The following is a 261,872-nucleotide window of genomic DNA, read 5'->3' as shown; positions in this document are numbered from 1 at the left end:
CATGTTGATAATCCATCTGTTTCTGAAATTTTTCCTGTGGATTCCTTAGACTTGGACACAGGAATATAATGAATGTTTTTGAAAAGCTTTTTGAACTGAAGTGGCTCAGATGATCTCCACAGAAACTGCAAACAATTCTGATGGTTTATTGAATTCCTTATATTTTCCAAATCATTAGCAAACATCTCTTAAACATGTAGCCTGTTAGCTTACTTAGCATTTCTGCTTCCTAGCATTTTCTAAAGCAAATCTGATGGCTACTAAAATGAAAGGAATTATAAATGTCTTAAGAAAAAAAAAATATATATATATATGTACCACATGGGAAAAACTAGTTAAGTTTAAAAACATACCCTTTGTGGGAAAGAATATACAGTGAACTTATTTTTATACACCTGTGAAAATTTTCAGCAATAAAAAATAAAAACAGTTGCCTCAGTTTGTATGAAGGATCTGGAAAGAAGCAGAATTTAAACCCAGAGATTTTTTAATTCATATGTGAGTTTCCAGTACTTGCTAAAAAACACTGAAGATTTTTAGGTGTTATGTTAAATATGTACAGAATTAATGAGATTTCATAGAATCCTAAATTCTTAAACAGAAGTCAAGCATCCAAAGTGTACAGGGCTTAGGTTCTTTTTGCTGGATGAACAAAACTATTTTCAAGGACTACCTCAAAGGAATGAAGAAACTGTTTACTTACAAGTTTCGAATTCGGTTGAACTGGGATAAAGATGGAAGAAACCAAGCACCGTCTTACTTGCAAGTTAGAAATGAGAACGTAACAGGGGCAAATTTGATACAGGTTTCAGAGGAGTTTTCCGTAGCAGTGCTAATGAGTTTCTGTCACCATCTGTGTGGAAACCTGGGTTCACTTAAGAAGGAATGGGGACAGCACAAGGGCACTTCAAAGCAGCACAAGCCTGTTTGTTTCTTTTATAATAGGACCCAGATGAAATGTTTGCCAAACGTTATTTGCTTCTCTGCTGAAAACCAGTTAATGGCAATAACTGGCTCTGGAGAGATTTCCAGTTCTCTTTCAGTTTGCTTAGTTTGGCTCTTCTCAGCAGGGTGGCAAGGAAAGGATCAGCCACAGGGGCTGTGTGCCACCTGTGGCAAACAAAAGCAAGATATTTCTGGCTGAGTTTTGAGTCCAGCAGGACCTTTCAGAGAAGGTGAGAGGCAGTTCTGAGAGACCATGAAATCAGCACCTAAAACTGCAGTGTCACTGCATAGCCTCACTCTTCTCTCATGCTCTAATTTTATGCTACTTTAGCCAGAGTCATAACTTGGAGATTTGCACATATGTCTCTCAATTCAAAGGCAAAGTGTTATTTATGCACCTTTTTCTGACACTTTTTCAGCTATTCCTTTTACACATAACAAACAATAGTTCAATTTTTTTCCTCGCCACCTCTACTCCTAGGAAGCCCTGGAAGCATTTATGGGAGCAAATAAAAATATGTGAGTGCTTTGTAAGATTGTGGCCTAGGTGTCTCATATCTGAAGTCTGGATTGTAAGGTGACCTTCTAGTCAAATGAATCCCAAAAAGCAAAAAGTAGCAGTGAGTGGAAAAAAGATTTATCTGCCAGGGTTGTGCTAGACCTGATAGCAACTTCCTGCAAGTTCTTTGAACTGTTGCTTTTATACACTGAGACCAGTAGCTCCAGCTGCTCCATGTGGAGAACAAATGAAGATGACAACTGGAGATAACCCCTTCACCTCCTAGCAGTGGCTGCATCTGCCACTGCTAAGGCATTCTGCCTTCCATGTACGTGTTTGTGCACTGCTCGTTTTGTGCTCTCTTCCAGTCCTCTCTGGGCTGCAAACCTTTGCAGAGCCCATTGCAAAAGAGACTCTTGGCTCATAAACAAATAAAAACTCTCTGAGAAGAATGTTTCCAAGCCCTAGCAGGTTTGTTTGTCTCAAGTTATCACACTACAGTCAAAAGGATACACTTTTGGCATTAAGTAGTACATCAGCTTTTGCTAATTAGTACCATGAAGCTGAAGTTTTTAGTTATATTTGAAGCTATAACCTTCTACAAATTCAGTGCTACCAACACTATGCATTTGCATAACATTATTATTATTTGCATTATGTAAGGCCGACTGTGTATGACCAATATGGTAATTAAAGCAAATTTTGAAAATCTGAAAATTGAGGAAACGTCAATTGTCCAAAACCTTTTGTAATTTTAATGGGCTTTATACACACACTGCTAAATGGAAAGGAGTGTGCACATTTCATCTCAATATAAGAAAGACATTTTTTACAGTGAGAACAATCAGTCACTGGAACGACATCCCCAGGGATGCACTGGGGTGTGCACAACAGAGGTTTTCAAGATGTGACCAGGCATGGTGCTAAATGAAGCACCAAAAGGTTGGACCAGATGATCTTTCTGAGGTGCCTTCCAACCAATGCTGTTCTATGGTTCTATGATTAAACCAATGCTTTTAGTTGCAATATATGGAAATTTTTGGCTTATGAAATAATTTCCCAATCTTATGAACACTGATAGAATTAATTTGTTGTTGTTTTCAAAATGACATATAAAATAACCTATATTTCCCACTTTAAACAGCCTTTTTTACAATAGGTCAGAGCCTTTAGAGTATATTTAAATAATTTACACTGATGTAAGTTTTACTTACATGATGAACAACAAAATAAACTTCTGCAAGCATAACATAGCAACAGCTCTGACGATCAATAAGGTCTTTATCTTCTGGGCAGTCAACTGCACCTGGGATGAGGCAACTCCAGGTGTTTGTACAGACTGGAGAATGAGAAAGCAGTGCCATGGAAAGGGACCTGGGGGTCTGGTCAATGGCAAGCTGAATATGAGTCAGCAGTGCCCTGGCAGCCAGGAGGGCCAACCACATCCTGGGGGGCATCAGGCAAAGCATCGCCAGCCAGTCAAGGGAGGGGATTGTCCTGCTCTGCTCTGCACTGGTGTGGCCTCACCTTGAATATTGTGTGCAGTTTTGGGCATCACAAGGTATTAGAGAGTGTCCAGAGGAGGCAGCAAAGATGGTGAAGGGCCTTGAGGGGAAGCCCTACGAGGAGCAGCTGAGGTCACTTGATTTGTTCAGCCTGGAAAAGAGGGGACTGAGAGGAGACATCACAGTCCACAACTTCCTTGTGAAGGGGAGGGGCAGGCACTGATCTCTTTTCTGTGGTAACTGCTGACAGAACCCGAGGGAAGGGCCTGAAGTTGTGTCAGGGAGCTTTAGTTTGGATAATAGAAAAAGGTTCTTCAACCCGAGGGCGGTTGGGTACTAGAGCAGGCTCCCCAGGAAGTGGTCACAGCACCAAGCCTGACAGAGTTCAAAAGGCATTTGGACAATACTCTCAGGCATGTGGTGTGACTCTTGGGGATAGTCCTGTGCAGGGCTAAGGGTTGGACTCAATGATCCTTGTGGGTCCCTTCCAACTTGGCATATTCTGTGATACTTGGACGCCCCAGTGATTTTATGGGGGAGAAAAAAATTCAAACCTTTATATTAGTCCATTAGTCTCAAACTACTGGCTACGGTTATTTAGAAATTGGTCCATGTATTTTAAGTATATTGAATTTTAACACATCACTACTACAAAATCCTATGCACTGATTGACACACCCTTCCCCTTCTGTATTCCTCAACATGACAAATTACAGTCAAAAACATCCTCATGCTGGTTATTTTGAAGGAGATTTACCCAAAGGGCAACAGTGAAATGTCTAAGTAAAAGCTCTGGTAAAAGGATGCTTTTTTTGCCTTGCATTTCCTAGGACATAAAGAAGAATGTAAAATAAAGGACAGCCTTCCCTGAGGATGCAAGAACTCACGAAATAAAGTAGTAACCTTATCAACACTTACATAAAGAAAGGTTAAGGAAAGGTTGTTAACCTTGGATTTTTCATTAAATTATCATATATATAAGAGCACAATTCTGAGTATTTTACATAGGGGAGTGTGTATATATATAAGCATCTATGAACTTATAAATTACTTTCAAATGTTGTATTAATAGATACCTGTTAATTAGATCTTTGTCCTTTCATAAAACAGAATAAATCCCTTCTTCCCTGTAAATTATTCTCTGATTTGCCTTCCTCATTGCATCAGCTGCAATGTATGCAAAGGTTTTCAATCTGTTTTATCCAGTTCTGGTTCTGCTTCTAAGCCAGTGTTCTTCTACAGCACTTCTGGAATATCCTAGGGGGTTAAATGATTTAATCATATCAGGTTATGATATACAGCAGAACAGGAGTTTTTTTGCAAAGCCACCTCACCAGTGCTAGTGTGGCAGGTTTCAAATTAAAGCCTGCTCTTCACCTTGGCGTTCTACAATTCTGCACTGTTTGCTGACAGTGGAACAAGTGGATACTCTATTATTATATTATGTTTTTATAAATTTATTTTTAACCAAATTTTTAAGTGTAACAGAAGGAGTAACATGCAGTAAGTATAAATAAAGATATATTCACATGCACATATATACACACAGATGTATGTACATACACATGTGTAGAAATATATTTATCTCACGGTGCCCTGTATCAGGTTCCACACCACCTTCTTCAGGAAGAGCATGTCTGGCCATTGTAGAGAATTTAGCAATTTATTTTAGCAAAGAATCCATATTTTTAAGTTTGAATTTCAAGTACAAATGTCAATCGAAGATGCAGGATCAAGCTGACATTGTGTAATTTATGCATGGTGTTGTCTGGCTATAAGTATGCAAAAAGGTTAAAAAGATAACTCTGGATGGTTTCATTCTCAAATGCACCCACCAGCAGCAGTTCATTTTCCTCTTTGTTTGCAACACTGGTCCCTCCTCCTCAGGGCAATAAGAGCAGCTTCCGAGTACCCTGCAATTGATGGCATGAGTCAGGAGCAGCCATCAGCCTCACCTGCCGACCACTACATGAAATTCAGTTCCTCTGGCATAAGAAAGGAAGTTTAAATATTTGCAGCCATTAATTCTGTGCAGAAACTGAGCTGTTGCCAGCAAGGCTGTAGCTGTAGTGTCTTGAGCACTGGCTGTGGGCACTACCAGCTCTTTCCAGTGCTGGCTCCATCCAGATCAGAAGCAGGGACATGTCCCGGCCAGAAAACAAGGCACAGACAGAGCAGCCTGTCTGGTTTTTATGCTGGAAAACAAATGCTGTCACACACACATTCTCTGTGCATGTGTTAAATCTGTCAGGTTGTGCATTTTGCTACTTTAACAGGTTTGCAGTGGCAATGTAAACTCTGGATCAGCATCTCATGGCTGCGGTGCTTTCTTTAGTGCTGCTCATACCCATAGTGCTGTGGCATTGTACCACAGCTTTAAAGCCTCACTCAACACCCAGATGAGTCACAGATGATGTGAGAAATGCAAATACACATTTCCAAAATAGAAAAAATTAAAGCTGTCATATTTTTATCTCAGCTTAGCTACATCAGGTTAGAACAGTCACGAAGATAAAGTCACTGAAGTTTTAACTTTTCCAAACAATGTGCATGCAGAAAATGCATGTCTGATCTCCAAATGCCTCTAGTACAGTCTAAGGCAATGTGGGCCCCTAATTTCAGTGCTGTGCTAGACAGCTGTTATAAATAGCAACACACTCTTTAGTTCTCAGCATGAAAATTGTCAGTGTCTGGTCCAGTAACTTCGGTGTTGAATGGAATATTGAACTAAAAAAATACATCAGTTGCAGCCTTCACTGTGCAATGGAAAACCAGTAAATTTAGATTCCCTGTTTTCATAAATCTCACTTGATTAAAATTTGATTTTCCTAAAGGCATGGGATACCACCCCAAAACCATGAGTTGGCATTTACAAAGCTTTTATACTTGAATTTTCTAGGGTAGTTTGTTGGGGTTTTTTACTCCTCAAAAGTAGAATGTTATTTGGAATTGCTGATTATTTCTTCAACTTTTGGCCTTGTTGCTGTGTGCTCTGTTGCAGCATAGTAAAAACTATGGGCACAGCTGGAAAAGTTTAGGGAGCTGCTCACAGGGTTAATTACAGTCACTTTAAGAATATGAAAATAGATTATATCTCTTTTTCAATAGTCTTGGAAGCTTTTGACAACTCATATCATCAGATAGCTTCCCACCATCATTTCCAGTTTATTTTTGGTTTTTCCATTAGTTGCAGTAGCTGTGACTTGAACATTTACTTGCCAGTAGAAACAAAACTTTCCTACACAACACTTTAATTTACAAAGTCTTTGGCTTTGTGGTTTTCACAGCAATTTAGAGAAACCTGTTCTTTAATAACAGAAATAAGTTTGTGATCTCCTCTTCAGTGGAGCACACTTCTCTAATGAAAATACAGCTGTGTGTGCTCCATGACTTTGTCTTACACAAGTTTGCTAACCTGATGTTACAGTATAAATAATGCATGTCCCCAGGTATCTGGCATGTATGAGTGCTCCCTGTTTAACTGGGTCCACACTAGTGTGCACAGAAATGTTTTACTACCAGAGTAGCTCTTCTTTCTGTGTCCCATTCAATGAATTTAAAAATTGCAGAATATCTAACTAGAAGCAAAATACCCACCTTACCTCACAACAGCAATGCAAGCTCATGTATTAACACTCTGTAACTGTAGTTGTGTGGCACAGCATATTCCACAGTTGAATCACAAGTCATATGAATTAAATTCTCCAAGTTTGGAGGTGTTTTTTTGGTTTTTTTTTTTATTTTCTTTTTTTTCAGTCCCAGTGAAACAACTGCTGTGGTTTCACAACTTTCTATTTGAATTCTTATGCCAGATGCAGACTTCCCTTGCTTCTGATACACTGTAAAATAAAGGAATTGACTTACTTCCCAAAGTCTCTTCCAGTGTTTACCTCGACCCAGCTAGAAACTCAAAATGTATCTTTAACATGGTATCCCCATAACAGATACTATGTCTCTGCATAGTAGGAGGTTTGCTCTCACTATTTTACAGCTAATGACCAGCATGGTATTATCAGGGTATATGGACTTGTGAGTCTGCCTAAGCACCCCAATCATAATCTTGCCCATGTGTAGCTCTTCAGTTAAAGCCAGATGGTCTCTAATCACATCATGAAATGCATCCATTTTGGAATATTGCCTTCCTGGTTTTAGAAGGCTGCAACAGGAGACAGGAGAAACTGTACAGGCAAAAAGAGGCAGAGGAACTACTATTTTTATCATCATTATCATCATCATCATCTGCTAGAAAAGGCAAGCAGAAAAGAGAGATGGATACTATTTCCATCTGTAAGTGATGTAACAGGGATGCACCATCATCAACAACCTCTAGCCCTGCTCTGGGACATGGCAGTGAAGCAGTGCTGGTGACAACAGCAGAAGTTTGTAGCTTTAGTTGTGTCATGCGATGAGGAGCTGAGCTACGTGTCTCCTGTGTTGTCAAAGCATCTAACACAGTCCAGATTGCAACAACACCGAAATTACGTTACTCCATTATTTTGCCTTTTCTTTGCTAACAGTTGCCATTTTGCAAACCTGAGGTAAACTTCTATGTTTAATCACCGAATGCTTTCTAGCAGCACAGCTGAGCCTGAATTTACTGCCTCCTGTTTAGCTATTCAGATCATAGTGCTCTATGGCTGAACCAGCCACCTCTGGTTGCTATACTGCCCATGGAGAGAAATAAACATTTTCAGGATGAGTCATATGTGTGTTTTAAATACATGTTGTAGGGTAAGAAAAACTGCACCCTAGGAAAGCCTGTCCGATCAGAGGAGAGCTGCTCTTGCTGTCCTTAAGAACGGTGCACAGGGTATCTCCTCAACAGCAGTACAGGGAACCAGGATGCTTTTTATTTTTCTGAGAAGGATTTTGTGCCAGGTTTAAGCATACTCAAAAATATGCAAGGGCCCGATTACAATCCAGCAGTACACATCCATCATGTGCATGTGCAGAAGTTTCGTTGGCAAGTGTTTAAAAAACTTCAGAGGCAAACATGGGTGTGGGCAAGGAGCAGAGCCTCAGAAATTCTCTTTGAACTTTTCACATCATTGTTGCTTCATCAAGGATATGTGTAGTACAGAAACACAAAATGTTAACCATTACTGTGGCCCTTCTTGCTCTGATGGTGTCACTCGCTGTCCATTATACCTTGTGTTCATTTTCTGTAACACAGCTAGAAAAAGCACAGTCACACTTGCAATCAAGAAGTAAATAAAATAGCAAATATCCACATTAATAAGAACACTGAGTTAACATCATTGGACCAAATTCTGGAAATGAACCAGTTGTTCAGTACTTGTTCTGAATGCCAAATTTCCCAAATAGCTCATCTGAGCTTTCTTTGTACAGCAGCACATCAGCCATGAACTCATCCAGTGGAAGATAAAGGCACTGGATGAGCGTGGATGTAGCAACTGTGTCATCCTGTGATACTCTGATTTTTAATAGTAGAGGAGATGTTTCATACCAGACCACAGCAGGAACATTTATTCTTAATGACCAGAAGGGAGATCTGTAACAGTTACAGGTACTCCTCCTTCATGGAGGCCCTGGCCAGGGCACATTTAAACACAGCAGCCACTTGGAAGACCATGAGCCAGGAAGGGATGAATGAATGAGCATGGAGGAATCTGTCAGGTGTCAGTGGGATGATGGGCTGGAGCTCCTCTCCTCTGAGGAAAGGCTAAGACAGCTGGGACTGTTCAGCCTGGAGAAAAGAAGGCTCAGGGGGATCACATCAATGTGCATGGATGCCTGAAGGGAGGGAAAGGAGAAGCAGGAGCCAGGCTTGTCTCAGCAGAGCTTGCTGATAGGAGAGGAGGCAATGAGCACAAATGAGAAACCCCAAACACCATCTGAACATCACTTCTACCGTGAGATTGGTCAAACCGCTGTTTGACACAGGCTACTTAGAGAGGCCAAACATACTTTCCATTCTTGAAGATACTCAACACATGAAGGGACACAGTCCTGGGTTCTAGGTGGCTTTGCTTCAGCAAGGGGTTGGATTCACAGTCTCTTCCTACCTCAATAACGTTGTAATTCTGTAATAAAGCTTTGAATAGATGAATTAAAGTACCACTATACATGCTGACCATTTTGCTGGTCTCCTTGCTTATTTTGCATTTTTAAAATGTGGTCATTTGCAGTATTTGAAGCTCTACTCCATGAGATACTTTCTCTCTGCAAGTTAACTCCAGATCAACAATTCCATTGCAGCAACACGTATCACAGAATCACAGAATACCACACTGGAAGGGACCTTGAGCATCATCTGGTCCAACCTTACGTGGCAAAAACATGGTCTAAACAAGATGGCCCAGTACCCAGTCCACCTCAATCTCAATGTTGGGGCATCCACCACTTCCCTGGGGAGCCTATTCCCTTGGCTGCTTGTTCTCATGGTAAAAAAATTTCCTCTTGTGTCTAATCATAATAAATATCAAGTATCTTTGAAACGTTATACTCTGTGCTCCCAACCCACCTGCAGCCATTCCACAGCACTGTGCTGCATCACCAGGCAGGTATTTGAGGCCCTTGAAAAAAAAAGGCAACTGAGTCAGTAAGAAGATTGAATTTGTCCAGTCCTTACCTATTAGAAGTGGCTAAACATCCAGCAGCCCTTCTGGCTTGAACAACCCTCTTGGTTTGTGTTATTTGGGGAATTCAACACACGGTCTAGTGACAATAGTTCTGTGTTTGAAAAGCATCAGGTGAGTTGAAAATGCATTCTATACATATTATTTATTTCTCAAATGTACATACCTTTCCTGTGTTATGAAATGAAAGGTCTTGCCCAAAATACACAGGTTAGTGACAGACTCACAGCCATAACCCAGATGTCTCTACTTTGTATGTTTAACACTAAGATCATTTGTCTAGAGTTTAGGCCTACTTGTGTTAAAGCTTCAGATCTATTTTTTTTAACTTTGTATTTATTCATGGCTTCAAAATGCTCATCTTTTAATATGGAAATCCCCTTTTCTCCAAAACACATATCAATTTCATGGGTTCAAAATCACTGCTGCGATGTCCTCGGTAACTCACAGATTGTATTACTTTGATGATTTTTTTACAAGGCAGATCCAGTATGCACTAAGCATTTTAGAAATACTTCTGTGGACAGGAACTGAAAGAAGTTCATAAGTTATATGAGGTGGTGGGTTCAGATCTGTATTTGCTGACAGCAGTGTACCAAACTTTCTGAGAAGGAATTTAACTTTCCAGAAATTCAATACAGAAATAGCTAGGTACAGTGTGGGAAGCATTTATTTTGATAGACTCAGGGGGACATCATGTTCCTGTGGTTTTAAAACAACCCTTCAAACCTAAGATTAAAAATCTAAATGCTGTGGCCAGGGTTGTGTTCCCCACAGAAATCCCGCAGGTGGCACCACAGCACAAGGGGAATTACATTTCAGCTGCTTATGATTTAGAAGGAATGCAGCCCATCTTGGGATTTTTATTTTTCGGTTCTTTCTGTTTAAAGATAGCATTTTCTACAGCTTCAACTCTACTTTTTGTGTCACTTCATTCTCAGTATTAAATCCGCACAGGTCTGATAAGTCTCTCTGGCTTTATGTAAATTTATTTCTTCCTGCAGATACCCATCAAAAAGTACTCAGGGCTGCCCCAAGAATGTAATTCTCCAGCACCTAAACTGGCATGTTGCTTTTGAATGCTTTTTGAGAAGGATATCTGACATCAAGGACAGGTATGGATGTATTAAAACTGTTGGGATGGAAACAAGTCAAATCCATAACGGTAATTTTTGTCACCAGTAATCTAAAAAGTTCATTTAACTGGGTACTTCAAGAGGCAAATCAGACATAGGCACATAACACACACATACTCTCAAGGTTTCAGCCTTTGAGAGCAAAGAAGTGAGTATTTTCTAAGATTTTTTAAGACAACCCTGGTTGTTCAAAGAACTTGTGTACAGACATGAAATCATCCTGATCAGCAGTAAATTCAGCATTACTGCCTCAGTTCAGAAGAGGGGAAAAAAGCAAATGAAGAAACCAAGTTGTAGCTGGAGATGCCACTGGAGAAGACCAGACAGGACAAGAGCACCTTAAACCTTCCACAGTGTTTGGCAGTGCCATGAGCCGCTGGACAGTGTGACTGTTCCTCAGAAAGGGCAGGATTACTGCCACTAACATCTCAACAATAACCAGCAGATGTCAGCACCATTTTTTCTCCTCTATCAGGGGCCTCCACAAGGGGAGGACTGGGAAGACGTTGGCTGAGGAGCCAAGGTGCAGGGACCGCATCCAGCCCCAGTTCACCACAGGACCATCCTGCCCCTTGCTGATCGCCATCAGGGCACGGTGCCCCTCGCCCCAGTTACAGCAATGTTATTTGTTTGAAGTGCAACCACCTTGGCACAACGTGTATAATCTCCAGTTGAAAACAAAAAGGATGTAAATTGAGGCAGGGATGTCTCAAGGCTGCACCTTGACTGGATGCCTAACCCCAACACCCTGCTTCTCCCTTGCAGCCCTCTGTGTGGATTCTGGGACTCCCAGCACTGGCTGCAGCACGAGCAGACTGTGCTTGCTCCAAACCCCCCCAGCTACGTGCACAGAGTCTCAGATTAAAACTGACTTTGTATTGCTCCCACCATTCTCCAGGCACGTTCCTCCAGGGAAGGTATCTCCTCAGAGATACCCTAACTTCTGGAGGCCTCAGACTGCACACCTCCAGCATTACAGAATGCAGCTCAGGCTGCCCAAGGACATGGGGTAGGTGAGGGAAAGCTGATTTATCATACAAGCAGAATAAAAAAAATAGTACATTTTTATTTAGTGGTATGGAAGGAAGGAAAAAATAGAAAAGGAAGAAAACACCCTTGCAAGGTTTACCACCTTGCTCAGGACTTGTCACCAACACAGTATTTGCATGACAATTTACCCCTCCTATTTCGGCTGGGTCTGCTTATAGGATTGTGTGAGTTCTTCTGTCTAAAACTGTCTGTGTAAATTTTTGCCCTCTTAATTCCTTTAAAAATCCACCTCCTTTCATCCACGGAGAAGGAACATGGCTGACCCCATCAGCTAAACATCTTCTAACAGTAAAGTCACTGTAATCAGAAGTTTTTGCGGCTGCAGATTTCCTGAAGAGAAGTCTGTATTTCTCAGCGTGATGCAAATACTCCAGCAAAACCACAACTAGATCTAACAATGTTCAAACACAAAGTAGTACAAAGCAGAAGTTATGCAAGTAACACAGATCTGGCAGAGAGTTACCACTTCTCTTCCACCTAATCCAAAAACCAGACAGAAAGGGGTAATTAAGTGCAGAACCCATGCAAAGACTTTCAGGTATTTCTATGAGCAGCTGATCTCATTGCCTTAAAGGGACAGGTGGTTTAGGGCAACAGAACCAGTAGGAAGCATCTGCTCTGAGAAAACGTCTTTTTTTTGGTTTGATTTTTTTTAATACATCTTTTTGCTAAACTCTGTTCCCCCAGGAACCTTGAACTATTAAGAGGATTTTATTGCTGCTGCTGCTGCTGCTGTTGTTCTGGGTCACCCCCTCCCCCCCAGATTAAAGCATTCAGAACTGTATGTGCAATTTTTAAAATACTTTTATTATATTATCTTAAAAATATTATATTTTATAAATATTTCACATTTTATTTCTTAGAAGAATATTTTTAATTAGAAGCCTCTGCTCCAAGCTTTCTAATATAGCCAGTAAAGAACACAAATGATGTAAGAAGAATCCAGTGGCAAAAGTCTCACTTGTGGAAGGACCTTTGCTCTGCCCAAGACTACACGGGCCCCTGGCAGCCCCAATCCCTTTGGTGCAGCAGCACCAGCCAGCCTGGTGTCGTGCTCAGAGGGGCTCTGGAGAGGCTCCCCCATGGCACTGCCCGTTCCCACAGCCCCCCAGCATCCAGAGACCCCAGATCCTATTCATATTCCTCACTTCTGCAGGGACCTGCTCAGACCTGCTACCAGTCAAGGTTTGGCTTAAGTAATGCCCTTGAGGAGACAGAGCTCTGAAAACCTTGTAATTCACTCCTTGGTCTCTAGAATAGTGTATGATGTCAGTCCTGTGGCAGATGGATGACACTGTGTCTATCTGATATGCAAATTATCTCATAAATTGTTAGGGACACTTGTCCTTCATGACCTGGAAATGATTTCACAACACAGGAAACAATGTCCTTACATGCCAAAGACAGTATCTCACAGAGGCTCCAACAGCATCCTTTCTGCATCACCTTTTCTAAGAGGTGATCTGCTGGCAAACCACGTGTGTGACAGCACAGCCAATAAACCCAGACCACAGGAGACTGTCCTCCACATCTCAGTGAAGGCTGGAAACCGCCAGGGTAACTTCTCACCCCTTTGACTGTTTTTCTGCAAAAACAACTAAAAATCTACAGTGCTTCTTTGTAATCTCTCTTCTGCTACATTCATTAATAGCACTTCACTGTGCTTGAGTTGGTGTCTTGGCATTTTTCCACCTATCCACAAGTGTGCATTCTTCTTCAGCTACTCGTACAGCAGCAGCCAGTTAGATGTCAGCCAGGTGAGAACCAGTGAGCAGCAGAGACAACAGCAGTGCCACCAGGAAGACTGCCCCCACCACCCCAAAAAACCCTGCCCTTTCATTCTCATGGATCTCTGCATGACACCATCATGCTGAATGCAGCTGCCTTACCTAATGTCACAGAGAGGTTCCTCAGCCTCACCCATGCAGCACGTGGTCAGCAACACTGCTTTACACACTTCTGGCTTTGTCCATAACTTAGCAACAGATTATAAACCAAACTGACACTGACTCTGACAATATAATTAAGCAGATCTTTCTCCAGACGTGTCCATGCCTGGTGGTTTTCCATCACACATGCGCACTGCCAGCTGTCCCATACCTGGCTTGCTTTATGCAGCTTGATGCATAAAACAACTACTGGCCTCAGTCTCCAAGGATGGCAAGAACTGCCAGCACTCCTGTTTAACGGACAAGCAGCCAAAATAAAATAAGAACAATACCCACAAAGATACTTGAGGTCTCTTCCCCTTATTACAAGCTACTTTTCAACACACTGCTAGGTAAAACACTGTGTTAATAAACCGTAGTTTATGTGGAATTTGAGGATGGGCACGTAGCCCACTTGAGTGTTCCTGATCCTTCTCACAAACACAGGGCAGCACTGAAGGCGCACACACACCAATAGACGCCTCCTCTTCCTCAGTATGCTAAACTGGACAAACGCAAAGCAAGAACTACATAATACATGTTTTGGTATCTGCTACCTAAGCAAAGAAGAGAAATGGACATCTGCGGTCTGTTTGTCACATCTGAAAGGACAAAATGAGATACGCAGGGACTAAAGCAAGGTGTTAAGACTTTAAATGCAGCACCACAAAGTTCTGCTTAATTCATGAATACCCTCAATTTATCGTTTTCACAGACATTTTGCAGAAGAGTAAGTGAAAATTCTCCTGAACTTTACAAAGTCCCAGGAATAATTTTCATTAACTCAGCTTTTTTTTTTGTCTCTCTTTTTTTTTCTCTTGCTATTAGACTGCAACTTTTTTCTCCATGTATCTGTACTTAGCAAGTATCAAGTGCTTTGCTACTTATCAAGTATCTTTAGTACAAAAGCCTGTCCACCATCAAGTCTGACAAATCAAGCTGCAGTAGACTTAATAGATTTACTGGATACTTTTGTTGAGAATTGCACACCCAAAATTATACCCAACACCTACCTAAATTAGACCCTGAGCTTTCTTGAACTTTAAGCACTGAAGGGGAAAAATACTGCATGCAGTGGTGAAGGTAGGCGCACTCTACACAAGAATACAGTACCAAAAGCCAATCACAAAGGTGTTTTGGTTATTGGTCCCTTACAAAATGGCAGTTTACCAAACAACATTAACTTAATTCCCAGCACACAGGCGTATACAGAAGAAACATGAAAAAGTCACATTATAATAATAAACTTTCCTACTACATATTGAAATAATAGGTCATCACACTATTTCACAGGCACAAAACTCATGCCACCACAACAAAATACTTCTCAGACATGGACACTTTTCCAGACCAATACGTTTCACAAGCAGAACACACGTAGGTTTGGTTTCCTTTCAGTCCCACAAGAACAACTACTTGCTACAATCATCCTGCAAACCAACCAGTATTCTTCCCAACTGGGCTTCTTTTACAGTGTACCAGAGAGCTTCATCCATATGCTTCAAGGGCTTGTATTCGCAAAGTCTGCTGCAGAGGGCAGATCCTTTGTTTTCCATTCCCAACAGCACATGCCATAAATATGAGGCCCTGTCCTTAGAGAACTGTCAGAGAGGTATCTACCACACTGCCCACATGGAGCCCCAGACAGGGACAACATATCTTCCCAGAGTTAACACTTTCTGACCAAATTACTTCACACATGAGAAGCCTACGGCAAAAAGCCTAATTTAGTTAAAGACACTGATTTTTATCTTGGCTGATTTCAAGTTCCTTGGTTTTCCTGAAAAACATGACCACACAGTGTTCTCAGTCACCATTTTTAAAATTCATCTGTTTTTTTTCTTTATTTCTACAGTACTCAATGAGAGCCAGAGCATTTAGTGATAGCAAATTACTACCAATATTTAAGAGAATCAGTCTCTAGGAAAATACGCAGCTATCAGTATCTGACATAATAAATTAAGATACTACTATAAAGCAATAAGGTCTACCTAAAGCACCTGGATTCAAGCTCTAGGTCTTACTTTCCTTTTGTCTCTTTCAATAGCCTTTTGCATCAAAAGAAACCTTCACATTAAGTTCTCCAAATGTATTAAAAGGAGGAAGGGAGAGGATAGGTAATCATTTGCACACATACCTAAGAGAAAGTTAGAAATCCGGTTTATTTAAAACTGTGAAATCAAAGTACAGTAAATAAAATGCTTAACATCAATATTGGATACCATGTAGGAAAACTCTGGTAAGACTGGACTGTTCCCTTGGTGCCTTGAGCATGGATGAACCCTGAAATGACTTCTCAGCTCCCTAGAGCCACACTGTTACAGCTAGAATCTTTCGCCATTCATGGTAAGCCTTTCCCAGATGCACACTGCCAAATTTCTCCATGCTGGAGTTTCACCAATACCAGTAGAACTACCCCAAGGATGTCAGAGCTCACAGGACCAAGGCTGTTAAGAGTGAGAATGAGTGCCTACATTTCAGAACTTCTATGGAGCATCCCTCTTCCTCACTCAAAGGCCTCTGGACAGTTTAATAAACTGTGCTGTGGTCAAATATTTTTAATGAGCTATTACTAGACTGTAAGAACACACTGTTTCTTAATCACTGGTCAGTTTTTGGGGTGGGGCATGTGGATGATCCCATTAATGGTGTTTATGTTTGTTTAACCCTGCTATTAAATTACTACATTTTTCCAAACAGCAGATCCTCTCTAAGTAACCATATGTTACACACACATTAAAACTCTCTGAAGGAATTGATATGAAAATATTAGGATTATATCCAAAATATAATTCCAAACAGCTTATAGAACCTCAGGTGGAAACTCACCAAGTTCTGCTAAAAATGTCACACCTGCTCAGAAACAGCGCTAAAACCATTCTTCATCTGCTTTTAAAACTATTGCATTGGCCAAAGTATGCTGACTACTTTAAAAAATAGAAATAAGCTTGTGCGTATCACCCCTTCCTTGTAACAAACACTGGCACAAGTGAACTCTTTTATCTTCTTCTGAGAAAGAAGGGTGGGAAGAGGGGGATGCAAAGGAGGAAGAAAAAATAAGTCACCTTACAGGTTATTTATTATGTAATTGGCTGTTAATTAAGAATGGAGGAACTCTTTGACAAGCCAGATGAAAACAAGTATATCCAGAAAGAAAGGACAGTACTCAACAAGGCCACCAGTTCGTGCTTCAACTCAAGTGAACCTTCCCAACAGCTTATCTGTGCTCTGTAACAGGGATGTTCCTTCACATTGAAGATAACTCTGTTTCTGTTTTATACTGTTCTGATGCTCTCTATAGGCCAATAAAAAACAATCACTACATGAATATCACTGGTTCAGGTACTCAACAGCTTAAAGTCTTGATGCTACCAATTAATCCAGTTTCAGCCTGTACAATTTCTCATCCAAGGGACTTCAACCCAGGGATCTAATTTGCTGGGGAAGAGGCTCTGCTCAGTTCCTACCTCATAAAACAGCACTTTAAAATAAAAGTCAGATTTTTCACCAAATTTTGGTGATATTTGGATAGGGTCTCTACAGGTAAGTGATGTGCACAGAAGTCATATGCTCCATGTATCAAAGCAACCTGACACTCTCCAAAGCAGCTTTGCTTTTTGAAAACAAAAATAAAACAAATGCTGCTACCAAGCCTAGAACAATAGCTACTTAAACAACCAGGCTTCAACACCAACAAAAAGAGTAAACACTTCTGGTTAGCAAGATCTGTTTAACAGATAATAACCATTTTAAGTCAGTTCATTATAACACGTCAGTAGGCACCCGCAAGCCCCTCAATCCTCACGTTAATACTCAGTAGAAACTACAAGTCACTAGACTTAAATGGCACAGGTATTTTGACTGAGGCGGCAAAAAAAAAAAAAAAAAGCCATTGCTACCAGTGCATTGGGAATTTGAAGGGGCAATGAATGTAAAGGCCGCAATCACTTCTTCAGAATCAGGAGGACTTAAAAATACGAATAATCACATACATGTTTTTCACATAGTTTACCTCGGTATTTTAACCAACATTACACATTTTATTATTGAGAGAAGATGACAACATCGCAGAAGAATAAAATAAAATTTGTTTTTAACAGGACAAGTGTTTTACTTGGTGGTAGAAAAAGTGTAAGGGGAGCCTGAAGGGGAAGAAAGGGAAATGAAGTGGAACAAAATAAAAAAAAAATTCACAAAAAAAAAACTCAAAAAACAAACCCCACAATACTACTCCAGAAAAAGTAAAATGCTAAAACAAATTCCAGATGTGTACGTCTGAAGGTTTTAGCTTTTTCAAATACACAGCTACGTGTGCCTTTCACAATAACAGTCACAACTGAACGATACTTTTTGTACTACTGCACCCTTCAACAGGCCAGTCTGCAAGTTAAAACAAATAATATAATAAACTGCTAAACTGGTAAGTATGCAATTATGGATTGCTTTTAGCTGTTAAAAAAAGCTTGTTTATGTATCTAATGGTTCATCATTTAATGGTTCATCATTTAAAATCAAACTGTGATTAACAGTTTTTAGTTCAGACATACTGAAACCCAGCAGCACAGATGGCTGGAGATTTTTTATCGCCTTCAAGCATTTATTCCTCATTTTTCCAAAGAATGATGCAACATCAATTTTCCACGCATATAGCAGCAAGGAAAGTAATTCCACCTCTTTTTTAGAAGGATATGGCCTCTCGTGAAAGTAGTCTGACAAGAACTGTTTTTGCGCCTCATACGAATTGTGATCATACTGATTAGGATCTACCGCCAGAAAGCGAAGATCCTCACTAGAAGGAAGTTTCCTCATCTCAGTCCTAATCTTTTGTCGTTTGAAAGGCACTACCCCTGAAATCATGTCTTTCTCTGAAGACAGAGCTATGCCAGTGCTTAAGCTCAGAGGCTGCTGTTCCTTATTCTTTTGGTCTTCTGCAACAAAGCAGGAATCCGATTGCCTTCTTTTCAGTATCAGAGAAACATGCTTTTCACCATTCAGAAACAGCAGCTCTTCCCTCTCGGTACGCTCAAGCTGCATCTTCAGGCTTGAGTTGGTGTCTTTGTCTTTGGGAGCACTTCTACAACGGAGCAAATGTACAGCAATAGCTGTTAGAGTCATATTTCCAGTGTACACACCACAACAGTGGATGCACTTGAAAGCAGGAGACTTTAAAATTGTATGTACAGTTGGCATTATATGATGCCTCTCTTTCAAATGCTTTTCATAGGTTTCTTTACCAGCAAACGTACCTAAGCAAAAGGGACAGGTAAACATTTTTCTGGTGCATCTCCTATTCACTTCTGCTGTCTGAGGTTTCACTTTGATGTAAACAGGGACAAGAATCGTTGAATTTATTCCAACAAGAACTGCCAATTGTACTTCTCTTTCACCCATGTCTTCATTTGGTAACACTGTATTGAAATCAAAGTGTGGAAACACTAGGTCACCCTGAGCATCATTAACCAGTTGAAATCCTCTGTTGCTGTAATTTGCATGCAACTGTTTTCTCCCATTGTGTCTGCTTTTGTTGTGCTCCACGAGGCTTTTTAAGTCATAGAAAGTACCTGTGCAAAATAAGCAAGATAAGCCATGCATGAAGAGATGTTTCATGAGCTCTTCCTCACAGAGAAAACATTTACAGGCGTAGCACCGGATCGCCTTTTCTGTCATCCTTAGAAAGGGCGCGCAAGCTGCCAGTTTGTCAGGTTCCGGGATATCTATTCTCACTTCGCGTGGTTTGTGGGCCACCTCCATGTGCACCTCGTAGACATTTGATGGGAAAAGCTCATTGCAAACAGGGCAAGTCTTCCACTGCTTGGCCTGCCTGACAGCCTGGCTTGTTTCAGGACCAGGTGGGGAGGCCTGTAAGGACACGTTCTCAGAGGTCAGAACCACGGGAGGGGAGGGTGCGCTGGCCGGAGACTGGGACAGCTGAGCCACCGACCCAGACTGCATGAGCTGGATGGGCACCTGCGGGGGCGCAACAGTTGCTACTCCACCGCCGGCAGGAACAGGCAAAGTAACTGAAACTGGGGCCAGCGTGTACGTAGGTATACCATTAACCTGCTTTCCAGTGGGAATCAACTGCCTCAGTATAGAGCCTGCAGTCAGAAAAGTTGCGTTTTGAGAAACCGGAGGTTGAACTGGCTGATTTACTGGGATAACTGCTGGGGCAACAGGTTGGTTAAGCTGAAGAAAGCCAGGTCCAACGGGCTGTCTGACAGGAACCACACCAGAGGCAACAGGCTGGTTAAGCTGGAGAACACCGGACCCAACTGTCTGCGTCACAGGAAAGACCCTAGGATCAATGGGTCTATTCATGTTCCCAAGCGACTGGTTGACAGAGAGAACTCCTGGAGGAACTGGTTGATTCACTGGGAGGACTCCTGGTACAACCGGCTGATTCACAGGGCCGACAGGCTGAGTAATAGGTAGCGTTCCAGCTGGAACTGGACCATTTATAGTACCAATGCGCTGATTAACAGGAAAGAGTCCGGGCCTGACAGGCTGATTAAGAGGAAGAACTGCAGGGGCCACAGTTCTATTTATGGTCCCAACAGAATGATTAAGAGGGAGCCCGTGAGAAACAATGATAGGCTGGGAAGGAGACGGTTGAATACTAATGTTGTTCTGACCTACAGGAGGATTGCTGGGTACAAGAGCGACGTGCGACGGCGTAACGACGGGAGCGGACGTTGTATGTGGAAGGCTACCAGAGGCACTTGGAACAGTCAGTGGTCCAACTGGGTTTTGAACTGCGTTTGGCTGCACCACACTCTGGTTTTGATTATTCTGTGGAAATGAAAGCTGGATGCAAGCTGGAGCTGTGATGGAACCTGCTGGGACGACAGCAGGTTCCATTACAGCTGCAGATGGAGCAGCCACTGTCACACCTTGGAGAGGCTTTGGAGCAATAGACATTTTTTTCACTGTTCCAGGTTTCTTAATATGTTCTGAAATCAGAGACCGAAGTTTGTTCTCTAGGTCTCGGTGTGTATCAGCTGTCAAGACATGATACATTAAAGAATCTGGGCTGTTTGCAGAAGCATTACACTTTTTACAGTAGTACTCAAGTGAATTTGCTGTGCTGTCATCAGATTTCTCACCAAAATATATACTTATTAAATTTTTAAAATGGTTCATCAGCACGTGCTTCTTCATATTGTAATATAAGGTGTCTGTGAACTGACATTTTAGACACGTGAAATTTATGATGTCAGTCCTAAATTGTTTCATGCCATCCAAAATGCTAACTGTGTAGTTCTGTATTCTTTTATTAGATGAATGAAACATCCGGATGTGTTTTCCCACTACTTTGGGATGAGAAGCAAATGCACATTTTGGGCAAGAAACCACCATCTCTTGGTCCATTTCATCCTCATGGTAACGATGCAAGTGATTCCTGAATGAAGTAAGCAATTTTGATGAGAACTTGCATAAGCTACAGCAGTACGGCTTTGTTCTGTATCTCTGCAAAGAAAAGAAAAACAACCACTTAGAAACTGCCGGTTCCTACATTGCTGTTATCTGTTTAAAAATATGTCTGCACCATCACCTGTCAAAAATGCCTTCACTGGACATATAGCATGTATCTTCTCAGTTTCTTCTGGTTTTGAAAAGCAGATTTAAAGACGACATACTTAAAGGGAGAAATATCTGTGCCCTTTTTGCTTCATTATAATGTATTGAGAAGCCTTAAGTGAGTTCATTTCTACTCCAGTTCAAAAGAAGTAATTCTGAAGCCCGTTTCCAAAGACGGGAATCACAGAACAAGCTAAGAAGAATTTGTGTGCCACCACAGACAGGAGGAATTAGGAGTTAGCAATTAGGAACAGCAGGTCTTCTAATATAACACTTTTAAAGTTTTATTTAGCTAAGGGCCTGCTCCCATCTACGAGAGAAGAGAGAACAGGCAGGGTCCTTTTTCTGTATTTCAATAGCCTACTCTTCCCTGAAAACTCTCCAGAAGTACCTTCCCAGCAAAGCCACAAAAGAGTAATTTTTTAAGAACATTCTTTTGGAGCTAAAATAACAATAGAAAGGAATAAAACCCCCTTTTATGAAAAAACAGCAATGACCTCTTTGTATTGTCTCATACTGACTGGACATCCCATCAGAGTAATTTTTTTCAGAGATTTCCTCTAAAACACTCAGTACAGAGCACACAGATTCTTCTCAGGAAAGTATTTTAACTGTACAAGAATATAACTATCTTCCACCAAGCAGTGGTTTGGTCCCTCAGTTCTGTATCACGTGATAGCATGACTTTTTGTATCTGTGTGAACATTATTTCTGAAAAGCTAGTATCCCTGTCAACCATTTTTTCTGATCAATTTCCTAGGAAGTTAACTCTGGCTGCTGCCAAAAACTACAGAATCACAGCAACATCCATGTGACAAATGTGCCCCCTCAGACATCTAGTGGAATCTCTCTGTTCCCTCTACGTGTGTTTTTCACCTCATTGATTTCTGCCCCTTATGAATCCAAAGGGAACAATCTGTGCTGCTAGTACAGCATCCAGCCTAGTTAGATCCCCCACATCCATCTCACTGACACCTTATGAAAAACAGTAACAAAATATGTGCAGGGTTTGCTTTTTTTTGTCATTTCATATAGCCATGGAGGTTATAGTCAGTCATCTACAGATAACAGATAGCCATCTTCTAGCAGTACTAGCAGAATGATCTTATAATAACCAAAATCTAAGCTCCAAATGCAAGGGACTGGGTCAGATAATGCCACTGGCTGGCTAAGGTTGCTAAAGAAGTACACTGCTAAGGTATCACTGAATTATCTTCTATTTATACTCTTTAGGTGTCTAATCCCAGTTGCTAGTAAACAGCATCAGAGCAAATTAGAAGATGCATCAATCTTACTTTTAAGGTATATTGCCTGGAGAAAGGCCACTGACACTAGTGAACTAATGAAGCATACACAACATCATTAAAAGATGCACCTTACTTCTGAAGAAGTTAGGTGACAGAGCTGACTGCTTACGTTAATTGGCTCTCCAAGGCTTAGAAAACCTTATATGTTTTAAAATATTGGGCCCTTTGACTCTTCAACTCCATCCCCCACCCCATTTTTGGTTTGGGTCTTTTTGTCCTCATAAACTTGTACCATAGTGTCAGTGTTTCCTTCCTGCAAAGTCTGAACAGTTGCTGTTAGATGCAATGAGAACACTCTAGAGGTAAGTGGTCCAACTGCTGAATTAATTTGCTGTTCTGCAGTAATGACGTTCCAACAAGTATCAAACAGCCCAGTGCTTGCATGCTGATAAATCTAGGGAAATACCTTCCATGTCTTCTTAGATAATTTGGGTTTTTTTCATGGAGGTAAAAATTATGAGACTTCAGCAAAAGAACAAAAAGAGACACCTTAGAAATAATTTTGCCAGCATGTTCTCCTTGCATACTCATCTGATCTGCCTTTTATGTTCATAGGTGCTACTACAGTCCACCAGTCTATCCCAGTTTTATAGAAAATTTGACAAAATAAGAATTTTAAGCCCCCTTAGGAAAAACAAAGCATATTAGAGATTAACCAATACAATCCTCAACTGTACAAAATGGAATCCAAAAAAAGGCTTATTAGAGATATCGAGGAAAATTTGATTAGTCCTACTCCAAAGAACATACTCCAGCACACATAACACCTTCCGCTGTGTAGTCTCACATTCCCCACTACCTAGAGATATGCTGAAAGACAGGACAGCCTCCAAGACCTCAAGTTCTTCCAGAATTGTTAATGTCTCCCTAAAAACAGTACTAATGCTGGAAACCACCAACTTCGTTTAAATAAGTATCTTCTCCAGCCTACTGAATTTCCAGTGTAGCTCATACAACTTATTTTCCCCTTAGGAACAGAACATCCTGAAGGACCACTTCTGCTCTCTGAAATCTAGGCAGCACGGTATGTGAATGATATATATCAAAGAACCATGACTGTCTAAAGAAAAGGGATAGGAGCAATTTAGTAACCAAAAGACACTGCTTGGCAAATCTGCTCCACAGCAACATATTACCAGCTCTGCACCGAATTTCATCAGCTCAGATTCCAATCTTGTTTTGGACAGATACAGACACAGCTGGTCATGCTGACTAGTCTGAGTCAGGACACATATTGCTCCCTTCTGGTAAGGGATCAGGTCTCTCTGCCTTGTCTCCCTCCAGACAATAGGGATGAAAGAAAATTCCCTCTCTGGTGCACTTTCATTTTCACTGAAATCATTTTGCCTAAAGCACTGGTGAAGGAAGACAAGCTTCACTCGGTCCATCTTCATCCTATTCTTCCCTATTTCATGTCTGAGAAGGAAGGGGAACCTCCCTTGCTCATCTAACACAGATCTCCCAACACTGAACTTCTTTTTTTAGTCAGAAGGTAGAGGAAAAGGCAAAAGAGACAAAATCAGTGAGACCAGAGCTCAGATAACATGCTGGCTGGGGCCAGCAGACCTGATAACAGAAGATGTTTTTTCATGTGCATAAAGAAGAAACAAAAAATGAGGGGGAAAAAGAGAAACCATCATAGCAATTAACAAGATTTATTCCACTTACTTAAACTAAAGGTAGTCTTTACTGGAGGTAACTGTAAGCCTTATCTGAAGTGGCATTAAGAGGCTAGACACAATGTGTCCCTAGTCACACAAAACATCACATTTGACTCTTTTATCCACAAAGTCATGTGAACAGATCAACCTCCAGTCTTAAATGTGTGAACACAACTTCAGGAAGGGAGAAATAGGAGACAAAGCAGACAAGAGTCCTGGCAGGTGGAGGGGGTCACTTTCTACTTAATGACAGCTTGGCCAAGACTGAGTGGCTTTGTTTGCTCAGCCTGTGTGCCAGGGGCTGCAACTTCGAAGCCTTAGTTTGTTTTAAAGATGGTAAAGGCATATGTTTTAAAAGCTGTTTCACATACACAAATCTGACTGGAAATAGTTTTCCACTGCCACCAATGATAATTTCAGCTTAATCCACTTGCATCTATGTAATCTCATTTTCACCCTTGCAACGAAACAAGAGCCATATTGTACATAAGATCATGTTAATACTACACATCAAATTAGGCTAAAAAAGCAAAACATTAGTGTGACATCTTAAATACTGATGCTCAAGGTTGTCTCCTTAACAACAAATGACGCAGTCCTTATAACCAGAAGCATAACAGGGAAAAACACAGGGAAAAATAAGATTATTCCCTGACTAACAGCACTTAGAGAACAAACTTTAAAGCTAATTTTTTTACCATAAAAAAACCTGTATTCCAATTTCTGAAAAATTACAAAATTCAGCAACTCCACATACATGCCTGCCCAGAATTTCTAACACAAATTTTATACATACCTTCCTTTTGCCCCCAGGTTCCCAAGGAGAGACATCACTCCATGAAGTGTTATAAAAGTAGCTTTCACCTGCATCAAAACTTTGAAGATTCTAAAAGAAAAATGAAAACAAGAAACAATCTGCTTTTGCAGTCTGTTTTGAATATAAAGAAATCCTCAACAGAAAATAAGGAAAAGTAAAAAAAAGAAAACCCACATAAAGAAAGTATGACTCAGAAATCCCCACAGTGTTCAGATATAGGTCCCAAAACTCAGTTAAAAGAAATTACTTCTTTGACCACTCTTTGATTTATTTTACCTCAAATATTTGTTCATATGACTGGCTGGTAATATAGCAGGAATTCTGAACATTTCATAGTTACTGAAATAATATAGGGAGTGAAAATATTTACACTTTAATTCCACTGCTTCCAGCCAAGTTCACAGCGAATACTGAAAGATATTTTCCCCCCTCTACTTTCCTCCACCTACATCTGTAATATTTCACCGCTTACTTCCATTTTTTAACTTACCACTATGCCTTACTTCGCAACATTTTAAATCTTCACAGCATTGCTACGCTTTTTTGGAAAAACAAAAGAAGCTTGTTTCCAACAGCTGCAGTACTTTTCCTCAAGCTGTAAAAGCAACAATATTACCATGTCTGGAACACTTGTGTCAAGGTAAGCAACTTTCCTTACAGCTTTCCTCTAATCAATCCCACCAGAGCAGTTCAAGTTCCTCAAGCCAAAGCCAGCTACTACGCTAAAAATCCTGAAATTCATCTTCCGTTTTCTGCAGCCTGCACATATCCAAACACAAACCTGACTTTAAAAAACCAACCAAACAAACAAAAAAACCAAACCACACACACCAAACTATATTCGTGTTTCCTAGGCATTTCTGAAGACCCCAGGCTAGCTCCAACAACAGATAAGAGGGCCTTAGATGAACCACAGGCTACAAATCCAGGCTTTACCCATAGAAAACAAGCATCGTTTCACCCCTCACATTCTCCTTCCCTTTCACAGACCCCTCTTCACTCCAAACTCTGCAGATACCTAGAGAGAACCAGATGTTTTCATCTCTACACCACACATCACTGGAACAGCAGAAGCAGATAATAAATACCATTTAAGATCAGATCACCTTACAAGAGGAGTGGAATCCATAAACCTAATAGTTTGAGGTAAAAAAAACCACCACGCAGTATTTAAACGAAATTTAGCAACAACAGAGGATATACTGAACAACAAAGAGAAACAAAGCCTTTAGCAATCAATGAAATATAGAATCCTACTTCATGCAGGCTCTGTTTGCGCTAGGCTCCTGTTCTTGCAAATATGAGCATTCCTTTGTGTTTAACAAATTACAGCAAGCCAGAACATCATGCCAGTGATAATTTGATTTAAATTACATTATCCAAGAATTTAAATAAATGTAGCTGAGTTTGCAATAAGCTTTCTAGCTTCTTCAACAGTCAAGTCTGCCTGATGAGAACACAGAAAAGCTCGAGGCAACAATAAACAAATCCGTTTCCATCTAATCAACACCTAGACACTGAATGAGTAATCTATTTGCCCTTCAGCCAAAAATTCTTATAAAAAAACCAGAAACACCTCAGGAAGAACTCTTGCATGGAACAAGAGTAATCCTAGAACCTCAGAGAACTATGTTTGATAGAGAAAATGAAGAGACTTGAGATTTATTAAGAATTCTTCAGCCAAATATGCTGGAGCAAATTACGCACTGTTTTCTTAAAGTTTATGGCTTATCTAAAACATGTTCTACTTCTGGTTTGAGGCTCCTAGACTTAAACACCAGATTCCCACAAGCCAAATGCATGTAATAATACACATCCAGATACTTTTGCTGAAACAGCTATTTCTTACAGAAAAATATTTACTGATAAATGTAACCATTCTTATCAATACAATTAGTCAAAGGTGCAAATGTCTATTGTGAACACTTGGTTTAAACAGAGGTCTGCTAACTTGTTATGCCCTTCCCACATTTCTCAAGTCTCCCACAGGAGGGGAGGAAAACAGATGGGAAAGGTAACAAGAAGGGAATAAAAAACCCCAGAGAAACCTAACTAATCCTGATGTATAGTGGGTATTTTTACGTTAAAGAGAAAAACATTTTTAAACTAAGAACTGTTCTCCCTTCTGTATTAAAACCATCACTGTTTTCCAGAATAAAAAGATAAAGAGCTTATAGTTTAAATGAAGACATAGAATAGAATCACAGAATGGTTTGAGTTGGAAGGGACCTTACAGATCATCTAGTTCCAGTCCCCCTGCTACGGGCAGGATGTCACTCACTGCACCGGGTTGCTCAGGGCCCCATCCAACCTGGCCTTGAACATTGCCAGGGATGGGGATCCACAGCTTTTCTGGGCAACTTGTGCCAGTGCCTCACCACCCTCTAAGTAAAGAATTTCTTTCTAACACCTAATCTAAACCCGCCCTCTTTCAAATTAAACCATTGTTTCCCCTTTTCCTGTTCCATCCTTCTGATCATCATCTTGGTCCTAAAAATCACAATATGCTAGAGAAGCTAAAACAGTTTATTAAAGGAAAACCTCTGACTTTACAATGTACTTAAACATTCTACTTGGAGTATCAAACTAGTAATCTAGCACAAAAGGCCCATGTTTCCTTCTGAGCAGCTAAAAATTAATTTGGTCCTTAAGCTACAGAGAGATACTAGTCATATGTGAAACTCTGTCACCTTCCTCACAAACTACTGTCTATTATCATGCCTAATTAGAACAGTGTAAGACCAATTTTAAGACCAGATGGAAAGTCACATTTTATCATATCATTTCATACCATTTCCTAAATTGTCACAAGGAGCCCAAAACTCAATCTCAACATTTGAGAAAACAAACAAGCTTTAGATACTTCTCAATAAACGGTCTTTAAAGTCCCTTCAAACCCAGGCCATTCTATGATTCTATTCTAATAAGACCTCACACACTCTATATTACCAAAAAAAAATACCATCATCATATGAGCCAAGTACAAATCAAACCCTAGAAACCGTTCTTCCTACTGCTAAACTTGTACCAAAACCAGCCCCAGATAACCTGAGGAAAAAAAAATCCCTGAAATTATGAACTTGGTTGAGGGAGAATTATTTGCAAAAAACCCTAAGATGGAATTTTTTTGGCCCAAATCTCATTGCTTTTTCCAAAACGGAAATGTTTGCTGGGTTTCCCACCACCACCATTGATTAAAAATTAAGCAAACCCAACAAAACACACACTAATGCACGCTACACCACCCACCCCCCAAAACCAATCAAATACAAAACACCTTATTCCTCATTCACCAATAAAGTCCATACTGCAATCAAAGAGACTGCAAGCATTTTCATAGTAAAAACCTGGCATCATCAACACATTTCTACTTCAAACAGTCAAGACAGACTCAGGTTCTGAGTTAGAGGTTTGATGACAAAATAATACATAATACAATAAAAACTGTAAGTAAATGGAAATTACTAGACATTACAATTTTCCCTGAGTTATTATGACATTTAGATACATCCAACACTGTCCAACTGCAGTAACCAAGAATGTTCCAAAATAAGTTATGCATGTGCAATTTTTTTTCCAATCATTTGCTTATACAGTTTCAAAAAAAAGAAACACCACAAAGTCACAACAGCACGCTTACAGAGTAATTAAACCTACTTTAGTTCCATCATACAGAAGCAAACTCTTGACTGTGGTCAAGGTGGAGTCATGAATAAAGAGACAGAACAGACTGTGCACCAGCTCACTGAAATACACTACTGTTTAGTTGCATTACTGCATTTGCCCTTTTCCTGGTATTAGGCTTGCCAATCTCCTGGTGAGCATCCCTCCTGATTGTCGCACAGAGTTTTCTCCAGGAAGGGGCAGCAATGGTACTAGGTTCATCTTAATCGTCCCAGTACACTTGCATATACTTCTAAAGATGCAAAACCAAACTACAGCTCAGTAAAACAATTTTGGTATTTTTCCCTGGTCACAAAGTTTAAAGGTCTGCAACAAGATTACTGGGTTTAATTGCCAGGCCCTTTTCAGAAACGAGGACAATTTGTATCTCTTCAGAGGCTTGCCCTTGATACTTGATGTCTTTGAGTAGACTCAAGCCCTCATCTGCATGTGATTTTTAAAAAATTGAAAAAAAGCTGCTGCATAGAACATAAATAACAGTTCCTTAGTCTGTGGTGTTTTTCTTGAAGCTGTACTGTTCCTTCTGTTTAAACATTCCTACCAGAGAATATGCAGCACTATCTATAACACATCCTGTTGAGAAATACATTTTCTTTCAATGCTGCATACTAACACACGAAATTCCTCCCCTGGCATATGATCAGTCACTAATGAGTAATTCTTGAAGTAAAGACCCCTCCATAAAGATCTGTGGCAGAGGAACATCCTATATACACTAGAAAGTGAAATATTTTTCAACGGTTTACATTTCAGATTGGTTTACATTCTTTCAAATGCTTTACCTTCAGCAATTCCCTGCAGTTGTCAAGCCCAAGATCCACAAGAATGTCCTTCACCTTTCTTCGAGCCTTCCTGACATTATCAAGATTTTGAACAGGAATTTGAAACATTTTGCACTTTTCCTGGGGAAAAAAACCAACAACGCAAACACGAAAAAAAAGTGACAGAATAATTGAACACAGGCACTTGAATTTAACAGTCTTAAAACACAAACTAAAATCCAAACCAACATGGAATAGAATCATTTATGTCGGAAAAGACGTCTAAGATCATTGAGTCCCACCGTTAACCCAGCACTGCCAAGTCTACCATTAAACTATGTCCCTCATCACCACACCTACATGTCTTTTAAATACCTCAGGGATGGGGACTGAACCACTTCCCTGGGCAGCCCATTCCAGTGCTTGGAAACCCTTTCTGTGAAGAAGTTCTTCTGATTATCCAACCTAAACCTCCCCTGGTGCGAGCTGAAGCTATTTCCTCTTGTCTTATCTCTTGCTCCTTGGAAGAAGAGATTGATCCTCTCCTGTCTACAATCTCCTTTCAGGTAGCTGTAGAGAGCAATAAGGTCTCCCCTGAGCCTCCTTTTCTCCAGGCTGAACAACCCCAGCTCTATCAGCCACTCCTCACAGGACTTCTGCTCCAGAGCCTTCACCAACTTCATCGTCCTTCTCTGGGCATGCTACTGCACCTCAGTGTCTTTCTTATAGTGAGGGGCCCAAAACTGAACACAGAATTCGAGGTGTGGCCTTACCAGTGCCAAGTACAGAGGGACAGTCTGGTCCTCCTGGCCACACTATTTCTGATACAGAAATGGGATTCATTAATATTTCCCAGTAGATCACTTAAAGGAAAGAGAATCTGAATTTTTTAAAAACTCCAAGTTTTTCTTTCAGATCTCCTTTTATCTACATGGCAGAAATACTTGCTTTGTGAGAGTGTTGTAAAAGAACATGAACACCACAATTTTATTAAGTTCTGTTCAGAAAATTACTGTCATCTCACCAGGCAGGAGAAATTCAACACCTTTCACCTTGAATGTGAGCATCAAGATGAGAAGTCTTTGATAAGTTGTTTTGCTGTCGTGTATGTACATGCTTAAAATATGATTGCTAGCAAAACCTAGATTTCCTGCACAAGGTTGTAAAGTAATCAGGTATCCCCATGGGCTTAGATTTAGAAGTATGTGCCTTTGTCAATTGCGTCAACTGCTTCCTGGATGCCAGCAAAATGCAATTTAGACTGAGATTTAAGAAACTAAAACGGGCACAGAATACAAAAGAACTACCCTGCACTGAAAAAGGTCACTGGGAGTTTCTCAGGTATTTGGTTCTTAAATAGCTGGCAGATGATCCAGGAGCATTTACAACATCTTAGTCCTTATTTCTAAATAATTCATCCATCCAGGACAAGTCTGAACAAGAAAAAAAAAAAAAAAAAAAAAAGAAAATCCCCAAACAGCACTTCATCCCTGTCAAGTCTCAAATATCCTGAAAAGCTATACTTCACTACAAAAAGCAAGATCGTTGTTAACAGAAAATCTTTACCTCACATGACAAGATTTTCCTGTAAACGGCTGCAAAATCCCCTTGCACATAAGACACTAGTTACAAGCTAAGCCTCAATAACCCCCACACATGCAAACCCCACAAAAATTATGAAAAAGGTTTTTACTCTGTAAACTCCCCAAACCTTAATTTATGTATAAAACATAAAATTGAGGGGGTTTGTAATCAAAATTCAAACAACTCACATACTATTCTTCTCTTCTTCTCCCTCAAAAGGAAAGGCATGTAGAGAGAAGCGGAGAGGGAACCCCATTTGATGGACGCTTGTCTTGTTTTCTAATGTTTTCCATCAGCAAGAAGTCCAGAAGACATTCTGATACCATTGGGGTGGGTGTAGAACGGGACCCTATAAATAATGGAATAAATCAGAGTAACTGATCTGGCATTCTAATTAAGTCCAAGGAGTAAAAATAGGACACAAAATCATCTTTAAAGTGAAGTCCACTGAGAATTTGCATAGTCTCTGGTCAAAGCTTTATGATCAGTCCCTCTGTGATAGAAGGTTAAGGCACATCAACCCCGTGGTCCGCTGCAGGTAACAAAAGAGCTGGCTGGACTTCACCATGCTCAGATCAGCCAGAAGATGTGGTTCAGTAAATTGGGCACCACAGGAAACCATTCCTCCATCTCAGTCCTTCAACTGATGCTACTGAAGAAGGTGAAGCAAACTTTTCTTGAGGCATGTCTAGCTCATAGAACAAAACCACTAGTCTACAAAGACCATGTAGTACACAACATCCATGTAACTCAAGTTTTCTTAACCAGTAATCTTTCTGAGATGGAAACTATTAATCCAGAAGAAAGAAAGAAAAACACACACACACCAAAAAAGAAACCTGATACAAATTAGTTATTTTCCAGTTTTCAAGTAGTTGGTCTTCAATCCAAAGGCCACCATGTGCAATCACGTGCAAGGTTATTCAGTTGGTATTTAAACAACCTGCTTGGGAGTAGGGCCCTTAAGTTACTCATCTAACACCGGAATCACAGAATGGTTTGGGTTGGAAGTGACCTTAAAAATCATCCAGTTCCAATCCTCTGCCATGGTCAGGGATACCTTCCACTAGACCAGGCTGCTCAAAGCCCCATCCAGCCTGGCCTTGAACGCTGCCAGGGATGGGGCATCCACAGCTTCTCCGGACAGCCTGCTCCAGTAGCTCACCACCTTCGCAGTTAAGAATTTCTTCCTAATATCTAATCTAAAATCTACCCTCTTAGGATTCCTTCTATCCATTAGACCATCAATGCCCCATCACAAAGGTCACAAAATCTCAACCTTCTAAGCTTATTCCCTCAAGCCCTCATTTTAATTCCCTGATTACTATGCAGTTTATTATCCATAATCTTTTACTACTAATTTGCTTTTCTTATATTTTGGATATTTTTCATGCCTTAAGTTGCATTTTGGTTCCATGAATAACTACCATTTGTTGGTACACATCCCATTCTTAGCCAGCAAATTCAACATGAAAGAACTACAGTAAAACTAAACCAGAGTTACTCTAGCCCGAGTCTTAATCCTTCTACTGTACTGCCTACTGAGAAGATAAATTTATCCTTAACTACTTTTAACTGTTGTTCCCAAATAAACTGATAACCCATTTAGTTTTCACAGTCAGTACCATTTCATAAACAGAACCAAGACAAGTTAGTAGCATAATAAAAGAATTAATTTTAGCAGTTGGTGTCTCAAATCCAGTTGTAAAAAATCTGTTCAACTCTTGCTCAGGCCTTTTACACATCAATCTATTCTGTATTTGCTGCTTCTTAGGAGAAGACCTCCATAATGATGCAACAAACGGAAGTTTTATGCAACTCTACAGGTTCCATTCATTTCTACAACATTTGTTACCACAAACTGTAACATCTAAATACATTCAGCTTTTCAGCAAAGATCGCAAATACAACTCTTTCCTTCCAGTAGTACTGCAGTATTTTAAGGCTAGCCTAAACAACAAGGTAACAGAATCTCTGTAGTCAGTCACTAGTCTGCCAAGTGCCATCTTCTGTTATTTCTCCTCATTAACAAAAAAAAGCAAAAATACTAGCATTTCACCTCTTCAAAGTGAGAAGTCGCCACAAAGTGGAAAGTTCCTATTTCTCCTACTCCTTAGAACAATACTCACTCACCTTGGAAAGGACCTCAAAAGGATATCCAGTCCAGCCTCCTGTAAGCAGGCTCAGCCATCAGCTGTAATCAGAGCACTCCATTTTGGCCAGTCAGGTCCTGAAAAACCTCCAGACAGAGGTTTGACAGCCTCTCTGGCAACCTCTCCCAGTGACAGCCTGTGCTCAGGCTGTGAGAGCTTTTTTCCTTACATCAAATCAGCACCACTTTTGTTTGTGTTCCTACGGAAAGCAGGCATTTGCAAGCAAATTAAATACAGACTTGGTATGGGTTGGAGTAAGGAAAATGCACAAATATGCCCTCAGTGTGCAAGCAAAAACTTCCAGCAACAACCAGTAAACTAGATAATCGGGCATTTCTAGAGTATTCAGGAAAAGAGGTAGCTACAAAGAAACCCTGTAAAGAAGACCCACAAGAAGGTGGCTGCAACAGAACCTTTTTTAGACACCAGATAATCCACACTGAAGCCAGATCTCCAGATGTGTTCCTAGGAAGCTGGGTTTCACTAGTCCGTTGCTCACAGAGTTGCTTATAGTAGGGAAATTATGAAAGGCTTATGGTATTTTGTCCTTTCATATTATCTGCCTTGGACATTGAATCATTCTTAGTTTTTATACGTTTTATCTAGTAACTGTCACTAGTAACTGCGAAAGAGATTTTTAAAAAGACTTTGGTCTTTATAAAGGCTTACAGGTTTTGGGACATTTGGGTGGGAATATTTATAAAGGTTTGTTTATCACCTTGTATTTCAGCAGTAATCAGAATTGACAAGCACCAATAAAGAATTATTTTCATTTCAGTAAAGTCATTAGAAGTTGATAGTATTAGTTGAGAAAACAGTAAAAACTACTTTACTCCTGAAAATTAAATGAGAGCACGTGATCTACTATTTCTAAGGATCTAAAGCATAGGAGCACTTGGTAGCAAAGAGAGCAGACAGGAGGACATTGAGAAACTGCCTAGAATAATGTGAGTTCAGCTTGGCCATGTGGAGTTTTACTTTCATCAATTTTGTTTTGTTTCTGATAAGCTTACAAGTCCTACAAGAGGTCACACCTGGGTATCTGCTTGACCACATATTACATGGTGGGTTCCACTTCCTGGACTCTTATCTGTGCCTTCTGAGAGAGACCAAACCGGATTTACGAGTATGGCGGCACCATCAAAGCTTATCCAGCCTATGGAGGGAGAGGGAAGAAATGCTTATAGCTTCCTAGCAACTTCTCTAGGTGTTTTAATAGCTTTGGGAGACATGATGCCTGGAAAGAAAAACAGTCAATTTATTAGGACAGATACTGTCCTTGTTTATTATTGTAAATTAAAATATATCTTTTTAAAAAATAACATGAGCAGTTCTGGTCAATAACATAATTCCTCTTTATCATCTTAAATTCCAATTTCTATCCAAGTGCAATGCGATAGAACTCTCAGGCTAAAAATATTGAACTTTTCTTTGTGCAACTAAAGAAGAAACCTTTGGGGGTCTGGAATCATAGAACTCTTTTTAAAGTCACAATAATTTTGCTGTTCTCATGGTTATAAATCACATACCCGCTGAAAAGGTCACCTAGCCCAACACAAAGACAGCCATCATTCAACAGTTGCTTACACAAGGAAGAGCAATAAGCCATGTGATTACAAAGATAAAGATACGGCACACCAACCTGCATCTTGCCTAACAAGTCAAATCAAAATGAGTTTAGATCCCTAATGTTACCTGCCGCGGTTTAAATAACTATTGTGATGGTTCATTAACACACGATCAAATCCCTGTTATCCAAGACAAGTCAGAAGAAGGGACAATACCATTCAAACACATGGAGCCTTCCTAAAGCATTAACTCACACAACACTTTGACTTACTTGCAAGTCCCTTCTGCGCACTAGCCAGAACTTTAACCCAGCAGGATCCAAGTGCATCCAAGGTGACCTGAGCATGTGCATGGAGCCTACTCAAATCCTGCAAGACTCATCAGACCCATGTGCATGAGAGCAGAAGAGTCACACACCAAGCCCAGCTACTCTAGGAGGAAGTACAACTGCGTTTGTACTGCAATAGTCAGTTTGGTATGACCCAAAGACTTCGCACTTCACAAATGCCCAGGACAGTCCATAGCACAGATAATACAAAACCTTAATGATTCAGCAGCGGGACAAGAAGTGAAAAAAAACCAAGGCTGTGCAACAGGTTTCAGCAGAGGAACTGAAGTGTTCAAACACAAGCCAGTTCTGCCAGTGTTCAGTAGGATTTAACCCAAATCAAGGAGCTCCCAATGGAAAAACATAAGGTATTACAAAACTCTGTGGGCTCTTCCTTGTTTCTGAAGATATATTTGAATTTGCTATAATTTGGGGGGGTGGGTGGGGGGGGGTTGTTGTTTTCTCACAAAACTTTCATGAAACGAATCATAGAAATTAAAGGTCTTCTTACAGTTTATAATATACCTTATTTTTTACCCACAGATATTGTGCTAAAGAAATGCCCTTTTCCTGATCTAAATTTAACAGAAAGTTTATTAAAAGCAGCACTAGGATTTCTAGATTATAGAGTACATATCCCAAGAGTGAGTCTTTACAAGCACTTCATTTTAAGTCTTTACAGTTTTTAGGGGATCAAACACTTATTTTTGACAACAGAAAACTGTTAAGAACAACCACCAATTCCTCCCCAACAATGTACATGTCAGAACTTTATCAGCTGTGAGTTGTTCGTAATTCTGACCCTACAGAACAATGAACCGCTGCAGCAGGAGTCAAGTGCGTGCCTTTGACTTTGTTTACAAACCAGGACAATTGAAACTCCCCATTACCTGCCCTCGAGCACAAGGCAAGCACATCTAAATGGTTTTCATGGTTTGCATTATGCGGGCTATGTTTGTATACATTATTCATGAACTTTTTCTTTGTTTTTAAATGCACGAATTGCTGAGGTACCACAAGGATGGTCAACGTAATTTCGCATCCCGCTGCCTTCTGCCATTAAACGATCCCATTAACTGATGGTGAAGTGCTGATTCCGCACGCATGCCCTTCCCACCATCCAAGCTAACACTTCTGCTACAAACTGCTTCAAATTACAACAATCCACTAGAAGTAATTAAAACTACTCGTCCACAGCCTTCGAGACAACCTATTCAGCCCGTTCCTCACACACACCCTATCGCTGAAGTGCGGGCTGGAATTAGCAAACAAAAAGCGAAGCAGCCGCTCACGGCGAGGCACCGGGGAGGCCACATCGCCTCCCTCGATGGCCGATGGGGCCACTCCACACCACGGCGGGGGCTGCGGGGCAGGGAAAGTGACCGTCCGGTCTCGTCGCTGCGGGCGAAGCCGCTCCGCGTTCGCAGCTCCCGCCGCGCCGAGAGGGCGCAGCCCCCGGGCGCTCCCCGCCTTCCGCCCCGCCCCGCCGCGCCCGCCGCACGTACCCGGCCGGGCTGCAGGGGGAGCCCCCGCCGCTCCTCCTCCCGAGCTGTGCTCCTGCTCCTCCTCCTCCTGCTGCTGCTCGCCTCCCGCCGCGCCGCCGTCCCGCACGGCCGCCGCCCGCTGCTCAGGGCTGCGGCTCTGCCCCCGGCCCTGCCCCCGGCTCTGCCCGTGCCGCCGCGCCCCCGCCCGCCGCGCCGCGCCCGCCGCCCCGCCCCGCGGCCCCGCCTCCTCCGCCGCCGCCGCCCGCCGCGCTCACCGCACGCCCCGCCAGGGCGGCGGCACCGCCGGAGCCCCGCTCGGCGCTCCGCTCAGCGCCCGCCCCCCGCGCCTCCGCCCGCGCCGCATCGGCCGCCAGAAAGAGAAAATGGCGCTCGATTTGTCCCAGGAAGTGACGTCGGGGCTCATTTGCATGCCAGGGGGACAGCCAATGGGAAGAGACTGGGGCAGCGCTCCCATTGGCTGCCCGGAGGAGCTGGGCGCGGCCGTGGGCGGGGCCTCTTGAGGGGGCGGGCCCCGCGTGCAGCGCTCACCTGCGTCCGCAAGGGGCAGCACTGAGCGCTCTCGCGAGATCCGTGACGTCAGCATGGAGTGGGAGGGGCCTGCTGACCCCGTGCCCAGCACACGAGGCCGCCACGTGCGGGTCCATTCCCGCTGCCCCGCTTCCAGGGAGTGATGGGCGAAGCCTGGATCGCATCTGCTGGAGGCCCCTCCCAGCCATCCCAGCCCACGGGGCGAGGCGATGCCTGGCTGCCAGGCTCCCCATTGGCGGAGGCTCCTGCAGGGCGTGGCTCATTGATCAGCTAATGTAGTTCTTACTCCTTCCTTGATGGCAGATGGTTTTTTGGTCAACACGAGATGGAAACTGGGCCTCTCAATTTAGGAAGGATGTTGAGGTACTGGAACGTGTCCAAAGGACGACAAGGCTGGTTGCTGGAACACAAGTCCTATGAGGAGAGGCTGAGGGAGCTGGGGTTGTTCAGCCTGGAGAAGTGAAGGCTCAGGGGAGACTTCACTTTCTACAACTCCTTGAAAGGAGGTTTTAGCCACCTGTGGGTCGGTCTCTTCTCCCAGGCAACCAGCAGTAGGACAAGAGGACACAGTCTTAAGCTATGCCAGGGGAGGTTTAGGTTGGACATTAGGAGGAAGTTCTTTACAGAGAGAGTGATTGAACATTGGAATGGGCTGCCCAGGCAGGTGGCACAGTCACCGTTCCTGGAGGTATTTAAGAAGAGACTGGGTGTGGCACTGAGTGCCGTGGTCTGGTTGACAAGGTGGTGTTAGGTCAGAGGTTGGACTTGATGATCTCAGAGGTCTTTTCCAACCTGGTTGATTCTGTGATTCTGTGAAACAGAACCAATCCCCTGTGCTGGTGGGTAACAGCTGTACCACAGGGACCAAGACAACCAGCCAAGACAAAGTCAGCAGCGTGGCTCTCCAACCCCGATGCACCTGGTGTGGCTCTTTGGTTGGAACAGGCAGGTCATGGCAGGACGCGCACTGCCATGGAGGCGCATATGGCCATGCTGGATCCCATTCTTGGCACACCGGGACCTTCTCCCTGCCTCTCTACCATCTTTCTGGGACACCTTTCAATCTTCCACCTCCCCACAAGGTTGTCCTGGCTTTGCTCAGGCCGCTTCCAAAGGGCTCACAAACTAATTACTTCAGCTAGAGTTTCCCTGAGTGTTGCCATGGGCCTTGGCAACCATAAAATTTTGCTGTTTGTCTACACACAGCTCATGTGCAGGTCAATGTGTTGGGCAACTCATTTCCAGCCTGTGAAGGCTTCAGCAGCAGACTGGTACCTTCTCAAAAAGCATTACAAATAAAATATTGACATTGACAGAAAAGTGTTTTGGGTTTTTTTTTACAGTAGTGGCCACAAGATTTGTTAACCTTTGTAGTCAACAGTCCAATAAGTACATTGAAACATGATTAGTTCTAAGGGTTTTTTCTGTTATTAAACTTTTATATGATATAAATTCATTAGCTATGTACTTGCAGCACCAGTGTGTATGCAGTAAGGTTGTAGGTAAAAACATTTATGGAGGAAAGGGGCAGCCATCTATGAAAGATAAATTATCCATGGTAAATACAGGACCACAATATAAAAAATTGTTCTTACACAGTGCAAGAAGGGATACGTCCAGTTAGTTAAAATGCAGCATTTAAAATAAAGATATTAACTGCTGTCTAATAATTCATAAAGTAACAAAATGGAAATGCCCAATGGCTCCCACACAGTCAACAACATTAGACTTCTGTTGCAACAAACCCAGTAATTGCAGAGTGTTTCTAATAACGGATAAGTTAAAGAGATTAAGCAAAAGGTTAAGAGAAAACATTCATGAAAGAGTCTTTCATGGCTGAACATTCCAGCAAAACTGTGGAATATGTCCTCATTTTCACAGAACCCCAGAATGGCTGAGGTGGGAACAGACCTCAGGAGGCCATCTGGTCCAACACGGCATTCTCAAGCAGGATCACCTAGAGCCGATTGCCCAGAGTATGCCCAGACATTTTCTGTCGGGTAGTAAGAATGGGAGCTACTTTATAAAGGGGGTGAATTAGATGTACACACATAGTAACTTTAGTTGTAATTCTGTTACAGCTGCCAAATCCTGCAGTATGCTCAGCAAACTCAGGGCCTATTTAAACAGGGTGGAGTTGGTGCTCATTCACTTGGGAAAGCAGGTTACATTTTCACATTGCAGGACTGGCATCAAAGTGTACACCTTGGAAGCAGGTCCACTAGCCTCCAAAGCCTAAGATTTTCCAAAGTGAAACCTGAGACTAGACTTCAAATTCCTCCTCTTGTTTAAAAAAAAAAAAAAAAAAAAAAAAAACCAAAAAAAAAAAACAACAAAAAAACACCACACAACAAAAAAAAACCACACAAAAAAACCAACAACAACAACAACAAAAACCAAACAAACAAAAAAAAAACCACCCAAACAAACAACAACAAAAACTCCAACAGGATTTTTCCTATAAGTCAAAAGCAATTTCATAATAGAAAAATAAGTGGACTTGAGGACAACAGAGTGAGGAGAAAAGCAGTCGGATACACACAACGTTAAGAAGAGTAAAAAGTAAATATATCAGTTTTTCTTAGATAAAAGTAATAGCTTTGTTCAACCAAATCCAATGGGATGAGTCATTTGCTTTGGAAATGTATTTGAAGATGAGTATTACTCCAGCTAGGAGACATTAAGAAATTTGGTGATTATGTTTCAAGTACATGTAACTTTGCTGCCACCTGGGAGCTAGATGTCTGTTTTGATACTTCAACAAGTAGCATTTAACAAAAACAAGTAATATTTTTCCTTATACTATGGGGTAGTTCAGATCTGGAGAGAGCAACAACTGCAAGAGGGCGCTTTGGCAGCTCACAGTGACTGGTGAGGACCTTAGCCCTCTGTTCTCCTTCCTGTGGGTGAAACTCACAACTTCAGCGCTTTCCATTAGCTCTCTCCAAGCAGAACAGCAGGAGCAAAGAGCATCTGTCTGCAAGTGTACAGCCAACACCTGGGTGGGCAGAAGGGACTTCTCAGAGTTTGCAGAAAAGTCAGGAGAACTAACTTCTATAGCTGGCTTCCAGGTCCTGGAGTAAGGTCCCAAACCAGTACTGACCCAGACAACTCTTCTGATAAAATGCAAGAGGATGGAGGGAAGCTCTGTTTTTCTAAAGGATATGCAGCCACTACCTTTTTTCTACAACTCTTCAGTACATTTTCTACATCAGCTTATATTAATGTAATATCATCAAGCTTTCCCTTGCTTTTGAAGAACAGGCTGCAGCACATACCAGTCTCAGTGATCCTCTTTAAAACTGCCTGACGAATACGTTCATTGGCCTATACTAGATGTTTGAAGATTAATGTAATCGCTTTACAAAATCTTTTCCCAAATCACAGATGTTACAAGGTCTCCCTTTGCACAGTCTGTATGCCTAATTTGCCAAAAAGAGGTGTTTCATTGCTTGTGGTAGTGTTGCCATGATTCTGGAGAAGAAGAAGACCTGGGAAGAGTTTCCAAAGGTCATGTGCCAAGCTTCCCATTGCAATATCACTCTTTTGCTCCCAACAGGAGCTTTTGTCTAATTCCACTGAAATCCTCTTACTAAATGCGATAGCTTTTCAAGGAAGTTTTTATCATGAAAGGAGAGGTTCTCTTCTGGAAGAAGAAAAGGAAGCCAAGAAACAAAGCACGAAGAAAAGGCAAAGCACAATGCCAGGCAAGCAGAAGTAATGCAAAAAGTAACCATATTCAAAAAGTCAGGTTGTTTCTACAGCTTAAAGCACATTGCCAAGTCAGTGCTGGAGAAATTAAAAGGATGACTGAGTTCAAAAACTGTGTACCGTTGTACAAATAAAAATGGAAAGAGAATATCATTCCAAGGAGACTGTTCTCCTATCTAGCATAATAAAACTTTTAATCACAGCTTGCTGATTTCACTCTTTGCTGTGAGACAGCATCATGAATAGGTGGCAGAGACTTTCTTTTGAGAACTCCTTGAAACTCAGACTCTCATTTGGAAGTATACAACGGTTCTTCATTTTTGTGATTAAATTAGACACATTAATAACAGTGATGTAGATATGTGTCAGTCTCTGGACTCAGTCTTCATTAGGTAATATTAACAAAACCAATAGATCATGTCATGTGCTGGAATAAAATATCTAGGCCAAACTAACCTGTCTTCTATATTTTCCCCAAAATCAGTTGTAATAATTCAATATGAATATTTTTACGTGAGTAAAATGTAAAGATTTCCTGAAGAGAAATTCATCACAAATGCTTGTGATTCTGGCTGAAGCAATATCACTTTCTTTACTAAACAAAACAATATTTATCAAGATGTTTTTGCCTACAGAAATTGATTTAAAATTGCTGCTAAACTATGTGATTATTTGGCTGTAAGAAAGATGGATCTTAAAAATCCAGGTTATGTTGTAGAAAGAAATTAATAATTCAGACAACCTAAGAAGTAAAAGTAATTAGAAAAGAATGAGAAATCCTTCCAAGTCCATTCACTAATTAGGATCTCTGAACGTAATTCACACTCAAAATTATTCAAATCAATTTCAGGTATTTCTGAATTTCAAATATCATCAGCAAATTTTCAGTTTCATCAAAAATGCTTTAGCCAAATTTGAAAAGAGTATGTCTGGAAAGAGTAAATATCTCTGGTAAAGAAGCAAAGTATCAAAAAATTGTACAGTATTGCAGAAAATCAATTCCACAGTGGGTACAAATATTCTACTTTAAGAATTCCATTGGGAAATACAGTTCAGTCAACTTTTCATAATTTCTGAAGACTGGAAATACAAACAAGAAAATGTTATAAAAAACCAATCATCACTGCTTTTGCCAATAATTTGCACATACAGTTCCGGTGTTTTCTTTTTCAGATGTTCCCTATTTTTAGAAGAGGAATTAAAAACAAGTTACAACAAAATATTAGGTGATGTCAATCACTGCCTTTTTAATGCAAATCATCTGTTCAAGTTTGATCCAATTTTCCCTAGGTTAATCTGGGAGTACAGGTGTGTATGACTACCAACACCAAAGGTACATAACTAGAGTTAGGAGTACACAGTTGGTTCACACAGTAGGTCTAAAAAGGCTAATCAAATCTACTAGAACTTCAGCATTTCTACATTATTTTGAACTTTATTAAACTGGAGAAGATAATAAAGGAATAAGCTACATTTTTTCTCATCTGTATTTTCCCCTTGTGTAATCAGCAAGTAACTTTGCTATAGTTCTTGATGTCATATGCAATTTGCATGATAAATAAGTATTTATACATGCAGATTCCTATTCACCTACTCAGCCTTTCTCCTATGTCCCCCCAAAGGCGGTGTTTCCATTAAGAAGATATTCTGAGAAAGCTACAAACATCCACCATATTGCTTCTCTCTGAATTATGTGCATTTTGCGTATCAAGCATTTTTCTTTATTCAGAAATGTTGCTTACCAAATTCTTAGAATAAATGTAATTTGTGTTTATACACAGTATAAATATAGTAAAATACAGTATATACAGTAGTTTAGGGTGTAGTCTTTAAGGACAAGCAATATTGCAGGAAGGGTACCTAATCTCAGAGCAGTGTTGTGTGCTAGACATTAGATGGGAGATAAGATAACACCTAAAATAATTATGTTAAATAGAGCTGGGGACTAGTCTATAAGAGAATGATTAAGGGGTTGTTGTCATGAGATTTAACATTAAATGGAGGGGTTTTTTTTAATTACCTAATCAAACAGATAATATTGTCTAGTCATTGGCCAGGTGTAAAATCAACATATTTCAGCTAATCCCAAGAAGGGCTAATTTTGGACAGTCCCTGACCAATGTCTGTGGAGTTCTTTTTTTTTTTTTCAGTTAGTATGCTGTACACATACTTGACATAATCAAGTGAATATTTAAATGTTTGATCTCATGCTATCCACATAAAAAGGAATTTTCCCATTCATTTGAAAAATAATAGCTTTTAGTCCAAAAAATTAACAATTTCATTAAATATATTGTTCATAGTCAGTCTCAAAATGTTTTAAGTTCCTTTTTAAAAACATTAATAACCCCATTTGAATATTTCTAGAATTGAAAATCCTTTGCTCTCTGCATAAGATAACAGATATTCAAATTTAAAATTACAGTGCTTTAGCTATGTAACACCGTGAACAATCCCTTATCTTGTGTGGATTCAGAGATTTCCTGAAATATTGCTTGGAAAAAAACAAAAGTAGATTAAAATGAACCCCCAGAAATAAATTACTGTGGAATCATTGCAATCCCTCTTGATATCTTAGTCAGTGTCCAGCACTGATGACTGGCAGACTTGCTCTTGGAAATTAGATGCTTCAGCTGGGTAAGTGGGAAAAAAGTTGTGGTGCTTCTTCTTCCAAAGTTGACATATGAATCCAAGTCACAATATCTAAAAAGGTTTAAGAGTTTATTCCATTATCCAGCCTTTCAGATGCCTTATCTTGACATATTCCTAAAGAAGACAGAAAGGTTTACCTTATATTTTGTGAGAGATTAAGTTTATATTGAGTGTGAGAGGTACACATGTCAGCTGACAGTACAGCAAGGAGATAACTTTTTGGTGCCTGTCTTGACTAAAAATATGAGCACTGGAAAAAGAATTGATTGATTCTGTCAATGTATCAAAGCAAATTCTGAATCACTTAGGTGCATACAATTCCTTTTCTTCAAATTCTAAGTATTGCTTGAAAAGAACATCTATGAATAGGCCAATTAGATGATATTCTAAGACTGCCTTATCAAGATTAGGGTCTTCATGTTATCTTATCCTGATAGTTTGCCACAGACTGTGGTTTGGCTAGAGACATCCAGATGAAGACTGCTGGAACCTCAGGAAACTAGTAAAGGTCACAGACAGTAGCACATTCACAGCCAACAAAAAACTGTTCAAGAAAAGTGGAAAAAACGTGAGATTATTGTGAAATTTGTCTTAATACAGCTGAACAGATTGAATTGGATTCAGTTGCAGCAAAGGAGGAGCAGCATGGTGATGATTAGGAAGTGTGTGTTACTTCAAAGCACAGCACCTAGGGGTGATTGTCAGGAGCCTAGTTCTTAATACCAGGAATGTGTTTGAAGCTGCTAATGTGAATGTCTTGCAGACAGGTCATTTGTTCAGCTTCCTCACAGTGCTCTGAAGTTCTCATCCCATGTGGCTGCCTAGGGAATTCTCCTTGAAGGAACTATGTTTCACATATAATTAGAAGACTCTGGATCTTTTTCTAAGCTTAGTCCAACTATCCTCCTTTCAAGCAGGTACCGAAACTGCCAGTCCCAAAGTGTCTGGTACAGTTACTTGAACAACCATCACTGAGATAATTAGTGTCAATGGAAGTTCATGTTGAGGATATCTGGGCTAAAGGACTGTTCTTGCTGGTTCCAAATCAGAAGAAGGGGTATCAATATCCTAGGTGAAAACAATCCTAGCTGAGCATGAGGCATATTTAAAACAGGAGGGTTTGCTTTTGAGAATAGATGGACTAAAGATATATGGCTTTCTTTATCAACAGTGTTTTGTCATTGGGTTTCAGTGTCTTTAATAAGGTTTAAGCATCCTTCATGGCTTTCTCCACATCTGGGTTTGGCAGAACACCTTACTCTTTGTCCTGGTTTCAGCTGTGATAGAGTTTTCTTCCTAGTAACTGGTACAGTGCTGTGTTTTGGATTCAGTGTGAGACTAGCACTGAAAATACACTCATGGTTTAGCTGTTGCTCAGCAGTGCTTACCAAAGGCTTTTCAGTCTCCCGTGTTCCACCAGTGAGGAGCTGCACAAGAAACTGTGAGGGAGCATGTCCATGACAGCTGACCCAAACTGGCCAAAGGGATATCCCATACCACAGAGCTTCATGCCCAGTATATAAACTGGGTGGGGGGGGAGCTGATGGGGAGAGACCAATCACATGCTGATGTCTGGGCATCTGTTAGCATGGTAGTGTGCATCTTTTGTCTTGGTTTAAACCCAGCTGGCAACCAAGCACCGCACATCTGCTGGCTCACTCCCCCACAGTGGAGCAGGGAGGACAATCAGAAGAGTAAAATAGAGAAAACTTGTGGGTTGAGATCAGGACAGTTCGATAGGCAAAGCTAAAGCAAAGTAAAACAAGAAATTCATTCCCCACTTCCCATAGGCAGGCAAGCGTTCAGCCATCCTCAGGACAGCAGGGCTCCATCACATGGAACAGTGACTTGGGAAGACAAATGCCATCACTCCAAATATTCCCCCTTCCTCCCCCAGCTTTATATGCTGAGGATGATACCATACGGCCTGGAATATCCCTGTAGTCAGTTGGGGTCAGCTGTCCTGGTCGTGTCCTCTCCCAATCTCTTGTGCACCCCCAGCTTCCTCACTGACAGGGCAGTTGGTAAAGCAGAAAACGCCTTGGCTCTGTGTAAACACTGCTCAGCAATAATGAAAACATCTCTATATTATCAACATTGTGTTCAGCAGAAATCCAAAATGCAACCCCACACCAGCTAGCTTGAAGAAAATTAACTCTACCCCAGCCAAAACCAGAATACTTGGGCTATAATTCTTCCTCTTTTTCTGTTTTCTCTCTTTTCATCATCATCGTCTTCATCATCAACACTACCATCATAGTTACTATATTTTACTTCATTTCAGTTATTAAACTGCTTTTACCTCTAGTCACAGGTTTTACCTTTTTTTCCTTTTTTTTGCCACCATGCCAGGGTAGGGGCAGGGGGGGAAGTGAGCAGGAGGCTGTGTAGTATTTAGTTGCCACTTGGGGTTAAACCTCAACACTCTTCTTTGGATTTTCTAGTGCCAAGTAAGCTCCAAGTTCATGCTGCGGTATTTTCTATAGTAAGAATCCTACTGACATTCTCAAGAGTCAGAAATAGTTAACAATTTGCCAAGAGAGTTACAAAGAAAGGGTCTTGCCTTATCAGTGAAACAGGACTCATAGTTTCAAAGCGGGGAACCTGAACAAACGATCACCTGGGCTTTTATCACATAGTTTCGAGTCTTCCTCTTGAGTCATTGTCTCCTGCTGTGTCTCCCTGCTCGCTCTGCTGCCTTGCATACCAAGCCAATTGGGTAAAAGGTAATTCAGAGGAGACAGCGATAACCAACTCCTGGACCACTGACTCAAGAAAGCCACCGACTCAAAAGAACACAAAGACTGAGCATACGGACTAATCAGCATGAGAAGCGAGAGAATCATATAACCAACAGAACACTAATTAATAAGAGGACTAGTAACTTGTAGCCAATGAACCATGATTTCTTTGTTTGCTTCAACATATACATAGCGTAAAGTTTTGATAATCTCTGTGCTAGCTGCATTTACCACCTAGCACCCATCTTTGTGCAAATATGTAATAAACAAATACCTGGGTTCTGTGTCCTTGATTGGCTTACTGCACACGGGGTGATTAAACCCACTTTCAGGAACAATACTACCAGCCCTCTTGCCTCTGATGAGCTTCCAAAATGTTTACTGTTAAATAACAAAGGGGGATGTTGGTTACAGCTAAAAGGGATTGGAAAACAAATATCTCTTTGTGTCAGGGCCCTGAATACTCCAAGAGACTCTGAACCTCTTGCCCCACCTTCACCTGAGGGTTTTGTCTGCCTGCACCCAAGGCCAGCTCTCACACAGCCCAGGTGAGTTCCTAGGGTTCAACTGCTGGGAGATCTGGAACAAGCCTCCAAACGCGGGTCTTCATCTCCACTAGTCTGTAGGAATACCTCTGCCTTGCTCTTCTGTCTTGACTCAGGCATGCCTCATCCCTATGGACCTGTCTGGAACACAACTACCTGTGGTTGCTGTCACGAGCCCTGCTCTGGTCATCTTGCTCAAGTGCTGTGAGATCATATCTTGCTGGGGAGCCCTGCTTGCCTGCCTTGCTGTCTCCCTTGGTTTCTGGGTCCCCTTGCTCTGTGGAGCTGCTGTGCTCTGACACTCAGTTCAGGCAGCTTGATTGTGACAGGTTTATCCTTGTCAGGATCTGTAGTGGGGGAAATATGTGAACCAAGCTCAAGACAGAAAAAAAATTAGGATCTGAGGACAGGAGTCTTGTTTTCCACTGCTGCCATCATTTATAGCAGAGCTCCTGAACAAGGAGGGACATCTACCAGAGGTTAGGTGCCTACTCTAAATCTGAGTATCTCCAACAATGGAGGAAAACAGATATGTTCTGCAGATACCTCTTGGGCCTGGAAAGCGTGGTGTCAGGTAGTGCTCCTCTATCCCTTAACATGACAGTTTGCTTTTCTGACTCCTGGTCACCCAGGTGGTCAGTTTTAGACCTCTTTTTGTCACTTGGATCTCTGAAGCATCTGCTCCCAGACTGACTCATCCGGCTCAGGCAGAGACCCACATGTCAGTCGTTCAGGTACGGTGCTTTGTGTCATGGTCCGGGTTCCCAGTGAAAAGGCTTGTGATCTCCTGAAGGGACAGGGCTCTCAAGGTTCCAATTTCAAATTACCTCTAAGAAAAGCAACACAGTCACAAGCCTGAAAATTGCTGTAACTAAAAAACCCCATGTTTTATCTCCCTCCACTCAGAAGAAATGTGAAAGGTCTCTCTTTTTTTACTTCTAGCCAGCTGATAACAGCAGGGACACTGTCTTACCTGATCCATATGGTCTGTGGCTGAATCGTCTTGTATTTCCCTTTCATCTATTGACACAACAGGCTATTTTTAGACCCACAGGGTTCAGGCACATTCTTTTCCTCCTCCCAGAGATTACTAAAATACAATAATGCTTGGGAGATAATGGTAATGCTTGTAATACTTCTCCCTGTCATAACTGACAGCTTTCACCTCTTTGGAAATGCTCACTTCCCTTTGGCATGGTTAAAAGTGGTTACTGGTGATCTGGACAGCATATGTGGTCAGTCAGCAGTTTTCCTAGAGCTCAGTTAAGCTACAGGCAGTTACAAACCCATTGAGAAAATAATGTCTTTCTGTTTGGCATGTGATCCAGTGAAGTTCACGGGAGGAAGCTTGTTTATCCTCAGAAAAACATACATAACATAAAATGTATAATTCGATAAACACACTTCACATAACCACAAGCAAGGGAGGACAGCCCTATAGCTCTCTTCTGTGAGTGAAACTGTGGCAAGCCAATACAGGTAGGCCAGTGCCTCTAAGTCTTTCCTACTCACCTTGGTTTTCTTGCTTCCTACATCTTGTGTTGGACCACTGCTGCTATTCTGTTAAACACACAAGCACTCCCACACTTTTAATGCTCTCTGAGCCAATAGTCTGCCCTGCATCACTTTCCCCCATACCTGACTCTAGCAGCACTGGCTCTGTCCTATGCCTTACTTCAGGTGCTGCTCTGCCTGTGTGTTGAGTAAGAAGGGACCAGAGCACTTGTGAAGGTTAATTTCTCATTCTGCCTTTTGCATTCATTCACCAGATAGTATTTCAATCATCAGTTTCTGCCCATGTCCTCCTGAATATAAGACACTTTCTTCCAGGGTGGATTTTCAAACACTGGGCTGACTAGGGTCCCAAAAACTACGAAGAAAAAAAAAATCCATAGAAAGAACCAGACTCCTGAAAACCAGATCCAGATGTGATCAGTGTTCATGAGCAGGGGACAGAAGGCTGCTTGGTTGGTAGACAGAATCACTGCACTTAGTGTGGATTCGCTGGCACACTTCCAAATGTCACAGTATTTCTCAGCCACCTGCACTCTTATCACCACCTTTGTGTCTGATCTTCAACACAAGCCCAGAAATGTGATGTGTGCATTAAACCTAGATACGGTTGCTAAAGACGTGGTTATATATAATACAGGGGTCATATAAAACAGCTTTGACCAGGAGTTGAATAATACTCGAGAAATTCTGTCCCATGATGGGCTAACAAACTCCTTGGGAGATAGCCAGGTGTTATCTAGTCAGTTATTAGCAAACTCAGGTTTGTGGTGTGTTAGGTGCTTCTACAGTGGGACCAGACAATCCTTCAACATTTAGGACAAAGCTCAAAAATCCTTTTCATTCAACGGAAGGATTAAAGAATTCTTCAGAGGATTGCAGAAGATAGGAATCTAAAAAGCCATAACCATTCCTAGAAGAAAAAATGGAGTGGCAATCCCAAATTCCAGATCATTTCCCATGAAGGGTAATGTAAGAGCCTGACTGGCTTGTCTCTCAGGGGACTGTGAGCAGCAAGCAGCCCATCACCTTCAAAATGAGAGGAAAGTTGGGTGCTGAAGGAAGAAAGAGGAATAGCAAAGCTCTCCTTTCATTTGTTTCAATTGTTTGCATAGATTCTGCATCTCCTGTGTCTGTATGAACATTTTTAAAGGATTCTGCTCTCTTCACATAACCTTAAACGCGAAAGATGATTTCTGGGAACGGGTGGGAGTTACAGAGCTCAGTTCTCCTTTGATGTCAATCCTTGTAGCTGTGATACATGACCACTGATATGCTTCCCCCAGGCATTCAGCCAGTGAAAGGGTGTTCTTCCACTTAGTTTCGTGGGGAACTGGAAGGGAAGTGTGCTCTGTGGCAGAACTACCATGGGTACCAGGTGTTTCCTGGCTGAAGAAGATCACTGGGGAAAATAAGCAAATTTTGAGGGGCCACTTGTTATTTGTGACAGTTATATCGTTTGACTAAGTATCAGAAGTTCTTCAAAATGAAGAATGCCAAATCTATGAACAGAAACCCATGTTTTTGGGTGACTTGGGCTTTTACCACAATTAGTTCAGTATGCAAAATGTCATTATTGATCTAAAATCTTTCTTACACTGTCAGCTGGGTCATGAAGACATCAGGCTGTCTATAGCTGGAAACTGTGCTGGTGTTTCATATTTGTCCCTGCTATCATGAACCAGTTCAGAGAACAGTCCAGTGCAAACACGTGTGCAATCAAGCACTCATTTGGATGGTCTAATCACCTTTAAGCCTGTACAGAAATAATTACCTCTGCAAGCACCTTTCAGCAATAATAACCAGTTAGGTAACCAGGCTGTTTCTTCACTGAGGTCTACTTTGGCCCATAAAAAACCAAAAGCATATAAGTACTGTGTACCGAGATTGAGAAACTAATTTTTAGATACTTTAATTACTTAGAAGCTGTACTAAAAAATGTCAAGACCTTTGACAGAGAAACTTTACTTTTCAGCTTTTTAAGCACACTTGTAACTTGCCTGTCTCCCTTTCCAACATCTTTTTCTAAACAAAAATCCCAATGAATCCTGACAAATAATGTTTGCCCACAATTTTCCATGCTGGAATAACTATTCAGTGTCTTGTGGAATAGGATCAGTGTAACAGCCAGATAGCTACACAGGAAAGGGTGCAGAAAAATAAATTGTTTTCTAGGTAATACAAATGTGTCTAATTAATAATGACTTGTGAGTACTGCTAATCATCTGCTGAGACAGGAGAAGCTTTTTTATTTGCCCTGGTAGTCAGATATTTTGTGACTTAGTGTAAATAAGTGGTTCAACATTTTTTATCTTGTCTTGAAGTAGATTTTTAGAGTGGTACTAATAATCACTTCGAAAGTGCATACACTCAACATTTACATACACACAACCTTAAAGATCATCTAGTTCCACCCCCCCTACCATGGGCAGGAATACCTTCCACTAGACCAGGTTGCTCAAAGCCCCATCCAGCCTGGCCTTGAACACTGCCAGGGATGGGGCATCCACAACTTTCCTGGACAACTCGTTCCAGTGCCTCACACCTTCACCATTAAAAATTTCTTCCTAATGTCTAATCTAAATTTACCTTCTTGGATTCTCTCTAGCCATTAGACCATCAATGCTTCATCATAAAGGCCACAAAATCTCAACCTTCTAAGCTTACTCCCTCAAGCCCTCAGTTTAATTCCTTGATTATTCTGCAGTTTATTATCCATGTTCTTTTACTACTAATTTGTTTTTCTTATATTTTGGACATTCTTCATCCTTAAGTAGCACTTTGTTTCCACACAAAACCACCATTTGCAGGAATGGGGCGCCCACAACTTCCCTGGGAAATCTGTTCTAGCTCCTCAACACCCTCACAGTAAAGAATTTCCTCCTAATATCTAATCTAGACTTACTCTCTTTCAGTTTGAAGTCATTCCCCATTGTCCTGTCACTAAGTGACCTTGTAAAAAGTCCCTCTCCAGCTCTCTTGTAGGCCTCCTTTAGGTACTGGAAGGTGCTGCAATGTCTCCCCAGAGCATTCTTTTCTCCATGCTAAACAGCCCCAGTCCTCTCAGCCTTTCCTCACAGGAGAGATGCTCCATCCCTCTGATCATCTTTGGGCCCTCCTCTGGGCTCTCTCCAACAGGTCCATGACTTTCTTATGCTGAGGATCCCAGAGCTGGATGCAGTACTCCAGGTGGAGTCTTACAAGGGCAGAGCAGAGGGGACACACTGTTTTTGATTCAGCCCAGAATACAGTTGGTTTTCACGTGTCCACTCCTTTTATTTTATTCCCTTTCAAACAGCAAGGAGTCAGGTTTCTTTTGTTGATGTTGTTTTTGTGATTAGTTCCTACTTCAACCACTTTAGAAACAGTTAGGCTAAAAGGGGTAGGGTGCTAGCAGCAGTAGAATACAAGAAAGAAAAGCAAGAGATGGATCAGTTTTCTAAACCTGTTGCTATGATATTCCAGATACATCTACAAAGCAAAATACTACAGGATTTTCTCACAATTAGCAACCACTCATAGGTGTACTGAAAAGCTGCAGAGCACTTTTCTAAGGTTTTTGTGTTGTCAGCCACTGACCTACAGCCACAATGGTAGATCTCAGGGATATACTAGGGGCAAGGGGAGCAAATTTATGTAGATAATGTGTTCATCTTCTGTGAAGTACTGTCACTCTTTCCACCCCATACCTTGCATAGATGGAAAACCAGCATAAATGACATAATCACAAAACAGTGCAAGGCCCTGTGGCATTTAAAGCTATTTGTATTTCTATCTGTGTATGAGAGATTTAAGGAGGGCTGTAGAGATGGCCATTTGAGAACAGAAGTAATTCATGCAAAGTTGTGCAGAACCTTTCTAAACACAACTGCCACAAACCTAGCTGTCACTGGTGTTCCTGGGAAGAAACAATTGGTGGAATATCTTTACTGGATTATCATCTATCTAAAAAAACCAAACAAAATAAAACAAAACTAGTTAGGAGAGGACAATCCATAGGTTCTCCTGAACCTATGTTACTTCTATTCACAATCTTCCAAGTCATCCAAGAATGTTAGCTAAGCATGCCTCAGTTACGTATTTATTGCTCTGCTTTAAAACTACTGAACTGAGGTCAGTGGAGAGCACTAGCAGTGTTATATGTAGCTCATCAGACAGAACTGACACTTGCAGTAAAAAACTATATTGAGAGAGAGATGTAGCAATAAAAGTAATTCCTTTTAAGGGTAGGACACTAAACATTAATTCTGCAGATTACTGCAATTCTCACTTTCAGCTGGCCAGCCACCATACTCAGAGTATAACTATCAGGAGCAGGCTGATGGTCACCGTGTTGAATTTTTTCTTAATGGAAGCTTATCCCCACAGGCAGCAGTGACACAAACTGCATCACTTTGACCCACCAGTGTTTCATCTCCTGGAGCTTTCTCAGTGACTGACACTTTCTTCAAGGAAACTTCTAAAATTTAAATTCAGTTATTTCCAGCTGTATTTATTTCCTTTTCTAGGAGGAGACATCCAATTCTAAAGTGACTGGACTGACACCTCAGCTTTGTTTTGGAAGCCCACCCACACTGTTGCTCACTCAGCTGGCAGAGGGCTGGATCTGCTGGTTGTGACAGCATGGAACTGGACTCCAGTGGGCTACCAATGGGTGGAAGCCTCATTAGCACATCTCTCAGACTCCACCTTTCAGGCTCTGATGTCATCAAATATATGAATGAATGAAGTTCACGGTCAGGTCATTTGAATTTAGATTGCAGAAAACCATTGTTCAAGAAAATCAGGTTTCCTTGTCCACGTCATATTCTGGATTTCATGGCACCCAAGAAACAAAAAACCTGTATCTCATGATCTATTTCTACAGCCCAAATATTCCATACCAGCTGAAGCTCTGACAGAAGAATTAGAGCCTATGGTAAGAACTCTGTCTGAAGAACTGCACTGTAGAAATAGTTAAAATAACATCAGGTGGCGTGCCACAGGTTTCTGCTTCAGCCTGGAAACATGGGAGTAGGCAAATGTCCCTAGAGGCATGAACAGGTTACAGGGTGTGGAGTTATTACTAGAATTACTGGGGAAAAATTATTGAAACTAAAGTTATATCCACATCCTAGGAGAAGTTGTAATGCTACGGAAACTTCCAGGGTGGAATGTGGTTGGTATGTAAGGAATCTGTTACCCAAGCAACATAGCCTGCAACCTTAGTTATTGGCAGCACTAGGGGAGCTTGATGTGCTGACCTTAGGAGAAATAGAACAGAGGGTGGAGCAGAGTGGAGACACCACAGCCAGGCTCCTCTGTTGTAAATCACTGCAAGTATGGGAACTTAATGGTACCCTGTAGCTGATAAACCACATGGCATCTGACAAATAGGAGATACATTGTTTGCTGAACTAGCAATTGCTTAATCTTACGGTAAAATCACATCCTGGGGATGAACTTTGCTCATTATAATACCAAAAATCACCTCCACCCCAAAAGCTACCCACATCCAAGATACAACCACCCCTCACTCAGCACACGCTCTATATTTTTCTACTCACCTGTACCACTGTGGACATTTCTCATTCCTCAGGTCCAAGAAGGAGAAATTCCATCTGGGGTGAAGGCAAACAAAGACTAAGCAACTGAGTAAGGGCATGGAGGGCCTATAGAATAAGAAGATGACTAGCAGGAGCAAGACAAAGGCTGAGAGGGCTACCATCAGTTTAAAGAAAGGTAGCAAGGATGAAGTCCAAAAAGGAAAAGGCTACTGAAGAACAAGGAAGACAATGTTTAAGAACACAAACCAGTTCAGTGCTTCTTTCCTAAAGGAAGACCTCACCATCAACAGTATAGTAGCAAATGTCCCTCGGTGCATTGGGAAGGAATGGTGAGGAAATCATGCATACTCTCTACATCTCTGTAGAGTTCATGCAGCAGGAAGCAAAACCCTGCCTTTCACCTCTGGCATCACCGCAATCACATCTGTAGTAGAAATGCTCTTATTTACATAGTCTGAATGTACATACTAATTTTGTACCCAATGTAGAAAATTGCAAGAATAGTACATTCCTTCTTCTTTCAAGACTCAAAATACTAAATTCTAAAGGAATAAGAGGTTTACCAGACTTTTGGATAAATTCTGAACATTTCCACATCAATGGAGGTAGACAGCTCTCAGAAAGATTGAAGTCACCAATGATCTCTGAAAGTTTTACCCTGTGGCTGGAGCACATTTTGTATGCCATTTAAACACAGCCAACTGGGCAGCTTAGTTTCAGTAGGAAAAGGGAATGTGAGGGTGACAGCAACAATGGGCTGTTTTACAGTTTGGAAATTTGCCTGGCTTTTGCTTTGGGTATGGATCTAAATGGTCTAGGTCTGAAAATAACCAGCCTTTCCATCACATCTGTGTCACCTTCTCCCCCTTGTTTTACAAAGCCTGTCTTATTTCCATAGTGGTCTCTTGGCACCATCCGTCTGAGCCTATGGCTCTGGTTACATTTTGCCTTTTGAGCCAAAAGTGTAATGATGCTTCCAGGCTGAGGGAGAACAGGGCTTGGACATCTCCTGGGAGGTGTGACCAGCCCATACAATGAAGAGGCAGGTCTTGCTCGCATGCTCAGGGAGTTGCCAGTTGCCAGCCAGCACTGGGGTCAAGAAGGAATTTTTCTCCAGGGCAGATTGGCACTGGCTCCTGGGGATTTTTTGCTTCATCTGCAGCATCAGTCATGACCACTGGTCAGAGCTCTCCGGTCCCTTTTGGCCAGGTTGCTCATGCACCATGAAGATGGCCTCTCGTGCCCTACAGCTGGGGAGAAGGCGGCTTTCCCTGCCCCCTCCTCCCCCCATGGTGGGCTAGCAAGTGTCTCTGATTTTGTTTTTGCCTTCCTCTGCAGCACTGAGCTCCTCCGGGCCCTTGTGGCTCAGTTCTTGCCTGCTGCCCTTGCGGTTCCAGGCACCACTTGTGCCCTGCCTCTCTCTGACTCTCCTGCCCACTGCAAGCCTGGAGTAGGAGCAAGCTCTGCTCTTCACTTGGCTCTATTTCCTGAGGGGTTCTTGCTTGTGGTGAACAGCCTTGGAAGGCTTTATTCCTTGCTTGGAAGGGTTCCAGGCTTGCTGCCCCATCCGGAGCTGCCATTTTTCAGCTCTTCCTGAGTGCTATACAAGTGTGGGGCAGGCACAAGAGCACTTTTCATGCATCCTTGGCCAAGAAGCACATCTTGTAAGGCAGTAAGTGTGGTTGTCATAGATATGTGTCCTATTTTGGATAATATCCCATGCTACTACACACCTCTTTGCTTTCTTTTTTTGTGTGTGGTCAGTACAAATCCTCACTCTTCACACTCTCACTATTCAGGAAACAGGAACTGTTTGGCCTGTATTCCTGCTGCTACTCTCTGTGGCTCTGTGGTTTTTCTTTGCCAGACTGCAAGGGGTGTTTTTTCAAGCTAAACCAAAGAAATCACAAGCCTGCTCCTGGCTACATATGTGCATTGTGCTAATGCTTGTGAGCATCAGCTCTGAAAGAGATTCAGAAAAATAACTAACATAAAATGAGATACAATAAATTCCAGTATAAAAATAAAATACCATTTTCACGTGTAGTCTTTCTGATTTGTGCACTTGAACATGTTTTTAAAGATGAAAAAGCCTTGGTATTTCAGGCAAATAACAGGATATGATAGGATGGGGCAGGGCAGGACAGGACAGGACAGTTCTGGTATGTTATGCCCAGAGTTCTGCATGACAAGCTACGACCCAGGTCTGAGGGTTCCATTCAGGAGAGAAGCTCTCTGCAGTGCAGGTCCCAGACCCATCCAGGAGACAGGGCAGAAACACCTACAGCACCACTCAGGCAGGGACAACCTGGAAAAACCCCCTGGAGCCCCAGTGGAAAGCAACCTATGAGCACATCCAGGACCCTGGCAGAAGTAGACTTGCACTGTTCTTGTGCTCTCCTTTAGACACTGGTGATTGGCCACTTTGGAGACAGAGTTTTGGGCCAGATGGGCCTCCACTCTAGAGTTCTGTTGTTCTCCGGATCTTGTGTTTTAACGTGTTTCCAAGGGAAACAGCTCAGGCGTTTATGCAGTTGAGTACAAGGAGAAAAAAAAAATCCACAGGGAAATGAACATGTATTGCTCACATCAAATTGTTTGTAACCATTTAGTTCTGGAGCACCTCCTGCTCCAGACTGAGGGCTTGATCTTAAAGCCCAGATCTTTGGTCTCCTAGTGTCAGAGACGTGGGGTTTGCCATCCTGCGGAGACCCAGATAAACTGGATAAACACAGAAGACTTTCAAAAAACAAAAGTGCTTTTTGCAAATGTGTTTAAGTGGACAATCATAGCTCTTATCCTCATCAGAAGGTACAAGCCTCCTTGCCACAAAGTGATAGAGCCAATGCCCAGGCTGGGACATGACTACCCATTCTATCCCTTCTCCAGTGCAGGGCTGGGAAGAAATGTCATCAAACTAAAAAGCATGGTTGCTATAAAGTAAGGGCATTGTCCAAATGCCTCTTTAACATTGAAAGGCTTGGGGCATCGACCACCTCTCTTGGAAGCCTGTTGCAGCAGGGTTTGATCACCCTCTGGGTAAAGAAATATTTCCTCATGTCAAGTCTGAACTTCCTCTGAGGGACATTCCCACATGACCTGCCACTGGGTCCCAGGGAAAAGACCTTCTCTTCCTCAGAAAGCTGTAGAGAGCGGTGAGGTTGCCTCTCATCCTCCTCTCCTAACATGAAAAACTCAGTGTCCTGAGCCTCTCCTCACAGGACATGCCTGCCAGTCCTTTCACCAGCTTTGGTGTCTTCCTCTGGATGCATTCAAGGACCTTCACAACCTTTTGAAATTGTGGGGCCCAGAACCACACACAGTATTCAAGGTGACGCCACACCAACACCAAATACAGCAGGATAAGCACTGCTTTTGAGTGGTTGGTGACGCGGTGTTGGATGTATCCCAGGACATGAACCACGACACATGGGTTGCCCTCTGGACTGCCCAAGCACACACTGCTGACTGATATTGAGCCTGTGGCCAACCAGCAACCCCATACCCCTTTCTGCCGGACTGCTCTCCAGCCAATCCTCTCCCAGTTTAGACTTATGCCTGCTATTACTCCTTCCTAGGTGCTCCAATCTATCCAGATCAGTTTGGTATCATCAGCAAACTTAGTAATGGTGCATTCAACTGTTGCATCCAAATCACTGATAAATATACTGAACTGAATTTGACCTAGAACTGATCCTTGAGGAACATCACAAGGGACTGGCCACCAGCCATTCACTGTAACCCTTGAGCTCTGCCCTTCAGCCAGTTCTTCACCCAGTACACCATGAACCTGCTCATCCCATAGCTGGACAACTTGTCCCGAAGTATTCTGTGTGGCACAATACCCAAAGCCTTGCAAAAACCCAGAAAAATTACATCCATCACCTTCCCTTCATGCATTAAGTAGGTGACCTTATTATAAAAGGATACTAATTTACTTAAACAGGACTTTTTTTATATGAAACCCACACTGACTGTGACTGATGATTACAGCGTTCTTTAAAGGTAGTGAGTGATAGGACAAGGCAAAAATGGAAAGAGTAGATTTAGGTTAGATATGAGGAAGAAATTGTTCACTGTCAGAGTGGTGAGACACTGGAAGAGATTGCCCAGAGAAGCTGTGAATGTCTAATGCCTGGAAGTGTTCAAGGCCAGGTTGGATGGGACTCTGAAAAGCCTAGTCTAGTAGAAAAGTGTCCCTGCCTATGACATGGGGGCTTGGGAATAGATGATCTTTAAGATCCCTTCCAACGCAAACCATTCTGTGATTCTTCTGGAGTGTAACCTCCCCTGCATTGTCTTTCTTTACTTCCCCATTAACTAAAGGAATTAAATTTTCTGTATTTCTCATAGAATTCCACTTTACTCCCTTGTTCATTATAATTTCTTTGAAGCTCATGCCCTTCTGACTTTACACAGTCATGCTGTTATTTTTACGTGCTTTGAGACAGAAAGCTTTATTCTCACGTTTTATATAATCTCCTATTCATTTTCAGATCTGAAACAGTTACTGGGGCATTCTTCCCTGCTGCTTTTTCTCTACTTTTCAATTTGTTAATATATTTTTTAAGTCACAGTCAATGCTTTGCCTGATTTTGCCCAATGGATGAGCAGTTCTCTGTTCTCTTCTGGTTGCAGTTTTCCTTGCACAACTGTAATTTTCTAAATTTATTTTCTTTCAGAATTGTAACTTTTACTGGCCATAATTCCAATGAGTTTCACCTTGTAGAAAGAGTTCCCTCCATTAGATTGGGAATTCTAGAGAATTCTAGAATTTCTAGAGAATACCCTGTCCTGGTCTTTGTGTGCTCAAGCCTGAACAGCACTCATTATTTTGCTTCCTTCTTCCTTCCTGACCTCAGAATGACACCATCACTTCGTGACAATTTTAATCCAAGTCACTTAAAAGAAAAAGGCATTTTCTTGCAGTATAGAAGCCATAACTTTACTGGAAATAATTAGCACATCTGTGAGAAGTTTTACCTCAGTGCTGCAGTAGGTGTATTTTATTATAAAACTGATCTCTTGTTCAAAGTTCCACAACTGTAGCATCTTGAAAGGTGCTTAACATAATGTCACAAATAGCATTTTTGTTTTGCTTACATATGGAGGTGGTAAACAGGTAAACAGTCTTTCAGTATCTATGGCAGTCTTTTTCTTTTGCTATTGGCATCCTCCATTTTCACTTCATTTCAGTTCATCAGCAGGATGACTTAAAGGTTTGCCATCTTCCATCTCCAATTTGTTTACCTCTTCCTCTAATTCATCCTCCAACTGATAGTCTGAGACTGATTCAGTGTTATCATCCCAGTAATCAGCCTCATATTTGTCCATTAAGTATTTCTGTGGTGTAATGTCATCATCATCAGGATTCTTTGGTTTTCTCTTTTTCACTTTCTTCCGAATCTTTGAAAGCTGCTGCTCCTGCTCTTCTGTCCAGGGAATACTTTCTACATGTCTTGACACTTTCAGTCTTTTGTAGTCCATTATCTGTTTATTCAGCAGTTCATGATCAATGCCAAACAGATTAGACTGCATGGGTGACTCTGAAGATTGAGTTGCTGAAGAGAACAGTTTACTGTGAAAAAGAAAACAAATATTGGGGTTTTTCTCTCTGTGCATATTTCAAGGGGTACTGCTAATTTTGACAACTTGAGTAAAATGGAAATAAACTGGAGTTTTCAGTTTGACTTTATAAATTCCCTGTGTTCAGCACTGTGCTCCCCATGTTAAGAAGGAAGAGATACCACTGTATTGTGTGTCCAAGGACAGTCTGTATATAAGTCTGTAGGCCTGTTAACAGATTTAATGGGAGAAAGCCAATAAAACAATGGCATTCCAGATAAAAATGCTTGTCTCTTGAAAAAGGTGTAACACAGAGTGCATATTGGACCTTGGAGCCCCAGGGAACTTGAGACTTCTCTCCAGCTCTTCCAAGAAGTGAAAAGCAGCAGCCTGTGCCTGAAAGACATCAGACTGATGTATAAATGACACCTTATGCTGGACTTCAGTATTTCCACAAGACACAGGGAAGATGTTAGGTGCCAGCAATGCTCCCAAGGGGAGCTATTTCTGACTTGCCCCTGATGAACCATTCTGTGAGACACAGGAGCACAGAAGGTGTTTCTACCAACAGACCGCAACACCCAAGTGCAAAGGGTGCTGGCTTTGAGAGCATCCAGTCCACAAAACCACTATTCCAATAGATTGTTTAGCCCTGTCTCTCAATAGCCAAAAATCCCTCACAGAAGAATGCTAAATTAACTTACGGAGATTTGTCAGTAAACTTGTAACTCATGTATAACACACCAAACTTATACCAGAAAAAAATGGTCAAGTAGAGGAGCACTGGTATTTTTATGAGAAAATTACCAGCGAGCAACAAATATTACTGCTGCAAAGCATTTTTTAAAAACTTGATTATCATAAACAACATTAAGTCTTGGAATCTTAGAAATTATACATTTATTTCTCTCATAAAAATCACGATACCAGAACAAGTATTGGGTCTGTGAGTAACAAGTCTGATGACTATGTCACTCAAGGAATAGACATGAAACACAGCTGATTTCTAAGACTGTGTTCTGATGTCACCTTATGGGTGCCTCTGAAAGAATACACACTGTGCTGTTACAAGTGATGATTCAATCATTCTCCACAGTTTAACAGAGGTTTACTTCTACCAAACAAAATAGACCTTCCCTTCCCATATTTTGCAAAGCTATGGTCAGACCTGTGCACAAGAACCAGTGACAAAAATAGCCCATGAAAATGTGTCTACACTAAAATATGGAAGTAAATCAGAGCACACATAATAAGAAATATTTTCCCTTAATTTTAATAAATGGGTATAACTTCGGTAAAGAAAGCTTAAGTCACAAAATAAAATGCCATCCTCTACATTTAATTTCTGGGATGATTACACACTAGTTTTGTCCTTGGTTATTCTGTAGCCTCCTACATTAAAAAAAAATATCTCTTCAAAAGATGAGATACTTTTTTAGTAAGGTCTTCCAAACAGACTCTTTCTTCTACTTTTTTCCTTCATAACATCATTTGCTGAACTCTGAGATAATAAAAACATACATGTCTAATTAAAATACACTTTCTGTCACATCAAATGATGCCCAATTTAAGTTCCCCTACAGAGATGAAAACAGGCACTTGTACAATTCTGATTCAAAGAGACCCACCTTGAATCATTTTGAAATATTTCTTCTTCTTCATCTTCAGGTCCAAAATCAGCAATTGCCAACAAGTCCTCGACCTGTAAACACATGAAGGCAACACATATTAGAGGTCCTGTATTAAATCTACTTTGTTCACACCTACAAAAGAAACAGACAGGCACTTAGCAGCATATATTTGATTTTCTAAATGTTTGAAATATTTAGCAAAACCATTTCAAAATAGTCTCTTCCATCATTCCAATAAGCATGGAACTGCTTGCACTTTTTAGCTGGGAAGTTTCTGTCAAATGGTGTAATGTATCCAGGGATTCCTACAGAGTTTTTTGCCTTGTGCATTATAAACAATTGGCTAGGGACTGTGTGACATGCAATTTTTGGTTTATTTGTTCTCTTACTTCAGTCTTGCGAATCCTTTTTCATAACATCCTCACACCGAGACCTTTTTTCATCTCTTCCCACTTTCTGCAAGTTTGCATTTCTATTACACGTAATTATGGAGTTCCCAACTCCCTTTTAACATGGCACCTATCCAGTAAATGCTACAAGTCTAGTATATTCAGCGCTTACAGACTGTACATAATTGTGAAAATTTGGTCTCATCTGAAATTTTGATTGCAACTTTTCTTTATATTCATTTACTTCTAATTCAGTATATTATTCTAGGAGTTTAATTGTATGGTCTTTCCTTGACTTTCAATCCTTAAAAATCAGGTTTAGTTACATTGTTTCAAGCCCCGTTATTTGAATGCGCGGTTGACCTAAATCTGATGAAGTGCCAAGTGGGAGAAGATGATCCATCTAAGTGCCTTCAAGCATCATTCCCTGACAGAAGCAATATAAGGAGGGTTTTTACTTGTCTTGTGCGAAACTCAGAATTTTACTGACTGCAGAAAGTTCAAGCAGTTCACTGCATTTCTAGAGAGTCTAAAGTTCTTGCTATTCTTTCCAGCCCTGCTCACACACACTGTAGGAGTCCGTAAGTCAGTAACAGTAATTAACTGGCTGCAATAGTAACACATCTAAGAATAGGGCACTTCAGGGCACAGAAATGTGAACATGTTCTTTTCAACTTCTATTCACATCAATAGCTTGAGGAAACTCTTTCATTAAATTCTACTCATTAATGTCATTCTTCTCTTCTAGAAATCTCACTATTTAAGAGATCTTGCTTTACAGTCCTAATGACAGAAAATTTCTAGGAAACATCATTGTTCTAGGAATATTTCAACTAGTTAACACTATCAACACCTTGACAGAAAATGTGAAATAGTGAAGACGATTTTAAAAGTGAAGATAAAAATGTAGTATGAATAAGCTTACATCCCCTATGTAAAGATCTGCACTTCCCTAAAAACATTTTAACAATTCAAAGATGGGAAAAGATTGGGGGAAAAAAATAAAAATGAACAAGTCACTGGTTAGATTTGATGGTATTTTAAATCATATAACATTTAAAATGTGGAAGAAAGCTCTTCCAACCTCATTTCTATTATCAAGCAATCCTATACTATTCCTTAAAATGGTAATTAAATTTTTTAGAATTTCTTTATTGGCCTAATGATACAACCTGCAATTCTTTTACATTAAATAGAAGTATCAATGTTATTCAAGACTGTTTGTTAAAGTGCTTTGGAACTCGAAGAAGAAAGGGTACAGGTGAAGACTGATTTTGAATGTAGGCTGGCAGAGCAACTGAATGATCAGTTCTCTCCTAAGTCACCATATTTGTACACTGAGTCAAAGAACAGAATTACCTCTTTTACAGCTGCAGCTTCTTTGTCTTTTACAAATACTATTGGGGGTACATTTCCTAGAATCTGCTGACTCTTCAGAAGATACCTGGCAAAAATACAGCATTCACCAGTATGAGTATCAGCACAGCATCTCCAGGACAATTAAAATGTGTTAAATTAATTCCAGCAGTATTGCACATTAAAGATACGGTTTGCAAAACTTACAGTCTGATGGGTAGCTATTTAAGTTAGTGCCGAGCAATACATCACTGCAGAATCCCAACTCTGAATGCATAACATACAAAAACTACCAGCTGCAGATCCCACTGAGTATTGATGACATTAGTATTGATGATATTAGATTTGTCTCTATCTATATGCACAGGTCTTTCCTCACTTCATTTGGCATCCTTATCCCCACTGTATGGGTAAGAGCAGTGAGGGGAAGAGTCCTTAGAGCAGGGCAAGACAACTAGTCCTACACACTAGCTGCAGGAAGGACTGACAGGGCTTGTCTTCTTCCCAGCCAGCAACTTTCCTTCTCAAAGAGTGGAAGCCCTTGGGAGTAGAAGAGAGCATTGTGCAGGAGCAGGAATTACATAGCCTAGGGAAACAGGTGGAAAGGAAAAGGCTTTACAATTATGCTTCTATGCCACTTTCCACATGGAGTTAAGTCCTGAACTTCGAACACACTGGCTTGATAGCAGAGGGGAAGCAAGGAAGAGGGAGAGACAAAAATATCAATAACACCCTGAAAACTTCCTGGACCCTGGGTTGAAAAAACGGGTAAAAGCATCACAATACACAGTAGCATCCTGAATTTTTTTTTAATTGGTACTGTGAAGAATTTCTGCAATATCAGTCACCCCTTCTGGAGGTTGAAATTGTCCCTAGCAATCAGAATTGCTCAATGAATCTGTAAGGAGATACTTGGAATTGCCAGTCCTTTGTGCAGCGTGCCATTCTGGCCTACTGTCACTCGGAGCATGTCCAGTCCACCACAACGGAATGAACCCTCATCCACACTCCTCTTGCTTTCTGCTCAGCCCACTCCAGTCCTGGGAAAGCACAGAAGCCAAATAAGCCAGCTGTGTTCCAGCAAGAGAATACACAGCTGGTCTGTCGCAGCCACCCTTCCCTGTGAGGCTCATCACAGGAGATGCTCTGACTCCAAGTATCTAGAAACCTAAAGCATCTGAACAGATTGTTGGACATCCTTAACAAGTGGCACTAGTCCATGGCTATGAATTTATGCATATTTATCCCACAGCAGTACCGTATGCGTGGAGCGCTCTTCCGCAACACACTTTCCACATAACTTTCTTTCTCCATAGTAGCAGCAGGGTTCCAGTACACACGACACGCTGAGAAGTTTGATGACAGGGACACCTATAAAAAGGCAAATATGTCTTAAAAATTATATATATACACACACACACTTCACGTACAATGAAGTCTCTGATGGACTGCAGAAAGCCTACTAGAAAATTTCTTCTGATAACAAAAGGAATGATATGGGACCAGAATCAGCTTAGGAGTAAATTAGGACTCACCTACACCCTGCCATGTCCCAGTGAAGCATAAACACTAAGCAGTTATAAAATCTGTATTATATTTGGAAGAAGGCTGTTTCTTTCTCTCTCTCATGTTATAAATTGTTTTAGTTACAGCAATGCTTCCTGAGAATGCTATGGCTTACCCACACCATCCAGTATTTTTAGGTGTAGACATGCAATTCAAGTTAGACAAGCAACCCTCAAAGCCCTGAAGAGACAGAAATATTATATGAAGGATACTGCACAAATAGAGCCAAAAGACTCATCTTGTCCATGTAATTTTAATCATTTGCCTGAAGACAGAACAAATTCAGTTGGCAAAAACATCTATTTCAGTCATAAATGACAAACCCTTTCTCACAGATGCAGCTATGATGTGCATATTTTTTCCCATGCTTCTAGTAAGTCCATCATGCTTTTAAGCCAAAGACTGGTATAATTTAATCTTTACAGAACAGTAAATATGGAAGATAAAAACTACAGACAACAAACAAGAATGCAGAAACTGACTTAGTTCCTGAATCAGAGCTTTAACATCCCTTCCAAAGCCACAAATGACACCATTAGCTACAATTAGGTTCAAATCTCAAATCTTTCTCAAATCTTGCTTGACAATGACATTTTCTTATGCTTGCCTTTTTCCTGAACTAAGCTCATCCCTCACTTAGGTCTTCTCCTGTTAATACTGCTGGTGAGTGACACAAGGAGGTAACAACTCTCACACAGCTGTATCTTGGAAAGATACACTGATGTTGGTAAAACCAGACTTCTTATGAAAAGTCAAGGCAAAGAGTTTATATATGAGTAACAGGGAAAAAAAAAGTCATACCAGGAGAATAACCATTAGGTTTGCCTAAGCTGCACGTGCACTAGAGTGGCAAAGGTCTACTGAGCCAGGTACAACAATGACAAAGCTCTCCCAGTGTACTCCAGAGCCTGATCTGGCTGCACTCTGCCACATGAGAAGCAATGCAGTAAAGCTCCCCCTGCACACACCACAGCACTCGGGGAGCTCCTCTGGCACACCATGCTGACCTCATGGTGTAGCCAGAGTGGCTCAACACAAGATGCAGCTTTGGCACTTGCCTTGCAGATTTCCAGCTTGAGGTCATAAAATTCTTGACTGACTTCACAGGTAGTCACCATCTGAGACATAGCTTTATGAATAAGACCATTCAAGACTCTGCAGCGTATGTTATCTTCTTTCTTAGTTTTTGTCTGCTCATTTTTCATTAGGGTGTCCAACTTGGTTGGTTTATATATCTTAAAAAAACAAACAACACATTAATCAGTAGTTACACACTTGTGCTAGGTAATTATATATAGTTTTATGCATTCTACTAAGTATGCTCTTAGAATGTCATTATTGCAGCTGTGATGGTTTTATATAGATCCTATGTATCAAGTGTTTCAAAAATGAATATTTCTCTGCATAAAATCACTGACCTTTGTGTCTTACAGCCAAAGTTTCTTAAGTTTCTTTACTATTTTGTAGCAAGTTATACAGGTTAATAAATCTGTTTACTAAAATACAGCAGGTACTTACTGAAAAGCATTGCTCGTTTGAAAAACAAACATTAAAAACTTTTTCACAAAACTAAGCTTGTAGAAGTTTTAATGTGGATCAGTTCTCTGCTACGTATTCAAGAATGTGCAAGAGCACATTGATGCTGGCACAGATGAAAAATCAATACATAGGAAGAAACAGCCATGAGGAGCCAAACTGCTTCTCTGGATGGCAATCCTGGCATGTTGCAGTGAAACTGAAGCCCCAGCGTTCATTCACAAAATTCTGCTATTTCCCCATCAGAAAATGCTTTTCCCAAGGTTGGAATCAATGGCAGAAGCACAAGTTTTTTCCTACCGGAACAGAGCACCTTAAGAGCTTGCACTTACCATTTTAGATCCCAGGGTAGGGCTATCATACCAAAACTTCTTTCTTTTGGAAAAAGGAAAGGAAATCAAATTTATCTTTCAGCACCACAGAGAAACGACATCTTCTCTTTGTAATTAAAATGCCACCTACCTGAAGGCACACACCACCACCTAGGTTTTCATGCCCACAAGTAGTTTTCCCCACAGCTGGAAGCACATGCAGGAGCAACGCTTCCCATTCACAGCTGAAGTTACACATAGACAGCAGGGGTAGGAGGGGAAAGAATAACTCTAAAGTTTCTTCAGAGTTGTAGAACCAATAAGGTTGGAAAATATCATTAAGATCACCGAGTCCCCCCATTAACCCAGCACTGACAAGTCCACCACCAAACTATGCCTCCAAGTACCACACCTACGTGTTCTCTGAACTCTTCCATAGATAGGTGATTCCACCACTTTCTTGGGGAGCCTATTCCATTGCTTGAACTTTCTTCCCTTTTGGTGAAGAAATTTTTCCTAATATCTAATCTAAACCTCCCTCAGTGCAACTTGAGGCCCTTTCCTCTTGGCCTGTTGCTTGTAACCTGGGAAACCAATCCCACCTGACAATAATCTCCTTTCAGATAGTTGTAGAGAGCAAGAATGTGCCCCCAGCCTCCTTTTCTCCAGGCTAAACGCCCCCAGATCCCTCAGCTGCTCCTCATCAGACTTGCGCTCCAGATCCCTCAACAACTTCCTCGCCCTTCTCCGGACACGCTCCAGCACCGCAGTGTCTTTCATGTACTGAGGGGCCGAAAAAGGAGCACAGGATTCGAGGTGCGGCCTCACCACTGTCGCCGTGTACAGGGGGCAGTCACTGCCCGGGTCCCGCTGACCACGTACTGCTGACACAGGCCAGGATGCCACCGGCCTTCTCGGGAACACCGCTGGTTCCTGTTCAGCCGCTGCCGACCCACTGAGATCGGGGGTAACTTGGCGCAACACCGAAGCACCGATATCAGAAGGGCCCCGCGGCACTGGAGGCGGTGCCCGTAGCGCGGCTCGGGGAGGGCGGTTCTCCTTCGTGCTACCGGGGACCCCACAGCGCCTCTTACAGCCCTTGCCCCAGCGCCCACAAACCACCCCGCCGGGACACGGCCAGGCCCAGCAGGAGGACCCCGCACCTACTTGTTCTTGCGGAGCATTTTCCGCAGCAGGTTCCTGGAGCCGCCCAGGGCGGCGGAGCCGTGCAGGGCCCGGCCCCACCGCGGCACCGCCGCCGCCGCAGCCCGGGCGCCCCACATGCTGCCGCAGCCCGGCACTTTCCCGGCCCTGCACTTATTATTATTACTTTCCCGGCCCTGCACGGCACTGCCGAGCTCCCGGCTCCGGCGGCGGCTCCCCCTGTCGGCGCGGCGGCCCGGGCCGGCCCTGCAGGGAGCGAGGGCAGGAGGGGCAGAAGCCGAGCCCCCCTCGGCCACGGGCCAGCCTGAGGCCCGGGCAGGGGAGCGCTGGCACTCAGGGAGAGCCGAGCCCCGCGCCGGCACAGCTGTGCACAGGCTCGGTGTCTGCAGAGGGAACGTGCGCCCAAAGGTCAGGATTGCTGCTGGAGGGGCTGGAGCAGCCGCTCGGACACGCCTGGCTTTGCCGGGCGATTCCTCTAAGACGCGATTTACACGTTCCTTTAGTTCGGTGTTGCACCCGTGGGGAATTGTAGGGGGATGCGAGCAAAATAAATGGCACTGATGCAAGACTCTGGGCTCTCGTTTTTTTCACTGAAGGTCACGACAAAACACTGCAGGTTTTCCACACGGAATCGCTGTTATTTAAACAAACATTATATGTTTTATCTATATAACACCCATGGGATAATGACATGAAAAGTGATCAAATTACTGTTTTGTTATGCCAGGATAACCACCGATGGCGTTAATGCTTAAGTGCAAGCCACTTTATGGCAACACTTCGTGAGGGATAGGGAGACCGGCAAGGCCCGCCTGTATGCTTTCTGTCATTTCCTCCATCATAATGCGGCGTGTCTTCTTGGTGGCACTTCCGATGTGAGGAGTTATTATGACATTCTTCAGCTTTAACAAAGGGTGATCCCTGGGAAAGGAAAAGAAATGCTGAGCTAGTCACTCACAGCATATTCATTATCTATTTCATCCCCTGCAGGTAAGCCAGGGAAATATTTTAAATAATTATTAAAAAAATAACCCAAACAAACAATTTCGTGACCCAAGCATACTCAGAGCAATTCAAAGTGTTGTCTAGATTGGTGGGGTTTTATCCAACACATCCTCCAAATGAGTCAATGTGAATTTTGTTTGTCTGGAACAGAAGGACTGGGGACCTGGTTTCAGCAGTACTAGTGCACATACATCATATACGGCTACTAACAAAATTATGCAACTTCTTACGTGCTGGCAAAATTTTACTCAGTTTGAAACTCACACATACACTCATTTATATTTAATTTAAATACATGTCCTACCTTGGCAAAGGTTCAGGATATGTCACATCCAGAGCAGCTGCCTTAATAACTTTGTTTTGAAGTGCTTCCACCAAAGCATCCTGATCCACTACCAGACCTGAGTAAGAAGGTTATATTTATTTTCATATTCTGTACTGCTCTCTTGCCATCCTTTTGGGCAGAGTGGTCAGGCAAACAGCAGGGCTAGCCACAGTCACAATGCAGAAGTAGCAGCAGCAGAGTGTGGTGGAGTGGGAGGAGGAAGCTTGGGTATGTGTATCAGTGTTGAACAGTCAGGAATTAGCAGCAGGAAACAAAGTATAGTGCCAGGCTTCATGGCAGGCTGTGCCACCATAGTATTGTTGTTGTTGTTGTTATTGTTATTATTATTATTATTATTCACGTTCAACAACACTGCATTAAATAAATAAAAAGCTTAAGCAGGAGGTTATGTAAGTATACATGGGCTTCTAACACTCCAAGCTCACTAACATTTCGGAGACCTGCTTGCTCGTTATTATAGGAACACCCAAATGTTCTACTGCGATACAACCACAAGCATCTAAATAATCTAGTAATCAGAGAATTTGTGGAAAATTTTAGTGACGGACTCCATATTAGAGTTGGGTTTTCCCAGGACTTGTCATGCCAGCAAACCTCAATGTAGTTTTGTTTATGCTGCAGCTCACCTCTACTAATATTAATGAGAGTAGCAGTGGGTTTCATCAGCTCCAGCTCCCTCTTCCCAATCAGTTTGTGTGTCTGTGGAGTTAGGTTCACAGTCAGCAACACAAAATCTGACTGCTGGAGCAAATCATCTATCTTCTTACAGTAAACAGCTCCAACGGCACTTTCTTCTTCTTTTTTTCTGAGGGGAAAAAGCCAAAATTAAACTTCAGTAAGCAAGAAACAAGAAAAAGATCAAATCACCCTTAGAGAAAAGGCTTCTTTATTGTTTTCTTTACTCTGTAGTGCAAAGCAGTTAGCTGGTTATCTGACTGAAATTCAGTAAAGACAAATGTTAAGCTGTTTCCCACAATACCAAGTGAACTGTACACAAATGTGCAGTTCTATATCTGTGGGGATGGAAAGTAAGAAATGAGTATCATGTAAATGCACTGAATAAATGATAAAATAAATTAATTTGTATCAGAGCTTCTGGTTGTAACAGGGATTTTTTTTTTCCAGCCTAAAAGCAAGACTAATGTATTACAAAAATTGCCTTCTCTGGGAAAAAGTAACTCATGTGAAAATTGCTGAGGAAACCCACAAGACAGAGCAGGGGTTAAATCTGCAGAAATTTGTGTCAGCAGCCACCTAATTGCTCTGTGCATCAGTGCTGATTCACTGAAACCACAGGCACAGCAGGACCTGCTGGTGCATTTGCTCTCTATCACAACAAGGCTGGGGCACGTACTGCTTGGCTCTCATCAGATTCCAACAAAAGAATAGGATGGGATGGGCCTGATGGGAGCACAAGGGCAGAGGGTACATAGACCTCAGATAGGAGAAAGCAATCAGATGGGTAAGTCTGGCTTTTTATTATCAGCTGGCTCTGGAAGGGTGAGATGTCTCTGCCTCACCTAAGTTGCAGAAGTTATGTCCTCCCAGATAGTTTTCTCCTTTCCTTTAATCTATTGTAATGTCACCACCGTGACACGAAGGATCAGGGAGCCCTAACTCACAGGGAGACCAGTGAGATGTCTCTCTCTCATTCCTTGGTGACTTTCTTTCTGTATAAATTGGGAAATTAATGACCATCCTGAAACAAGTGTATGTACTTTGTAACTTAAAAAAAGAGCTCAGTGAAAAGCGAAAGCACAGCGAAAGGTACAAACAATGTTTAAAAGAAGTGACAAAATAGAATTGCCATGGAGCTTCAAACAGCTTTACCTCTGACTTCTGTTGTGATACAAAATCTTCATTTCAAAGCCTTTGGCTCTTTCAGCCACTTTGTAACCAATGGTGCCCATTCCCACAATCCCCAGGGTCGCTCCAGAAACCTCAGCCCCCAGCCAGTCAGCAGGGAAATACTCTGTGTCAGGAGAGACTGCCATCTCATGGCCTTGGAGGAGGAAAAGAAGGAATTATCATTTAAAGGATGTTCCTGCATATTGTTACTTTTTTTTGCACTTTTTGTTGTAGGACAAGCAGAAGCACAGAAACAGCAACAAAATGTCATCTTGTTTTTGGACAAAAAGTGAATAATGCTGTACTGCACACATGTCTGCTGACACTGATTTCTTGCTTAGGATAGAAACAAATCCAGCCTCTCTTTGGCAGGCAAGGAAGGTAAGGTCAAAGCAGCAACCTCCCTTGGATGTACATCACACACCCTGGCCACCATCTCTCTCTGCCTGTAGTACAGGTTACTGCACAACTGAAATACACCTCAGCTTCTTATTCATCAGCATGGGTCATGAAAGTGGCAGTGCCATAGATGTCACTGACATTGTAAATACTGAACGGTGCAACTGCTAGATCAGTTGTGGGATCATCAAGACTTTTAGGAAGGTCATATGAGTCCCAGCAACCTTAAAGATACACCAGGGTTGAAAGGAAAAGAAACACAGAGCATGGTGGACAGATTTCTGGACAGCTTATTTGTGGTAACTCACATACACAGCAACTTGGCAAAGACAGGTTTCAAGCCTCCTTGAAAATATCTCCTTTTAATGCCCTTTTATTATAACTTGAAAAGCAAAGCTGAAGTGAGCAAATACAGTGAATAAGTGGTTGTAGGCTGAGGGAGAAGTGACTTGAATTTGGGGCTGAATTTAGGTTGAAGAAGGAACACACCTACCTTGCTGATATACCTTACTGGAAATGGTATGCAAGTTACTGTCAACAAGACAGATAACTTTTTCCTTGTCCTGCATTTTCCATATTTCTACTTTTAAGCTTACCTTTGCATCAGCACACACTTTCTGCATGTTTTGAAGTCACTCTTTCTATAAAAACACTAAAACCATTTCAGTTATTACCTTCCACAAGTCTCCTGGAAGATGCCAGCATCAGAGCCATTCCCAGGTCTGCAGTGTCAGTGGAAACAATAAATGGAGTGTTGGATACTTTCACACCAAAGCTAGAGAGGAGGTTCAGGTCCAAGTGATCTATTCCCACTCCAGAACTTGCAACTATCCTCAAGTTTGGCAGGCTCTGGAGCAGCTCTTTGTTAACAACTGGTTTGTGATACCACATATAAATAGCTCTGATCTTTTTGCTGAGAAATGTCTTATTTTCAAGATATTCTTTCATGGTGACGAGATGAAAATGTTTCTGCAGAAATCCAACATGGTCTTCATATACTCCATGCACTCCTCCTATACAGTTAATTAGCACATAAGGCAGTTCCTGACCCTCCATGCCCTACAAAAGCAAGGAGAACCAAAAGGACATAGTCTTAAGCAATCCATCGCAGCTTTTTTTTTTTTCTAAAAACCAGTAATTGATCGGCTCCATTACATGCTGTTTTCCCACTATGGAAGAGTTGGCTAAAGGTAATCACTCCCACATGTAGGACTTTTTTCAGTACTCACTCTGTTTTTCAGAGGGATGTTCAATTTCTATATAATCTTGTTAAAAATACAAGAAAACATTGTTTCTGGCACACCAACTATGCTGACACCTAGACAAATGAGTTATCAGATGTTACCTGTGTTCAATATTTAAAGGCCAGAGTCTTGATAATTTGAGAATATGGCCATGTGAGTGGAAGGGTATCTTTTAGCCCCCAAGTTCTGCCTTTGATTTCCACTTCTGTAACTATATTCAATAATAAGCACTGACGAGAATATCTCAGGAAAGAGTCTCATTTAATGTTAACAGAGCTATAATTTGTCAACTACGAACTTTGGAATTATCGATTTACTTCCAGAGCATAAGTTTACCCTTTCTTTTTTCGATCTCCTTCAGTGTCCTGACAACTCTTCACCCTGCCGACTCCAGAAAGAGCCAAGTCTATGATCACAGGTTAAATTCGAGAGACCCGCAGCTGCCCATCAGCCCGACGCAAGGCGGTCCCGCACCACTCCCGCACCGCAGGGCCAGCGCCTCCCGCTTCTCCCCCGACCTCACGGAGAGTATTCCCGGTCCAGGGCCGGTCAAGCCCTGGCTCGAGGCCTTTGCAGCGCTCCCGGCCGGCCTGCCGGTGAGACTGAAGTTACGAATGAGCTGGAGCGGGAAGGAAAGGGCTCAGCCCGGCCCTGAAGGACGGGGGGTCACGGAGGACCGCGGGAGCCCCTCGTGCCCCACACGCCCGGTGCTACCGACGGTGCCACCGACCGCCCCGTAGGTCCGCGGCCACCAGAGCCGGGAGACCTCGGCGGCCGCCTGGCAGAGGCGCTGCCGGTGCCCGGCCCGGGGTCCCGCAGCGCCGCCGCAGCACTCACTCACCCCGCCGGCCCCGCTCGCCGCCGCCGCGTCCGAGCCGCACCCCCGGAGAGCGGGGGCGGAGCGGGACCCGCCGCCCCAGCCCGGACTGCCCGGACACCCGCACCCCCGCCCGGGGTGAGCGGGGAGGAGAGGCGGTGCTAGGGCGCGGGAGGTGCACCCCAATCCCTCGGGGAAGCCGAGAGACGGAAAAGGGAGCTCACAAATGGTTGTGCGGTTTTTTTTAAAAGCGTGTCGTGTTTCTGCGCTTTTTGTGATTTCAGAATAAAAGGGATTTTGCATGAATGCCCTGCACCCTTCCCCATCCTCCCCCCCCCCCCCGCATCGTTTTCGAAGGCCAGCTGTGGTCTGATCCCTCTGTTGTTCATTACACATAGTCATTGTGCAGGAGTTCACGTGGGACAGAGTTGTCTCTGATCAGCAAACACGAGTGACAACTCTCATTGTACACATGAATATTTTTTTCCAACCTAAATGATTCTCGGAATACCCTCAGAACCTCTCTTTGAGAGTAAAACAACTGTGCCAGGCTCACGTCCTTAGGCACTGCAGCTGTTACCCCAGCTACAGGCAGTCCTGTGTATCCCAGCTAACAAATGCATGAAAATTTTCCAGACAAGGTTACTTGTGCTGTAGATCATAGAATGGTTTGGGTTGGAAAAGACCTTAAAGATCATCTAGTTCCAACCCTCCAGCTGTGAACAGGGATGCCTTTCACTAGATCAGGTTGCTTGAAGTCTCATCCAGCCTGGCCTTGAACAGTGTGAGGGATGTTCCTCAGCCTCTCTGGGCAACCTTTTCCAGTGCTTCACCACTTCAGCTTAAACCCATACCCCCTTGTTTGTCAGTATACACCCTTGTAAAAAGTTCCTGTCCAGCTCTCTTGTGGACACCTTTAAGATACTGGAATGCTGCTATCAGGTTATCCCAGAGCCTTCTCTTCTCCAGGCTGAACAACCTCAACTCTCTCAGCCTTTCCTCATGGGAGAGGTCCTTAATCCTCTCTGATCATTTTCATGGCCCTCCTCTGGACTCGCTCCAATAGGTCCATGTCACTCCTGTGCTAGGGACCCCAGATCTGGACACAGCACTCCAGGTGGGTCTCACAAGAGCAGAGCAGAGAGGCAGAATCACCTCCCTCAACCTCCATTCCTGGAGATGGAGGCTGGGAAGTACAGCTTCAGTACTCGGTTCACTAAGGTTGCATTGAAGTGATCCCCCTTGCTGGTCAGCAGCCACTGGAGAGGACGCCTAGCTTCTGTGGTGAGAGTAGCTCAGGAGCCGGGACACACCACTGCTGTGGGCACCAGGAATTCCTCTCCTTCCGCACTAAGAAACAATCAGCCATGGGATGCTGCTGTGCCTTTCCTGACTACTGTAGCGCTTTTAAAAAATGGATTACAAAATCCTGTTATCTTGAATTCTACCAAATACATTTTAATATGCTGAACATTAAGGCAGTCAAGTTTAACACCAAATCCTCTGAAAAATTACTAATAAAAAGATAAAATATAATAACATTTCATAGTAATTATATAAAGCCATATATTATTCTTGTTATCCTGCTGATGATTTTTTAGTATCATTTGCTTATATGAGTTTCAAGTTCAGACAGTTAAAGCAAAAATTCATTAACTAGCAAGATGGAGCTAAGGCATATTAACTGGACTCTTACGTAAGTCTACTTCAATTTTCTTCCTTAAAAAAACCCTAACAAACTATAAAATGCTTACACGTTACCTGTTTCACATCCAAAACTTCCAAACTGCTTTGCTGATAAGATGTAATGGGTGATCTTTTAACTTACTGCTTACTGTTACCGGAGATCAAAGGACCATTGTAAAGTCCCTCTTAAAAGTTATTCTCCCTATGAATTGAGACATTTTAGTCCTGAAGGACAAAAAACCATTGAAAACACCAGGAAGTTTTTAACTTTGTATATCAAATCAACAATTTTGAATGAACAAAATGAAGGAACAAGTTGTTAGAGGAGCCAAAAAATAATAGTTAAAGGAATGTCACTCTTTTTCAAGCAAAAATCCAGGACATACCTATCAAATGTGAAGAAAATAGGTGTGTTATGTGGTTAGATGTGGAGAGAATCAGACGGCTTCAAAGTTTTTTTGTGCAACTTGAACATCTGATTTTAAAGCTATGGTTCAGGAGCTGATACATCTCTATTGGAGATGTATCTGTATAGCAACATATGTGACAGAAAAAGTCAATTGCACCAGTGCACTACCATGTTCTATGTAGATTTAATTTGTAGAGTACCTTATAGACCTTCATGGGGTCTGTTGAGCTAAATCACATTGTGTTGCTGTGTGCTATTAGTTTTCTATTACAGAAAGGGATTTGTTATACCAGCATTGTACAGAGCACTCTGAAATGGGTCTGTGGCCATGCGGAGAGAAGTATTGTGTACTCTGTGAACTTTATCCCATCATTAAATATTACCATTCGTGTCCATGTAATCCTGCAGGGTGAGCTGATGCCTGCAGTGTTAATAAGGTGCTTGCACAATAACTGTTTCTTAGGTTTATGCTTCTGAAGTATTGCGTTCCCCTAGAAGACTTTCATGTAACATAATGCATACATTTCCCAGCTGGGTTGTATAGACTAGCTTAAGCATGACCCTGGACAAGGACACACATTATCTATGTCTACATTATGTGTTATAAGGCAGCATTATATGGGATCAGGCAAAAAAAAAAAGCTAAGGCAGGAAATCTATATTCATGAGCTTGAAATAGGTTCATCTTAAGGGAAAAAACATAAGAATGAAAACCTTTAGAGCTGATGGAGGGAAAGAAACTAATAAAAAGAGATGTGTTATCCTTTTGCACATCAACTAGGGAGCACTTCACTGGGCATGGGGAGACCATTTAGAGCTGCTAGTATATTTTCAACTGCTTCCTCTGTTATCATGTAAGCGGTCTTGTCTGTTTTAATGCCGAGGTGAGGCGTTATAATGACATTCTTTAATTTTAACAATGGATGATCTCTGGAAGAAAAGAAAAAAGAGCTGTTATTTACTGTTGTTCGTTCAAATAAAGAGGGCTCCTACTTTAGCTTTTGCACTTTATTTGAAGTTAATTTGATATAACAAGTCCCGCTTAGAACCACAGAACCCAATCACCTGTGTTGAAGTAATTTTGGACTGTAAGAGAACATGTTAAGAGTTTATACTGTGCTCTTTTCTCCATAAACAGAGTTTTCCCATTGGGCAGCAATTCAAACTATGTCAGAAGAAAGGATTAAGTCCTCCTGACACATTCACACTATACAATGGTCTGAGCTGTAGTTATTCATTCCCACACAGGCATAACAAGACCAAACTCCTCCCACACCCAAAATGCAGCCAGCACAGTTTAACTCCGAGATGCACCACCATGGTACAGGTGTCTTTTTACAGAAGCCAAGCAGCCTCTGGGCCCAAGAGGTCTGCATTACTTCAGCCTCATATTGTGGAAGGAAGCCTGTGGGGAAGGACACCTCAGGGCAATGCAGTAGGTCTTAGAAGAGAAGAGGGCTCAAGGAGCTTTCACCCATTCATGGCAAGTTGCACCTTCTAATAAAGCAATTTGCGAGTGAAGCACTGCTGCAGCTTCACAGGGTGATTCTACAGAGCTGGTCTAATGCTCTCCCTGCCTCCTGCTGTTTCCTGGCACCTAGGCTTCCCCTTGGCCTGTTATCAGTCCCAACATCTGGTCTGCATCCATTCATATTCATGGCACTTTTACCCAAACCCCCATTCCAAGTAGCGGGGTGGCTGCCTCAACCAGGTCCCTGCCTGCTGCAGGGATACCTTCAGCCTCGGCAGGGCTCACCCATCCTTTCCAAGAAATAAGCAGAGATGACAACCTGGGCAGTGGTTCTGGGCAGGTGACATCCAAAGCCGCGGCCCCAATAACACCAGTCTGCAGAGCCATCACCAGCGCCTCTTGGTCAACTACTGCACCTGGTTTGGAATAAGAGTGTCTCTGAGTGCAACTTGCGTTGCAGGTAACGAGCTCAGAGTGAAAGGAGAACGGAAGAGGAGAGGGAGGAATTTTTGCCATGCCCAATCTGTCCTCGCCATGTGCACCACCTGTGCGCTGGCTGCAGCACGGTGCTGTGTGCGACACAACAGGAGCTGGCCCGTGCTTTCTGGCCAGTCAACTGTTCTGGATGGTACCTCGGCTGATGTTAATCAGAGTAGCTGTGGGTTTCATCAGCTCCAGCTCTCTCTTCCCAATCAGGCTGCGTGTCTGAGGCGTCAGGCTCACCACCACCATCACAAAATCTGACTGCTGGAGTAAGCTGTCTATCTTTTCGCAGTAAGTGGCACCAACAGCTTGCTCCTCCTGCGCTTTCCTAGTGGGAGAAAAAGTATTCCAGGGCATCAGTCATGAAAATATTTTCTTCACTGATGTCACCAGTATACAGAATAAAGGATCTGATTATTACATCCATGTAGCAAACAAGTGGCAAATAAAGGTTAATTTAGGCTCAGCTGGGTGTTTAGACCATTCTGTAAGGCTTCAAGCCACTGCAGGGTCTAGGGGCTTCTTATAAAGTCTGCAAATGGACTAAGGATAAGCACTGGAGCAGATGGCAGCACATGGTTCATTCTCCAGGATCCCCAGTGGAGAAGATGCTCAAACCAGAGTAGTGTTATTCACCAGAACTCATCCATGTAAGCGCTGAGCATGCTGGTGGTCCTCATCCTGTTGGCACCCTCAGTAAGCTTGTAATTTTTTCATGAGTGAAATCAGCAAGGCAGCTCTTTGCCAGCCTTCTAGCTGAACAGAATTAAGTGTTCAGCAAAAAAAATTACCAAAGTAGAGAGAGATTTTTAGTTTTCATTTTTTACAATAAAAAGGAATACTCGTTATTTCTCCCGTTCTTTGTAAATTTTGATTCCTGAACTTTGGCACCCAAAGAAGCAATGACAGGAGATCCTGTGTACAATTTTCTGCTCCTGACTGCAAGAGAAGGGTTTTAAGTTATCTCCTCCCTAATTTAGAAATAAGGAAGTCACACTAACAAAATAACTTCAGTGTAACTTTGGACCATGTGTCTCCTAACACATGCACTTCATTGTTTTCTTTCATGTTCAGGTCAATAAGCAGAGAATAAGTAGGAACACAACAGACTGGAACTACAGCCAATTTTGCATCATGCAGAATGCATCTTGATTCAACACAAAAGCTTATACTTTAAAATAAAAAGGTTTTTAATTTCTGTTGCACTGTGCATTGATCATTCATCACAGCACTCTTACATAAATATTACTTTAAAGAGTAGGAAATATTAAACAGAGGTAGTTTGTGACGATCCACAGGGAAAAAATAATAAAAGGATTTGTGCCTTTTTTTATCTTTGTTTCAAGTGGTTTATGAAGAAATTCTGAAAGATCTTAAGGAGGTTGTTCACTAGTACTTTTTTTTTAATGTGAGTTTGCTCAGCTGTTTTCCTGAGTAACAGAAATGCCAAGCATTTCTGGCCTCATGCACCCTTCTGATTTGACTAGGGCTAGCCAGAGCAGTGACCCTCCTTCTGCAGTCTGCATACGGAGAGAATCACTGACAGCCACATGTTCTAGCACTGCAGCTTCTCCCTTCAGTCAGAGAGGATTAAAGTTCTCTCAGGGCAGGTCATGGTTTATAGCAACGAATATTTGTTCTGCTCGTTGTCTGCACCTTGCCTGATTGCAAGGGCCTCGAGTCATATGTGGGGATCTTGTTTGCTTTTACAGTGAAGAGCCCTTGTGCTGAATGTCGAACAAGGATCAGATTCCCAGACTCACGAGTTAGGAGGGGCTAGAAATAAAAGGTGAAATAAGGTTAAATACTTGCTAAAATGGCTTGAGGAGAAAGAGGTTTTTAGCAAAAACAGCTCTCAAGTGAATCATATTGGGCCAAGTATAAGTTTCTTAGTTTTCCAGACACTGAGTTTCAACAAGATCCCTCAATATATGCACTAAAAATAAACAAAAAGTAGAGTTATGTGTCACTATAGTATGATATAATAAGAACAAAAAAAAAAGTATAAGCTTGATTTCCATTTTTCTGCTCACATCTGCAAGAAACCTTGAAATTTCTAATATAAAACCTAAATTAAGTTTCCAAGTGTTTAATCACCAAGTAACTCTTTACAGGACTGATTTAAGGCAACCATTCTTTTTTTTTTCTCTTTTGTTTCAATCTTGGCCTTAGTCCCTCATTTTTTGCTATATTTCTGACATAATTCCTTGAAAAGAAAATACTGAGAAAAGAAGAGAGTTTCTGCTGCACTTAAAGTAAATCTTTACCTCCGTGTCCTGTTGTGGTACAAAATCTTCATTTCAAATGCTTTGGCTCTCAGAGCAATCTTATATCCAATGCGGCCCATGCCAACAATCCCCAGAGTAGATCCAGAAATTTTAACTCCCAGAATATCAGCTTCACAGTAATCCACATTTGAAGAAATTGCAATGTGATGGACTGCAGGAAAAATACTCAAATATGAGAAGTGAATGGAGTCCAACACAGAGGAACAAGGCAAAAGAGTCTGAATTTGTTATGCTACTACAGCACACTTCTAATGATTATGAACACATGATCTTGTGATTGTCCTAGGTAACTCCCTGATATATCATCTTTCCCTCCTACATGTATATATGACATTATCATTAATTCTTACTCTACTACGAAAAGCTTTCTGATGTAATTTCTCCCAAAATTCCTTCTCCTGTTTTAGACTCATGAAAATATTGCCCTGTTCTTCATCAACAATCAAAATAATTATCACCAATAACAATGCAGAGTTTGGAAATGTCATGTGGACAACACCACCAGATATTAGGTTTGCTTATTTAGAATAAAAGCAGGTTTCCTGTTCACATCTGTCACTCTCCTTTGAAAGAAAAGTGCAACTGGTTTAAGAATCACTGTGGTAATTTCCATAATTATCTGTTAAGCCTGCACAATTTTGGATAGTTCTAAGCACATACAATACAGTTATATACACAGAGTCAGCACTTAGTTTTCTAGGAAGATGACAAGCTTCTGATATTTCAGTCTTCCGACATTGCCAGCTTTTCTAGAACATAAGCAGAATGTTGTTAAAGTATTAAAAAAAAGACTCAGGGAAAAAATCTCAGTAATCTGAGGGCAGAGCTGTCAGAAATGCCACCAGGGATAGTTTATGTAGATGGGAACAAGAAATTAATCTCCTTTTTAATCTGTCTCCTCCTTGTGATGTAGAAACAGATTTAGAGTGGGACAAAACTCCTCTGAGTTTCTGTGAATGCTGTGGTGCAGGATTTGGCAAGTCAAAGTCAGGTAAATTTAACAGGATAAATCTGGGTGATCTTTTCCTGAAGCAGGAGGCATTCTAATCAAGCCAAGGGTAGGTCTATTTGGGGAAATAGCAAGAAAAAAATTGCTGAAGAAACTAGAAAAGATGTTATAAGCCGAAATGGTAGTAGGCTCCTTTATTACTCTCTACTGCCCCTTAAATGCCCCAATTCTGCACCAATGCATTTCAGTCCCCAAGAATATGCCCATGCCTCTATCAGCATTATGGGCCACTATTATTATTATATGATTCTATATACCCTTGTTTTGCTTCACTGTTGCCTCTCATACTCTAATTTATTCTGCCAGCCTGTGGCTGCAGCGATTGTCTGATCTTTGGCATCCCCCACTTCTGCTTATAGCATTGTAACACTGTCACATTGAAAAGCACATCTTATGTCAGCCAAATATCATAGTCACTGAAAATGCACTGCTGCAGAAGGTAATGAAATTTAAAGTTTTTGTATGTAGAAAGCACACATCAGTGTGTTGTTCACCTGAAACTGTTAAATAAAGTCTACAGCCATATTTATTTTAAAAGCTAAACTCCAGTTTCTAGGAACACTTGGTCCATAAAGCAGAAAGTTGTGTTTAAATGAAATGTGATTAGATTCTGGTCAAGTATTTTCAACCCTATGAAAACTAAATTCATATGATTTCATTTATATGTGGTTGAAATACTGGTTATGTATGCCTGTGTATGATGTAACAATTTAAGTATATTTATCCTACTTAATTCACATTTTATGGGAAACTATAAGCACTACACATAACTCTATAAGAAAATTCAAGTTAATGGTAGGTAAATCTTGTACGACTTTTAGAAGTCACAAAAGAATTGCAATGTTACCTTCCACTACTCTTCTAGCAGATGCTAGCAGCAAAGCCATCCCAGCATCTGCTGTGCTGTTGGAAACAGCACGTGGAGCATTAGCCATCTTCACACCAAAGCTAGCTATAAGTTTCAGATCCAGATGATCCATCCCCACTCCTGAATTCGCAATCACTTTCAAGTTTGGCAGGCTTTGGAGGAGCTCTCGGTCAATGACTGGTTTGTGCCACCACATATAGATTGCTTGGACCTTTTTACTTAAATGCTTCCTGTTTTCAAGCAATTCCTTCATGGTGATGAGGTAGAAATGTTTCCTCAGGAATGCCACATGGCTGTGCAGTATCCCAAGTATGCCACCGATTTCATTTACCAAAAGACCAGGTAGTTCTTCTCCTTCCATGATCTGCACAAAAAAGAAAGACACAAAGCATCATAAGAAAGACGTGCAATTATTTCCAGACATTTTAAAGAATAATCATTGTCATGTCCTGTTTCATGACATCTATGACAAGAGATCCTATAAATCACATACTTAGATAGGAAAGTAGGCAAACCAAGACAAGAAAGCAGCTCTTTTAAATATACGACCTATTATATTCATACACAGAGGTGTACACACACACACACACACAAATATTCACACAATCAGGCCTGAACAAGTTCTGCCCTCTGTGGTCTCCAAGATTTCATAATATTGCCACCATGCTCAAAACACAACAATTACTTCTCATCAATTACTTAGTTTCAGACCATCAACAGTCTGGTACAATAAATCTCCTTTGCTACCCTGAAATGAAAAATTACCTTGTCTAAGTAGTTTAGAAAAATGTCAGACCAAATCTAGTTCATGAAAATAAATTGCACAGTTTCATCATGAACTTTGAGTTGCCAGGTTAATTTTTGAATGCGTCATTGCAGAGATTTTTGCAGTCTGCTGTCCTGGAGAGACCCCAGTGACTGAAGGGCCTTCTCCTGGGCCTATCATAAGTTAACAAAATAACAGATGCTTAGGCAAGTATTTTTCAAGAAGGATTTATGCACTCAAACTTAGATGGCATTTTGGTTTTTTTTTCAGGAATCACTGACCATCGGGTTTTGGTTCCCAGAGGGTCTATGAATTGACAGTTGCTTTGTGGTTTGGGGAGGGGGGGGGGCGTTTGCCCTTTTTTTTTTTTTTTTTTAATAGACTATTTATAGCTGCCTTTGATTTTCTACAGCAATTTTGGGAAGAGTGGTGGGTAGAGTGTTCAAGGGCTGAAGATCTTGGAAACCCCTATGGCTATACTTTCTGTTGCCTTGTTAGTAGTATTTCACTATTTGCATCTGAATGTCTAACTCTTGGCCTGTCTACAGTTCCTGTGCTAAAACTTCATTTTACCATTCCTTCAAGCAGCCTGATCATATTGCAAAATAATGGAAAGGCTTCCTGACTTTAGGGGGTTGACAAACACTTTACTGAATTTTCTGACTTTGTTGCTTGCTCATAGGAAAGAGAATGTAAGAAAAAGCTTGGCCCTGGGCTGCAAATTGGGACTGACCACTTATTTCGCTTTAGGTTGTGCTCTCACCCATGTGATTTCAGTGGTAGTTCTATCACTATTTCATGGCCAGTCAAGATAAAAGCATCATTTTTTGTCTGCAGGGAGGAACTAAATCTCTTGGGATTTACTTTGTTTTTCAAAGGATCACCTCAGGAAAACACTTTTTCAACGATTGGCAATTGGTATTGCTTTAACATGTAGATGAAGCAGAATTCTTAAATTAGAAAAAACTTAGGCCTACAATTACTTCAAAAGAACATTTATTCAGTGTTTTAGTATAAAAATAGAATATTGCAATATTGGCTGAAAAATGTGTCAGGATACAGTCAAATTTCTGCAGGGAATTAAAGCTCATTCATCTTTAATAGATTTGAGAGTGTTACACAAACTACTTGGTGTACTTGCTCATCATTCTGTAGTAGCAAGTACTGGGAACAAAACAAGGGTATGCAACACCCCAGTTTTGAAGTCCCAGGCTCAACTGGGAATATTACTCCTATTTAAGGCTTCAAAAGAACCAAACTTTTAAAAAGCCTTTAGTTCGTTATTACCTCAAATTCATGTGCAGAGGAAACGGTGCCACACTTTCTCTAAGGGAATTTCTTTCAACTTAGTGAGAAAATAAACATTTGGGCAAAAGGTTTTACAGAGATAGCGTATAACCAAGGCAGAGATATTTCACCAGAACACCCAGCACAAAGATCCAGTCCACTAAAGCACCTCTACAAAGTAATCTGTACACCAGCTTAGTAAACACGAGTCATTGGTTTTAAGTCACTCAAGGAAAATTAGAGTAAAGGAAAGAGTTAAAGAAGAGTAAGGGAAAGAGTAAAGGAAGCACAGAGATTAACAAAAATAGAGAAAGAGAAGAGAAGAAAGAGAATAAGACAAAAATAGTTACAGCCGAGGATCCGATGGCTCACACAGTGTCAGCCAGAAGAGAAACACCCCCACACAGGCTGAGCCCCTGTGCTCCCGCATTTATAAGGTTCGGCCAGCATGGTCAGGCCTCGCAGGCGGGACATGCAGGTCATCGACCACTCAGTAGCGCCCTGGCCAGAGTGAGGTGTGCTGTAGGCAATCACAGGCTCCAGGGGGCGTGGCGTGGGCTACCCGTGTGTCCTTTTTGGTGGACAGCTGCCCAACGCAGGCGTCTGGCGCTGTCAAGGGCTTTCTGAGGGCAGGCCTGACCTTGTCCCCCAGTGCCCAGCCCTTCCCCACCCCCACCACGCAGCAAGTTTGTCGGGGCCTTAGCAATTCTGCATGATTATCCTGAGTTCTGAAAAGGTCAGGAGGTAACGGTAAGATAAACAAGAAACGGCTTGCTGCTGCAGGAATGCAGGAGTCAGCAGAAGCAGGATGGGAAAAACAGTGATAACAGAAACGGTGTGCAAATGTGGGCTTCAAAACCACAAATCGGTGGGTTACCTGGGGCGCGTGGACAGCGCGTGCTGACCAATCGTGACGGCGTGCTGTGCTCGTGCTCGCGTGGACAGGACTCAGAATAATATAAATTGTACAGCTTAACAATAATAAAACTGGATTCGAACTTGCATCTTGTGGATGTGTGTATGGTTCTTTCCCGCTCGCTTGCCTGCCTGCAGCATCTGGTGAACCCCGACGTACGTGCTTGGGGACGATCGAACATCGGACTGCAGAGCCTGCGAGGATCCTGCTTGCCAGCGAAGTTATAGCTGGGCGCCAGAATAAAGGCGGATCGTGCACGGACTGACCGGTGAGTCAGGAAGATAAGCAGGATGAGATTAACTGCGTTAGCAGTGGAAAAGGCGGTTGTCGATAGCCTAATGAAATTGGCTGATAAGACTGACACTCAGTTGCCGCGTTCGGCGCTGATAGATTTACTATGTTGGTGTCACCGCCGTGGATTTTTCTCCTCCACGGAAGATATATATAAGACTGAGACGTGGCAAAAGGTGGGGGAGGACTTGTGGGAATCGGTACAACTTGGAACGAAAGGGGCAAAGACATTAGCAAAAACTTACCGTACTCTGCGAATACTGATTGAACGGCTACATGGCGAGGCGTAAGTCGTTGCAGTGCGGCCTCCCGATAGCTCTCAAACAAAGGCAGAACGCGCGGCTGAAATGCAGGGTGTCTGGCCCCCTCTTGGAGACCCCCCTAATTATCCTCCGTTGACATGTCCTGTCATGACTAAGGCAGAACAAATAGCGTGGGGTTTAGATGACGAATTACCACCGTGGAACACCCAGTAACGAAAAGCAATTGCCTGAAGTACAAATCGAAAGTAAAATACCGGGCCCGCCTCAGATCGCGATCGAAACCTTCCCGTTCCCCCCCCTTTACCCCCCCGCAGTGTGTGCTGAAGACGAGCCGAGACGGGGGGGGGGTGGGGGCGAGGCAATATGGAGGGCTGCTGGAAGACACGGGAAGGCAGAGGCGCCCGGAGCCTCCCCACCCCCTTCCCTCCCGCGCCGCTCCACTCTACGAAGGACGGCAACTATTCACTGTAGAATTCCGTAAAGCTCGCCCAAGACATTCTTTGAACTTTTAAAAATGTTTTAACTTGAACAAAAGGCAAGACTGAAAAACAAAAGCTTGTGTGAAAGTGATGTCTGAAACCTTTCAAACGCAGAAACTCCCTAGGGCTGTTGCTGCTGTGTTAGTTGAAGAGAGCCTGGGTAGGTCGAAGGGAGCGCAGCTAGTCCCAAAGGAGCTCGGATAGTGAATCACTGGGTTCATAGGTTCGAGACCCACCGTGGAACAAGGGATTGGCTGCGACCCTGAAGCCTCTTTTTTTTTCTCCACGCAGACCCTCGGTAAAATTGTCTGACTGCTCTCATTTTTTTCTGCACGGTAACTACTTAGAACTGACGGAACTTTTAAAAGCAACGGTTTTTTAAGCTTTTTGTTAACAGTGCAAACGGCTGAAAGAGGCAGATGGACAGAAACTGAAACCTGACTACATTTCAAACATCGGAAATACCAACATCCAGAGAGCACAGAGACAACATCGGCGGAGGAGAGCCAGCACAGAGCAGGACGCCTAGGCAGAACCGTGCTGGGAGCAGAGCGGGGACGGGGCTCCTGTTGATGTGACCACGCCGGGCTGCGGAGCCGGGACACTGCGAGCTCCGAGCCAGAGCGGGGCACGCTGCTGCCTGCGCTGAGGGGAGTCCCGGAGGACACACACCTGCAGGGCTTAGCACTTGTGGTGTTAAAACAAAGCTGCTGAAACTACAGCTGATTCAAAAAACAAAACAAAAAACAAAAAACAAACAAACAAAAAAAGGAAAAAATAGAAAAAAAAGAAAAAAGAAAAAAAAGAGGAAAATAAAAAAAAAAAAAGAAAAAAAAAGGGGAAAAAGGGAGTTTTGAAGAGACCTTTCATGTGCATGGTGGTGTTTTTCACTGAGTTTGTCACAGTTGACAGAGAAGTGGAACTTACTGGGGAATAGTTAAAGGTTTAAGAGGTCTATAATTGATCCTGGTTACTTGGTTAAAGTAATTTTATAATTGCAGATTATACCTTCTTTTCTTTTCCCCCTTTCTGGCATCAGGTTAAGATACATTTCAGGTGGGAATTTAAAATGTACACAGATGATTCTTTGTCTTCTTTTTTTTTCAGTTCACCTGACGTTATTTCTGTTATACTGCATAGCTTTTGGTATTCTAAAGCAAGACTAACTCACTCAGAAATCAAATTATTGTCAAAAAGCATTTTACACACCAAGCATATTTTCAAAACAAAAGAGGGGAGGAGAATATGCATGTACATAAACAGGTCCTGGATCAGAAATGGATCTCATTTAGGTTTGTTAGGCCTTTTGTTTCCTTGTATTGATTCCTTTTCAGGACAGGTGGAATTGCTGAACATGACCACCGGAGATGGCAGACTGAAAAGCACTGAGAAGCCAACAATACTTAGGAATCTGAGATTTGTGGTTGAAATGAAAAATATAATAAAAATCCCAGCTATGTGTGAATGAAGGATGATTGAGGTGCCCACCTTCTGAATGACTGGGAAAAAAGCTGTATGAGTGAAAAAAGCTGCGCAGATATCTGTGTGTGTGAACTTAAATACTTAATGAATATTAAGATTTTAAGAGAATGTGTTATATAGATTTAATTATGGTAAGTTGATGCTGCTAGCCTTCGGAGATTGGAAGCAGATATTGAAGATATTGCAAGTTAATGCTGGTTAAAATTGACTAAATGGTCTGTTGGTAAATATCAGGATGGCTTTTACCTATAATCAAGACAAGTTTGCTTGTGTTGTTTTTACCTCTCTGATCATAGTAGGCCAAGCCAGGAACAAAGGTGGATAGCGGAACAGAGGTGGAGTACACAACATGAATATGACCGAATCATGACTCAAAATGACACCAAGATCCTTGATTGGTTCTGTGATGAAAACTTGTGTATCCCTAGGGTGCGGATGGTCCCTCCCCAAAAACATGGATCGGGTTTGTTTTACATTTCATAAATTACGGATTAGCAAACGCAAGGAAAAATGGCAACGTAAACAACAAAACTAAGACTATCTGGTATTACCACCTAATTCTATCCAGCATCATCCCTGTCACAGCCATCCACAACATTGACCCAAGACAAAATATGTGGGTTACTTGGGCCAATGTGTCTGGGGTTACAGAATTTTGTCTATCCCTCCAAAAAGCCAGTGATCCTTTTCGAACTTGTCTAATTGGTTATCCATACATAAATTGGCCAGACTTTAGCCATTTGGGAGTGAACTACACTGCTATTAATAACTCTTATTGGCAGTGGAGAGACGACAACTCACGGGGCGAATGTACAAAATCGTGGAATTGGCCTATTGTAAAAGAAGCACGTTTTTTACAACAGTTGATATTCAACTCAACGAGTCGGCACCTTTACCCTTACAAGAATTGGATTTGTGGGGATCGTTTCCTCCTGTCATAAGTGTGAGCGATGTTTCTAACCAAACAAATTGTACCAATATATACCCAAAGATTTTGCCGATCAATGGATCCGGAGTCGTCCATTTTGGAGACTCATGGAAACGTCTCATGCATGCCGACGGCGTAATGCAATATTATCTGGGCTACCAAAATGTGACCGGGCAATCTAGTCATTGGAATACCTCCAAACATGCCGGGGAGTTAAATGTAGAAAACGTGTCTGCTAAAATACTACCTGAGGGTTATTTTCTAATATGTGGTGATAGAGCTTGGCCTGGTATTCCTTTTCGTCCCGTGGGAGGACCATGTTACATTGGGAAGTTAACCATGTTTGCACCCGCCATGCGTGACCTGGTAAGACAGACAAATCACATTCGGACCAAGAGAGATCTCAAAGACTTAACACCTGATTGTGATGACCCCAGGGGGCATGGCGGCAGCAAACTGGAAGAAAATTAAAACTTTGGCGTGCTGGGCTGTAAAACAATTTAACTCTACTTCTGAAATCTTAACAGGTTTAGCTAGCGATGTAAATAGCTTGAGACATGCGGTTTTGCAAAATAGAGCAGCGACTGACCTTTTGCTTTTAGCACATGGGCATGGGTGTCAGGATTTTGAGGGAATGTGTTGTATGAATTTATCTGATCATTCACAAAGCATACACAAACAGCTACAAGAAATTAAGGAACGCATGCATCATGTAAAAGAAGGATCTGCGGGATTGGATGCCTGGCTGGCATCATGGGGAATAGGAGGTTGGCTAAAAGATGTACTGAAACAAGGGTTGTCTATACTCATTTTTATTCTGGTTTTATTGCTTGTTGTTCCATGTATCTTTAGGTGTCTTCAAGATTGTATCATTCACAGTTTTGATTCTGTGCTTAAGCGAAAGGGGGGAAATGTCGGGGCCTTAGCAATTCTGCATGATTATCCTGAGTTCTGAAAAGGTCAGGAGGTAACGGTAAGATAAACAAGAAACGGCTTGCTGCTGCAGGAATGCAGGAGTCAGCAGAAACAGGATGGGAAAAACAGTGATAACGGAAACGGTGTGCAAATGTGGGCTTCAAAACCACAAATCGGTGGGTTACCTGGGGCGCGTGGACAGCGCGTGCTGACCAATCGTGATGGCGTGCTGTGCTCGTGCTCGCGTGGACAGGACTCAGAAAAATATAAATTGTACAGCTTAACAATAATAAAACTGGATTCGAACTTGCATCTTGTGGATGTGTGTATGGTTCTTTCCCGCTCGCTTGCCTGCCTGCAGCACAAGTTGCCTCCGACCCACATAAAAATGTTATATAATCCAGTGAGATTTCAATCCAGCACGTCACAAGGTGTTCACCAACAGACTGAAGATATCAAGGTGCATAGCCGCTTGGTTAAAATCTTCAAACAATTCTCTTTTATTGGTTCTACTTTATTTTTCAGAATTGGAAATAACAGTACAGATCAAGTCTAGTGAGATAGTTTTGCAGTATCATGACAAGCAGTGCAGGAACAGGTTGCTTTTTTTTTTTTTTTAGTTTAAAAGTGGTACTGTAAGAAATAGTGCCTGCCCATACACATGAGATTTAGTGGTATCATCTGGCACACATCATTTGGGAAACACTTCACTTGGAATAGGTTGACCATTGAGAACAGCCAGTATATTTGCTATTGCTTCTTCTGCCATCATATGGATAGCTTGGACTGTTGCAGTTCCAATGTGAGGGGTTATGATGACATTATTTAATTTTAATAGAGGATGATCTCTGTAAGAAATAGAAAGAATAGAATGTGTTACACAGAGAACTTACTCTGCTGCTATCCTATCCTAGCTGTGAGAAAGGGAACCTCAGGAAACAGCAGTGGCATGTTGAAATAAAAGGGCCACAAGCACAGAACCAGCAGAAAGCTGTGAGAAGCTTGCTTACCCATTTCTTTTTTCGCTCTATTGGTCTTGTTGCCTTGCCTGTCAGTTAGGCTGGCAAAGAACTGACAGATGTGGGAAAGGCAAATACTTTGTCATTTATTTATGATTGTGTGAGATAGGCTGAGGTTTTGCCCTTACACAGTGAGAGAAGCTCCCCGTGGAAATCAAGATTATGAGTGCACTTTGCACACAGTTTGAAACATTTCAGATTAAAAGAACAGCAAACAGGTTTCTTTACCTTGGCAGAGGCTCAGGGTACGTCACATCCAGAGCTGCAGCCCTAATAACCTTATTCTGGAGAGCTTCTACCAGTGCATCTTGATCAATAACTGCACCTGCATTGAAATGAAATCTTGATAACATGACGAGTTAATGAATACACTTTTTATGTGGGAGTGAGGAAAGGTCTCAAGGGCCTAATGAGAAAAATTAGAGGATCTTCATCTTGTTCAAAAGCAGAATGCCTTTCTAACAACTATTAACCAAACAAACCAGCGATTTTATTTATTAGTCTTTAATAATAGAATGATTATGGTCCACTGCCTGAGGTGTTTCCTGGGATGAGACCGTTTTCAGTCTTTTCCTCATTTTGACACTTCCTGTATTATTACAGACAAATCATTTAATCTCTTCAGGCTTCCCACTCTTTTATCTCTGCTTTGTTTACTGAAACTATAATCTTTCTCATATGCTTGTTCAGTGCCAATAGATCTGTCATCCCACTTGAGGCTTCCTTTCTACAAGCTGTTCCAAATGTTACTTAATGTTTTGCCTTGTACCCCGTTCATCCTCGCTGATGATAAACCTTTCAGTTATTTCCACTGAAAACCCTGTCTTCAGCATAAGGCTAAAGAGAATCAAACATCTGCTGAGCATCCCCAATTTCCACAGGACCTTTGAACACATAGCATATGGCCCATGAAAAGTCACTCATTTGTAGACTGCCAGCTACTTCATGACCCAGATAGAGGGATATCACAGAATGAGGTTGGAGAGGGGAATGTCAATATAATCTAACAAAACACAACCTAAAGTGTGGAGCCACAAACAGTTACTTCAGATCATCCTACCTCGGCTGATGTTTATAAGAGTAGCTGTGGGTTTCATCAGACCCAGCTCCTTTTTCCCAATCAGTTTGCGAGTCTCAGGAGTCAGGTTCACAACCAACATAACAAAGTCAGATTGTTGCAGCAAGTCTTCCATCTTCTCACAGTAGTGGGCACCAACAGCCTCTTCCTCTTCCTTTCTTCTGAAGGAAAAATGCACACACCTCCAAACTGACACAACCATTTCTAACTGGCTTCAACAATCAATAACCCCAGGAAAGATCCAGAACAGCACAGAGACTGAGAGATTTAAGGACAAGTTTTAAGGAAAAGGCATTGATAGGTGCAGATGGTGGAAGGGAGGCAAGAAGGATGTGGACTAGAGGAAGCAAGAGGCTAGACAAGTGGTGGGACACTGAAGGAGTGATGCATGCAAAGCACACAGGTGATATTAGGTACAGGAGGTTGGGGATGTAGTCAGATCCCACTCTTCTCTTCTGTGTCCATGTCAATCCCTGTGGAGTCTTTCCTTGCCTGACATGAGTTAGGACTTGTGGTTGAAAAGAAATGAAGAGGAAGTGAAGTGTGAAAGAAAGGAAACTACAAATCTATGAGAAATTAAGACCTTTGTCATTGGTGCCAGTGTGATGAGTGATCAGGCTGGGCTGAGGAGACTGGTTGGCTGGGTGGAACAGGGATGCTGCCAGAGCCTAAAGAAGAGTCTGAAAGGACAGGGGACACCGCAAGGGCACAAGGCCTGGTTTGCCTGGACAACATCTTCAGAAAGGGTACACGGCCCATGTTCCAAACTGCTAGTGTCTTAACCAGGGCAGAGTGAGTGTAGGAGGCATGGCAGAAACCACCCCCTCAGGGGAGCAGCAGGGAACCAAAGTGAGGAAGTGACAGCATCCTGGTGCTCCTCATGCTGCTTACAGCTGTCACAAGTGCATAGGAAGACCAGGGACACAAGGAGAGCTGTGGCTTCCATCATTGCCCCCTGAATAATTACATGCAGAAACCAGATGTTTTTACCTCCTGTTTCTGTTATGGTACAGGATCCTCATGTTGAAAGCTCTGGCTCTCTGAGCCACTTTGTATCCAATGCTGCCCATCCCGATGATCCCAAGCGTTGCTCTGGTTACTTCCACTCCCAGCCAGTCAACAGCAAAATGCTTCGTGTCTGGAGAAACCGCAATCTGGCAGCCTGAATGTAAGTACATGCTGAATGGGTACAAATCAGCAATAAAAGCAGGTCTGGGGGACAGAAAAATTTTATCACTGTCACAGCAGCAAGGCTCTGGAGCAGCCCTACAAAATATCCTTGCTAATTTTGACCAATTCATAGAAAGGCCTGGATGGGGCCAATCCCTGCAGCCAGGGCTGGAGTCAGTAACACAACAGGGTCCTGACTGGGTATTGTGCTGGGAGGAATGACTCCTCAGGGAAGTACCTCTTCCACGGCTGGTGCATTTTCTTTGAAGTCCAAAAATAGCTTCTTTACCACTTACCACCCTGTAAGCATTGATTTCACTTTTTTTTTTATTTGGGGTAAAACTCAGCATTTCTCTCCTGGATCACAACCCAGAGTAGACTCACTGCTTGAGTGAGGGTGAAGGCTGGAAATTCCAGCTCAGCCAGGGATCTCTGTGAGCTTTTGTACAAAGAACCTGAAGTTCAACAAGATACAATAGGGAGGAAATATCACCAGGAAAGATGTTATTTCATTCTGAGGAATGGAGCAGCAGTGACAATAAGACTGAGACCCTGAAGACAGAAGCAGCTCCTTGTGATAGTCTCTACTGACACCTTCCTTCCTCAAAAAGGCATTGTGTAGCAAGGGCATGTGCAGAAAGAACCCTTGTGAGGGAGGGAGAGTAATGTTGGTGGTTCAGTGTGAAATAACTTTGTCAAAAGGTTTATCAGTTATTTCAATCATAACGCTGATGCTCTTCAGGAAGTACAACCCATTGGTTTAGATAAACTCATCGCAGAAGCAGGAAAAAAAAGGAGTTACACTAATTACTGGTCTAGAGATGAGGATATGGCCATTTATGCTTTGTACCTTACTATAGCTCCTAACACTTCTTTCAAGGGGAAATGGAAAGTGGTGACATTCCATTTGGATGCACTCTGTATTCATTTTTTACAGCTATAAACAACCCACCCAGTGAACAGCCAGAGAATTAAGCCCCAGGCATTATTCCAAACAGGATATCACAAGTGACTTTAAAGTGCATAATTTAGACAAAGGCCTTACTCTAGTCACAGTTGCCTTAAAAAGAAGATGGACACATGAAAAGCAGATGCCTCTGAAAACTGAGGCCTCCAAAAATTTATCCCCATAAAAGATTGATTTAGACAGATCATCTGAATCACAGTAGAAGTGAGATATGCCAAAGAAGTAGTTATATCCAGGAAAATTTAAAACATTACCTTCCACTAGTCTTCTGGCAGAGGCCAGCATCAAGGCCATTCCTATGTCTGCTGTTGGGTCCGCCACGGCGTGTGGGGTGTTGGTCACTTTTACGCCAAAGCTAGAGATCATTTTCAAGTCTAAGTGATCGACTCCAACCCCAGAATTTCCAATTACCTTTAAATTAGGCAGGCTTTCTAGAAGCTCCCGGTCAATAGTTGGCCTGCACTCAAACACAAAAACAGACTGGATTTTTTTGCTCATTTCTTCTTTGTTTTCAAGAAATTCCTTCATAGTGATAAGGTGAAAGTGTTTCCTCAAAAGCGTTGCAAGATTTTCTAGCACACCTTGAGTTCCTCCTATATCCAGAATCAAAACGCCTGGCAACTCTTCTTTTGCCATGACCTGCAACAGGAAAATAGAAGAGATACTCCTTTGTTCAGGAAAACACCCTTAAAGGAACAATGAGGTAGCAATCATTTAAATTCACATCTGTAAAATGGGAACTGATGGAACTCAATACTGTTTTTAATCCACAGTCACTTGGTACTAATGTGGTGCATTAGACAATTTCCCAGTACTTTTCCCAAATGCTGATTTAGACTATAACACCAAGGAATACTCACACTCTTAGATCAAAATCCAGTCCTACAAAATGTTATTTGCAAATAGTTTCATTTTAGTCCTGAATCAATAATGATTTCATATAGATCTGGTAGCTTTTCAACCTTATTTACCAAGGCACTTCTATAAGCAGTGGTATGAAACAGAGGCTGCTCACAGTTTCTTGCCTGTTGGTTATGGTTGGTGAAGCTGTAGGTAGCGTAGGGTGGTACTGAGCCCCAGATGGGTCTGACAAACATCTGTCAGGAATGGTTCAGGTCTAACAAATCTGCATGATGAAGGGCCATACTTAGACAGCTGCTAAACTGCTTGCCTTCGGTGTTTTAAACATCCAGATCTGCACCTGAACTTCTGCAAAATTTAGCACACCCATGCCTATATGCTGAACCGGTGGGGGAGAGCACTAGAGGTGATAATGTAATTCCCACCAACAATACAGTCCTTCATACTAGAACTTTCTCCTGCCCAGACATTTCTGACCCCAGTCTTCTCTACCACACTCCTGCAAATGTACTGTATTCTGAAATAAGATGATAGCAGCTCCACAGACAACCAAACGTCTAATTAGAGGCAACCCTTACTGATAAAAATGGTAGTTGAAGATTTGCTGCATACCTTAACAATAGCTGTGCCTAATTTCCTACAGTTCTGCTTGATATGCTCCACTGATGTTCAGTCTCCATCCCATACTATGTCCTATGCTTGGATGCAGGAAACCTGATGTTGTGCTAACTGAATCAGAACAATTTTCCCCAGCAGTATGCTGATTTATTCCGGGCACACAGTGCTGGACAGAGATGTCCTGCTGCTTCAGTCCTCTCACAAAAACCTTCTGCAACCAACTAGAATTCAAACCTGTGACAAAAAGTTGTCAATGTAGATTGGAAGTTTCTATCAACCATATTTACCCTTGTCCTGAGCAAACTCAGACTTATCCCAACCACATCTATTAAATGCTTACCATCTCAACACCAGTAATTCTGCTTTATCCTAGCCTTGACCTGCATTTCTTCCTCAGTTCCAGTCTGCTGCTGTACATCGGCTTTAACATGTCTCCATGTTAGGACAGGTCTGCAATTCACCATAAAAAGTGTCTCTGATAATACTACCTGGTTCTGAACAGCAGCAAACAAGGCAATGAGAGGAACAGTGCAACCAAATTGCAAAGGAAAACCACGCTCTTAAATATATCTCATCTATTTTTTGCAAACTTAGGTTGTTAGCCCCATGCGGTTGTGAAAATTCATATTTTCCCAGATGTAGTCTATATTTCTGAGAGTATCACACAACACGACCTTAGAAGGATAAACTAGATTCATCCTACAGAATGAATGACACATAGAATAAAAGACAAGAGTTGATGTCATATTGTGACAGCATTGTCCGGCTTTTTGATCAAAACATGATGCTCCCGCAGTAATTTACTCAGACCAGATGGCAATTAAGCTCTGTGCTGTTAAGTGGTGGAAAACTGGGCACCAGATATCATCAACTGACTGGCAGATGCCAGTAAGACAGCACTGGATTACACCATTTGCTTTCATCACCACTTCCTCCTCCATTCAGGGCAGAGTCAGAACTGCATTCATTTTAGAAGCGCTTCCTCCACTTCACAAGCAGAAAGTTGATCCACAAGGAAGCCACTAGCTTTAAACAAACAGCTGGTGCACTAGAAACAGGCTGGCTGCATGTAATGAATCTTTTCATTACTGTGGGCATGCTGAGTTCGCCACCATTTCATCTGTGTTTGATGTGCACGTGAACCATTAATAGGCTGCAGCAATGCTTCAAGAACTGATGTTCTGCTAGTACTGGGTACAATCTTAAAAAATGATACTGATAGCAGTAAACTAAAAACACTCAAAGGAACCTTGCAGAAGAAAGGCGGCTCTCCAGATACCAACCTTGGTCTCAGCACTTATTGTTCGTCTTCCAGCACTACATGGGTATGTCCTGTACCTCTGTTTGTAAATCAGACTTCTGTGACAGCGATGTCCATGAGAAGCAACAAGTTGATGAATAAATTTGTAAGCCAGATTTGACTGGCCAGACATCAATGGAATCGGTTTCAACAGACTGAATGCTTTGCTCATGAACATAATTATTCAGTTATCAGATGTCTTGTCCAGTTTGTAAAATATAACACCTGTCAAGGATATGACAATTTTGGTTTTGGACTAGTATCATTTGCAGTACCACTAACACTGTCTCTCCTCATATTTTGTATTTACTTAAGATTATATGCTTCTATGTATGTAAACAATCTTAATCATATGTAACACAGTGATATAATGTAAATGAACTAAGTTCTAATCCTGGCATTGCAGAGAAAACTTTGAAAATATTACTTAGTTTGAGGCAACTGGGCAAATAAAAAGTACTGCATTTAAGAATTCATTTCAGTGCTAACTGAAGTTGGCCTTACTCCATCTGTGGAGCTTGAGTCACTTCTTACTTGCAGATTTCTTGGCTGGCACTGCTGTATGACTTTGGACTTTGCCAAATCACCGCAAAACAAACCTACATAATTTTTCCTAGCTCTGTTTTCAATTAAAGTTAACAGCACGCGTTATCCAGGAATAATTCCTCCCGCTAACTTCTCTAAAGAAGGTGACCAATTACCTGAACAACAACCAAAGCACTAACCAGGGAGGGTTTCTTTCTGACGACGTGCCTTTCACAGCTCGATCCTGCGGCAGCCGGAAAAGCGGAGAGCTCACAGCCTCTGCTCCCGGCCTCGCTCGCTTAACCCTGCCCTGCCCGGCCACCGCCGATCCGGGGGCTGGCGGCTTCCAAGGAAGTTCCGGCACGGGGAGCACCGCCCGGCGGTGCCTCTGCTTGTCTGCAATCAGACCAGGCTGCCTTTCGTCTCCTCTCCCGCCCCCGGCGCTGGACTTCCTAGAAACGAGATAAAGCAAAAGGAGGAGTTTGATCGCTTTTCGAGAGCTCTGCAACTCTGGGGCAAAGTTATTTGGTACAAATTCACATTGTTCCCCGCAGCCCAAGCTCAAGCTTGTATTGATTTTGTGTAGTGGAAACCGTGGTTTTCACCCTGCCTGCTGCAAGCTAAGCTTTTAAAGGAGTGTGCAGTGTAGAACAATATTTAACGCCTCTCAGGAAGCAAACAGATTGGCCTGGGATGCCCTATCCCAATGGCCAGCTCGATTCTGAAAGCTAATGCTGAAATGAGCTGGTTTCACAGCTGATCACTTCCACTAGAACACTTTATCCACTGTGCTCACATACTGGCATACTGATTGCAAGACAGATGGGAGAGCAATAAAGGTCCCCAAGTGTGAATCTGCCAGGGGCTGGGCAGTGAGCTGCCACAGCTGGGGCCAGTTCTGGGTGTAGTGTGCGTGCATCAGAGGTGTGTGCATGAAAATTTTCATTGCTGTGGGTTAACACACTGACAGAAGTCTTCCATAACCAGGAGATGCATCCAGCTGCTCTCTCTGTTGCAGTCTCATAGAATCATAGAATGGTTTGGGTTGGAAGGAAGGGATCTTAAAGATCATCTAGTCCCAAAGCCCCTGCCATAGGCAGGGACACCTGCCACTAGACCAGGTTGCTCAGAGCCCCATCTAACTTGACCTTGAACACTTCCAGGGCTGGGGCATCCACAGCTTCTCTGGGCATATCTCCTCGCTCAAATCCCATGGCGACACGGGGCGTTTATTAACATCTTAGAGCGGCCAGCAGCAGAGACTCGGCTGTTTGGGCTCTGATGATCCCCATTCCATCCTCCCCGTGACACCCAGCAGCACCGCTCGGGCCAGCCGCGCCGATCCCCACGGCACGGCTCCACATCGCACCGGCGAGGGGCGACGCCGGAGGCCCTGCCCAGCAGACAGGGTGGCCACCCGCGGAACGCGCCGGGATCCTCGGCCAGCTGGAAAAGGGGGAAGCCCCGCCCTCCGTCGGCGCGGAAGCACGCGTGTGCCTGCGCCGTGCCCATTCCCTCATTTCCGCTTCCCGTCCCGTCCCGACCCGCCGCGGCGCTTCCCGCCACCCGTCTCTCCGAGGAAAGGACGCCCGTGGGGTGCGCTGGGGACGGGGCGCGGCGGGATGGATGGATGGATGGATGGAGAGATGGATGGGGCGGGGCGGGATGGGGGGACTCGGTGCTACCGCAGGGCCCGGCGAGGTGGCACCTTGGGGGGGGGGGTCCGGCCTGTGGGGCTGTGGGTGCAGCGGGAACCAGGACGGGCTGTCAGCACCCAGGGCATTCCTGTCGTGCCGCAGGCTCGCCGTCCGCCCGCCAGGATGTCGTACATGCTGCCGCACTTGCACAACGGGTGGCAGGTGGACCAGGCCATCCTGTCGGAGGAGGACCGCGTCGTGGTCATCCGCTTCGGGCACGACTGGGACCCGACGTGCATGAAGATGGACGAGGTCCTGTACAGCATCGCCGAGAAGGTAAACCGGAGCGTTCTGCGCCTTCTGCGCTCATTGTTCTCCATGGCTTGCTCGAAGCCCGGGGCAGATTGTATATAACTCGGGTTCTGGAAAGGTGTTCCAGCTTTAGGAGGCAGAGGGAAAGCTGTTTTTTTGCTTTCGTGAGTGTCTCCTAAAGTCACTGACTGCCTTGATGTTTACAGTATTTAATGGGGTGACAAGAGTTCTGAAATCAAGATCGCTGCTTTTTAATAATCCATCACTGAATGAATGTCAGCGTTCAAAGAAGAACAAGTGCTCGATGATAGGGCTGTGGCTCTAGGTAAGGCAGCACTCTCACTTACAATGAAAATGTATAGCAGTGTCGAGTTTCCACTTGAATAACTTGGAAAGTTACTTTCATTTTGGCTCTTAAAAAGTGAGTGAAGTGCTAAACTGTACAGGATAGTATTGATTAATTTGTCAGTGATATTATTCTGATTAATCTGTCAGTGATATTATTTGTGTAGACAGATAGCATTCCACTGAGTTGCATGGAGTGAATTAAATTTTAGGAGCCAAACTCTAAAGCTGTTTTCAGATGGAAACTGAATGCTTGCTGACAGCTGGTTGCTCACTTAAGATATTGAAGAAAAATTAGACTGTTAAAATACACAATCAGCTATAAGTTACCTTTTCATATGTTTGCTAAAGGTTTTGCATAGTGATAGATGTAGAAAATTGATAACTCTATAACTGAACCACAACAAAAAAAGCAGCAAAATTATCTGAGCCATAAATGGTAACTTGGGTAGGAAAAGATGTCAGCTATCATAGAAATCATGGAATGGTTTGGGTTGGAAGGGACCTTAAAGATCTTATTCCAACCTCCCTGCCCTGGGCAGCGGTACCTTTCACTAGACCAGATTGCTCAGGCGTCCATCCAACCTGGCCTTGAACACTTCTAGGCATGGGGCATCCACAGCTTTGCTGCCTTCATATAAAATTCTGGGCATGCTGCATAGTTTAATACGGTGTTCTTTTGGTGGTGTATTCCTTTGTCCTCTAATGTTATTTCTAGAGAAACTGTCTCTTGAAAATACCCACAATGAAAGATCTATACCTCCAGCCAAGTGTTAAGACATAATAGAATACAGTAAGGAGTTGTGACATGTTTTGCTTTAGTTGTTTTGTGTTCAGTGTGGTGGGAGTGTCTTATGCTCAGATACTGTTAGTATGGACTTGTGGCAGGATGCTTGGCAATTTGGCAGACATGCTGGCAGTTAGGGGTGAAAGAAAGCTGGGAAGAAAGAACAATGTAACTTCTTATTTAAAAATCTCCCTCTGCAGAAATGGCAAATTAAAGGGGGAGATCCTTCCTCATCCTCTTGCTTACAAGCCATGTTTGGATCTCTGCTGTTTTAAAGAGTGAGTAAAAGTTCCAATTGTACAGGTGTTTATACTGGAGAATAATACAGAATGTTACCGTGCTGTAATTGCAGTCTACGTTCAAAGACAATGTAGCCATATTTTACATTTGTTACCATGGTGCAATATTCTTTTAGAGTGCAGCATATTTTTGGGTAGCAGTAATATTTATCTGTACTTTATGATAGGAAAACGGAAATCCTTTTGGGGAGGAGGAAACTAGAATGCTGTATAAAAATAAAAGTAGATTATATTCACTGAAATGTACTCCACTTGCAGTGAACTGTTCCCCCCCCCACCCCGTCACATGAAAAAGAAGCAAGGTTTCACTGAATGTCAAAACAAACAGTAATTTTAAGATGTTAGATTTTTTGCTTTGTCAGGGTTTCAACCAAATATATAAGAGTTGAGTTCCACAAGTTTCTTCTTGAACAGCTTTTTTCAAAATATACTTTTTTTTTCTTTGAAGGAAACTCACAGTTATAAAAACCCATCCCCTGAAATACAGGGCTTTGTTCGCTAAATTAATACCCCTTGTATAAGTGATAAACCATGATTTATCTATGACTGAATACTGTAAATCAGATAACTGTTTTATTGGGTCAGTGTGGGTTTAGGGAGGATTGTTAAAATGTTGAGCATTTATTTAACCATAATCAGAAGTGTGAGAAGCTGTGGCTTTTCCTCAGACATTAACTGTGCCTCTGCGTTTCTGCTAAGTTTACATGGAAAGTGAGAGAGGAAAACAATGTGGGTCAGGGAAAGAGGGAGCTATAAGAAAAAGTGTATTGGTATTGTAGGTACTGGTGACTTTGTAATTAAAGTTGAGCAAGTTACTGATGTCTGTAGTTTTCAAAATTATTAGCTGTAAGCGTTGCTCTAGGCGATATAATGTCTTTCTCTTTTCCCCTAGCAATTTATCACCTAAACTTACAGCATAATTAGCAAGAAAAAAAGTCTGTACAGACTTTAAAGTTTGTACTTACTCTGTTGAGTTCAGTCATGCTAGGCTGCCAGTTGCCTTCAACTTGCATGATTTGTTGCAAAAGCTAGTCTCAGTTCCTGTGATTTTTTCCTGTGAGTTTCTTGTCCATAAAACGTGTAAACAGAAAAAAACATGGTCTAGAAACTGGTTAGGAAGACGAGAAGATGGGATCTTGTTTCAGTTTTTCTGAGATATTTGCTGTATGCTGTTTGGGATGTTAAGGTTTGCTTTGCAGGGGCAGCTTAAATCTTGACCAAAAAAAAAAAAGAGTATTACTTGCCTTTGACAGAAATTTCAGAAAACTTCATCATTTTTGCCATTCATCCCAGTCATTAATCATTTCCATGTCAATCTCATGTTGTAGGAATGCTCAAAGTTTTTTTTTAGAATGATTAATTATTGAAGAAAGTCAGGAGGGAGAACTTCAGGGGACAGATGATACTTGTTTTACCTGGCATATGATTTTTCCAACATCTGTGTTTTCCGTGTACCAGCAAAGTGTGTGGTCTTCACCAAGACAGGATACAGAATCTGTACCTGATGTTAAAGGTGCTCTGCTGTATAGTCTTGAGCCATTCAGTTTAAATATGTAATAGTAGTCCCCAAGCAGATACAGTTCTGTGAAATATTAAAATAGCCTGTAACTGTGGCTAGGCGATAATGTACTTTTGGGTTTTCTATATGTGTGTTGAGTAATGTAGACTGGTAGATGAAGCTACTGTAATTAGGGGGTGGAAAAAACCCCAACCAATAAAATTGAACCCCAACCCTTGAAAGCGAGTAATAAAATTTTTAATCTATATTGCTGTTTGGCTTAGTTTCCCACTCTGACTTAGTTTTCTGCTCTATCCTGTCCCCATGAGCAGCACCTACGATGGCCTGGTAAGACAAAGAAAGTTTTGAATTGAAAACCATAAAGGAAGTCAGTGTCAGAAACAGTACCTGTCTCTTTTTTACTGCTGAAAATGCTTTTATCATTGGGTGTTGGTGGTAGTGTCCAAAAGGAGGTCTCTGACTAGAGTTTCGGCTTTGTTTTTTTCAGAAAGTAGCAGATTTACTGCAAAAATATTACAATATTTAGTGTATGTTATGTTAAGTACTTTCAGAATAAACTTGTGTTATTACACGTTCAACTTTTAAAATACCACAAGGTTTTTTGCGTATTGTCTGTACAGTAAAATTTTGGTTTACATTAACAACCTCAGCGTAGTCTTCATTGTTACAACTGCAACTGCTTTTATTTATTGTGGTTTGCTTGCTCAAGGTTGTATTTAATTCTTGTTCTGAGGTCTCCATACCATATCCTCAGCCACAGCATAAGTCAGAAAGAAAACTTGTTAGCAACCATTGCCTTGACAGGACTGCAAAGCTTGTTCTGTATAGGAGTGTAGTTTTTGAAGTGACATCTCTGAGCAATGGATTCAAGTCCCAACAGGGAGTGGTTAACCTTATTTGTCTCCACACGCTTAGTAGCTCAAGTGTGAATCAACTCCTGCATCTGTATCAGCTTGAATCCATAAATACTTCAATTGCTTTTGCTTAAATTGAAGCCTAAGCTAAAGCTTTGTGAACTAGAGCTGGCTGTGTGTGAAGCCAGTTCAGATGCTGCTGTGTACTGCTTTTATCCTGGCTCCAACATTGTGTCTGAGACACGAAGTGCTTCTTCAGGCTGTACAACTGGTCAAAACAGAGAGAGACATTTGAGTAATTCTGCAGGGCTTGGCTCGTGTTGAAATAAATGGTGACAAGCTTGCCCAACCTGGCATGGCCTCCAAATGGCAGGTGCAGCCACTGCAGTGCTTCTGCATCACCCTCTCCGTGTTCAGCCTCTTGCCCATAGTTCCTTCTTAGGCCTGAATCCCAACCTCCTGCTGCGACATGCACTGGAGTGCAAGGCCCATGTCATGGGCAACCTTGTGTGTCCAAACTCAACAAAACACACCCTTATTCAGTGGGCTTGCAAGTTAAGTCATTTTGGAGTGGTAGTCTTGTCAGATTTGAAATAAAGAAAGTGAGGGGTAAAGAACGGAGCCACTTCTAAAGTTCTGAATTTGGAGCTGGGAGTCCAGCTTTAAGGCCTGCTTTAGACTTCATACAAGCTTTTCAGCAGGCGACTGTCATCAGTTTCACTTCTATAAAAGTAAGTAGGAGAGAAGGAAGATTCAGTTAATGTCTTGGATATTTGGATTATGCTGATAACTTGCACATAAGCTGTGCAAAGGAGATTTGAGTGATCCAGTCCTTTTCAGTAAGATTTATATAATAACTTATTTAAGACTTGGATAGTCCATTTCTCTTTTATGAAATCTTAGGCTGTTGATGTTCACTGTCATAGACAAGAATTTCTGGTTCTCCAACAGCTCAATTAAATGTGTATAATATAAAATTAACTTTAAATGTTCTTTGTTCCAGTATTATCTGGTGTACACAGTTCTTGGAAGTAAAATTTTGGCTTAGCAGTGCTTTTGTAGTGGTATTCTGGTGCAACATGTAAATCTCCTTGGACTAATCTTTCAGTGAACAAAATAGGTCTTAAGAATGTTTTGTTAATGCTAGGTTTACCTAAAAATTATTTTCTAATTTCCAAATTAAATAATAGTTCAAAGATTTACTGCTTTGTCGAAATTGCTGAGTATGTTGTAGAAATTTTCCCACGTGGCAAAGATGTGCTGCTGATGCTAAAAATCCAGAAGTGTGGAAGAAGAAATGATAGGATAAAATGAAAACAGCTCTTCAGGTGTTTTATTTATTTTTTTTTTAAGTACCAAAAACCCCACAACTGCCTTTTGCCTGCTAAGGCAAACCGGGGAGTAACTTCAGTCACTTCTCTGAACATCCCATTAAGCTTCTTAAAAGCCTTTAATGTAAAATTGAAATGGGCTTGAAGGATCCCTTCGGAAGGTTTTTTGATATTATGACTAACCTGAGTTTATAAGGCTTTACCTCTTGCCTGATTTAGAATGTGGCTTAAATGGGATGCTTTCATTAGATTATGGACTGAATCTAGGACTATAACTGGCTCCATAAAAGCACAGTAAAAACTATTTAAATGCTGTTTCACTCCAGAAGAGATTTTACTTTCTTTGTTGGCAATACTTACTTACATCTTTGAAGTGTGATTATTGTTAATAATTTTGAAACCGTCTGGAAGTGCCAGTCCATAAAAATTTATATACTTTGTGCTTCTGTGGTTTTTTTGCAAACCAACATCCCCATACTTTCTCAGGTAAAGTGCCTGCTAAGATGTCTAAGTACAGGGTACACAATATATCATATTGTTCTTGTACAATCTAACCCTGTTTTGTGAACTAAAATAAAACACTGTTATATCAAGCAGATATTATACTCATCACTGCATTTCCAGACTTTTGATAGGAAAATGAACAAGTGGGAAGCGCTGTCACAAACAGTAAGTTTGTCACAGATCATAGACCACCTGTGTTTAACCCCAGGTTGGTAATTCTGTGTAGTCAAATGGGAAGGACCAAAATTGTGTTAGCACATAATTAAGGATGGGGAGGCACGGTTGTGCAGTCATGGTATAATGCATGAGCATTGGATAATACACCTTACAGTTAAAGGTTTATGTAATTTAGGTGACTGCTGACTTACAACTTAATGCATTTGAGTGTGTTAATTTTCACTGTACACACAGGAGCTAAGCTTACAAAGCAAAACTTCCTGTACTTCCACTTAAGGTTAAATATGCTACACCTAGGAAACAAAAATGTGATGTGGTTTTCTTGCAGGAATGAAGGCATTAACTATGACATTAAAGGGGAGGGATTCTTGTGCATTTAACTGAGTAACTGCAAAATGAAAGCTAATCTTGCCAGAATTGCCCAGGGAATAGCTTCTCATAAAGGTCTTTTTTTCATTAGCAATTACAGTTTTAAGCTCCTGTTTTAGCTTTGTACCTCTCAAAAAAAGCTACCAAGTTTTTTATTAAATTATCAGTTTTATTTTAATTTAATGAGTCTTGTTGTTATAGAGGGGGAGAAATGCTTGGAGGCAGGCAGCAGGGCTTTGTAGATCATTAATTTTCTGAAGTCTATAAGCAGCTGATGACAGAAGCAAAATGTGTCAGCTTGGCTTGCACAAAGCAGTTATTCTACTTGTTTACAGCTGTGCATGTCACTGTGAGGTCTCAGTTCTGTATAAAGGGCATTTGTTTCTCTGGATGTTGATTTAGCATAGTATCTTTCCACTTGACACTGGATGTGAAATGAGCATCTTGTCTATATTTAAAAATGTTTCTCACGTTAATTGGTTGTAGTGATTAAAAATAAAAGGCTGTTTATTGTGATTTTGTGACTTAATAATTTAGAAAATAAATGCTACAATAACAAAAGCTTATGTGTTTAAATTGGTAATACAAATAATGAAAGATTGGGTAATATATATTGTTTTGTGTCTTTTTTTCTTCTGTTTAGGTTAAAAACTTTGCTGTTATTTATCTTGTGGATATCACTGAAGTACCAGACTTCAACAAGATGTACGAGTTGTACGATCCCTGTACTGTCATGTTTTTCTTCAGGTACATGATGGTTCTAGAATGTAACTCATTTAAATTTTTTGTTTGTCAAATACAGTGTCTCAGTAAATAATTTCTAAATGCATATTAGCATACTGATGCTTATATTTTCATTGCTCTACAAAAGAGTAAACTGAAAATAGATTGTTTTTCAATTAGCTTAGTAACAGTGTTTGATAAGAGTGCAAATTAGTGATAAGTGATTAGTGAAAGCTGGCTTTATTATCCATTGTTTTTAGTTTTAAATCTCAAACAGAGCATGTACAGAATACTGTAGTAGTACAGCAGTCAAGCTTGTCAAACTTGCTTTAAAGATAAATCCAAAGGCATAAAGGTTTTTTTGAGCTAAGGCATCTACACTGAAACGTCCTGCTGACAAGCACAGAAGTCTCTCTGGAGATAGATAGTAGTGGGAAAGAAATACAAACAATGAGGAATATGTTTAAGGATAATTGTACTGAGTAGCCATTCTTGCTTTAGAAATTGGCAGTAAAATGTAAGCTTGACTGACAGGAGTGGATATTCTTTCCTGGATGCTTATTTTGAAAGCCTGTTTATGTTATAAAAGCTTCTTTTGAATCCTGCAAAACATTTTAGGGGGCATATAAAGTGTACGTCTGAAATATAATGCCATATTAACTTTGAGGTTTTTTTCTTTCTCTTTAAAGGAACAAACACATCATGATTGATTTAGGTACAGGTAATAACAACAAGATCAACTGGGCAATGGAAGATAAGCAAGAGATGATTGACATTATAGAAACTGTTTACAGAGGAGCCCGCAAAGGTCGAGGTTTGGTGGTATCGCCAAAAGATTATTCCACTAAATACAGATACTGACATTTCTTTGGGCTGCCTTTTCTCTCAGTTCTACATCCACTTAAATTTATTATTGTGTATGTGTGTACATATATGTATATTAAAAGAAAAAAAACCTTAAAAATCCTTGAACTTTGAGCATAATTTGAATTATTTAAAAGGTTTAAATTCTGTTTGAAAAGTAGAAGACTCAAAGCCCGTAACTGTCTTGACTGCAGTAATATTGTAGCTGAATATTTGAGGGTTTATTTTTTAAAGACTTTACTCTTTGTTGTCCTTTTGGTATTATGTATTTTGTACACAGAAAGCCTGTTTGGGGAAAAACATTTTGAGTGTTTTTGTCTGCTTTTGTTACACAAATGTCCAGGAAAACGACAGCTTTTTTAAAAGAATAAAGTGAGAGTTCCACATATTCACTTTTAATTTTTTTTCAGCTAATTAAATTTTTGAATGAAAACAGATGTAATCGGATGCAAATCCATAATGTTGGAAGATGAAGGCTTATCACTTTTCTCAGGATTTCCTTGCGTAGCATATTAGCCTTATGTATCCACTAAAAATGGGAATAAAACTCTAATGTGCATTGATTAACATTTAGCAAAAATCAGGTAATTATTATTTGATGAAAATCAGAGAAAACATCTTCCATGACTTTGCACATCACCGCCCACCCATCAGCTTAACTGACTTGTGGTGACGACTCCTTTTACGCGGTGGTTGTGCACACAGGAGGCAGTTTAAAGTACTCAGCAGATTCTGCAGAGCCAAAGCATAACTGCAGTTCTGGAGCTGGCTGCACAGCCAGCAGTTGAAGAAACCACAAGCCATGCTTTCTGTCACTCGATCTCCAGTTTGTCTGGTGGTATACTAAAATGCATATATACTCAGGAGATTTGGACTGGATTCCATTGTGGCATGACTCTGGAGATTTCTGTTTGCTTTTCTGACAACTTCTGGAGCTGGTGTTCTGTGGGTGTTTTTTTGTTTTTTAAAATGATACAGGCATACAGAGGATTAATTAAAAACCAAACCAGCCTATGCAGAAATGAGATACCTGTACTTTTTGGTCCAGTTTGTCATAAGACAAAGCAGAATATGCTTTTTTACCGTCAAGTGTATTTTAGAGGATTTAGAATGAGGCACAGAAGTAAAACACAAGGGTCCCAATTCCTGCAGGAGTTAATCTGGTTTACAGTTGTGGTGGGTTGCCCTTGGCTCGTGCCCACTGAGCCACTCTATCGCTCTCCTTCTCAGCTGGACCGGGGGAGAGAAAACAAGATGGAAAACAACTCGTAAGTTGAGATAAGGCAGTTTAGTAAAGCAAAAGCGAAAGTTTGTGTGCACACGAGCCAAGAGGGAAAAAAAATGTATTCTCTACTTCACACTAGCAAGAATTCAGCCACTTTTTGGGAAGCAGGGCTTCAGCATGCAGAGGAAGGTGAACTCTGTAAAATAATGAATGCCCCCCCTACTTCTTTTCCTTAGCCTTTATATCTGAGCTGATGTCATATGGTCTGGAATATCCCTTTGGTTAGTGTGGGTCAGCTGGCCTACTTGTGTCCCCTCCCAGTATCTTGCCATCGATTGGGGAAGGAATGCTACAGTGCTGATGCTGTAACACCCACTGGTGTGTTACCAATACCTTTCTAGCTACCAATGCAAAGCACAGCACTGTGAGGGCTGCTGTGGGGAAATGAACTCTATCTCAGGTAGACCCAGTACAACAGTGGAAATTCTGCAATCATTTATGTTGGAAGGGACCACTAAACTCAAGTCATAGTAGGTCCCACTTGGTCAGGTTGCCCTGGACTGTGTCCAGTGTTAAGTATTTTGTTTGGACTAGATGGTCTTGAAGGTCTCTTCCAGCCCTGATGATTCTGTGGTTTTTTGGGGATGGAGATTCTTCAGCCTTTCTGGAAGGCCTATTCTGCTGCCAGTGCACCTTCCTAACAGAAAAAGGTTCCTTGTATCTAGCTGGAATTTTCTGTGTTTCAGCTTGTCTCAAATAACTCTGGTGTAAAATACCTCCAAGAGTCCTCTAAGTTTTCCCCATGCTCTAATAGGGGGTAGTTGTTGGCAGCAGGAAACCATAGGTTTTTCTAAAGGCTCAGCTAACAGAATTCCAGAATTCTCTCACACCCCTGTATGCTTTGTACTCCACCACATCTTAATGGCTTTCTTTTATAGCTCCCTCACAATACATTTCTTGACCTGGTGAGCCCCCAAATTGACACAATATTCTAGGTGTGGTCTCACAGCAGCTGAATGAGGGGAAGGACCTGCTGGCTCTGCTTGTGCTAATGCTGACCAGCAAGTGGCTGCAGCCTTTGCTGCCAGGGCACCCCGCTGACTCAGTCACCCTTCCCCTAGACCCCACTCCTTTCCTGCAAAGCAATGTGCCAGCCAGCCCCTCACAACTGCTGTGTCCCAGAGCCCAGCTTGGCCCTTGCCTTTGAACTTCATGAGGTTCCTAATGGCTCATTTCTCCAGCCTGTCCTTCAGCACAACAGCTTTTCCCCACAGCGTGACAGTGCTTGCAAGTCTAAAGAACTGATTGGAATGATTTCTTGATTTTAATGAAGACTCTAATATGTGCATTTAATTCCTCATTACGTATTCACCTGGCAATGCTTCAGTTTCTGCATTTATGGTAAAAGGTTCCCATTACATTTCAAGCTAAATCTTTCCTGCAGGGTGCCAATGTTTTGGTGTACAACAACCTTAAAGTTAGCGCAGATGTCCTATTTTCTCTGACACTATCACATCTTGTTCAGGAATTATCCAGGAACAACTAGAATTCCTCATTACCTCAAAATCTATAAAATAAACTCATTAAAACAGCTAACATTTTAAAACACTGAAATTGGCACAATCTGCATACCTGGGTGATGTCATCTGCACTGGTGTATGGCTTTGGGTGGGCTTGTGAAAAGAGTAACAGCTGAGCATCTGTACTCTGTGCATATACTGCAATTTCTTTTAGTGCAGAATGGTTTATATTCATTTGACCTCTGAAGTTTTGCAAAGGCACCTTTGTAGTAACGTCAAATAAGGTGCATTTTGTGATGTAAAACATTTAAAGAAGCAAGAAGATGGCACGTGCAAATAAAAATTTTTGTCTTAGAAGGATCTTGTTATTCTGAGAACATTAAAGGTAAAAAGGCAACAAAGAAATCTTATTATTTTAATATTATTAAAATAAATGAAATACATTTTCATAGATTGAAAAAATTTGTTTGGATTAAGTTCACTATATAGGATTTAGTTCTCTATCCAAAATAGTGGGTTTGCCTTCTCTGAAACTAACAGTTCTTCAGCTCCAGGAAATACAGTGCCACATTTAGAGAAGTAAACACATCATTCTACTTTTTTTCCTGGGGAAATAGTTTAAAAAAAAAATGTTGAGATTCTATCATTACATGATGCAAACATGACTGTTTTCCCTTGACATTTTTTGTCAATGTGACACTGACTGTAAACTCCTGGAGTCAATGCAGTGCTGTTCTGCCTTTGTGTTTCTTGAACACATCCTCCTTTCAATGCTGCAAAGAAACGGTAAGTAGGTTATTTAATTATTCATGAATGTGATTCAGCTTGAAAATATGGAGATCTCTGTACAGTTAAATACAACTTCGTAGATTGTCTTTCTGTGTTTCTGAAAATTATTTCATAGCTTATCACGAAAAAGGCATCACAATGAGTAGAGGCCAAAATTACTTCAGAATATTTTCAGACATTTCTGTCTTTCACTGGGTAAGCAGTCTCAATGACAAGAATAATTGATGTGTCTCAAGTTGAATCAGGAAAGTGCAACAACAGGAAGACAACATCACCTGCATCCACAGAACACGGAAGCAAGGCTGTCTCATAAATACTAAGAGTGCATGTAAGAGGTGTGCTCTGAGCCACGCTGGGAAGCTGAGGCAGGTTTAAAAGCAGATGTACATAAATTTGTACCAGTGAGAATCCTCGGTCAGCTAGGTTAGCATACCTGAGAGACAGGAATGGTGGGCACACGCATTTCATTACAAATGTACAGCCTCGATTTACATCCTTGGGATTAGTTTGCACTACCCCCCTCTACATGGCACTCAGCTGAAACAGACACAGCAAGATGCAGTTCCTCTTTTGTAAAACTAGTAGCATTCTTTGGCTCTTGGCAAAAAGAAATCCAAGATCATTTTAAATATGTTTTTAAAAAGTACACTTTCAAATTTACGTAAATGCAGGTATCATAAATATATAAACATTATTTTCATGCTAATTCTTGGTCATCATTCAATACTATGTGGAAATAAATAAAATACAGAAAAACTTAATTAAGTTTCTTTACTCTCAAGTCTTCGTCAGTGTTCTCTTCTATCCCAGCCTCTGTCATCAGGTCAGCAACACGATTCTCAAGGTCATTGATGCGCTCGCCCATTTCTTCCAGTAAAAAGTTAAAGATAACTTATTTATAATTTTACAGGTTTTGGGTTTTTTTGGTAAGAAAAACAAGCACCTTTTTTTCAGATGTCTCAGCATCTTATCCACGTTTAATGCTCAATGGGGTATGCCCAAGGTTATATTTTTACAAGACAATCCCACTTTCTTGCATCAGGTAAGCACTGAAGTTTTTAATACCAAAAGCCTTTGTGTATATTCAGGAGTGAACTGGAGTATTTTCTGCCTAAAAGACTGTTTTCTTTCTGAGGAACTTTTAGGTGATAACATACCATTAACCTACACAATCAGAATACAAGTGCTGCTAAAACATTACTCTTCTCTTACACTACAGCAGCCGCTTCCTGAAATGTAGAGTTTCAGAAAAAATGTAATTAATGGGCAGTTTCAGAAAGCAGAGGTAGTTTCTCTAAGTGTATCAACTGAGAAAGCTCAGAGCCCCTTCAGGTCTTAGTTTCTCTTTTTGAGGGCTCACCTTGCCCCGCTCAGGCGGCCAGCAGCTTGTTTTCAAACCAACACCACCTGGCTGATTTGAGTTGCATTTTTGAAGATTTTTTTTTTTTTAATGTACCTTCAGAATCTTTACACATAATTTGAAGCTTATTTGAAAGAACTGCCGAACAGAAACTAACTTAGCGACTTGTAGTAAAACCTTTCTGGGGATTCCTTTCTTTAGAAAAGGGATAAAAGGGATAAATAAATGGGCTTGGGGGGGGGGGCAATTCCGCTGATTTTACACCATAGGTGTTTAGCAACGTCAATAATTACACGTTAATTTGATGTTTAGGAAAGAAGGCCATCCCGGTGTTGAAAGCAAAGCTCCCCCCATCAGGGACCCCAGCCGCAGGAGCCGCAGTCCTTCCGGCGGTGCAGGTTACCCCGCGTTCCAAAGAGGATATTTCTCAGCGTTAACTTTTCCGTCAGAGCCTGAAAATTGATCCTGCAGCCGACACAGCAGATTTTCCGCCTGCAGAGCGGGAGGGGGGTGTATGGAAATAAAGACAGTGAAGGCAGAAGGGCGGGGGCCGGTGGGCTGCCCGCCCCTCCCGCCCGGCCGAACGAGCAGACCCACGGCTGGGCCGCGACCCCCAGCCCGGCCAGCCCCAGCTCGGCCCCGCTCCCCCCAGAGCCGGCCCCGCTCACCAGCTGCGGCAGGTCCCCGGCTCCCGGTGGGTCGGCGGCCTCTGCCGCCATCGCCTCCGGCCACGGCTCCGAGCCGCGACCCTCGGCCCGCCTCCCCGGTCGCGGCGGCGGGACAGGGCGAGGCGGGGCGGGCAGCGAGCGCTCGGCCCCGCCCGGCGCCGCCTCAGCGGGGAGGCGGGCGGGGGAAGCCCCGCGGCCCTCCCGAGGGGGAGCGGGGGAATCCTTAGATAACCATTCCTGTATTTGCCGAAGAGACCGGAATTCCACACGTCAGTAACCGAGTAAGGATGGCGAGGTTTGATCTACAGAGGCCTTACAATTTCATAGGTCTGGTGGGTTTTTTGTTTTTAATAAGGTTTGTCTCCTTTTCCCTGTGTAACTAGTCTTGTAATACGGAGTAAAATACGGTAAAAATACCGTGGTGGTTGAAGTTCTTTGAGGTTCCTCCAGTGTGGAGCGAGACAACACCGAAGGCATCGGCGAGAATCACCTCTTACAGCATGTAGGTCACCCCTGCACTTTCGGGCTGCGCGGCATAAGAATCTCCTGGTGCATCTGTTGCAGAGGTGTGTTGTTTATGCAGATGACCTGAGTGCTGGAACTGTTGCCTGATGTAAATGAAGAGGTTTTCCATTTACTGTGCCTGTGTGGTTAGGAGCATATCACTGTTGGGCAATAGATTTCCTTAGTCGATTACTTTATAGATATGCCAAACGTGCCTTCATCCACAGAAATCTTCTGAGTTAGAAGTGACCTCACTTGCTGGAAAGATTATCTCTTGTAAGCCTACCACTTAGAATCTTTCTTAATAAACTTAATTGTCTTCCTTCTTGAACTTCCCCACCTCATTTGAGAGGGTGTGTTAAATCTCTGAGGTGAAATTCTGGCATCAAAGCCAACCTCTGCATTGCTGTGTGCTTCCCATAATTGTGGCTTCTCCTCTCTACATCCTTACCTCCCCACTCTTGCAGGTTCTCCTCTTTGCCTTTCTTGTAGAAAGAAAAATCAAGCAAGTTTTGCAGAGCTTGAGTGCTCTAGCAGCATTACTGCTCTAGAAAGCCTCTAGATAAAATAATTTGAACAATATTATGCATATAGATAAGCTTTGCTTTTGCACGTAGCCATTAGCTGCAACCACATAGCTTTTTTGTTCTGTTGCATAAGTAATAAACAGTTGTTGCTTCTTACCTGTTTATTTGTTGCTAATAAATCTTCTTTCCCTAAGGGCTAGATAGTAGCTGTACTATTTTTTCATTTCTACTTCTGATAACAGCCATAGTCTTCCTGGTTTTCCCTCCTTCCAGAACAGCTACGAAAGCTTCCCTCTTAGGCAGCAGTATGTTCCCCCAGAGGCAGTCGAAGTGGCTCTGTCTGCTTATGTTTAGTTATCTTGAACAAAACCTTAGAGTCCCATCTGCAGTGAAGAGCTTGCAGGGATAAAGAGCCAGCTGGAAATGCAAAGGAGCAAGCATTACACATCCAACCAATTTGCAGAAATTCCACTAAATCCTTGTAGAGCCACATTTTAGCAATGGCCAGGTTATAGTTCAATTGAAAACAAGCATGATTTTATAAAGGCTTTCTGTGACTAGCTCCTTGTTTTTGTGAGGCAGGTCCGTGGGGTCAGAACAAAATTATAGTATCCAGGTGGCATAGCAGTGGAGAACAGGCAATTAAAAGTGTTAAAGAGACTGAAGAAAATATTTCAACATGCGTTTCCTTCTGCAGAGCTCTGGTTCTTTTATTTCATGGGCTCGGTGGCTGATTTGAATATCCCTCCTACTTCAGATTTTGAGCTGAATTAGACCAATAGTGCACAGCTGGGTTTATGAAATAAAATTGGAAGTGTCTGTAAAGCTAAAAATGGCTGTGGAAAAGTTCTGAAGTTCAGAAAGCCTAAGAATAGAGGAGACAAATGGCAGGGCCAAACAGAGTGCTTAACAATTAATTTACTTACAACAGAACTAGTGTGCTTGGTTTTGCTCTGCTGTACTCTAGCCTCTTCCTCCTCAGAGGGCTCAGTAGTTCAGAGCTGGGCTGCTGCATACATTTCTGAAATCTGGAAATGTAAGATGAGCCATATTTTAAAAACAGTAATCTGTGTTAGACATGCACCCACGAACTAAGGGAAGCTGAGCAAAAACTTTTTTGTTTTGTTTCAAAAGCAAAGGGCTAGCTGAGAACCAGTCAGAAAGCAGCACTACCATTGCTCATAAGAGTATGTACTGCAATAAGTAAAGAATACCTAATTTACTAAAAGGATAACAAGAAGTTCATTTTGCCAATGAATGCAAAAGCAGGTATTGAGGGGGTTTGAGGAAGGAGCAAAACAGATTTGACAACAGAAATTCTTTTTCCATGCCAAAATATGCTCTGTACTACTTTCTTTCAGTAAAAACCTTAGACTTTAGTCACTTTCAGTTTAAATATGTCTTCTTGGTATGAAGCACATGAAGTAAAAATAAAAAATAGGGTGACCTAGAGGCTGGGGTGCCATCTGCTTCCATCCTATTTCAGAATTGCAGGCCTGTGCTGTGAACTCTTTCCAGTGTGTACTGAAATGGTATCCAAAGTATGTTTCTCTTGCTCTTTCCTAGGGAAATTCCAGTCCCTCCACTGGTGGAACGAGAAGTTAGGGTAGCAGGACAGGAAATAAAGGCATATTTAAACATTTATAGTCCTAAGCTCCAAGTTCAATGCCACTTACTAGATGATGCCAGCTGTAAAAGCCTGTGGTGTGGAGCGATAAAAGAATTGTTTTGTAGAAGTGCATTACTCTTGTTGTTTGGAAGTTACATAAAATCCCTCCCCTTCCTCTTTGCTGACAAATTAGGTTTTATACACCGGGGTTGGGTATCCTCTGGTCACATAACTCCAACCATGTCTGGCTCGGGGTTGCTTTGAAACAGAGGTGAGGATAGAGAAAGGATGCCTCAAAGAGAAGCCTAATATTACATGTGTGTTACGAAAGAAAACAAGAAATTTAGTCCTGGAAGGAGACAAGAAGGGAAGTGTTTCTGAACCATGATGGCAGCTTATTTGGCTGTAAATCAGAAGGCAGGATGCAAATTGCACTGCAAATTTTTGTCCTTTTTTTTTTTTTTGATTCCTGGCAGAGGCCTGGCCAGTTGTAAAAGTTTCCTCTGCAGAGAAAAGTACAAGCTAGTTCTTGCACCACAGTCATGGTGTTTCTGCTAACAAATTGTAGGGCTGGGTCTTTGAGTCATCACTTTCAGGTAGCTTCTCTTGTGTCACTTCACAGTTGTGATTCAGAGAGACACAGTGTGCAACAAAAAACGTCTGGCTTTGCTAGGTCATCAGCTTTTATATTCTGAAATCCTAAATGGTGCTGATGGTTCTTGCAGCAAACTACTAACATTTATCTGATCTCTTGATTCAGTAGGATGCACTTCACTGGGAGCTTGTTCCACTGGAATACTTCCTGGTGAAGACATAACTTTTCTTTCATATGGTAACATCAGTAGAAGTAACAAGTTGTTGTTATTTAAAAGCGTGGAAAGATGTGGTGAGTGAAGTGCAAATGCCTCAGGCAGAGAAAAAGGCATTCGAGTCAGTAGTGTCAGACAGCTCTGGTGCTCCTCTGAAAGACAAGTAATTTGGGGTGAATATTAAAAGCTTGGATGTTTGCTCGGGGTTCAGATTTCAGGTTCTGTATCATTGAAGAGAAAAGGGCAATCCCAGCAGTTGAGAAACCTGATCCCTGATGAAGGTGTTCTGCTTTTAACAGAAGTGTTCAGTTTTTGGACTGCAGCTCACAAATCCTCTCACAGAGAAATTTTTCTGCAGGCTTCTCCCGAAAGAAAACTGTCAAGGTTAAGGATAATCTTTGTCAGAAGTTCAGTGTGTACTATGGGCATCATGTAGCTGTAACAGAAAACAGGGTATAGTTTTCCCTATTAAGTGAGGAGAAGGGAGGGGATAAATGTAGGAGCAGCAGAAAGGTGACTGCAGAGGCTGGTTTTGTGTAATTCTTGACTGTGTGAAATCCTGTGCCTAGCTGCTGCTGCTGTTGTTGACAGAATTATTACATGGTGATCCAGAAATCTCTAGTTATGTTTCCCAGACATGGCTGATAAGAGATGACGCTTCTAATGCTGCTTTCTGCTCTAGCCTTGCTCCATTGTCTTTGGACAGTGAGGGTGGAGGAGCATTCACTGAGCAGTTCACCTCCTGAAAGGCTGCAGGAGGGAGCTGGGGGTGTTTGTCCCTGGTGGAAAAGGGAGTGGGGGTCTGTTTCTCTGTCCTGGTGGCCCACTGCTGGCATTCTGGATGCTGCATGTGGAGCCTGTGTTCAAATCACCATGCGGCCTTGCTCCTTACATGGGAGCTTTCTCGAAGAAAATACAGTGTGTAACAGGCAAGTCTCTGCTGTGAGGGCAAAACGAGGCAGCCTCTGCAACACAAGGACAGTGAGCAGTCTGACCTCAGGTGTTCAGATCCCACAGCCTGGTGTGGCTCTCTTCCAGGTGCAGAATGAGTGCTTGTACACGGAGATTAAACGTGGCACGTGGTGGGGTATGTGATGGAAAGAGTATTTTTCAAAAATATTTTGTAAAAAGAGCCTGTGTTGAAGAGGCTGGAAGCTGGGCAAAGGAGGGAATGGTTCATTTGAAGATGCACATTTTGCTTTTCCAGAAACTGTAAAGTACCATGGGTGAAGTTTCCTGTAAGCAAACTGCAGCTATGGTCATATTTCCTTACAGCTTCAGAGATAATTTTTCCCAGAGAAGATAACTGGTACAGGCAGTTTAAATTCACCTCAAATTGTTGGAAAGGACTTCATATGGTTGCATAAAACATGGGTGGATTTGGAAGAATATGGAGAATAACACTGGGGAATATCAAGTGTAGGACACGTGCTCTAACAGTAAGGTTTGGGTAATTAAAGAACCAAAGGGTGTAGAAATCTGATTATTTCGCTTTTTGTTGTTGTTGTTGTTGGGAGAAAAACTTCCCCTTTCTCATCTAAAACAATGAACCATTGCAAATATGCTCTTAGGATTGAAACCTTGACTGGCAGTGGCTTGCCTGCTTCTTCTGCGAGACATTTGTGGCAGAGGGGGGGCTGCTAAGAGTATGACAGGTATTTTATGCAGCTTGGATGCTATAGGAGGCCCTCCCACCCCTGCTCCATTTAGTGCTCCACAGGGCTGTTTGCCAGCGGGAGACTTTGTGGGTGCGTATTTCAAGCATGCCTGGCAAAAGGCGTCTGAAGTTACAAGGACAGAGAGGGACCGGAGGGTGCCAAGGGACACTGTCAGCGCAGGCTAGCAGAAGTGTCAGCTGAGCAGAAGAGTGTTGGAGACTTGGCCCTGCAGAGCTACGGGAAGGGGTGCAGTGGCATGGGCCCCCAAGGCTGCCCCTGCTTTTGGGGCTGGCCAGAGGGGCTCAGAGGACTAGTGAGGATGTTAATTGTCTTTCTGGGATAAATGCTGTATTATTCAAAAAGGAACTGTAACTGCATCTCTTTGGGGTTTCAGAAAAATCAGACTGCATCATTTGTGTCTGTCTCATCTAGATTATGGTCTTGGACTCAAGTGTTACTCATGCAATAATGTCCGTCTTTAGGGTTTTTTTCTCCCTTCTGCACTCTTTGCTCCTGGTAAGGGCAGCATAAATTTCGTTTTGTTCTGTTCTTATGTGTAGATGTTCTTCTGTGTACCAGAGATGCTGAGCTTATCTCAACAGAAACAAACCATGACTGTGTTACAGTGTGTAAATGCCATCAGAAGCACTTTGTCCTTGTCCTAGAACAGAGAAAGAAAAGATAGCTTGGGTGCTGAGATGCTACTGACTCCAGGTCATGTATTGGTATTTTGAATCATGATGAAACTATAGTTTCTCCATCATTTTTCTTATCTCTGTATATATCCAAGCTACTCCACAGCTTCATCAAGAGGAAGAGAAAATGAGTCAGAGCAGGCTAGGGATAGTTCTTGTGAAACTTTAGACACTGCGTTTGCACCCTCACTTGTTCTTCAGAGATACAGCCAGTTTAAGCATTTCCCAAATTGCATTTCACGCCCTGTGTGGGCTCTGACTGGGATGAAGTTAACTTTCTCCATAGCAGCCTCTATGGTGCTGTATTTGATTTGTGACCAAAACAGTGTTGGCAGCACACCAGTGGTTTAGCTGTCACTGAACAGTACTTGCACAGCGTCAGGGCCTTCTCTGTTTCTCACTTTGCCCCCACCCTAGCAAATGGGCGGGGGGTGGGTGAGAGGGTAAACAGCCAGGACAGCTGACTCCAGCTGACTAAAGGGACGTGTTGGACCACGTAGCATCACACTCAGCAATAAAACCAGGGTGGGGGTGGGAAGTTTCTTCCAAAGTAGCTGTTGCTCAGAGACTGGCTGGGCATCAGTCTGTAAGTGGGAGTTGATGAGTGATTTCTTTGCATCACTTACTTTTATTCTTTCTATTCCCTATTAGACTTTCATGTCAATTTGTGAGTGTTTTTCCTATGGTTTCACCCTCCTGATTACCTCCTTCATCCTGCTGGGAAGAGCGAGTGAGCAAGTAGTGGTGGTGGGGCTTCACTGGTGCCTGGGGTCATCCCACCACACTCCCTCTTTCCCATCTCACTGTCCAGTATCAGCCACTTCTTGCTGGACACACTGATTCTGTAATTATAAATATTTTGAGAGAGAGAGGGAGATGCTGCAGGGCTCTTTCTATATTGCGTCAAGTAGGGTCCAACAAGCAATGGCTTAATAAAGTAGGCATTTTAATAAGATAGAATAAAAAGAGGAATCTAGATCGTGAATAGATCTTATGTCCCTTCTGATGCCAAGTGTGATGCATTGGTTCAGCAAGGAATGGAGCCTACATGGTATTTTCCCATGGCACACTGTGCAGATCCCATCTGTGGAGATGTTCCTCGCTTCTGGTCCTTTGAGCTATTACATATTTTCTTAAGAGAAAACAACTCCACTCCTAAAGGATGTTGAGGTGAGTACTTTTGGCTTCACTGCTGGGAAAGGATGCGCAGGTTGGTTCCATGGCTGGTGCTGCCTGTGAGCTCCTCTGCTGCAACCAGCTACTGAGGCCATGGGACATGCCAAAGGCATCAGCTGGACCTGTCTGACAGAAGAGCAGGCTGTGGGTTAAGCAGTAATACATATTACACAAGTAAGAAGTTGAACTGGGACTGCTGTTTGTTTATTTCTCCACTCACCTGAACTTTGCCCAGTGTTTCAAAGCTGTAATGGTTTGAAGAGGGGTTCATGTATCTCTGCCAGCTGTCAGGTTGATTTCTGCTTTGGCATGTTTGCTTTAGGGCTTTTTCTCCGTTTGTCTGTGGAGATGGTAGCAGTACAAGTACAGAAAGGACTCTAATCATCTTAGCCTGCACAGCCCTGGTTCCTGCTCCCCAGTGCAAGGCATGTCACTATGGCCCAGAGATGAGCTTGTAGGCTGGGCATGTTTGTCAGAGGTCCTCCTTGGAAGTGGAGAGGTTGTTCCTTTGCATGCTGGTGGGTGTTCCACATCATTGCTTATATTCACTGCTCTGTTTACAAAGACCGGCACAGAAGGAGAAATAAAAAGTGGTTAAGATGGGCAATAAAACAGTATCTCTTATTAATGCTGGCTTGATTCTGTCTATCAGTTACCAAAACAGAGGCTTCTCAGTGTTAGAAGGGGTCAGGAGGTAGCTTCTGCCAGCAGTTGCGTAAGGGTTGCTGTAGAAAATCAAAGAAATGGAGAGATGAGGACCGCTGATTTAGTGATAATGCATCATGGTAGGAATGGCCAGTTTCAAGGCACTTAAGACCCATTTACTTGTTTTATGAACAGTGCAGTGAATATTTCTTTTTAATCTCCCCATGGTTGTAGTTGTAGATTGAGATATAATGTGATAATTGAAGGAAATTTGGCTACTGTAGGAATTCACATCATCCTTATGAAAACACTTATTGTGCAAGGTGTTCAAGTAGTGACTTAGAGCTTATCTGCACTTGAGCTGACATCTTGTAGGGACTTGCTATGCTTGCTTCAGTGCAACAGCATTCCTGTAATGCAGACTATAAAATAATATTAATACTCATCTTTCAAAATCAATTGACAGAACAACAGACTGGTTAGGAGAATCGCAGCAATCTGCTATTTTTGCTATTGCAGTAACTACAAGTGAAGCACCAACAGCTGTCCTCCTCCTCCTTTAAAAAACTGCAGAGGTAGCTAAATCTTGTCCTGAAACTGGTCCAACTTGGGTGGTCGATTCCTGAATCCTGTTTGCCTTTTGTCCTGCTAGGAATATGGCCACCTGGAGTCAACTCTAGAAATGGTGCTTTGCTTACTCTTTTAAGTCAGTGGACCTATTTGCAAAACTAAACCTTATTTTTACCACCTCTACCAATGTTACCCTTTGTAAACATGCTATGTCTGTTCACCACTTTCAGCTTGCTTAAACTGTATCCAAAGATTGTATAGGAACATTTTTTAATCAGATTTCTTAATCTGGAATAAGTTCTTGTTATGTTTGGAGGTTTGGGGATTATGTTGTCATCGAAATGTTAACTGATGCAAGCTATTTCATAACAAGGTGACTAGAGCTGCTCACATACTCAATTTCAATTCTCCTACAGCAGTTGTCCTAAATAGGTTAATATTAGTCTTCAAAGAACTGGTATGAAACTTTGTCTGCTTCTGTTGTCTGAATGGGTAATGTAGTTTGAGCAAATACAGATTTTTTTTTTTTTTTAATGGTGGAATTTTGCAAGTCTGTGTGGAAAAATAAATGCACCTGTTCTTTTTCTCCTCATTTGGAAACAGGATTGCTGTCTGGCAGTGAAGCAGTACTGTTTCTACAATAGTCTCTGCTTTTATACCAAGAAAGCGGTCCTTCTTAGCTCCCTCTCAGTCACTATCTACCAGATAAAGAAATCTAGTTTGATATGAAGCCTCACAAGGCTGAGCATTCTCATGTGACCTGCAGGTTGCTAAACTTTTCCTTGATGAAGCAAGACTCTCTTCAAACACCTGTTATCACCCAAGCTTTAGATAAAGCTCCTCCAGGGCACTCTCCTACTGGAGGCTTGCTGGGTCTGCTGTGGTTGGATGTTCTGTGTGCTGGGTAGGATGCTATACTGGAATCAGCAAGCACCTCGGGATGGCACCACTGCCAAAGAAAATTGCCCCTGGCTGCTTACAATATCCCGAGACCTGAAGGGGCCCTCCCTGATCATGGTGCAAGATTTTGTGCAGCTGGTCATCTTGAGGAGTTTGAGCTAACTTGTCATTCCTCCCCCTACCCCGTGTCTGGTGTCACTCACTGATCAGTTTACCTTACATCCATGGATTGACTACTAAACAACCAGGACACTTTTTTTTAGTGACCAAAACTGAATTATGTTCACACAGCAACATGCTGTAATTCAGAGTTTTTACCCTTACTGTTTCAAGTAAGGGTGAACAACCTAAGTTAAAGTGGTTGTCTGTTTCCAGTTGATACTTTAGAATCTTAATATTGTATGCAAGTTGTTACAGACTAGGCTTAACAGCTTTGTTTGAGTAGCAGAGCTACTGCTTCCCTATAGGAAATGTGAGTCCTAATGTTATCACTGGTTACCTCATCTTTGTAGGAGGGTGTTTTGGATGTCTGTGTGATAGTACCCCAAGAATGGTCTTTGACAAATACACTCTGCAGTAATGTGCAGGTTCATGTGCTGCATGTATACTGCAAGAACTTGCCTGGTGGTAGAAATGGTTGCAGTTGAGCAAGGTGCTGCTATGCAGGAAGTAAACAAAAGCCTTCCAAGAGCCCTGAAACAGACACTCCTATTTTTAATTCAGCTCCTTTTCCCCTTCAAGCCTCACAACAACCATTTGCAGTTGCTGCTGCAGGACACAGTAATACATCACACATTTGTGGGAAACCCCATCTCATTTCCCACCTACTGGATGAGAAGCAGGGGTACTTAAAAGGTAGGAGTCTGTGAAAGTATTATGGGGAACCCAGAGAACAAGCTTTGAGGACAGCTGTGCAGCCACTTGGATGCACAGTGGATGATCCGTCCTTTTTAGTGTGGCTGAAGTTTGCCATCACCTCAGTGATGCAGTGTCCATCTCCTTGCAGCATCTGTGTGCAGCTGGTCCACTGCAACCAGCAGTATAGACTCACTGGTCACTTTGGGTAGAAGATGCAACATTTTCCCTCCCCCGCCACCCTTATACATACCACTGTGGGAAAACCCCCTCTCTGGTACAGAAGATGTGCTGGTTAGTTGAATTGTGTGTAGGTAAGTAGTGACTACGGTTCTGAGAGCCATGGAAATCACAGAATCATAATGGAATCACCAAATGGTTTGGGTTGGAAGGGACCTTAAAGATCATCTAGTTCCACACCCGTCCCCTCCTCCCCTGCCATGGGGAAGGACACCCTACAGTAGAGCAGGTAGCACAGAACCCTATCCAACCTGGCCTTGAATACTTCACGGGTGGGTCATCCACAGCTTCTCTCAGCAACCTGTTCCAGTGCCTTACCATCCTCACAGTAAAGAATTTCTTGATCACATCTAATCTAAACCTCTCCTCTTTCAGTTTAGAGCCATTGCCCCTTTGTCCATGAGGCGTGACGGAGTTTTTCGTAACTCCTGGGTAGAAGGAAGAAGCCGGAGACAGGGAGCAGGATCCGGGGCGGCGGCTCAGCGGGGCCCGCGGAGGGGAGGGGAGGGCGCCCAGCTGCGGCCGGGGAAGCGAGCCCGGCACCCCTCTCCCTGTCCCGGTGCGTGTCCGAGGGCCGCCCCGGTGCGGGGGCCAGGCAGCGGTGCCCCAGGGAGCGGCGGGGGGCGGCACGGCGCCGGCAGGCGGGGAGGAAAAGGAGGAAGGAGAGCGCGGCTCCAGGGCCGCGATCGCCGCCGCTCCCCGCCGGAGGAAGGGGCGGCCCCGGCGCTCATTGGCGGCGGCGCGGCCGGTCGCGGTGGCGTCACGGGCCGCCCGGGGCCGGCACTGCCCGCCCGCGGAGCGCCGCGGGGATGGAGGCGGCGGACGGGGCAGCGGCAGCAGGTACGGGGCGGGAGGACGGGGTGGATGGACGGGTGGGCGGACGGATGGACGGACGCGCGTGTTCGCGCGGCTCGGGATGCACCGGGCGGGGAGCGCGCGGCTGGGTGATGGAGGCGGGGAAGCCCCCTCGGAGAACCGACCGGGCGGCTGGGCGGGGGTGGCGGCGGCGCCGTGTGTCCGTGCCCTCCCCGGCCGCTGGCGGATCTGCTCGGCGCTGGCTGCCGTGGCAGAGCCGGGTTTCCCCTGTGCAGCGGTGGGCGGGGGCGGCCCCGACCCGCCCGCGGCAGGGCGGTGGTCCCGGCTGGGCAGCGCCCGGCCGAGAGCGGCCGGAGCAGTCCCTGGCAGAGGCAGGCTGACGCCCCGTTCCTTTCCCCAGGTCTGGGCGCCGCGGGAGAGGGCGCAGCCATGGTGCCGCATCCCGGCCAGGAGCCCGCCCGCGGCTAGAGCCGGCCCCGGCCGGAGAGCTGCGGCGGGGCATCCCTCAGCCTGAGCGCCTCCCCGCGCCCCCCCGGCATGGAGCCGGGCGGCCTGGAGTGGCTGCTGGTGCCCATGCAGCAGCTGGTGTCGTGGGGCGCCGCGGGGGCCATGGTGTTCGGCGGCGTGGTGCCCTACATCCCCCAGTACCGAGACATCCGCCGGACACAGAACGCCGAGGGCTTCTCCACCTACGTCTGCCTGGTGCTGCTGGTCGCCAACATTCTGCGGATACTTTTTTGGTAAGCTGGTGATGTGTCTGCACGGTTCTGAAGATTCATGCTTACTTGCTAGGTGTAAAGCTTTGATTGGAATATTTGGGAAATAATGTGTTTTACATACTTCCCCCCCCCGCTGAAGATCAAAATACTGTCTTTCCATCAGTTTGTGAGTCTGTTTTAAGTAGAATGAATTGGGCTCGGAAGCATGGTCTGTTCCCCTTGCCATAATAAATCTGATTATCAGTGCACTGGTTTCCGAGATGTAACTTTTTAACTTGTTGGTAAAGAGATTTATGCTAAGTCAGGTCTTTTTTCTTGCTGACTGTATTGTACATTTCCCTTGCCCCTCTAGCTCCGTTCTCAGAGTGAAAGCCTCCATCCCCGCATGCTCATTCTAGTGTCTAGTTGGCATTAACGACACTGGAACATTTGCCATATGTTCTTGCGTTTTCCCGGGATGCCAGCTGGCTTCAGAGGGGTTTCACTTGTAGAACTCTCATGCACAACTACAGATGAAAATATTAATTCTTGGATAAGCAGGCAAAAGGTGGGCTGCCTTTCAAAGCAAATTCCTTTTGTTTTCAACAGCAGTTTCAGTATTTAAAAGCAAGTTTGTTTCTATGTTTAGCTCTTGTGCTGCTGGACAAAGAAGATGTTATTAGGGTATGATTTCTATGAATTCATTCTATTAACATCTTCCTCGTTACTTCTAATAATAGAGATGCTACAACACTGGCAATGTACATGGGAAACCAAAGATTGAATGGTCTGGGAAGTTACTGCAATTAAGAACAGTTATTCTCTGATTCTATTTTGACTACAAAATACTGCTTTGTAATCCATGAAGAACTGATAGGTGACAGGCTGCACCCTCTTTTTCGTTTCCAGTTTCTTTCTAAAGCTCCTCTCATTCTGTATAATGGCTTCTTGGGTTCTTCTACAGCAAAATGTGACTGTAAGTGCTGTGCTGGAGTGGGAAAACAAGGGACCCTTTCTTGGCACCACAAGCTGGCAGTCAAACGGAGAAGTCATTGCTAGATCCGAGCTACTTGTTGCATTAGACCTGTGTTTTCCTGTGGAGAAAAGCAGCTCTTGGAGAAAGCAGAGAGCAGAAGGAAGCAGAGGAACTGTCAGGGGGAGGAGAACTTAAAAGCCTGAGTTAACAGTTTGAGAAATAGAAATTGTCTAATTCTTTGTTCCACCAAAGGTAGTCAAAATATGCAAAGTACTTACATCTGAATGGAGACGCTGGCAGTTTCTAGGTAACCCAGGTGACTGCATCTCTTAACTGAGACAGACTATGGAAGACTATGAAAGATCTTTAATATTAATTGGCTTTAAGTAGACCTGGCTAGGAGATGTGCAGAGGAATAAATACTGCGAGTAATGAAAAGTTGTAATTTATATCAACGTTAAAAGATTTGTCAACACTTCAAAAGAGAGAGAATGCAGTTATGTTGATAGGAGTATGTGGTTTTTTTACTGTAATTATTTAAGCCACATAATGGTCTCACTCCCTGACACATACAAGCACTGTGTAGGCCCTGGGTCATCTTGGAGCTTGGCAGGGAATAGTTTCACCTGGCACATGCCACTCTATGGGGAAACGTAGGCATGAGCCTGCAGAAACCTTGCTGCCTGTACTTGCAGAAACTAAAAGACAAAAGAATATTTGCATAATGATAATTAAATGTTCCCTGAGAGAGAATATTTTGCTCGTCTACTTAAAAAAATGGGGCATCCCTGGTAGTTAATTATAAACACCAATAAGTCATGAAAGCAGCATTGAGGTTGGATGTTATCCTTGGGCATATGGATGATTAAAGAAAGATAATAGAGCAAGAGCCTCTGATTTCTGTGAACATGGTTAAAATGCATCCATAGAGCAACTTAGGAATTCAATTTTTGCATTAATTGGTTAATGTCAGCTATGGCTGATGCGTTACTTGGTACACAATCTCAATAATATGACAAAACAGCAGAATTATTTTAGTTGTGTATGTAATATTAATTGGAGGGAATGAAAAGGTTTTTGTTTATTTCGTTTTAAATTTATAAAGTCATTTAAATCCATTCTGATGCCAGAACAGAACTGTTCCTATAAGCAACTCTGTTCTGTGTATAATTTTTTTACCAGTTGGGATTTCCTTCCCTTCAGCAAACCCAAGTTTTAATCCACATCTCACTTCTGAAAACTTTACTGCCATATAGCTGCTGTTTTCAATTGGGTTTAGTTTCTCTTCATTACCCCTGGTTAGTAAGCACATGATTTGAGCCAGAGTCATGCTTCTTGACTTCCCCTCCACTGTGATCCAAAAATAAATACTTAAAGTGGTAGACCTTACACTTTTTAAAGTTTTAATAGAGTTGCTTTTCAGGGCTTAATTATTTCTTAGGATGGCTGGTGTTTGTGGTTTTTGTTTGTTTTAGTTTTAACTTCAAAGACACTTCTATAATTCAATTCTGTTGTTACTTCAAGATTTTCCCTGAATTTTCCCTGAATCCCTCAAATTATTGAATTTGAGGCTTACAGAACAGACAGTTCCTGCCTTTCATACCAGGTTGCATCTGTATTTTCACTCTTGAGTACTGCTGGTCTGTCTGTGTTTTGTCACTTGGAACAGATCCAGTCCCACCTTTCACCTTTGTCTCTACTTGTTCACCTCAGCTATGGGGGCAATTCCCTCGTTTTCAGTTTGTGAAACGACATATTCCACATGTTCCTGTAACTGTACTTGTTTATCTCAGAGGGTTTTTTTGTTTTGTTTTATTGTCTGGTTTTGCAGTGGGTGAAGTTTGACCTTTTGTATCCCCTCCAAGTAGTGTATTTACTTCCTAATCTTCTGGCGTATTTTATGTGTCAATAGACTTGCAGGTGGTGTATTGCACTGTGACAATAGTCAATGAACAAAGTACTGCTGAGATCAAGGATAACAATCCTGTTTTGAGTTAGCTGTTTTCACAAATTCGGTTCCTCCAATTAGACTGTCTCCAATGGTAAGCCATCTTTTCAAGTCAAGAAGTCTCAGTGCAGTACCTCTCTTCCTTGTCTTCCTTGCATCTAATCCCTTAGTTTCAGGGTGTGCTCAAAGAACGTTAGCTTGCCAGAGATGACAGTAACACATTACCCATTAAGTAATTTTTCATGCTTCTCTTTTACATGATGTCTCAAAATGTCATTTTAAAAGAGACATTTTTGCTTTCAATTATGTTTGTTTGGCCTTACTGTGTTCCAGTAACAAGTTACATGCCAGAACTTTGTGTAACAACATTGGGAAAGGGCTGGTCTGCAAGAATAAAAACTGTGTATGTATAGCAATGGGCATGATTCTACTTCATTTTGTTTATGCATACATGGCTTTTGTTTAGGAAAAAGAAACTAGAAGTTTGACCCTGATGAAGTCTTGGGCCCTTTTAAAGAGGATTCTTAAAAAAACAAAATTAAAAAAAAAAAATTGATAAGTAGACAGTTTGTTGTTAGAGCATCACCCAGCAGGGTCTGTTTACCAGTGTGAAAGTAGATTTTGTGCTGTACTGAACTTGCTACCAAGTTAACTTTATTTTTAGTGGTAATCTGTTGTTACAATTTTATATAACGCATCAAAGCAATGTTTATTTTGGGGTGCCAGTATAGCTGCTGGACATGATTTATTATTGCATCAGCTGTTCCTTTGTTCTAGTCCTTCCACCACTGTCAGTACTGCTCCTTCTGTCTGTCTTCTCCAGCCCCATAGTCACTGTTTCTCTGGAGTGGTCAGTCTGGAGAAGATCTGTGCTCTGGACAGAGAGTGAGAGGCAGTGCAAAACTCAGTGCCTTTGTAATTCTGGTACATGTGAAGCTGTATGGCCTGCTCCAAAAAAATCTGATAGCAGTTTTTTTCCCTCTGCATTTTTAATTAAACTCTTCATTAACATTTTTGTTAGCGTATGTCTTGCTGTACTTTCTGAATTAGCTCTGTTTTCTTGCTCAAGGGATAACCTGATGCTTGAGCTTTGAAGTGATTAATTATCTGTTTAAGCTGTCCTAGGCAGTTTTAGAAGTTGTAGGATGGCTTCAGAGTGCCCTTGTGGCACATGAGCTCAGTTGTGACCAAGATGGACACACCTTCTGGGTTCATGTGGCCTGCAGTCTGAGTAGCTTTGCATTGTCATGATCAAGAACAGGAATAAGAAGGCGGGTGAGAGTTGTATAATCAGTTGGGGGTGGAGGATGCAGAAAAACTTACTTGTGATTTCTCTGTCTCTTCCCCCTCTCTTCGCCCTTTTTTAAAACGGAGCTTATGATGAGATAAATTATGATTTCTTTTAATATTAAAATCAGAATAAATAGCTAGAGGAAAAGGAACTGCAGTAGGCATTTTGATTTGTATCTTGAGTAAGTGCAGTCAAAAGTACTTATGCTTCCTGCTATTCCCAGAAGTTTTTGGACTTTTTTTTTTTATTTTTGCATTTCATAAAATGGATGTCATAGTATAATATGGTTTGTATATTTTCCAATAAGACAATATTCTTTCTAGAGGTTTCAAGATGCAATTCTTCAGGCCACTGTCCTAACCCTTATACAGCAATACCACAGAAATCCAAACAACAGAAAATAAAACCATCCAATTTTGCAGTTGTTCTCACAAAATAGTTGCCTTAAGACAAACTGTGGGAAGAAGTTCTGACAGTCAGGGAAAAGATGAGAACTATGGAGTTGCTGTAACGCCTACAGTGCCTCTACTGAATCAGGTTTCTGCTGTCCAGTGTTGCTTTGGCTTCAGAAAGTGGGGCAGTGCTGTCTGTTTGTAGGACTTTCTGTGAAAAAGAGAAACGCCTTTTAAGGCTTCTGTTACTAAAATGGATCTTGCTAGCTTTTACCATGTGGAGAGTGTGGGAAGATGCTATAAATCAAGCTGACAGAGTGACTAGAACTTTGAAAGATTGCCTTACATATGGCCTGCTGGTGGAATCTTGCTTAGATATTGAGAGCAAAAGCATTACTCAATTCCTCCTCCTTTTTTAAAAGTGATGGAGAGCAGGGATAAAATGCATTTCTCTTCTGTGCAGAAAGTAAAGTGGAATTTTGTATGCCCAAGTGAAGAACTTGATTTGGGATGTTTACCATAAGTCTTGGAAGTGTATGTATCAAGAAGAAACTCATACGAAAAGATCCCGTTGCAAAACTAGTTTGTTTCTTGTCCTTCCTACTGATTAAATTCTGTAATTCCGTGGGACGTCTTTCAGGACAGCTGCTGTGCTGCTACCGTGGGCTGTCTGTCATGGCCACGGTGGTGTGTGGAATATCCTGTGTGCTTTCCACGTTGCCTAGAATCTGTAACTTCCCAAAGAACAGGAAAAGTCTATAGCATCCAGCGGGTGGAAGCTGAAACAGCATCCAGGAGTGTAGGAGGAAGCAGGGCGATGATGATCTGTTTGCACCAACAACAGTCAGTTTCTTTTCAGAGATGTCTTAGGAAAAAAATATAAGCAAATCATTTGTGTTTGGTCTAGTTTAGGCTTCTTTTGCACAATTGGCATTTGCTATTTTGAGTAGGCCTAGGACTGGAATAGCAGGATTATGGCAGCAGGATTGAATCGTACCAATGGAATTAAGTAGCTTTCTCAATGAGTAGTTAGTCTCTGCTCTGGCTTGAATGTTCACTTCTCTTGTCTTCACCACCCTGAACATGCATTAGTCTTTTTAAGGCTGTGGAAGTGCTGATAAAATGTAAGCTCCTCCCTCCCTTTATTTGTACATTTGACTAGTACAGGAAAAAAAGAGTTCTTTTGTTTTTACAAACAAAGTAAACAGTGTAGTCTGACATATGAAGTCTGAGTTCCCTGTATACTCAAAGTGTCACTGTTCACTTTATGACACAGCATTGTAGTTATGGGGTGAAAATGCAGAATAATAGTGGTGAACCCCTCACCCCAGGACTTCAAAGCTGTTCATTTCTGCAAGCCTGTTCTAGTATCCTAAGGCTCTTCATCTCTCTCTCATAACATACTTTAATTACTTTGATGTTCCTCCTCTCCCAGGAGGCTTTGCTTAGGCAAAGACAGGAATAATGTCTGCAAGGCAGAAAGTAAGCAGAACATGGAATAGCACGCTCTCCCTGCAGGGCTTACATCTCACAGTGCTCCTGACTCAGGCTGACCTGAGGAGTCTTAAACTGGATTAGTATTGCTTTGGCAGGCCCTAATATCAATGCAGAGTAGGGTGAGCAGCTTGAAGTGGTGTTTATGTCCATGACCCAGAGCAAAATGAGTGTTCTGGCTTTACTTTTACAGCGTCAAGAACCCAACAGTGGTCCCTGACACTGGTATTCCCTCTAGTCTTGTTACCCAGGTAGTGTGGTGTAGGCCATGTCGTGTTTGCTCTGCAGCTGGCAGCTGTTTGTTTTCCTGTATATGTGACCTAGTTTAAAGGTGTTACCTGCAAGACTTGTTTTGGGGATTGGTGTTTGGGAAGATGTATTTCTTACGCGTATGTTTTGTTGATCCGAGAAGAAGAGGGCAGTAGTTGCCATGCCTGTGAGGCTTAGGACTCAGTCAGCGTGATGTGGTCAGAGAGTGACTGTAGTAATGCACTTATTGAGCATGTGGTGGGGATTGCTGAGCTTTCATCAAGTAATGTAGCAAGAGGAGCTTGAAGCATCACTGCTCTTCAGTGAAGGGTTCTCATTTTCCTGTGGCAGGATTTTGTGCAATCACATAAAAGTAAGCTCTTCAGTCAAGACTGGCCACAATACAAGTTACCTCTCTGTTTTGTACACGAAGTGCTCAGAAGCCCCCATCAAACATCATTTGTACTTCCTTACTTCCCTTACTTCCGCCAATCTTGGTCCAAATAAGAAAAATATTAATGAAATAATTGGTGTGTTCTGCAGACCTGGTCTTTCCACTCAGATGTCTAAAGGCAGACAGGGCTGTAGGTATTTATTTCTTTATAGGGAGAGTTCTATTGTCTTTATGCCTTCACATTAAAAATTGAAAAATTGAGAAAGGTAAGTTTTGCACAGAAGTCCATGTGGAATCTACTGAGTGTGTATGTGGAGAGCACACATAATTGGTTTTAATGTGGCATAACCCTCTGGTCTCTCTGTACTGACTTGACCGCTTCATGAATGTGGTTCTCCTTTCAAAATAATAGGTTTGCTGCTGGCTTTGGAAACAAAGACTTAAGGTTCTGGCTTCAGAATCTCTAGGATCACTTGAAATAAGGTTCTCAGATACTCCTGCTCTGAGCTACTGTATGTGCATCCAGGTTTGGCTGGTGACTTTGACTTCCTCAGCCTTTCATACCTGTTGCTGGTAGCATTTCCCTTTCCACATGCTTAAATGCTTTATGTATTTTCTTTTCTTTTTTTTTTTTTTTTTTAGGTTTGGAAGGCGTTTTGAATCCCCTCTTTTGTGGCAAAGCATTATCATGATCATTACAATGTTACTGATGCTGAAGCTGTGCACTGAAGTCCGAGTGTCCAATGAGCTAAACATAAAGCGCCGCTCTTTTGCAGGTCAGTGACGGGAACTGGCTTTTGCAGGATAACTGCTTTTGAAAGTACAGTGCGCTGCATTTTGTACAAAAGTTCTGTCTGAATTGCAGTCCAGTCTCTTTTCCGGATGATTTGGTGCAGGGCTTTCTAAACTCCTATTCTGAAACATCTTTTTTTCCAGGTAAATGTATGTACAGATGGGTCTCGATTCAGTCTAGAAATTTCCTTAATATTTCACATCATGCTCTGAATACAGAGCTCGTTGTTATGCCATTGTGCTAGCCTGGATTAATTTTTAAGATCTTGGCTGGAATAAGAAGTTATTTTCTTTAGCTGTAATTTGTACCAAGATCATAGTTCTGATTATACATTATCATCTGAAATTTTATTTTGTTGCAATTTATTGTAAACATTTGCTTTTGTATGAAACTAATTTTCTACTTACTTGAGTTATTGACTGTCAAAAGAGGAAGTGCTGACATATCATAGTTGCAAAACTATCTTGTTTTGTGTACCCTGGGGTTTTAGTGTAGGATTAGTTGGGATTTATGGGAATTCTCACTTTTTTTTTTTTTTTTTTTTTTTGTTAATTTTTAGGCATTGATAATTTCAGTCAGGGCAGAGTATTATTCTTTATTTAGTAAAATGTTCAGGCTTTGTGAAAAGTACCTGTTTTTTAACCCTCAGATAAGAGACGTGAGAGGGGTAGGTTTTTGTTTCTCTGTGTTGACTTTGACTTACAACATTTTATGTAACAGCTTATTACCAACAAGAACAGAATTAACACTGTCAGCTTTTTGTCAGTTGTTTTGCCATTATGGATGTATAATTTATGCTCTCCATCTGTTCTCTTCCACACTCCCTAATAATTGAGGGTCTGATCCAATTCCAGATATCCACAGCCATCATTAGAAGGCAGCAGCTACTGGCTGTGCAGTAGGGTAATTTATCTAATAGCTAAGGAAGCTACTTCCATTCCTGCTCATTGTGGAGTGTAGTGTGAAACTATTCAGGTAAGTGAATTCATGTGGAAGAGGAGCTGTACTCCAACTTCCAAACGCAAGCCGCTGTGTTCACAGGGGTTGTCAGTCTGGCAGGATGAATTACTTAAAACCTACTTTCAGCCAGATTTAGCAGCAGTTAAAATCCAGGAAACGTAAGGGAGGGGCATGTATGCTTTGGCGTCTGTGCTAGTGGAGTGACAGAGAGGTTTCTCTGTTTGTCCTTTCTGAGAGGAAATTATCCTTGTGCACATTTACACACACACACTGTAGCAGGCTGCTTCGATAACCTTTGGACGAAAAGGGAGGCTTTTCGGTTTAGTATATAGCCCTCTATAAACAACTCTTCCTGAAAGACAAAGAGCATACAGTCTCCTAAAGGATAATCAGTCTTTCCCTTGTCAGATGATAGAAACTCCTTAAGGTTGCATTGTGTCATTTGATCCTTTTTGCAGAAACTCAGAGTGTCATGTGGAATTTGCTAGAGAAACAGATTTTACCTGTTTGTTGACCTTAATTATTTGTTTTCATTGAAAGGTTTGCATTGTCCCACAAACTTTGAGAACAGTTAAATTATTTTTCTTGCCTGGGATTGATTTTTAGTAAGGACAGCTGTGGCTCACTGTAAAAATACAGATGTGTACAAAGCTCCTTTCAAGCTAGACAGAATGGTGTTTCAAGCACAGTATGAGTAGGAGTGAGATCTGTGCTTCTAGTCCTACACCTAATCTTATCTCTTCAAGTTTTATGGTCATTTAGGCAAGCTGATAAATTTGTATACTTACTTTCTTTCCTCGTAGCTTACTGAGGCAATGAAAATCTATGTTTGAAGTCAGTGTTTTTGATTAACCTTGCAGAATCCTGAGGGGAAGGTACACAATTTCTGCATGATAATGTAATGTATTATTTCTCACATGGCTGGCCTTAATTTCAAACATTTTTCTTTTTTAACTTCTATCTTCTCTTTAAATGTTTCTGCAAAATAATCCAAAATATTTAGAAAGAATATTTCAGTGGGAGTTCGTTGTTTTCTTAAATTACTGTTAAATGTGATACCTCCTCCAAGTTACAGAAGTATATGTTTACCAGTATGTTTTGAATGATCTAGGAGTTGCCTTTTCTTTTCTTTTGTTTTTATTATTCTCACAAATAAGGTCCCTTAAGTAATAACTAGTTCAGTAGGAATCTACTTCCTATCTTTGAGCATTCAGAAGCAGTCTCTTCAGATCCTGACAAGCTTATTCTGTATTCTCTAATCTGTTTTGTGGTGTTACTGGGTTAAAACACATATCAATAGCAATTCAAATATAGGCATAAAGCCATTCAGTCGAAATTCTTGTGGTTTCATTTGTAAGGTAACTATCGTAGCATGAAAAATGCAGTCTTCCTAGACTCTTTCTAATAATGTTTGATTATTTTTTGTAGACTATATAGAGGACTTAAAAAGATTATCCAAGTTTTCCTAATTTTTGTCCTTCTCTCAGTTACTTCTCAATTATGGGATTTCCCCCCTGCACTTCTAGTATTGCAAAGTAAAAGTAAGTGGTGGAGCCCATCTTGTGCTGCTGCTGCCTTCTCTGATTTTTTTGTTTTGGATACATAAATTTTATCCTTCTAGTACAAGTACTGATCCAAATCAGAGTAAGTCCTCTTTATATATCCTACTGTTTTATTAATTTTTTTAAACTTGGACTGTGTAGCCTCTTTTTAGTAGTTCACATTGGGAAAAAACAACACCCCAAACAAGCAAAATACGAGAACAACAAATACCCCCAACTTGATTTTAAAACTTCGAGTGATAGGATAGTTCTCTCTCCTGCATATGAATGCTTTGAAAGCTACAAGAAGGAATCTTCAGGCAAAATCAGCAGGCATGAACAATACCTCATCTTTTGTCCTGTATTTAATATCACTTGCATTTTAACTGTTTTAATGGAGATCTTCTGGTACCGTTGTTGTGGTAACAGTAGCTTTCCTTATTTGTTTCCAACCTTTAAATTGGTGTCTGTGCATCTGTATGTATGCTGCATTTTTTGTTCACTGCAGAAAGATTCCGGGTTCAGTGGCAATTTTTTGTTGTTGATTTTATTCAAAGTGTTCTATTTCTGGGGCATGGTGGTGCAGGCACGCTGAAGAGCTGAATATTGAAAAGCAAAATGTGCATGTGCTATGTTTTGGCTTGAGAAGAGGTGGCTGAGGCAAGGTGATCACAGATACAGACAGCTGCAAACATCTGGTCAGTTTTGAGAATGCTGGCAGGCAGAGCGGTCTCTCTGTATTCATTGAAAGACAGACATTCTATGAAAAACCTTTTCTCTCTTTTCACATCTCTTCAGCAAAGACTTCAGTCATACCAAGATACTGTAACAGATTTTGAGCCCCCTGAATTTATGAACGGTACTGAGAACTAGTGGACAGCATTTCTTAAAAACAGGCTCTTGTATGTCTCTCCGTACTGTACTGCAGCTCAGGCTCTGTAAGCAGAACATGGGCTCTTGCGTTTTTACATGAAGATGATTTCCTCTGATTATTCATCCAGTTTTGTCTTCCTTCCAACTGCTAGTTGTCTTAATCTGCTTTATAACTTGTATCTTATTATAGCGCTCTGATCCCTTGAAGAGCTCTGTTTTTGGCACTGGAAAACACTCTTGTGTAATACATGGTTTTCAACTGGCAGAGGAGGGTTAGAGTGAAAGTGTAGCATGAAGCACGGGTGCAGATGAGGTCTGTTCTATTCTTGACGATGGGCTTTGTGAAAGTATTTCGGAACAGCATTTTCCATTGGAGGCAGGGCAACTGTATTGTCTCAGCTGTTTATGTGTACATACCTGCACACTCAATGTTGCTGAGATAACAGTTTGTTTTCTCTGATCATGAAAAGTAAGAGTTTCTATAGTATCAAGTAAGAATCAAGCTGTTTGTTGCATTGTTTTTTAAGTCTTTATTTTCCCCTCCTAGGTACATTGTTGTTGGGTTGTGCATTGAGGCTGTTCTGGGACTTCCTACTGCTTAACCCTATCTTTTAACATCCTGGGGTGGGAGCCTTCAAGAAAGCATGGGGACTAAAGTTTCTAACATGGTTTGGTTTGGTTATTATTTTTTAATAAGTAAAGTGTGCTAACTGACTAAACTGTAACTAAAATAACCACTGTTGCATTTAATCATAAAAGTCTGTTTGTCTTTCCTTTCTTTCCCCCCCTCAATTATTTTTATGTAGCTGCAGATAGTAAGGATGAAGAAATCAAAGCACCTCCCAAGAGATCCTATCTGGGTATGTACTGTAGAAACCCATTCTGCATGAAGTTGTCCTCTTAACTACATATCTCATGATTTACTTCTTTTTGTGACCAGTTTTGGAAATAATTGCATGATTATTTCTGTAGAGAATGTTTGCGTTACCTTTTTTTGGCATACTAAAACCTGGTTTCTCTTTTTTTTTTTTTTTTTAATTTTCCCTTGTCCACTTTTAATATTCATAGAGGAAAAGATGCTTTCAGGTCTTTTTCAGAAACCAAGTCTTTCAGGACAGTTGAATTTGACCACACTGTGTGTCTCAATGGTGTCTTCCTTACTCCTTCCCCAAGCTGGACAAACAAAATATTACATGAGGCAGAGATCCACCTCTTCAGACTCAGTCGTCTTCTTCCAGCTCTAACTCTGGAGGAAATTATGAAAAATACAGAAGTATCTTTCAGAATTGTTGAGAATGCTAGATAAGAAATTTCACACAACACTTATGTTCAAGCAAAATGCCTGAATCCTTGTGAAATTTGCCTGTTCCTCTTTCATTAGAGCAGACTCAAAATTGTTATTTGGGAACTAGTAACACTTAAGATGAGAGCTTCAATTTCAGAGTTGGAATCTATGTTGTTTGATTTCCCTAAGGAAGAGGAAATATTAGGTGCAAACCAGCTTTGCAGTATTTTTGAACTCTTAGTAGTTTTAGTCAAGTCATGGTAATTTTGTTTTAAATTCGTTGGGGTATTGCATCGAAGAAGTTATACTGACTAGAGACACAGAAGTTCCCCAGAGTCAACTTTTAGACTGATTTTAATTCAATTCATTCAGAATCTCACATTGATACTAGTTGTGCTCTGTTGGAATTCTTTAAGGAGTCAACTGAAAATATACATTACTGAAGCAAAAGGAGAACCTCTGCTTCTATATTTCTCAACACACAATTAAACTGGAGTTAGTTCTGAGAAACACTACTGAGGAGTGGTATTAACTGAAAGCTTTCTTGAAGCCATAAGACCGTTCTTGTTAAGGTTTAAATAGACTCTCTTTTAATGATTCATCTTTTGGATCATCCTTTTGAGATTTAGGGGCAAAATGCATGCTTTGGGAAATTTTTTTTTTTTTCTGGTCTGATACCAGTATTTTGCAAAGCACCTTTTCCTTTTGTGTTTTCAAAACATTTTTTTCTGGATTTGGTATCAAGCTATTTGGTTTTTCTGTTTGTCTTTAATTCTAGTTTGTAGTCCTCCTCACTGGCTTGCAACACTAACCAATGAAATGTAATGTTTAAGCAGTCCTGTATTCCTTGTGCCTCCATTCCTTTTGTCTTTTACTAGTATTCAGCAGTGCTTTATTTACAGTGTCAGAGCTGGAAACAGCTGTCTGCTTCAAGTAGTTAAAATTAAACAGAAATAAGTAACTTAATATGACCATTCACTTGTTTCAGATTACTTTTTCTTGTCTTCTGGGTTAAAAAATTATTTGTTGGTGGTTTGATAGCTTAAAAAGATAAAGGTTTTAGAGTAAAGCACCATACCTCCTAATCCAGTTGATTTAAATCTGAAACATTTGGTTAATAGGTGTTACTTGAAGTTCATTCTGAAATTACTTAGCAAAATGGGATGAATGGAATTATCGCTAAGGAACAAAACAGTCTTAGCTACTGCTCTCAGAAGTTCCAAGAGTGGGGTGGGCAAGGCTGGAAATGTGATAATTCTTACTGGTGTAAACAAATTAGAAATGTCTTGAGGTGTTTGTGTATAATGTACATACAAAAGTATGTGCTGGTGGTTTAAAGAGTGGGATGCATGGTGCCGTATATCATACTTCAGTTTACAGAGGGCTTAACTGAGCTATGTCTTGCAGTGCTGTGTTTTGCTGCAGCTCTAGGGAAGCTCACTTAGAGATTAGGTAAGGGGAATATTTGCCATACTTTCATATGCTAGTGCATTCTCACTGTGTCCTTTAGTCAGTTTTAATTAAAACTTTTGTTCAAGAAAAACAGATTTGTGTTTTTTTTTTAATTTCCCCTGTTTATTTCAGTGGTGTAAAAATATTCTTTGATATATTTTTAGGCTTCAGAAATCATTATATTACTTTCTTTTTCTGGTTATGTAGTAAACGCTCTGTATATTGTGTTTGTAATTGAAGATTATCCATGAACACTCTTTTTGTTACAGAGCTGTTGAATGATTAATCTGAAAATGTACTGGTCTACCAGTGAATTTCAGGTGAACTTGTTAGATAAGTGCCGAGGCGTTTGTTTGATGCCTCCCTTTGAATAGCAACTGAACTCCTGCTGTGCTCCCTGGGACTGCTTTTAGGTTAGTTTTATTGTCAGTAATCCAACAAATCACTTAATGTCGCGGTTTTTCCACCTTATCTGAAAAAGCCTTTATCTCTGGCACATGACTCTGAAAAGTGACTTTCTAGCAGTCAGTACTGAGGAGAGTTAAGGGTGTGGGAGAAGTTTGATGCAGTTTGAGTGATATAAGTAAAATAAATAAAGTTTACAGGACAGCCCCAGAGTGTAGGGTTTCCTGATTTCATACAGAAATAAAATTCTTCCCCTTTTTTTCCTGGACAGAGGAAGGTTTAAGAAGAAACTTGTAGCTCTAGTTCTGAAGGAATAATGCTTTATTCCCTATGTTTTCTGATGAAGGTATCTAGTTCTACCTAGTGCCTGTTAGCAAGGCAACTGGTGAGGCTGAGCAAAGGTGCAGTTGAGCGATGTTTGATTTTTTTAATTTACTCGGTGAGGTGTCTTAATTGTGGATAGTTGAGCCCTGTGAGTGTTGGAGATTGTTGGGGTAACAGAAACGCTTAACAAGTAATAAAATACTAAACATTGCACTGAACAGGCTATTGTTCAGAGTGGTCTCCTAGGTGTGGCAGGTGAGACACAAAGTGGATGTGACTTGTTTGTTTTTTTTTTCCCCCAGGTAGGTAGTTAACCATTTTGGAAGACATTCCTAAAGGGTTCTCCTTCCTTCTCTGAAGGTGGTTTTAAAACTTTACATGTTACTGAACCCTGAACCTGGCTTTTAACACAAACAAAACCTCATCAAGTAACATTAAATTTTAAAAGACTAGTAATAAAATGAAAAAAAATTAGATTCACCAAGTATCTGTTGCAAAATATTTCCAACTACTTTTTTTTAGGGGCGGAAAAAGATAAAGTGCCTGTGTAGTTGACTTCACAGACTTAATATCTACATAATAATGAGGAGGAGATAGTAATGTGAATTTAGCAGATGCAGGCATCTGCTACTTGGTTTCCACTGGCAGTGTGACAGCCTGGTGAATACATCATGCTTTCACCTCTCCTTTTGTCCGCACTCTTTAGGTAACTCAGGGCATCAGTCGGCATGTGATAGATTAAGTGTTGACATATTCTAGAACAGCACTAATATAGTACATGTGCCACGAAGGACGTAAACTTTATTTAATCAGCTCTCTGGCTTCTTCTGTTCAGAGCGTTTGGTCTGTTTGGATTCAGCAGGGGCACCAGGTTTGGAGGTGTGGGCTTTGATATTCCAGGGTGCTCTGTAAGTCAGGTGCACAATGTGCTTCTCTGTCCAGGCCTCGACAACCTGAGCAGAGCTGAGGATAGAGCAGAGACACAGTTTTCCTTGTCTGGTTGTGGACAGCACTTTGGTTTCACTGAAAGTATGTGACTTTGATGCCATGCTGCCCAGTAGTTGAATTCCCTGTACAGTGGACATTTAAATACGTAACAAAAAGCATAGTTGTTGCTTGGAAGGGTTTAGATCCCTTTTCCCCAGGATTATACATTTATCTAATTAAATTCTGTATTCCAGTGAGACACTTTCCTTTCAGAAAAGACAGCTGGAAAGGGAGAAACCCAAAGAACGTTTGGTGATTTCTGAGGCCTTGGAGCAGCTATGATCCCTGCCTCTGGCATTTTGCAGTTTCCTTAAGGTGAGAGACCCAGAAACACACACCCCTCAGCGAGGTGGTGGCATAAGGCCAGTCTGTTTCCTGCATGCCTGTGTGCATATTACCCGGTGGAACGTAGAGCTCCGTGTGAAAGCACATTCCTGACCACAGTGGTCAAGGAATGGAGTTGCTTTTATTCTCCCACTTCTGTGTGCTGGAGGCAACTGAGCCACATGGCTATGGAGGGAGGAGCAAGGAGGAGGGAAGGAGGGAGGCTTGCAGTAAATCTGTCCACAGACTTAGAGATACTGTGGTAAGGGATCCAGGTGGGCAGGTCACTCTGGGAATGCATGGCATGTAGGAGATTTATACCTGAGAGAAAAGTGGTGACTTGTGTGAGAATAAAGGTGGCCACTTTTCTTCAAAGGCTATAGGTGTTTTTTGTTCATTGGAGACGTGCATGAACTTGGCAATAGAAGTGGAAGAGACTGACATTACCTGCATGAGTGATACATAAAGCATGAGGCAATAGTGAGTTGGAGGGGAGAATCACAAGGGTAAAAGAAAACTCCTGGGTTGAGATACAGACACTTTCATGTGTAAAGTAAAGCAGAACCTTTGCTTGTAGGCAAATCAAAATAAGAATTTAATTCCCTACTTCCTATCGGCAGGCAAATGTTTAGAGATTTCCAGGAAAGTAGGGCTTCACCATGGCTAGACAAACTCTGTAATTCCAGGCATCCCCCCTTCCTCCTCTTGAGCCTGCTGCTTACACTTTCTGTGATCACTTGATGAATGTGTGAGCCAGCACAGACAGGATCTACTGTGTTTTGATCTACTCCAGAGCAGGGCAGGAGTCTCAGGCATGTTTGATAGTGTGTCTCATACCACAGGCCTATGTTATCTAAACACAAATGTTTGAGTTTCCTCTTGGGGAAAGGTAAGGTGATGAAATGTGGTTTATATCAAAAAAAAAAAGGCAGTGTTTTTTCAGAGTCCAAGATATGCCAAGGGCTCATGTCTTAATTCTACTTGCTGGTTTATTAGTATGTGAGATCTGTGGAGTGCCTGTTACTTCATGCCAGTGTATAGGTCGTTCTTTTAAAGTTACAGTCTTATGTTCTTAGTCAGCATGCTTCCTGCTGAATTCTTACTGGGTCTGACTCCTCTGAAAGCGGAGCGACCTCTATCTGCCAGGTAAATAGCTTTTTTGACTTCTGACCCATTGTTTTCTTTGTGTAGGTAGTGTAACTCAGAGAGGAGAAGGGTGGTTTGAGTGGTAACATGTAATCCTTTTTCCAGGATTTTAGTTAGCACAGTGATGGTTGAACAGGTTCCTGCTCATTTCAGGCTTTGGCTTGGAACTTAATATGCTTTATCTTCATTTAGGTTGAAACTAGAATTGGTAGACAGAGAGGTAATTGCCTTTAACAGATAACTTGGGGGAAAAGTGTTTTCAACTATGTGTTGTGCAGGTCTGAAATAGAAGCTTCAAGCTCTGTTCAGTGTGGAAGGTATGTTTTCTCCAAGTTTTAACTTGTTTACCAGACCATTTAACTGAGAAGAATCATTGCCACCTGTCAGGTCATTGTCCCCTGTGGGGCTGAGAATGGAATTAACACCCACTGTGGAATGTGGATGGGTGAGTTGCATTTCAGGTTATATTTTTAGCATGCAATGAAACCATCAGTTCTGGAGTGTCTGTAATTTTTGATAACTCTTGAATGAATTTTACTTTCCAGACTTCTTGTTTGGCAACTTGACAAAAAAAGTTCTTCTTTGACATTTCACTCAGAGATGGCATCTTTGACAACAAAAACCTTATCTGGCCAGTAATATTTCTTTCTGCATGTGGGAGTTGGTGACTGGTGGTTGTTTGATACACACACATTTTTCACCAGCCCAGTTGATACACTAAATGAAATATTTTACATTCAATGAGAAGTACAGATGACATCTTTGTGCTTTGAGGGCTGTATTGTAGAAAGTATTCTTTCAAAAGACTTGAGAAATTGGAGCTGCTACCCACAATTTCTTTTGGTTCTTAAACTGAAAACTCCAAAGCCTTAAGGGGTTATTGTAATCTCATGTGCAATGTGGACAATAACGTTTTGCTTATATTTTATTGTAGCGCACACAGTAACTTGTAGTCAAACTGGTTCTTCATCATAATTTAAAAATTTACCCATTCTTAGTCTGGATGGTTCAAAGTACCACTTTGTAAAGTGAAATGTCCTCTGTTTTTAAATTTTTAACAGGTTACTCTTGAACTGACAGGACTAGATGTCCTGAAGAAGGCTCTTCCGATCCAAAGTACTGTGGGATTTTAAATAAAATATTTGTAATTTTTTTTGTCAGCCATGTGAGCATTATAATGTTTTGTATCACATGTTAAGTCATTTGGCTCTGGTCATTGGTGGTAAACAATGTACATCTTCTCTATCCCTAAAACAGGGAGTTGAGAAGAAGATGTTACATGTGGTCAGAGCAGAGAACCTGGAGGATGGTGTTCTGTTTTTGCTGATACCACATTTTGAAAGTATTATGTAGCTCCTTTTAAGTTTTGAGCTTACAGGCAGTAGGGAAAACAGCCAGCTACAGACTCGTAAAATCTCTTCAGGGTCAGAATGATTTCAGTAAGATTTTTTTTTGTGGTAGAGCAGTATGTTCAGACTTGAGCCTTTTGACCCCTTTTCTTAGACCAAGCTTGCTACTGCTCTTGAACGGCTTCGATGTGAAATTGGAAGCTGGCTGTTCTTTTAATTTACCTTGGAAGCAGGCTATTCTTTTAGTTACTTCTAATGCAGTTTATAGTGCTCGTGTTTATAGTTTAACAAGGTCTGCCAGGTTCAATGTTGCATGTGAAGGGCCTGTGTATATTCCAAAAGCCTGCCTGCTACAAGGAGAAAGGGAATGGACAGGCAGGGCACAGATTAGATGGGAGTGAGGGAGGCTCGTGCAGTGGCAGGGCCTTTCCTTTGCTGTGCAGCATAAAGAGCACACTGCAGTGGCTGGAAAGGAAGAGTGTTTATTTAAAAAAAAAAAAAAAAAGTGAGCAAGGAAAGAAAAAAATCATTACCTTCTACCAGGAAATTTCAGTGTTGCTTTAAAGGGAGACAAATCTGTCCATTAACATGGGGAGAAAAGAGAGGAGGTGAAGGTTGCTCTCCAGCTGGGAGTGAGCAGTAATACCTAGAGGTATCACAGAAGGTTCAGAGCTGTGTTTCTGGAGTGTGCTGCCCTGGGACTTTCACTCTGACTGCTGGTGTTCCCACACAGCCCTCCAGCAGTCCCCGTGGAGCCTGTCATCCAGCTGTAGTCTGGTGAGAAGGAGACTGAAGCAAGGTCTGTTGGAAGAGCTGTGCGGTGATGGCAGCAGAAATAATACTTCTGGCACAAGTACCACTTCCAGTTGGTGGTGTGGTGGAGAGTTTATATGTTTATTTATTCTATTTACTGTGAATAAAATGTGAATTTTGCTTTTGTTGCATGCAATTTAGGTGGAGGAAAGAGAGCTTCTAGCAACATCTAGCCACATGAGGGTGCTCTGGGGTTTCCAAACCTTGCTTGCTGAGCCACTCAACTGGAGAGAGGAGTCTGATCTTGCTTTCAGGGCTGTGGTGGTAACTGTAGAAATAGTTTATAAACAGAGGTTTTGAAAAAATCTTTTTCTTCGTGGTAGGACCCAGAATAATTAGGTGCCTTAATAACAACAGCAATGAAACATCTAAATGTTAAAATAAATTGCTTTGTCTGCTTATCCTGCAGATCAGGGAACATGTATACATACAGCAAAGACGCTGCTTCAGTTTGATAGATGTGAGAAGTTTTTGCAGTTGCCTACTTGTTGAGCTGGTCACATGCCATTGTCATATCTAGATCTGAATGGTGAGATTTATTCTTTAAACAAGATCGTGGAGTAATGCTTCTTGAGCTCTGTCAGGCTTGGTGCTGTGATCACTTCCTGGGGAGCCTGTTCCAATACCCAACCACCCTCTGCGAGAAGAACCTTTTCTTAATATCCAACCTAAACTTCCCTATTGGTCCTGTCAATGGTCACCAGAGAGGAGATCAGTGCCTACCCCTTCACTTCCCCTTGTGAGGAAGTTGTTTATTTCACACTCTCGCTAATTTGCTATTCATTATCATCCAGGTTGTTCATATATTGAAGAGTGTTGGCCTTAATATTGGTCACTGTGGGCTGCCTTGTAACTAGTCATAAATTGTATGTTTTTCCTTTGAGAGGGAAAATTCTCTGACCCTGATGATCCAGCCAATTTTCTGCCTTTCAGTATTGTCCACTTACCAATCAATATTTTGTTAATAAAGATACTGTAGAAGACTGTCAGCAGCCTTGTTAAAGGCACTGTAAACAACACCTGCTGCTCTCCTCTTGCCCTTAGAGCTTGTCATTTCAGAAGTCAGTCAGGTTGGTCAGGTAGTTTGCCCTTGCTAAAGCCACACAGGCTGCCCTAGTCACCTTCTTGTGCTTCATGTGCTTTGAAGTGACTTCCATGAGGATTTCTTCCATAACCATGTCAGGGATGAGGTTAGCCTGACTGGCCTGTGGTTCCTTGAATCTCCTTCTTGAAGATAGGTGTGATTTTTTTAAAACTCTTCTTCCCCTTATCCCCAGTCATAGAAAGTCTCTCCAATACCTATCAGAGACAGTACACTAGCCTTGCAAAGACACCAGCCTGCACCTTCAACACCCTCACATGCATCCCATCTGTGTCAGATGCCTTGCATAAATTTAGGTTCTCCCAAATTCTTGCTTTCCTCTTCTGTGGGTGCTACTTCACTCTCTCAGCTTTGCTAGCAGGGCTGAGGAGCTGTAGGGGGCAGACCTCCCTCACCAGTGAAAGCACATTAAAGCATTATTAATGCAAGAAGACAAGAGGCAAGTTTAGAGCCATGGTGATAATTAGTTATCTAGCTTTCACTGGTCTAATCTCTTCCAGTTTCTGTAAGCAAAAAAGTAAGAAGAGAGTGATTTTCTAGATGATTGCCAAGTTACCAGTTCAGTGCAAAAGGTGTAAGTGAAGAAATATTTAAAGGATAACTCAGCTCCCCACAGAGTTCAGAATAAACTTTCAAGTTGAGGGGATTTTAGTTGTTAGTACAAATGCATGGATAGCTCACTTCTTTATTTTCCTAAGTGGTTTGCAACTCTGCATGATGTGGTGTGTGATTAAAGAAGCACTCTTGCCCAGTGCTGCCTGCCCAGACATAATGGGTTGTCTAGACAGCTTGCTAGGGAAAACAAATTCTGGTCGCAGCACATTTTTAGGATCTTGTTGTAGATTTTGGTACATCCACGTTCCATAGATTTCATGTATTTTTAAAGAACCTTATCTTTGCATTTATGTAAGTGGTATAGAATCAACAGTTTAACACATGAACTCATCATCAGAGTCAATACCTGTTAACATCAAACTTATGTCCTGTACAGGAGATGGAGGCATAGCTTGCACTCAGTTTCTGCTGCTGACCCTCAAACATGGACTGCATACAAAAGGCAGACGTTACTCTGAAAAGCTGCTCAGTTGATATGTTGCGGCCTTGAGGGTCCTTGCTCAGGAATTTTGCTTCTGTTTGCAGTTTGTCTTAGTCTGTTGGAAATGAACCTAGTGAGATAACCATACCCACTGCAGTGTATGGAGTGGGAGGAATGGACAGTGAGGTGACGCAAAGTGCTGAGCTGGGTGGCAGCAATCGCTTGGTCCCAATTAAAATGGTGCTACAAGGAGCTGGTGTGACAGTAGGATGTCTAACATAATATTCTCCATGAACTGTATGTGGAGGTAATGCTTAAGGTAAACCTGATTATTGTACACAGCCTGATTTATTTTTCCCCTACATTTTATGTCTGTGTGTTTTATTAGCTTTCTTTAATTATTTAAAGTTCACTGGGAGCATGAAGCTACTCGTTTCTACTTAGTTAGAAATTGGGAATATATTTAATAAACCAATGTTTCTACTGGATATTGAAGGGCACTTAACACTGAAACATCAGTGCCTTGCCATCTTCATTGCTGTATCAAGGGAAAACAAAATAAACCCTTTTCTATTTAGACACAAATGTCATGCTTTTAATCTGTAATGTAGTATACTGACCATCCTGGAATGAAAACAATTGGGTATAGCTTTATTTTACTGAAAGATTTCCATTTTTCCCCCATTCCATGTTCCCACTTTGCAAAGCAGTGATGCGCCAAAGATTATTTATTGGAAATGGGTTTTCAAACCCTAGGAGGATGGTTCAGGTGGGAAGAAGAGAGATCTTAGCCAGTCTCCCTTGGCTCTTTGCTTTTGAGAGATGACACAGGAAATTCCAGTTTGTGTCCCAACTCTGAAGCAGTAAAATTAAGCAGTGGAACCTAGGTACTCTGTATCTGTATCCTATAGGAATGCTAAGCAAGGGTGAATTAAGGTAGGGAGTTTAGATTCTCCTGCTTTCCTGTATGTTCTTGATCCCCTGTTACCACCACAGAAAGGATGCCTGCAATCAGCTGTGTTTAGCCCCCACTGCCATTTAGTTTGTGTCTGCTCTGCCCATGAATGACTTCAGCCCTGTAAAGGCTGGAGCTGAGCAGTCCAGTCATACAGGCTGTAAACCAGTGTCACGGCACTCACCTGGGATATGACAGACTGAGGTGGAGGCTCCTGCTTCCACAGATAACCCAGAGTGAGCAAAGTGGCTCTGATGGTTCCCCAGTAAGCCAGGCTGCAGGCAGGAGAGAGAGCCCTCAGTGGGAGCCTGAAGCTGGTATCTTGGCCCTTAGGCTGTTTAGGTACTGCTGGTCCCCCATCTTTTAATCTGCATATCTGACAGTGTGATTTCCTCCTGACTTGGGATGGAGAAACATCTGGAATCTCAGTGTTTCCTGTAAAAAAAAAAAAAGGCATCCTGTGTGGTTCTACCCTTGACTCCCCATGTGGCCTGCAGAAGCTGAAGGCAAGTCAGTCTTTCTTTATGAATTGCAAAGGCCTGAATCCCTAGCTCAGGCTGGTGAGTTGGACTCCATGTGTCAAGTCTGATGAGATAAATACTGCGTTCTGTGGTGCTGAGAGCAGCACTGCATCAGGGAAAACTGACTGCTGCCATATTAAGTTTTTCTCATTGATTTTCTTTGGCAACAGTAAATTCACAGTCATATTTATCTGTGTTTATTTTTTGTATCATTTTTTATGAACCTGCAGGCCGAAGGCATGCCGAGGAACAGAAATCAAACCAAACACCCTTCTGGTATGGATACCAAGTTGTCAGTTCTGATGTTTGGCCAGTTAACAGGTGCCCAAAGAGTGACTTATAAATGCTGAAGATAAGAAATCTGTGTGTGAATTATCTCTTGTTTCTGTTCCTGTGTGTTGGGGAGATGGGCGTTGTTATGGAAAAGGGCACAGACGTTGGCATTAAGTGTGAAGGCTGTTTGAGGGGAATGCTGCAGTAGCGCAGACTTAGCCTACTTATAGAAGTTTATAACACTGCCATTGACTGTGCTCTGGCTCATCTTCACTGAGACGTGGCAGTCAGCTTTCAAAGCCAGGCAGTACATCATCTTCCCCTCTGCGCTCCAACTTGATACTTCTTACTCTTGCGTGTGCTCAGAAGGGGAGATTGTGTTAGATTTTGGGACAAATTATGTAGCCATTTAGTGGTGTGACAGCACAGAGTGTCTGTAAGCAGTGGTGGCTGACAGCTACACTCCAGATCTCAACCTGGACTGCTGGAGCGTCGTACAAGACACTGTGTCAAGGAAGAGACAAAATTCAGGTGGAAGGATTTTTTTCTAAGTCATATCAGTTCCTGAATTCACTTCAGAGACTTGTCCCACAAACATTTGTTCCTGCTTTAAGGCCCAGATCCTCTCCCTTTTACTTCCACAGACTGTATTTCATTGAAGCTGTGACGAGGAAATCTTATGTTTGGTGTTGGAGCTGTCTTTGCAAATAATGATTTAAATAACCAAGCAAGAAATATGGGAATAAAATAAATTATTTTGAGTCTTGACTAAAGAAAGCTTGGTTCACTTGGTGAATATGTATAAATGTAATACCTCTATATTTTAGTAATGATCAAGTTACATTTTTTATCATGTTAAAAATGCATTAAATTATCCCCTATTATATTACTTTTACTTATAACTTATAACAAGCCATTTGGGTTGAAAATTGATTTAAAATAGAAATGTGAAATAATTTAAAAAATATAAGTGAACCCCAGTGTTTGTTCTGAAGGTTTGTTTTTTGGAAATGATTTAAAAACAAAAAACAAACAAATGAAATGGGTATTATTAGATAGGTTTTTAGTAAAATTAATTTACTTTTTTTCATCCTTTTTTTACTCTCATTTACTACTCAAAGACATGGAACAAAGCAGGTGTTATTCAGCTCCCATCAGTTTCTTGTTGTTAGAATAAATGAGATATTTTTATTAGGCTAAACTGAAAAAGTAAAAAATTGTTCTTGCAGAAGCAGACAAAGCTTACTAAGCTCTGGTTCCAGTGCACCAGCCATTAATTCTTTAGATGTAGCATTTGACTTGTTAAAGCTGTGCAGTAATGAGTTAAATGATATTAATAGGTTGGCAAACATAGGCCTCATTAGAAGTGTGCATAATCACATTCCAAAATTATACTTTGTTTCATGCTTCAGAGCAAATGATTTTACCTTCAGAATGTTACTTTGTCTTGTAACTAAGAGCATGGTGTGCAGTCTGTGTAGGAAGAAGTGGCATAATACTGAGTGAGGCTGGGGAAGAAAGGATGTAACTTACCTCCTCATGAGAAGCTGCTTCCTGTATCATCTGGAGTCAACAGCAGAAAAGGTGTTACTTTTTGGTGAAATTTATGGTGAGGGTCAGGGTGTGCACAGTCTCCCTCCAATCACTTAGATTACTAGTAATCAGCATGTTTCCCTCCTCGTGGAGGGAGCAACTATACCACCATTATTCCTGAAGTTGTGAAGGTCTCTTTTCAGATGCATTTAATATATGCCCTACTTTCTCTTTGCTCTGCTCCATGATCAGTATGCATTACATCTACTGCATCAGAATCCTATGTCCCCTCCCATGGGTAGGTGAAAAAAATCCAAATCCCAGAATTCCATTCTGACAGATTTATTTTTACTTGCATTGTACATTTAAAAAAAAAAAAAAAAGAGTCTAGTTCATCATGTCCGATTCCAGAGAGACAGAAACCAAAGAAAGGAACACAGATCCTGAGTTTTCAGATAAATGTGGGTTTTTTATTATTATTTTTAATAGCTGCTTAAAGCTGTCTTTTTTACTATAACCCATTGCAACTAAAAAGTCTAAGAACAGAATTTGGGAGATGCAACATTTAAAATATTCAGAACATCTCTGTTTCTTCATTTAAGGTATATGAGGGTCAGGATTTTTTTTCCCCATCAAAATAAGGACCAGTGCTGCTGTTTCTAAAATACATAGACTGCTTTGGTTTTATACACATTTCAGTAGCCTTTGCAAGCTTGCTGCATTTTTTGTGTGTGCCTATGTGTGTAGTTAAATCTTTAAAGTTGGCATTTATATTCATGATAATAAAAATGATACCATCCTCTCCTTACTTAAAGTGACATTTTAGTGGGTTGCTTTTTCAATGTCACAAACTGCAGTTGTTGCTAGGTAAAAATTTTTTCCCCTCCTTGTCTCCAGTTTGCATAGCCTTGGAAAAAAAACAGCTGCTGGTCTTGAAATTCTCTGCTTCCCATCACCCTCATTTTTTTGTCCGTTCATACAAACCACAAAAAACTTGCAATGACTCCTTGCTTATGTTAAGGTTTTCCACTGCTGCCCTTCCTTGTCTTTGCATGTGAAAATCAGGAGCAGTTATTTTAAGAAAATGCCTTTTGCCTTAGAATTTTTACTGTGTCTTCAGAGACACTATTTACTCCCTAATGCCTTTCTTCACCCCCTGTTGAGAGTAGGTTGTAGTAGAACAAGTAACTGCACTTAGGGAATAGAGCAAACTTAATATTGAAATGGCTTAAAATAGTCTTATCCACAAGTTCCTCATTAAATTTCTGTGTACAGTAGATGTCAAAGAACTGCTCGCTCTTTGAAGAAATTCACTGTTTCTTCACAGCAGAATTCAGAGATTTAATGAGGGATTTGTGGATAGGACTGTTGTTTGGCAGCTCATTGTTTATGGTTCATCATAATGTCATCATTCTCTACATCCCCTGCACCCCTGAGTACACAGTGTGTAAGGGACACAGCAAGGGAGGGCAAATCCCTGTACCACTTGGCCAGGGATAAAAGGATAATGCCCTGTGGTGACAAAGTCATCTCAGTGATCAACACTACCAATTCACTGTCTTCTGCCCGTTTTGGTGTGGGGATTTTTTACTGTCCTTTTTAAAAGTAAAAATATTTATAAAAGGGCATAACAGCCAAAGTATTTTGCCTCCAGCAATGGCTGGGTGCCAGGATGCTTAGCAGCAATGCTGAAGATATTCTTGATCCTCTTTTTTCTTTTTTCCCCCCACTCATTCTTGCCCCCTCAGTTGTACTGACAGAACAGTTTGTGGGATTATGTTTTGAACTAAATAAGTGAGCAGATCTGGTTTAAAATGCAGGCTTGTTCCTTTTTTTTTTTGTGCATAAAATCTTAAAAGAGAAAACCCCACGTTTTGTGGCTTCAGTGAGAAATGCTTCAAGGAGCTAAACATTTGTCCTGTTACAGCTTGAGGGGGATGAGAAGGGCTTAAAATTCTGCTGCAAAATGTGAACAATTTGTGAATGTGCACCTATGTCACCACCAAACTCTACATGACAGAGCCACTTACTTAAATCTACTACCATTGCCTTTCTAATCAGATCTTGAAGATTTTTTAACTGTGGATTATTAAACCGCAGGCTCAAGGCGTTCAGAAATTGTGGTATTCAGAAGTGGCATCTTGCGTAACAACCACTGCTCTTGTCAAAACAGGGATTTATCTGTGGTCAAACTAAACAGCTGGGAAGTTGAAAGGGAAATTCTGTTTTAGGGTAGCTCTGTCTCAGCTCCTCCATTTACAAGTGCTGTAATCAATAAGGCAGTCTGCAAGCACTCAAGCGAAACTCTGCTGGTCTCCCTTCCTATAAATTCTTTCTGCTAATGCAATGAAATAATTTGGGTGGAAATTCCTGCTGTTTGGGATCAGTATAGAGTAACTTAGATATGTGCAGACTTGCTGTTGTAAAACAGAGTGAGTTTTGATTTAAAGATCGTGAGGGAAGACTGCAGGTATGTAGGTTCTGCAAAATGTGCTACAAGAAGTCCTTTTTTATTCCTCTTTACCTAGAAAGTCACATGGAATTCAAAATTATTACCAGCTTTATCTACCTACATTTTTTAAAAAAACACAGTAAATGAATTTCCATAGTCAACCTTACAAATTTCAGTATGCTTAAGTTATGTTTATGGTAGCAAATGAGAAGTTATAAGTTGAGATTTTTCTGCTACTTGCTGGCCTGAAATTTGTGAATTGATTGTTGGGGATAAGGGTTGTCACTGGTGAATTGTCATGTCTTCACAAACACATGCACATAAATTATTTCAATGAATTTGGTCAAAATTGGTCAGAATTTTTGCTGACAGGAGATGCTTCCAGACCTGAATGGGCAATAGGTTCATGACCAGGTGCTCCTGTAGGACATGGGAAAACCTAGGCAGAAGGTCTTTAATTCAAATCAGAGATGTTGAAAATTTCTACTTATTTCCTAAATCCTGTCTGTATGTTTGCCTCTCTCTTCATCCTCCCCCAGATTTCCCAAAGTCTTTCTTTTTATTCCAGCATAGAACAAAAATCCAGAAATACAATATTTTTTTGTAAAACGGGATTGTTTTTCACCAGCCTACCCTATTATTATTAACTGCAATAGATATTTGAAAGGAAGCCCTATGAAATGGAGTAGATTGTGCCGTCTTTTGGGGATATTAAAATCTTTGTAATGCAGTTCAGGTAATTGAAGAAAACGTCTGACATTTTTGTGTGTGTAGCAGGGACTGGGCAGAGGAGAGAGGCGAGGGAAAAAGAAGAGCCAAAGGCTTCCTACGATTTCCTACATGCTTGTAGTGATTTTGAAGTGTTAAACTATCAATACTAAAATGAGTTATTCTGAGGTTAACTGAGGCAATTGCCAAGAGATGTTTAGTAGGTCATGCCACATTATTTTAGCAAAGGAGTCAGCTGCACAAGGCATTATTCTGTTTGGATGCTAAATTAGTAGGGCCAGTTTTGGGGCTAGAATTTGTCTTGGCTGGTGATGGGTTACCTAGGAAACTAGGTTTAAACTTTCCCTGAAAAGTCCTAAATGAGGAGACGAGTTTATATTTTTAGGAGGAGTGTTTAGCTTTGTGTTGTAGACATACTTACACATACACATGTGAGTGCCCATGGCATCTTTTTGTAGTATCTTTACAACAGAGGAGATAGGGTCTCAGGCAAGTCAAGCTTAGACAAGGCTGAAAAAGAGAGGGATCATTTATCTTTAGGCAAGTTACTGGCTACTCAGCATTTTCCCCAGAGATCTGCAGTTCAAAAGGTGGAGAAATATTACCTGACAGTTACCTCCCAGAGTTCCCGGGAGAAACTTGCTGTGTTGTACATGCAACCTGGCATTGTAATCCCTGGCATGGTGGTATCTGAGGCAACCTACATCTGGCCTCATGCACAGCTTGGCTTTGTAATGCTTTAAATCTCTGTAAGTACTTATCTCTTTAATTGCAGTCTTTGAATGAGAAGGGGCATGATAAGTGCATATTGTTTCTAATATTATAGTAGTCTCGATATCATCTGAGACTTAAACTGCAAAGAATCAGTTTCAGTACTATTCAAAATAAATTAAACTGTTTTCATTATAACTCCCAACTACAAGAATTTTAGAGCGAAGGCTGCCTGCTCTGCAGTGCTTAACTTACTCCATTTTAGTCTTTTTTAGAGACCTTTGTGTACTGCCTGGTAGTGCTGTGGGTGATAGCTTAGATAAACCATGCTGAGGATAGTGTAAAATATTGTTAAAATTATTGTAAAAATAGTAACCTGGTACTACACGTTCTTCTTGCTGTGACATTCTCATCATCCCTGCTTATCTTGCTGTCAGAAAGAGAAGTCTCTTTCTATAGTTAGCATAGGAAGGCGTATCTGGCCAAAAGAAGAGTGAGCTTAGCTCTTATCTGCCGCCTCCATCATCAGCACAGTTGGGAGCAAAGGCCTTACTTCACAGCTGTGCTTGCAGATGAAGGGTTGAGGGACTTACTGCTTTAGTTTATCTGGCAGTGGGATTTTTGACGCTCTTGGTATAGGAGGTGAGCAGAATCAGGAATGTTGAAAACACTGGCTGCCCAGAATCATCAAAACTGTGCTGTAGTGTATCCTGGTCTTCCCATTTCATTGTCATGCTGCACATTTAGGGGAGGATTTCTTCCTGAGGTCCATGATCTTTCTGAGTCACATGGTTTCTGTAGCTGTTTATGCATCTTTCACTCCACCTTTCAAATACATAGCTTATTTTCCATATCACTAATTCCTTTGGGCCACAGCTGTCTCATGCCAGTGGCTTTCCAAGCCCTGTGATCTGTCCAGTTATTAGGCTGCTTTCCTTTGTCAGTCATCTTGTAAGTCAGCTAATTGCTGCTTTTGCCAACTGTTGAGACAATCTCCTGGACACAGTGACTAAGAATGTCAATATGTTGGAATAGAAAGAGGAGAAAGTTCTGTACTGAACAGGCAAAAGTAGCAGTAACACAGTACACTGTAGGTAATTTCAGTAGTGATGCTACTGGAGAAGTCAGTCTCCACAGAGGAAATACAGTCCTATAACTACCTTGATTTAGATGTATCTAGGCTTAAGTGCCTTGCCCTAGTAGCAATATTGGCATCTATCTGTTGTGGTGGTTTTCTGTCATTGTTCTTCTCCTTATCTTACTGGCCTGGTCTACTAATACACCAGGAGTACAGACCTGGTGTTCTCTCTCAGCTGGACTTAGGAATCAGAGTGAGTTTGGTTAGCATATGTTGCATGAGGTGGATTGGCAGGGGATTGCAAGTGTTCCTGCTGCAAGATTGCCTTGAAAGCATCTTCCATCTGGAGAACTCCAAGAAATGTCCTTGCTTTGGAAAAGACTAGCTTTTTGTTGGAGGGAGTGAGGTAGGAGTTTGCTTCTGGCTTCCCCAAAATTGGTTATGCACAGTGATGTGCAGAGATGGCTGTGCTGTACTGTACTGCTCCATGTGGATTTCCCAGCTCAGCTGTCATTCACCACCAGTTTCTGAGCCCAACAGCTGCAGTCTCATTCAGAGATACCATACTTGCTAAACCTTCCTCTGTATTAGAACAAAAACTCCTTTGTTCTTCCCTGGTTGCTCTTATAATTTTGCTTTATTTTCAGTGCTTATAAGATTAGCAGTTGTAATGTGAGGAAGAGGTATGTATGTGTGTGCAGGCATATTTAGGTGTATATATAGACAAATTAAAATTTTGACAGGGCTGGTAACAGTGCAGCACAAGTGATGTAAACAATTTTGCATCCTCTTGTAAGACAGTGGAAAATCTCAAAGATGAGTTAAAGGTCAACCTAATTTTGTGGGTTTATATAACTGCATTTTTCTCTAAGTTTTTGTTTTTCCTCTTCACTGTGAGGCTTTTATAAACTGAAGCTGTGTAGAAAGTAAATTACACTGCAGATAGCACGGCAAAAGCTGTCAGCTGCACAGGATGTGCCCAGGGTACGAATATTTTCAGTTAGCTTTTAATTCTTACTTCACCTGTGTGTTGTTAGCAGCATGGGTAAAACTTTCAGACTAAAGTGTAACTTTTAAATTGCTGTTCTCTAAGGGTCACAAAATGGTCAATATAGGTGTCGCTGCTGATTATCTCTGTTGAAGACCACTGTGCTAAATGGTATTTAGAGGCTTCCCTTAAACCAAAGGCTGTAAAATCAGGGAAGTACCACATTAGCGGGAAAGGCAGGGTGTTATGAAATAGAATGTGGATTGTTTGACTTTTTCATATGTACCAGTGCGTTTGTGTGTTATTTATAATTCCCTTTGGTGAGGAGGTAGAGAGGATCTCATAGCTTCTGAAGGGGAAAGGCAGAGCAGTTGCTGATGCTTGTAGGTGTGTTGTGCTGGGGGACAGTATGGAAAATGAATGTAAAGCCCTGAATGGGAGGGGACAGTGCTGATAAGATGTCAGGCCATTTATGTGTAATTTTTTTGAGAAGGAGGAAGAAGGGTGGGTAATAAACCTGATGGGAGGGAAGAAGCATGAACCTGATGTGACAGAACAGAGACCCAGCATAAAAGATTTTAGGAGATGGTGACACCACATAAAATGAGGCAAAGAAAACCAAGTAAAGTATTTGCCTTCAGATTAGAGATGACTGAGGTGAGATAGGGGTAGTGTTGATTTAGAGGAGGTTTCATCAGACTTGAACTTCTAATATCAGGTGTTCTGTCCTCCCATCAAGTACTGAAAACTCCACTGGGCTTTTAAAAACAAAAGTGGTGGTTAGTTTGTTTGTTTGTTTTTTATTTCCAACTTTGATGTGGGTGAGGCTTTCAGACTTTTTCTCTGCAATTAAGATGTGACATTTTTCTTCTCTCACATGAAAACCTGCTGTTTACTTTTTGTTATCTAAAGGACTTGTGCCGGGCCTTTAATGAGAGTCAAATACTAAGAGGACTGGCTTAAAGGAAATTGTCATTAGTCTAGATGTGGCCAAGGCAAGGCACTCCATGGTCCAGGGGATGCCAAAAATAATTTTCATTGAGTTGGAGTAATTTTTTTAATATAGGCTGGGGTGATATTTTCAGAAAGGATTCAAGACCCTCTGGAATATTTTACTCCCATCTTAGATGTGCTAGAAGGGAAAAAGTGGCAGTGTTTGGGTATAAGCCAGCATGAAGGCCAGATGACAACAGCCTGTAGAAGAGAAGGTTTGAGAGATGCTGAAGTACTGTGGTGACATGGCTGAACAGATACTTAGAAGTACACACAGATACAGAAATTCCTAGTTCTGGGCCTGAGGGAATGGAGATGGAGAACACTGTCTCCTTATAGATATAATTCAAGATGGTGGATTCCTGAACTTTTTTTCAAAGCACAGTGGTTTGGATCAGAGCCAGAAGTTTTTGGTGCTAAGCTGTCACTTCTTTTCTTTTGTACCATGAGCGAAAGGTAACAAGTCCCTTTTCAGTCCCAGTGAGTGTAAAAGAAATGCTGGCTTCAGACACCATTTGCAGGTTTCTATAACTTCTTAAAAAAGGAAGAAAGAAAATCTAAACCTATCAGTTCTCACTGTCTAATGCTGCTTCCTTCCTTCTTTCTGGAAGAAAAGAGGAAAGTGCCTAGCTGGATATGTAGATAATCAAAGTGAGAGAAGTTATGGATCACCTGGTAACAGTCCTGCAGAGCCTTGCTGCTCTTGTCACCCCATTATTTCCTGGGTGCCCTGTGGGGTATGCAGGAATTTCAGAACAGAGGATCAGAGAAACCCACCTTCTGGCTGGGAGCTGCTCAGAATGAGCAAAATGAGGAGTGCTAGCCAGTGTGCTTCTCTGTAATCCTGCTGCTGTTTTAAGATGAGACAGCTGAAATCTGGATTGCCAGGGACACAGCTAATGCCTGAGGCAAATGTCTGAGGATTTGCCGCAGCTGGAGGAGGACTGCAAGTGTAAAAGCCTCCTTTTCAGAATCCAGTGCCTGGGCCCTACCTCCTGTGGCAGGTGCCTCCCAAGTCCTCTTCAGAGAACATGGCAAAATTTATTTATTTTAAGATGCCACTACTGAGTGCAGGAACTGTGTATAGCTTAGAGCACTCATCTGAGGTGTGAGAGGTCTGAGTTAATTTCTTTAGTCAGCCTGGGGATGCAAGTCTGCATCTTCCAACTGTCTAAAGAGTTGCCCTTGTTGCCAGGCTGGGATGAGGAGTGGCATTCATATTTGCCTGCTGCTCAGAACTGAACCTCTTTTACAGCAGAGACAAAAAGTTCTTGACACCATCACTAAAAGCAAATGAGGAGGCTCTTGCACCATAGCCCAGTAGCTAAGACCCACAGGGAGAGCAGAGAGTTGCAGGTTCCAGCTCCTAAATATTTAAAGTGTGTACATTTTACAGTGAACAGACCATGGATAATAATCCATGACTGCAATTTGTAACTGTTCCAGGTTGGCTAAATTACCATTATCAGGCTCCTTCGCAGCATCTAAGCCCTGAGATTTTGGATTGTAGTGTTTTCAAGGGAGTAGCTGAGCATCTGACTGGTTGGGCTGGACTCCTTTGATGGTGTGACCTGAATAGACAGGTCAGGTGGGGTGGGCACAGTTAGGGTGGTCCACAGTTAGGTGATGGAAATTGGACATTCTTTGGACAGCACCACAGTCTCCCAAAACATAAGAATTACTAGCCGTATACTGGGGGGAGGATGAAAACAGTCATCTGTTTATAAAGGCACTCAGGGGTAGCGACTGTCCAGCGTGCTGTTAGCATGAGTTTGTGAGCAGTGTTTTTTATACGGGAGGTCAGGAGTTTAATTATGGGAGGCAGTTTGGGTGAGTGATTGTGAATTAATGGTGCAGTAAGGAGCGGGAGAAAGCAAAGTAAAACCGGTAGCCTTCATAAGAAGGAAGGAGTTTGTTTCCTAGGTGAAGCTGTAAAAAGGGCTCAAATGCAAACTTTCCCACCTTGCAAGGACAGGCAATGTAAAATTGTGAGCTTTTCATTGACCTCAAACCTAGGAAGGAACCAACCAAAAAGTGAGAGCTGGGTCAAATATCTAAGGATGAGTGTAAGTGTAGCACAAGGATGTAGGTACAGAATTAGAAAGGTCAAGGCACAAAATAAGATGCAACTAGCAAGAGAAATTGAGAGCTGCAGTAAATAATTTTTAGGATGTCGAAGTCTTTGCTTCACTTTCCCAAAAGGAACTAGCATGATAGCTAGCTTGGTATAAAATGTGTCTTGACTAAAAATAATGTAACTGTTTGGACTCCTGTGTCATCCTCAAGTGAAAGATGATACTGTGAACTCTTCTTTGTGTCACTTGGCATCCATCCCACACCAGAATCTTGAATTTGCTACTTGCATTTTGCCCCAGCTAGTGCTAACCGTGGTTATTTACAATGCTGTCTCTGCCTGCTTTATGTTTTTCATATCTGACATGCAATGTGCCTCCCAGAGGAGGTCTTTTAATCTCAACCCTCTTCACCCTCAAGCTATATAGAGTTTTCTCCAGTCAGTGCACAAAGGACCTACTGAGCTGCTCCTTTCCCCAGCATCAGTAGGATTTTCCAACATAAATCTCTCATCTATCAATGGATTAACATACTTAGAATGCAGCTCACTGAGTGGATTAAAGAGCTCAGGCATGGGTAATAAGATACAGTACCTTTCACAGCAGTAATGCCAATTCCGATCCATGAAGGATGTTAGTGACTGGAAGTTACTGCTTGGACTGCATTGGCTGAGTATGGTCACAGACTCACATCATGGATTTCTCTGTGGGCAGGATGGGGAGGTAGTGAATGTAGTGAGCTATGCAAGCAGTGCCTTCCTGTTTCGGGGAGTAGAAAGATATGCATCCAGATTTAACTTGGACAGTTTTTAAGACGTTTGCGAGAAAAAAAAATGTGATGCAGTGTGATTTCTTGTTTTGTCTTTTTAAAGAAAAGGGATGGGGGGGGGGGCAAAAATCCCAATATCATATTTATTATTCATAATTTTCTTCAGATATGAATAATGTTTACAGTGGTATTTATAACTTCATTCAGTTCTGAGATAGCATGGTCTGGAGCCCTGATTGGTGTCCTCTGATTATCTTCTTGGGACAGGACTAGTCTGCACACACATGTGGATTTTGCTCTGTTTTTAAAACTAACTCCTTCTCTTTTTTTAGCATTTAAAAGCCTTTTTTATATGTACCTGTCACAGTACTCAGCACAATCAACATTTTTTTTCTTTGAAAGTGTATCGCTCCCATTACAGAACTAATGTGTTTGGACCCCCTTGAGAAGGGAGCAACTTGGAAAAATGAGTCACAGTTTATTTCCAGACTTTGAAGTGATGGGTGTGTGATTATTTTCCCTTTGAATTTTTAAAACCATTTGTCAAAGAAAATTAGTTTTAGCCTGGGTTAAAAAAGAAGCAATCATGTGACAAAACACTTTAACAGTTCAAGTAAGGGCCAGAGAAACCCATATGAAAGGTCAGGTTTTTTGGTAATGCAGAGTATGGTGATGTATAGTGTCCTAAAATAGACTTCTGCATCTGGAAAATACATCTGTTAAGTAGAGCAATTAGTGATTACGTGTTGGGTTGTTTATAAAATAACTCAGATGTTTTTCTGCAAGGCTGTTACCAAGGTTATTGGTTATGATGGTTCTTACCTCTTTTTGTCTTTCCTTCTTCCCTGATAACAGTACTAAGGAAAATTTATAGCAGAAACTAGAACTTACTCAATAAACTAGTGCAGTGCAGCAGAGACTGTCTAGCATCATGACAGTTTTGAGCAAAAGAGGATCTCAGTGTCTTTCCTGTGCTAGTAATTAGCTCTCCTGCTTCAGCTGAAGTCCTGTTTCACACAATAGTTTTCTCATCTATATTCAAGTGTTTGCATGGATCCATGGCCTCATGGTAGCTATATTTTTTTTGTTCCATGAGCTTCCTAAACTTCTGCTCCTCCCATGTAGTTTTAGTTCTTTGATTTTTATTATGAAAATGAACTTGGAGAAATAAGGATTTGGTGTCCAGGGATGGGTTTTTTAAAAAGGATCCTTGAGCATGTAGAGAATGCAGGAGGAGAAACATGGTGTATGCAGGGTGGACCTGACAGCTGGTGGGAAGGTTTAATGAGTGAGGGGCCAAGGGTCCTGCATGCCCATGGCAGCATGGCAACCAGATCCAAACTAATGCTGTTGACTCTGACTGTATTGCTGTCTTGAGAGCCAACGTGGTGTCTTCTAGGGCTGGAACTGTCTGAAAGGGTATGCCCCCAGCACTATAAGGACATTGACCTGTTGGAGCAAGTCCAGAGGAGGGCCAACAAGATGGTTAGAGGGATGGAGCACATCTGCTATGAGGAAAGGCTGAGAGAATTGGGATTGTTCAGCCTGGAAAAGAGAAGACTTTGAGGTGACCTAATTGTGGCCTTCCAGTACCTGAAGGGAGCCTACAGGAAAGATGGAGAGGGACTTTTTACAAGGGCATGTAGTGACAGGACAAAGAGGAAGTGGATTCAAACTGGAAGAGGGAAGGTTTAGATTGGATATTAGGAAAAAAATCTTTACTGCGAGGGTGGTGAGGCACTGGCACAGGTTGACCAGAGAAGTTGTGGATGCCCCCATCCCTGGAAGTGTTCAAGGCCAGGTTGGATGGGCCTCTGAGTAACCTGGTCTAGTGGAAGGTGTTCCTGCCCACAGCAGGGGATTGGAACTAGAGGATCTTGAAGGACCCTTCAACCCAAACCATTCTGTGATTCTGTGATTCTATGCGTTTTCACCTATGGCTGCCACTAGTTGCTGGTTTCAGGTGTTGTTCTGAGACAGGACCTATTGAACACTGTGTCAAAGTTGAATGACTCTTGCTGGAAAGTAAAAGCAAATTTTCCGCTCATTATAATGGTTTGAAAGCAAGAGCTCTGAAGTAAAATGAAACACATGCCTTCTTGAGGATTGAAAGCCAGTGCTTTAGCTGTCTGAGAAGAAACTAAAGGCTGTGTGAGCACATCTCAGAAGGTTTGAAGAAATAATCTGGTAAAAGCAGTTATGTCTTAATCAAAAGACACCAGTAGCTCTCCTTTTCTACTTTTTTTTTTAAATGGCTTGAGACCTCCCCAACTTTTCTTTCTTTTAATCCCATTTCCTTCTGCTGTTCACTGTTCTGGCCCCATTGTATGCCCAAAGACCTCTGTCCCAGACAGCATCTCTTGCAAATGTTAATGGTTGGATAGTGTCAGATTTGTTGTGTAGTGTCAGGCCATTTGCTTGGAATTGCTGGTGAGGCTGGCAAAAGTGGTTTACATTTACTCTGTTATGCCTCTTGCTACTTTATATGTTGTGTAGGTGTAGCTCAGGAGTAGTGAAATCAATGGGAATTTTGAGTGTTTCCTATTCCTTCTGCTTTGTCAGAGGTTCTCGTTGGCTCTCCTTCTCTCCAGAAAATGCAATAGAGATAACTTGAGTAATGATTTTCCTGCCTCTGTGGTTGTGATTCCTTTTTCTGCTTCATTCTATTTTGTTCTTCCTTCATCTCCAAAAAGGAAAACCTTCACAAAGCTTTAGAAATGCATGGTGTTCATGTGCTATGTGTTTTGCGTCCCTGAATTCTTGAGGCTGAGGAGCCACTACCATAAAATACTGAAAGTCAACATTTACATTTACAGTGGGTTTGCCACAGGTTTTTTTATTCGGTCTGGGTGATGGCTCACAATTTTACAGGTTGGATATGGCTCCTGGCCAGTTTTGCCTTCCCCTTTGTATGGGAAAGTAAAATGATTCAGCTGGGTACAGACAGTAGGTGTGCTGAGGAATGGGTTTGCCAGGTATTAAAAGGAGTTAATAAGGACTATCTGAGGGCTAGACTGATAATGATATGAAAGTGTGAAAAGATGCAGAAAATGAAACTATTATTTGGCATATATATATGTATCCTTAGGCAACTAAGTATCTGTATTCCCATTTGCACTGAATTTGCTGTTAGTCAGTGGAGGTCAACGTCTTCATTGCCTGAATTAGCAATAGGACTTTTTTTTGTAGCTTTCTTACTACTTATGAGGTGGCAGCGACAGAAATCTTCTACTGATGTGTGTTGCACATATTTGGGCTGGTTGTAATAATCCTGTTAGGACGGTGGTTCATCAGCTTGGTAGTTAACTGAGTCCAGCTGGTCTGAAGCAGGTATTTTTAACTTACAGTGCTTTTAAGAAAGGAGGCAGGAACAGCACCCACAGTTATTATTGCGTTCTTATTATTAAAAATGATGTTATTATTTTGTTACACAGTCAATGGTTATGGGATTTTATGTTTTATTAGTCATCAGTGAGACAGCTGCACATCTTCCAGCGGTATGCTGTTAATATACCAAGCAAATGCCATGGTTGGTTCATTCTTTCTCTCCTGCTCTAAGAGAGGAAGTCGTGTTTTGTGGTACAGTAGTTTGTTCTGAGAGATGTAGAAATGGGTGTTCTCCCTGCAGTTGTTGGTAAGGGCAAAGGTGAGAGCAAAGCATATTTTGCCTTTGGAGTGGAAAGTGATGATGTCTGTGGGAAGCCTTGTTCCAGAGGGGAGTCTTGCCTCAGTCTTGTACCCGTCTCAGTAAAACTGTACCAGCTGCACATAGCAGCTTGCCCTTCACCGCAGGCAGCTGCACAGCACCAGAGAACAGAGCTGTGAACATCTCAGGTCACTTCTAGGTGACTTTCTAAGGAGCTTGGATTAGAATCATAGAATCGTAGAATTAACTGTGTTGGAAGAGACCCCCGAGATCATCAAGCCCAACCCTTCATCAACCTCACTGTGATTACTAGATCATGGCACTCAGGATGGAGGCAGTTTGAAGGTAGAGATAATGACCTAAGAGAGAATACTTAGATTGCTGTACTCAGGGCCTGTTCTTGGTATTGTGAAGTTTTTTGTAAAACGTTTCTTATGCCAGCCCAACTAGACTAGTATCCAGAGTCCTTCATGTTTTATATGTTTATATGTTTTATATGAAGGTATTTTTAAAATGCTTCCTTTTAAAAAAGTTATTTTTTATAAATATTTTGCTGGCTTGCAAGACTTGGTGTTTTTGTTTCCTTATTGAACACCCCCCAAAAAATGTTTTTGAAATCAAGACTCTTTATTTTTCATGTTGCTTTTGTGTTTGATTTTTTTTTGATGGGGGTATTTGTTTGATTGGTTTGGGTTTATTTTTTTTATTATTTCCCTCATTTTCTACTATCTCCTACCACCAAAGTCTGAATGTGGCTCCCTCTTGCTTCCCTGTTCTTAATTCCACCTGATTAACTTTGGGTTGGTTGAGAAAACACATTTTATTCTTCTTTCCTTCCTATCCTGTTGCAGATTTTGACTTGAACTATTTCTGGCATTGGAGCAAGTTTACAGACTACGTGCAGTGTGTCCTCACCTTCACTGGTGTGACTGGTTACATCACTTACCTCTGGCTGGACTCATCTCTCTTTGTGGAGACGCTGGGCTTCCTTGCAGTGTTCACCGAGGCCATGTTGGGTGTTCCCCAGCTCTACCGCAACTACCAGAACAGATCTACAGAAGGAATGAGGTACGGTGGTTGTCTTACATAAAGCAAGTAAGTGTGTGTGTGTGTGTGTGTGTGTTTGTGTAGGTTATCTGTGTAGTGTTGGAATACTTTTCCAGGAAGGGCAATGTCATGTTCCTTATTTTTACTTGAAAACACGGCAGCTATCAGAGTAGACTCTCTGTCAATTAGGAGCTGGTGCAGCACTGCTGAAGGCAGCGGGAGCTCCCTTACAGCTCTGAGGTCTGATCCGTTATCCAAGTGCAGCTGGACAGTTCCGAGGTGAAACAGGTTTTAGTGAAACAAACACGTGAAACTAACACTGTTGCCATTAGCAACGTATTGGAGTTCAAGCTGTGCTACACTGGCAATTAGAAATGGACTAAAGAGATCATGCATATCAAAAGTAATAAAGAGGGTGAAAATATTTTGAGCCTGCAGCAAATAACTGTCAGTGTAACTCATATATTAGCTAGTCACTTTTTCTCACATATCTGCTCATCAGTTTTTCATAATCCGTTAATACATTTGTAGCAAATAACATGAGCATTTATTTTTGTGTCAGAGCCTGAAACTGACATTTAAGAAAGCTCTAATGAGACATTTACAGTCATTACTAGGAAACCCTCTATAAGAAAGTGTGGGACAGAAAACTTTAATCTTGTGCCCACTCTTGGAGTGTTAAATTAGATTATCTTCTCATACTGTTTACTGGATAACTCAGTGATAACACTAAGATTTCCAAATTGCAAAGGCAACTTGTAAAGCTTTTTGAGAGAGAAAACCTTCACTGTGGTACGTATGTGAGTGCACTGGTCTACAGAAAAAATACAGCAGCAAGTTCACACAGTGCTGTGATCATTTGTGACTCTGTCTTCTCTTCCATTGTTTTGTAATGACTTCTCTTACATTGCTTTTAAATTTGCTGGGATAATTTTTACCTTTTTACAAATAACTACTCCCTGCCAAACCCAAACCAAAGCAATTTTGTCCTTTGTTCACATTGTTCTCTTTACTTGCTTGGCTTGAGCATGCTTATACTAGCTATTCAAAGTGGTTTTCTAGCTTGCAGTGTTGTTGAGGGAATGTTCAGAAAGTTACTTTGATGCTTAAAGCATTTTCTGAATGGGAGCCCCTTTGGTACAGAATGAGTCAGGATTTACTTCCAAAATATTGGTGTATATTTCATACACACACTTCCTTGGAAAATTCAGTACCTGTGATATCCAGAAGGCAACTTACCTACTAGACCTTCTTTATGCTCTGGTTTGACTTTTTCCTTTCTATTTTTTATCTGTGAATCGTAATGCCATACTGTGATAACCACTGCCAGGTAGTGTTTTGCCTTGCCTTAACTCCCTTATGGGGACCTGAGTTTCAGTTTTCCAATTTCCTGCATATGCTACTTAGCAAAAGGAGAAAAAAAAGCCCTTGTTCTTCAGAACAACAGTTTCTTTGTAAAGCATTAAGCATAGAACTGCAGAATTCTCATCTAAAACTGCTTGGCAAGAGTGCTGTGTTTAGTCAAGATAAAATAGCATAAAAGCTTATGTTCCCTTGCTGTCGAACAGATCCAGGTCAAGGATAGCCACTCTCCTTACCAGTTGTGCCCAGAGGCTTTCCAGAGCACATTCCCCTCTCTGGTTCTACTCTTGACTCGGTACTTCATATGGCATTGGACACCGATGAGTCTGGGGACTGATGGGACAATACACAGCTCTGTGCTGCTGTACTGCAGTTGGAGTATGTTCACACAAAAGCAAATGTTAGTGCTCTTGCTTTTTTCCAGGGTAAATTGCAGTTTTATATACATTGCAGGTACCACATACAGTTTCTAGTCCCGTGCAATCGTAAATTGACTGGATGGTCTCTAACCTTTACTGGGCTATTCCTACTGTGAGAGTAAGTGATTTCCACTGGTGTTTGCTTTCTGTTGAAGGAGCTGTTGGAAATATTTCTTCTGAACTTCCCTTCCTGTGTCCGCTTCTCTGTCTAAAAGCACATCAGAGAAGAGACCCCAGTCACAGAAGCACTGAAGGAGCATGTAACAGTCCAGCCAGGCTACTCTTAGGACTAAATTTGTAAACTTGCATGGCTGTTTACCAGATGGGGACTAGCTGATGACCACTGCTCTATGCAGTTATTTACTGCTCAGTGCACAAATAACATGTATGTGGATGGTTACACTGTCAGAAGCAATCACACTGGGCATCCTCTGCCCATCAGCTGGGCCAAAATGGCTGGCTGCCAGCCATGCTCTTAGCAAGCCTCATGGCAAAGTAAAAGAGATGAGTTTCAAGTGTCTGTGTGACTTTAAACTTAATGGGGAGAGCAATGAGAATTAAGCTGCTGTATTTAAAGACCTTTTGGACAATCATCACGTCCTGGTTGGAGGTGGTAACTTCTTAAACCACAGTAATTATGTCACCCATGGTGCATGAGTGGAGTCCATGTCCCCAGTAAAGGTCACAGCCTTTACTACTGCCAGAGAAGGGGTTGTTTGAAGATCCTCATGGCTTGGCTGAGAAAAGCAGTAACGTGCATCTATCTCTGAACTGGGACAGAATGGGACAAAGCAGCTGATATGTTAAGTTTATTTAGCAAATAGTTCCTTTAATAAATGTAAACTGACGGAAATGGAGAATAAGGTTACAGTATGTGGCCACATCTGATCAGAGCTCCTCATGTCTTATTTTTAATGATGTCTTCATTTCTCCCTTCTTCTCTCATTTTCCTTCTTTTTGTAGCAATATGGCTACTAGGTCCTGTAGCATCCTCCCCTGTTCTGAGAGAGGGGAGACCAGAGAAGTTGGAAAGAGATGGAAGCAATAAAATCAGAAAGGGGATGCATGCTGAGTAACAGCATTTGTAGAGGGAAGATTGTGTAGTATGTCCTGGTGGGCTGATGATTGATAGGTGGAAATTTTCCTATGATTAAGTAAACAACTAAGCTAGTCAAAGGAACAGAAATTTTCATTATGTTCTCTTTGACAATTCACCTGATTACTTTTGGAATTAGTACTTTATGGAAACTTAGAGTTCTGTTCAAGTGTTTAAGTACTTTTTCAAAGTTGCAAACCTAAATAATATAGCTCTGTAAATTATGGTACTAACCTTGACAGAAGTGCTTTTGTAATGAGTTGTGTTAATACCTATCAAAGAAATAATCACTTAATCTTCATTTTGTTCAAGAACTAAACTAGTTCTGTCAGTCACCTAGTAAAAGAGTAATTTAATGACTTTAATTATTGAGGTGGATTAGAATTATGATTATGTTACAAAAAGGACAAAAGCAGCCTCAAAGTTTAAAAGCTTTAGAATATAGGAGACATTGTGTTATATGAGGAAAAAAAGTCATTATGAGGTTAAAAGATTGCTCATTACTTGTAAATTTTCTTTATATTATGTAGTAAAATATTTCCAAACTTGTCACTTCCCCTCTCTCATCATTCAGGATTCACAGATGCTGACTCTGCTACAGCTGGGATCTGATGCTCCTCGTATTACTAACTGCTTTTGCTTTGTGACAAAAAACTTACAAGAACTTACCCTGTTATTTATCTTTGTGTCCTCACTCCTTCTAAGATACTTGACTCCCAGTCACTTTCTAATAAATTGCATCATGAGAAAAGGTAGTGTTTAACATGAGGCAGTGGAGAGGGTAAGAAGGTTGGCTCTGGATCTGGCAGCAGCACTGCTGCACACAGAGGTCAGTGCACACCTGCTGGTCAGTGCACTGGGAGAGTCACATCCTTGTGGGGACAACAGCTTTTGTGGGGCTCCTGTAGGGGGGAAGTGTGTACTTTTTATGCAGGGGTGGGAGAGCCTATGAGGGAGTGGACTCATGCAGGCACTGCTTTTATCGTGTACTCATCATAATCCCAACAGGCTTCCTTCCACCAAAGGAGGAGGATGGGAGGGTGTTCTTCTGGAGCTCTGTGACCAAGCTGAAGGTGTGGTCCTATGCAAGGATGAGTTAACCCTGGGACTGCACAAGGGTCCGTTTGCTCCAGGACAGTTTGTTGTATTGCATTCCTGTCTGCTGCCCTGCCGTGCTCCAGAAAAAATAACTGCATTGAAAGTTTTTTGCAAAAGCTTGTCAGAGTCACCTGGCAGTAACCTTTTTGCCTGCCAGCTGCTGCTCCAACCCCACAGAGCAGCAGTTTCTTTTCAGTCAGTGCCTAGAGATAAGAGCTGCAGCATGGCAGAATCTCCCCAGGTCTGGCAGAAGGAGGAAAGAGGTCTGGCAGTAGGCCTGAGCTGGGCTGCATATCTTGAAGTTTCAGAAGTCACAGTCCATTGGATGTGCTTATCAATCGTTAGCTTGGAAACATGTGGGTCAATAAAGCGAGGTCCTTTTGCAGCAGTTGTTGATGTCCTGATGTGCACTGTTGTCTCTTTCCTGACTGCACTCTGGGCATGGGATGGGCACTTACTGTGCCTAACTCAGGGCTGCATGTGCAGCTGCAGGGTTGTAAGGATGCAGCCAGGGAAGGGCTGTGTCATTCCTCTGCGAGCTGTTCCCCAGGTCTTTCTCCTAGCTCATGGACAGTTCTCAGTCTGCTTGAAAGGAACCTCCTTTCTGCACAACTTTCACTGGCATGTTTGTCTGATGTTGGGTCAGAGGCTCAAAATTTCACTGCCTGGAGACAGTTGGCACAATCAGTGACTCTGCTTGTGTGTTGATAGGAACCTGTCTTGAGAAATCCGACCTGAAAAGGCTGAAGAGGATAATCAGTATTTCATTCAATCAGGTTATTGTGCTATGAAAAAAGAAAATATTAATTTAGTTCCTCCTGTGGCAGTACTGGGTCAGTCACACTGATTATCCTGTTTTAAAAAGCACAAATCACTGAAGGAGAAACAATCAGCATTTTTTGTCTCAGAAGCTGCTGGAGTCCAGAGTTGCAAATTTTAAGAATGCATTTCCATTCAGAAATGTTTTACAAAGTGCACTGCAGCTGTGAGCTAGTTCCGAGCAAGTGTTTATCTGAAATGTGTCCAGTGAAATGAGTGTGGTGTAAAGAAGTTTGAAAGAAATAAATTATATTAAATGTATTCTATTATACATCTATATTTAATATATTATTTCCTCTTTCCCTCTATAGATAATATTAAAAGTACTAGAAGACAGTATTTCTTAGGGAGATAAAATTTTGTTGTGAGGTTTTTATTTCAGTACTGCTCTACAGCTTTTTCCTTTATGACACATGCAGCTCTTTATATCATTTTTTAAGAGAAACTTTTGACTTCTGAGAACAGTGTTTGTTCCAGAGACAAATCCTGGCTTTATTCAAACGCTGTGAAGATTAATGAAAGCTGCTAGATTTTTCTGCCTCTATTGGATGGGCCAGGTGCTGTGATGAACAGATGTAAAAGGCTTTACTCAGGACTGGCTAACCAGTGTCTGGCCACCTCCTCTAGTGAGATTTGAGGTTTAAGGAGATTGGGCAAGTGCTCTAAAAATGCCACTGCTGTGGTTTCTTGGGATTTTTTAGCCTCAGGGAATTTTTTATTTGTGAATAAGTAAAACAGCTCCAGTGAATTACTTCCTTTGGAGTAATGCTATTTAAAAGAAAACAAACCCCTCAGCTAGAGAGAAATAGCAAGAGTTGTGGATGTTTCTGCTCAGGCACCAGCTATGCATTAACTTCTTAAGAATAAATTTAGTTCCATTGAAAAGAGATGTTAGAGACAATCCACATCTGTTACGGCAACTTTGTTACCCATCTGTGCTGCTTTGGGGAGGCTCAGTAAAGGACTGAGAGAAAATAACTGGAAAAGGACTTTAAAAATGCTAAAAAGAAGGAAAGTTAAAAGAGGATGATGCAGATAATGTCAATATTGAATGGTATGGGTTTTTTCCTCCCCAGCTGCTGTTTTTCGCTGTCAGAAATTGCATGGATCCGAGCAAAAGAAATAGGACTAGGGTTAATGGACGCCTATGTGAGAGATTTCCTTTTCTGAGTGTGCCACATACACAAAACAGATGGGGGCCAGTACAGTGGTGACCTGTTGTTAGTGGTGCATTGTGTCCAGTCTGGACATCAAGGAAGATGCTGAATAGAGAGAGAACTGTTTCTGTCAGACTTTGGAGTTGTAGCCTCCAGGTGCTGATTAAACAGTGTCTACTGTTAAAATAGCAGCTGCTTTATATATTAAACACATAAAACAGAGAAGGTGGAAGAGGGGTATGGGACTTGAGGGCCATTTTAGTTACAAACAAACAAACAAACATAAACCCGCCAGAATAGCTTTGTGGGTTCAAATCATCTGACCCAATAAGAAGCAGGTTTTCTCTGCAGAAAGCATTGTGTAGACAATCACAAGGGACTAATTTATAAAAGAGAAAGTAGTTCTCAAGGGACTAATTAGGAACTAAAAGGTAAATCTGGGATCCTGGCAAATAGAAAAATCAAGGTCTTAAGCATGAGCCAGAATGTAATGTGTAAATGTAGAGTTATTAGCACTATTAAAAAGGGGTTTGTACTTTACATTGTATAGCCCATTCCTTAGTTTCACTGCTTTTCATGTTGAACTAAGTTAATGTTGAACTAAGTCACTGTGCTTATAAATTGCCTATTTTAAACCATACTTATCATTTACTGTAGTTCTGTGATTGTATTCTTTTGTCTTCCTAAATACTCTTTCTTTCTACTCAGATCTTAAGTTTTATCTGTGGGTCTACAAAAATTGTTGTCAGTGCTTCTGAGGCTCCAGGCAGCATTCATACAATTTTTTCGGAAGTTATACTTATTTCATTGTTTTGTTTTGATGACATTTCCTTTTTCCACTGCTGCGATACTACTCAGCTGCTTGTTCTTGTCCTTTGTTGTAGCCTTTATATAACATATTCTGAGTTTTCTGGACTTTGCATACACATCCAAGTTTGAAAGAGTTTGGGGAGAAGTCAGTAAACAGTTTTCATGATTGGATGGACCAGGTTTTTGTACAACTGTAAGGCTTATTGCTAACAGCTTCTCTTCTCTCTTAACCTTTTAATTAGTGGTTCTAATAGACACCAGGAAGATCAGATTCCCTTCCGAATCTGCCTGTTTCAAAGTTAAGAGACTGAAGAAAATAGTGTGTAGTCATCAGCAGATTTCTAGTTTCTTCTCCCTTGGAGGTGTTACTACATCAGGAAAGTAAACAGACTTGGTGTCAGTGCACTCAGGATGAGGGCACTCTGTCAGCATGTGAACAGATAGACTGAAACAGTCTTGTTCTGATCCCAGGAAGCAAATGGATTCTCTTGTCTTCTTCAAACCCTCTTTTCACTTACAGCAGACCTGTGACTGATGCCCCAGGTACAAGGACCTGCACTTTCTGCTTGGCTTTCTGCTGATAAGTGGCCTCTGGGTTGCTCTGCTGGGGTCAGCACTTCATTCACCTCTCTGCTCACCTGCTGTGTCTCCTCAGAGCTGTTCTCTCAAGACCTGGAGCAGCACAGTATGAAGTTCCAAAGACAGTTCTTTGTGCCCTGTGCACTCAACACATCTGAGAATTTCAGGAGGCAAGTGGAAAAATCCAGGAGGGAGACCTTCCTTCCCTCACCCTCACAGCTGTTCTGACAGTGTGAGCAGCAGTATCCACTTCCCTTAAGCATCCCTAAGATTGTAGCACAGTGTGCACTGCTAAAGCTCTTGCACACATTGAACCTCTTTCTCATTTCTCTTCCCCTGGCACCTCATCCCATCAGTTCAAAAAATGAATTCAAAGCCAATGACTTCAAACCAAAAGCATTCATCTTTTACAAATAGTTCAAGGGTTCTGTACAGTAATGGGAATAAAGCTCTGGCATGTTTAATGAGTGCTCTCTTCAGCTGGTGCTTTTCTCTCTGCCCTGAAAATCTGAATTCGAAGAGAAAATTTATTGTACTTTTGTTTCAAAACCATTCCATTAAGTTTGGGCACTCCATTTTCTGCTGGCAAGGAACTGTCATGCCAGGTATTCTGCATGGTTAAGGTCAGGTCAAGGCACAAAAGGTCAGAGCTGAGCTTGTCTTGAAGGCACCTGAGAGATGAAAATTTTCTAAAAGTGTCTTTTTCCTCTGTTACCTAGCAAATTTGGGAACAAAAGTGCCTCAGTTCTTGAAGTTCCAGCACCTCTATTGTTTCACCAGAGTTAACCTCAGCCAGTTGTGTAAGGGAAATAAGGTTCCTGCTTATGTGGTTGCAGAGTTGTCTCCCTCAGTGCAGTAGGACTGAGTGGGATTAGAAATTTGGAATGGAAGTAAAGTGAGGTTTGAGTTTGAAGAAATGTAGGTTGAGATGCAAGGATGCAAATATCCATAATGGTAATACTGACTGTGATGAAAATCTGTAAAATGAGCAGAGCCATGACTAATTTAAGTAATTAATAGATGAGCCAGAACAGCAGGAAAAAGAGATTGAAGGACCTTAGGCCAGAAAGTGACTTTGCAGGTTGGTCCAGATAGACTAGTAGGAAAAATAAGATAGAAAATGGGAGCGTGGGGCAGATCCAGGTGGGTCAGCTACAGAGATTTTCTGCTTCAGGTTTGACCTGTAATGGTGCATTTGGTCCCCTGCTCCTCAGACGCAGAGGAGCAAGGAAAAAGAAGAGTGGGAAATGCAGAGACTGACATACTGAATATCTGCCCAAAGACTGAGACAGGGGAGGAAATGCTTGTAGCATTCTTGAGTGAGACGTAGAAAGAAACAAAACTTGATGTCAGAAAAAGCTGTTTCAACAAGGCTCAGAGGTAGGGTTTTAGTTAGTTCTGGGGAAGATGGCTAGGAATGATATATGTCTACATCACATAAGGGAATGGAATTATATGCCAAGCCAGATGTCCTGGCATTGTCTGGCAAGCTTTCAGGGTAGTTGCAGAAGCCTTGTCCCTTCAGATACTAAGTCTTGTATTAGAGAATTTCCTAGAAGAGTGTTTTATAGTGTTTTACAGTGTGCAAAGGGGCAGATTGCAAGAGTTTGGCAATGAAGACAGGCTAGGGGATGTCTCTCCTTATCAAAATGCAAAGATCTGACTTGGGCTGAAATTTTAAGATTTGTTTCATGCCAGTGTGTGTGGGATGTGATTGTGATGCTTTTATTTCCTCCCTACAGCGTTCAGTTCTGTCTGCAGCATGGCTTTAAAGCACTTTAAAGTCCTGCAGCCACTGTGGGTCAGTGGTAACACTGCATGTGGAAAGTGGCTCAGAAAGGGTTGGTTTATGGTGGCACCTGCTGATAAAACACATCCTTCCAGCTGGGCCTCGGTTTGAGAAACAGCACACAGATGTGTGTGGTGTACCACTGTCACCATTAACTTCAACTCTGTACTTCTGTGTGCACATGGGCATGTGAGAGGAAAAGGGGAGACCTGGAATTTCATATGAAGAATTAGGTGCTGACATTCTGTCATATTGAACTTGCAAGGGATTATTTCGTAGAATCGGTGAGGGTGGAAAAGACCTCTAAGATCACCAAGTCCGGCCATTAACCTAACACTGCCAGGTCCACCATTATTTCCTTATAAGGTGTTTTGGAGAAGAATACAAGCTTTGTTTCTTGCAAAAATCTTAACCTTATTTCCATGCAGTAAACTGACTGGGAGGCAGGACTTTGTTCCTGAGTGATTGCTCTTATTTTACACACTAGTGTGTTTGGGGTTTTCATTTCTCCAGTATTTTTCGTAGAATGTAAGAAGCATTTTACTAACTGAAGGATGTGATTTTTCATGAAAACTGATGACTGCAATATCATTAGATTTTGTCCTTGGGAGTGCTGTCTTTGAAGACAACTGAACACTAGTCCTCTAGAACAAGGTAAATGCTAGAGCTGGGACTGCTATCTTGTGTATGTTGACCAAAGTGATAATTGCAGTTATTGAATTGGAATACTATAAGTGTGCTCAGGCTACATACTGGTTACCATATGAAGATGAAGGGAAGATGCACACAAATTACCTCATGTTAAGTTGGGTGAAGAGCCTGATTATTTCTTTGTTTAGGACAGGAAGGAAGATTTAAAAGAGTTGATTTGAGCCTTGGCATACACAACTGTGCTGAAGGAAATCTCTATTCCATCATGTCTTTTTATTACCATTCAAATTGAATATGTCCCAAGTTATTTAGAACCAGGGAGGGAAATACACTGAATGGTGTTACACGGGGGCATTATGTTGCCATTTCTTGGCGCTGGCCCTGTGGGACATAGCAGTGATGTCCCTCCTGGCAGTAGGCAGGCTGCAACAGCTGGGACGTGGAGGGCCAATTCACCCTGCAGGGAAGCAAGCCGTAGGAAGGAGTGCTGCTTCCTGGGATTTGCTTCTGGCCAGCTGCATGGCAGCGAGGGCATGGAGATGGTCCTTTTACCACCCACTTTTCAGTGCATGGGCTGTGCCAAGTGGCTGGAGAGAAGATGGGCAGCAGGAGAGCATCTAGAGCAGAATGAGCCACCAGCTGTGCCTACAGTTCCACTAATGGTAGTGCCTTGAGTGGGAGGTGAGAGACAGGGAAGGGAGGACAGATGCTCAAGAACAACTTCACAAGTGAGATTGAAAGGTGGTGTAGTGTAGGTGTGCTCTGCACCATTTTCATTAAATTGACACTACCAAGTGCCTTGGCAGCTGACTGTGTTACTGTGAGCAGTGCAGGGCATGATTTGCTGCCCTGGCACCTGAGGAAAGCCCTTCCCTGCCATGGCAGCAGGTCTCTAATCTTCCCAGTCTACCAGCAGCAGAATCAGAGCCCGTCTGATCCATGTTCATACCGCATGTCTGAGCAGACCTGAGCTTAACACCTAGGCCAGCATCCATCTGGTGTCTCCTGGAAGGAAGGGCACTGGTGTGAATTGTGGTTCAAGTATTTCCTCTGATCTGCAAAAGAGATTGATTTTCACACCTAGCTTCATGGAACTTGGGGTGTTTCAAGCTGCTGCCCTTCTTTCAGCAGCACAAGTTGTAGAGTACTAGAAATACTTCGTAGCTGTTAAGGTATACCAGTTTTTGGACCAGTACAAACTAAACTTTAGGTATAGGTGCTGGAAATAGCCAGAGGCCATACCAGTGATCCTGGACTATCCACCAGTGATGTGTGGCATGTCTTGTAGTTTCCCCTTGACTATCCTTTCACAGACATGTTCTAACAAATACTGGGTTTTGGATGGGTGTGCTGCACGGGGTCAAAATGCGTGGCACCCTGCCACTCTTGGGAGTTTAGAAGACAAATATTCACGAGGAGAAGTAATAGACAAATACCCATGTACACTATTTTTCCATGAAACTTTGTTGTTTGAGTGCATCTTTTTGGGTTTGTTTGCTTGATGATGTTCCAGAATGAAATCCTCCATTTCATCTTTCCTCAGCGATGTGTACAGTCCCTGAAAATGACAGAAACTTTCAGATAGTTTGCTCTTGGATTGCAGCCCACTGTAGTATCCATTGTTCAAGGATAACAACTGCTTTAGCTTGGTTATGGAGGTCCAAAATAAATGCTGGATCTCCCTGCCTGCTCTTCTTAACTCCTACTAGAATCATGGGGACGGGCAAATGTCTTTCTCTCGAGGTGGTCGGTGCTGCTCCAGCCTCAGAGGAATTGTTGAGAAGTGAGGTAAGGCACCCACACTGAGCAGAGCATGTAGGACTTGTGAACTTGCTTGGATTCCCAGCTGGTTGTGCAATATTTAAAACAAGATCTATGCTTGTGCACACAGAAGGACTTGCCTTCGGGTATGCACACTTAGTTTCCAGATTTTTAAGCTTCAGACAATTTGAGTATCTGATCCCAATGTTTTCTAATTCACCTTTTTTTTTTTTAATCTTTTTAATAATTTTTAGCAGATTAAAACAATTTGGTTAGCGTCAGGAGAACCTTTTTTTGTTAAGCCATATAACATTTTGTTAGGAGCAAATGCTCTATTTATTAATTTTTGTTTGGTTTGTGCAGTGTTAAAAATAACATGGCATTCGCGTTTTGTGTTTTCTGGTCTGTGTTTCACTGCTGTAGGCAGGCTAGCCTCTGATTGAAGTGCAGTGTTACGGATTCTTGTTGTCTTTTCTAAGCAGACTATTTTGGAGCTGCAAATGGGAGCTGAAAGTTTTCCAAAGTCAGGATGTTATAACCAAATCTGCTTTCTCTTCCAGACATTCCCATGCAAATGGCTCGTGGGAGGTAACAGCTTAAAAGGTTGCAGGAGAGATACCTTCTGTACCCTCTTCCTCACTTCCCAAAACCAAATGCAGTATTCAGAATACTCATAATGTTTGAATGTGTACTTATTTCTGAAGGAAATACTATCTTGTGAGCTCTTAAATGATTTTATTCTGCTTTTATATCCCCAATCATTTAAAGAACTGTCATCATTTTTAACATATATGAAAGTCAAGTGCTAATATGGGAAGAAATGTCTCTGAAACTGTGTCAATCTAATCAGATTTTCTGATTCACAAAACCTGTGTCATGGACTAGTATTTGGCCATGATGAGGGGAAGTTGTGGTGAATTTGTACTGATTCTTGAACAACAAGAGTCCAGTCTAATTCTTCTTTTTCTTAGTTCCCTTCTCTTTTTAGTTCCTGTTGCCTGACATAAAAAAAAAAGCCAACAACTTTCAAAGTAGATAACAGTCAGTAAGTTTAATAGTTTTTCTGTTGTTGAAAACAACTTAGGAGTTTTGAGTTCATTGACTATCTGAGCACAATTAGCCCTGCGTTTGTGACTGTAGCAGGATGTAATTACATCAGGGCACCACGTACCTCCTGTTGCTATTTGTGCTGAAATGTCTGGTCCAACCACTACAGGATTTCTCAACGGAAGTCACCGTCTTTGTGTCTTCCAGCTTGCAAGATATTTTTGGGTTTGTGTGTTAAGCTACAAACATGCAGAGTCATAACATGGATGTGAGAAAATCTACAGTGCAAACAGGAAGCAAATATTGCCGTGTCTTTCTTCTTGTGTAGGTTTTCTGCTGAGTGCCAGCCCGTGTTCTTCAGACTGCTGCTCTGCAGCCCTGCCAGTGTGCTGCTGTTTGTAAGCTGTTCTGATGGATGGTTGCAACTAGTCTTAAAACAGCCTGGTTTACCCAGTAGGAGAAAGAGGGGCTTCACATATCATATTTTTTTAAAAAGATCCTTCTTTTTGGTAGTTCTTGTTCTTTCAGATGAAGGAAGAAGAAAGGCATAATGACCAAGAAGTGGCTAATGTTGTGTGCAAAGACTCTGATGGAAAGTCAGAGACTTGAGACTGTTTCAGCCAGATTTTGAGCAGAGGGAATGAAAATGCTGAAAAGCTTTGATCAGAGTAGTGTTAATTCTGGATATGGTGGATTGAGCCTAAATATCTGGCTGATATCGCTGTTCCAAGCAATGGAAAATGTTTTGGATTTTTTTTTCTCTTTTGAGTGCATTTTACAAGCTCTTTCTGCATCTGAATAATTCCAGAGGTATTTTATAAAAGTTATGGCTTTGTTGGCTGATTGCAGGCACAATGTACTGATAGGTGGTTTTACCTCTAGCTACTGTCACTTCCAAGTTACTACACAATATACAAGGAACATGAATGAAGCAAATAATTTCATGAGAAAAGTGAATGCTGTTTTCCAGCATGTCATTTATTTATTTAGCAACTGAAGATGGGTATACAGCGTGTTTATGAAATCTACTACCAGTGGTAGACAACAGCAGCGCCGTAGGGCATGGAGCAATCCACCCTTAATCTAGTGTCTGATCAACAGTGCTGGTGTCTCTGAGAATTTTGTTCCAACAGCAGAATAAATAAGTGCTCTTTCAGATTTTAAGAGCAGTTGAAAAATTCCAGCTTTTCCTCTTTGTGGTCAGTTGCAATTTGCGCAGACTTGACACTTAACTGCTACTACATTAGCAGCTCCTTGTATTGAGCTCAGCTGTAAGGAAAGCGCTTGCTTTTTAGGAGGTTTGTTGTCATTGGATACCACAGTACTGATTTACATTACTGGGAAGTGCTATTTTTACCACAAGCCTGCCTCTGCCTCTGGCAATACCAGCTATTTGAGCACAGTTCCTGCCTCCTGCTTCTCAAGGTGGCATCTCTGTTGTCACCCAACCAAATGCTGCCATTTGTTTATTTCTGCATCCCCAGGTTGCTCTATGGCACAGTCACCCCTAACCTGCTCGCTCACTTGGGCTAAGAGCAGTTGTGCTGTCCTACTAGACTGTATCCTCCATAGGAACAAGGTGAGAGTTTCCTGCCTTCCGCATCTCCCCAGCTTAGTTTTTGGGCTATATCAGGGAAGATACCCGTGTATTTACTCCTAAATCCTGCTTTGCTGTGTAGCCAGTGCTGCACAGAACACCTTCACTTGCGTGACTTTGCAGATGTCAGGAAGAGCGAGCATGAAGTTGGCCTTTGTGAGATAGGTTGTGAAATTTTTGCTGCATGCAGCCTCTTTGTGCTGGACTGTCCAGTCTCAGGTGGTCTTGGTGGTGGGCCCTGACAGCCCAATCTGTGTTGGCAGCGCAGCATTTTCCCTTGCACTGTGAGGCCGAGGGCCAGGCATGCACCAGTGGCCTGTGACCTGCCAGCCCTGTGGCCTGTGACCTGCCAGGGAAGAGTAGCTGGAAAGCTGTCCAGTGGAATATGAGAATAATACAAGAACTGCCTCTCTTCCCCACGTGACTGGGTGAAGTTGAGCAGCTGTGAACAAAAACTGTTTTCTCTGTGCCGTGTGGCATCCTGAAGTACCATGATGGCTGGAAGTGTGAGAACAGTGATGGTGTATCCATGCCATCCATCGTGCGTAGTCACGCGTGCGCTGTTGCGTTACTGTGAGTGACATTGTGTATGCAGCAAGGACAAAGCAATTGCAAAGCCCAGATAAGGGGAGAGGACCACTGTTGTACTGAGCATCTGGAAATTAGGACTTGACAGAAGACGTTGATGGTGTAAACTTCATTCACCCAGTCTCCCAACCTCCTGAAGCACGGACGTGTGATGTGGTAGTGGGGGCAGGGGCAGCTCTATTCCCCCTGAGATGCCACGTGGACACTTGATGGGTTTCTCAGTGAGCTGAAACTTCCAGGCTGTGTGTGCAAATGGGTTCTGCTTGAGAGGGGAGAGAGCCAACAACAGTAGTTTTTCCCCTCCCTGGGGTGGGCACTGGAGGAGTGAGACACATACTTAATTAGAGAGGATGCTTTGTAGGCCCTCCTCCCCCCCCACTACCAAAACCTTGCCACGCAAACCCAATACAACCCTGAACATCCTTTTCTCTGGTTATACTCTTCTGTCTGTCCATCCCAAAGTCAGATTGTTTCCAAGGACTTGTGTACCATGTTCCCAGTTCTCTTTCCGTTCCTGTCTTTTCTTGTCCTGCTCCAGTCTCTTTTTCCTTTACCGTTCTCACCTGACCAACCTTTTGGCTTCTCTGATGTCTCCTTGGCTTTTCTCTGTGGATCTTCATTGCCTTGTCTCATGTCTTGCATGTCTGTCCCCATTTTCTTGCCAAGTGGTTTTAGGTTACCCCACATGCCTTTCAGTCTATGCTGGACATGTCCCTTTTGTTCAGTCCCACTCTCTCCTCTGGAGAGCATCTGACACTCCCACAGTCACTGATTTGCATCAGCCCTGTGCTCTGAGAACCTCGGTGCAGCTGCAGCGCTAAGTTTTGTGAGACATCAAGTGGACAGAGGAGGATGCACATTTTTTGGTTCAGTGGCAGACCAGTGGTATTAGCTCTTTAAACTATCTGTTGCATTTTTTAAAATCAGTTTTGCCAAGATCAAGTTGAGTTTTTCCTGTGTGTAGAGCATTGTCATGTCCTAGTAAGAACTCCAGGCATGGTGTTGATCTCCTTGAGTGTCAGGTGTACCACCTGAAGAGTGGGGCTCTGAAACATGCAAAGGCTGTTGGAGCATGCACCAAGTTACCCAGCCAGTATTGCAGAATGTTGAGTTCACGGGTGGCTTCCTAGCAAAACCCAGAATTGCTTTGGCAAACTTGGCACAGCATGTGACACAGCTAGAGGCGTGCTTGGCTCGTGTGATGCTGCTGAAGTGCGGGTGTCCGTAAGGTTTCCCTCAGTGATTGATTATTCTTTCTTTGTGGGGGTTAATTCTTTTTTGGGCTGTACATTTTCTGACAGTGTGTATCTTGTTCTCCACATCTCCACTGCACTGTAGGATCACTTAAAAAACCCAGCTAGCTTTCTCCATGGGGAATTTGTGATAAATATCCTTTGCTTGTTAAATTCCCATTCAGCTGTTCCACGGCATCCCTGAATTGCCCTTCTGTCAACAGTGAGCAGTTGGTTTGATTGGCCAGGTTGGGCATGTGCTTTTAGAGAGGGTCCCCAGCCATACCATGACAGATTCACACCCAGCAAACAATCAGGAGCTTAAAATTAGAGGAGGAGGAAAGCTTGCTGCCAGCAAGCAAGATACCAGTTTTATTACCCTCAGAGCTTATTGCCCTTCCTAATTAAAATCTCAATCAGTTGCAACCGCTTGCCTGCATCTATAAAGCTCCCCTAAGTGTGAAGTAAGGTGACTTGGAGTGACTGGGAATGTGCACAGGGCAGGTGGTGCATGCTGTTTGCACCAAGCACAAATGATCTTGTGGGTTCAGCAGTTGTTTTCCTTCTCTGATTATTTATTTGCATTTTTAGAATGACCTTGAGTGGGGAATGACTGCTCACTCAACCCTATGTCCTTGCTTGCACTTCCAGACAGAGACTCTTTGGAAGGTCCTAGTTGTTAGACCTGTTTTATGCTCTCGGCTACGTGACCTGAGTTACAAAAAAGCTCTTGTTCCCACAGTGCAGTGGGGCTGTATAAACTGATGCTCATGGCCACCCTTCCCGTATGGGGATAGAGTGGGCTGCAGCATTTGGCTTACAATAGCATTGTGTGCTTCCATCCAAAATACAAATTGTGCTAGCTCCTGCCTGAATGCTTGAAAAATGAACATGAAGTCCTACCCTGCTGTATGGACCTGACTGTGTTTGATGAATTGGAGTCTCTGCTGGCAAAATGTAATTGCTTGTAATTATGACAAATCACGCGCCTTGCTCATACTGTGAACTACAAAGCTTTTGTCCACTACCGCTTATCCAACTACTTAAAAAGCTCTCCTGATAAAGTGCATGAAACTCAGAAACAGCCTTCAAGGTTTGGTTATTCGCATTTTGTAGAGGACACCAAAAAAAATTTGGTGTATTTGAACTCACTTCTATTCCCCAGAGTTTCTCCTGATGTGGGGGAGCAGAAATGGGACTGCAGGACGGGGGATGGCTCAGCAGTACAGCAAGATGAAAGCAAGGATGGCTATCAAGAGCGTTGCTCTTGATCCGTGTCCTTGATAAAAATCCCTAGTGATGTTCATCCTTCCAGTAACAGCTGCAGGCATGTCGTTTCTCCTCTTTCTGTATTACTGGACAATCTGTCCTTTTGCTTGTTTTGGGTTTGCATTTTCTGCAGTAGGGAGTGGTTTCTTCTATCCACCAGGAGTGTTTGTTTCAGCACATGGTAAAAAGGCGTGCATGCACGAGGGAGTGGTCTGTGTGTTACCTCACCTTGCATGAGCACAAAATGGCACGCACAAGAAGCAACTTCTGGGATGAATTGCCATTGTTTTCCATGTGCTGTATTACTTTGGTTTATGGTCCATGCTGTCAGCATGTGGCAGTCACGTTTACAGCGCACCACTGAGTTCAATGTCCTAGCTGGCTATTTTAAAATGCTGGGTACCTTCATAGCCACAGGTATTTGGAGCTGTAATTGCTGAGATAAGAGTGCTGCAGTTTGTGGAGTAGAGAACTTGGTGCTCCCTTCCAGGTACAGTGCTGCACCTCTTGGCTGGGCATACTGTCTGCCTATGTTGAGGGGAGTCCCAACCTACTGCTGAGTATAAAGCCTTGCTGAAAAAGGGGGGATCCTCTGGCACAGCAGGTCTAATTTGAAGGCGAGTTCTTCTCAGTAAATACCCTTCCCTTCTTTTCTGTCTTTCAGCATCAAGATGGTGCTGATGTGGACCAGTGGGGACACGTTCAAGACTGTTTACTTCATCCTGAATCAGGCCCCTTTCCAGTTCTCCATCTGTGGACTCCTGCAGGTTTTTGTGGACATCGCTATCCTGTTGCAGGTTTACTTGTACAGCTACTACCCTCAGAAGCCCGTGTCCCACACTGCACACCCAGCCAGCACCAAGGCCCTGTGAGGAACTTAGCTGGACAGGTTGCAGGTCAACAGTGCTGTGGAGTCAGCCATGGCAGAGCTCCTCTTCCACTTGTAAATACTCTGGGGTTGCTGAGTTAAAAGGAGAAATGAGAACAAGGGTTGAAAACCTGGCTGCACTTCCAGCTCAGGAAGTTTTATTTTCAATAACTTGCTCGCTCTGTTTTCAGACTTGACTGTACAGAACTGTTTCTTGGTGGGGGGAGGGGCACTTTATTTTTGCATATGTACCTATGAGCCTTATCAACTCACAAATGTTTGTATATTTAATCACAAGGGCTGGATGGTTTGTGTTTTTAATGCTATTTAAAAATGTTACACCACAGAAATTATAGGATATTTTGTCTGAAACTTTTACCTATTTATATAATATAAAGTCTGTATATTGGCAGGAAGTTTGTGGCATATACTAGCATTCAGTATCTCCACGATGGAGGAGGAAGAGCAGGAGCTTTTTCTTTTCTCTGTAAGGGTGTCCGGTGAGCAGAGAAGGCGAGGGCAGGAGGCCCTGCAAAGAGGTGAGCAGCCGGAAATGAGCTGGTCATCAACATGCTAAAAAGTGAGCAGGTGTTCACCCCCGCTGCGGGATCAGTGTGGCAGGAGGGCACGTTAAGGAGGTGATGAAGGGGGCATGAGTATGGATGATGCTGGAGCCATGATGATGCTGGCACAGCCAGTCAAGTGGTCAGCCAAAAGGAGGAGCCAGCAGGAGACTGCAGGTAACTCAGGTAGTAGTCATGCTTTGAAGTGGTGGGGTTTGGGAATAGCCCGTCCTGCACTTGGCAGGCAGCACTGCCCCTGTGGCTGTACACAGGACAGGGCTGGGCTATGGGATGACTTTCACAAACCAAGGGGCCAGCAGATGCGTGTTGCCAGTATTGCCAAGCAAGTATTTCTAGACGGCATTTGAGCCATAAAGGTTAGAAGCAGGTCCACTTCCATTGGCTCAGATATTTAAAAGTTTAAGGCAGAGAAAAAGCTGTATCCTGTGGAGTAGGATTAGCATTTGACAGCTCGATTTGTTGAGGCTGAGATTCACGTTCATGTTGTTAATGCCAAACAATAACCAGTTTATGTTTTGGGCTCTTTCCTGCATTGACCCAGCAGGGAAGGAGTCCACATTTTCCTTTTACTGTTGTGAACTTTTAGGCTCTTGGAAGAATCAGCAGTCTGTACTTAGACAGAGGGACTGAAAAAGCTGAAAGAGGAGAGTTTATGTAGATGTTGTCTCTAATGGCTGTTTGCCATCATAGGTCACTGTGCTCTTTCTGAGAGCTGCATGTCACCGGCAGCTCCAGTTTGGTGTGGGCCCACAGGGGCTGTGACTGAGCCCCTGGGCTTCTGCCAGCTGAAGTCATAAAACCACCCCAGGTGGTATGAGGTAGCCACAGCAAGACCTTTAGTCCCAGGAACAGCTATGCCTCTGCTGCTTCCCTCTTCATGAGGCTTCCTCCCTCTGCCTGGTGAGTCCTGTCTGACCGCAGGCAAGAGCTGGCACAGATTTTTCAGAATCACTTTTTTCCCTGAGAATAGCCCAAAAGTTTATGTTTTCTTATCGATGGCAGCAAGTCTGAGATTTGATAACTTCAGTGTGTAAATCAGATACTTCCCCTGCTGTGCTTTATTTGGGAACCTCACAATTTGAGTCTGGACTGTCTTATCTGTGGCAAACTGTCCAGTGGAGGGGAATCACCCTCTGCCCAGGCACTGACTCCATGCTCTTTGTTCAATACCATACTCTTTTAGGCCTGAAGTGACCTTACAAAGACAATGTACTTGGCATGGTAGACTATGAATGTTTTGTTCCTCTCTCTTCTCCAATGTTCTGGTTGTGTTACAGGAACATCTGGGCTTTTGTCTTTTTTAATTGAAAACTTACTTAACAACTGGCTTCTTCGGTATGCTGCTTTAATGAGGATTGTATTTCTACTGTTTGCAAACAAACACTTTCTTGTGTGTTTTAATGGTCTGAAGGTTTTTTTTAATAACTTGTAATGGTAAGATTTTGTACATGGTGGTCTTTTTCTAATATTCTGTGAAACGGGGATGTAAGAAATTAATGGTTTGTAAGAAACATACTTCCGTATGTTATAGCTTCACCTGGGAATGCACACTTTTGGCCACCCCTTTGGCTTTGAACTACAGATATTACTGAGGATATAACAACTTCTGCTTTTTCCTTTTGGGACTCTTCCTTGGGCAGATTCTTGAGTCTGTCATCAGTACCCGAACCAGCAAGCTCTGCAGACCAGACTCATTCACAGCAGAGCTGCAAATGCTGGAAGAGAAGCCAGTGAAACCATGTCTGAGTCATCTTCTGTATGTGGCATTTAGCAAGGCAGGACTCTTGGCCAGGAACTCTTTAACTTCATCTTGCAAGGTACAAAGTGTTACAGAACTTTGGTTTTGTTCTATAATTGTCAGGAAGTATCTGTTTCAATGATCACCTCAGAGAATAAGAAATCAATTACTTTAAATACATCTCTTTGAATGTATGGCACATTTCATGGAGTTTATTTTTTCTGTCAGTTGCAATGTTTTTTTAAATAAAAATTACCTATTATATATAAATCACACCGTTGCTTTGTTTTGTTCAGGTACAAAATGTGTGCTTCTTACCTCTTACTGTAATTCATCATGTCTACAGCATTGTCAGTAGGAATAATTTGTTTGCTTTTCCCCTTTGATGAGCGGGTGAGCACAAGGCATAAATTTTCCTGAGGCCATGGTGCACAACAGGGATTCTGGATCTCTGTCCCCTGCTCTTCAATAGGTAAACTTAACCCTAATGACCACATAACTCCTTCATTCTTGTGACGCTCATACTAAAAACAAATTTACTAACAGATTATTATGTAGCCTTAAAAAAACCCCATTTCATGGAAACGTGTGAGATTGAAGATGGGACACAGATGGGGGACATACTCGTTGCAGCCTTTGTACAGAAGATGAGGAAGAAGATGAGCGTGTCATCTCATGGCCAGCTACTGTCCCAGGAGGAGTCTTGGCCACCCTCCCTCTTGATTCAGGATGGAAAAATGAGCCAAAACTGTCAGGACCAGCCCTGTGGCCACTGTGTATCTCCTGGATCTTGCCAGGCTGCTGTTGCAGGCTCTTCAGCTGCTCTGGCGTGGGGAGGTGGTTTTGCTATTGCTGTGTGCAATGGCTGCAGAAGCTGGAGAAGAGAAATTGATGAGGAGAGACGGCTGGAGGCACAGGAGACAGAGTCAGGAAGGGTAGAAGGCGAAAAGTGGGAGAGACTGAGCTTGCTCAAATAAGGGCCTGAAGGGAGAGACTCCTAGAGGGAAGGAAATGAAGGAAAATCAAGACCTGAAGGGCAAAGTTAGATAAATCAGCAAAGTGGGGGGAAAAGGAGGAGGAACATGAGGGTGGGGAGTAAAACCTGCTAGTTGTGTTAACACTTTGCTGGTCGTGGAGACAATGACCCACACAGTTCCCACAACAGCCGAGCCTGCTTATTACTCACAGTGGCTGCACCATCTATCCCAAATAGTACTGGTGTTACTGGCTGCTGTTCTGGCACTCACTGGTGGGAAGCCACTGGTGGGGCTCTCCTTAAACGAAACAACAGGGAATCCCATCTCTGGGCACTGCAGCAGCCTGGCCCATGTCCTGCTGGCTGGTGCAGTGCTGGGCCTGGCCACCCTCAGGCAAATCTCTCCCTTGGCTGTGCACAGCAGATAGTGCTCTGCACTGCAGTTCCATACAGGAAGAGATTTCATGGTTAGGTGTTTGGGATGCATGGAGTTAGGTGCAATTTAAAAACATTTTAAGACAAAAAATAAAGCTCACATTTGGCACTGGGTAATAAAAGTTGGCCCACAGGTTCTGTTTGTTAAATATGGTTGTAATGAGACTCTTGAGAGCCAAGCAGGGTTCACGGAGCTGACTGACAACTGTAGTTTTGTTGGAGGCTTTCTGTAACGAAGACATTAATGTGTAAGTCAACAATATGCCAATAAATAAACAGACTGCCTGGATGCCTGTGCCAACAGCAGTAAACAAGAGACAGGGACTAGAACAAATTGTGAGATGTGTCCTGGAGCAGGGGCAGGTCTCCCTGTAAACAACCTTGTAAAGCAACCAGTTCCCAGTGGATGTCAGCATTTGGAAGTGGCCTGATAGCAAACACAGACTTAGGACTTGAGATACCTGTCCCTGCCCCTTCTGTGTCCCAGCTTATGTGGATTTGACTCTTGTAGGTGCTGGCTTAGCTGTGCTAGGAAGCTGAGGGGCTTTGCTCAGCCTCAGATGGGTTAGCAGAATCATGCTGGATTTCTCTACCCATCAGCCCTTCCATGACCCTCTGTCATCTTCCACCCCAAGGCTTTGTAGTCTTCTAAGGCTGTGGCTTGTAGGTGCCAGGGAGAGCCAAGGTTGCTTTGCTTCCCTGAAGCATCTGCTGTGAGGCTGGCATAGCCTGTGCTCATTCTGGCCTCATTACTGTGAGACAGCAACTTCTGTCCAGCTTGCACCCGATGGGATGATACCAGTGTCAATGTTTTTTAGTGTTTAATTGAGGTTGGTGTGAGGTAGGAGATGGCTGTGCACGTGTGCTGTATGAGCAAAGTTGTGTCTGACTTTGTGACATTCCCTTTCACTCTGTCCCTTTACCAGTTAATACATCCTTAACTCTCATAGTCATGGTTTTTAGATGATTATTGTTGCCAGCTGCCGTAATTTGTGGGTCCAGGTCCATGCATGCTGTCACCAAGGTGGAGATGTAGAAGAGGCAGCTTTGCTCATGTGTGCTGTGAGTCTCTGTCCCATATGAGAGAGAGGAATATATTTTTTTCCTTTTTTTCCTTGGGGCAAAACTAGTGTGCTACAATCGTGAAGCACTGGGTTGTTCAGTGAAACAAGTATAACTACCCCCTGGCATTGGTATATATGCAGACATGTGTGGCATTTGTTATAGTTATTATAGTTAGAGATAAATGGCCACAATCATCCGTGTGCTGTGTCAAAGAAAAACAACCACCATACACAACAAAACCAACACTCTCCAGCAGCTGATCAAAAGTAATAAGCATCACCCATAACAACAGCTGCCCTGGGTGAAACTCACTCTCCTCTGAGTATCTTTTATGTCTGGCAATGTGTGCATCACAGCTTTATACAGCTTCCAAAAATAATTTGTTTAAAAGGTTCCTGGTTTATATTTGTTTCCTCATCTGTCATCTCAATAGATGAAATGAAACTTTATTAAAAGCCAGGCTTTGACTAACGGACATAATGAGTGGGTTTTGTCACTTTAGTAAAACTCTGTGCGTGCTGGAATTAATTATGTGCCTTTTGAAAAATACAAAGGACTTGCTATTGTAGGACAATAGGAACTTGATGGAGCACAGCAATATGGTGTGTGTCATCAGTCTGTTTTTCTATACAGCTGCTGAGCTGCAGTTTGCTGTCCCAGTGCTGGTTTTTTTCATGCTGCAGGGCCAAAAGTAGCATTGATTCATGGTTATTTGCTAGCATTGCAGGTGTGAAACTCTTCATTCTGCAAGGATGTCTACTCCAACATGGCTTTTCTAGGATTAAGTTAATGCTGCTGACAATTCATGGGGCTCCATCACTTTGAGGAGATGTATTCTGCACCCTCCCACAGTAGCCATGGCCCCTTGTTTCACACCAGAGATGGAGCATGAACCAGCAGCACCCAGTGTGCATGAACCAAAGTACTGTAAAAGGTGAACTTGTGAGTTCACCTGGTAAATCCGCTGGGTCCCACATGAAGACTGAGCACCCAAATGTCACCAGAAAATGCAGTGCTGCCCCTTAGCACCATGCCATACTTTGCTCCCTCACACTGCTCACTTTGCTGGTTTGCAGTCAGCCGGCTGCAAAGCTGTATTCCTGATGCCAAATCTTAATAAGTCTTAATCCAAGAAGTACCTGCATCAGGATTAAAAACCCCAATAAAATTAAAATCTTTCATGAGTCACAGCAACCCTTTGCTGGTATTGCTTTGCCAGTAGTCTGAGTCAGCCCAGGCACCATCCACCAGCCCTTGGCCCTCCTCGCTGGCACAAGGAGCGGATGTGCTCCTGGTGGTGTTGGGCTATGAAGGATGGGAAGAGCCGTGGTGTGTGAGGCTGCATTCAATTTACTTGTAGTTCAGTACGTATGGGGGTTTGGAGACCCAAAGGCAGCCTGCAGGGTCTCACTGCCTCCATCTCTTGCAGCGCTCCGCAGTGAGCTGTGTAACCTGGCCCAGTGACCCCGCCGTGCTGCCCCGGGCTCTCTAGCCCGACCATGGCTGCAAAGGAGCAGTATCAGCACTGCTGAGGGCCAGACAGAGTCAGAGGCATGAGACTCTGGCAAAACACCACCTCCCCCACAGCCAAATCATCAGACAGACACATGCATTCAGCAACAAAGCTTTTAATTTTTATTAAAATAAAGTGTAACCTTTTAATTTCCTTTGCTTCATTCCTATAAGGAATGGCTTAATATGAGAGTTTGCTAATGTAGGATTGGTGTGTTTCAACGTACACTGAGGCAAAAGAACCCCCCAGACCAGACAAATCCCATCTTCAATGCATCAGCTTTTGTTCCTTTCCTGGCAGGAGGAGAATACGGAGGGTGACACTGCATGGCTTTAGTACAAATGGGGTCATAGGTACAAGAGGCTGTTAGGTTCCATCTTCCTCCATTCCCCGATCATATCCTTCCTACCTGTAGGAGCACTGAAAGACCCACAGAGTATCCTGATTTGGAGCACCTACACAGCTCTTCCAGGATGGGGGCTGGAGAGCTCACAGCATCAGTAAGCACACATGCAGATGCCATCATGTGACTAATTTTCCCTTTAAATTGACTTAACTATTTTGAGAATAATGAAAAAGCCAGAATGCTAATTCTAATGACAAGATTGTATTTTTCTTAGTAGGAGGGGAAACAAAGGCTACTCCTAACTAGAGCACAGCTGCTACATTGCAGCTCAGGCCAGAGCCCACTGAAGGTGTCTCATTGACTTCACTGGGTTTGGACTACTCCTGTTTGCACATGACTGCAGTCAGTGCAGTCACCGCTGCTGAGTAAGACTGCAGAGCTGGGACTCACTGCTGGTTTAACATCACACTCCCTTTCTTGGGCTGCGTGTAGTTCAGCTTGGTTCAGTCATTTGCTAAACACATTGTTTGACACACGAAAGATTGAAACAGTTAACAGAAAGTGGGGAAATGGCATGATTTGTAATGATATTTATATATTCAACTGTTAGCAAAGGGGAAAAAAAAAAACCAAGTTAACATTCAGTACCACAGTCAGAAAGGTTGTTTGTATGTATATTTCAGTCATGGGGCTAAGATACAAAGCTTAGGATGGTAAATATGCATCTTTACTAAATAACGCAAACTGCTCTAGTACACGAGTGTGGCAGCCCTGGCAACCCTGGCTGCGCTGCCTCATCTGTAGAAGACAAAAACCAAACCCCTTGGCAAAGCTGAAGGGGTACTTCTGCCCTTCTCTTGCCCTCATCACCCCTTGGCTTGTCTGAGGTTTGTGTTCCTTGGGGAAGCTGCCAAAACCAACATGCTGTGGGGTGTCACAGCATGGGGAGCCGCCTCACTCAGCCCCTCATGCATGGAGTGCCACCGAGCAGGGCAGGGAGGAGGTGACACGCTGGTTACTCTGCCGAATGGCACCCTGGCACAGGCTGTGCTTCATGTTACATTCTCCTGGCTGGCTATGTTCAACGGCTGCTCCTTGGGGATACCCAAGAATACCTGTTCAATAGAAAAGAAAAGCCCTAAGAGAAGCAATGGAGCAGAGCTGTACTTGACAGAGTTTCTAGGAGTACTTTTCAGAGGGCCCTTAAGATCAAAAGTTGGTCTTTAGAGACAACTTCGTGTGTGTCTGTCCCTCATTTATGCAGTTCAGGAGGCTCTTCTTTCAGAACTGACCTCCCTTGTCCACTGCTTCTTGTGCTGCCAACGTATGTCCTCAGCTGTTCAGGATCAAGAACTTCTCGTCTTACTGGTCCACCGTGGGTGGACTGTCCTGCCCAGCAACACTTGGTGGGAATGTGGCACTGAGCCCCCTTGTACTGTCACCACCTGGGAGCTCAGTGTTCTCTGGTAGCTTGCGCACTTGCCTGCTGGCTGCTCGTTGCTGCTGCTCCTTCAGCTCGCTGTAGGAACGGGAAAAGGTGTGAAAGATGGATGTGACTGGGAAAGCCATCAGCAAAATCCCACTTAAGATACTGCTCAGGGCTACCACCTGTCCGGGGATGCTACGAGGCACCATGTCCCCGTAGCCAACAGTTGTCATGGAGATCACGGCCCACCAGTAACTGGTGGGGACGCTGGTGAATTCTTGCTTGGCTCCCAGTTCACTCTCAGCCAAGTACACCAGCGGTGAGAAGAGGGCCATGGCGACACACAGGAAGAGCAGGAGGAGGCCGAACTCCCTGGTGCAGCGGCGCACGGTGAGCCCCAGCGTCTGCAGCCCCAGCGAGTGCCGCGCCAGCCTCATCACGTACAGGATGCGCAGCGCCCGCAGGAAGCGCAGCACCAGGCCCACTCGCTCCAGGTACTTGTTCCCAGCTCCCCCGCCGGGCTTGCTGCTGTTTTTCGTGGAGACCGTATCCACAATGAGAGAGATATAGAAAGGCAGAATGGCCAGGATGTCGATGATGTTGAGTGGAGTTTTCAGGAAAGCACACTTGTTCTCCGCCTGAATGGATCGCAGCAGGAACTCAAATGAAAACCACGCCACACACACCGTCTCCAGCACAAAGATGTCATAGCACTTCCGTGAGCATTCACCCTGGGCAGAAGAGGAGCGGGAAACACATAAAAGGGGGGGAGAAAGAGATTTAACCAGGGAATGAACCAAAGAAACAGAGAGTGGCAGTTCTTAAAGAAAAGTACTACGTGAAATTGATAGGAATTGTGACGTAAAATCATGGCTGCTGAGAGCAGTTGGAAGGGATAATTAAAAGCAGAAGTACTAGCTACATATTTGGCTGCAGGACAGGTCAACAATGCTATGGAGTATCCCAAGGCTGCCAAGAATCTGGTGTGATGTTATCAGCTGTCGGCCAGACAGTCCACTGCTAAAAGACTCGTGCTTCATTTCTAACCAAACCTTTAACACCTTTTAGAAAGGATTAGTACAGGATTCATGGATTGTAATAAATGTGCAATTCCTCCTTCCCTTCCTGATCAATAATAAATTGCTTATAAATGGCTCATAAGCACCTACAGCATTTTAAGTTATATGCTTGGACTTATCTATATTACTCACTGAATATAGGACATATTTTATATTCCAGTGAACATTTATGAACAAACTAGCCCTACAGTCAAAAGCTTATACAAAGTACTGATAAATGTAGGTATTTCTGGAAATAAAAATACCACAAAATAGAGGGGAGGGTGCAGAGAGATAAGTATTTTTAGTTACCTCACCTGTAACAACTAGTGACCACAATGCCTTCCCCAAGCTTTCTGACGCATTGGAAGTGGTACTCTTCCCTGCAGGTTTACTTAGTGGCAAATAAAGAAAACTCTTTTAGTTGTGATGCTTGCAAACAAGCCAGCCTTGGTGCATTGGAACAGCAATAAACAACAGTGCTGGTGATGGCTGCTCTTCACTTATTAATTCAACAGCACAAATACTATCACAATTCTTTGCTACATCACTGTTGGTAACTCCAGCTGAATAATAATCAGCTTCTCTCAACAAACAGATTTTGATGTGAACAGTTAAAGGGCTAGTGCTGATTCCTCTCTTAAATGCTCATATAAATGTGTGAATGCTCTGGGTGCTTTGTGTGGAAGGGAAGTGTATATTTATTTAAGGGAAGTGTATATTTATTCAGTGTGCCAGTCTGACTCTGAACAGTTTGTGAAAACTCCTGTAAGTGTGTAGGAGTCCATCCATGCTGGTGGGGAGTGTGACTCCCGCTGGATGCAACAGGTATTAGGTCCCAATGTCCAACTTTGTATTACTTGCCTATGCTAAATTATAGCAATAAAACATCATTCAAGAGTGGTGAGGCTGTGTCAAGCTGGTCCCCATTTCACCACTGGAGAAGCTGGGAACCTGGCACATCTATTAACAGTTCTACCCACATGCTCACCACAGGTGTCATTTGCTACACAAAGCCAAGAGAATTTTTACCACACAGCCCCACATCCTAACTTCATCCCTCTCTCAGTGTGTATGCACAGGTTTTTCCCTTTTGGGAAAGAAAACATCAAAAGAGTGATAAGACATTTGCCCTCTTTGCTAACTGCAGCATTCCCCAAAATGTTGTGGAGTGACTGGATACATTTCAAGGGCTGCTGCACCGCCAGCAGCAAGACCAGTGTCATCACACTGAGTATAAAGCCGTGTGTTACCTCAATAGGATAACCCAAATGCCAAGGCGCCCTGCACATTCTACACTTAAGAAGAGATTGAGACAGTAACTAAAGAGATGTCAACAGGAAAAACAGATGTGGAAAGGAATCCTCAGAGCCAGCATTTATGGTTCTTGTATTAAACATGATAAAAGGTTGTTGTGCCTTGTGTTATAGATTTTTTTTTTTAATTCCACTTTCAGTTGGCATATGATGTACCTCCCACTGTTTCCCAGGGGGTCATGCAGATATGAAGAGAAAAATTGCTTGTCCCATTGAAATTGCTGTCAAGATTTTAAGCATATTGCAGGGAGGAAGGATAATCCTGTTTTACTAGTGTAGTAGCTCAGATAGCCTGTCTTTAACTTCCTAAATTTGATACGTGTGAAGACTAGAAGGAGCTTAATTTATATCTGCCTCACCAAATTAATTTGGTTGTAACTATTTTTGTCACAAACATAACACATAGGACATAAGATTTTGTTTTTAGGAGTTTTGCTCCTGTCACAGCATAATTAAGCTGTCAGGCTTTCCCATCAGATAAAGAACCAAGATGCCTTCACACTGTTGCACAAATCTGGCTCTCTGGGCTAGAGCCAAAGCTCACAAAGTCACTGGAAGGACTCTGCCTGTGCCACTGTAACTTCACAGAATCACAGAACATGCTGAGTTGGAAGGGACATGCAAAGATCATCGAATCCAACTCCTGGCCCTGCACAGGACCATCCCCAAGAGTCACACCATGTGCCTGAGAGCTTGGTGCTGGGAACACTTCTCTGGGGAGCCTGTTTCAGTGCCCAACTGCCCTCTGGATGAAGAACCTTTTTGTAATATCCAACCTAAACCTCACCTGACATAACTTTAGGCCATTTCTAGTCACCACAAAGAGATCAGTTCCTGACCCTCTTCTTCCTCACACAAGGAAGTTGCAGATTGCAATGAGGTCTCCCCTTAGTCTCCTCTTCTCCAGCCTGAGCAGACCAAGTGACCTCAGCCACTCCTCATACGGCTTCCCCTCAAGGCCCTTCACCATCTTCGTTGCCCTCCTTTGGTCACTCTCTAATGGCTTAATATCTTTCTTATATGGTGGTGCCCCAAACTGCACACAATATTCAAGGTGAGGCTGCACCAGTGCAGAGCAGAGTGGGACAATCCCCTCCCTCGACTGGCTGGCGATGCTTTGCCTGATTCCCTCCAGGACACGGTTGGCCCTCCTGGCTGCCAGGGCACTGCTGACTCAGATTCAACTTCCCATCAACCAGGATCCCCAGGACCCTTCCCATGGCACTGCTTTCCAGCATCTCATTCCCCGGTCCGTACAAACATCCAGGGTTGCCCCATCCCAAGTACAGCATCCATCAATTTCCCTTGTTGAACTTCACATGGTTGGTGATTGCCCAGTCCTCTAATTTGTCAAGATCTCTCTGCAGGGCCTCCCTGCCTTCAAGCGTGTCAACTTCTCTCCTTATAACCCAGAAACCAGCCATCAGACCAGTATTGTCCCAGAGTCCTGCTTCCTAGGAATCTCTCACTGGGATGTGTGTGCTCTCACACCTAAAGGCAATGGTTGCAGGTGAATTGCAGCGCTTGATACTATCCTTGCAGGTGCACAGAAGGATCAGGCTGAGGTGTTAGGATAACAGCCCAGAGTCGGCTTGAGCAAAGTAGCTAGCAATGACAAGAAGATAAATAACCCAATGTGCAAATTTGCTTTCTCTGACAGGTATGCCACTACTTGGACCACGATGGATGGACACTAAGATAGAGCTTGCTTTAAGAGACCTATCTGACAGGAAGCATTCTGGATTCTGATGTGCAAGTGTAGAATTTTTATGCCACTAACAGTTTTAGGAAAGTCGGTGGAGTCTATGGAGGATTTAGCCTTGGAATAGACCTACAAAGTCACTAAGGTGTCTTTTAGCTATTTGGCACCTAATTTTCCCAGCACTTTCTATTAGCTGCATGTGGAAAAGAGACTGTCCAAAGTGTTTCTGTATATGAGTTTTGATGTGGGAACAAACAGGAATGAAAATTGTTCCTCATTAAAGGACTACCAGTGGAGATGACTTTTGGAAGACTCTGTCTGCCTTCCCACACTCTGACACCTTTATCCTGTGTAGGTTCACAAACCTACACCTTTGCTATTTATGTCTCCAATTTTCCCCCAGAAATTACATCCCAAACGCAAATGCAGGAGCAGCCTGGCAACCTTTGTTCAGCTGAGCTCAAGAGGCTTGGGGGTATCTGAAGCTCAGGTCACCCAGTGCAGCAGAACCAAGCTGGTATCTTTGCCCATCAAGGTAAGGAAGAGCTGAAATGTGCTCCATCCAGAGCCGATGTTGGGCCCTGGCTTTTCTCCGCTCTTCCCACTATCCACAGCTGACAGCTAATGTGAATGCCAAAATGTTTATTTCCAGTAGAGTGGAGTGATAATGCTCTGCTACACAGAGTTCATTTCAACGGGATGCAACAATCCCCACTTTCAGCTAACACATAATTATCTCCAGCAAAGTGCTGGTCTTTCTCAGTATCGTTATTAACCTATTGTAAACTGAACAAGCCAGGCTCTGTCCAGAGGCTGTCCTGAGAATACGAGGGTCTGAACATGCTTTTAGGAAACAGATCTGTGCGTCAATCTACCTGCTAGAGGTCTTTTTTTCCACTAATTAAATGTATTCCTGTCCCTTTGACCATGCTTCAATTTCATCTGGTTATGACCTATTATAATCCTCATATGAATACAAAAACAGCAACAGCAAAAATGTATTTCATGCTCTTTGCACTTTGTTTCCTTCAGCTGCAGCTGCTTTTCTTTGCAGTTTTTTCCCCCTTGACTACAGCATTGGTTAAAAAAAAAAAAGCAATTTTCCTTTCTAAAACTTTTAACTATGTATTCGAGTCCACCAGATGCTGTAACTCTGCTTAGGGTTTTGAGGTTTTTTCTGTTTAATGAAATAAAACAAAAATTATCAGAAAGACACATGCACAGACAGAAAAGAAAAAAACCACTTAAGAATTAATCAACCACTGGAACACAAAAAACCCCAAGTCCTAACAAAACAGAATAGATTCCTGCCCAAAATAGGTCTGCATCAAGTCTCTATGTTCTCAAAAAAGATCGAGCTATACCAACTTGTGGCCATAAACATGATGTACATTAACAACTACATACTGCTTTTTAGTTTTTATAAGCCAAATAGCTGGCTCTAATACCACTGAACCAGACTTCTTCACCTTGTAATCTGATGGATACATTTTTATCATTACATTTCCATATCTGGCTTTCTGAAAATGGACCACAGGGAAAACAGTTGTTCTTTACAAAACATATGCTTATTTATGTGTGTACATTTGTTTCTTTCAAACAGCAAGCAGGTTGTTTTTTTTTTTTTCCCTGTGCAGAAATTACTTGAGTATGGGGAAATATCTGCAGTTGCACAGGATTTGGGGGGGGGGGCATATACTAATGTTAACTCAGGGCACAAGAAAACAAATGAAGGAAGCTTTCAGTGAGTAATTCTGTGCAGTCAAATTAAAGTAAGTCTTCTTCATTAGGATCTATAGAAATTTGCTGCCAAAAAGCCAACCGCAGTATCTCTCTTCTGGAGAAACATTTTGTTTGCCAAAGGCTCCTTTGGCAAAAGGAAAATTACAGGAAGAAAAACCGTTGTCACTGGAGTTCAAACCCAGCTGTACTCTGTATGGTCTGTCTAAAAGTTGCAGACATCTTTCAGAAACATTTTGGTTTGGCTTGCAGGGTTCCTTTCACTGGTACTTCCCCTTACTGAGCCTCCGAAAAATTCTCCACTGTGTGTGTTGTGTGACTTTTTGATCCTGCCTTTGTCCTCTAGTCTCCTGAGAAGAAATTCTGACTCTCCTCTAGATTCTTGCAAGCTTTGACACCACCTTCTAATCCCTAGGGCATTAGAAGATGTCAAAAGCCAATTCACCTCTAACCGCCCCAGATCTTGTGTTGCTTTGCACGCACGTTTTTGAACAGTCAGCAGCTCCACAGTACTTTCAAGGAAGAAGTTTAAATGCTGCCCACTTCGACCCTGCAGTGAAGATTTCCCTCCCTCAAATGCATATGTCAAGAAAAAAAGAAAGCTGAACATGAGAGGCATTGCATACGAAAGTACTTACTATAAGCTTTAAAATCATGACATTTCTAAAATGCTTCTTTTGTTCTCTTCCGCTTGCCCCTTGCTACTTTAGTCTTTTGGGTCATGCGTTTCAAGTGTTTCTCTGTGCACATCGGATCAAACTCTTTTTTAACAACGATGTAGAACTTGAAATTCTGGTGTAACTAAGATCTTGGCATCAGAGATGCGCGTTAAGGGACCTGCAGACAAAGTCCCTGAGGCTGCTGCACAAGGTCTGCCCACAGCCCCCAGTGCTGTGAGACAGTCCCCAGCCCAGAGGCTTAGGGTGTTCCCCTCGGATTTGAGTGTGAGGCTGAGCTGCCTGGTCAGTGAACATATGCAGGGTGATTCAGAGGACAGACGCTCCTCCACTACCAATTATTCAGCAGCCCAACTCTTGGAGCATTTGCTGGGTTTGGGAGAGACCCAGCTCCTGCTCCTATGCCAGCAAGGTGGCAGTCTGCAGCTGGCTCTGTCCCAGTGTGCAAGAGAGCCTGGAGCACTGGGTGCTGGGTCATTTTCCCTCCCTTTTCCCAACTGTCACTGTAAAATGACAAAGCCTTCCCTGAGACAAATTCCAGCAAAACAGCGACATTCCCAGAAACATGCCTCACCAACAAACCCCCAAGATTTTGCTCATGCTGGCACTTTCTGATGAAAGGCAATTTTCTGATGAAAAGTGATTTTCCGGTGAAAGCATCCAGATAATTTTCACAGCAGGGATGAGTGCATGACTCCTGTGATGTCACCCACTGTTGGAAGAGCAGCATCCCACCCTGCCCTGGAATGCAGGCACGATCCCCTTGCCACTGACCACCCACAGATGTGGTGATTGTAACCCAGTACATCTGCCATTAAAGCTGGGGTCAGGCTGAACTTGCAGTCAGCCCCCTCTGAGTATTTCTCGTGCTCCTGAACAAAGATGATTCAGATACTGTGCAGCCTGTCCTCAAAGCCGGCTGGCTGTGAAGTCGAAGTAGCAGTTTCTGTTTTTAAAGTCACCAAGGGGCCATGAAAGGGCCCTCTGCTTCTTGCTATACACACTTTGATCAGTAACTAAGGCTTAGTTTATGCTTCATCTTCAGCCCAGTTGCTAGCAAAGGCAACCAGAGCCTTGCCTTCAGTGGGAAGCGTTGTCTCTCATGGTGTGCAGCCATGTTATGGGCACAAGGCAGCTCTGGTACAATTGTCCCAGTACGATTGTCCCAGTACAATTTGTCTTTGTTGAGGAGAAAGGGCAAGGACATAGGCAGGAGCTACACCTGCTTACCTCTCTGAATTTCCTTTGATCCTGTGACAGCACAGTCCCAAATCACCACTTTTCAAACCCTCTCAGCCTGCCATTTTTATCCTGCCAGTGAAACTGCAAAATAAATAAACATAGAACACGAACAGGAAGAAGAGAGATGACAAAAGACAATGGGCAACTGCTAGAAGGTGACTGCAGGGTACGCTAAAATACCCAGCAAGAGTCTAATTAGCTTTTGAAATTACATTACGTGCTATTCAGATGCAGTCACACAGCCAAGGGGCTACTGAGATACAGCAACTTGCATGTGCCTTTCATTTCTGCCTCCAATTGCCCCTCTGACTTGGAACTGTGAAGCCAAATGGCTGTGTTTATAGAAAGGCTGGAGAAGGGTCTGGGAGCCAGTGGGAGGTAAGACAAGACCACATGCATGAGAACTTGATCCATGCACTGTGGTTGCCTATGACTAACCTGGCAGACTGAAGAGACAGGAGACATGGATGGCACTCCTGATCTAGGAGGCTGCAGAGGGAACCAGCTGTGTTTCCTGAGTTACTCTGCCCAAAGCAGAAGCAGCCTGCTGCTTTGGCCCATCTCAGCCCCCAACTGCACAACCAAAGTTAGACACCTGGTGTTTCTGAGCCATAAATACTGAGCCTTGAGACCTGTTCACCTGACACTCTTTCCCCTGAAAATACTGCAGATGTCTTAACAGCTGACTGCATGGACTTGGCGTGAATTGTGGAGAAAGACACACCTACCTACTGGGCAAGACTGTTATTGTCATCTTAAGTCTTTCTTCCATTTCCCTGCCTCCTTCACTTACTGTCCCTGTGACAGGCAGATATATTCTTCAACCCACTGTCCTGCTTCTTTTTGTCCCAATAGAGTTTCTGGGAAGAATGGAAAGCAGGTAAGTAGTACTACAGATGCACAAAATGCCCTTTCATTAATACCACCTTCTGAACCAGCTCTTCTCATGCCTGCAGCCACTTTCAGCACCCGTTTTTCCAAAAGCAACAGTATTTGTTAGAGGGAAACAAATGTTATCTGGCTCTGCTTTATGGAGGAGCAACCAAAAACTAAAATCAGCAAGAAACACATAGAGAATAAAACAGATCATAAAATACCTATGAAACAGAACACCATAAAAATGCCTGATGCCTATCAGGAACAGCACAGTACCTCACCCAGAGAGTCTGGGGGGGTGAAATGTCAAGACATCCAACGTCTTAAAACTCCCTGGACTCTGTGACCATGTCTGGGAGCACCTTGAGGGAACAGCATGTTCTCCAGCCGCCAGCTGCTACTATCTTCCACTCTGATCACACCACACACCAGTGGAGAGGGGCTATCCTATAACTTAAGGAGGAGCGATATACCCTGGGTAGCATTTCCTTTGAGGATACTTGTTGAGACTCTGCTACATTCTTACTGCCTGGTGACCTCCTTCTGGGCTACTATTCTCTTCACTTTGTGTTTCTTTGGTTTGTAATCTGCTTCACCACAATATATACGCAAAGCTCCTCAATCTGTGTGTTTCACCCTTGAAACAAGCATTGATACCAATTCCTTCTTGATTACCAAACACACCCTGTAAAACAACGAACACTTGTATCTGAAGCTTGCTGACAGGTCCCATAATACATGTGAAAGATTTGATTTGTTCAGGAACCAACCATGTTCAACAAAGTAGATTCAAACTGGAGTGAGTTGGGACAGTAGCCCAAAGTTACTTGGATGGCTAGTGGAATAGAAAACCTGTCTTAAAAACAGACAATTAAATGCATTTGGCATGGTTACCATCATCAAATGAAGGCACACATGTTTTGTGTCTATGAATATACCAAGGGAATGAAGAGAAGCACTGTTCAGTGGCTGTCAAATGTTCTCATTCAGGTCTGTCTGGACCTGCTGAAAGTACTGCTATATCCATCTACTTACTACCTGTCTGTTAACAATCCACAGCTCAGAGATCTTTTAAGATAAAGCTTCTCGGTTTCTGGGAATGGTGATGTTGTAGTTGCCCTGACAACAAGGGTCTGCACTCACCTCCGAGGACCCCTCCAAGTCCTACTTGCCTATAATGTTCAACTGGCAAAGGAAATGATGCACTTGTTGCTGCTGGAGCTGCCCCTCGGGGTCTGAGCCAGACCACAGCCCCTAGGGCTTGCTTGTCTTTGCCCTGCAGCATGCCTCCCTGTGGGAGACACCCACGGGTGACACAGCTGTCCAGGTGCACCCACAATTCCTGCACAGCCTGCTGTGCTTGGACCAGGCACGACCTGCCCAGCCTGGCCTCAGGGGGCTCTTCAGCACAGAGGATTTGTTTATGAGAGTCACTGCCAGGCAGAGAAGCAGTAAGGCAAGAAAAAAAAGAGATTACTTCACAAAGCCACGGTGTCCTGCAAAGAACAGCTTCAATTTAGAAACATTGATGTTCTTAGTATTTCTGACTAAAGTTACCTTGGAATTTTCTATTTCCAGATTTCCAGAATGTTTTTCTTTGGTTTGGCCTATTTTTTCACTGAAATTGAAAGTAAAAAAACCTCAAGAGAATAATGAAGCACCAGGAGCCTCCTTGCTGGCAAGCATCCCCCTCTTCCCCTGATTTTACACAAACCAGAAATCTTCCTGCTCAGTGCCCTCCCTTTTCTAGCTGTGATAGAGTCATCAGAGCCTTAGAAGCTACAATGTTGTGGTTTTTTTAAAAATCCAATATCTGTAAATTTAAGAAAATGCTTCATCTTGAGCTTTCACGTGAAGAAGCCCAGTTACATTGCAACATACCAAACCTGATTTCTGAAGAATTGTATTTTCTATCCTAGTGCTCTGAAAACAAGATAGACTCAGTTCTCACTTGGAAAAACTTGAACAATGGCACTTGGCACTTACAGCACACCTGCTCCTCAGAGATATGGCAGGATTGCAGAAATAAAGATGAGGGTTATCTCCCGTAAGTGGCAGCATAAATCAAAACACTGCAGAACCAGAGCAGGGACAGAGTTCTTGCCAAGGGCACTTAGGAGAAGTTGCAAACAGTTTCCCGAAGGAATGACAATACCTACACCCCACACTCCTCTGAAAGGACCAGCCCAAGAGAGACAGGGATATGTGACAAAGCAGTAGCATTTCCAGTGCTTTCACACCTACCCAGCACCTGCGAAAAGGCGATGCTGTGGTGGCACCTGGCTGTGCTCACAGATACCTGCAGATGTACAGCGCCTAGAACTGTGGTCTTCCTAAGCACAGCATCCTCTTCCTCTTTCTTCTCCTCAAGTTTGTCTCACAATAAAAAAGAATTTCAGTCTTGTTCTCCCTCTCTCTCTCTCTCACTTACTAATCATATTAAAAGAATAACTGACTCTTAAGAGCATTTTAAAGTACATATTCCCTCTCATTTCTTCCAGTTTCTCCGTTCTTTCAGCCCCTGTTTTTCAAGCTCTTATCCTCCTGCCTCCCACTCACTGTTAGTTCCATTTTACTGACCCACATTAATTTTTCTGGTTCCTGCAACCCTGTAACCTGATGTAAGAGTTGGGGGTGCCTGGTTTTTTTTCTTGGAGGAAAAGAGGACAGAGTCAAGCTTACCATTTCCCTTTAACTTTTTTTTTTCCAAACCTGTACTCCCCCCGCTCACTTTCCCTTTATACTCTTATCTGAAAGCAAGTGAAGGATTTGCCTATGTTGCCTGTGGGTAGATTTGCTTTCCTGCTGGTAGCAGCTCAGGCGCAGCTGGCAGTCATCTCCCACATAGCCCTTGCACTGAAAGGCTGGAAGTTGTGCTGCTGCACTTGCACAGAGGATGGATTTTTACAAGGTGGATCTGACCACAGCAAAACCACACACCCTCTCATATTCTCTCTTCCTGCTCAAGGCAACATTAAAAACAGTGCTTTCTGTGACAGCAGTGCAGAATATAAGAACCTACCTTAAAATACTCAATATTTCTACTGTGTATGAAGGCCACTAGCTGCAGACTGGGAGAAAATATCTGCAGTGTCTGCTTACAGGCAGTCAGTGCGGAGACCTTTTGGGAGGGTGCTGCAATTTCTCTTCTCATCATCTCTATCCAGTGTAGCGTGTGCCAATTTTCCAACACGGCTCAGGATGCATTGGATGGCTGAGACCTTCACACTGTTTTCTGTATTTCCTATTTGAATACAGGCTCAGGAAATGAGATGGAGCAGAGGGAAAGGGACTGTTTGTGTGTGTGGATGCGTGTGACTGTAGGGAAAGCTGAGGGTAGAGCGAGTGAACCATCAGAGGGGTAGGCTGGCACATATCCTGGTGAACAGCCCATTCTGGCTGGGGCTAAGCCCCACCAGTAGCATGTCCCAGCCCCTGTGGCACACCCTACAAACACAGTCAGTGCTGAACTAAGATACCTTGGTTAGGATGCTGCTTTCACTGGACCAGGCTCATGCCATGTCACTCCTCTTCAGACAACTTCCAGGCTTCTGAGTTTTTTCTGGCTGCCCTCACCTTTAATCACAATTATGAACTGTCACTGCTTATTTCATCTTCCAAATGCCTTCAGGCCTGAATATGCATGAGGACCAAGGAAGTTCCAGACATACAGCATCATCCTCACAGGCACCTCCTGCACCAGCGAGTCAGGGACAGGAGGGCAATTGCTCACCACCCTGTAAGGTCAGAGAAGGCTCTTGAGCTGATCCCCTGTGGAGCAGAGGATCTTGCCAAGTGGCCCATGAATCATATGCATGGCTTCAACTGAGCTGAGTTGTAATGTTTAGAAAGACTGACAGAATGTATTTAAAAACTCTATGAGATGTATGCAAGCACGTCTAGATAACTGGTTTCCATTGTTAATTACCCACACAGTAACATATTTTAATTTAGAGCATGAGTCTGTCTAGCCGCAGCTTTCAGTTATTGTTCACTGTTGCCCACAGACATTCTCTTATTGTGATTCTCAGTACATTAAAACCTCTTCTATTGTCTCATTATAAAGCAGAACTTTCAGACTTTAAATAATTTTTTCAACTGCCTGCTTAATGGATACCAATCTGGACAGTATCTAAAGCCTCACACTTTGTCTCTTAACTAGCATGTCAGATGGGAAATTGTGTACAGTCAGTAGTTTACCAGGGTCTCCAAATCCTTAGAGTCCCCACTTTCCAAAGGACTCTTTTGTCCCAGGGCCTTTAGGCTTTCTGTGCTTAGAGGTTGTACTCTCTGCTGATGGCCATGCAGTTACCTTCCCATGTTCAAATCAGTTCAGCTAACTGTGCCAGATACTTCTAATGTGTCATTTCCTGTACATTTCATTCAAAATTGCTTTATCTTTTCTCCCAGATCACCAGCAGAACACCTAAGTAGCTCTGAGCCAACACCAGAGACACTTGCATGCCTTTCTGCATGCACTGTCACTGGATGATGATGTCTCATGTTGGTTTTCTGCTACTACGAAGATCAAGAGAAATTTTTTAAACATTTAATACGGAAGATAAGTTTTTGAAACATGCCTTTTTCTTAAGGAAGAATGTTATGTAGCACCAGTTCCAATGTTTTACAGAACTACTTACATCAGAAGTTATTTTCTTTTGAAAACTTTATAACCTGAAAAAAATTATACTAAGTTTGATTAATGTTCTACATAGACTACAATTAACTATGCTCTCATCCTCAAAAATGTGGCTGATTGTACTCAGTACCATCTTTTTGATGTTTTTACTTGGAGCTAATACCATGCTTACCTTTAGAAAATCCAACAGCCCCTAAAGTTTTCACCTGGTACTTTCTCAAACCTTTATTTAAAAATTATTGCAACAAATTGTGTAACTTCCCCCTCCCCCCATTTGTATACCACTCTTCTAACACAATTTGTCTTGAATCTAAATGTCTCCATGGACACTGCAGCAAGCCCCCAATTTAAAAAACTTTCATATTTCATCTCAATTGCCACATTTTAAGCAATGAAAATGCAAGCATTTATAAAGTTGAATGATTTAGTGCAATTTTTCTAAGTGCCACACACATGAATCAGCTCATTACCTCAGCCTAGCTATATGAGGTCTAGCCAAATGTAAATCTGTTTGCTTTCTTTCATTCCAAACCTCCAGAATTGAAAGCAACATATCCTGGAGCTCTGAGATGAAATTTCCAGATGATATTTTTATTACAAATAAATGAACAATTTCTATCTTTCAGAACACTGGGACTGTGCTCAATAAGCCCACAGAGCACAAGCTCTCTTGCAAAAGTCAGTGGAGCAATCTATGGAGTACAAGAAGCTGTGCTGTACCCCCAGGATGTTACACAGCAGGCTCTGATGAGCAGCTATAGTAATTTTATAAACATGTCTGGAGGCCAAGTTACTATTATCATGAGACTGCTCCGGAGACCCCCTGGATGATTTACCTGGAAATCTGGAGAATAAACCTATTGGTAGGTATAGATAGCTTAGGTGGTGGAACCAGGGATATTCAAAGAAATTAAACATGGGGCATATTTTGCTGAGTGAGCCACATTGCACCAAACGTAAAGCAGTTAACAATGTAACAAAGTTACCAATGTTCTTATGAAAGAGTTTTAACTGTTTAATTATTTACCAGTAATGTTACATTGCAGCATACTTATACAATATTTAACAGAAGACCCAAGCCTGCTATTTATTAATGAGAAGATATTCTGTAGACTAAAAGAGTTCACTGGCACAGAATAAAGTTATTAACAAGTCAACAGGAATTTTATTTTAGTCAACTCTTGCCTCATCTCCAAGTAATTTTTTTTCCTTTTTTTTTTCCTTTCTAACCCTAAAACACTGTAGAGACTCTCAGGTGGCTCCCAAAGTCTATATTGTTACCTACTGTCCTCTAAATCTTATCTTCCAGGGAAGCTCCTTGACCCATTTTCTCTTTACTTAGGAAAAACAACCCAATAGAAGATGCTGCAAGTTGTTAAGAGCCAGGCATGAACAGCTTTAGGCAGTGACCTTGCTGAAAGGGGGAATTTTGAGCAGAAGGTCTGCAGGCTCACTGAGGGATTCTGTGTAAACACGTTCCACAGTGCTGTGTCCCCACCCACAATCCAAAAGCAACTCTTAGTGAAAGAAAATACAGCATTCCTCTTAACCCTCCTGATACAACAGAGAAAGATTTTCTTACTGGGACCATGTTTCCTTTATCTTCTCTTGAAGAAGCTACCACGATGGAACAACTAGGTGTGTTTGTTAAAGTTTAGAGAGCTTTAGTGAAGCAGGAAGGGTGGATTGTGGATTTTTGGGTTTTTTTTTCAGTAGTGGAAGAACTGCAGAAAGTAATTTCTTTTTTTCCCAAGAGGTGCCAGGTAAGAACTCTCCATATATAATCATAACTAAATATAACCTGTTGTTATCGAACACTCTGTCTACACAACCAATAACAAGAATAATCCATCACTCCTTCAAACGTTTTCTGTTCATTACCAGCTTAAGGCAGCCTTGCAAAGGGAAGGCCTACCTTTGACAAGAGCTGGCAAAGCTGGCATGTGGTGTGCTATTTGACCAGGGGGCTTCCAGGCAGCTGGGGTCCTGGGCAGTGGCAGTCAGAGCTGGTGCAGTGGGCAGTGTGCTGCGCAACAGTGATGCTGGAGACTCACAGCAGCAAATGTGTCTCCCTGGTGTGTGAAGAGAGCAATCCTGCACTCGGTAATACACAGATACTGAGAAATGCTCTGTATAACAGCTGTATGTGGACAGCCAGTAAAGGACAGATTTAGATTGAGATCCATAAAGGATAGACTGATACATGCCTTCTTTTGCATTAAGAGCTGTATCGTTCAGATAGCCCACAGACAAGCACAGTTCCCAGTAAAATGATCAAAGGACATGATCACCACTTCCTGATATTTGCAAAGAACTTTCTGCAGTTAGTCTTATAAATTCCATGGGAGTCAGATAAAAGGTGCATACCACTCCAAAAACCCTCACAGAACTTGACATTTAAGTTTTAGATTGAGCAGTACAGAGGTTCTTGACTCCTTGACTTTAAAGCTGTCTGTGTGGCACACAGAAGCAACATCACTTTATCAAACCCCATCACTCTCAACAGCTTTCAGACAAACCAGAAGTGTCTGAAAGACAAATTGCACAGCAAATTTCTCTGACCATCAGAGAGGAGCTGGGAGAGGAGCTATGATGACTCAGACTTGCAAAATTTGTAGTTACTCCTCAGTTTCAGACTCTAAGGATATCATACAGTAATTTCATCTTGCATGAACTAAGTTGGTCAAACTTGTAAAAAGAGTTTCCTTGGTTAGAAACATAGCTTGCAGACTGAGGCACAAAGAGTGTGCCCATGTACCTGAACACCAGGTAGATGTAGTTTTTATTTCTGTTATTATGATTGTCATAGACATTAAGATGTTCTGTCACAAAGCATTCACAATCTAAGGGCAGGATTACACAAAACAGGAGATGGAACCAGACAAAGCCAATTGAGAACCTCAACAAGAAAGCAAACTTTTGCATATTGCCAGTGACTGAAGCCATGGGTAAAAGATGTTCTCAGGGCTTGTAATTTGTTATGTGTTACCATTTTGATTTAAGTGCTATCTGAGGAGAAAACCTACTTTAAGCTTGTGAAAGGAAATAAAAAAAAAACAAACACCGTACTTTTAGTTAAAATACTGTTCTGCAGTGCTCTTAGTGCTGCATCCCTTAAGCAAGGGCATGTGAATGTGAAACTGAATATGAATCTCATGTGTCTATAGGAACTCCCTTGTGCACGATGTAGAAAAGGCAGGTGACAATTGCAAGTGAGTCATTTGGTCTTTCCCTGGCTTCCAGCCAGCTGTGGCCTGAAGTGTCTGGAGCAAACACAAAATGCAAAAAGGATCAATATAGGGCACAGGTACAGTAGATCAGTTCAGATGCCAAAACTGGTGATACTGTTACAGCTCATAATTTTTGCATTTAAACAGCAGAGCTGAGAAAACGATAGAACGAATTCTCAGATGATCCCTGGGGATATTAGTTAGTCCAATTCCCCAAGATTCTTTTTATAAAAAGTCACCCTCAGTGCCTATACACTATAAATAGTTATCTGTAATACCAGCAGGGAGATTTTTTTTTATTAATACATGTTTTTTGTTGACTGTGCTGTAATTTCTAGAACAGTTTATTCCACAAAGAAAGGAAAAACACAAGCTGCAATTTATTAAGGCTTTCATTCATGAAAACAAACCATCTATGAATCACATGAGGCTCTAAGTTAAAATCAAGGTCTTGTTATCACGTGCAGAATAACAATTGAACAGTCAGAGGAGAGAGAAAGTGGTAAAAATGAGCTCTCCAGTAATGAAGAGCTTAATTCCAGAGTCTCATCAGAGTGCCATTTTAGGCACCACCAACAATTGTTTTACTCCCTTACATTACTTTTCACCAAAATAAGTAAATGATTTAATGTCAAAATGTGTTATCCCCACCTAGAAGTATCCCAAACTGCAAGAGTTTTGAGTTAAGATAGTATTCAACAAAATGACATTTCTGACACACTGAGGACCTGAATCTTGTTCGTGTTCCTATTTAGGTACCTATTTAGATTACAAACCTAATAAAATCAATAATTATAACTACAGAATCACAGAATGGCTGAGGTTGCATGGGACCTCTGGATATCACCTGGTCCATCCCCTTCTACCTGCTCAAACAGGGCTACATAGTTGTCCAGGACTATGTCTAGGCGGCTTTTGATTATCTCCAAGGATGGATACGCTACAACCTCCCTGGGCAACCTGCACCAGTGCTTGGCCACCCTCACAATGAAAAGGTATTTCAGAGATAAATGCCTGTGTTTGGGTCCATCACCTCTGGTCCTGTCACTGGACACCACTGCAAAGAGCCTGGTTCTGTCTTCTGTGAGCCCTCCCTGCAGATATTTCTACACACTGATCAGATCTCCCTGAGCCTTCTCTTCTCCAGTCTAAACAGTCTCAGTTCTCACGGCCTTTTCTATAGGAGAGATGCTCCAGCCCCTCCATCATCTCCATGGCTCTACATTGGACTTTGTCCACTATGCCTGTATCTCTCTTGCACTTGGGGACCCAGAACTTGACACAGAGCTCCAGGTGCGGCCTCACCAGCACTGAGCAGAGAGGAAAAACACCTACCTCGACCTGCTGGCAATACTTTGCCCAGGATATCAGTAGCCTTCTTTGCTGCAAGGGCACATTGCTGGCTCATGGTCAACTTGGTACCCACCAGGACCCCCACGTCCTATTCTGCTGAGCTCCTTTCCATCTGGATGACCTCCAGCATGTACTGGCGTGAAGGGCTGTTCCTTGCCAGGTGCAGAACTCTGCATTTCTCCTTGCTGAGCTTGCTGAGGTTCCACAGGCTTCCTAAGCCCATCTCTCCAGCTTGGCAGCAGAATGACAGCAGAACTGTCTGGCCTATCAGTCACTCGCTTAAAGTTCCTGTCATCAGCAGACTTGTTGCAGGTACACTCTGCTTCATCCTCCAGGCCACTAATAAAGATGTCTAGCAGGACTGGACCCAGTACAGACCCCTGGGGTACGCTGTTTAGTTAGTGGCCTCCAACTAGACTTCGTGTCACTGATCACCATGCTCAGGGCACGGCCATTCAGCCAGTTTTCAATCCACCCCACTGTCTGCTCATGCACCCCTTACAGCAACAGCTTGTCTATGAAAAGCTATTGAGAATCATTATACAAGACTCTCTTAACCTTGTCTGAGATTACTTCTGTGTGTACCTTTGTGAAATGAAATCCTTAGTCACAAGATTGTTTAAAACACACATTCACGATTTATCTATTCCCCACCCTCGACATTATGAAAGTTGAAGAACAGTGTGTAAATTAAGCTTAGAAGGTTAAATGGGTTTGGGCTTCTTTATGAGCTATTATTAACTTCATTATTTATAAATCTCTCTTTTTGTTGTAATGTTCTTTAGCTGAAGGTTATTGAACTGTAACTTCCTATCACAGCATCTTTAATTAGGCTAGCTTTTCCCAATACGTTATGAAGCACAGTGAAGAAGGAACTGTCACAGAATCACAGAATATGCTGAGTTGGAAGGGACCCACAAGAATCATTGAGTCCAACTCCCGGCCCTGCACATGACCATTCCCAAGGGTCACATGATGTGCCCAAGCATATCATCCAAATGCTTCTTGAACTCTGTCAGGCTCGGTGCTATGACCACTTCCCTGGGGAGCCTCTTCCAGCACCCAACCACTGATCTGCTTCTCCTATTTTACACTGTGGTACTACAAATGATTGAGCTCATGCCTATAAATGCTTTTGTGAAACAGGAGAAAATGTTTGGTGTTAATGCCTGAGTTCACTATCTTTTCTTCTGTGATGAGGAAGGTTGTCTAACAAAAGAAATAAGATTTCTTCTTCAGATAGAAACAGTCGACATTTCTGTTTTTAACAAGAAAAAAATGAAGAGTTTAGTATAATGACCATCTGGCTTCCAGTTGAATCTCTCAATGTGTTTTGGTTGTTCAGCTCCTACAGTGTGTTTAGAGCTTTTGCTGTAATGTATCCCCAACTGGTTTAAGACTCCTCTGATGTATTAGCTGCTTTCCTTAAGTCACTCAATGCCTGCCATTTGTTTACAGAGTTGAGAAGCCCACTTAAAGGTATCATGTGCCTAAAATGCCTTAAGGATACTCTATGCCTCTGGATATTTTTATGTCTTGGAGATGTCTTCTGTGGTGGTCTTGAAAGAACTCATTGACTGAGGGCTCCTACTGTGATTCTGTCTCAGCAGATTTTACCTTCAGAGAAGACTTTTCACCATTAAATCTAAATCTTACATAGAAATCTCCCATTCTGAAAATTTTGAAATAAAAAAAATTATCATTAGCTTATTACTTTACACAGAAGAAAGTGACTGTCTTCACAGATTTGTTTTCTTTATACATTTGAAATGTCCCTTTCCTGAAATTTCCAGAAGCAGCTATTATACATATTACTGGATCAGTGTATTTTTTTTAATTTAATCAGGAAATAAAAGCTAAATGAGAAAAAATTGACAAAATATATGTCCTAGTTCGGTAAGTAAAACATAATTTAGTATCTGATTCTGTTAACTTTACTGATAATTGTGCAGCATCTGAAACACATGATACTAATTCCCAAAAAGAGTATTCACTCAAGGTGAATCAAGGTGACCATTAGTAAGAGCAAGACATATACAGTACAGGGGAACACGATCCTTCCCATTCTTGTTAAACCACTGGGGATTGCAACTGTCATCCAGAACATCTGGACCATTTAATAAAGTTAACAAAATGTATGATCAAGTCTTCTGCTGTATTTTAAAAGAGACAGGCAGGCACCTTAGATAATTTCCTCACCCACTTGGTCATTACTTCTAACTATCATGGTCCCACGATTGCATCTTGTGTGAGGTCATTTACACCTCTGCCGGACATCACTGGGTGTAACAGCTCATCCATTCAGAAGGCATTTAAAGGATCAGGGTGTGGAAAATTGCCCTCCCCAGAAAAACCCCAGCATGAGCTTTTTCATGATTGGTTCCTCTGTCTTTCCCTGAAGCAATAACAGGAGAGATAGATGGCACATGGAGCTTTTGTTTTCTGTAAAAACACCAGCTCAAGGAAAAGGTCACTGTTTGTTAGCCAGCGCACCCACGACAGCTCTGACACAGAATCATAACAACGGTAATGCCAGCCACAAAGCCTGGAAAATGTACACACTGAGTATGGTGTGTCCTTGAAGAAGTATTTACTATTTGTTTGTTTCTTAGTCAGGAAGGATGCACATCCATTTTCTGCTTGTTAGGAGACTGCACAACCAGACCAAAGAACTAATGCTGGGCACAAATTTTAATCTAGGTACTGGGACACAGCTCAGGATGATTAACATGAATTTGAACTCACATGAGCTCTCTGCTCTCCACACCTGTTACTTGAAGAGCTGCACCGGCTTGCTAAAAGCCACATAGAGAGTACACACAAGGAGTTTGCAGCCTAGGTCTCTGACCCTACAAGTGATTCCATGTGGGCAGATGCCTGGCTCCTTATCCAGCCAGAAGCGATCCTTCACCTGTCCCCTGGGCAAGAGAGTCACCTTTGTCTCAAACAAAATAACCCTTTCCAGTCTGTCCACAGACCTGTGCAAAGGGCAGAACGAAGACTATCTGCAGGAGCTCTGCGTTTTTAGAATTTAAGGACACAGAAAAATGTAGGAGAATTTATTCTGATCTTCTCTGCATTTCACCTTTGTAACTTGATCTGCGATTGGTAATTTACTTTTGATTGAAGTAGAGTGTGTTTAGCTGAAGGCTACCTACCAGGAGGGCACTGAGCTTTGAACTGAAAAAGTCTAAAAATACAAAATTCACTAATTCTCTTCCTAGTCTGTCCCAGTAATTAATCGCCGTGGTATTAAATATTGGCATATAGTTTCCCATATGAATTTCCCAGGATTCAGCTTTTAATGCATCATCTTGATTAATTTAAAGGTCTTTTAGATGATACAGTAATCCTCCCATTATAAAAAACCACTTATGTGCTTAATTCACTCACCTTCCTTCTAATAATGTAAATTAACTGAAATGTTTAAGTTTCTTACTGTATGGCATTTTCTAATGGTGCCAGCATACCAAGAAATCCAGGCCTCTTTCATAATCTTGCTTTATCCTCACTGTTACCCTGCTCCACCCAACAGAACATTATGGACCTAGTATTATGACTCCCTATTTATGTTTAGACCATTAATAACAATATAAGGTGCCTAACCTTTGGGAATTCTAAAAGTAATTGCTCAGCTCTCAGTTAAACCCAGGAACATCCGAACACTAAATACACCTCAGTTTTCAACAGTAAAATATCCCTTGTGCTTAGAATTCCAAGAGACTGGAGAACTGATGGTTAGTTACAGTGAAAGGCATGTGTTTTGGAAATGATATTTCTTTTAAAATTATTAGGACAATATAGTGTTAATTAGTACCCAGTACTACTGCCCTCAAATTTTAAACCATAAAAAACCTCTAAAACAGAGATCTTATAATAAATCATATATCAATTAACATACCAAATGTTTTATCTTTTTATTTGGCTGCTACTGAGTGAATCTGATTCCAAATCAAAATACTTAGTTGATATGTAACCTGAGCAGATCTGGCAAGCAAAGTGTGGATTTAACTGCACGAGGTAATCAGTCAAATGCAGAGGTCTCTCTGCAGTGGCTGGACCCATCTTCCATCAGCATACATTTTATTTCCAGTGCAACAAAACAGTAAATGACCACTAGTGGCACTGGGGGACGACCTATCCAGCCCCTGCATGATGGCACACAGGGAAGAGAGTGCTGCTTCCAGGAGAGCTCAGCCTTTAGCTGAGAGGCAGAGAACTTCATGGGGTGAAGTATTGTCTTAGTAAGTTCAAAACCACATTTAATGACCACGGGGCTGGGAAATAAGCCCACACATTTAGTGTCAAGCTTGGACTTGGGTAAAACTAGAGAGGCCATGAACTCTTCAAAACATCCCCACCTCACAGACCCCTTAGACTGCGTTTCAGCCCACATGTAAATGAAACATGATGTCCTCCTCTATCATTTCTCAGATAAGCCTCACTGGCCTACATAGAATTAATCCTAGGAAAGTGAACTGCTTGCACAAAAAAGGGACTAAACCCTTAGGAAATTTGGCGAACTAAAGAATAAACAAAGTATATGTAAGATTTGATTTTCAAGGGCATAAATCATCCACAGCTTACACTTGAGAATAGTAAACACATCTGAAAATTGGGACAATTGCTCTGTTTCTGCTGTTAAGTTGCTGCTTCAGCTTCCTTGGCCTTTATCTCACCCTATAACATCAAAATACTTTAGATATGGGTTTTACACTGGGGTACTGAGAGTTCATTCAAAGTGTTAAAGTACCCTTAGGGAAAATTGCTCTGTTAACTCTAAACCTAACCTCGAAACATTAAGCCACAAGCAAGGCTGATTTTTATCCCCACAATAGCTGTTTTGTCATCTGGTTAGAGATGTCAGAAAACAAATCTGTTGGGTAAAACTATCCACTGGTGTGAACTGACAGAGCCGTTCTGGCAAGGCAGCATTTGGCCCAATCTTCCCTCAGTTTGAAGTGACATAATGCTTTCTGTGCTCCACCCCAGACAGCCCTCCACACCTTACGTACTGAATGCAATACCTGCATATTTGCTGGAATGATTTTGCCTGTCACCTTCCCTGAGGAGACAAAATGCAAAACGCGCTTTACTCCAAAAAAAGCTGCACTCACCCGATCTTCTTCTTCTCTGACATCTGGCATGGTGCTGATGCAGAGGCTGACTGCAGTGATGGCAACAAAAGAGATTGAAATACAAGCAAAGATCTTCCCTGGTATCCCTGAGTGGGGATTCTCCACCATATCCCTGAGCTTCCTCATGCACAAACTCAATCGGCTACTGTCCTGGAAGGCACATTGCGCAGTTTCACTAAATACCATCTCCCTTTCAAACAGCCTGGCCTCAGCTGCCTCTTCCTCTTTCTGCCGCAATCTCTTTTTACAGCACCACTCCAGGTGGTCCTCTTCTATCCCCCAGTACACAAGCTCCTCCTGGAAAGAAAGAGCGCACATCTCCCTGAGAAGCCTCAGCTTCCCAGCTGTCAGGAAAGTCATGATTGTCCTGAAGGCACTAGGGTTACGGTCAAAAAAAAATTCATTGCAGCTAACATCATAATCATCGCAGATGTTCATGATCTCATCATAGTTGTTGCAAGACTTTAGCTTCCCGAGCCTGGTCAAGGGGCAGTTCTCCAAGGTGGTCCATGGAACTTTGTATTTAATACCGCCTACATTGATGATCACAAACCTGGACCTGTCATCCAGGCGGGCTAAGCAGCATAAGTCTTCTCCGGGATGCAGAAGTTTGGCCTTTTTGTAGAAGAATCCTTTCTTGGTTTGCACTTCACACAGGTTTTCCAAGTTGTTGAAGGAGTAAGTGCTGAACTCAGGATCTGCATTCCCAGTGAGTAATGCCATTTCGTGATACATCTGCTGAGTCCATAGGAAGGTTGAGGCTACTCAAACAAAAGCATCTGAAGCTTGACCAGAAAGTCTACCTGTAAAAAAAGAATTTTAAAATTACAATAAAAGTAGGACATTGTTAGATGATAAACTATCCTATCGTCTGAGCTCCAAGAAACTTTTCTCCATGACATTATTTTTCCCCCTGTTATTTTAGGGGTTTCTTTGCTAGATAGTTGCTTGGAGAAAGAACTTGAAGTACAATCAGGTCAGAAGCCACGTTGATACTTCAAGAGGGTTTAGTCAGTGAATGAATTTACGTTTTAGCAACTTAATAAAGAGACTTAGTTGTAAATTTTTTATTGTTATTTTGGCCCATCTACATAACGTTTCTATTACAAAAAGCCTACAGTGTGAGAACAAAACGGGCACCTACAGTACAGTCAGAAATGTAAATGCAGAAATGTGGGTAATTCCCAATTTAAATTCACCATGTCTAGGTAGCAATAACAATGAATACCTGGGAGCTGAGAATCCAGCCTGCAGCCAGCACCCAGGTTTGGGTGCTTGAATCTCCATAGTACTATGGAGATTCATTACCACTGGTACCCCAGCTAATTGGATTAAAGTGATATTAGGAGTATCTACCTGAGGAGCCCCACTTCTAAAGGTAAGCTTTTGTTCTACGCTGGGGTACCTGCCTTCCTGACTACTGACATCTCCGGTAGGAAGGTGAGAATGTTGTGTCTGAGCTGAAACCAGAGCTTGCCCGGGACCCTGGAGCTGCTGGAGGCTCTTCTGTGAGTTTGGCTGTGGGAGATGGAGGGGGTGCCAAGCAGCCTGGCAGCAGCTCTGAAATGAGAGATCAAACCTAAGAATGAAGCTGAGCTGGAAGTGATCTGGTTGCTGCTCTTACTTCTGGATAGCACAGAACCAAACTGGTCACATTTAGCAGGAATTGTGCATATTATGTGTAACTCTGGGATTTAGCTTGTGCCTTCTGCTTACCCCTCCTTCACCACACCACAATCCACACTGCTTCCTTACTTTCTCTAAAGCTCGTCACCCACATTCTTCAAAGCAGTCTCTCTGAATCAGTACCGGGGATGTCTTTCTGAAATCCTGCTATGTAATCACACTTGTGAATCACCCAAAACGTCCCAAATTGCTCAAATACAAAGTAGGAAACAAAAAATCAGTGTTGGACTATTGGGATTCCACACAAAAGACCTGGACTGAGAATGGATGCAGTGATGGGGAACAATCTTAACCAGGGGAGGTAAAAACTTTACAAGTTGACAAAAGATAGGAGAAAAAGCTGAGTAGTGAAGGATTAGACTGATATAATTGATGACAGGATGAGGCAGTAACTCCATAATTTATAAGCAACAATCTCCGATTCCCTCTGAATCTCATGCCTCAGCTGGGTGAGAACAACAAACTAGTGGGTGCCAGAAAAAAATCAGAGAGCACACATATTCAAACACATTCCCAGAGGAGCATCTTCCTTCATCTGTAATCAGCACACTAACTCTTAACTCATTAGATTTAGTCAAAATGATCTCTGACAGAGAGTGGTGAATACTTGCTACTATAGCACTGAATCACCCTCTGAATATTCTTACCAACCGCACTCAAACAACAGTGCAATAACAGTGCTTCAACATTTCTGTGAGAACTCACTCACTGAATTTTAGAATGGCATTCACACTGGATATCTGCAAAAGGTCAGGAAGGTTGGTTTATATACAAAAAACTACAGTCACCTAGAGATACTTTTCAGCACTCTGAAAACTTCAGAAGAGCTAATGATGCCTAAATCTCTCCAATTTCACTTCAGGGAAAAGAAATAATTGTTTGAACATCTGTTTATACAGGGTAACATGAGCAAGCCCCTTCACCTGGCTAAGGGCCAGTGAAGGCCAATAGGAGCAACACACTTTTATGGTGCTTCTACAGCACAGGCTAGAGTGCAGCTGGAGTTGCAAATGCTGCAATGAGTGAGCACTGTCAGCACAGAATATGTTTTAAGGATTTAGTCTCTTGTTGCTTTCTGTTGATAAAATATTCGCTGCCACTACTGAGGACTCTGTGTTTTTGTTTTCATGCCTCACTTGTTCTACAAGTCAACAGACTAAAAGTGGTTTAAATTGTTTTGACAACAAGGCCAGGATTTGCTTTTCTCCTCTCCCCCGTGTAGCAAGTTGCTGCATAAAGGGGCCAGATATATTTCACAGAATTATTTTGAATCTAATCTTACATGCACTTCTTCCTCCTTCTAAGCAGCAGCTAGCTCAATGTGAAAATCTGTAAGCATGTTGTTTGCTGTAAAATCTCTGAATCTCTGAATCTTTTGTTTTGAACGTGTGGACATAAAATGACATTGGTTAAACATAAAGCTTAAGGAAGGAGTTGCTACTTTTTTTCGGTTTTTTGTATTGTCAGTGGATCAACAGATAGAGAGAAGTAGTTAGGGATAGTATTGTCTGTGGTTTAAGTGGTTGATTCTGGACAGTACCAGGTGCTGGAGTTTAGTTACCACGGTGAATTTTCTGACATCATACTTCAAGATCCCAGAATCCATACTAGCATGCCTTATTAGTTGGCAGCATTTGTTTTGGAAATCTCAGATTAAAAGATAAGCATGTGAAGACAGTTGTATTTATTATTCTCCTGGCCACCTCTGTGAGATGGCTGCCCAAGACCAGGCCTCAGACGTCAATGGAACAACATGAAAAAGCCTGTTGTGCCACATTAACTGTCTACAGAAAAACAAAATACATCACTGTGGGCTCCCTGGAAGGTCTGTCTCTGATCTTATGTGCATGGAATGTATCATGACCCTCACTACATATTAAAGGGTGTTTCAAAATTATGTGGGTCTTAAAATACTCTCTGCATACCAAGGTTATCTAATGTATGCACATGCCTGCAGCAGAGTATCCCATTGAAGATTAACTTTAAAAGCCAATACTTCCAGAAATGATACTATTTTATCATCCAGTTGGCATTTCTACCATTTAATCTGACACATGGGTGCAAGAAAGACTATTAAAGCACAGTCTGGAATAAGCTGTCCATCACAGGGATGAAGGACAGAATTTGATTCTATATTTGTTGTTCATAATTTTAAAATACTGTGGGAGAAATGCTGCATGTATGTTTCAGTTTGATGATCATATACAGGGTGGGTCATACATATTGTGGATTCTTTTCTTTTTAAGTAGACTCAAACAATTTTTATTCACGCAGAAGTATTTTCTTTGGCCATCTATGTATGCATATGTATAAGTCTACACACACGTGTGAATTCAGCCAAATTGTGTCAACAACAGACAGTTGAGATCTTCAAAATACAAGTATTTCTCATCAAATATTTTAAAGATTAAATAAATGTCATAAGTGCACAACTACTTCTCCTTTTTGTTGAATTATTTTCTCAATTGAGAGAGGGCTATTTCCTTAGTTACTGCCTTCTCACTTTTCCCACTCCTGTCACTGCTCTTCACACAAACATTCCTCATTATCCTGGTTTATCGGTACAGTTGTATCTAAGTCACATGTGGCTTTGCATGTGGCTCCACTGGTCTCAGGCTGCCTCGAATAAGAATGAAAAATGGGGCAAAACATCCCTGCTGACAGGCTGACCAGCCTGGCAAGGAGAGCTTTAAAACAGGCACGATGGGGAGGTAGTGGTGGAGCAAAGGCTGCAGGGTACTATGGCCAGGAGAGACCTTGTGGTGAGGTTGACTGCATAAAGTGTGTGCACAAGAATGAGGGTACACCTACAGGAAAGTGTCATGGGCAAAGCACTTACAACTCTTCTGAGAAATCAACTGGACCAGGTGGCTCTGAAGTGCCTGTACAGTAATGCATGCAGCCAAGGGGGAAACAGGAAAAATTCAGAGGTCTTTGTGCAGTTGCACAGAAGAATCTGCTATGGTGAGGGTGGTCAAACACTGGAGCAGAATGCCAAGAGTGGTGGTGGAGTCATCTCCATCCTTGGAGATATTCAAAACCCATCTGGACACAGTCCTAGGTAACTTGTTCTAGCTGATGCCACTTTGAGCAGTGGAGACTAAATCAGATGAAATTCAGGGTCCCTTCCTACCTCAACTACTGCAAGGTTTTGTAAACAGTCTCTTTTTAACTGCTGCTGTAAGTTACAAAGTACTGCAGGTTTACACTCATACTACAGTAGCAAGAGGAAACCACAAGGCCTTTTAGTAATTAATATTTTAAGATTTCTTTTGTGAAATGAAACACATTTTGACAGACTACAGGTCATTGTGTCATAATTTAAAGCCACAGACATGAAACATAGATTAGGGTGACCACAAGATGTTTTCTCTCAATTCCAATGGGAGTTGAGTCAGTGAATCTGCTCTGCAGCGCTCAGCCATTTCCAGTCAGAGATGGGCTGAAACCTGACATTGCTGCCTGGGACCAAAGTAATTCCTACATCTTACTGTGACATGATTTATAAACCACAACACACACAATGACTTTAATAGTAAACTTTACACATGCAATTAACCATCCAATCAGTGATATTACAGCTAACACTTTGGATGAAGAGGCTCACGAGATTTGGGTTACTCTTCTACTTACTGCAATCCAGTACAACGTGGACTCCCAGTTATGAGTCCCTGACAGGCACTGTTGAAACATGGAGAACACCTGCCCATAAGTCTTACAACGTACAGAACAGATGGGGTGCAAGAAATATACAGATTTAAAAAACAAAACAAACCCCAGTGAAACAAAACAGAATAGGTGCCTTTTGAACACTGCCAGGGATGGTGATTCTACCACTTCCCTGGACAGCCTGTTCCAAAGTCTGACCACCCAATCAGTGAAGGAATTTTTCCTAACACCAAATCTAAACCTCCCCTGGTGCAGCTTGAGGTTGTTTCCTCTTGTCACTTGCTACTTGGGAAGAGGCTGGACCCCACCTCGCCATTCTACCTCAGTCTCTAGTCTTTGTTAAAGCACCATTATACAAAAATAGGAACAGTATTTCTCTCACATTCTACTCCACATTTTTGTTTCAAGTTTCCTCAATATATTTGTACCCCATCGAGCACCTCAGGGGTCTGAACTCTGCCTTGCTACTTGTTTGCTACTCTGCTTTGCTATTTCTATGTCATGGAAGGGTGGTTTCACAGGGAACTGAAGTGAGACTAAGTAACATTGGTTAAAGCAGAAGCAGCCAAGCATTTTTCTGCAAGCTTTCTGAAGTAAAGGAATCAGTGCTGGAATGAATTTTGAAAAGAGTCTGTAATAAGAAAGAAAAAAATCAAAATAATGTAAATATAACTTATTTGCTATATATATTGCCAGCTTCACTCCCAAAATGTTCAAGAAAAAAAGCAATAAATGGAAATTAGAACAGAGTAAACCCACTATAATCTATAAAAGGATACACTCCAAAGGGCAAAGGGGAGTCATGTTGATTTCACAGAGAGTATTTTTATGTAACCCCAAAAAGTTGAATTTTACATATTTCTGTATTTATTATCACTAAACTTCAATATCCCTGACCTCTTAAGGCACTGTTTAGGGAAGGCAATAGCCCAAGAAATTGTAAAGGTACTAGGATTTTGAACAGTCCTTTATTTTGTCCAGGGTTACAGGAAGCAGTGACACCACTTACACACCCAGCTGAGATGTCCCCACCTAACAGAGAAAGGAGGGTTTCTTGTGTAAGTGTGGAGCAGCTAAGATAGTCTTTTTCAGAGAGTATTTTGGGGGCCTTGAGGAGGATGCTGCATCAGTCAGTTCAAAAACCCAGGAGACTCATGCTGTAATGGAGGCTGCAAAATTCAGCATGTGAAGCTGGACATTGTCACATACTGCGAGTGAACATCTTCCTTAACATTTCCATTAATTTAGTGGAGGAAAAAAGGAATAGTTTTCTTCTCTGAACATCCCTAATCACATTTATGCCACACTATGTAATTAGCTGAAACAATTCAATTTGTTAAATGAACAAATCAAATTAACTTGACTCGACACTAATTATTCTGACATGTGTCCATAGCTATTTGTCTCCATTAGACAGACTATGAGTTATCTAGTGTCACTGCACTACAGTTCTACCGAGTTCTACAGTGAGAGTATTAACACTGTGACATCTTTGAGAAATCAGATATTTGGTCCAACTACCCTACCTGAAGATATGGGATCCTTACCTGTATCTTCATAGCAAAACCCAACATTATTCTGCACTTCCACAAGCTTTCAGTGCTCATTTATCCTTGTACCCTAAATAGAATGGAACTATTATTTCTATGAAGCTATTTACACACTTCAGTTGCACAGCAAAGGCAGGCACGCTAGATAAAAGGCAGACAGAGGAAACACTGCTTGTTTTTGCATTCGTCCAAGAATTACAGAATTCTGTTCAGTCTAAGGAGCTTCAAGATTTCACAAATGTCCTAAACACAGAGCGTTTTCCCAGTGTATTTCCCTACACAGAAATATAAATAATAAACAAGAAGAGACTGCAAGGTTTAGGCAGATCCTACAAGGATTAGGCATGTAAGTTTTTTTCCCCATAGGATTATTACTACTTACAATATAACAGAGCATCATGTTCAAAGTATGCTTTATTTGTTTAGGTTGTATTAACCCTCAGTTGGTTACAAGAAAAACACTTTCATAAAATATGCTTTCATCCTCAGTTCATATTTCCTGAATATCTGAACAGACACCGGATATGCACCAAGTGGCAGATGTGCTAAAGTGAAGAGATTTCAGACCAGGACTTCTATGTCTCAGAGTCTGAGAAGATTAGATTGCACACAGAAAGTTGTTTGATACAGTTCCTATTAACTGCAAGCAAGTATACAGTGTCAAGAGCCTAAAATTTAAACGTGTTCTGTCTGCACTTTCTTGATCAGTGATTGAGCCCTGTGAACAGGGCACCTTTGACCCTGACTGGTAGATGGTGAAATTTTTATTCTTCCATGAAGCAAATACAAGTTTATTTTAGGGGCCTTAATGATTAATCCTTTTAGTATTCTGTTTAATCAACCAGTCTAAGAGACTCAGGTAAGGTACTAAATTCGGTGCGAATTGCCAATCTGAAATATTTCTTTCCTTGTCCTTAGATTGCTGTATTTCAGAATAACCAATTATCAAAATCCAGTTTTTAATATATTTACTTCAGTCATGATTACATGCCCACAGCTGTCCTAAGGTGCCAATGTGAATGGCACTGTCAAATGCAAAAGTGACAGACTGTGTAGTATGTTAAAACAGCATTGTTTATCCCACTCACCCAGGAAATTAAACAGATTGTCTCATTTCTGTTGCCAAAATTCTGGAAGCATGAAAAACCAAAGGAGTTTTGGTGTCTTTGTGAATCACAGAATTATCAGCCAGGTGTTCTGGTGGATCTGTAGGTCACTGCAGGGGGGAAAAGCAGTTTTTAGCTTGAGCTCTGCTCCTCCTCTAACACTGATCATTTATTTCTGATCTATCCTACTGGATTTTGCAATACTATATTTAGCAGCTTCCCACTCAGATGATTAGTGTGCTTGATTTAGTACAGAATAAAGCAACTAGATTTCTGACTGGAAATAAGAAGTTTTGACTATGTGATGCTACCCTTGGCCCACTTGCACATTCAGAAATTCATACTGACTTGCTGGGGCACTTTTCCTAATAACTTCTACCTGTCCTTATGTCTCTTTCAGGGCCATTCACAGGTTTGTATGAATAGCTGTTAGATACACATGATCAAATAAAATAGGACTAGAGGAAATCACCTCAAATTGTGCCAAGACAAGTTTAGATTGGATATTAGAAAAAATTTCTTCACTGAAAGACTTCTCAAGCATTGGAACAGGCTGCTCAGGGAAGTGGTTCAGTCAACATCCCTGCAGATAGTGTAGACATGGCTCACATAGTGGTGAACTTGGCAGTGCTGGTTTAATGGTTGAACTCCGTTATCTCAAGGGTCTTTTCCAGCCTAAACGATTCTATGAATAAATGCTCTTATTAACTGCTCACAGATTTTAGATGCAGATCTAGCCTTTTTAACTTCCACATGAAATCATTTGCAGAAAAGATAAATTGTATACAGATGCATCTTGCTTCTTTTGTTAGCTTTAATTAGTGAACACTAGATTTTATGCATTTTCATTGTTTTTTTGCAAATGACATTCTTGTTCTTGTGCACGTTTCATAAGTCAATTATGCATTGACCTCAAAAAGACTCTTATCTCTATTTAAACACAATTCTACCTTTGAATTCAAGATGATTTTACTTAAATATTAACATAACTGCATAAAATACCTTTTAATTTTAGACTCTTCGAGACTGTATACTTAATCCATGGTTGCAGTTAACAGGAACTGGATCAAACAAAATTTCACATGCAATTGAATTGCCTCAGACTCTGATAAAAGTATAGCTCCCAGTCTAAACTCTGTCCATTTTAGCCCGTCACTCTCTGTGCATATCTGGTGTCTCTGTTCAGACATTCAAGAAATACAAACTGAGGATGAAAGCAAACAGATGAGGGTTAATGCAGCTAAACAAAACATGGTTTGAACATGGTGCTCTATTTTTGGTTTTGTTTGTTTGTTTGTTTTTAATTGCAAGTAACACTAATCCTGTGGGGAAAAACTTTTTTGCCTGGTCTTTGAAGACTCTGATAGGTTTTTCTTGCTTAGAATATAGTCAGTTCCCTTCACTGAAACAGACTGTAAAAGAACTCCAAATTTTCAGACATTGTGAACTCTTTAAACTTAGGCATTTGAGCAGGGTGTCAAATCAGCACAGAGACAGAATGGGCGAGATAGGCTTGATACACAGCTATTTCAAACTAACCCCACCTGTGATAATCCATTTCACAGTCTACCCTTTCATTTGTATCAAGCCCCCCTCCAGTGAAGAAAAGAGGGAAGAGAGGTGGATATTCATGCAATCCTACTGCTCCTGTTTCTCTGAACGCAGAGGAGCACAGAAGACAGGCTACAGAAAAGACAGTGAAAACAGTGGGATGGACGAGAAATATCACAGACAATTCAAGCATAGGTGAGAGGGAAGAGAAACAGAGGATGTAAATCAAAAGCCAAGGTGATTACAGTAGGTCTTCATTTTCATGTGAAAACGTTATATAATATACAACTTACTTTTACTGTCACATGGAGTATACATACCTTATTTCAGTAATCTAGTACTACAGTGATCAGTTCATATGTAGTCCTTGAGAAGCAAACTCTCAGCTCCTGCCTTTAGACTCTTGATTTTCGGCAAGTCACTGCCTCTATGACTTAGCCTGCATTCTTAATTCTGACTCCTAAATTAAATGTTTACAGCTGTACAGCATAAGGATCCCACTGAGAACTTGTCTTGTTAGCCTCAGCTTTTAATTTAAGCCCGTGTACAGACAATTTATATTATGGAAACCACAAAGAGGATTAAGAGATCTAGCTCTGCAGCACAAATCATTCAGCCTCAGGAGACCAACAGCAAAATAGTTTTCATTCTTGCAGCTATAATTGGTAGGTGAAAAGAAGAGGTAGATTCTGTTCAGGAGGTGTTTAAGACTTCACTACAGCATCCAGGCCTCATTCAGGGTTGACAGTGAAATGGCTTTTTTGCTTGGTTCAAATTTCCCACTGCCATGTTCATACTGCATAGCTCTGCAGAGAGAGGCTACTTATGGGTTACAATGCAGAGACACACAAACAGGTTTTACATCATCATCAGAAGGTGTATAACCACATGTACCCTCCATCTGGGTTACGCTAGATACCTGTGCAGAACCGTGACTTCAAGTGCCTGTCCTAGTGGCTTTGCTCAGAACTAGGGAATGGAATTGCTAGGGAAACAGGACCTGGAAATTCCATTACCAGTGGAAAAGAGGAAGGTGACCAAGAAGGTCACCTGGGCCAGTAGAGTTGAGAAAGTTGCTTCTTCTTTCCACCTTTAACTGACTGGCCATTCCATTATGCAGCTAAGAGGATATACATGACTATTTCACTTTGAGCAATGGAAAGCTGCTCTCAGTTTCTTGTGTTGCCAGAAGATCCAACAGGCTCTCAAAGAAGCTGGAGACTGCCAAGTGTAGGAATAATTTTGCACCTCTTTTTATTTCCAACTGTGCTTCCTGACTGCCAAAGGAGGCTCCCTGGAAGGTGCTCTGCAGTTTAATAAGCCGGTCTAACTCATCAGGTCATGTTTGCTGGGGCACTGTGGTACTGGCATAGTCAGGGAAGAAAAGCTTGATGTTTGGCTAAATGAGAAAGACAGTGGAGTTTCATAGGTACTAACAAAAAGCTGGGCTCCAGCTGTTTCAGGCCTGTGCTTTGGTCAATATTTGGTATGTCTGTCATGCTGAAGAACCTGGAGCATGGTCTTCTACAAAGACCCTTTAGTCTCCCTCCACAGTGACAGAACTGAATAGAAGTGTTTCTAAGTGTTTCTGAGGCACAAGGCTCATGTGCTCAGCAGCTCTGCATATTTGTATCACATGATATAACACAACACCCCAGATTTATCTACCTCAGTTTTACTTATCTTAAGCCATTACTTCCAAATAAAACATCTCTATTCTATTATTGGTTTTTTTTGCTAACAACCAACCTTTACTGCTAACACAAAAGACACGCTGAAGAAATAAGCAAAAAAATAACTTTTATTCTCTCTCCTCCTGAAAATTTTCAATTAAAAAAAATCTCATAAAATATTAATTCATATATAATTTGCTTGCTCATCAAGTAAAAACGAAACATGGATATCAGCATCTAAAAATCTGAATAAAGATTAGTAAATCAGTAGCTATCAGCTACTTAATAAAGATGTTTGAAAGAAAAGCATGTAATCTGATTTGTACTGCATAATTCTTTTTGTATTATTTATTTTACACTTTAAATTACTTTATTTTATTTAATGCATTCAGTCTCAATACCTCACTGACATAGAATCATTTAGCTTAAGCTCTGATTAGGCAGCTGCTCTCCAGTTCAGTCAGTCCCTTTCCCAACAGTAAAATTATATTTGCCTGCTGAATGCTTCTATATCCTGAGAGCAACTTGCAGCCCCATTTGGTCTCAGAAATCCTGTGCTGAAGTGTATAGTTGTATTCCACAGGCCCCAGACTCAACTGAATCAACAGGAATAGAAGGGGCTATGGAAACTGGCTTCTAGAGAGGCCAATCCTCAGGTTTTTGAGGGTGTGGAGTGGGGGGTGTCCCTGGGAAGGCTTGTCAGGCAGAACTGGAAGGATCCTACCAATACTATACAGTAAGCCCAGTTCATAAGATGAATTTCTGTGTCTCTGTCATCATTATAGGGATGTTTTTGTGACTGTAAAGGATAATTTCATGATCTAGAAGGGAAACAAAGTGTGAAATAAATATGAGATATGAGCAAACACAGATGGGTTTGCAGAAAGAGAGTGGGAGAGAGAAAGGACTTGGCTAAACCTCTTGTGGTCAGCTAAGAAATGAAAATTGTACTGTTTTGAGATAAAATATGATAACGAACTAAAATCACTTGGTGGTTTTATGCTTACAACAAATCCTAAATCAAAAAGAAATATGTAATTTACACTGCAAAGGAAGAGAAGATAGATAAAAGGATAGAGATCAATATGGTATCAAGCAGATACTTCATTATTTTAGAGCCTAAGTCAAGCATTATTTTAGAGCCCAATTCAAGCATATGCTGAATCCCTGCACTTTTCTTGTAAGTCAGCAAGTGCCAAGCAGCTTGTAAGAAGCTCTCTGCCTCTCTCAGAATCAGGGCCCTAGTACGGTATATCACCTAAGAAAACCACTACTAAGTAAATGCATAACTGGTACTAAGCCTATGTGCTTATACATATATATATATAAATATATGTGAATGTTCCCCTATATATTTTTTATTTTCCCCCTATGTATACACATGTGTATGCAAATAAATATATATTCCCCTGAACAGACAGGCAAACAGCAGACATGAGATCTGTGACATGAAATGCTTGTGGTCTCCAGGAACAGCCCTCAGGAGCTCAGGGCCAGGAAGCACCAAGGGTCTAATCAATTGTCATCTCTCACTGGCTTCCAGTGGAAATGAGGAGCTTGAATCTGGTTCCCTCACAGAGGCACTCAGCACAATTTGAGATACCTTGGGATACCTGAGGATGGCAGATGTGCCATAACAGCAACAGCTGGATGCCAAGCACGATGTGCTAGTACATCTAAAACAGCACTGGATACCCATCTTTGGGCAAACAAAACTGCCCTGGGTAAACAGGTCCCTTGAAAATCTCTGCAGACAGAACCTTTGGGGATTTATTTTTAATTTCTTGGCAGTGAAAAAAGATCCTCCATATTCATAACTTTTTGAAGTATGGCACTCTTGCATCAAAAGTCAGTGCTGCGTATCAACTGATTTCTCCATGGAGATAAGATATTCACTGAAATAGCAGAAGTGCTGTTAAAAAAATTAGTGGATTTCTACCATGTTGTGGTGCGTGTAAACCTGAAAATTTCTGTAATTAAAGTTAAGTGCTATTCTGGAAGAAGCATTCCTTAAGATTCACATTAGGCAGCTATATTTAATACTAAATGCTTCCTGTTTTACCCAAGCTGAACACATTCAACAATTTGCATTACAGAGCACCAGTCCTTAATTCTCAACCAAATATGATCCCTGCAGAAACTGGTTTTGCATGTATCCAGACTGTGCATGCAAATTTCCAATGTCTGTAGCTTGGTCAGGAAAAAAGGTACTTGTGACGGGAACCAGCTGGAAATAATGTATGTGCACAGTTACAATGTGTACATGAACTGGTGTCCAAGTTGAAAAAGAGAGTACACTATCCCCCAGTTTTGGAGGGGAGATACCTTGGCCACACAACTGTAATTATGGAAAAACTAAAGGTCCTTGCGTAAGGACTATGTTTTTCCTTTCAAAGTACTCACTCATCTTTTTCAAGGCACACACACACACACCTGAGAGCCAAATCAGCAAAAGAGAAGCCAGTTAAAGGGTGGGTGTCAGTAGGTGTCTTCTGCTGCTGGATGAACACTGTTTTTTAAAAACAGTGAATAGCCTTCTTGATCCAGGACTGGTAAAGTAGAAGAATTTTAAATTAAAATGTACTCTCCATGAATCACAACAAAAAAGTCCCAGTTTCCTTCAAACTCTAGAAATCCTGCTACTCACTGTATTTATAAAAACCAAAGCCCAGCTACAAAAAATAAGAAAAGCTAAACATTTACATATTCCTTTCAGTAATGCATGTGCTAGAATCTCATGTTCTTGGCCTCTTGCCTCTGTTCTATGTATACTCTGCATTCCCACTGACTTAAGACAACTAGGAATTTGTTACAGTGACAGAAAAATCAGGGTTATTGAATTTGCCAGTCTATGAGAGTAAAGCAAGATACTTTTCATAACGTATGTACAGGCATCATATGAGCATTAATTTTCAGCTATTTCAGAATGCCTGGATGTTGTATGTTTGTCAGACTGTCATAAATCGTCATAAATACATAGCTACAAATTGTAGATGCAGTCTTGCAATATGGACAGGCTATTTGATCTATATTATGAAGCCTCATTTTAATTCTGGATACAGAAGGATGTAGAACATCCTCGCTCCTGTTGCATCCTCTTCCTGTTAAAATTTTCCGACTGATGGTGATTTTGCACATAGAGAACCAATGCTTCCTCAGCTTCAGCAAGACCTATTGGATCCTGTGCTGTTCCACCAAATGAGAGGAAGAAGAGAAGGCAAAGAATTAGAAACCACTACAAAGGAGCCTTCCTGAGCACTGAGTCCAAAATTGTAGGGACAAGGTGAGAGAAAAGACATGTTGCCTCATTTCCATCCCTTTTCACACTCTTAAACACCTTTATTTCCAACCCAGGAAGAAAGGAGCAGTCAAGACTCCACAAAACCAGCCAAGGCACCCTAGAGAGACAGTGGGGAGGAATTTTATAGATGTTACAGACATTTTCATTCTAAATTCTCCTGAATGTGTCACAGCCCATGCCAGTGTTTAATGAGCAATCCCCTCAATGAAATCCTGAGCTCCACTTTTTTTTTAAAGCATGATTAAAACACCTTTATCTATTAGCCTAATTTCTGCTACTTTCCTAATAATAATAAGGCAAAGGAGTAACTTGTGGAATCTTTTCTTACTTTTAATAATCTCGCAAATCTCTTCTCCTTTTACTTTCTCCCCAAGCAATTCTTTCCTAGATCAACATACTTTTCTGTTTTCTATGGACCCTTTCAGCCCAAATAAATGTTTTGCAGTATCAACCCACCATGCATCCATTCCACCTCCTCATTATCAGGTCCATTTTTCATTCCCTAGACAGATGCATAATTACACTATGTGATAAAGCATATCTAAATCAGCTGTGGTCATCATATGTTCTAAAAGATTGACCTGCAATTGTTATCCACTACAGAACTTAATCCCAATTACTTTCAGCCATCAAATCTAAGCCACAAAGTTGAAACTTGACTGAGTGAGGGTTACTGAAGCTGGGCTATGGAAACAGTGATTTGTCATTTATTTACCTATGTCCTACTTTCAAAGCTATTGTGATCTCATCCCCACAGGCCTTGAAATTGATTTCTGAAACAACATCTAAATTACCTTTTCATCTGGCAAACTTTTCTTTGGTACTTGGTTCAGAAGCTGAGGTTCACCCTGCCTTTTCATGTCTGGGTGTGTGCACTGATGTCACCTGCTCTTCGTCCTTGCTCCCTGCTGAACCTACCAGTGCAACAGTGCTGGGGAGTTACTACATTACCACACAGGTAGTATGTGGGCAACTAATGAAGTTTTCCTGGCACTTTCTATAAGCAATGACTAACAGCTCTTTAAATTATCAAAACAGTGGCAAAAATAAATTATATTTAAGGTTACATTTTCACCATCTCCTTACGTGTGCCTGCAGAATACGTCCACGTAATTGTATCAGCTAATCAGTTATGCAGCTGTTCAAATGTCTTTTCAAGTGCAGCTATACATGGTCAAATGTAGATTTTTCATACCTGAATGACTGTAAATAAACAAACAAACCAAAAGCCAAATGAAGATTTGGCTATTAAACCTAGGGGATATTACACACTAAGAAACACATTCTAAATACTGTAAATTATTTCTATCTCTTTATAATATTTTCACTTTCTACATGAAAAGCATCACAACTGATTAATTGAAAATAAATACGGTCAAAGACTACTATGAAATTCAGAATGTGCTCTCATAAACAAAGTAAACCTGTACAATAGGTACATTCACAATTTATTTCTGATTCATTCTGCTTTTTTGACTTATATTCCTATTGTTCTTCAGACCTTTTCCAATTATTTATTTTATGCTTTAATAAGTGTTACTTTTAATCATTCCATTTTTTTTCTGTTTAATTCTGGATATGTCATTGCTTGAAACTTCCAGTGAGTATTTCCAATAGTTACATTTAACCTTCCATATGTCCCTCTTTCTCATATAATCGTTTACCTTCTATGACAAGGACTGGTATCAAATTGCCTTTATTTTGATTAGGCTTTTCTCTTATTGCTAGATTGCATATGTAACCTTTAGGCCTAAAGTTTACTAAGTGACTGTCAACACTTTTTATGATTCCTCCACTTCTTTTCCCTCCACAGATTTACCTCAATTCATTATCCTTGGCAGTTCTAAAACCTTTCAAAATTTGGTCTGCTGAAATTCAATACCAGTGCAAGAGGACATAAGGACAGTCTGTCACCCTGACAAGAGATAACTACAAATGTTGACCACACTTCTCTAGTTAGCCTCAACCAGTCTTACTTCATCTGCCATTCAATGCCTAGAAGTAGAACTTGGGCATACTATACAAACCATAAAACCAAAAGTACATTCCTTTCCTAGAAAATATACATTTCTTTCCATTTCTTGAACGTTTCTTCAACTTTTTTGAGTGAAATCACACCACCTGACTGCTTTCCCTAAAGCAGATGGATACAGATTATTTCACCATCTCTTTATTTTCTTTTTTTCTTCTAGAGGGTGAGGCCAGCAAAGTTTGTACTAGACTAGCAACATACCGGGAAGTCAAAATTTAAATGAATATTATGCATGCCTCCTTCTCTAATTTTTGCTTTGAAAATTAGTATTCCTTATCTTGAATTGAAACATGGAAAATAATTATGTGTGACCATAAAAGTGCATAGGAAAACATAATTTGTCAGTTACACTGAGCTATTTTCGTCATACCTCACCTTCTGGGTCTACTCCAACCTTATCACTCTAGTTATGTCAGTGACTTACTAGCAGTTGCTTGCCAGCTCCTGGCAACGCTTCATGACTTCTAGGTGATTCACAGAGCATGAGATCAAGCCTAAGGTAGCTTCAAATGACAACAAATTCGCAACTTGCCAGACCAAAGACAATTTGTCTTTCTCCTAAAGCCCCAGTCTCGTTCTGCCTGTGCTTTGCCTTTCAGCCTGCAGACCTTTCAGAGCAGGAGGAAGGAGGCTATTTGAAGCATCATCCTGCAGATGTTTTCAAGATGTGTCCACAATTAAGCAAAGATTTTGCTTTGATTTTGTCCAGCTAAGGAGCAGATAAAAGTAAATAGACTTCTTTTTTTTCATGATTCTATCTTGCATTTACTTACTTCTGAAATGCTTTCTAAATGTTTTCTCAGGGCCTAAAATCTTGATATGCTGCCTCCTAAAATTCTCCTCCAACATATGTTATTTGCCTTGAAGTTGATAGTGCCTTTCCACTTCGGAAAAATCTTCAGTCAGAGGAACCATGAGATTCTCTATTTCCAGACCAAATCCACTCAGTTATCAAAGAAAGAATTAGGTCTTCTACAAAATCAAGTTAGGGCACCCACAGAGGAAGCTGATCTGCTAAATAAGGAGGTGCTATTTTACACAGCTCCTTTTCAGAGCTGAACTGCCATATGCTGCTGCCTATCCCTCCTTCACTGGCATCCTCCCTGGAGGAAATCAGCTCCGTGTACTTCAGTCCATTAGCTCAGTCTCCCCCAAAATGGCATGCGCTTTACCTAGTTGCAGGTTAATGTCTTCTCACCCCACCCCAAGGTGTTGAAATATGGGGTTTTTTTGGCATTTTAGGCACCCTTCAAAGTAGCAGATGCTTCTTTCCCACACATGTTGCACGAAGTGATACAATAGAGACAGGTGCTTCTCTGAGGGTCCATGGCAAGGCTGAGTCACAGACACGAAGTGGTTGATGGGCCGGGAGTGACAGACTCTCGCTCTGCATGTGACACTGTCTTTCTGTCTCAGATTTCTTGTGAGTAGCACATGGGGTTGAGGAGGTGGAGGGAAGGCACGGTATTGTTCTGACTCCTTTGCACTGCATCACGGGAGCAGGAAAGATAGGCAATGGGAGAAGAACTCTGCTAGGCCCACTCTAAATCTCTCTCTGTAACACATTATAAAAAGCCAACAGCTTCACTAGGTGTCATTAGGGCTGAGCACTACCTTCTGTATGAAGACTGACTTTAAAGACATAAGGAGTCAGGATGCCTAGTGCAATAATAAAGCTCTTACAGCTTAGTCCCTATCTTCTCTAGCCATGCATGCACACAACCATTAACTTCCTAGCCCTTCCCGGGTGCAATAAACCTGTAGACCTAAAAAAACTTTGAAATGAAGCTCCAGCCAAAGCCTCCCTCTTGCAGCCTCACCTAAGCCTTCTCTCCTGCCATGTCCTGCATGCCAGCTCACAGAAGGCACTCCCAGCATCACCTCCCTGGCTGCCTGCCTTGTCCTTTCCTCCATAGGGACTTTGGCACACTCTGTGCACATCTTGCCTCTGCAAAGCTTCAAGGAACTTCACTCTCTCTCATACCCATGCCTGCCAATCCACTCAAGAAAATAACAAAGAAAGGATGCAAATCAGGAGTCAGGTGTCATACTTCTTCCCTCTCTGCCCCCAAGAAGCAGAGGGGCTGTCACTCTGGGGAAAGGCAGGCACTGGCAGCAGCCAGAACTGTATCAGAGTCACTAAGTGCAGCTGCAGGGAAGAAAATACCCACTTTAACACACAAACGCACATGTCATAAATGGGCTTTGTTTTACTTTCTGATAAAAATGTTTCAGTTTTCTTTAGGGCTATACTGCTACTGTGTTTCAGAGACACTTGGTGGCATCTCAGAATGCACAGTAGAAAATGTGGGTGGGAAATAAAAACTGATAAATGAGACTCCTTTTATATAATTACGAAACCCTAAATATAACTGTATTAATATACTTATTGATGTGCTGTTGAGAACGCACTAGTGTAGCAGAAATGTAACATGGGCGAATCAGCAACATACAAATGTTTTAAAATCCATCCTTGGATCCTTAGAAACCATCATGTTGTTTTGTGGCACTCCAACACTTACCAGTTGGCTTGGCTGAAATTAGGGAAGAGGCAGAGGGACACTCTTTTCCTTTTCACAGTCATTCTTTGTCTTTCATCGAACTGTATGAGAGACAAGTTACATACCACTACCAATGCAGGCACAGTATTGTCCTCCCTCTCGTCTTTGCCTTTCATCCAGCCCCTGCCTGGGGCTTAGGAGTTCATTCAGAAACCTGAAGTAAGGCATTGTTGATCATAGCTTGTAAGCTATGATCACACCTTTTTTCAGAGACAGTCCAACAAACATGTAGCTGGTGCCCATGAAACCACTTTAGGTGACACCTTTTATCCCTGTGAATGGGTAAGTGAATGTACAAAACGAACATGGCAAAACTCATGCTTGTGACTAGAGAGGACAGAAAATAATGCCAAGGGCATGGATAAACAGCCTGAACACTGTTCTACTTTGACCTAGTACTATTTGAAGTCAAAATACCAGTCTGGTAATTTTACACTAACTTATTTTAAGTGAAAGTGGATCATTCAACTTACATGATGACTATTTGAATACATTTAATGGCCAGCTGAAATTCCAACAGTGAATGACTCAAAGTCAGACCATGTCTATTAGCTTTCATAAGTGGAAATAGGCTGGAAAAATCAGTAGTTAATACAACACTCTTCACTGGAAAGTTCAAAGAACCTCACAATGCATATCCATGACACATCCTGCTCTTAGGAGCAGTTTGCCCCTAAACCTCCACACTGCATTTTCATTTACATTCTGAAAACAACGGTACTGATTTCTTTTATACCTTTCTTATGCTATTTAATTTAACTGCAGCTGTGTGCCTCTTGCTTCATGATTTTGCACTGAAATCTCCAGTGATGCATACAATAACTTAAAAATTGTAGAGTAGGAACTTTCTGTGGTACAAATACTTTTCAATAATGGTCCACTTTTGAGAATTCCAAGAGTGGTATAAACGGACATACTCAAGATTCTCAAGAATTCCTGGAAAAAGGTAAGTAAGAAAATATTGCTCTTTGTCAGGATTGTAAATTACTTCTGTGGATTTCTCAGAGATCTGTACTCTCTCTTCTCAACAGTTCTCCCTGCAATTGAGGTAGGTTGAGCTAAGGAAGGTAATACACAGCAATAACTAGGTTATTGAGAAGGAAAGCACTATCAAAATCCCATGAAGTAGGTCATAATGGGCCCCATAGAGCTCTTGTGACAAAGTTCGAGGCAAAGATTACAGTGTATGAAGCCAGGATCCTGGAGAGACCGCTGAACCAATGGTGGTGAAGCTTACAGGAAAGAAGGATGAAATCTATCCTGTCTAAGCTGCTGCTAACACCCTGAAGGCCAGGATGGTGGTAACTGGATTCCTTCCTTCTTCCAGGGAGATGCAATCCGAATTTAAACACGTATGAATCTGCACAGGTCACCAAGGGCACATGCTATCACTGCATCTACTGTTTATCCCACTCCTGTTGCTTGTCAGCCTTCTACAATAAACAGTACCCCTAGTTTATAGTTATAATTAGTTAATTTACCCGTATTTCCAGGGATAAGACAAGAACAAATGGACACTGTCCTTTTCTACAAGGATACTCAGACATGAATAATCAGAAGAAAGGATGACAAGGAAGCAAAAAGAGGGGGGAAAGGAAATCATGTCACCAACCCTCTTTGATCTTTTGAATGTGCTTGAAAAATCTTCTCAAACATGAAGGAGGCAAGAAGAGCCCAGGGAAATGCTGACTCCAGAGGCTTCAGAAAAGAATCAGCCTGCTGTCATTATACATGACAAATCCTCATCTGACTTTGGTTTTTCACACTGATACATGCATACAGCAATGTGTCCCCCTTATAACACTTTTTTAGAAGAATCTCAATTAATCCAGTCCATTAAAAGATATCAAAGTACAAGTCTTAGAACATACACCAGTCTTCTCTCACTTAAAATAAAGGTAGATCCCCTCATTTGAGGAATAAATCAATTCTAGATAATTAAAAAAAAATAAAATAAAATTCCAGTATTTAGAAATGGAGTAGGTTGTTTCACAAGGGGCCATGTTTGATATGAAACAAAAAAGTATGCATGTACACATGTACAGCACTGGAACAGGTATTATTTGTCAGTTTACCACAGACACCGTCAGAGCTTACAGAGAAAGACAACGGTTATTAAAAGTGATTCACCACACTTATTAACATGACAAAGCATAAGAACTCTGAACTAGTAATTAGAGCGTATGAGACTTGATAAATAAAAGGTTTTTAAATGTTCTGTAAGGACCCACTCTCAAAACCCTGTACTTACATGAGCCCATCAGCTTCAGGATACTGATGTATGCAGTAGGTTTGTTTGTGTGAATAAGAATTACTCATGAAGGGTCCCTTCCAACTCATACTGTTCTATGATTCTACGCCACTGGGACAGTGCAGAGAAGCAGCCAATCTTTGATTGCAACTGCTCAGTTAAGATTTTCACCTACAGAAAACACAGTTTTGCTGTGCCAAGTCCAAGTTAGTGCGTGTTTTGAAGGTATTTATGCTGATTCCCTTCCTGCAGGAGAAAAACAGATCTTGCTCAAATGACTTCCAGATGAAGCGTGCATCCCTGATCATACATGTTTAGAAACAGACCAAGTCAGGTAGTCCTGAGGCTGCTCTTGCTTCACCCAAGTGAGGAACCATCATCTTGGAACTCAAAGTGGAGGCAAAAAAGCTAAGTGAGGATCACCTGCTTTAATTGAAAAGTAATTAGGCAAGAACACCAGGAGACTGTGGTGGAAATTAAGCTATATAACAAACTGTTGTCATGGACTGGATGATCCTTGTGGGTTCCTTCCAATTCAGGAGATTTTATGATTCTGTGATTCTAAGGGTAAAGTCTGGCAGGATTAGGCACTGAATGTAAGCCCCTTTCTCAGTTTTTTTATTTTAAAATTAGAAAAGAAATAAAATGAGGAGTTTTGCTTAGCCCAAGGGCAGTATATCATTAATCCTCAACTCTGAGAGTTTTAACTCTAGAGCACAGTACAACTACAAAGAAATACAAGTAAAAACATCTAGGACAGAGGTGTGCTCTCATTTACACAAAGGTAGGTCTGTACAGGCTCCTTTGATTTACTGCAGCATGGCCAAGAAGAACATTTCCCTGCCATGCAGCCAGGAATTGCTCCCATTGAAGAGGCTTTAACAGCAGTCTGCAGAACAAATTCAAGTTCTTCCATAGCTAGAGGAAATGGAGGCGTGAAGCCTCATAAAACCACCAGGAGAGGCTGAAAGTAAAATAAGGCTTTTAGAGAAACACTAAATTTAATACTAAACCGAGAAATATTTCAGTGACATTTACACTGAAGAATATACATACAAAAGGGGATATCCATTCACAATCTACAATCACCAAATGCTGGAACTCTCAGAAGTGTGGAGAATATGCTGCTTGTACTCCTGGTGGTTAAAGAAAAGGTTGTGCACGCTGTGCATTTCCAAGCCTCACAGGACTCAACCTTTTGTTTCTAAATCAGTAGGTATAAAAAACCTGCTTCAAGACTATTTAAACTTGTCATGAAAAGACTTTTCAAAAATTCTCCTTTTTCTCTCTTTCATAAGTAACCCTGATCAGCTTCTTATTCCATATATATTTGCAGGTTTTAGAGTCATACTCAGAAAAGTCCTTCCTGGAACATCTTTGATGATTCTGCAGACATATAATAACATCAAGAACTACAGCTCAAAGTCAAATCTGAATAAATGACTTTGAAAAATATGACAGACGAGAACACTGCAACAAAATTATTCTAGGTACAGAACCTGTAGCAAATCAACTTTATCTGAACTAGAACTGCTGCAACTAGAGTTGTTCCTGCCTTCCTGTAGGTTGAACAAGAAGCATTTGGATGATACTCTCAAGCACATGGTGTGAGTCTTGGGGATGGACCTGCACAGGGTTGCCTAAGGGTTGGACTTGATGATCCTTGTGGGTCCCTTCCGACTTCCAAGCATATTCTGTGATTCTTTGAACAGTGGAGATGTCCCCAAGGCACTGATATGACTTTTCCTTAAACAATGAACACAAATTCACTGAATGCAAGCTGGGAACGATACCTAAAACTTGGCTGGAAACTAATAGACTGACTATATTAGAGTACTGCCACAGGAATTGTTTCCCTAATTAAACGTAACAGGGTCGAGATTTTACTGTGTACCTCTATATATTGAAAGCCATTCTATAAATAGTACCATTCAAAGTAAGCATACTGATACACATCAATAAAAACCACAGACAAGCCTCTTATGACTTCGCTGATTGCTTAGGCCAGGCAGGCAAGGCCAGTCTTTATTCTGAGAGTGGAGGTTGGTTCAGAACGATGTCAACATACATTATTGTAATCATCATGCATTATTGTACATCAACGTGCATTACTGTAATCAATTTTAACAGCTTATCTGAACAACAAAGCCTTGCAGACTGAAAAGATGGCAAAAGGTCCAGTAATGGTAGCAAAATGGTACAAGCCTGTCCACGGAGACACGTAGCAAGTCTCTGCCATCAAAGCATAACTGCAAAATTCACAAGAGTCAGTCTTGATGGGCTCCTGTAATCTTTATTAACTTGAAGCACTTTACAGTGATCTCCAAAAGCAATAGTTTCTAATGTCAGAATTAGAAACTTAAGTTTCTGTGATATGCTCCATGTCCCAGCAAATATCTGCTTTTTCAAGTATTTCCTCCCTAACTTCTTAATGTTATCACAAGCAGTTTGTGAGGAAAGAAAATAAATTTGCGAGAACCAAGCAAAAATTTCATCCTGGCAAGTCAGAATAAAGCAGAATTCCAACCCATACAGACTTTAGCCTTGGAATAATATTTGAAAAGCCCTAAAGAGGCTTGGGTTTCACTCAGAGTTTTGCTGAATGAATTTATATTGAGATTGCAGGGTCTCCATAGAGGCTCTGGCTTTCTGGCTTTACCCATTGAAAAAATTCCACTGATAATCTGAAAGAAAACAACTGTTTCTTCTGCTTTCCATCACAGTCTGTTCAGTATGAAGTGCCTAGGATTCTTACACTTCATTCTGAGAAGTTCAAAAACCCCTCATCTTCCCCCAAGCTCAGTCTATCCTTTATCCGACTATTTTGACTGTTCAATGATTTAGTGTTGACATTGCACTTTCTCTTGAAGTTGTTTCCTTCTCATTTCCAAAGCAGGATATTCCTACTTTTAAAAACATATTAAAAAAACCCAGTAACAAAAAACAACCCAGAGCTTTTTTCTATATACTGAAAAAAATCTGTCCATCATCATGATAACCACCTTCAGACAGTGGGACAGTCTGACATTGCTTCACATCACTCACGCAAACAACTTGACCTCAACTCATTAGTGTGAATCATGTATCATTTCCTTCATTAATCTGCATCACCTGTGTGGTTAAACCATCACATTCCCACTGTTGCTGGCTCTGAATATGGTGTTCTTATATTATTGCTCATGCAATTCAGTGTTCCTTCAGCTGTAAACAAATAGGGAGTTTGCCTGTGAATGAACTCCTTCCACCTCAGGCCAGTAGCAGCCCAGTAATGCCAAACCAGTCTCAGAAATGTGCTAGACTTGGAGTTAGGCCTAATTTTCAGGGGTACAAGGCTTGGCACAACAGAATTATTCACACAGTTATGCCAAACTCCTGGAGGATGGTTTATCCTAAATCTGACTGGTTTGCTTCTCCGCCTTTTTCCTTAATCTGTCCAGTTTCTCCTTAAACTTCTTAAAATCACAGATTTCTTGTAATTCAGGCAACGGGGCAAATATGCATAAAATGATGACATGAGGAATCTGCTTTACAGTATATCTGAGAAACCTCATTTTCAGTCCATCCCAATAACGCATCTGACTAAAAACAAACAAAAAAAAATACAGGATGGCAAGAGATATATACATGTTCAGAATGGTTTTTCCCAGCAACTAATCATGTTTAGAAATCTTCTCCAGAGGCCCATGATTGAACCCCAGGTGTACCAAGCAAAGCCAGCACAGTGGTGGAGTTGGTAGTGTTAACAGTTTAACTTCATGATCTTAAGGGTCTTTTCCAACCTAAATGACTTTATGATTCTATTATGTGTAAGGATCCTTTTTCTCCCTGAGGAATGATGGAGTTCAGACAGAAAAGGGTATCACCAGCACAGTCCCAGCTATTCCCATGGAGTTCCCATTCACTGAAGGGTGAGCAGTGGGCATCCTGGCACAACTCTGCACACAGACAAAGATGGATCTCACCCATTATTCCCTGACCAGTCAATTTCTTCTGCTCATAGAACCGTTTAGAGAAGGCTGAGATAAATGGTTCTAAGTCAATTGCCAAAACCCCTACACCATTAGTATTTACAAAGTGCTTCTCATGGGTACCATCTCAATCTAAATACCATTTGTTTCTTCAAGAAACACAAAGCTCTGAAAAAGAAGATGAGGATAATCTCCATAAATACCAGCATGTGTAATTCTTCACCTTTTGAAACAACACTGAAAGGATACATTTTTAATGTTTTATTTTTGTTTTGTCTCTATGGCTTTAATGTTCCTAGAATCTTGGGTACAAATTTTTCCTTTTAAATGTTCATTTTTTTTCCCATTTGTCAATTATTGATTTACTTCCTGCAACCTGTGCTGAGCTCTAATTTACACACTTAAGTTTTGATCCCTTGTTTTCAAGAAACTTCACAAATTCTACTGAGAAGTCAGAAAGACACTGGTTAACCAAGTAGCACGGAGCATGGAGAACCATTATTTGTGCAGATATCCTGTAAACAAAGTGGTTTTACATTTATTTTGAGCAATAGCTGGCATCACAGGTAACAGTCTTAATTATCCTTATTTTTAAAGTAGTTATTTAGAATACTGAAAGACAATAAAAAAGAAGTAATTTGGGACCTTTTCTACTCAGGAGGAGGAACTCATTAAAATGGCTTGATTCAATTACAGTAATTGAAACTCCTCCTTTAGTTTTCTGCCATTTGGAAAAAAATACCACAAACCTCTGACTTGCTTTAAAGCTTTAGATTTTATCAGCAAATGATTGGGAACAGCAAATTTGTTCATATAACTTGAATGATTATCAGAGATGCCAGCTCATGTTAAGAAGCTGGGAGGCTGTATACTCCTCATCGTTGTTCCAGGGTGAAAAAACATAAAGATTTTGAATATTTAATAAGAAGAAAAATTCTCCAGGAATTGCTCTGTCAGTGGAATGCATGCACCCAAGGCTAGTGAAAGCACTGAAAGTTTGAAGATGTAAAGCACTCATCTCAAAGCACAACATTTAGTAAACCATGATGAGTTTTGAGTTGGCAAGGGCAAAAGGACAATATCAAGAAAGCAGAGTGACTCTGGCCTCTCTCTCATCCTAAATAACATAGGGAGTGTCTGCCCACTCTCCTGGGAAGTCAGGGAAAAGCCACTTGTCTTTCATCAGCCAATATGACCAGCACCAGAACCTTTACAAATGTTATTTTTTTCATTCTGATCACCATTTAACCACACTGCACTGAATCTTAATTTGCCTTGGCATCTTAGCCCACTGAAAAAGAAAAAAAAAGTGAGGAGCAAGGAAAAGGTCTTCCACAGGCATGTCACTGCACAAAAGGAACAGAAGCAACAGGGTCTGACTTTCCATAGGGCTAAACTGTCTCTTGAAATCAGATGTAGCTGCGTGTTGCAGAAGCATATACCAGGAAACCAGTACCAAGTACCTTGTCAGGTTTAATTAATAGGTATTTAAAAATGCTTGATTCAAACAAAGTATTAAGGCAGATTGATTATAAAAAGTGTCATAGTCAATTTGATGAAGATATCAATCCAAATAGGGAAACACACAATAACAGATAAAGCAAAACTAATGTCTTAACGGAGCAACTAAATTACTTAATGCAATTCAAGGCACACTGAGTATTTAAAGAGGTACCTCACCAGAGCTGACAGGGCTTCTTCATTTTTTAGTAGAACTGCAAAACATTTGAAAAGGAACAATCTCAATCCTTATCATCTACATGCATCTGAAAGTTTTTGAACCGCTGCTGAGACCCATCCCTGTTGAGACCCATCTGTATCACAGATTTAACACTCTGGTCCTTGACTGCCTATGTCATTTTTAAAATTGGAGAAAGGCTCCTAAATCACTTAGACCTTTAGAACACTAGGAGTTTTCACTACTGCCAGTTTTCTCTTCCTTTTCTTAGTACCATTCAAATCAAACATTTATTTTTATCATCCATTCAGTCTTAAAATGCTGCCTCTTTTTCTGCCTTGCAAACAATCTGAGGACCCAGGGATCACATCCAGCTCAGTCTTTCCCCCCTGATTGCTCAAAACAAGCAACCAAATAGCTGTGTACATGCAAGTTCACAAGGTAAAAGCTATGCTGATCTTTTAGAAGACAATACTTTGGAAGAATTCCCCACCTCGGTACTCACCCTGTACCAAGAGTACCAGTGCATGATATTAGCACAGGTTAGCCTACAGCATCATCAGCTCCTCTTGGCTTTTCTGGCTCTGGCCTCTCCAATTAGACAGGTCTTATGCTAGAGAAGCCCAAGGGTTTCCACAGTGTCTAAAAATCCATCCAACACTGGCTTGATGACTGATCCTGTCTGACTGCAGACAGCTCTGGATTCAGTGCAAGACACAATCTGATTACCTTGGAGCAATTTCTTAGATTGTCCTGAAATCATCATCAAGCATTTAAAAGTATTTCTCCCAGAATCAAACACAATGACAAAGGAAAGGGAAATATGAGAAGCATCCGAAGATGATCACAATCCTGCCTAAGTATCCTGTTCAGCAAAGAAATGAAATCCTACTGAAACTCTTTTCTGTTTTATCAACACGGAGCTGATAAGGGAAATTAAAGAAATGAACTCATATATTTTTAGGGCTTCAAAAAACAAATCCAGAAAAGCAAAGCAGGGCTATATTAATGCAGACACTGACAACAGATCTAAGCACCATGAGAGTTAGGGCTGTATCACATTTAAAAGCTGAGCTGAAACTTTTCTTCATCTGCTGTTCTAAAGCCATTCTGTAATTAAGCCCAAAGAGATGACAGACATTTATTGACAGTTAATGCAGTGCTCCTGCAATGTATTATTAGGCACAAGCCCAGAGGCACAAGGCCAAGTGCTGTTAATCTCCTAGCGAGTGCCGTAGTGTCTGAGATATGAACTGCCTGAAAATATCCGGTGGTACCGCTAATGTTTTTTAAAAGGCAGAAGCCTTGAGTTTTCACAGAAACTGATACACTGATTAACCCACCAAAATAAAAGTGTAATGGAAAAAGCCCTACCACAATTCACCCAGTTTTTAACCCCACTTTCCCACAGAGGTAGAGACGTACAAAAAGCCCCCGAAACTACCCTCCTTTGCCTTACCTCATACTTTACTTCGGCAGTGTCAAATCAGATCTTTCTTGCTTGGCTAAAAACCTTTTCAAAACAAGTGGAAACGTCTATCAGCTTTTACCCAAGAGAAAAGAATTGCTGAATATTCAATCATTGGAGGTTTCCTTCCAAATGCTCTGTTTGTTTGTTTTAGGGAAGCTTTAAGAAAAGCAAATAAAAGAGGTCTGAAATCCTCTGAGTAAAGCTGACTTCTCTCTCTGAAGGTCACCCTCAAGTCATTTCAGAACCGTGGAAATAGCCAGGAGGCGACAGGCAGACTCAAAAGACACCTTTTCTTCAGAAGTAACTTTGGTGCCTCGGGCTGAACTAAAAATATGCCCTCAGGTGGGGAAGTTTGCCACTTTTCACGGACCAAGCCAATTTTACCCTGGGAGAAAGATGCTGTAATAAGTTTTTCTTGCAAAAGTAACTCCAGCACAAGCACTTCAAAGAAAGGAGAGCTTCTCTCTTCAGAAGGACTCCATTAGAAGTGATCAGGGTTGCCAAAGGTCTTACTGACAAGTAGCTTCTTCCCTGGGACAAACCTTAAGCCCTGTTTTCAGGACAAATGCCAAAGCTGGAATACTAAAACGATACGATGCAGATCTGAATCAAGACAGCCCCTTCACATTCCTTCACAATTTATGGTCTGATCATACTAATAATATGCACTCAAATTGATAGTAATGCATTTAGCAAACACTTAACTATGACTGCCATGCTTATTCAGAGCAAATTTTGCTTCGTATCCGAACTGAAATTCGTAATCCCATTAGCTAAACATATTATTTAGTACGCTGCAACCTGACCAAGAGACTTAATTTTGTGTAAACCCGGAGAAAGACTCGGCAAGCCAGCGGGAGCTCTGCCTAAGCAAAAACTAGAGGATTTGGGGCTCCCGTGCAGGTCCATGCCCGGGCAAACCACCGTCATTCCAGCGAGAGCTCCGCATGCCTTTCTTCTGTAACTAAACGGAATCGACACCCTAAAACCCGAAGAAGGCAAGCGCACAAAGCAAGACTGCCGGGCAGCCCCGGCAGGGGCAGAGGCCACGACCCCCGGCCAGCTCCCGGCGCCCTCCGCCCCCAGCGCAGCCCCCTTACCTTCGGCACCGCCCGCGGGGTGCAGTGCCCGGGCAGGGCCGGCCGGCGCTCGGCACCGCCCGCAGCCTGGGGCTGACACCCGGGGCTGACACCCGGGCTGTCTCCAGCCCCCCCGGGGCCAGAGCAGGCGGGGGTCCGGCGGGAAGGACAGGACGGGGCGGGGCGGCCGCGCTTCGCCCCGGCCCCGGCAGCGCCCTCGCCCCACGCACGGCCCGGGGCGCGGAGCGGACCCGGCAACTTGGCGGGGGGTTGCCGCCCCCCCAGCACCAGTCCCTGGCCCGCCGGGCGGCCCGTCCGCAGCCCCTCTCACCTCAGGCACTGCCTCCTGCCCGCCGGGACGGGGGACGCCGCCGGCTGCTGCCCGCTCCATCGCCGCGCCCCGCTCCCGGCTCCCCAGGGCGCTCCGGCTCGGCGTGGCCCCGCTCGCCGCCGCCGCCGCCGCCGCAGCCCCAGCGCCGGCCGCGGAGCGCCGCCTGCCGCCGGGGGCACGGCCCCTCCCGCCCGCCCCCGCCAGCCCCGGGCCGGGGAGCGCCGCGGGCAGCCTGGCCCCAGCCCACCCCGCGGGGCACCGTCCTCGCCGGGCAGCGGCGTTAATATTGTCGCTAATGTACTTCATCAGCACACCCTCCCTCCCTCCCTCCCTCCCTCCTCGGGGCAACGCGGACCCCGCCGCCCGGGCAGCGGGAGCGAGTTGCCCAAGAACTCAGACCGAGCCCGAACGCGACGCGCTCTGAGGAGGCGAACGCGCTCCGCAGGGCGCCGGACCTGTGCTGGCCGCGCCGCGGGTCCCGGCTGAGTTTCCCCGCTCCGAGCCTGCGGGTGGGCTCCGTGCCCCTGGCAGGTGAGTGATGCCAGCGAGCCTGCGGTGCGTCCGAGACGCTTCCCGAGGTGGGGAGAGCCGGTTCCCCGAGTTTCTGTCCGATTCCGGCGCAGCCGCTGCCCGTCGGGGAGGCGGGGGCGGGAGCGGTGCCGGCAGCCCGCGCCGCGCAGGGTTGGTGCCCCGGGAAGAGCGGGATTTGACACCGACCCTGTCCCGAGCGCCCGTGGAGTCCGCGTGTGCCGGAGCCTGCCAGGACCCCTCGGAGGGCAAACTGGGGAGCGACGTTCACAGGCGTTTGGGCACAGACATATTGCCCTGCCTCACGTCTCCGACCTGCGGGCAGGAGCCTGCGGAAATGTTAAGCCTTTGGATGCTGGTGCGTGTGCGGGCTCTGCCCGCCTGTTCATCGCCTATGCACCGCCGCAGGATGCCGCTCCACCAGGCAAACAGGAAAACATAACACACTTGTAACTTTTATGGTTTTAGTGATGAGGATGCTCTCCCCCGTTCTCCCCGCCCCCATCGGTACCAAGTTATAACCTATTTGTAAGGACTGAATTACATTTCCTGAGGTGCCTCCTTTATCTCCTGCCAGATTCTGCCTCTGTATCTAGTACCTGACTCCGGATTTTTGTCAGGTTTTTTACACATTTTATTTTGTGTGGATTCTGGCATTCATTCATTAATTTAATTTTTTTAATGTTTCTTTTCCTTCCCCTTGGGAAAAGTTCTGGCTAGTTCTGGCATCTGTCAGGATTTTTGCCCCTTAATACCGAAGCAAACATTATGTGTGCATTTATTAATTTCTTTTCTCAGTTAGGGAGTCGGCTGCAAGAATTTGTCAGGTCAAACTTGATAAAAACTACCAGTCCCAGGCAGTCCCTTGTCTCTGCAAGGAGCCAGTTCTCAGAGAAAGCAGGACGTAGTTGTGTTGATACCATCTACAGATAGTATCTGCTATTAGGGAGGTTCTCTTTGTACATATATATAAATTTCAGGGGTTTTACTGATTATAGCTTACATTCACTACAAAATCTATCAAGTTTCAAGGGAACAATTCATTGCTCCTGAGCTATTTGGTTTTCAAGTTATCAGTGAAGAAGTAAATGTCAATTTAAATATATTATCTTCTAATTTAATTTAATATTTTGTTGTTCTTGCATTATGAAAAGACAAATAAACAGGACCACCCATTCAACCTTGCTCATGTCCTTCTCAGCTCCATCTTGGCTACGCTTCTTGCATACTCTCTATGAATCAGTCCTCTCTGCTCTCCCCCTAAATCTGGGATTCCAACAAACATCACAGTATCTGACCTTTTTTGTACCAATATTAAAAACTATTTGAAACAACTCGTGTTTCTCATACAACAACATTTTTTTATTTTCATTTGTTTGCTGCTTGATAGCACACATAGGCTGTAACATATTTTCCCTGGTATGAGATTTTCATACATTTACTTTTCTGTACCAGTTCTATTTATCCATTTAGTTTCACCTGCATGTAGCTTGTATTTCCTCAAAATTATCTGTGTTAAAATACACTGATATATATATATATATGTATATATATATAAAATTCTCTGGATAGTTAAGAGCAATATTGAAGATCAATAGCAGAATGCCATTTATGGGGTCCATGCCACTTAGCATTAAAAATAATACAATTTCAGTTTTCTAAATAGATAGAGAAAAGGTTTCATGGACCAGTTAACTGGTTTGGACAGGATCAAAATGGTACAGTCTTGGCAGAACTGATGTTGAAAGCTGGGTCTCTGAGTCACAAAAGGTAAATTGGCAGTTTTGTTTCATGCTCATGCCTGTAGAAGAATGGGATGGCCACCATTCTTTCTTACCCTTGATCCTGGGCTTGCCTGGACTAAATGCTATTGAGTTTACTTTACAATCAAATCTTCCTGCTGCAATTAAAAACACATTGATATGGTTTTCTGCAAGGAGCTCTCTTTATATGGAGTGTGAGTGCAGCCTCATCAGTCTTCCAGTTTAAAAATTTCATTTTCTATTTGGACCTAGTCCTGCTTTAAATGAGGTAACCACCTCAAGTCCCAACTATTTAAAAGGAGTACAATTAAATGCTTTGCAGGTGTGTTTACCTATTTCTTTCTGATCCATCCCATTGGTGCTGCAATTGCTTTTGCTCTGCAGATGGCAGCTTCAGTGGCACTGACATGGCAAACACAGAAGACATGGCACACCTCAGTTTCACTTGTTCAATTAGTTTAAAATTTCTTAAATGTGTTTAAATGTTTTTAAAATGTAATAAGCATAATAGCACTCACTTGCACTGCTTACCAAGAGCTACTTTCATAAAGCACAAAACCGCAGCTTTAAGTGCAATACTTTTTTAAAATCTGAAATCTGAGAAAAGCTGGAATATTATTCCAGAGCTGTGAAAAGGGAAAGGATACCTTTTCCTTTACACATACAACACCATAACTCCTAGCGTTGCTCTTCTTTTGTTGATTTGTTTGGATTATTTTAGCATCTCAGTTGTTATTACTGTCATGATGAATTTGGTGTCGGTACTCTTTAGGGATAAGTAGTATTAGGGATAAGAGTTTATGTATTACTACATGTACTTTACAGATGGAGAAACTGAGCTGCCATGGTTAAATTAGTTCACCGATGACTAAAGAAACAGGGCATGGCTGGAGGCAGTAAGAACCTGTACTAAAGCTGTGATTTTACATTTTCACCCTGGTGTCCCAGTCAGCAAAGTTCTTTTAGCCGCAAACTGGTATAAAAAGTTCTCTCTGTCTGTCTGGAAAGGACTAAGTGGAGAATTGGAAGCCTTTGCAGAGGGTGCGCCTAGAAACAGTGGCATCAGGCAGAAGGTGAGCTTCATGTGCTACTACTAGTTAAAAAGTTAGAGAAAGGTGATAGTGACCACAAACTTTGGGCACCGGGGATGTGCGTTATAGAAACTTGCTCCTTGGATACAGTGGCAGGGACGAAAGGAAGCTCCTGGAAGTCTGACTCCCACTCTTCAGCTCTCATAGCAGACAGAAATCCCTGAGATGGGTAAGTGAATGTGTCTGTGAAGACTGTGTTGAACGCTATTATTGTAATATTTTTGATCGATTGTCACAAAGTACTGCTGAGCGTGCTTTTGAAGGGAGAGAAAGGCAGATAGCAGAATTTTGGTACCTGTCATGGAGATAATTATTTTTCTAGCTGAAGGGAGGGAAAAGGATGGGGAGAAAACAAGAAAGGGAAATGAAGCATCACTTGCTTCAGGTAAAAGTGATTTTTCAAGCAGGAAAATAATTAAGCTGAACTTCTATTTACATGACTGCAACTGATTCCATTCAGGGCAGCTGATGCAAAAAAAAAAAAAAAAAATCCCCAGAGCTAAGAAATTATATTGAAGATATCAATGTGGTTGGAAAGGATAATATAATTGTATCAAATTACAGCAGTCCAGAAAAGACAGTAGTTTTCCCCTCAAGAGTAAAGAGGGCAAGTGCATATGCAAAATATTATTGATCTATTGTGACAGTGTCAATGTGTATATATTACATAAATATAATATTTTCTGTGTATCTTCTTTTGTGTAAGAAGGAGAATTTAGAATTTTCTGCAAACTATATATAGAAATTATAAAGCCTGTTGCAAGCAGGATGTACTTTTATATTAAAGCAAATTTTTCAAATTATTTCAGGTGAAATTACTCAAGTTGGAAAACCACAAGAGCTAAATAAAAAAAAAAAAGGAGATCAAGAAAGTCACAGAAGACATCAGAGAGCTACTGTGGTGATGGCTTAAGAACACGCCATATCCTTTTTGTGTGTAAATAATATTGCTATGAGTTACAGCTCTGGTGCTTCCTCTTTTATTAGACATCAGGTTATGTTTTTGCAGCTTTGCTGAAAGTCACAACAATGAATTTTGTGTCTCTATAATCTCTTGCATCCAGTTGAAGAGCACAGTGGTAACAAACAGCATATAAGTCACCTTCCAATTAAAGCTAAACTCAATTTTAAGGTAGTATATGCAAATCTACCCTGAAACAGAACCCTCACTAAGTTTGTTATGTAGAAAGGTGTTTATTTTCTTCTTGGTCTGTTTATTGCCGGAGTCATAGCGTTAACAGATGAGAGACTAACTCTGCCAAGCAGGAAACTCTTAGCTACTTGGCTCCATGATTTGAAATGAGACCCTGGTGTACATATTAACACTTATCACAACCGGACCCTTATGGTAACGACGTGTATAGATGGATTTCAGCTACTATTTCCAGAACAGATGCAAACTTACTCTGTAAACCATCCCTGTGTAGAGGTCTGTCCAAGCTGCCAAACCCAGGTGGCTGGCAGTGACTGCAGGCCATACCACGTGTTCAGGAATTGCTTGTCTACAAAGGGTTTGGAGTTAAAAATCGACATATGTCCGCCTCCATGTTGGTGTAACAAATCCCAGAAGCCATGCTCAGGCTGAAAAGACATTTTTCTAGTGTGTAGACGTTTTTGCCCACTCAAAACACCAAGGCAGAAAACATTCTATAAATGGGAAGAAATACAGAGCATAAACTGCAAGCAATTGGGAAGTTGGGTTTTGTCTCTCAAAATAAGCACACAAGGCTCTGAGAGAAACCAATACTTACTGAATAAAGACGTGGTCAGGCAGCCAAACAAGTGGAAAACAAATGCAACAGTGTTAAGCTTGATCCTGCCCTGCTTTGGGCAAAATTGCTTCTTAAATACAATTCATTGTGTAAATTCAGCATCTCACCTCAAAGTATTATATTTGCCGCATTACAGGCTTTGTGGTCTGAAGGATTCTCCTAAGCCATTTGGCTGAAAATCAAGGACAAGGAGAGAAGAATAGTATCAGAATGATCTCTGTAGGGTTTATCTGCTCTGTGGTTCTCAGAAAAAAAATTAAGCCAAATTCACTGGTTTCAGATTCTTGAAATGCATCATTAAACCAATCTAAGCTCTTGTGCTGGCTCTTTTATGTGGAACTAAGGCATTCACAGCAAACTGTAGTTTATTTTGGGGGGAAAAAAAGTACATCCCCTTTAATTCAGTGTCAGTACACAGAATTTTAAAATAGTTTAAAAAAATCACTCTGAAAGTTAATTCAGATTAATGTTTAATCATCCAGCATTCCTGATGTCTGGAAGCTTATGAGCATGGAACTCTTATTGTGCTATAAAGCAGCATTTAAATTTTTGTTGAAGGAGAATATGTCTTTTTCAGGGAAGAGTGATTTATCACTTGGAGCGGTCTACAGGAAGAGTTGGTGTACACTAATTTCGCAGTCCCACTCAGTAACTTCACAGTAACTTCCTCTATAGACACACATCCAGGTAGATAAAATTTATGTATTATTCATCTTGCTTTGCACATATTGCAGCACTTCGAGTACAAAATGGATCAGAGCACAAACAGTGAAGGATGACATTAGGAGCAAAATGGTGCTGAGGTTCCAACATCTGTATGTTTTCAGGAGTTTTTCCTTCAGAGTAGCTGCAGTGTGCTCCCAGGATCTCAAAGCCCATCAGTGGCTGAAGCACATCTTTCAGTTTAGCTCCTGCAGAAAGACCGTGGGTCAGGCAGTGTGAAGCAAGGGCACAGTAAATGGGGAGAATCAAGAAACTATTTTCAAAAGCACAGTCCTAATCTGAACTTTTATTGCTAGCATAGATATACTGAAACAGAGCATGGCTTCACAGAAGGGCCAGTCTGATGCTAATTTCTCAGGGATATGCTGTGAGTCAGGGGGGTGACCAGTGTCCTGAAGACCTGCTAGAGGATGGTTGGGGGACTCCCTGAGTTAGCAGAGAGGTTGGTATTTTTTATTTTATGGAAAAAAGGATGCAGAAAAGCACTTATCATATTGATGCCCATGGCACCATTCAGTCTGTCACAGCAGTTGATGCAGAAGTAAATCTGTAGTGAAGACCACATTATGAAGACTGCACTGAGAACTGGCCCTGATGCTTTTCTTGCCTCAGTCTGTTTGCCATGAGAAACAATAAATTAAATAGCATCAGAAACGCCAGACTCCTATATGTAATGAGCATGCAGCCCCCAGAATTCACTAAGCAAGAGGTCAGTGGGCTTAATGAATTTGACCAGCTCTTTTCAAAGACTACATTATTATTAACATTTCCAGTTTCTTAGTGCAAGCTGAAGTTACTGCAGAGCTTGGAAAAAAAATTCAGGGGTCGGGAAAGGATGTGCTATTTTTGACTTCAGTGTTGTATTTGTTGTCTCTGTACATGGCTGTGAGCATCATCTTCTGGCCTTGAATCCACTTACCACCCAACAAGACAGGAATCAGGTAAATGATTTGCTCATGTTGCTATCAGTGTCATGTTGCTGGTATGTGTGGCATCTTTTTCATGAGAAAACAACAGACCTACTGTTCCAGCAGCTTTCAACACAGATAGAGAATACTGTGAGGCTTGCCAGTGTGCTTTTGCTCTTTACATAGCAATTAAGCCTTGGGAGGAAAACAGATGGCCACAGGTGGGTCTCAGGCAGCTGTACACAAACCCCAAATATCCACCTAAGGCACAGTCACCTTTTGGGATTCAGGTAGCTGTTTGTAAATTGTTCACGTGGATGCTAACCTATTCCTGCCTACGACAATAGCACACGGAAGAGGTGGGAACAGCTGATGGGAAAGGGAGGTTAGGGCAGGAATATGCACAGTATCATCTGTGAACTCTGTCAGATATGGATTTTTTAAAACAGGGAGAGTTAGAATTTGCAGATGATGGTGTGGATGCTGACATCCAGAGGAGGGTGGTTTCGAGGATGGGGGGAATGTAGTTACCCTATTAATTCCATCATGGCTCACATTAGGAGAGTATCTTTAAAAACAAAATAGGATGCTGCTAAGACTTGTACAGGAAGATCTGGTGTATGTTACATGAGTTGTTAGGTTGAATGGTTTTTAAATTATTATTTTTTTCAAATGCCAGTGGCTGAGCTATAGCACAAAGCTGAACAAAGCCACTGCAGTGAAGAACATGAGTAATTTCAGCCGTGGGACCTGCAGAATTATTTAAGCAGATTTGTGTGATAACTGGAGGTTTTCTCACAGTGTTTAGTCTTGATAAGAGCAAGACTGATGTCCTATCTACACTGCTTATTACGTTTACTGCTTGATAGCAACGGAGCTGCTGAAAACAAGCAAACAAAAATTGTCAGGGAAGTCAAGTGATTGAATTACCATGTAATGAATGCCCAGAGCCACGAGAGGAATTTTTAGCAAAAAGACCCCAAACAAACAAAAAAGATTTTCAGAATTCTCAGAACTCAAAAGCATCGGGGGAGCTGCGTCAGTGGGAGGTGTCACAAAAGAGCTGATTGCTCTCAGCTCCTTCTCCTTTGTTGGGATGAAGGAACCTTCTGACTTCCACAGGGGGGAACTGCCTCAGAGCAGAAGGACGGACAAGCAAGGAGAAGGAGGGAGGTAGTTTGTCAAGGAGCAGCAGCCACCTTGGGTGCCTCCAGCTCATTTTCTGAAGTGCAGCCAGTTTCACGGGAAAGCAGCTCAGGAAAAAGTAGGTGCTAGGCTGCTTAGCAGCTGGCAGGCTGCCCCTCCTCGACCAGTAATTAACCTGAGCTAGGAGATGAGGCCACTTCTTGGTAAAATGCTTTTTGTCTTATAATGGTCGTGATGGAGATGGAACTGCTTGGGAGGGCAAAATTGACTCACTTATCCGTGTTATAACCTGACCAACAGCATTCACACCAGCCTGATCAAACTGTGCTTCGTGCTGGGGCTTTCATGAGCTGAATCACTGCAGGCAGAAAATTTCGCTCATTTTCCACTGCCTTCTCTCAGATTCTTTGGACATGCAGTTTTATCAATTTAAAAGGAACTCAGCAATCCTTTTCATATTGTTTTTTGAGCATTTTTTAAATGGAGAAATGGCAGCTCATTTGGAGCCCAAGAAAATGCCTGAAACATTCAAACGAGTTCCAGCTGAGACAGCTCTGGGTTCAGCATGGAAACAGGGAATTTTCTTGGCTGAAGAAGGTCATCCTATAGCAGGACATCTCTCCTTTCCTTAGCTATCTGTCTTCAGTAAAACCAAGGTGACAGATTAAATGTCACCAACAACCTTTACACTTTTCCTTTTAATTAATGACTCTTAAAGTGAATCAGCAGATGCATAACTTTCATCTTTATTATAAGTAATTTGCTATTAAATCCTATTTCACTATTTTAACTCAGTGATGCTATTGCTTCCTTACAGTACACATTGCAAAACACTCTTTCAAAGCCCAGCTAGAAATTAAAATTGATTGAACACCCAATACATTGCCCAAAGCCACATAAAAATTGAGCATGAATAGTTTCAGAAGTTAAAAATGCTATTCTAAAAAATTTGACAGGTCATTTACCCCTAAGAGAGTCCAGATAAGGGTGTCGTTGTTCACAAAGACACTGACCTTTAGCAGGCTTCACTCCCATGCTACACATGAAACTGAATGGTTAGATCTTTTGGGCCAAAACCCTAGAGAGAATCAGTGCCTTGCTGGTGGGCTGTGGGCACCAGTGGGTCAGCAGTCCTATCCCTGGTGATTTTGAGAGACTATTAGTCTTGCTCCAGGGCAGAATAGGAAGTCATCTAAAAGACTGAGAATTTTTTCTCTCTTGCTAGATGAGTCAGTACAGTGGGGCAGGGACAATTTTTCCTTCTACATCCATCCTTCAAATACTTCCTAAACTGTTAGAAAAGAGGTTGTAGATCAATTAAATGCATCTAATTTTTTTCTCCCTGGTTTCTTGTTTGTTTGTTTGTTTGGATTTTTTGGGGGGGTTGTTTGTTTGTTGGTTTTTGTGTGGGTTTGGTTTGTTTTTATTTGGTTGGGTTTTGTTTTAGTTTGATTGAGTTTTTGTTTGGTTTTGTTTTATTTTGGTTTGATAGTTTGGTTTTTGTTTCCTTTTTGTTTTGTCTTGTTTTTGTTTTTAATAGCAAACAATTGCATTTTAACCTCTTGGTACCCACTAACTTTGAAGCTGGATTACTGAGAAAGCAAGGCATTTAAGTATTACTATGAGAAAGAGCTACCCTAATACAGTACAGAAAAAAGATACCCTTTGCCCTTCATAGGCGCTACAAGGTCCTTGAGCTGCAGGGGAGTTGGGGATGCTCAGGAAGTTCCTCTGATGACTTGAGGTTCAGACTTTGTTCCTTGAAAGGGCTGAAGTAGCTACAGTGGCTGGACTTCAGCTGGCCATCAGGTGACAACCTCAACACAGTTGTCTTCCAGGAGTAGAATTTCTCCTCCTACCTGTCTTCTCTAGGCTTATTCCAAGGAGAACCACAATTAATGATAATTTCTGCATAAGAGAAATATATTTACTCCCCCCCCCCCTCCATTTATGATGTTACCAAAGATGCTATTCCTAATTTAATTTTCTGGTTTTGAGATAAATACCATGCTCTGCTATAACCCCATTGAAGTCAGCAGGCTTTTCTCAGCTTACACCTGGAAATGATACCAGTTCTCCGTGTGTTTCTCATTGTGCCATTCTGCCTAGGACACTGTTGTGGGGGAAAGAGGACCACTCATAGCTAGGGAAGAGGATCCAAGTTCTCTGACTGGGAATTTGTGCCACCATCGGTCTGCCAGCTGTTAATCTCCACCGTGACCCAAAGCCCTGGAGAGATACCACCTTGGTAGATCGAAAGAACATCGTGTACCAGAGCTTCATCACTGGACAGACTTAACCTTGTGCCACTACAGGATCTAGCAAATAACTTGTCAGTGGGAAAAGTAAACCATTCAACAGGTTATCAATTAAAAAAATGCAGCATAATAAGGCTCAAGATTCTCACGTGTTCTGCACATTTAAAGCAACATTCATTCAGATGCTTTTTTTCATCCTATTACTTAATTAAATTTATAATAATATAACAATTGCCCAAAGAGCATGAACGTGTTCATATGCAGGAAGCAAATTAACTCAGTAAATTGCTGACAAAATCAAACAAATCAAATGTTTGGTGTTCTCCCCCAAATAACATCCTCTCATCCATTATCAAAAAAAAGATACTTGTATGAAAAGCTCATACTCAAGGTATTCTCCCTGGTACTGCACTATTCATGATACAAACCCATGCAGTTTATTACAGCATACAAGAAAATGATTTTTATCTGCAAATATTTCGTAGTAGCTCTTTCTTGCATACGGATTATGGGTCATTAGCTACCGAAAAAGAAATATCTGCTGGCATACATTGCATGTAGCTGCCTTGAAAGGGACAGTGGAAGCATGTGCCTAATGAGGTCACCCTGGGAAATTCAAGCACACTCAGGCAAGTCTGATTAACAAGTTTGCAGAAACAGAGGCTGCAAGAAGATACTTCTCCATCACTTCTCAGGCGAGGCTGTACAGATGGCATTTTCTCCAAACTGTTCAACTTTGTGTTACAAAGTGTTTAATATGCAAGTTCAACCTATTCTATTCCAGGCTGAACATACTCCAGAACCTGAATAAAACCAGTCTCGGGGAAAGTGTTAGAACAACATTTGCAGCTTAAATTTTCAGCACAGACCCTGAAAGTTATCTTCAGACCTGCTCCTTGCAGCAAGAGTTTCAGTGACAGTTGAGATAAGGATTAAAGCTGATGGATTTACATCAGAATTTAAATGCCTGAACATAATAAGTGATTTGCTCATGGTGACACGAGATGCTTGTGATCTAACAGGCATTATTGCAAGCTCCAGCGCAGGCTAAGCTCTATTCAGTCTTTTGGATTAGTCATAATAAGACAGTAGCAAGTCATCAAAATATTGACTCAATTGGCTGGATGCAAAAGGAATCAGGCTAATCCAGGGGCTAAAGGTAGATACGAAAATCATAAAAATCAATGCCATCAATGCCAAAACAAATACCGTTAAGGGGTCACTTGGTTTGACCCCTCAGCACAGGAAGCCGCAGAGAAGTAGGGGCAGCTGTGGCTGAGAGCAAGAGAGGGGCAGCTTCATCCCAAGGAAAAATAGTGTTGACACATTCAAAGGTGCAGAAGGAAAGAAACAAGTTCAATAAGTGCTAAGCCTTCAGTCAAATAAGGGAGTATGGTTTATCTCATCTCTGAAAGTTGAAGACTTGGCCATAAAATATCATTCCTCTGCAGAAGACAGAATACCAAAGTAATACTTTGTCATGGTTTTGTCCTGGGTCACTTTGTTTTTACACCTCCCATACAATTATTAATCAGTTGAGAGAAAGTTTATGTTGACAAAAGAAACTGGATTGAGAAAAAAGGTATGAGCATTTATTACTAATAAGCTAAAATTAAAGGACTATATCTACAACAATTCTACTTAAGTAAAAGGTACTATGTATTTACAGAAAATATTTCTCCCCCCCCGCCTTTTATACCAGTTTAAGGAGGAGAAGCAGTTTCCATCTCCATTCTCGGAGTTCCAGCTCTCTCTCTCCAGTAATTCTGCAGCACCCTCGTTGCAGCTGGAACTCTTTCTCCTCTCTCTGTGTCGGCCTCCAGGGCTGGGCTTACCCCCCTCCTGGGTTAATGCCGAAGGCTGGGGGTTACCCAGGTTCTGAAGGATCTTCTTCTATAGGCTTGCAAGGGGATACTTGTTTACTATGGATCTTCTTCCACAGGGTTGCAGGGGATAATGGTTTAAGAGTCCACCCCTGTTCCCTATGGAGGTCCCTCCCCATGAGAGAACAGTCCTTGATAGACCTCTCAGCATGGGTCTAGTCTGGATCCTTTACTCGGATTCCAATATCCCACCTGAGCTGTCTTGCTCCAGCATGGGTTTCCCTCAGGGTCACAAATCTCCAGCACTAGCAGTATGGATTTCTCACTGAGATCCCAAGCTTATCTGAGCCGTCTCACTCCGGATCGTTCCCTTCAAGGGTCACAAAGTCTTTAATAGGACTCTGCCTCACCTCAGGTCTCTCATGAAGTCACGGCTTCTTCATGCATCAACTTATTCCAGTGTAGACTCTTCCACGAGCAGCATGGGAGTCTCCTCACCCCACAAACTTCCACAAGGTAGCAGGGTTTTATTTTTCAGTCTTTTCCCTGCTGAAGGGAGGGAGAGCGAAAGGGGGAAGAAGCAGCTCTCTCCCCTTCGAACTTTTCCTTTCTCTCCTACTGCAGCTTCAGCTGCCAGCTTTGACCTTGGACGACTCTTATCTCTTCACTGGAATTTCTTTGCAGCGGTTTCTCATCCAAGCAAGCAGTCCTCTAAAGTTGTTTTTTTTCTTCACTCTCTTACAACAGAGAAGGGGATCTTCAGTGCTGCACCTGCCCCCCTGGCCCAAGCTGGGGGAGGAAGGGGCCTTGGCCCTCTTCGAGCCTACCGCCCTTCTACATGGCTGCTGCTCCTAATTTTTTAACTGTGCAACAAGTCTTCTCTTCTGTTTTCTTAGAGATGTAATTAGCAAAGGCATTACTGAGCTTTTTGATTGGCTTTTTGTCTGGAAATCACCTGGACAAAACCATCCTCAGCCCCAGGGATGGGCTGGTGGGCAAAACCACGACATGCTTGAACAGGAAAATACAGTTACAGACAGAAACATGTATTGTCTGAAAGAGTTAATCAAAAGAACAAAATATCAGAAGAGCTGGATTTTACAATGAAAATGCCAATGAAAAACCAGGATACAGTTTTATTTTAAAAACAGAAGACACCATCTTTCAAATGGAACTTAAATCACTTCCAGTTTCTTTATGCATCACGCATTGACACATTACTGATCCACAGGTGGAGAGGACTTTAGGTGAGCCAGGTAAAGTCTGAAGGAGAGCCATCACAGAACTTACAGCAGTGTTGAGAAAAAAAAAAGATAACACACATTTTCAATTAAATTCATTCAGCTATAAGCAAGTATGCCCAGTCAAATGAGATCTGGATCAGTTTTTCAGAGAAAACTAGAAGAAGAAAAAGTAAGTGGGAGAAAAACGTATCCTTTTGCAAATATATTTTTCTATGTTATGCTTTTAACTACCAGGTTTTAAATCATGTCTGAAGAGGCCTGGGAAAAGCACATTAGCACCTCTCCACAAATGCTGTGTTTGAACATGATTGGCTTGGGGAGAGGGGAATGAAATATTTCCAAACTCAGTGTAGACAAAGCCTGAAGGCTGTTGGCATAAGCACAAAGCCAGAGTAGTGCTTCAAGAAAATGGAAAGAAAATGCCTTTAAAGCAGAATTCCCCAAAATGACATTAAACAGCACACAGGAGATAGGGCCTTTGAGAGTAGCATCTCACAATTAGGTCAGTGCTCAGTCACAGAGCTCTTTTGTGAATGCTGAAGGTGTTCCACAACAGGAGTCAGAAACTTGCTGAGAGCCAATTTGCCTGCCTATTCCAGAAATCCTTCTGGATCCCCTGGTTCAGTTTTCAACATTGCAATTATCAGACTGCCAGGGAGACTGATACAGCAAATTGACTGTTAACCTCCACTGCTGGTCGTAAAGAGTTAACAGAGGAGCTCTGGGGGGCAGCTGGCAGCGTGCCCGTAGCAGCTCACGGCATCCTTTGGGGGAGTGAGAGACCTACCAGCCATTTCTGTGTGCAGAGGGACACAGTGCGATGTGAAGTTACCAACTGCATTTAAAATACCCTGTTTTCTGTGACCAGCACTCTCCCTGCCTCCAAGTCAGCAGAGGGCTTGCACATGCCCTGGATATTAAAGCACAAGCCGAGGTCCTACGTGTGTTTCTGACGTGGCGTTTGCAGACCGTGGCAGCCAGCTCTGTCAGACAATGCCATCCAAGTGAGTATTAGCCAGTAGTTTCACTGCTTACCCAGAAGAGGATTTCACATTTGAAAGAGAAAAGACGAGGCTGCTGTGCCCTACCAGAAAGCTACCACAACGGAGGTAAGCAAGGAAATGTCTGCCAATGTGCAAGGCAACTGTGCCAGCTCCTGGAGTTTTAGGGAGTGTGTTTCCATTTATTTTCTTTCTTCTAACTTAAACATTTTATTATTTATGAAAAGGAGAACATGTGAGCAATAAAAAATCTGTGTGAAAAGGAGAGCATTTGCATTTTCAAAACAGCCTGTAGATGGCTGAGATGACACCTCAGAGGAAGATGGATGCAGATTTCCAATCAAATCTGTCATTAAGCTGTGTGGAGCTAGGAGTAAAGCTCAGCATAGGCTTAGGTAGGTTTGTGTGCAGTGTGGCTGATTTTCCAGCTACTTCTTCAACTTACAGTGTTGTTCTGTCTCCTGAGCAATGTCTAGTGGTTTGGTGTGCTGGGCTGAGCAGACTGGGGTTGCTCATTGAGCCACAGGCAGGACCCAGCACAGATGGTGCCTTGGTGTATCAGTCCTGTGACTGCTGCTCTTGGGCTTCAAAGAGGCTCCTGCCAGCAGATCAGGGAGCAGAGATGGGACTGGGGTGAGGATCTGGGGAGCTGCAGTGGGCTCGAAGGAATGCAAGTGGGACTTAGTAGCCAAAGGCAAGGCCAGGAGTCAGAGCAGCACTAGCACATTTTGAGTAAAGCATCAACATATAAGGGCAAGACTAGATTTGTAGCCAGCAGCTCAGGCATCCCTTGAACAAAGGTTGGTCCAACCAGAGCAGAGGCAGAGGCATGGCAAGGCTTTGGTCAGCTTTAGGTGCCCCGAAGGGTGTGTCATCCTGCTTAGTGCCCTCAAAAGTTCCAAAGCTATGAAGAAGTGGAGCACAGACCAAACTATTTGCAACTCCATTGGTATTGCATGTGCTTTTGTTGAGGTGATATACAGGGAGTTTTTTCAATCTAATGAGAGCAACTCTTCTCTGATGGTCAGTCTTTAGTGCAATCAAAATTTTGCTTCTGTTTTGTGGTAAGGGAAATAGAACAAAGCGTCAATAAACCTCAGAAACTGTTCTCAGGAAAGTTTGTTATAGGTACAGATGCTTGTGATTTTATACTACATACTTATTGCCAGTTAAAATGTGGAAACCATTTTAAGGGTTCTGTATTGTAAAATACAACTTACATAATTTAAAACCAACTTTCAAAGCTAAGATGAAGCTTTCTTTTACATTTTTTGAATTAGTGCTCTATAATCCTTATATTTAATTGCAGATTTAATTACGGAGTTTTCTTCACCTTTTATTGTTTAATCTCACCTTCCTGTGTAAGGTCTGCTTTAAATGACCTGAAATTACTGAATGTGGAGCGTACTGAACAACAAAATTCAGTAAACTGTCATTAGTCTCTGTATGATGAATAGAGACTAAGAAAGTGCTGGCATATATACTGGCATATGACATAATTTTACCTAAAAGGAACCGTTACTCATCAGCTCAACATGTGGGATTAATTGGCTTTTCTTATTACCAGGGGAAACAAAAAAAAAGTTCAAGTTCCCCTTGCAAAATTATGCACTATTACTTATTAATATCTCTTCAGCAGGAAATACTCACTAAATTAAGTGAGAACAGGTTTTTTTTAATTTTATTTTATTTTTTGTCAGACCAATCAAGTTAGTCTGTGTAATTACAGGCTAAACCAAATGTATGTACCCTGACAGCCACTTGCTGCCTGTGGACCACTTTAATTGTGTACTGTCATGTGCTACCATAACGTTCTTTCCATGTCACTTTTTATTTTACATTAATTCAAGACATTTCTGACACTGTGTTTTTTGCTGTGAGTTTCATTTTGCAGAAACAAGTATTTGGAAATATTTGGTGCTCTTGCAAGGCCTACAAAGCTGCCCTCAGCACAAATATCTCTAGAGGTAGGGAATACTCAGTTGAGTATTTCTTCCTTTTTATAGTGTCTGTGTGAGCAATTCTGCAATGCCATTTACAAATTACAAAGGATCTGAAATTAATGATGAATGGAGAATGGCTGAGGTGCTGAATAGCTGCACAGAAAAATCCTCCATCACAAAAGAAAACAGACAAAGGAAGGTGTGGTATATGTTCGATGCTTCCACAAAATGCCGGTGTGATCTCTAAATAAACAAACTATAGTAATGTGAGATGTTTGGGCTGTTTAGTCCGTTTCTAAGTTAACAGGGAAAAAAACCAAACCCACATTATTGAAAGAAATATTGATAAGGAATTGTTTTGCAAATGCCTTTTGCAGAATTCCTCAGTATTGGGGTGGGGGGAGTGTCCCAGAGATCTGAAAGTATCCTTCTCCCACCAAACAGCAAGAATCAATGAAACCCAACTGGTCTCTGGCAGTATTGGCTAAGAAACCATACCACAGATGTAAACATTAGAAATTTGTCATAGCCCAAGGTTTCTACAAGGTTAAAGATCAGAAAAAGCTATACATGATTTTCAGATTTCCTGCTCTAGGTTATGGAATGAACACCATGAGAGGAACAGCCCCTGTCCGTGCAAGCATGTAGGTCTTGAAAGCCTTGAGACCATTCCTGATAGCACGGTCTGGGATGCTGTGAGCAGGGAGTGCCACAAAAACAGAAGAGAAAATAGAGCAGTATAAGAGTAGCTGCTTATCCACCACTTATTAATGGAGAAAGAGGGATAATTTGTTCCTCTTGAAGCAGAAAAATGACCCTTTTTTGCACTTCTGGGACAGTATGCTCACAGTGCATTGCAAAATTTTTTTTATTCTTGTACGATTTGTATGATTTGAAGCACGGAAAAGTACAGAGGGATCCAATCATTTTCCAAAAAGTTGCTGGAAGAACTAAATTATGTTTAAAAAAATACAATCCTGTTTTATGCTGTAAAAAATAGAGTTTTACTTCCACAGGGTGATTTCCATAACAGTCAGCATTGTGAGAGATTTCTGACTAATTTCACTGGTGTCCTGGTTCTGGTGAATTTTTGCAGTAGCCAGGAGGGGGCATGGGTAGGACCTGGAGATTATTCGATGCACCACAGGTCATTTTCTGGGAATGAGGAAAGGTTCACTTCTGGTTCAGGGGAGTATGGCAGCGTTGACTTGGGCTGTGTGGTGAGCATTTTGCATGTGAATCACTCTCTCTCACTTGTGCACTTTTGTTATTACTATTGTTGCTGTTGCTGTTTGTTTTCTTATCTCATTGCTGTTTCCAGTAAATTGTTCTTATCTCAACCCGTGATCTTTGCCTTTTGTGCCTTTAATTCAACTCTCCATTTGCCACAGGGGAAGGTGAGGGGGAAGTGAGTGAGTGGTGTATGGTTTCAATGGGAGCAGGACACTGGAGAATACCAATCCTAAACCATGACAACTGGAAATACAAAGAGTTATGAGAAGGTGTTGCTGAGCTTCTGATGATAGAAAAAGTAATTTCTGGATTCCATTAGTTTGGTGTAGCTTTGTCACAGAAGGAAGGCAATCTGTTTTTTCCTTTGGAAGGTGTTATCCTTTCAGAGATGCAGAATTTAATTAAAAAATAAAACAACAGTCAATAATGTAAAGGACAGAAATGTCATGGCTTTCTGAGCACGCTTTTTTTGGTCAAGGTTAATAGATAACAACAAAATGACAAAATAAACTGCTCTGGGAAAACAACATGTAATACAGGTTCTGCAGACGACAGAGTCTGCATTGGTCATCTCTCATAACCTCCTCATACTGTTATATTTGGAGTTATTAGTAGAATATTTTATGAGAATGTCCATTCAGTCTTCATTTCAACATTATGTACTAGGGTTAAGAGATGATCAAATGTCTTTTGAAAATAAAAGTAAAGATTATAAACAAATGGTGGGAGTAGCCACTTACAGGTCAGCAGGGACACTAGCAGAGAAATTTGTTAAATAACATGCATCTTTTCTTTTATGCTTTTACTAATTATCTAGAGTAGAGAATAAAGAATATATTAATCAAAGTCCCAGATATATTAAATTCAGTGAAATTACTAATACAAAGAAGATATGAAAAAATAGAATAGAACGCATCTAGATAAAAAAATAAAGGGAGAAAGTGAGAAAATGAGATACCATTTATGGAATAAAACCCAATCAAAATGAAAAGCTATTCTAAATCACAAGGGGAAAGAACAATCTAAGGCATGCACAATCAGATAAACCTGCAGAGAAATTACACAGAAAGAATCTTAGGGGGCTGTATTTGCAATGCAGGATAGCAAGGTAAAACAGCCAGAGAAACATATAATGAGGCTGGAATATATAGATAAAATCTTTTCACAGTCACACCTGGAATAGCCTGTTCACTTCTTTATGAGATGAAGATAAAAGGGAGAGAGTTCAGATCAGCGCAGCAAATGGATTCATCAAGGTCCAAAGTTTGGTTTATGAGGAAGAGTGAAAATACTTCAAAACACGAAAGATGATTAGTTAGATTAAGAGACAAGTACAGACTAGGAACAAAGGAGCAGTCTTGAAATATTTGAAACTTATAAATAATGTTGATAAAGGGACTCAACTAGCTAATTCAAAGCAAACACAAATGAAGAGGTGAATCTAGGAAAAGAGGTCAGACTATATGTCAACAGTCCCTTTCCTAACAGCTCACTGTTAACTTGCACAGCGATTTTACAGGAGACATCATGAAAGAAATTCCACTTGGCCCATTCAAAACCTGAGAAAAACCCTGCAAGAGAAGACAGCCAGGAGCAGGCAGATTCAGCTGCCCAGCTGGAAGTGACTGGTGTCCTCTTGCCCTTCCTCAGCCCCTCAGTTCTTGCCAGGGCTCCATCAGAAGTCAGTGGTATGCATTGACCCTGGTTGGTGGCCCCTGCCCTGTCCTGTAGCTGGGTAACTGCTTCTTACTCCCTCTGAGACTCTGTCAGGCATGAATTAGAAGTCAGTTTTGCCTTTCTTGGTTCAAGTCTTTCCTGGACATACAATGAGCCTGTGTGGGAAGAATGATGCTGCTTGTTTTGTGAATCCAGCTGTGCCAAAGCCAGGCTGTTCAGCAGATGCTCACTGGATTTCTCTAGTCTGGCAATTATGAGAGCATCAGTGGGAAAGGGTGTCAGCTGGGAGTGAGAAGCCCTAACAGTGCAGCTGCAAAGCTGACCCTCTCTTTGGGTAGAAGTGCAGTTTTGTGTCTTGTTTCACAAAGCAGAGGAGAGCAGCAGGTAAGATTTGAATGGTAAATGGTGGGGTTGAGGAGTAATGGTTGGCAGCCTGGCAGTGGAAAAACACTTGCTAAATTTCTTGGCATTAATGTCCTGCTGAGACATTAAGCCTTATGGCATCAAAAGCAACTTGCTAAGAGGTAACGTATGCTTTGTCCACCTCTAATCCAGGAGGACATTTCCCTCAAACTCAGTTTTCTCTCCTGGTCAACGTTTTCCACACTGGCCCTGTGATAAAAGAGCATTTACTTATTGGGACAGACAACCCTATTTCACGCTCATCGTGCCCCACCACACAGTTCCTGTTTCACTAAACCAACTTTTCTGTCGGTAAGGATATCATGGTATTCATTACACCTTTTATTAGTGTGCTGCTGTCTAACATTTCATTGTCTAACAGCACCCATTGTGTTAATGGTCATAGAGTGCAACGTTGAATGTGCACGATGGGAAATAACGCACATACTACAGGCAAGAGGGCAATTGATTGGACAGTTTAATCTCCCGTTTCATTCCCCTGCTGCCATTAGGAGGTCAATATCATTGAGTGAGCATGCCAAGGCATCATCTTGTGAGAAAGCCTGTCTTTGGTGGGGTGTAAAGAGGTGATGAAAAATAAAGAGAACACAAAAAGTAAAACAAGACTTACGTTAAAGTCTTTCAGACACAAAATAGTCACACCACGTTTGCAGATAGATATTGGTTTCAGACAGAATATTCATACAGTAGCATTGAGCACCTTTCAGCTGCATTTGCTAGATGAACTAAAACGCAGCGACCTTTCAATGTTTTCCCTAGATAAGCCTGAATCAGAATCCCAAACCCAAACACCCTCAAACGCTGGGGACATTTGGATCTAATAGATAGATTAGCTAGGTAGTTAGGGATAAGTTTAGATATTTGTGGAGGAGGGAAAAGAAATCTTACAATGCGTTCCAGCCTCCTGCATAACCGTAGTATCTGCATGGAAAAAGTGGGCATGTGAGAAGGGCAGCATGACTAACTGAGACAGAGGAGAAGGAAGAGGCATATATAGGCAAGGGATAGTTTTGCAGGTATTGGGGAGAGGAGTTTCAGTGGGGCACTGCGTGTGTCCAGCAGTACTGCTTCTGCAGTCGTGTTTTGTCTTCTTGGCGTTTTTTCTACCAGAGAGAACCTGGAAAGCTGGAAGCAAAACCCAAAAGGCAAGCAATTAAAGGTGCACCTCCTACCAAAGCCTGAGAGTCAAGGGCCACAAAAAATTGAAGTCTTCGTGACATCCTTGGCATTTGAGGAGTACAAGCAGCAAG

The 261,872-nt window shown here is 42.0% G+C and overlaps 9 protein-coding genes across 32 annotated transcripts; 2 read left to right on the top strand and 7 right to left on the bottom strand.

The window, feature by feature from the left end:
• Positions 1 to 10,521: 10,521 nt before the first annotated feature.
• On the bottom strand, positions 10,522 to 36,988 carry ADNP2 (ADNP homeobox 2). Of its 6 annotated transcripts, none has more exons than XM_050308520.1 (5): positions 36,864 to 36,988; positions 31,247 to 31,403; positions 29,492 to 29,611; positions 25,005 to 25,094; positions 10,522 to 21,129 (listed from the first exon to the last, which is right to left on the bottom strand). In XM_050308520.1, exons 2-5 carry the CDS (start codon positions 31,280 to 31,282, stop codon positions 18,130 to 18,132), a joined length of 3,246 nt encoding a protein of 1,081 aa, XP_050164477.1. In that variant the 5' UTR covers positions 31,283 to 31,403; positions 36,864 to 36,988; the 3' UTR covers positions 10,522 to 18,129. The 6 variants fall into 6 exon arrangements, with proteins under 6 accessions (XP_050164477.1, XP_050164484.1, XP_050164467.1 ...); XM_050308527.1 differs by lacking the exon at positions 36,864 to 36,988 and adding an exon at positions 36,610 to 36,737; XM_050308510.1 differs by lacking the exon at positions 36,864 to 36,988 and adding an exon at positions 33,188 to 35,537.
• A 21,844-nt stretch (positions 36,989 to 58,832) lies between these two features.
• Positions 58,833 to 67,527, bottom strand: RBFA (ribosome binding factor A). Of its 3 annotated transcripts, none has more exons than XM_050308725.1 (7): positions 67,366 to 67,527; positions 66,220 to 66,262; positions 65,410 to 65,586; positions 64,044 to 64,156; positions 62,789 to 62,873; positions 61,038 to 61,111; positions 58,833 to 59,422 (listed from the first exon to the last, which is right to left on the bottom strand). In XM_050308725.1, the coding sequence occupies exons 1-7, from the start codon at positions 67,479 to 67,481 to the stop codon at positions 59,032 to 59,034; spliced, it is 999 nt and encodes a 332-aa protein (XP_050164682.1). In that variant the 5' UTR covers positions 67,482 to 67,527; the 3' UTR covers positions 58,833 to 59,031. The 3 variants fall into 3 exon arrangements, with proteins under 3 accessions (XP_050164682.1, XP_050164690.1, XP_050164699.1); XM_050308733.1 differs by lacking the exon at positions 67,366 to 67,527 and adding an exon at positions 66,350 to 67,291; XM_050308742.1 differs by lacking the exon at positions 67,366 to 67,527 and adding an exon at positions 67,027 to 67,291.
• Positions 67,528 to 67,997: 470 nt separating this feature from the next.
• On the bottom strand, positions 67,998 to 73,184 carry LOC126636502 (probable 2-ketogluconate reductase). Of its 3 annotated transcripts, none has more exons than XM_050308815.1 (6): positions 73,046 to 73,184; positions 71,635 to 72,019; positions 70,544 to 70,715; positions 69,340 to 69,518; positions 68,672 to 68,768; positions 67,998 to 68,283 (listed from the first exon to the last, which is right to left on the bottom strand). In XM_050308815.1, exons 2-6 carry the CDS (start codon positions 72,014 to 72,016, stop codon positions 68,130 to 68,132), a joined length of 984 nt encoding a protein of 327 aa, XP_050164772.1. In that variant the 5' UTR covers positions 72,017 to 72,019; positions 73,046 to 73,184; the 3' UTR covers positions 67,998 to 68,129. The 3 variants fall into 3 exon arrangements, with proteins under 3 accessions (XP_050164772.1, XP_050164766.1, XP_050164773.1); XM_050308809.1 differs by lacking the exon at positions 73,046 to 73,184 and adding an exon at positions 72,522 to 72,771; XM_050308816.1 differs by lacking the exon at positions 73,046 to 73,184 and adding an exon at positions 72,541 to 72,771.
• A 205-nt stretch (positions 73,185 to 73,389) lies between these two features.
• LOC126636487 (probable 2-ketogluconate reductase) lies at positions 73,390 to 88,908 on the bottom strand. Of its 5 annotated transcripts, XM_050308754.1 has the most exons (7): positions 84,741 to 85,070; positions 84,166 to 84,465; positions 81,215 to 81,599; positions 79,338 to 79,509; positions 77,220 to 77,398; positions 76,907 to 77,003; positions 73,391 to 76,046 (listed from the first exon to the last, which is right to left on the bottom strand). In XM_050308754.1, exons 3-7 carry the CDS (start codon positions 81,594 to 81,596, stop codon positions 75,890 to 75,892), a joined length of 987 nt encoding a protein of 328 aa, XP_050164711.1. In that variant the 5' UTR covers positions 81,597 to 81,599; positions 84,166 to 84,465; positions 84,741 to 85,070; the 3' UTR covers positions 73,391 to 75,889. The 5 variants fall into 5 exon arrangements, with proteins under 5 accessions (XP_050164719.1, XP_050164751.1, XP_050164711.1 ...); XM_050308762.1 differs by lacking the exon at positions 84,166 to 84,465 and having other exon boundaries at positions 73,390 to 76,046; positions 84,741 to 85,071; XM_050308794.1 differs by lacking the exons at positions 84,166 to 84,465; positions 84,741 to 85,070 and adding an exon at positions 83,639 to 83,685 and having other exon boundaries at positions 73,390 to 76,046.
• Positions 88,909 to 89,038: 130 nt separating this feature from the next.
• Positions 89,039 to 96,741, bottom strand: LOC126636459 (probable 2-ketogluconate reductase). 5 transcript variants are annotated; one of them, XM_050308705.1, is made up of 7 exons: positions 96,301 to 96,741; positions 95,559 to 95,800; positions 93,051 to 93,435; positions 91,650 to 91,821; positions 90,642 to 90,817; positions 89,810 to 89,906; positions 89,039 to 89,410 (listed from the first exon to the last, which is right to left on the bottom strand). In XM_050308705.1, exons 2-7 carry the CDS (start codon positions 95,751 to 95,753, stop codon positions 89,254 to 89,256), a joined length of 1,182 nt encoding a protein of 393 aa, XP_050164662.1. In that variant the 5' UTR covers positions 95,754 to 95,800; positions 96,301 to 96,741; the 3' UTR covers positions 89,039 to 89,253. The 5 variants fall into 5 exon arrangements, with proteins under 5 accessions (XP_050164662.1, XP_050164652.1, XP_050164644.1 ...); XM_050308695.1 differs by having other exon boundaries at positions 90,642 to 90,820; positions 96,277 to 96,735; XM_050308687.1 differs by having other exon boundaries at positions 90,642 to 90,820; positions 96,301 to 96,735.
• Positions 96,742 to 97,627: 886 nt separating this feature from the next.
• On the top strand, positions 97,628 to 105,921 carry TXNL4A (thioredoxin like 4A). 2 transcript variants are annotated; one of them, XM_050308863.1, is made up of 4 exons: positions 97,628 to 97,696; positions 97,900 to 98,073; positions 104,878 to 104,981; positions 105,647 to 105,921. In XM_050308863.1, exons 2-4 carry the CDS (start codon positions 97,921 to 97,923, stop codon positions 105,816 to 105,818), a joined length of 429 nt encoding a protein of 142 aa, XP_050164820.1. In that variant the 5' UTR covers positions 97,628 to 97,696; positions 97,900 to 97,920; the 3' UTR covers positions 105,819 to 105,921. The 2 variants fall into 2 exon arrangements, with proteins under 2 accessions (XP_050164820.1, XP_050164817.1); XM_050308860.1 differs by lacking the exons at positions 97,628 to 97,696; positions 97,900 to 98,073 and adding an exon at positions 99,382 to 99,459.
• A 3,046-nt stretch (positions 105,922 to 108,967) lies between these two features.
• On the bottom strand, positions 108,968 to 111,454 carry HSBP1L1 (heat shock factor binding protein 1 like 1). The gene is given in 5 exon segments (XM_050308855.1): positions 108,968 to 109,339; positions 110,131 to 110,228; positions 111,140 to 111,176; positions 111,178 to 111,207; positions 111,384 to 111,454. Coding segments are annotated over 5 exon segments (222 nt in total). The 5' UTR covers positions 111,435 to 111,454; the 3' UTR covers positions 108,968 to 109,333.
• A 10,894-nt stretch (positions 111,455 to 122,348) lies between these two features.
• On the top strand, positions 122,349 to 182,720 carry SLC66A2 (solute carrier family 66 member 2). 3 transcript variants are annotated; one of them, XM_050308838.1, is made up of 6 exons: positions 122,349 to 122,411; positions 122,788 to 123,127; positions 130,472 to 130,605; positions 134,803 to 134,856; positions 161,791 to 162,007; positions 176,059 to 179,900. In XM_050308838.1, exons 2-6 carry the CDS (start codon positions 122,925 to 122,927, stop codon positions 176,105 to 176,107), a joined length of 657 nt encoding a protein of 218 aa, XP_050164795.1. In that variant the 5' UTR covers positions 122,349 to 122,411; positions 122,788 to 122,924; the 3' UTR covers positions 176,108 to 179,900. The 3 variants fall into 3 exon arrangements, with proteins under 3 accessions (XP_050164795.1, XP_050164784.1, XP_050164788.1); XM_050308827.1 differs by lacking the exon at positions 176,059 to 179,900 and adding an exon at positions 179,925 to 182,720 and having other exon boundaries at positions 122,358 to 122,411; XM_050308831.1 differs by lacking the exons at positions 134,803 to 134,856; positions 176,059 to 179,900 and adding an exon at positions 179,925 to 182,720 and having other exon boundaries at positions 122,358 to 122,411.
• A 3,818-nt stretch (positions 182,721 to 186,538) lies between these two features.
• KCNG2 (potassium voltage-gated channel modifier subfamily G member 2) lies at positions 186,539 to 241,874 on the bottom strand. Of its 4 annotated transcripts, none has more exons than XM_050308678.1 (3): positions 241,807 to 241,874; positions 211,162 to 211,985; positions 186,539 to 188,942 (listed from the first exon to the last, which is right to left on the bottom strand). In XM_050308678.1, exons 2-3 carry the CDS (start codon positions 211,915 to 211,917, stop codon positions 188,148 to 188,150), a joined length of 1,551 nt encoding a protein of 516 aa, XP_050164635.1. In that variant the 5' UTR covers positions 211,918 to 211,985; positions 241,807 to 241,874; the 3' UTR covers positions 186,539 to 188,147. The 4 variants fall into 4 exon arrangements, with proteins under 4 accessions (XP_050164635.1, XP_050164627.1, XP_050164608.1 ...); XM_050308670.1 differs by lacking the exon at positions 241,807 to 241,874 and adding an exon at positions 241,545 to 241,691; XM_050308651.1 differs by lacking the exon at positions 241,807 to 241,874 and adding an exon at positions 241,090 to 241,183.
• Between the last annotated feature and the right edge of the window lie 19,998 nt (positions 241,875 to 261,872).

Source organism: Myiozetetes cayanensis, unplaced genomic scaffold, assembly GCF_022539395.1.
Source record: "Myiozetetes cayanensis isolate MyiCay16 unplaced genomic scaffold, myiCay2020 scf1, whole genome shotgun sequence".
Classification (NCBI taxonomy): domain Eukaryota; kingdom Metazoa; phylum Chordata; class Aves; order Passeriformes; family Tyrannidae; genus Myiozetetes; species Myiozetetes cayanensis.
The sequence above is the reverse complement of the archived record's forward strand: the minus strand, read 5'-3'. Positions and strand labels throughout refer to the sequence as shown.

Bases quoted from the DNA above. Each gene is read 5' to 3' on its own strand.
- ADNP2 (XM_050308520.1), bottom strand. From the start codon at position 31,282: ATGCCTTTCCTTTTGAGGGAGAAGAAGAGAAGAATA. The intron at 29,612-31,246 runs GTATGTGAGTTG...TTTTTTCCCCAG, and splicing joins GGGAGAAGAAGAGAAGAATA to GAAAAGTGCAAAATGTTTCA. The intron at 21,130-25,004 runs GTATGTATAAAA...TTTTCTTTGCAG, and splicing joins AACCTGGGGGCAAAAGGAAG to AGATACAGAACAAAGCCGTA.
- RBFA (XM_050308725.1), bottom strand. From the start codon at position 67,481: ATGTGGGGCGCCCGGGCTGCGGCGGCGGCGGTGCCGCGGTGGGGCCGG. The intron at 66,263-67,365 runs GTAGGTGCGGGG...TTTTTCCAAAAG, and splicing joins AAAATGCTCCGCAAGAACAA to AAAGAAGTTTTGGTATGATA. The intron at 59,423-61,037 runs GTGGGTCTCTTT...TCTTTTTCACAG, and splicing joins ATATTTCAAAATGATTCAAG to TAAACTGTTCTCTTCAGCAA.
- LOC126636502 (XM_050308815.1), bottom strand. From the start codon at position 72,016: ATGGAGGGTCAGGAACTGCCTTATGTGCTAATTAACTGTATAGGAGGA. The intron at 68,769-69,339 runs GTGAGCTGCAGC...CTTCTTACTCAG, and splicing joins TCTCATTAATATTAGTAGAG to GTCTGGTAGTGGATCAGGAT. The intron at 68,284-68,671 runs GTAGGACATGTA...TTCCTTTCCCAG, and splicing joins TATCCTGAACCTTTGCCAAG to GGATCACCCTTTGTTAAAGC.
- LOC126636487 (XM_050308784.1), bottom strand. From the start codon at position 81,596: ATGGAAGGAGAAGAACTACCTGGTCTTTTGGTAAATGAAATCGGTGGC. The intron at 77,399-79,337 runs GTAAAGATTTAC...TTCTCCCACTAG, and splicing joins TACCACAACAGGACACGGAG to GAAAGCGCAGGAGGAGCAAG. The intron at 77,004-77,219 runs GTACCATCCAGA...ATTCCAAACCAG, and splicing joins TCTGATTAACATCAGCCGAG to GTGCAGTAGTTGACCAAGAG.
- LOC126636459 (XM_050308695.1), bottom strand. From the start codon at position 95,753: ATGTTCATGAGCAAAGCATTCAGTCTGTTGAAACCGATTCCATTGATG. The intron at 89,907-90,641 runs GTAGGATGATCT...ATTTCAATGCAG, and splicing joins TCTTATAAACATCAGCCGAG to GTGCAGTTATTGATCAAGAT. The intron at 89,411-89,809 runs GTAAAGAAACCT...TATTTCTTACAG, and splicing joins TACCCTGAGCCTCTGCCAAG to AGATCATCCTCTATTAAAAT.
- TXNL4A (XM_050308863.1), top strand. From the start codon at position 97,921: ATGTCGTACATGCTGCCGCACTTGCACAACGGGTGGCAGGTGGACCAG. The intron at 98,074-104,877 runs GTAAACCGGAGC...TCTTCTGTTTAG, and splicing joins TGTACAGCATCGCCGAGAAG to GTTAAAAACTTTGCTGTTAT. The intron at 104,982-105,646 runs GTACATGATGGT...TTCTCTTTAAAG, and splicing joins ACTGTCATGTTTTTCTTCAG to GAACAAACACATCATGATTG.
- SLC66A2 (XM_050308827.1), top strand. From the start codon at position 122,925: ATGGAGCCGGGCGGCCTGGAGTGGCTGCTGGTGCCCATGCAGCAGCTG. The intron at 130,606-134,802 runs GTCAGTGACGGG...ATTTTTATGTAG, and splicing joins AAAGCGCCGCTCTTTTGCAG to CTGCAGATAGTAAGGATGAA. The intron at 162,008-179,924 runs GTACGGTGGTTG...TCTGTCTTTCAG, and splicing joins AGATCTACAGAAGGAATGAG to CATCAAGATGGTGCTGATGT.
- KCNG2 (XM_050308678.1), bottom strand. From the start codon at position 211,917: ATGTATCACGAAATGGCATTACTCACTGGGAATGCAGATCCTGAGTTC. The intron at 188,943-211,161 runs GTGAGTGCAGCT...TCTTCTGCCCAG, and splicing joins TCAGAGAAGAAGAAGATCGG to GGTGAATGCTCACGGAAGTG.